The following is a 276,282-nucleotide window of genomic DNA, read 5'->3' on the forward strand; positions in this document are numbered from 1 at the left end:
TGGAGGAGGAAGAAGAGAGAGGGCGGTGGGCAGGAGCCTGGGAAATGTGTCCCAGAGCCGGTTCCTGACCGTCGTGGGTGCGTCAGAGCTGATCTTCCAGGAGAGGTGGCCTGGGAGGGTTGACCCTTAGGAAGTGAGGGCCGGGGGAGCTGATTTTTTGGCCCTCAGCGGGGCTGTTGTTGACCTGAGATACAGTCGATAGTTTTCCTGAAGAGATCGTCTGCACAGCCACCGTTTGCTGCCAGGTTGGAGACAGAAGTGCTCCTCCCCATGGATTCTTTCTAGTTTGTGGATTTTTCCCAGTTTACCTGAGCAGCCTGTCAGTGGAAATGTCGGGGATTACTAACATGTCTCCATCCTACAGAGCAGTCGACCAGCTTCCGATCCTGTAGTTGTTGGGGGCACCATTCCGGTCCTGTCAGTGCCGGCCCAGCGTGGAAGCCGCAGCCCGAGGCGCTGGGAAACCTGCGGGGCTCTCACTGCCAGGGTTCTGATGGGAATCGAGCGCTGGAAGAAAGATGTCCTTAGGGCAGAGCCTGGCGAGGAGGGGGTGCTGCTGTTGCAGCAGTACATGGAATTTCAAATGACAAATGAAACAAGCTTTTAATTATGACCAGAGCCCTATGCTCTGCGTTTCTTCAAATGGAAATGTTGTGCTGAAATGAAATTGCTGTTAATCGGTTGCCTCATGCAAGACGCAAGACGGAGGGCTGGGAGCAAAGTAGAACGTGGACTTATCTACAAAGCTTCCTCCTCTCAGACTATCATCAGTTGGATGGTGCTACACAGGAATATGTGAGATTTCGTGTGAGAAAGGTGATGGGTGCAGACCTGTGTGACCGGCAGGTGTGGGGGGAGGTTTGAGAGAAGCTTTTGGCTGAAGTGATGTCAGATGCAGGAGCTGAAGTGTGATGTCTGTCTGGATGGAAGAGCACACACGCCTCAGGGCTGCGGGAAACAGATAAAGGAGGAGGTGGGCAGACGTGAGTCGTGTCTTAGGAATGGTAGCAATTCAGGCAGACCCAGGATCAGGCTCCCACGGGGGAGGAGTGGATATCAGGACCCAGGGAGCGTGGGGCGGGGGTCATGCCCAGGCCTCTGCGGGTCTTGCTCTTGTGTCAGCAGGGCCCTGTGCTTGCCCTCCTTAAAACTTTCCTGATCCATAAAACGGGCACGACAAAATCCACCTTGTGACACTGAAGCTTAAATGAGATGATGTACATGGTGTCTTCCTTCCCTTCCTGACACATCCTAGACTCACAGCTATGGTAGCAGCGACAGACTGGATGGAATGCTGGAGCCGCTTTGCGCCTGGTGAAGCCACATGGATTTGTGCAGTGCTGGCGACTGTCTCTGAAAGCCTTTGGTCATGGCAGTGGCAGCCTGGAGTGGCTCTTGGCATACTTGAGTCTGTGGAGTGCAAGGTTGACTGGAGCTCCGAGGCCATTGATACTATCCAGGGGTGAGCTGATGAGGCCCTAAAACATGGGGGGAAGGCCGAGAGGACTTGGCTGCCAGAAGTATTGTAGATTTCTGGCTTTGAGAACTTGCTGACTTATGGACATAGGAAGGTAAACCCAGATGGCTCCAAAATTGTAAGTCCAGAAGAAAGGTGGGAGGGTACAATTGCTGACTAGGTCATGGTTGCCCTGTCCCTTTGTTTCTGGCCATCGTTTCTCCTCCCTGCCCCTGCCTTTGTGGGCTGGAGGGCCTGAGCCTGCACAGTGGTCTATTTCATGATGACAATGGCCGATTATTACCCTGCAGTAAGAAGTCTCTCCATTTTATTTGGCAGCAGTAGTTAAATAAATTTAAGGAGTGATGGTGTAGTAGTATTTGTTTTGTTTGTGCTTTTTTTTTTTTTTTTAGTGTCATTTAACTGAATGTTATTTCCAATTTCACTGATCACTTTGAGAGGCCAAAACATGCTTTGATTTGTTATTTTGTGTTTGAGCTAGTTTATTGCCTCACAGGAATGCCAAGTATTCTGTTGTCACACATCATTAAGTATCTCAAATTGTGTTACTATAATACTTAGCTGAATTACCTCCCTTATTTTGGCTTTTAAAAATCTAAAATCTGTGTGAAACACAGGATGGTGCATCTCCATTGAGGGTTGTTGAGAAGTGTGACTTTTGCTGGCATGCTTGAGAATCAGTGACATTATTTTATAGAAACACTTTGTAACTGACAGCAAAGCTAGAAGCTCCTGTAAAGGGCAGAGTAGGCAACGTGTTATGCTTTTAGGGCCACAGAAGTCTCTGCATATATGTCTTTTGTGAAAACTTCAACGTGTAAAAATCCATGTCCAAGGCTCGGTCGGGGATCATGGTTTGCAGACCCTTAACAGCAGCTTAGCTAAAAGCTGGTCTCCCATGCGGTGAGCAGGAGCCTACCTCATTGCTTCAGCCAGAAAGATGCTGCCCTCATGCTGAAATTTACTTCAAACAAACTTGAAAGCTCTGGCACCGCTGCTCATTTCCATACTGTTGCAGGCTATCTAAAATACGGAGGATGCCGTGGCGTTTTGATTTTGTTACTCCTCTTGAAGGGCTCTGAGATGGCTCATCGCGAGTTAGACATTTGCAGAAATGATCAAGCAGAGCTGCAGTCATCTTGCAGATAAAGTGAAGTTTTTTCTGAAAACTCATTACAGGCTTAAATTTCTGATCCCATTCCATCCACTGATCTTGTATGATTGGTTTCTTTTTGTACCCATTTGGGTCTATGAAGCGTCTCCCCACCGTGGTAGAAATTTAGCTCTGATTTTGTGCATGAGTCGGTATCCTCACTCCTCATCTGCGAGGAGAAAGTGCTGCAGGTCCTGTGTGGTTTCCATCCCCTCCCTGCACGCGGATGGATTGGGAGGTATTTGTGGTGTGTGAACTTGCTACACCCAGAGCCTTCTGCTTCATTCCCTGGACCGCTTTCCTCCCTCCTCCCTCCTGACTCACTCCCCTGCACCACACTTCTCCCTCCTGGTTCACTCCTTGGGCCGAACTCCACCCTCCTCCCTCCTGGTTCACTGCCCTGGGCCCCCACGCCTCCCTCCTTGTTCACTCCCCTGAGCCCCCACGCCTCCCTCATAGTTCACTCCCCAGGGCCCCCACTCCTCCCTACTCTCCTGGGCCACATTCCTCCCTCCTGGTTCACTCCCCTGGGTCCCCAATCCTCCCTCTTGGGGGCTTGGTAGTTTCTGATGTGCTTGTGCCAGCACGATAAGGCTGAGTGGCAGCTCCAGGGCTGCGGCTGCTCACGCAGCTGTGGCATGAGTGCAGAGAACTGCGGGGATGCAGCTGCCCTTGCTGTGATGCTTCGAGTGTCATAGTCGATATTGGAAACTGGGTGGGATGTGGATGTCCCAGGAAGGGACAGGAGCCTCCCCTCAGCCTCTGTCAAACAGTTCTCAGCCAGGCGTGGTGGCTCACGCCTGTAATCCCAGCACTTTGGGAGACCGGGGCGGGCAGATCACCTGAGGTCAGGAGTTGGAGACCAGCTTGGCCAATGTGGTAATTTTTGACGCATTAAGGATTAAGGAAAATGACTCACACTAGTTTGCCTTGCTTTTTAATTGATAATTGGTGTACCCCAGTAGTCTGAACTTGTTAAGCAACCATTCTTACCGAAAGACTAATCTTTAAAAGTCTCTTCCTCTGGACACGTCTTTGGCTGCTGTAATCAAATGCAATGTAATCAGCACTGGTTAATGGCTTTCCTTGCTTGGCTAACAAATGCTCCTCAAAAACTTTGATTTCTTGTTATTTTCATTTATAATTATGTTTTAAGCCTTCTAAATTTTCTAGCTTTCCTGCGAGTTGGGAATAACTGTGATGGGTGCTTAGTTTGGGATGTTGACATACACTCTATGCCCAGCTACTATGCCATTGTGTGAACACTGATTTCTCACTTTCTCATGAAGACTGATTTCACCTAGTTTGGTAAATTCTATTAATTTTAAGGAAGGGGGTGGAATGCAACTGCTGTTAGGAGGCTTTTCTAAGGATCGAGGAAATGTTGCCATGATTATTACCATTACAGAAGGAACATAAAAATGCGTGCTGCCTTCAGTCATGATGAATCTGTAAGTCCGCATCTGTGACTGCAGAAAACGGCAGCCCCAAATCCTAAAATCGTGTGGATGCACCAAGCCCATCTGCAGGGCACTGTGGAGCAGCCTGCATTAGCCGAAGTTAGCCCACAAGCCCTGAGGGATGGTGTCTGAGTTATGATAAGGCTCTGACTTGGGATTAAACAGGCCTCCAAATAGTGTGATATTCTAAACAAAAACATGATACTGCCCAGGGAGCCCAGTGGGCACCTGTAGGCAGTGTAGGTGAGAAAAGGTTCCAAAGAAGATTCCTGCAGCTCAGCTAGGAGGATTCTGTAAGGCAGTAGACACATCAATGTTCACATAGGAGTGTTGAGCTATATTCATTCCTTTTAAGCAGCCAGGCTTGTGTGTGTTTTTAGGGGCACTCACATGGCGCCCTTTCCACCCTCACTGCTGGTTGTGCCTGTTTGATGTTGCGTACTTCTGTGTTAAGTGTGTCCACTCTCCAAATGTATCTCTGTCTCTAGAATATTTTAGAGTAAACCATTTATTGTTTAAACGCTTGTTTTTAGTGAGGAAGAAATCTTTAAAATGGGCCATACAGACCCTGCTATAAATGTTGAACAATGGCACGTGTAATGTTTAACACGTAGTGTTTAAAGTAGAAGACAGTTTAATTTAGAAATCCTGTTGGAATGCCAACTTAAATTACGACCATCTGTACACATATGGAAAAGAATGAGAGTGAAGGTACAGAATTGGAATTTTGTCTATTTTGTAGAGATTCTGTAATGTATCAGGTACAAGTCTCACTTCATGATTTAAATGCATGAAACTGAAATTAGAAAACTTGACAAAAACATGCCTTTGAATAGTGAGCCTTTATCCTCCTTGAAATAGTGATTCATTCACTAAAACGTCCACCTGCAACTTTGTCAAATACATTTGTTGCATTAGTCCTCAAGTGAGCTCAGTTTTCCAGACAGACAGATTATTACTGTTTAAAGTTTGTCCTGATGATGTTGGTGAACAGGGAAAATCCTTTGACGTGGATCCTCTGTGTGTGTTACACATCAGACGCGGCCTGCCCAACCCTCTGCCTGTAACTGGGAACCTTGACTGTCAGGATCATTGTAGAGAACCTTGAGGAAAGCAAAACAAGCCTCTGGAGTAGCAAAAGATGTAGCTGATTTCATGCAATAAAACTTACACATTTTTCTTTAAAATGCTTCCTTCGGAACGTCAGCTTGCTGACTATCTTAGAATCGCTGTAGTCCGCTGACAGCAGTCGTGGGAACAGGTGCATGGCCTGGCTGATGCAGGAGGGTCTCAGAGTGGAGCCACACTCCTGACACTGAAGGAGGGGCTGGAGCCATCACGCTCGTGACTCGTGCAGATGGCCTTGGCTGACCTCCAGAAGAGAAAACGTCAGTATCCAAGGAGGAAAAAGTCTATTAATTTCATGAGTGTTTGCCTTCGCAATGGCTAATATCCTGAGTTTGTGGCACCTGCTGTCTCTGGAATGAGGAGTCTTCCCTTCCTGGCAGACAAGCTCTAGATGGGAACAGGAGCTGTGATTGCTGGATTGAAGAGATTTCCTTCTTGGGGAGGTGGCCTTCGAGCCTGACATGAAGGAAGCTGTGACTGGCGGGAAAGGGCCTTGGAGACAGTGTATTTACCAGGAGGGTCGGTGACTGAGAACCATCCTGTTCCGAGTGTTGCCATTCTGGTTCTAGAGTAAACTTGGGGAGAAACAACAGCCAAAAGCCCCGAGGAATATTCTGTGATGTTGATCACGTTTGGTAGATTTGTTGCTGAGACTGTGAAATGAGAAGCCCTGGAGGTGCAGGTCTATCAGGCCATGCGACGTGAGACAGCTGCTGCTTCAGGGGTTGGAGTCCCCGTGCCAGAGGCTCAGTCCTGCAGAGACTTCTGCACAGTGGGCAACTGATGCCTCCGGTTGATTGTGAGTCCCCCAGATGAATACCCATGAAAGGTACCGTGTCAGCGAAGAGTCAAACTCTGTGAAGCATTTGGAGATTTATTCTGAGCCAAATGAGTTACCATGGCCCTTGATACTGCCCTCAGGAGATCCTAAGAACATATTCCCAAGGTGGTCAGAGCCCAGCCTGGTTTTATAGCTTTTAGGGAGACATAAGACAATCAATCAAATAAATGCAAGATGTACATGGGTTTGGTCTGGAAAGGTGGGACAACTGGAAGCAGGGGTGTCCAGGTCATAGGTAGATTTGAAAATTTCCTGATTGACAGTTGGTTAAGAGAGTTGTCAGATAAGGGGTTGTGGAGACCAAGGCTTTGTCATGTGGAGGAAATCCTCCAGGTAGCTTTGGAGAGAATAGATTGCAAATGTTTCCCATCAGACTAAGCGTCTAAGTTCTGTCTAATTCCAGAAGGGAGGTGGGGTGATGAGGCAAGTCCGACCCCCCAGCAATCATGGCCTGGACTAGTTTTTCAGATTAGCTTTGGAATGCCCTTGACAAAAGCCGGGGCTGTTCAGATGGGCAAAGGGGCTTCGAATTCTAATGTTTTTAAAACCAGAAAGTGATTGTGTTTTTTTCTGTGGATAACAGCTAGTGTAGTAATTAATATTTTATTAGCAGATTAATTTGGAAGTCAATGTGTTTTCAAGTATGTTAATTATTAAGTCATCAACAAACAGAGAAGGGCTTACTTTGAAACCAGCCTGAGACTCAAGAGGCTCATCAAAGAAAACGATGGACTTGGGAGAACTGATTCACGAGTTTACTGCGCCAAGTTTCAGGCATTATGAGAAGTCTGTGCTGATACATTGTGACTTGAGAACTTAAATCTTGATGGACTCTTAAGAGTGAGGCTTTTTTTTTCTTTTCTTTTTAAATGGTCAGTGTTTCTGTCTCCTGTGTTTTGTCTTCCAGCCGCTGAGCACTTTAGCTTTGTGTTCACGTGGCCTTGTTCTCCGAACCACCTGCTTTGTGGCTCCTCTGTCCTGCCCACCTTGATCGCGTCTTCCCTGCCCCGTGGGTTTTATCCCGAGGACTGTTCTCCGCTGTGGGGAGGGGAGGATCAGTGGACACTGGCTTTACCGACTCATTTTCTGTGTAGCTCCCAGTTTCTCAAATTCTTAATTGTCTTGGATTCCCTGTGAAACTGGGAGTCAGGCCTTGGGCGCAGTGCTGGGTGGCCTTGGGCGCAGTACTGGGGCAGGAGGGAGAGATGAGAACAGGAAGGATGGGTTTGTCAGGGGAAGGAACCCCTTGCCAAATTCCTGTGTCTGTTTTAGGTTAAAGATGAATGGCCGGATGGTGGATGTCTCACCTGCTGTGGCTGGACCTCGCTGTGCTGAACCCTGAGCAGGGGCCCCAGCAGCTGCCTCCTGCCAGGCCGGGGCCACAGGGCTGGGCTTCTGCCTCTGGGAGGGCTCGTGCCAAGGTGCAAGGGTCTGCACCGCTCGTGTGTGACCTGAGGGGCATGTGGGAAGCTTTTCTGTGCTCCTCACCTGGGAGAAGTTGAGCTCATCTGGGCTAGAGCCTCTGGGGAGGTAGGAAGGCAGAGGCCTGGAATTCCTGCTTTCCCCAGACAGCAAGAAAGCTCAGCGTTGCACCTGCTCTGAGATGCCCTCAGCAGCCATATATAGTTGATTTTAACATGACGGAAGGTGCCAATTAACCCGGCTCTGTGGAGAGCTTTGAGGATTCCAGGCCCTGGGCCCCGGGCTTTTTAATATGTTCCTTCCTGAACAAAAAAGAACAAAAGATCCCTGTGGCTGATGTCGACTGCGTGGGGTAGGACATGCTGAGCTTGGGTGGGGCTTGCCCCTGAGTTTCCTTGGTGCTCCTCCCAGCCCCAACGGACACCAGCCTCTCCAGGCCGAGGCTTGTCCTGTTTAGACCCTCGTTGGTGGGGTCTGTGGTCCTGGATCGAGGGCCCAAGCACTTCTTTCATTATTATAAATGATTCACCAGAGATGCGCGGCTGTGCCCAAACCTCTCACGAGCATGAGATACAGCCAGTGTCGCTGCCGCAAGCTCATAATTCTAGTGGAAAGAGGAAATTTTACTTTTAATGTGCTCGTGTGACTCAGATGCAAATATTCAATTCCCATTAAACTTTCAAGACCTTGAGATCCTCTGAGATTCCTTGGGAAGCCGTTCCTTGGCCCCACGACTAACTCTCCTGTGGAAGGAGGCTGGGGTGGTCCGCGGGGTCTGGGATCCTGCTGCGTTCTCCAGGATTCCTTAGGTTTCATCATTAGTCCCAGCTCTTCAGCAGGTGGAGCTGATTGACTCTGACATTTCCATTATATTGTTCTTGTGTTGCCTCAGTTAACTTAGAATAATCAGTATTTACCAGAAATAATTGATGGCGAGATGGGAATTATTGGTGATTCCCTGACATAGGCAGCCTGTATAGATAAGCGTGTTACACGGTGTCTAATTTCTGAGATGTTGGTCCACACCTTCTCAGGAACACACTTTGAGGGGTAGATTCCTGTGCAGGAGAAGCTGCTTTTCCCCGAGACGCGGTGGCGGCTCCTGCACTGGCATGGCAGGGTGGCTGTGTGACTGGGCAGGGCTGGACATGCTCCTGCGCTGGGCGCCCACCTCCGCCCTACATCTGTGTCGAGGGTGCCTGCCTTTGTTCCCCCAGGTCGAACTCATAGAAGTGTATACCTTCCTGACACATTCCTGCATAGAGATGATTAGATCTGGGGGCTGAATCTCAATCTGACATGCATGTAGGTAAATTATTGACGTGAATGACTTGGGTCCTCCACCTTCAGGGTCAGGAGGCACGAGGTGGGTTTGGAGACAGCTGCCTGGCTTCAGGAAGTTTCTCTCAGAGCCTGTTTCTTTCTCTAGCAAAGTAAATGATGCCTACCTCACCGGGCTTAACACACGCTCAGTACTCAGATGCTGTCTGATCTTTGTTATAGTTAGTATTTGGGGAACAGCGTGGCTGGTAAGAAAATGTGTTATCTTTACAATTTATACAATGTCATACAAGGCAAGCGTGAAACCGGGACACTACCTTAATCTGAAGATGCTGGTGCTTAGTCTTCTCCTCAAGCATTTTGTTGTCATTCTGGCGTGTGTCAGCCAAGTCATATGACGGTACCGCGTGCGTGATGCCAGCTCAGTTACCTTGGAATGGGGAACCTGAGGCTGCCAGGGAGCATCCCTCCTGCCTCCAGTCCTCGGGGGTTTCTCTCTCTCTCTCCTTTCCTCTGTCCCTCCCTATCCCCCAATCTTCCTCACCACTCCTGCTCCCCTCCCTACCCTCCTCACTTACTCTACAACAGAGGTCCAGACTTTGACAAATCCCAGCTGGGCCTATTTATCGCTTGGCTGGGAAAGCAGAGGGAAAGGGGCCCAGTTACTACAAAAATAGAGAATTGAAATAGAATGTGAGCTATTTTTGCGTCTTGTTTTTTATTTTATTCTGAATATAAAAGGCAAGTGTCAAACAAAATCGGTGCTAACTGCGCCACTCAGCTCCGAGTCTGCTTTGTCGGGGCTCCGTGGGTTCCCACGCCCTGGCCTTCTCCATGAGCGTCTGGACACGCCGTGGCTGTGAAAGGAGCATTCAGTTATGGTCCTTTGAATGTTGCAGAGTCATGTTTAATAAAAATCTTCACGTTTACCCACAGCCAAGTCTTGATTTAATAACAGGTACTGCAGGTCTCTGGGTAGGGCTGAGCCTCTGTTATAGAAGCAGCTGCACCATCTGAGGGGCAGGTCCGTATGGGCTGGCAGGCGGCCTGGTCCTTGGAGCACAGGGTGTACCTGACTCAGTCCTGGCAGTGGGGGGCCTTGCAGTTCTAGGATGTAGTGATGCAACCTGTGGCATAAATAAAAAGCCTCATGTGCCCCCATGAGAAGCTGGGGCTTCCCCTCAGTACTGTGGTGTGCTGTGTTTGTGATCGTGCAGATGTAAAAGGGTGAGGGAGATGTCTAAAAACCAGGCTCCCAAAGACAGCCCTTAATGTCTGGTGCTTTCATGTGTATATGCACACGTGTTTGACGCGTGTGCACCTTCACACGTTCACCTCTTTCATGCATGTACACCTGTTCCTGTGTTCATACACCTGTTTCGCGCATGCACCTGTTTCGCCTGTGTATGTGCCTGCGCGTTCACCCTGTATTGCGTCATACGTTGTATTTTACATATTGGGTATTTTCAGTTTGTATCGTGAGCTTGTAACGACGTCGTGAAGAAAAGAGGGGGCCCTGGCAGCCTTTGGCTCTGAGAAACGTGATGTCACGGGAACAGATGAGACAGCCCGGGTGAGGCCGGCAGAGGCCATCGTGGCCTTGGGAGTCCGTGCACATCCACTGTCTGTCGCTGTGTGACAAGTGACCCCAAAACCTAGGGGCTTAAGGCAACATACACGTACGACTGTACAGCTTTTTCAGGTTGGAAATTCAGGGCAGCCCTGCTGAGCGGCTCTGGCCCAGTCCCCCGGGTCACTGTGAAGATGCTGTCCAGGGCTGCAGCCATCTGTAGGCTCAGCTGGGCTGGAAGTTCTGCTCCAGGATGCCGTGCTGACGTGTCTGCGGGCAGAGGCCTGGTCGTCCACACCTGGCCACTCCCCGGGGCTGCCAAGTGCATTCCTGCCCAGGGCCGCTCCTTTCCCCAGAGACGTAGCAGTGCTGGTCTTATGCCCAGCGTCAAGGTGGCCGGGTCAGGAGCAAAGACTTGTTTCCCCTACTCGGCGGCTACTCCTGCAGGGCTGGGAGACAGTGGAGGTCGCGCAGGAAGGTGTTCGCTGAAGACCGTGCTCTGTGACTTGACGGGTGTTCCTCCCAGGAGAGTGAAATGGAGACTGGACGCCGGAAGCAGCATCCTGCGTGACCCCATGTGTAGTGGGGTCACAGCAGAGCTAAGTCCTTCCTTTACAGATACTTTTCAGAGTCTACCCGCCTTTAGATTCTCTGATTAACGTGTCTGAGGAGGGTCCCAGGAGTCTGCCACCTGCCAGGCCAAGGAGGTTCCCTGCATGTGGCTCTCCCCTGACACCTTGAGAAACGTGACTCGAGAGAATCACCGAAGTTTCCTAAATGAGTCACCTGCTTTCTCTTCTCTTTGCTTTCATGCCTCCCCAGGGTAGGTCAGTCCTGTCCGCCACAGCGATACCTGCATGCTGGAGTTCCAAGGAGTTTGGGGGTGTGTCGGGTCCCCCAGGGAGATTCGGTGACTGAGGATGCTGTCATAGCAGCCAACATGTCCTTATTGTTTTCACTTTTAATGAAGTTCAGTTACTAGGTTTTCTGAGGCACAATGATGTCCTTGTGAAAAATTGGTGATCAGGGAAGCAAGCAAGTGTGGGAAAATGATCCTGCCCTTAAATCTAAAAAACGATGAAACAGCAAACAGCCCTGAAGAGCCCATGAACCTCCTCATGGGGCGGTGAGGAGACACCTCAGTAATGGCTTAAAAAAAAAAGTGATAATACTGAAGAAAAGGTAAACTAAATTTTGGGTCTCCTATGGGTAAAGAGATTGTGGCTTACATTTTGGATGTATGCGTTTATATACTTATTTATTTTTCTTTGTTGGATTTAGAATTAGTTGAAATAATTGTGTTTTTTAAATTTAAAAATTATGGGGTATACGAAGTCTAATCTCTGTGTGACATTTCTGTACTGTGAGACTCCACATACAAAAGTGAAGCCCAGACTGTCTGTCTCTAATGAGCCAGAGAGAGGTGGTCATCTCCTGCAGGCCGGTCTGGTCTCCAGGCATCTGGCCATCCTCCCAGTCTTGGGCACACCTGCATCACTGGTGCTTTCTGCCAGACTGTGACTCTGCCCAGGTTTCAGGAGCACCCGGAACTGTTTTCCTAGGGGCTCCTGCTTTGTCCTGGCTCCTGGAAGCACAGGCTTTTGACGAAGGACTCTCCCCACTGCCAGGTAAATTGGTGATTGCCCCACAGTCTGTATTTGTCACATGGGGCACAGAGAGTCTGGGCGTGCTGTCCTGGCCCTGGAGCCAGCTCTAGGACTGCCCGGCGGCATTGCCTCCACCCCTCATCTGGGAACAGGGCGGTGGGGAGGAGAAGGGAAGCAGGGTCTTGACCCTTCTGCGTCTCGAGAACACGGGAACACATCGTCCCATTGCCTCACACCATTCACAGCCCAAGCTTGTGTGAAGTATTATTTTATAACCTCCCCTGACAATGATGTATTTTATATAAGCAGCACATAAAGTGGTAATTTAATACCCTATCGAGCAGGATTAAACAATAAGGAGCAGATATCACTGTAGAAAAGTTACTTTATCCGGGAAACATTTATCTACTGCAGGTGGATGTGAATCATGGCTTCCTCCTCGGTGGCTCCTGATGAGCCTGTGAAATTCTGTCCTGTTCACCACTGTTAGTTATAAGCTACACCTTTCCTTCTATGACGCGTTAGTTACAAGCTCTACCTTTCCTTCTATGATGTTTATTTCTTGCCTGTTCAGCACTGTTAGTTACAAGCTATACCTTTTCTTCTGTGATGTATATTTCTTGAAGGCATGGACTAAATCCTAATTCCACAGTATTCGATGCACATACTCAAGAGATACTTGTTTGAATGAATGGATTAATAGAAAATAGAAGTGGTGACTTCACTTTATTTCATTATGTCAAACTTTGTCTACACGGAAAATTTTATGGTCCTTTGGAAAAACAGGGCCTCTGTGCAGGGTTGTTAGAGATTGTGAGAATGCCGCAAATGGCTCTGTGGCTCTAGGCTCACAAAGGGCTTGAGGGACTTGGTGGCGCACCTGTGTTGAAAACTGAGTTCTGCAAATCCATTGGAGTGACCTGCCAGCACCAGCACACACAGCCCTCCTTCCCAGTTGATTTCTGCACAGAGGCTTCTTCTGAATGCCCCAGGTGAACGTGGGTTCAGCCATCACTGCTGGGCTTCCACAGCAAGCCAGGGTGCTGCAGGGACGAGAGAGAAGAGGGGCAGGACCAGGATCTTCCTGGGCCCCAGTGCCCGTGTGGGGACGCTGCCTGGCCTGGCTTTTCTGGGGGAGGTCAGGGAAATGATGGCATGGAGGGACTGTTGGTATGAGTCGCTTGCTCAAACATAGATCCCAGGTCTGTGTGGGAGGCAAATAGAAATTTATGTGGGTATCATCAGTAACATAGCAAACATGGGCTTCTTCACTAGGGTGGCTGACCCTCTTGCTCATCTGCTGAGCAAAGGCCCGGCCCGGCCAGGCCCGGCCTGGCCTTCTACGCCTCCACAGTGAGCTTTTCTCAAGCTCTGTCCACTCCATGGAGATGGCCGGAGCCAGGGCAGATATGGGGTGTTTTCCACTTTTTATTTATTTTTTCTTTTTTGAGATGGAGTCTTGCTCTGTCGCCCAGGCTGGAGTGCAGTGGTGTGATCTCGGCTCAGTGCAAGCTCCACCTCCCAGGTTCACGCCATTCTCCTGCCTCAGTCTCTCGAGTAGCTGGGGCCACAGGTGTCCGCCAACACACCAGGCTAATTTTTTTGCGTTTTTAGTAGAGTCAGGGCTTCACCGTGTTAGCCAGGATGGTCTCAATCTCCTGACCTCGTGATCCACCAGCCTCGGCCTCCCAAAGTGCTGGGATTACAGGCGTGAGCCACTGCACCCGGCCAGGTATTTGTCAGTTTTTGAAAGCTACATTTAAAGAATGAAATAGACCGAACAGAATTACTTCCTTTTGAATATTTAATACTCAGTCTACCAGAACACTTAAATATAGTTAATGTATTCAAATAATAAGAAAGAACTTTCCCTCTGTTCCAAAGAAAAAGTATAAACAACCTTTTACTTGTCAGGGATTTCACTATGTTTCTAAAAAGCCAGCAAGCACTTTTCCTGAAATAGACCCATCTCTTCCTCTGCATAGACCCTATGAACATTTTAGCTACATTTCTGCTGTATCTTAATGTGATAGATTGTAGAAAATTCCTTGCTACTGGAACTTCACGATGCTTTCCTTTGAAACATCAAATAGAAAGTATGGATAGTAAATCTCAGACTAGTTGCAATTATCAGTCTTGGTAGAGCTGCCACCCACAGCCTCTGTCAATTACAACAGAGTGTGTCTCCCCAGCAACCCGGATTAGATTGCGGACCAAGCCAGGCTCACCCAGGATTCAGTGCAACGTCTTTCAAAGCTGTAGTCACTGCCCCTGGAGGAGACTTGAGAAGTCCTCCCTTTGATGCCTGTGCATGGCTGTTCTCAGATCACAGCAGCTGCAGCAGCATCTCAGAGGATGCCAGCAGGGGTGTCCTGGGTATTGACACCACGGTAGGGGCCTGCAGTGTCTGAATGAAATGGGCCGTGAAAGTGAGCACCCTAGAGGAGTCCACAGCCACGTTTCAAAGGTGCAGTGGCCCGAGGTGAACCCCAGAGCACTGAGGAGCCTGGAGTTGACCTGTCATGACTTCATTGAGAGAGCTGACTGAATTCCGTACCTGTGCGGGCAAAATATGGCTGTTTGCGCTTGGCCCCTTCTCAGTCCAGGGCTAGGGAGGTTGTCTGCACAGCTAGTGGGAGCTTAACTTTGTGCACACTCGGGGTTGGGTCCCACTCCTTTCTGTGAGCCCAGGGAAGATAGACATGCCGAGCTCTCCTGGAAGGAGGGCCCTGACGAGTGGAAGCTGAGCTTCAAGATGGTCGGCCTTGTGGTGTGCGTGGCGGGTTCGGAGTCTGTGTGTGCTGAGTGGGGGCCCGGCTGCTGCTGTCGCTATTGGGCTCAGCAGACGCTGCGGGGGACGTGGCTCCTGTTGTACTTGGTGGTTTTCTCCTCACAGGAGTGGGTTTCCCTGCTGTGAAGGTGTCGGGGCTGTGACAGGCAGCCTGGCAGGAGGAAGACGCTCGTGGGGTTGTGCCCTGAAGCCCCCTTCCTCTTGAGGAGCATGAAGGGGGTTTGGGACCCTGCTTCCGGCTGCGCTCCCTTGCTAGGTTCTTGGCCTCGGGGGCCAGGAGAAGCTGAGTACAGGCCTGAAACCTGGACCCCTTCCACAGCCTCCGTGGCGTTTGTGGTGTGATGCGGGACGAGGCCCTTGGAACTCCAAGCCCTACCCTGGCATGCCCGCCCACTGGGGCGTCTTGGGCACCTGCTGTGTGCTAGGCTCCGTGGTGGGGTGGGCGGTAGCAAGGGCTGTGGGGTAGAGTGGACACGGTACGCGGATGATGAGAAGCCTCAGGGAGGCAGTGGGAGCACAGCTGAGACCTGCAAGGAGGGGACTGGCTGTGGGTGTTGGGGCTCAGGGAGCTGCCTCTACCCAGAGCCACAGTGGCCAGTGAGGGCAGAGCAGGGGACCGAGGCCCAGGGAAGCCGTGTGTATGGTTCGCATCAGGTGTGCGGGTCTGCCGGGCTGTGCGGCCCTTCTCAGTCCTGGCTGGGCCTGGGGTCCCAGAGGGAACGGAGGGTCTTTGCATCTCCCTCCTCTTGCTTCCCTGCTGCTTCCTGGTCAAGGGATGCTTCTTTATTGCAACTCTGGCAGTTATTGTGCATATTAAGAGGAGTTTCACAAAATCGTAGGGGGGAAGGCGGACTAGGGATTCATTTTTTTTTCTCCCCCTGATTTTACACGGAGCCTTCTACTATCCCTTAGTGTGGAGGCAGAGTGCAGATGCTCTACAGTTATCTATCCAGGAAGAGAAGAGCTGATGGGAAGTCACAGATCTGATCATTGCAATAGCACTGACATTTTTAAGTGGGAGAATGCTGATGTCTATAATAATCAGAGTAAAACTTCAGTAGCTTCAACATAAAGATTCTGAGATGATCTTAGAGCCATTTCGTCCCTAGATCCTTCTGCAGTGTGGAGTGTGACATCTCTACCAGCCTCTGGTCAGTGGCCACCTGTGGGTAACTGAATGCTTGAAGTGTAAATGAGAACTTCTAATTTTATTTAATTTTAGTCAAATTTAAATAGCTATATGGGCCGGGCACCGTGGCTCATGCGTGTATTCCCAGCAGTTTGGGAGGTCGAGGCGGGTGGATCATGTGAGGTCAGGTGTTCAAGACCAGCCTGGCCAACAAGGTGAAATCCCATCTGTACTTAAAAATATAAATAAAATAGTCAGGCGCGGTGACAGGCGCCTGTAATCCCAGCTACTCGGGAGGCCGAGGCAGAAGAATCACTTGAACTCGAGAGGCAGAGGTTGCAGCAAGCCGAGATCGAGCCACTGCACTCCAGCCTGGGTGACAGAGGGAGACTCTGTCTCAAGAAAAAAAAAAAGATTTTAAAAAACCCTACATGCCCCTAGTTGCCTCTGTAGGAGACGGCATGGTTCCAGAAGGTAGACTTTGTGTTGAGGACTCTGCAGCGTCAGGCTGGAGACAGTCTCCCTTCCTAGCAGCGTGGGCCCCTGGGCTGTTCTTCTACCAGAAGGGATGGTGGCGTCTCTGGGAGGTATCTGTAGACTCAGATCTGTGTGGATTAGTGACTTGTGTTACTCACAGATACTTAATTTTATGGGTAAATGAATACCTGGACTGGCTGCAACTTCAGGGCGAGATTCGGGAGTAGGGAGTGAAAAGTGACGACGGAACCCTGGGCTTGTCCTGCTGCCCCCAGGACCCGGTCGGGGTGCCTTCTCGTCTGAAGTCCCAGCACGTGGTCAGGGTACCCCTTGCCTCTGAAGCCCCCAGGAAGTGATCGGGGCACCAATCCCCTCTGAAGCCCCAGCACCTGGTCGGGGCACCCCTCCCTTCTGAATCCCCCAGCCACCTGGTCGGGGAGCCCCTCCCTTCTGAATCCCCCAGTACCTGGTCGGGGCGCCCCTCCCTTCTTAAGCCCCCAGACCCTCCTGGCCTGCGGTGCTGCTTCTCCAAATGCTGTCCTTGGCTGTTTTCCAGGAGTCACCTGCACCAGAGCAGGCTGCGTGTGTCATTTCTTGTCGGATCTGGGGTGTCAGTGAAGCTCATTTATCTTGTCTTCCTCCTCATGTGCCGTATCTCACCTGTTGACTGTCTGAGTTTGTGTGAGTGCGTGTTGTGCGTTCTCAGGCTGTACTCGGTGCTTAGGTGACAAGAACGTCTTAGAGCAACGGACTGTCTGCTCCAAAGGACGCTGGGCATGAATCGAGACACAGTTTACTTGTGGGGTTTAAATTTCCTGGGTGTTGGAGGCAATTAAGGGGAAACAAGGTCTAAAAAACCCCTGCAGATGAGGAAGGCAATAATGAAAAAAATTACTCTATACACACTTAGCAGATGATTTACTTTGTAGGTGAATTTTGCATTTCGGGAACTACTAAAGCTACTGTTTGTAGGGATTCCTTGATGAGCTTCTTGTTTTCTGTCTAGAAAGTAAAGTGGATCGGTTTTGCCTTTAATGCTGACTGACTAGAATCTACTTCCTTTTCCCCCCATTCACGTTAGGGTGGGGATTGGACTGGAAGAGCTGTAGGATCTCTTTATTTCTGATCTTAAATGAATTTTTTCTTCAATGCCCGGTTCTTTGGTTTGGGAAATGTGCTCAATTTGTACCGTGCTTTAAATGTACACAATGGTCGAAATTGCTACTTTTCTTTAAAGTTAGATATAACATCTTAAGTAAAATGTCATCTATAAATCAGGCACAGTCTGGGGCCTGGAGACCCCTCTTGTCACTTCCTTCCAGCTGTGTCTTCTTCCCTGGCCACATTGCCCCTGGCCACATCTCCTCCCCAAACCACGCCGTGTCATCCGCCCACCACCTCACCTCTGGTCACAACACCTCCCTCCCGGCCACATCACCTGTGGCCTCACTGCCTGCCTCCCTCCTTCCTGGTGGCCTCCGTGGCTCCCACTGTCTGCCCTCCCGAGGGTCTGTTCAAGGCTCCTTCCCCGTTTTCCACTCCTGAGTGTGGGTCTCGGGGCCTAGATGTTTCACAGGATGCAAGTTTCTTCCCTTCCAGCCGTGGGTCTCTGAGCGACAACTCCAGAGAGGGCACTAAGCTCTCCTTACCTACCTGGGGGGCCCTGAGCCCTGACCACCGACCACCAGGGCTTTTCTGCAGTGTGTGGGGCAGACTCATGCATGAATTGGACTAAAAAGATGCTTCCAGGAATCCTTGTTTTAAGTGCACTGGAGCAGAGATGGGGAGAGGGGACCACCTGGTTTGCTCAGAATTTGGTCCTGATCACAGCCAATGAGGCAACATAAGCACCTCCTAAATGAAGCATTCCACAGACTGATTTTACACATGACAGAAAGGCTTCACACAATGAGTGAGTTTGAGCTGCATTTGAAGGAAGAACAGGTCCCTGTAGGTGGAAATGAAAGGTAAGCGTGACCCAAGCCATCAGCAGCAGCGGGGGTGGGGTGGTGCAGACTCCCCATGGATGGTGGGCATGGCTGAAATGCAGGAGAGGGCAGGGGTGCGAAGGAACAGCAGGGCGGCAGTAAAATTCCCCTGCAGAGAGGGGACGTGACTGAGATATTATCACATGTATACAACTGAGAGATGATTTGAGGAGGATTTCTGGGAGCCTGTGGGAAGAGCACGTGGTCATCATCAGTTCTCGGGATCTCTTTTTATGAAGTGAAAATAGTCTTGCCTCTGCCTATCTTGTGAGCTGTTGTGACGATCAAATCAGATAATCTTCAGCGAGCCTTGTAAATGCTAAAGCTTATGACAGACTGTTCCAGCCCCCTTGTCTCTACCCTCCTTTCCTCCTGAGTAACGTGAACCCTGCTGGGTACCTCACTATCTGCCTGGTTTCCTCCTCCATAACGTGAGCCTTGAGTACTTGCTGGGTACCTCGCTGTGCACCTTCCTTAGTAACGTGAGCCCTGAGTATTTGCTGGGTACCTCGCTACCTGCCGTACAGCTGGCTGTAGAATTGTCAAACGCACTTGGCTGGCACATAAGCAGAAGTGCTCGCTGGGCCTTGGGAGGGCTTTGTGACATGTGGGTGCCTTCTGTTCCCTGTTAGGCTGGAGCTGCAGGAGCCCCCCTAGACCAGATAGAGGACCAAGGCTGTGGCCTCGGGGTGGGGGCTGGGGGAGCTCCCTGGGTTTATTGTGTGGGTGAGAGCAAACTTCAGTCCCGCTGTGGCATTGGGATTCAGGGTTCCTTCTGGAATGTTCTGAGTGAGAAACAGGAAGTGTGCACAGGTGCGTCTTCTGTGGATTTTATGGTTATCTCTTGGGAGAGCACTGGTGCCTCTGAACTATGAACCTGCAGAACCACTTCTTCCACTAACGGCCGCCTTTATATAAAGAATGACTTACAAAAGATGCCACTTCAGATGGAGGTATTTGCAGGTGTGGCCTGAAAAATGAACAAAATGACTTTCATCTCAAGGAAAGTACCTTACATTTTTCCCAATGATAGACATTTGAGCTTTCCAGTGAATATTAAAACATAAAAATCTTGTGTCCACCACTTTCTCATGTGACCAATGGTGATACTGACGTGGGGTTTTTTTTTTTTGTTTTGTTTGTTTTGTTTTGTTTTTTTTTTGGGGGGACATATAATGTGGAAGCCGCTCATAACTCTGAACCAGTATTTTCTAACCAATGTGTGATTACAAAATCGTGTGCTGGTAAAAGCCATTCAAGTGCAAGACCGACCAGTCGACTTAGAAGGAATTGGGGCAGAAAGGCCCGTCGACCAGAGCACAGACTCTGTGTTGCAGACAGCCTGTACGGAAGTGCCACTTGTTACATTTGGCAGCAGAGAATACCTAAAATGATCTGAAAACACAATGAAAATACTGCTTCCTAATTGTATATCAGTAGGGGGTCGGACTTTCTTCATAAACTTCAGCCATGGCTCTGCAGCCCACTGAACGCAGATGCAGGCATGAGAATCCTGCTGTCTGAGGTGCAGAGATGTTAGGTGTTTTCACAGTAGCACAAACTGTTGCCACGCTGCTGCTTATTTTGGAAAATGGTTTCTTCTTTAAGACTGTGTTAAGATGTAATGACTTTATCCTTGTAAAAGAAACTAAATTATGTTCTTTTTTTTTTTTTTTTTTTTTTTTTTTTTTTTGAGACGGAGTCTTGCTCTGCCACGCAGGCCGGAGTGCGGTGGTGTGACCTCAGCTCACTTCAACCTCTGCCTCCTGAGTTCAAGCGATTCTCCTGCCTCAGCCTCCCTAGTAGCTGGTACTACAGGTGTTCAGCACCATGCCAGGCTAATTTTTGTATTTTAGTAGAGACGGTGTTTCACCATGTTGGCCAGGCCGGTCTCGAACTCCTGACCTCAAGTGATCCACCTGTCTCTGCCTCCCAAAGTGCTGGGATTACAGGCATGAGCAGCCACCACTCCCGGCCTGATGAGAAAGCTTTTTTGTGCTCTTTAATAAAGTGCAAAGGGTTCCTGAGACCCAAAAGTTTGAAAACCACTGGCTTAAACCGACAAAATTGTCCATGATTCTTCAGTGTATCTTCTAATCTGTTGATGGAGAGAGGACAGCAAGGGTTGCTTTACTTTTTTCCTTTCACAACTCAATGGTGCTGGGACAACTGGGGTATCCACATAGAAAAGGATGGACTGGACCCTTCCTCACCCTACACGCAAAGCTCAACATGGTTCCAATGTAAGGAGCTGACTGAGACCCATTCTGTCAGTCTGCTGGGTACCATAACGGACACCACAGACCGTGCGACTTAGACAATAGCATCTTATTTCCTTTTTTCTGGAGACTGGAAGCCTGGGATCAAGGTGCGGGCAGGGTTGGATTCTCTGGGGCCTCACCCCATGCTGTGTAGACAGCTTCTTCTCTGTGTCCTCACAGGTTTCTCTTACGTGTATGCAGCACTGAGGACTGTGTCTAAATTCTCTTAAAAGAACACCAGTCATACTGGATCAGGCCCTACTTTTAAGATCTTATGGGACCTAAATTGCCAAGTTAAAGGCCCTGTATGTAAATACAGTGACATTTTGGGTTTCCGGGGTTGTGACTTTAACATGGAATCTTGGGGGAGGGGGACAGTTCAGCTCATAACACCTTTAGGGGAGAATCCTGGAGAAACTGTTAGGTTGGATTAGGCAATGTTTCCTTGGCTGAGACGTCTAAAGCTATAACAAGCAACTGAAGGGAAAAAGACGGTATCAAAATTAAAAATGTTCAATTCAGAGGATACTATTAAAGTAAAATGACAACCCACAGAACAGGATACATTATCACGATAAGGACCTGATATCAAGAATATATTCAAAAACTCTTAATAAAAATCCAATTTAAAAATGGACAAAGGATTTGAATAGACACTCTCCAAAGAAAGACATATAAATGCCTTAAAAAGCACATGAGATGTTTAGCAGAATTCGTCATCTTAGAAATGGAAATCAAAACCACCGTGAAATAACACTTCACAACCACCGTGATGGGTGGGTAAAACCCCAGTATTGGACAGTGACACGTTGGTGAATTGGGGAAAACTGAAATCTTGATATATTGCTAGTGGGAGGGGAAGTAAAATGGTGCAGTTGATTTGGAAAAGTCCGACAGTTCCTCAGAAAAGCATGAAATCACCGTACGACCCAGCAATTTCACTCCTAGCCATATGCTCAAGAAAACTGAAAACATTTTTCCAAAAAGTATGTCATGCCTGAATCTTCACAGCAGCATTATTCATAGTAGTAGAAACAGTCCAGGTGTCTGTCAACCGGTCACTCACTGAGATTCCACTCACCTTAGACGTGAAAGATGTCAGCACCGAAGGTCACACCAAAGGTCATGCACTGTACGATTCTCCTCACAACAGGTGTCCAGAATGTGCAAATCCAGAGAAAAGGAAGTTGGCTGGTGATTGCCAGGGGCTGGTAGAAGGAAGGAGCCAGGTGCTGACTCTTAATGGGTTCAAGGTTTCTTTGGCCTGTGGTGAAAAAGTCCCGGAATTACATACTAGTGGTTGATGTGCAGCTTTTAGAATATGCTAAAAAGACTGAATTGTATTCTTTAATATTGGGGCTTTTGTGCTTTGTAAATTGCTTTTCAATTTAAAAAGGAATTCAAGAAGTTATTTGGTGTTGATATGATAGTATCCAAAACAAGTTACTATGTAACTCACGTCCCCAGCGTTAAACTTCATTTTCTGAGGATCTTGAAGTGTTTGAGGCTAGGAGACACAACGATCCTATACTGTATGTTACACCCCATCTTACTGATTTCTATCTCACATAACCATATTCAGGAAAAACCGACATGTAAATGTGAGCTGAATGCTATGCAGAGGCACATTCCTCTTACCCGGATGATCTTTAGTGGTACAGTAAGAGATGAGATCATAGCAACGTTAGTTTAGTTAGTTTAATTTCCATGGCAACAGGAATTTGGCACATGGGATGAGTTAGATCTCCCTGCACAGCTCCTAACGGGGTTGCCCATTTCTGTGTGGTGTCTGTGTATATTCTCGCTGTGGAAATAAGTGATAGCGCCTGCACAAACACTTGTCCAGAAGCGCACACGAAGCTGGTGAAGGCAGAGGACAGGCGAGAGGGAAGCATGGCTCAGCCCTGGCAAAGAAGACCGTTATTCCAAACGCAAAATATTCAGGAACACAATCCTTGGGAAGACTGGTGATGTCTTTAGACCTCACCACTATCGGGTTGTATCTGTGCAGCCAGTTACCAGAGCCGCAGAACGGCGTGTGTTGGTATTGGTGTCATCACTCAACGATTCTGACTTTTCCTGGTGCTGAGGATGACTGCATATGGCAGAAGCAAAGTGCTAATCTAGCACAGGTCATCATATCCAAGTTCTTTTCTATGAAGGCGGGCAGGGTTAGGAACCACCCCACCCCACCCCACTCCCCAATCCTATAAGAACTGGGATCTGATGATCTGTGCTGTCGAGAGAGGCAGGGTTAGAACACCTCATTCCTCAATCCCATTGTTGAAAATAATAGTTGGATTGGGAGGGTTTTTACTCCTAAGGTTGAAGCCGTGCATTTCTGGAGCCTGGGCTGTCAGTCATGGTGGCTGGGGAATGCTGGGGCTGCGGTTGTCTGGCTGCCGGTAGCCCTGCTGGTGGGTCCTCCCTCTTTGACACCGTTCATTTCTGAAGCTTGCTTTCCCCGGTGTTGGAAGTAGCAGCACTGGAAGAATGGCCGCCTTCCTACAGTGAAGCTCTGGCAGGAGAGGAGAAGATACGGAGCGTCTGTTCAAGGACGTGACGTTCTGGGCACCGCACCATGCGTTCTGCTTCTCAGCTGTGCCTCCTGGTTGATGTTACCATCACCTGGCATTTCCCAGGAGGTAACTCGCGAATGCCACACTGATGGAACAGTGCGGCTCGAGTCCAGGGCCGCTGGAGCACATCAGCAAGGTCAGGCTGGACGCATGTGCTTGCTGACAGGAAAATGACAGGAAATGTCATGTCAGTTCAGGAAAATGACAGGAAATGTCATGTCAGTTCAGGAAAATGACAGGAAATGTCATGTCAGTTCAGGAAAATGACAGGAAATGTGTTTGCTGACAGAAAAATGACAGGAAGACGACAGGAAAGAGGCCCATGAGGAGAGGAACCAGTAGATTCAAGGCAGTTAACCGAAGGAGCGAGCCATCACAGGCTGGGAGGACACCCCAGCCACAGTGGATGTCAGCGGTGGTGGCTGGACTCGGGGTCCGTGAATGTTGCATGATCGAACGTGTTTGGTACATTCTCAGCTCCTGCCCAGGTGCCTCCCAAGCATCGGGTGTTGTGGCTCCCCACACCCTTCCCATCTGTGTGTAGCATGACCACCACCTTCCTACCGTGTGTTTGTCCTATCACGGCTGCTGTGCCTAACGGACGCTTTGCTTTCCAGCTACTTTCCTATAACCAAAGCCCTTGAACGACTTTGCGTTTCAGAGACGACAGGGTATTAGTTTTTCATGATTGCTCTGAGGATTTCCGAAAGCAAATGTAACTTACAGGATGGAAGATATTGGAGACAGTAATTATAGATGACTTTTCTCAGTTTTTTGATTGTGGTAAAGTTACACAGCACTCTATTTTTAACTGTATGGTTTTGTGGCATTAAGTGTGTTCACACTGTCGTGCTGCGATCACCGCCATCCATCTCCAGAACTTTCTGGTCTCCCCACGCTTGAAACTCGGTCTACCAAACACTAGCTCTCCTCCCGCCCCAGCTCTGGTAAGCACTACAGGTTGCTTACAAAATAAGCTTTTTCAATAAGAGAAGGGGCAAGGAAAAGAGCTCTAAAGACTGTCTTGAGATTTGAGGAAGTGTTTTAGGTTTTGTTGTGTGGTTCCCGGTGTAAAGGAACTATTGAAGACGTGGGAAGGCGAAGGTCTGTGATCTCAGGAAGTGCTGGGCTGGGCAGCTTTCCCACTGTGACGGGGACACTTGCCCTCAAACCTGCCTGAGATAATCGCGTGAGGATGGTGCTGCATTGTGACAGCTCTGAACTTGGTCTCCTTGAACGTTGCCAGGTACATAAGCTTTGGCGGTTACCATCTAGTGTCTGTGGGAGACCTAGAATTTGAACATTGTTGACTTTAGGACACACTCATTTTATAACACTCTACCTGTTCTCATCAGTAGGAAATATGCTGTGTCCTTTTTTTTTTTTTTTTTTTTTTTGAGAGGGAGTCTCGCTCTGTCGCCCAGGCTGGGGTGCAGTGGCCGGATCTCAGCTCACTGCAAGCTCCGCCTCCTGGGTTTACGCCATTCTCCTGCCTCAGTCTCCCGAGTAGCTGGGACTACAGGCGCCCGCCACCTCGCCCGGTTAGGTTTTTTTTTTTTTTTTTAGTAGAGATGGGGTTTCACCGTGTTAGCCAGGATGGTCTCGATCTCCTGACCTCGTGATCCGCCCGTCTTGGCCCCCCAAAGTGCTGGGATTACAGGCTTGAGCCACCGCGCTCGGCCTTTTTTTTTTTTTTTTTCCCTTAATATTCTGTGTTGCTGTAACAGTAGTTGCAGCGGACGCTACTTCTGGTTCATGGTCATCACCAAACACAAGCTTCAGGAAACCGTGTGAAAAATGAAGGGGAAAGTGCTTTTCTGCAAAGGGCTTTTTTGAACATCCTGTTTTTTTCTGGAATATCTGTTTTGGTGTAAAACGTTTTCATATTTAGGGGTTTGTAACGTGTTTTATACTGGTTAGCTTTGAAACCCCATGTTTTTGCATGCCATGGGGCTGCTTTATCCTGTTATTCTATGATATAGCAGGTTGGCAAAACTATTGGTTATTTCACTTTAAAAACCAAAGCAGCTTACAGATTGAGTGTGATTCTTGTAAGAATTTAATTGTAAAATTGATTTGTGTTCAACAAGCTTACTGGAATGGCTAGATCCGTGGACAAAAAGATAAGAACATGTCAAGTCTCTGGGCCAGGAAGGACTTCCAAATAATACAAGTGATACACATTAATTTCTTAACAAAAGATTAGATTTAGTACATAACTGTTTAAAACCTCCATATTTTCTATTATAGCCATTCCACAGTGCCCATGGGGGTGGGCTGCAGGACTGCCTATGGAATCCAAGGTCTTTGGGCGTTGAGGTCCCTGCAATAAAATGGCATCGTGTTTGCATATGACATATGCACATCCTCCTGCAGACAGTCATGTCAGGGTTGCTCGTAACAGCTATACCATGGACATACCATGCGAGTAGTTGTTTAATGAATAATAAAGTCTGAATGCTTAGTACAAACACATTAAAAAATATGTTGATCTATGGTTGGTTGAATCCACAGGCCTGGAACCCGGGGAGAGAATACAAACTCTAGAAGCAAAACGAACAAAGCACTTGAGGTCAGCAGTGACGGGTGTGGGATCACACTGAATCTCATGTGTTTTGCTGTCTGTGTCACTGTGTCCCGTGTAAACGGGAATCATTTGTAGCTTAAGGTAAAATAGGTAACAGGAAACACTACAGAGTGGGCACGAAGGCGCGCCCCTCATTACCCCGTGTTACAGCCAAGCGTCTGCCTCCTAGGGAAGGATTTGTTCTGTGGGGAGACTAGATGTTGATGATTTCCGCATGTGTGAAGGGAAACTCCCTCCGAGAAGCGTGGCTTTGGCCGGAGCACATCAGACGAGAGTTAGCGTGGCATGGAGTTTCCACAGTGGCCCTCAGGCCTGCTGCTTCTCTCCTCTCCCCACCCCTGGCCCTGACGCTTACCAAGGGAGGCAAGTTCAGCTCCAGCTGAGCCCCGCACAGGGCTGTGGGTCTCTAGGGCAGGTGCCCACCTTCGCCTGAACAGGCTGTGTCAGAGGAGGGTCTGGCTGTACTTGAGCTGTGAGAGATGCTCTCAGAGATCCAGCATCCTGAAAACCCAGGTGCTGAAGGTTCCTCCTCTTCCACCATCCTGCGGGGAAGGGGGTCTTATCCTGCTTCCCCTCAACCCGAGCTGACTTCTTGTCTGTTCTGTACACCTAGGTTTTCAGAAGAGTTTTGTTAATCATCTAGCAGACAAACAACCATAAGGTGACAGCCTGGGAGGGTAGACGGCGCTGGAAGGTAGTTTCCTGAATAACAGCGTTCAGTTTCCTGTTTTGCCATCATTTGACCCAAGGCCCCAAGATAATTGAAATATTGTCAGCCAAACACCGATTTTTTATCTGAGTTTTTTTTTTTTTTCTTTTTAAGTTATGGGTGCAAACTTATAACCAGGGACCTGACAAAAGAGAAGGATTTATTTGCAAAGTGAATGTCGGGGATGGTTGGCATTTGCCAACTCTGACTAGCAGGGACCCAGGCTGCTTCCGTTCTGCCGCCCGACTCCTGACCCTCCAGCTCCTGCCCCTGTTCCCACCAGCAGGAAGAGGAGCGGGAAGGTGCCTTTTCCCCTTTAAGGGGGTGAGGTGAGAGTTGCACCTGCCACTTAGCTAGTCCCTGGGGTGATTCTCCAGCATGGGTGGGAGTTGGGTTTGGAGGCCTGAGCCCCGTGAAGCTGGGGTTGCTGTTCCCTGAGCAGCAGGAAACTGGACTCTGGGAAGTGGGGTCAGAGGGTAGCATCCTCAGGAGGGGCCTCTCGTCCCGTTTGACATCTTCACTGCAAAAGGGGGTGTGGGCTTCATGGTCCATTGACAAATAGAACGTTACTTTTTTTTTTTTTTTTTTGAAGCACATAGAACCCTAATTCCTTTGGCTTTTACTAAAGTGGCATTTTGTAATTCCACATGATTTCATTGATATACTCGCAGGAGAGAATGCTTCCTGTAAACCAGAAGGATCTCTGCGACAGTCCTCGATCCATAGAGAGTTCATTTTCCCAAGGTTATAGACACAGCCTTAGGGAGGGGTTGAGGACACACTGCGGCAGCCTCAGGAGGTCCTGGACATGTGTCCAAGGTGTTTGGGGCACAACTTGGTCTTACACATTTTAGGGAGACGTGAGGAATCAATACATGTGAGACGTACGTTGGTTCAGTCTAGGAAGGATGGATGGCTCGAAGCGGGGAGGGATTTCCAGGTCACAGGTAGATCAGACAAATGCATTTCTGGTGCATCTTTCCAGAGGAAGCAGTCAGATCCGCATTTATCTCCGTGTGCAGATGGTGACTTTGAGTTCTGTCCTCTGTCCATGAGGAATTTCCTTGTGGATCGGTTGTGAGGGAGGTACGTGGCTTTTCCCCCCACCCCCAGTAGCTGTCTCTGTTAGGAAGAGCATGGGAGGCAGGTTTGGTCTAAGCTCTTCCTCACCTTGACGTCCCTTTAGCGTAGTGATTTTGGGGTCCTGAGATGTAGTTTCAACTTCATGTTTCTGAATACACTGGCACTCTAAACAGTGTTGTAAGAGGCATCTAACTTACTTAGAAGAAGAAGAATATTTGGAAACACTTGAGCACCTTCGTCCTTGAGAGAACCAAGCCTTTGTTTAGTTTGCTTTGCCCTGAGGCTGTTACGCTGTCCCGGGCTGTGCGGCCTTAGAAAGCTGTGCCCCTGTGAGCTACTGCCTGTGGAATCTGGTGACTTTGAAGTTAATCCAGCAGCTACATATTTTGGAAAGCAGATTCCCTCTTAAAGTGTTGGTGATTATGATTCTAGCACTAGAATTTCAGTGTGTGTTTTCCACCCTTCTTACTTTGTCTCCTCATACACTGAGATGCTGCTGCATTTGCCCTTAGGCTTCACTGAGGGAGGGTCAGTTCTGACCCTTTCTTAGATATTGATCTTGAACGGACAGAATCGAGATTCAGGAAAACTCTCGAGCTGGGAGAGTGTGCTGATATCTATGTAAGTGGGGTTCATGTGTCAAACTCAGGTTTAAGAAAAACCAATTCTAGGCTGGGCATAGTGGCTCACACCTGTCATCCCAGCACCTTGGGAGGCTGAGTTGGGCAGTTCACTTTTGAGCCCAGGAATTCAAGACCAGCCTGGGCAACATAGCAAGACCCTGACTCTACAAAAAATTAAATAGGAGAGGTGATGTGCACCTGTGGTCCCAGCTACTCGGGAAGCTAAGGCTCCCCACACACAAAGTATCAATTCATGCAGTGGCCAGTTCTGCTGGGACCACCTGTTAAGACTACTCTGGGCCTCATGGTTTGAGAAGCGTCTGTCCAGGGTCGAGAGGGAGTAGCTTGAGGGCCTAGAAGCCAGTTCTTGTGGTTGAGCGTGATTGCGGGTGTGGAGTTGGGGGCAGGGCTCTCCACGGCATGAGTGGGTAAATGGATGGGCTTCCAGGACGAGCCCCTGTGACTTTGCCTGGTTTACATCCGTCCAATACAAATCCACAGGCTCTTACTCTAGAAGCTTCTGCTGGGGCTGATGGACTGGCCTGGGGACAGAGGGTGCCCTCAGAGCCTCATGGTGCCGTCTGGTTTAGGAAGAGCACTTAGTCACCTAGATCTAGGATTTATGGCACTACAGGGGACTCCTCACACTCAGAGCAACAGCCATCTGCATTCTAGACTTGGTTCTAGGCAAAGTATTTTGGAGCCTGTTGGTAGGTACCCTGTGTTCTGTTTATGTGTAAAACAAGTTAGAGTTATAACTAGTTAAAACCTATTTTTAAAATTTTGCCACAGAATATGGCAGTTGTGGTGGAGCCTGGCCAGAGACCCCCACACTGAGACGCTGTTGCTTGCTGGGGTTGCAGGCGTTGCCTGCATCGGCTGCCCCTCCCGGCGTGTCTGTGTTCTTGACACGGGCGCCCATCGAGGCTTGGCCTGTGGGAGTCGTGCAGCCATTTGTCTCCGTGTTCCTCTGAGGTTCCGCAGACTTCACGGTCCCGTGGCAGAGCGTACGGTATCTGCTTGCATCCTGATTTCCCCAAACCCCAGGACAGGCCAAGAGTTCCTTACACACAACTGCAGAGGGCCCCGTGGCGTGGATTTGCAGAGACACAGCCTTTCCCCAGCTCGGCCTTCGTCTCCAGAGTTGGCTTTAGGGTGATAGAAGCTTCCTTCAGACTGGGGGGCCTTGAAGCTTTGGTGCTAGGAATTCGGTGAGCAGCACGGATGATACCCCGTTTCTCTGCATTTGTAGCACTAGTTGTTAACACGACCACGAGATGTACAGAGGAAGGAAAAAGGAGGTTTTATTTTCAGAGTAACACTCTGTGCTTTGGGAAATGTGGTCTTGGGGGAGCTGTAAGCACATGCCCCCACAGGAGGAGAGGAGGCCGCGGCATTACACGTTCCGGGGTTTGTTGGCTGTGTGTGTTCATCGTGCTCAAGGAATGTCTGAACGTTTACAGGGAAAGTGGGGTTTGTTCATCCGGTTCGTGCAATGTCTGAACACTTACAGGGAAAGTCTAGCACACATGCAGTGAGTTAACCTGTAACATCCGTGTTCGCCTTGGGGCAAGTGTAACATTTGAAATGAGGTGGACTGGGCGTGTCATGTACAAAGGTGAGCTGTTGGGCGCAGACGTTTATGCGCAGCCTCAGTCACAGCCAGGACTGGCTCGGGGTCTGCAGCCTGTGGCGGGAAAGGACACTCATGAGGCCATTCTGTCCAGTCGGGGCTGCCGGCAGGGTCCCAGGGTGGGGCTGTCTGGTCGGCCGGCATCTGGAGTCCACCCAGGTCCAGTGGGCAGCGTTCCTCTAAACCAGGCTTCTGATTGTGGAGGAGACTTCATGCTGGTTAACACACTGTGCAGGAGTGATGTTGTGGGGCTTTGGGGTCCACCTTCCCTATGATGCCGGTTACATTTCTCTCCGGACCTCACAGCCACAGAGATTGCACCTCGTCTGGCAGCAGGGGGTGCCATGTTGACATAGTAATTTATTGTATTAACCTTTTTATTGCTATTTTAATAACCATTTTTTTTCTTTTTAAAGAGATAGGGTATTGCTGTGTTACTCAAGCCAGTCTTGAACTCCTGGCCTCAAGCAATCCTCCCACCTCGGCCTCCCAAAGTGCTGGGCTTATAGACGTGAGCCAGTGCGCCCAGCCTACAGCCACGTTTTTAAAACTCAGCAGTTTAAAAATCCTATTCCTTTTACCCCCTCAAGCAGGCTGGTTGGCCTTGTGCAAACTGGGGTGTCACGATCTTAGCCCCCCTTTTATTTTTACCTTTGGCCTCAAATTCTGATGAGAACAGCAGTTACAAAATGGGCTTTAGGTGATTCTTCCGTTACTAAAGCCAGAATTCTCACCAGGTAGAGATGTTTGTCCCCAGGATTCCAGAAAGCTGTTTTGAATCAAGCCCGTAGGAAATAAGTAAGGAACTAAACTCTTGGTCCTCTGCTTAGTACCAGGGGAATGGGTTAGTTGCTGATACCCTTTGATCTGTGCTCACGTGCTGCATCTCATCACGGGAAGCAGAGTCGCCCTGTGGAATAAAGCCCGGCTCAAGGTGGCGTGTCGAGACGCTTGGGGCTGTCAGTCCCTTATACAGCGGCAGACTTGGAGACTCAGTATCGCGTGCAGAGCCCAGGCAACCGGAGTGCATCCACTTTAGAGACCACATGGACGGTCGGCAAGGTGGATGTCCGGGCATATGGCCTTGACAGGCCCACTGCGAGGTGAATTAGGAATTCGTTAGCAAAGAAATCAAACTCGCCTTTGGGTCCCGACTACTTGGAAGGTTGAGGCGGGAGGATTGCTTGAGGCAGAAGGTCAAGGCCGCGATGAGCCATGATTGTAATACTGCACTCTGGACTGGGTGACACAGCGAGACTCCAAGTCAAAAAAAAAAAACAAAAACAAAAACAAAAAAAACAAACCTTACTCTTCATAGCAAGAGGGAGAATTTATCAAAGTAACTGCAACAAAATCTTAGATGATGTAATTTCAGTGGCTAAGTGAGCTGTCCAGCCCACGTGGCTGGCTCACAGCGCAACAGAGCCAGGTGCTGCTGCAACTGCCCCCCCACCCCGATCGCTTGTGGACATTTTCTGTTTTCCCATATCTCCCTTTTGGATACGTAGCTCGCTACTTTATAGCTAAGCATCAGTAAAACAGGTTGTCTATTTTGAAAAGTAACTATTTTGTCTTTTAAGGACAGAAAATGAAGCAGGTGACAATAGCATGGCGACCTGGTGAATAGATTTAGAGGAATATTTAATACTTGGCACCACTCTGATCCCTTCTTCTCTCATGCTTAGTTACAGCTACCGCCTCCTAGGACAGAACACTTTGAGCTCTGTGAGTAGGAATTAAACATGTTCTAAATCAGAAGTTTTAGTTAAGCAGTATTTTATGTGAATGCCCAGATCCTAAGTGTTCACTGTACTGGTGTGTGGTGTTGAAGAAGGAACGAGGGCTTGGGGCTGCGTTTATGGTGCAGCGTCCGGGTTCCCATATGTGAGATGAGGGCCAAGAGACACGGCCTGGAAGGTTCAGACTGTAGGATTGAATGGATCTACCCACTCCTGGAAAGCCTCAAGTCTAACTTGACTTGGGCTGGTTTTAGGGAGATGCTGGCAGCGCCGTCCTCACAGGTCACTGGGAGGGGCTCTGGCACCGTCCCCGTCAGGTGTCTCATGATCAGCCCAGCTTGCTCATCTCAGAAGCTGTTGGTCGTGTTCTCGTTCCTGTTGTTCGTTGCGTGTTATTTAGGTTCTGTTCATGTGGGGACCTAGGAAGTTCCACAGTGAGAGGAGAGCCGCTGAGCCGCCTTCCTGCCTGGATGCCAGCCCCACGGAGGACCGTAACTGCTTGAGGTTGGCTTCTGCCCCCGGCCTCACCTGTGGAGGCATTGATGCAGTGGTACTTTCTAAGCTCCTGGGGCACACAGTGCTGTTGTGTGGATCCACAGGCTACTGTGGCGTCCAAGCACGTGCTCCCGGAGGAGAGGACTCTGCGGGCACTGATAGTGGGAGCTGGCTGAGAGTCGAGCGAGTTGAGACTCCCTGTGACCTGCACAGCTGCCATTTGCACAGCCCCTCCTGACACCAAGATGGTCGTGCGATAAATGCACAAAGCACATCTCCAGCAAAAAGCCGCCGATTGTCCATATCCAGGATATCCACCACGGTGGCTTTTTGGTGTTAATACGATGAATGTGAGCAGCAGGTGGTCTGCGTCGAGTGTGACTGTGCCACTGCAGTTTTGTTCTCATGTCTTGATGAGCATGAACGGTTCCTGACGAGGGTAGGTAAGGATGCTGTGACCTGAGACTCTGCAGTATTGTAGCTTGAGGAACCAAGGAGTTTTTCTGTCTTGCAAAGCCGTCAGGGAGGATGTTCCAGGCTGGTGACTGCTCCATGAGGTATTTAGGGATCCAGGTTTCTTCCCGACCCCTGCTCTGCGTTCCCAGGGACACGGCTGTCCTTGCCGTGGTTGGGAATGGGTGATTGCCATGCTGGCGGGGGAGGCTTAAGGTGAGAGTGGCCGTGATTTACCTAATCTACATAATGACAGGGAGCCTGGGAGTAAAGTGTAGCCATGGCCTGGAGGATGGATGATGGTTGTTGGTGAACGACTGGCTGCACTCACCGCAGCTGGCCCAGGAATGGGGAAGGATGGCTGAGTATGCCGTTCAACGGTACCTGGTTCTTTCAGATTTGACTTCCTTACGGATTTTCTGCTGTAAAGAGGAGAGAGCCTGTGGTTCTAGGCCAAGCATCTCACTCATCTCATAACATCTTGTATCCCTCAGCCAACATTTATGTCAAGTTTTAGAAGTCCTATCAAACTGGCAAGCATTTCTCAATTTGGTTTAACCATTGGATTTTATATCTGTGTCTGCATCTCTATTTTACATCTATGTGGTTATTTGACACTCTGTAGTACCTTTGTAATAGGTTCTCTTTGGTGGAAGTTACTCTCAACAAACCCTTGCTGCTACTTGAATTTTCAAGGTTGCAAGTAGAAAGGAGAGAATAAAAACCACATCTTCTCTAATTTTAAAATTTGTTGTTTCTCAAATCACACCAGAAGTAAAGATATTACAAATTACAAAAGCAGCCAGAATCAAGGTTAAGAGATTTCTGGGCGATTCTGGCTAATCAGCAGTATTTGCTGAGGTGTGTGCAGCAGAGCAACATGCCAAGAAGCCCGCGACGGGGGAGAGTTGGGAGGCCAGGCTGTGACTTCGGAGGTGTGTTGCCTCAGGGAGAGGAGCTAGATGTAGAGAGGATAAATGGCCACAGGTGTGACCACCGCCATCCTTGCTGCGGTACGGAGGCCTTTGTACAGGGGCCTTTGTGAGCTGAGTTAAAAATCAAAATTGAGAGAGTGCAATGCATTCTTAGTTTTTAAAATAAAATGCTAATAGAGAACGTTTTGTAAGAATGTAAAATGTTACATCTTTGTTTAGAATTTAAGAATAATAATTTGCTTCTGAGACCTTTGCGACTGAGATTTGAAATCTTAAGTATGGTTTTTTCTTCCATGTTTTATACATATGCACGTGTACACATATATGTAAGGTATATAAAAGGAAAATAAGCGTGTCTGTATTCACATTTATATACACTTCCATAATGTGTATACTTCTAGTCACACATAGGTCTAAGAGACTATGACGTGACTTGATAACCATGAGAGGGTAATCGCGCCTCCCGCGTTCCAGGCCTCACACAGCCCGTGCCAGGTTTTGGAAGTAGGAGTTTGTCTGCAGCCACTTCGGGAAGCATGTGGTTGCCAGGATTGCCTAGAGCTCCAGGCTGTCTCCAGTCCCAGCCTCCCTGGGGTAGAAGCTGCCCTACCAGGGGCCTGGACATGGACGTTAGGGCCTGGAGCCAGGGACCGCTCCTGAAGTGGGGGGCTCCCCTCACGGCTGGGCATGACAACCGAGGATAGGAGGCGGAGTCAGCCTCGGGCCAGTGCACGGCCTCCCTGAAGTGCTTGCGGGAAGCCCCAGCTGCACTTTGATGACCCCATAGACAGCACCACAATCTGTGAGATCCCCCTGGCCCACCCCTCAGGTTCCTAAAATGATGAAGGTTTCCTGAGCTGCGAATTTTTAGATCTAGGCTAAAAAGTCCTGGGACAGACTCACAGGGTTCTTTATGTAGAAATGATGAGTGTGCTGGTGACTCAGAGCAGGCACTGTACCCTCACTCCAGGGTCCTTTGTGCCAGGTGGAAACGAGCGTGTGGGTCACCCAGAGTCCCTGCATCCTCACTCCAGTCACTGCTCTTTGGTTTCTTAATTAAAAGCCTAAAAGCCTTGATAATGAAAATGTATTCTCCCCAGAGAGTAGAGTTTCCGGTTATGGAGGCTCACCAGTAAATGCCGTGCCAGGTCAAATATGCTGAGATCTGGGCCAGGTCCTGCTTCCTGCCCACGGCCAAAGCAGGTACTTCATTTGGGAGGTGACCCGGGGGATATCTGAGAGGCCTGCCGGTCCCCGAGGGATGAATCCGCTGGCCTTCACATTCTGCTCCGGCCTCCATCGGCTCCTTCCTACCTGCAAACTGCCGGCTTTGACGTTGCCATCATTGGAGATATGTTAGGGACTTGGTATGGGTTGATGCCCATAGGACCAGCAGATCGTGAAAAGGTGGGAACCAGGGCTGGGAGGGTGGTGACCACGGCCAAACTGAGAACGTGGTGGGCTGGAAGGTCCATTTTCTGTCTGAGGTGTTTCTTAAAATAAAAAACAGTGTCTCAGGGACATGAGAGGGGAGGCCACAGACGGGGAGAACGCATCTGTAAAAGACTTATCTGATAAAGGCTGTTATCCAAACCGTGCAAGGAACTCTCAAAACTCAACAAGAAAATGAACAACCTGATTAAAAATGGACGAAAGACCTGGACAGATATCCCAACAAAGAAGATACACAGATGGCAAATCTACACGTGGAAACATGACCCGCGTCTTATGTCATAGGGCGAGGCGTCACTGTGCACCCATCGGCCTGGCCAAAACCTGAACTCCGACACCACCACGTGCTGGTGGGTGTGTGGGCATCAGGACCCTCACTCATCGCTGGGGGAAGTGGGGCAGCTCCTGTGGGAGGCAGCGTGGCGGTTTTCCGTGGAACTTAGCTCTCCGACCACAGGAGCAATCACAGTCCTGGACGTTTACTCGGAGGAGCTGAAAGTTTACTTCCATGCGGAAATGTGCACACAGACGTTGACAGCAGCTTTATAATTGCCAAAACTAGAAAGCAACCAAGATGCCCTTCAGTAGGTGAATGGATAAACTGTGGTATGTCAGATACTGGGATATTATTCAGCACTAAAAAGAACTGGACCCCTAAGCCATGAAAAGACACAGAAGGATCTTAAACGCATGTTGCTAAGTGAGACTCCAATCTGGAAAGGCTGCCTGCTGTCTGAGTCCAACTACAGCACAGTCTGGAAAAGGCAAAGCTGTGGAGACAGTCAAACAATCAGCGGCTGTCAGGGGTTGGGGAGGGGAGAGATGAATGGGAGGAGCATAGGGGGTGTGTAGGGTGGGGCAGCAACTCCAGGTGGGGCTTTCATGGGGGATCCATGCCGTTCCACGTCTGTGAAACCCACAGAGTGAGCAGCAGCAGGCCGAGTCCTCGTGTGAGCTGTGAACTGTGGGTGGTGGTGCCGTGTTGATGCGGGTCTGTCGGTCGTACAGACATGCTGGTCTGGTGAGGGCAGGAGAATGATGGAGGCTGTGCCTGTGCTGGGAAAGGATATGTGAGGACTCTCTGTACTTTCCTCTTGATTTTGCTATGAACGGAAAACTGCTTTTAAAAACGTCTATTGAAAAGGCAAACAAAAGAGTGCTGGCCAGACAACATCAGTGTGAGGGTGTGGCCTGTGTTCTACGTTCAGAATTTCCCTTTTAGAATACACATATCTAAATTTTTCAAAGTTAAACCTTTGCATTAAGTAACTCACTACAAAGTTACAGTATCAGCTTGAGCGCTGCCAGGATGGCCAGGATCCTGTATCCTGACAGGCTTCTCCCCTTACAGGTGCAGTTGACGTCCATGGCCACATCCCAGTAAGCGGCAGGACTGGAATCAGGAGTCAGGCTTTGCGGGACAGAGAGGAAGTGAGACCTTGTAAGCACGTGGCTGAGGGCGGGCAGGGAGGAGCCCGTGGCAGGGAGCCGGCAGGGATGACTTTTTGACCAGTTTTCCTTATCGCTGAGGCCTTCTTAGACTTGGGGAGTTGGGAGTCCCCACTCTCGGGTGCCTCAGAAACCAAAGGCTGCTTGTAATGCTCAAGTTCCAGATGCCTCAGGGGAGGTACCTGGGTTGTTGGGTGCAGTTCCGTTATTTGCTGCTCGGTGGGATTTGCCCGCAGCATTTCTGGTTGTTTTTAAGAGCTGATGTTTGAGCTGCTTAAAATCACATATGGATGTCGATTTATCTATAAAAGTTAAGAATGGAATTTGAGTGCAAAGAGTTGTGAAAATGCTCAAGGTTATGTACTAATGTATACATTACATTTGTGGAAGTATTTGAAAGTGCAGGATTTACATTAAACACTTCTCTTGATTTTTGTAATATCTACCTGTCATTTTCCCATTTGATTAATAGATGTCAGAGGGCTTAAATTTTGAGTGCCTGAATTCACTGAAATTAAAACTTCTTACATCAAATGTAATTGAACTGAATGTAGCAACAGTGCATACTTTTAGAAGTACTGATTTAAAAAAAATATATAAAAACACATATCCATGAACATGCAGATGGGGGCAACATATTAAACCATGGAAGTAGAATTAGTATTGTTTTCTGAGAAGACAAATTTTTAAAAAGTCAAGGGGTTTTATAACTTTCTAGTTTCCAACTTATTTGCCCTAAAGTGGAAGATTGACAGCAGCAGAAGAGGAGATCCTGGGCCAGTGCAGGCTCTGGGAGCAGCGGGGTGAGTGCTGGAAGGAGCTGGCTGGAGGCAGAACCAGGGAGGTGCTCAGACAGGCCAGGACGGCCTCAGGGCACGCGGCTCAGTGAGTGAGAAAAAGTTCACATTTCTTGGAGAGCCCTTGACTCTGCCCACAGAAAACCCAAACTCCTTCCAACGGGGATGTGCATCTCATGTAAAAGTTGTTACTCCCAGAAAGAAAACCAGTGGAAGTAGAAATTTTACGTATGCAGAAATTACTTCAAATTTGTTTCTAACCTTATCCTTTTCTTCCCCCATCTTAATGTGTGGTGACTTTCTGCAGGTGACGCACACATCTTAGGAGAGCGCTGTATTTCAGTTGCTGTTGGCTCTGATGTGACTTTGTGGTGTCCGATGTTCTGGTTCTGAGGTTCTGCCCAGAACGTGGCTCCTCCCTGCTGAGTGTTGCTTGTTGAAGGCCCGTGTGGAAACTTTTCCTGTAAGCTCGTTGACCGCAGCAGTCTTGGTTCAGAAACCTTTGGACCTCCTGAGACTTCACACAGCCTTCTAACCTTTCTAGTGTGACCTTTTCATTTTACTGTTCCCCATTAACCCAGATGTTTTCCAGAATGTAAGTAATCTGCTGAATGCAGGGTCGGGGGTGCCCTCCGTTGGCTCTGGGGAGAAGCATGGCTGTTTCTCCGGGTGGAGCTTCCCGCCCACCATGGTGTGCTCCAAGCCGCAGCAGGGTTCTTTGGCAGAAATAATCGTCGAAGGCCTGCGTGGTATGGCTGTGGGTATGCGACCTCGCGGCCATACCGGCCCCTCCCCATCAGTGGTACCACAGAGAGGAGCAGGGGGAGGCCTGATGTGCTTCTGAGACTGCGTCGTCCGTGTGTAACTAGACATGCAGAGAAAGTGTTGGAGATGAGCAGGAGACGGTGTCTGTCCCTGATGAGCTTAGCCGTGCCCTTGAGCGGGTCAGGTTTCTGTGCGGCTGATCTGGACTCAGCCTGGCTGTGGCAGTGCAGGTGACTGCTGGGCTTTGGCAAGGCTGCACCCACTGTCCGTCTGAAACGGCCCCCTTCCCAGGCTCGCTGTGCCAGCTGGGCGCCCAGGCCTGATTTCCCGCCAGGACGGAGGCCCTGTGTATGTGTTGGGGAAGGGGGAGGTGGGAGTCCTGCTTTATTGCCGTATCCAATGCCACGTGGGGTCAGCACTCAGGAAACATGTGCTGTGTGGGTCAGCGATTGAGTTCAGAAACCTGGAAAATTCAGCAGTGTAGGCTTTGGCCATGACCTGTCCAGCCCTGCGGCTCTTTGTTTCTGTCTCTGAATTTCCTGCCATAGCATCCTCCTCCTTCCAGGGGCCCCTGTTCCCATAGGGCTGTTGGCAGCTTCACAGGTTCCTCTGCCTCCCCTCCCGGGCCCTGGTGTGGCTGGGGCAGCTAGTAGCTATGCAGATCCCACAGCCAGTAGACGGTTGGTGCCAACGTCTTGGGCCTGGGTTACCTGAGTCAACGACTCCAGTACATGGCTGAGCTTACCCCGAATGTCTGGATCGGAAGGCCTTGGGTTGCAGAAAGGTGGGAGTTCGATATCAAAGGACAGCCTGCAATGCAGAAGGGGAAATGGCTGTGCTGGATGGCCAGCTAGAGGAGTCTGTGCAGAGCCTGGGACCCGGTGCAGACACAGAGCTGACATGGGCAATGCAGTGACACGGCCACCGTGGAAGTGGGCAAAGTTACAGGCTTCAGACCGATATGGAGGGGCTGGTCTAAAACAATCCTCATTTTCCTTTAATCCTAGCAACTGCTGGCTTTTGGGGTGGGGAAGTGAGATCTGTGGTGGCCGCGAGGAGAGACAGGGATTTTAATTAAACCCCTCTTTCTGGGAGAGGGGAGTAGCCTTTTCTTTAGGACGGTGAGCATCGTCATCTCAGGCAGCTCAGGCTGCTGTAACGAAACACCATTGACTGAGTGGCTTATGAACAACAGGAATTTGTTTCTCACAGTTCTAGAGGCTGGAAGGCAGGATCAGGGTGCTATTGGGTGGGTTCTGGTGTGGGCTCCTTCCTGGTTGGCACATACCTTCTCTCTGGCCCTGATACAATGGGAGGGTGAGGGATTTGCTGGACCCCTTTGTGAGGCACAAATCCCATTTAAGGGTCTCCAGCCTGAGGAACTCATCACCTCCCAAAGACCTCCTGACAGCATCACATTGAGGGTGAGGATTTCAACCTGTGTTTTGGGGGGCAGGCAGTTCGTAATCGTCACCCTCTTTGTGTATTTCTGACTCAACATTGAGTCTGCCTTTGGCTCTCCAGGGGACAGAGCCTGTGTGGACACTGAGCAAGGTCAGAGCTGCAAGCATGTGCACATCGGGGGCAAGGGAGCTGCCAGGGGTGTGAGAAGGGGGTTTCAGCGTCAATCGGAGCTGCTTTCCTGGCAAATGTACTCATAAGCTATCCTGGCAACATTTGCTTTTCACGAAGAGTCGATGAGGCAGTGGGGGCAGCAGGCGGTGTTGCCAGAAGCTTGGAACTGATGGGCAGCAGAGAAGGGGCAGAGGCCACGACCTTGGGGTGGTCAGCAGTGCCAGGTGTCTGCCCTCCAGGACTCACGCCTGTGATTGTGCGGAGACTGAGCCGACCGGGGCTTGCCGGCCAGTGTGGCTCTCATGCAGGTGATTATCGGGGTTGGTTTCTATGTAATGTTCCCTCAACCTCATGCCCCCCCCCCCAACAATTTCTGTGCCTAGCAGAAATCATGCTGCATTTCCTTGATGAAGCCTTGAGTTTCCTGTGGAGATGTAGGAATAGCACGATTTGGCTCACGTCAAAATACTTTGCAGTGAAGCTGCACGGAAGAGGTTTCTAGGCTTCCATTTGACGTTTTCAACAATGCCTGAGTGTTACAGGACTGTCTTGCTTGTTAAAAAGCACCAGATGAAAAAGGCTAGTAGTTAATTATGGAGACTTTTTACATTAGCACAGAGACGGTGGCTTGAGGCAAATTCAGTGTAACGTAGGTGTGTTTGTAAGCCGTCAAACGGACCATCTCTCTGCGGGCGACACATGTTTTCCGGTATTGGTTTTGTTCTGTAAAAGGATGACTGGCATGCGGTACAGTCGTTCCAAAATTCACCTGGAAGGTGTCCACATGGTGCTTTGTTTTCTCCTGACATTCTGGGCACCACGAGGAAGTATTCCTGTCTTCAGCACTAGCAGGAGACTTTTCCTGAACACCTGCTCCTCTTTGGCGTTGTGGGTGTGAAGGGGTCAGAGTGACCCTGTCTTCATGGAGCTTTCAGACACCATGGGGATAGTGTGGCACAAGTGTCGGGCTCAGGTGGGACTCAGGTGGGACAGAGGCTTTCCCCAGAAAACAGCTGCCGATTCCAGGACGGCCCTCCTGCATCATGTCTGAATTAAGGCTGTTCTATTACAGCAGGGGTGTCATGTTAACTGGAAGTGCGCTTTTGTTCTGGGCAGTAAGTAAATTAATTGTACATTTGCCAAGGACAGTGAGGTTTGATTTGATGAATCCAGTAGGGAAAAGGAGAAGGGGCGTGGCTGGGTGGGGACGTGTGTGATGGGAGCAGAATGGAGCAGCCATCCAGGCTGTTGGGATGGAGGGGCCGCGCCCGCATTTTCATGGGGTCTGTCGCTGTTTGTGCCACTAGACCTGAACCTCTGTCTCTACAGTAGTAACGCATCATTCACGTCCCAGCAGGCCAAGTCCTCAGGAAAATGGGGCCAAAAAGTAGAAAACCATGACCGTAGAAGGCAACGGCACGTGACTGAGCTTTCTGGGTTGTGCGTCCTTGTGATAAAAACAGTCCTAACTGAGCTGAACACCAGAATGAAAACGAACCTTCCTCCGTGCTGAAGTCGGAAGAGGTGTGCTTGGCTATCCGCAGTGCCTGCCTGTTTGGGCGGTGATTACTGCAGGTCACACGTGCTGTACAGGAGGAGGGCAGTGAACTCTGGAGCCAGGCTGGCCGGGTGCAAGTCCCAGCTCCATAGCCAGCTCTGTGATCTGGGACAATTCACCTATGTCCTCTGCCTCTCGGTTTCCTCCTCTGTAAAAGGGGGGTAATAGTCGCATCTATCTGAAAGGGCTATGTGAGAATTAAACGACCTTGTAAATGTAAGGGGCTGAGAACAGTATCTGCTCTTGGTGAGCAGAAGGATGACCAGGAGGTGACCAGCAAAATACCCCTTTCGAAGCCTCAATACTGTTCTGTAGTGAGCAAAGACATAGCTCCTCTCTGGACGAAGCCATTAATAGTCGATCCTGGCAGGCAGAGTGCAGATTCCTTCAAATCAGAAATTTGAACTCTGGCCAATGACTGCTGTACTGATTAAATCTTAGGATTTGTTGTTAATGGTAAAGTAGTCTACAAAAACAGAAACAGTCTGAAGGAGTTTGAGAGGGTGTGGGCTCAGCTGCAACCTCTCCTCCCAAGGCCGTTGGTCAACATCATCTCTAGCCCTGTGGAAAGACAGAAGCAGTGAAGAAAATGTCGGACAAACATTTGGTGTGTTTGTACACTTCTCCCAGAAATCCTAAATGCTTTGCATGTTTCAGCTAATAATTCATTAAAATGGATTATGCTGACCATTTTATAACCTACTTCACTGCTCTCCTGTCTAAATCCATCCCTTTGTGACACATTTTTTTTACACTTGGCTCATTTTTTCAATTGTGTTTGCTGTCTTACTCCCATGTAAAGGATAAATGTGCATGTTTGTTGATTTGACTGAGACAGCTAATGCTAAATGTCTCTGTTCCTTGAATGTTGACTTGTGATGGTGTCATTTAAGTCTCTTCTCTTACCCCTTGAGTCAGCAAAATATTCCGTGTTACTTTGAGCAAAACTTGCTCATTAGTGTTATGGAGAGTATAAAAGCAAATGGAATAAGTTTCCTGCCTTCAGGAGGATTGAAATCTCAGTCGGTATGACAGCATGGATGGGAGTCGGCTCAGTTTGCAGCTTTTAAAACATGTTGGAATCTTTCCTCTGCCACTTTTGATGGTGAGACCCTGAGCAAATCATTTCCACAAGCATCATGCTCTCCATCTATGACATGGAAGTAAAAATAGCAATCTTGACAGAATTGTGATGACTACAGACGTGTACCTAACCTCTTATTTACTGCCTCCCGATAGAAGATATTGTAACTCATCCCATTTGAGAGCAGGTGGTGATCACCCCATCCTGTGAGATTCAAGTATAAGTATCTGGAATCCCCCATCTGCAGGTGAGGAAGACCCAGCAGCCCTCACAATGTCTTCTGGAAACTGGATTTTGTTTGAAGGGTGAACTGACTCCAAGTTTCTTCTGTTTTCACGTATTGTCCTTCCTACGTGGCTCCTGGGGTTTTTCCCTTCCTCCCAATCTACATTAACCTGATAACAGCCAGCTATGTTTTCTAGAATTCCCCTAAATTGACTCATGCCAAATACTGAATACAGTAGATTGTGAGGGGTTCATTAAATCACGATAGAGCATCCTAAGAAGGAAAGTAGACACCTTTGTTCTTAAAGGGTCTTCAGCTATCCCACCCTGGAGAAGGTTGCTGATTTCCTTTTCTCCTCGGGCAGTCTTGTTACTATGCATCACTTCTTTTCTCTGAGATGGAGTCTCGCTCTGTCACTCAGGCTGGAGTGCAGTGTCATGATCTTGGCTCACTGCAACCTCCATCTCCTGGGTTCAAGTGATTCTCCTGCCTCAGCCTCCCGCGTAGCTGGACTACAGGTATGTGCCACCACACCGAGCTAATTTTTGTATTTTTGGTAGAGACAGGGTTTCACAATATTGGTCAGACTGGTCTTGAACTCTTGACCTCGTGATCCATCCACGTTGGCTTCCCAAAGTGTTGGGATTACAGGCATGAGTCACCGTACCCGGCCTGCATCACTTTTTATGCCTCGTCTTCATCCTTACAGCTTCTCCTTCCTAGTGGCCTCAACTCCCAACCCCGGAGTACGGGTCACAACTGTCCATCTTCATGCACCACAGCTTAATTCCCCTTCTTCTCCTCCCCACCATGCCCTATGGGCTGCTTTTCTACAACCAGAGTGGAGACCCAGGGAGATCTGCTAAACTAAGACAGTGCTCACCCCTGGGAGAAAAATCTACTTCCCAGTTCTCAGTCCTGCTAAACTATTGTTAAGATAAAGAAGGACCATGATAAATCCTATTGGCTAAGAGAAGAAGAGTCTCCATGTTGCCATAGGACAAGAGAGGAGGTGACAGAATCTGCAGCCATTTGGTCGAATATGTGATATGTGAGTCATTCTGAGGAATACGTTAAAATTCTGTAGTCAGATCTTGGAAAATGGTAGTTCCAGCAGAGGGAATAATATAACAAAAAACCCAGGCAGAAAACAAGTGTGTGTGTGTGTGTGTGTGTGGAGAAGAACAATAATGTGATGTGAATGAAGGGTTCGGTGTCATGAGTGAGAAATGGCTGACCGAAAGTAGGGAGATGCAGAGAGGAAGATACCACGGGAAGACTGAACATCACATTAAGTGATTTAGGTGATTCTGCCTGCAGTGCAAATATTTTGGGCTCTGAAGTGAAGTCATCAAAAGGTTTACGTCTGTAATGGAGGATTGGTCTAGATAGCCTCTCAGATCCCACTCGGCTTTGAGATCCTTGATTCCGGGTCACACCTGCGGGTCTGGAGGGCAGTTCTGCAGGGTCATGAAGGAAGGATTCCAGGAGGCTGGGACACGAAGGGCATTCAGGTGACCACATCAAGAGATCAAGTGGGGTAACAAAAGCCTGAACTAAAAGGAATGCAGTGTAAATATGAAGGAGAAAGAGGAAATGGGAAACTTACTAGAAACGATAAGTAGAGAAAAAGGGGAACGTGTGATTCCAAGGTTTAGAACAGTATTTGTAAGTTACAGTCCCACAACTTCTTGCATAAACAGTATCTAAGAGAGTCATTTTAAGAAGAAGAGCAAACTTCCAAGTTCCACTGAAAGACATCAGCATCTCTGTGGAGTGAATTGGGGAAAGAGAATGAAGAAGTCTGCTCAACTTTTAGACACACAAAATGTGAATTGAATTGCATGAGTGACAACAATGTGAAGATATTTAACAGGAGCTCTTTTTTCTCTTTTTGGCCTACGGTATTTAATCCTTCTATCATTATCGTCCTTTCTCTAATTTGATGTCTTTGAACCTTTATTCAAACATCTACTACGTATATGTAACATGTTTGTGAGATTATTACTAGACCCTCTAGGAGGTTTCATTAACCCAGTTTTCTCTTATTATACCAATACCACACTATCTTGGTAGTTCAGGTAAGTCCTCCACCGTTTTATTCCAAGTTGTCTTAGCTCTGTTGGGTTCTTTAAATTTCCAGACACATTTTGGAATCCGCTAGTTCATTTCTACTGAAAAATAAAAATAAAAATAAAAATCATGCTGTGATTTTGATTGGAATTGCATTAAACCTCTGATCCACAAGCGCAGAACTGACATCTTAACAATATTGAGCCTGCTGATCCATGGACACAATATATCACTTCATTTATTTAGTTCTTTAATTTATTTCAACATCACTGCCTGCTTTTCAGTGTATAGATCTTACACATCTTTTGTCAGATTTAGTCTGAGGTATTTCATGTTTTGATGTGCTCTAATATTGCTTTGTAAATTTCCATTTCCAATTATTTCTTTGCCAGTGTATAAAGAGATATTGCTTATGTGTTTAGCTTGTATCTTGCAAGCTTTCCAAACTCACTTATTAGTAAGTAATTTATTATTATTAGTTTTAGTGGCTTTTTGTGATTTCAGGAGATTTTCCACACAGGTGATCACGTCACCTGCAGATCCAGATAGTTTTAAATCTTTTCTAATAAGGGTGCATTTTATATATTTTAACTTGCCTTATTGCACTGACTAGACTCCAAAAAAATGCTGAAAAGCAGTGAGGAAAAAGTCATCAGGTGGGATGGTAAATACAGCCCCTGTTCTTCCATTTTGACCTGAAGCACCCAGTGTGATCATTTTCTCATTTGATTTTCGTGAGGACTTTTTGTTTCCTTTTTTTCCTTTATTTTTAAAAAATACACTATCTTTTAGGCAGTTTCACCTTCACAGAAAAATTGAGGGAAAGGTGCAGAGAGTCCTTCTATATGCCTTCCCTTCCCCCACGTGCACAGCCTCCCCCACTAAAAACTCTCCTGCCCAGAGGGAGCGTTTGTAACAATTGAAGAACCGACGTTGACATATTGTCACCCAGAGTCCACAGTTTACATGAGGGCTCCGTCTTGGTGCTGGTTCTATGGGTTTGAACAAAGGTGTCATGACATGTATCCACCATGATAGCATCGTACAGAGCAGTTGCACTAAAATCCTAAAAATTTCCATGTTCCACCTCATCATCTCTCCCTCTTCCCAACACCTGGGAACCACGGATAGTTTCACTCCATAGTCTGGCCTTTTTCTGAATGTCCTTTAGTCTTTTCTGATGGGTCTCTTTTGTGTAGCCGTGCATGTTTAAAGTTCCTAAGTGTCTTTTCATGGCTTGACAGCTCACTTCCTTTCAGTGCTGAAGAATATGCCATTGTTTGGATATATCACAGGTTATTTATCCACTCACCTAGTGAAGAACATTTTGGTTTCTTCGTTGCCTCCAAGTTTGAGCAATTATGAATAAAGCTGCAATAAAATTAGCAATTATGATTAAAGCTTCTATAAATGTCCGTGTGCAGGTTTTTCTGTGAACACAAGTTTTCAACTCCTTTGGATAAATACTGAACAGTGCAATAGCTGGATCACATGTTAAGAGGATATCTCGTGCCCATCAATGATACACTGGATACACAAAATGTGGCACGTATATACCACGGAATACTATGCAACCATAAAAAAGAATGGGTTCCTGTCCTTTGCAGGGACATGGATGAAGCTGGAAGCCATCATTCTCAGCAAACTAAACTAAAAGAGGAACAGAAAACCAAACACCACATGCTCTCACTCATAAGTGGGAGTTGAACAATGAGATCACATGGACACGGGGAGGGGAACGACACACACGGGGGCCTGTTGGGGGTTGGAGGCAAGAGGAGGGAGAGCATTAGGACAAATACCTCATGCATGCAGGGCTTAAAACCTAGATGATGGGTTGACAGGGGCAGCAAACCACCATGACACATGTATACCTATGTAATAGACCTGCACATGTATCCAAGAACTTAAAGTAAAATTTAAAAAATAGGGAGTATAGTTTGGTAAGACAATGTGATAATTTTACAAACACAAAACATGTCATACCCACTTCCCCACCTCCCTCAAGTGCTTTCAACAGCATCCTGTTGCTGTTATTAAGAGAATAAAGCATCTACCATCATCTCCCAGCCCCTGCCTGCCTTCCTTCATTCTTGTCTTGTGCCACTTTCTCCCGTGCTTACTTCCTTGCACGTGCCTGTTTCCTGCTGCAAGAGGCATTCTGCAGCACCCCCATCTCTGTTTAGACCGTGGTGTCCCTACACTCCACCGCCCTCAACAATCAACCTCTACTTCTCTCCAGACTGCAAGGGGATCATACCTTCCAGAATGCATCAGTTTTCTACCTCTCATCCCAAGATACGCCAGATTCTTTTACAGCATAAATTTAGAGAACCCCGCTTCCCTTTCTTTGGTGTGCTTTCCTGAATTCTTCATCAGAAACCCATTAGAGTGATTGTCTTATTAGTGCCCATTCTCCCCATCAGGCTGCAGGTTCGTGAGAGCAGGGGCCACGGTCATGTTGGTGAACCACGGTATTCTCAGTGACTATCCATGTGCTTAGAAAGTATTTGCTGAATGAGTAAATGGGTCTGCAGTTCCAACCAAAGCTAGAAGCTTGACTTTGGAAGAATGAAAGTAGATAACGTCTCCAAAGCAGACCCCATAGCATGAGAAAAGAAAGGAAGAACGGAGGCAGAGCTGAAGGATGAATATCGGCACAGGAGTAGGTGAGAGTTCCAGAAATGCTGGGTTTTCACGTGTTTTTACTTACCTCCTATCTGTGTTTCCATCTCTGTGTAGCGTGACTCTCACATCCCTCTCAATTTCTACATTTCTTTACTGACAAGGACAGAGGTAGTGCATTGGACACACTACTAACCAGCATACTCTCTCGGACTTGCAAGGAAATGTAGAGAAAACAATCTAGAAATGGTATCTCAGAAGAAAAAAATATCAAAAATATGAGAATAAATGTGGGAAAAAAATCAATGTTTAAAGACAACTTCTCAACATATTTAGGTATCTCTGGGACCTAAAATTTCATCAGAACTCCCCACACTTCTTTCTTTTTACATTGCTCTGTGTGTGTGTGTGTGTGTGTGTGTGTGTGTGTGTGTGTGTGTGTGTGTGTATTCAACAGAAATCTACCAAAAAAAAAATAATAATAATGCTATTGCTAGAATAATGCTACTACAGGGGAGAAAAATGTAATCTTTTCTTCCACCCATCTCAGCTTCATTGGTTGGGGTTCCTATAACAAAAGACAGATGAACCCCCAAAAAAGCAAGCGGAGGTTTATTAGCATGTATATTTCATATATACATGAGAGATACACAGGGAATGAGGGAATCTCAAAGAGACAGCTCAGACCTTTCTTTTATATAACATCTTCAACAAGGATAATAAATGTTTCTAGAAGTGCCAAGACAAAGTAAAAGGACTTTGGGTCATTGGGGGCAACAAATTGTGGGAAGGCCAATAAATGATAGATTTTTGTGTAAATTCCTCTGGTGCTGTTTCCTGAATAAGGGTCTGAAGTTGTCTACAGAGATTGAGCTGCGTCCTTTCTGGCAGAGAGGGGAGAAAGGGCACTTTTGTCTTTGTATAATATGATTATGTTGTGTGCTTTTCAGAAACTAGAGGGAAGGCCAGAGCACTTCTTAATTGCTTTCAGCTCAAAATATTTTAGCATGGCGTGTTGTATTCTCTGCACTGTTCCTGCTGCAGATATCTCTAAAGGCATCAGTCGCATCCACAGCACTACTTGTGGGGAAATATTGAGCAGAACTGGAATCAAATGTATAATTCAGCCCCATAGAATCTGAGCCACAGGACAGAGAGAACTGCCCGGGAGTCAAAGCAGACACTGAGCAGCTGACATTCTAAGAGTCTCCTTCCAGTAGATCGGCGCATAAACTCAAGTTCTTTTCACAGATTTGTCTGTGTTTCTTTTTTGGAAAAAAACATAACCCTGTAGCGAAAATGTCTACTTCACAGTGCACCAAAACATCTGGAGCCTTAGCCAGAAGCAGCACAGACCCAGCCAGAAGCAGCACAGACCCAGGCAGCCTGGTGATGTCCGGCGGGGGCAGCCCATAAAATCCATCAGCATGTGGCCCTGCGAGCCGCCACCAGTAACATATGTTTACATGCTAATGAATGTCAGGCTCATTTAGAACAAATTTGCATCCATCAAAGTCAAACAGCGAGCAGAGCAGCACATTTTCCTGTGTGTCAGTGGCCCCTGAGATACCAGGGAGAACTTGAATTGCCTGACCCCTTCAACTTCCAAGCATCCCAGAGGGAAAATGCAGACCCCAGGAAAGGACTGTGCTGGAAACCATTTGTTCTTACAGATGTCCGGAGTAGTCTTGTGACTGACCCAAAGACTCCCCTCTGAGGGTGGGGGAGACCTAGGTTAGGAGAGGGTGAACCGTGCTGCCTTCTAAGACCTTCCTTCTAAGGGAGGTTGGGAGAAACCCAGAGTAGGTGGAGGTGAGCCATGCTGGCAGGACCTTCCTTCTAAGGGAGGGTGGGGAGACCTAGGGTACGTGGAGGTGAGCCATACTGGCAGGACCTTCCTTCTAAGGGAGGGTGGGGGAGACCTAGAGTAGGTAGAGGTGAGCCATGCTGGCAGGAACTTCCCTCTAAGGGAGAGTGGGGGGACCTAGGGTAGCTGGAGGTAAGCCGTGCGGGTAGGATCTTCCTTCTAAGGGAGGACGAAGTGTGCTTTGCTAGACTCTGCGCTTGAGTCTCAGCGTGGCGGACCCAGATGGGAGCAAGTCACTTCTATCCTATGATTCTGGGTGTCCTCATCTGTCATGGAAGGTTTGGTTAGATGAGCTTAAAGTCACTCCAGTTGCAAAGCTGTGTGACTTGTAGATACATGCCAGTGTGAATGACTCACTTCACTTTTACAAGTTGCACAGATAGCCAGGCTTCCCCTTGTATCAGTCAGGAGGTCCCAGAAGACTTTGTCACAGGCAAAGAGGTGATTAAAAGGAGTCACTGACGGGATTCTTTGGAGATCGGTGGGCAGGGCCCAAGGGAAGTGAGAATAGCACTCCCCAGATTATGGGCAAGGGATGCCTGGGGAGGGGCTGCTAACGTGGACAGGCATGAGTAAGAGAGGACTGAGGACAGCTCCTCTCCCTCCTCCACCTTCTACCTGCTGCCAGCAATGAATCCAACCAGCAGCCCTAGGCCAGGCCAGGCTCCCAGAGTCAGAGCCAGGAAGAAGCCAGGCACATGGAGAAGCCACTGGTCCCCACCAACACCAAGGGTGCAGTAAGAATTTTGATGGAAACATTTAAAAACTCATTCAACAACTTCCTATCTCCCCAACCAGCCTCTACATATGATTCCACCTTTTCCGACTCCTGAGCCATCCTCAGGGGTGTCACAGGGGTGGGGCTGCCTGCTCTGCCCAGGGCCTGGGACCCTCCAACCTTCGGAGGTCTGGAGTCCCCTCTCCCCTCCCTGGCAGCAACTGTCTTCTCTGCTGTCAAATTATCACTTCCATCCTCCCACAACACATGAGAATTTAAGACGGGATTTTGGTGGGGACACAGCTAAACCATATCAAAGGGGGGACCTGGGGCTTCCTCATGGGGCTCTGGCATGAGCTTGGGTGACACAGGTTATAAGACCCCATCTGCTTCAGGTTTAATTGCATACCCCAATATTCCCAGGTTGTAGTCCTAACCAAGGACCTCAGAATGTGTCTGTATGTGGAGATAGGCCTTTTAAAGAGGTGATTAAGGTAACGAAGTCATTAGAACTGATGCCCTTGTAAGAAGAGATCAGGACACAGACATCTATTGAGGGACAACCGCACGAGGACACAAGAGAAGATGCCATCTGACAGTCAAGGAGAGATGCCTTAGGAGGAGCCAGTCCTGAACCCACCTTGACCTTGGACCTCCAGACTCCAGGACTATGAGAAATACATCTCTGTCTTTTCACAAAACTGCCTGTGGCAGCCCAACCAGAGCCATGCGCCATCTTTGGTTCTCAGAAATTCCACTGGTTTTTATACTCCTGGATTTTAGGAGGCCCCTGGATGACCAGCATGTGGCTAAAGTTAGAGAAGGAGTTACTTGTGTAAGAGAGCCCCACACATCTCTGAGTGGACACCGTACAGCCCATGAGATATTGGGTGTAGTACCATCCTCTCTTCCCTAGGATATTAAGAACAATATCACAGGAGGGGTGTACAGCCACAGCCCCTGCGTCACTGGGAGCAATAGCATCTTCTCCCCCTCTCAATATAAGGAACAATATCCCAGGGTGGGTGTACATCCCCTGTGATATTGGGTGTAACGTCATCGTCTCCCAATGCGGATATTAAGCATAGTGTCACAGGGGGGTGTATACCTTCTCCGCTATCGGGAATAATATCCTCTCCCCTCAGGACTGTATGCAAAATATCGAAGGGGTTTTACAACTCTTGCGATATGGGCAGTAATATCATCCTCTCCCCACCTAGATGTTAGGAACTCTATCACAGGCGGCCGTACATTTCTTGCGATATTGGGAGTCATATCCTCTCCCATCATGGATATTAAGAACAATATTACAATGGAGGTGTACCACCCACTGCCATATTGAGAGTAATATGCTCTCCCCTTCGGGATATTAGGAACAATATTGCAGGAGGTGTGTACAACCTCTGCGATATTGGGAGTAATATCATCCTCTCCCCCTGAATATAAGAAACAATATCACAGGAGGATGTACACCCCCTGTGATATTGGGAGTCATATCATTTTCTCTCCCTCTGGATATTTGGAACAATATCACAGTGGGTGTGTACACCCTCTGCGATTTTGCCACTAGTATCATCGTCTCCCTCCCAGGATATAGGGAACCATATCACAAGGAGGTGTACACCCCCTGCGATACTGGGAGTGATATCGTCCTCTCCCTCCCTGGATACTAGGAACAATATCACTAGGGAGTGTACACCTCCTGCAATATGGAGACTAATATCATCCTCTCGCCCCCTGGATATTAGGAACCATATCATAGGGGTGGTGTACACCCCCTGTAAAATCAGAAGAAATATCATCCTCTCCACCTTTGGATGTTAGGGACAATATCACGGGGGAGGTCTACGCCCCCTTCGATATTGGGAGTTGTATCATCCTCTCCCACCCAGGATATAAGGAACAAGACGACCGAAGGGAGGTACACCCACTGCCATAGTTTCAATAATGTCATCCTCTACCCCCTGGCTGTTAGGAATAACATCATAGTGGGGTGTACACTTTCTTCGATATTGGGAGTGATATCATCCCCTCCCCGCTGGATATCAGGAACAAGTCTATTAATTATTAATATTAATAAATATAAGAAAAATTAAGAGTAATCATCGACATTAATAATCACAATAAAGATAGTAAAATAGTTAAAAATGTTAACGATTAGCATTAATAATCAGTAGTAATATCACTACTAATAAAATAATGATATCAGCAATTGTTACTTAAATCAATATTAAGTGATGCTGGTAATAAAATAACAATATTAGCAATTATTTTAAGCATGCATAATCATATATTTAAAATAATTATCCATAACAGTATCCTATTAATAGTATCATTGATAATTGTTAATATCGATCATGGATGTTTAATAATTAATCATATTACTCCTAATACCGCAGGGGGTGTACACCTACCTGTGATGTTGTTCTTAATATCCAGGGACAGAGAGCATGGGATGTTGTTCCTAATTATCAAGGAGGGGAGAGTGCAATATTACTCCCAATATGACAGGGTGTGTACATCCCCCCCAAGGCACTGTTCTTGCCATTCAAAACAAGAGAGGATGACATGACTCCAGATATCGAAGAAAGTGCAAACCCACGTGTGATATTCTTTCTAATATCCAGAAAGGAAGAAGAGGATAGTAATCCTCATATGGCAGGAGGGGTACACTCACTCTGATATTTTTCCAAATATGCCGGGGGAAAAGAGAATAATTGCATTCCCAATATCGCACCAAGGGTTGTACACCCCGTGTGAGATGGTCCTTCATAATGTTTCAAGGCGGGAGGGATGATATTATGACATATATGGCAGAAAGTGTACACTCCCCAGGGATATTGTTCCCATGATCCTGGAGGGAAGGGGATGATATTACTTTAAATATTACAGAAGGTGTACATGCCCCCAGTGATATTGTTTCTAATTTCCACGTGGGAGAGGAAGATATGACACCCAATAATGCAGGGAGTACAAACAGTCCTGGGATATTCTTCTTAACATTCAGGGAGGAAGAGGATATTACTCCCAATACAGACGGGTGTACACCCTCTGACGGTGTACACACTGAGGGTATACACCCATCTGTGAAAGAGTTCATAATTTCCAGAGAGGGAGATGATATTACTCACAATATCATAAACAGGCTGTGAGTCCACCATGGCCCCTAATAGCCAGCGGGAGGAGAAGGGGTGGCTATTAGTCCCCACCTTGTGGGGGTGCCTCACCCCCCTGCGAGGTGACTCCTAATAGCCAGAGGGGGAGAGGGGGTGGCGATTAGTCCCCACCTCGCGAGGGGTGCCTCACCGCCCTGCGATGTGGCTCTTAATATTCGGGGGGGAGAGGGGGTGGCTATTAGTCCTCACATCGTGGGGGAGGTCCTAAAATAAAATATATGTTAACTATTTAAAGGTGTGAATTTTATTACATATAGAAAAATGTGCGTTTAGCGTACAAATGTGCACATTTATGTCAAATACATGAAAACACATAATCCAGGTGTTTCGGTTCATACCACTGTAGAGACTTTTCGGTTTCTTTTCATACAACTGCCCAACTGGGGCCCAGAGCCAACACCCACCAGCTGTGTCACTGCGTCTGTTGTTTTACTGTCACACACCGGCCCTACCCCACAAAAAAAAAAAAAAAAAAAAAAGCCATGGCATTTAATAAAAAATTAATTTTACAACGTTATTAGAGATGACTTGTAGTCCTCTTTGAAGAGACTGCAGCATGTGAAGGATTTCAAATACAACTGTGTTCTGGGTCTCCTGATCTAAGGACCTATCCGCACTGGTGGCTTTAGCAGTGCTTCATGCAAACTTCCAGAAGGCATGTGTGTCATGTCTAAGAGCAAACTAGAGTTCACGCCTCAGCACTGTGTGCCTCTTCTTTCTTCCGTCCCACGGGCACCGTCTTCTCCCAGGGAGCTGGTGCTGTGCTCTGAGGCTCTGTCCCACCAGTCCCTGCCAAGTCCCTGGGGCCACTGTGGAGAACCAGCCTCCGTCTGTCAAAGTGTGTTGTGCAGAAAACAACTCATCCAAATCTGTTTAAAAACCACACATTTGCGACGCCTATAGGCCTCAGAAGGTGGAGGCAGACAGGTAAAGGCAGCTGCCATGGGGGCTGAAGTTCAAGCCGGTCTGTCCGGCGACTGATGGGCACTGTCTGCAGTGAGCCACTGCACATTTAGCGAGGCTGTCTGGCCCCTCACCTCTGCCAAGCCTCCACCCGTCGAGTCTGGCCTGGATTCTCACACGCCTGCACAGCCTTCATCTGGTTCATAACTCAGCTCACAAAGGGCCCCATACAAAGGCCCCCGTACCGCGGCAAGGACGGCGGTGGTCACACCTGTGGTCATTTATCCTCTCTGCATCTAGCTCCTCTTCCTGAGGCAACAGCACCTCTGAAGTCACAGCCTGGCCTCCCAACTCTTCCCCGTCCCGGGCTTCTTGGCATGTTGCTCTGCTGCACACACCTCAGCAAATACTGCTGATTAGCCAGAATCACCCAGAAATCTCTTAACCTTGATTCTGACTGCTTTTATAATTTGTAATATTTGTACTTCTGGTGTGATTTGAGGAACAACAAATTTTAAAATTAGAGAAGATGTGGTTTTTATTCTCTCCTTTCTACTTGCAACCTTGAAAATTCAAGTAGCAGCAAGGGTTTGTTGAGAGTAACTTCCACCAAATAGAACCTATTACAAATGTACTACAGAGTGTCAAATAACCACATAGATGTAAAATAGAGATGCAGACACAGATATAAAATCCAATGGTTAAACCAAACTGAGAAATGCTTGCCAGTTTGATAGGACTTCTGAAACTTGACAAAAATGTTGGCTAAGGGATACAAGATGTTATGAGATGAGTGAGATGCTTGGCCTAGAACCACAGGCTCTCTCCTCTTTACAGCAGAAAATCCATAAAGAAGTCAAATCTGAAAGAACCAGGTACCGTTGAACGGCATCATCAGTCGTCCTTCCCATCCCTCGGCCAGCTGAGGTGAGTGCAGACAGTCGTTCACCAACATCCATCATCCATCCTCCAGGCCATGGCTACACTTTACTCCCAGGCTCCCTGTCATTATGTAGATTAGGTAAATCCTAGCCACTCTCACCTTAAGCCTACCCCTGCCAGCGTGGCAATCACCCAGTCCCAACCACAGCAAGGACAGCCGTGTCCGTGGGAACACAGAGCAGCGGTCTGAAAGGAACCTGGATCTCTGAATACCTCATGGAGCAGTCACCAGCCTGGAACATCCTCCCTGACGGCTTTGCAAGACAGAAAAACTCCTTGGTTCCTCAAGCTACAATACTGCAGAGTCTCAGGTCACAGCATCCTTATCTACCCTCGTCAGGAACCGTTCAATGCTCATCAAGACATGAGAACAAAACTGCAGTGGCACAGTCACACTCGACGCAGACCACCTGCTGCTCACATTCATCGTATTAACACCAAAAAGCCACCGTGGTGGATATCCTGGATGTGGACACTCGGCGGCTTTTTGCTGGAGATGCGCTTTGTGCATTTATCGCACGACCATCTTGGCATCAGGAGCTGCAGCGCAGATGGCAGCTGTGCATGTCACAGGGAGTCTTATTCGCTGGAATCTCAGCCAGCTCCCAGCATCAGCTCCCACAGGGTCCTCTCCTCTGGGAGCACGTGCTTGGACGCCACAGTGTCCTGTGGATCCACAAAACCGCGCTGTCCTCCCTGGCCACTGTGCCTGTCCACTGTGCCTGTCGCGGCTCCGATAGTCCTCCGTGTCTACCTGTTGGGGCTCGGATAGGCCGCCTTGTCCGCCTGCGAGTCCCGTGCACTACAAGATTACGCCATTCCAAGGCTGCTCGATGAGGCTTCACACGGGGGCATTGTATTTCATTCACTGCTAGGTTCTACACTGACTTTTATGACCCCGGGGAAGGACTAAGACTTAAATAGAACAGCGGCTAGGTGATACAAACCGCCGCTGTAATCAGAACATACCAAGACCAGGCCACAGGAAGGAAGAAGCAGCCCTGGGCCGCAGCCTGTTACCAAGTCGCTGACATCTCTGTCCAACATGGATAAAAAGACCCTCTTTCCTCCGAAGTCTAAAGCAACATATCGGCCCATCTAACAGTAATTCTGTTGTACATTTAACTTCATCTTGCCCTTCTAAGTGACTGTTCACGGTCTTAACACCTGAACAAGAATTTCTCAGTTGCTGAACCACTGTTCGTTATTCAGCAGATAAAATGGCAGCAGATTGCACCCCAGGAAGAAACACACCCAGTCACGGGCACAGAACGGGACATCAGCACAAACCGTTTCCCAGAAAAAAACGCATCTCTGCTTTGGGACATACCATCCCCGGTCTCCATGAGCTCGGCGTTGCAGTACTTGGGCGCTGTCCGGGACCCCGTGGAACCCTGTGGTCGCTCCATCTGTATGGAGTGCTCTGAGGTGTACGTGGTTACGTCAGGAGGTGCAGAATGATTATCTGTAAAGAAGCACATCATGAGTGTTTCTGGTGGTTGTGGCGTTTGCTCTGCAGGTTGAGCAAGCCATAGCTCAGGAAGAGACGGGAGCGCAGACGCTCACCCTGGGGGTGCCGTGAGAAGCCAAAGCCGATCTCAGCCACGTCTGCCACAAACATCTGGCACAAAGGGGGACCCCAGCATAACTCATGTTGCCGAAAATGGAGTAGAGTTCGGTGAAACCTCAATTTCCTAACAGGAGCCACGTCAGCGGCATTTTAACTAGAATAACGTTAGACCGGCAATGGCAGGGCGCCAGGAAGCGTGTGTGTGTTCATGGAAGGGTCCCGTTTCCTGTCGGCCACCGTCCACACAGCCCAGGGCTTTACTCGCGCTTTGGAGCCCAGGGCCTGGAAATGGAAACCCAGCTCTGAAAACTTCTGGGGATTTGGGGATGTCCCTAAAGCTCTCCGTGCCTCAGTTTCTTCATCAAATGGGAACAGTAATGGCTATGACCATGTAGGATCGGGGCGGGGGGGTTGGCCAGTGTGACTATGTTGTGCCTGGACTCCTTAGAACACTCACGCACACATGATCACAGATGCTAAGTTCTCATTCACAGGCTTCTGATTATCTCAGAAGGTCAAATGCACATCTGACTTTTTACTTCTCTTCTTTTGCCACACAAAATATTTCTGCTCTTCAAGTTTCATTATTTTGTCACAGCTTTTCCAAAAAACTCCCAAACTTATAGAAAATTTCCAGATAGTCTAGGAGGATTATCTTTGTGCCCAATTAGAAATTACCGGAACGCGATCAGCCGAGAGTTACATTTGGGTCACACTGAGCCCTGACGTACATGAGTTAGGAGCCCCTCATAGTTTGGATAAATTAATTCTTTGTACTAAAACTTCCTCCAGTATTGAAAGGGTAAACCCACAAAGGGAGGCCCAAGTGCAGTGATCCATTTATTCAAAAATATGTGTTTTCCTTGGTAAGATTCTGTGCATTTTCTTAAAATTGAATAAAATCCGAGGATACAAATGCTTCCACCAAGTGGCAGAGGCGGTGTCTGGCCTCCCCGTTCACGTCTGGCAGAGCCTTGGCCACTATCCTGCAATCCAATATACACATGGAATTTTATTATGGAAAAATACGTAGCAGTCACACATTTCTGTTCAATGTTTAGCCTGCTGTGATTTCAGGTAGGGTTATTAATTCACATAAACGAGTGTACATGTTCCTGAAACTGTGTCAAACTGAAGTTTAACACTGCTTTGCATTTGAGTACTACTTTGCAAACTTTTAAAGAGTATTTCTGTTTTCTCCTTTATACTCACAACAGTTGAGAGAGAAAAATTATTGTTTTCAATTTTTTTTCCCTCACTCAAGCCTAAAGCAGGAGAAGGGACTTCAAGATCCCAGCAGCAGTAATTGGGAAAAGTGAGACAGACCCAGCTCTCCTGACAGCAAACTCCTGTTCCAGACAGAAAACAGTTGACGCTTTCAGTGTCAGTGAGCACCGAAGGGGCTGGGACCCAAGTCAATCCCAAACACCTCTGGGTGTGAAGGAGTCAGTGATCTAGAAGTGAACATTCTGGGGTTCTGGGGTGTCTGTCGGCTATCTGATCACACATGACGTCCACCTGCTTCCCACTGAGGGTTTTGCAGAGATCAGGCTTTCCTGTGGTAGCTGGTGCCGGGAGGGTCTGAGCCTGCGGCTCGTGCTCCGTCATCGGCGAAGTGGTACACAGTCATCTCCGGTTACTGCTTTAATAGAGACACACACCAAAACCTATTCAACCCAAGTCCCATACTTGATGGAAAACATTTTCTCCTGAACCATTCAAAGGCAGAGCGACGCGAGGCTCATCGTGGCTCCCCCACGTGTCGACTCTAGCTCTAGTAATTCTCACTTCACTCCTTTTCCACGGCATCTTCAAACGTTGTAGGGCAGTGATCCTAACTTTGCTCTTTTTCTAATACAGAGGATCTCCCTTGTCATAGAACCTACACAAGACAGTGCGCCACGCCCAAGAAATCTGAACACCTGTGGCAGACAGCAGCGTAAAGCGGCCGTGCTTAAAGCCCTCGTTTCCTTAAATGACTCCCGTGGTCAGGAGGAGCACACTTTAAAACCCTGTCCTGTTGACTGGGACTGTTAAGGTTTCACGCAGGAGCATAAGTGAGAAGAAAAGATAGAAGCGGATATGGCTGCAGGATTCCCCAGGAACACGAAAGGACTTATAAAACAGAAGGCCCCTGGAATTCGGATATGGCTGCGGGATTCCCCAGTAACAAGGCCCCTGGAATTCCAGCTGTGGGAGGAACCTGGGCATGAGAAAAGCAGTACAGCAGCTTCCAGAAACAATCCAACCAAAGCACCCCAGGGGCCAGAGGGGCTCTGCGCTCTTTCCACTAAGGGATTCCACAGCCAAGATACAAACAGAGGAAAACGTGCACACACAAAGGGGTTTAGACAACAGGCACAGAAAGACACTGTGAAGCGTGCTCACCCATGGGGGTCTGGGCCATGACATCCGCTAGCCTGTGGGCAGCTCTGCTGCCCCCGCTCTGCGTGGAGGACGAGGAGGTGGTGGACGTGGTGGAGCCGTGGATGGCCTGACTGATCCAGTGCTCCACTTTGATGCTGCCCTGGCTGGAGGTCGGGGCGCCCTGGGAGTCCACCTGCACTGAGCCTTCATCTTCTGAGCCATAAGAGGTATCTGTGTAAGAAGAAAGGCAATTTGCTATATGCTGCAGCAAAAACAGGCACTACAATCTCAGTCCCTCCAACACAGATTTACTTCACGCAAGTCTGAACAGTTGTTTAATGACTTTTTGCCGTAGACACTCTTGAGAATTTAAACCACTTTTCAGATAATGAACCATTTATTTTAGCATAATGAATTTTGCTTCCAAAGCACCTTATACAAACATGCTATAAGATGTTTGATACTGTCATCTCAAAGATGCACTGACACATTTCCTCTACACAGCAGTTTGGGAAGAAACCAAGTGTTTTCTTGTGTCAGTCAGAAAGTGAGAGGGCAAGGGGAGGCGGAGGGCCTGTGCAGCTCTCAGGAGTCTCAGTGTGACTATGTTTAGCCCCGAGATGGGGCTGAGATGCTCTTCTGGGCTCTGATTTATTTCTACGTTGGTGTGTGTGTTAGATACCCTTGCAGGTGATTTTTGCATCTGTGTGTTAGTTACCCATAGAGCTGATTTGTTTCTACATCGGTGTGTTAGATACCCATGCAGGTGATTTCTGCGTCTGTGTGTTAGTTACCCATACAACTGATTTCTTTCTATGTCAGTGTGTTAGATACCCATGCAGCTGATTTATTTCTACATCGGTGTGTTCGATACCCATGCAGCTCTCTAAGGATCAAGACGCTGATGATGGTAACAGGAGGGAAAGCAGAATGTGCCTCACATAGAGCGGCCCCTCCACCTCCCCGCTTTCCTCTGGGGCACACAACAAACCCTCATGTTACATTTTGCACTCAAATCTATTCACCTTTACACTATTCGTTTCTTATACATTGTCATTATTGATTTTTCTATCTGTACAAATTGGATATCTTGGATTATGAGAAAATACATCCCTTTTTTCACTATAATTCGCGAGAACATTTTTCATTTAATAACTTTTCATGCAGCACCAAGGTTTTTGGGAATAAATTGCTGCTGTATTTGTTAAACTTCAACGTAAGAATGACACTCAGAATCCTACCTACAAGTGAGTGATGGGAGGCGCTGGCTCAGGTGAGCAGCTCCAGATCATTGGGTGAGAGAAGGAGTCACAGCAAATAATCTTAAGACACTGGTTTGCTTCTTAAAAGACAGTAAGGGCAAACAATATTCACACTTATTACCACTGTCACATGACTTACGCTGTTTGGGAATTTTTTAAAAAGTTTACTTGTTAGACAAGCAATAATATTAGGAGCCTGAAAATTCTCTATCATCTTGCTTTTTTTTCTTTTGAGACAGAGTCTTGCTCTGTTGCCCAGGGTGGGGTGCAGTGGTGTCATCTCTGCTCACAGTAACCTGTCACTCCCCGGCTCAAGTGATTCTCTTGCCTCAGCCTCCCAAGTAGCTGAGATTATAGGCAAGTGCCACCATGCCTGGCTCATTCTTGTATTTTTAGCAGAAACGGGGTTTCACCATATTGGCCAGGCTGGTCTCGATCTCCTGACCTCGTGACCTCATGATCTGCCTGCCTTGGCCTCCCAAAGTGCTGGGATTACAGGCATGAGCCACTGCGCCTGGCCGACCCTGCCTTTTAAGAAAACTTACACAATTTATATAAAAGTAAAAGTAAAACTGACACAGCCTTGAGACTTTTGAGAAAGGTACACAACCAGGTGTCCATTTGGAGCACAACCATCTCCCCAGAACGTCTTCTCAAAACCCTTTCCAATCTTTCATTCCTCACTCCCACCTACCTTTTCCAAGAAACCTGCAGAATAATGTGATATAGACACTCGACAGAATAGCAGCAAACCAAGCAAGCAGCATATGAAATGGATGATACAGCATGACCAGTGGTGACTAGAATTACACACCATGGGGACAGGAAGTCAGGTTGATTTAACATTCAAAACTGAATTAATGTCATACGCGGTAAAGAATTACGGAGTAGAACCGCGTGTTAACCTTAGGAGACATAGAAAAGTACTGACAAATTCAAGAGAACGAAACTCAACAAACCATGAATAGAAGGCAATTTCCTCAACCTGTTAAAGTACATTCCTGAAAAGCCACAGCTAACATTGTATTTAATGGTAAACAATAGAATGCGTTTTCCCTAAGATGGAGAACAAGACAAAGATGTCCCCTCTTGCCACTTTTATTCAACATTATCTGGCAGGTTCTAGCTGGTGAAATAAATTAACAAGTTTAGTAATAAAGACATCCAGATTAGAAAGGAATAAAAGTGTCTTTATTCATAGATGACCTGACTTTGGCATGTAGAAAATGGCAAGAAGTACACCAAAAATTACTAAAACAAAGTTTGATGGGATCATAGGACACAAGATAAAGATATACATATACTAGCAATAAAAAACCTGAAAATAAAATTAAGAAAATCGTTCCATTCACAATAGCATCAAAAGCAGAAGACATTCAGCTGAACTTCTAACAAAAAGGTGCAAAATGTGTACAATGACAACTATAAAACATTACGGAGAGACATTAAAGATCCAAATAAATGGAAACTAAATAAATGGAGGCATATTCATGATCGTGAATTCGAAAACGCAGCATTATCAAGACAATTCTTCCAAAACTGTTCCATTAATTCAAGGCACTGCCTAATAAAATCCCAGAAGGCTGTGTGTGAAATGGAAAGCTTATTCTCAATTTTATCTGGAAATACAAAGGACCTACAATAGCCAAAATAAATTTGAAAAAGGGAAACAATGTTGGAAGACTTCACTATCTGATTTCAAAACTTTACATAAAGTCATAGTTATTAAGGCAGTGGTATTCGCACAAAAATAGATGTATACATCAAAGGAACAGAATTAAACTCAGAAATAAAGCCTTATATTTATGATTAATTTATTTTTGACAAAGGTCTCAAGACAATTCAGTAAAAGAAAGGTAGTTTGTTTTTTCAACAAATGTTGCAGTGGCAACTGGGTACCCACACACCAAAAAGAAAAACCGTGGGGGAAAGAATCCCCCAAACCAAACGAAAACAAAAATCCGACTTAGATCTTTACTGCACACACAAAAATTAACTCCAAATGGATCACAGACCTAAATGAAAGAACAGTAAGACCATGACACTTCTAAAACTCCCAAAGACACAACCCATGAAAATTAGTGAAATGGACTTCATTAAAATAGAAAACTAGTAAGTTTTAAAAGATGATTATCTCCCTATAACTAATGTAACAAATTACCTTGATCTTAGTGGCTTACAACAAGACAAATCTATTATCCTATTGATGAAGAAGTCAGAAGTGTAAAATCTAAGTGTCAGCAGAACTACGTTCCTTCTGGAGGCTTCAAAGGAGAATCCATTTCTTTACCTTTCCCAACTTTTAGAGGCCACCTGTGTCCCTGACTCATGGCCCCTCTTCATCTTTAAAGTGCATCAATCCAGTCTCCAGTTCTTTTCTCTTTTAAGGACCTTCTTGATTACAGTGGGTCTACCTACTTAAACCAGGATAATGGTCCCATCTCAAGATCTTAAATTAATCAGCTGCAAAATGCCTTTTAACCACTTCAGACAACAGGTTCATAAGTTCTGGGGAATAGGACCTGGGTATCTTGGGGGAAAGGCTTTGTTCTGTCTGCTACATAGTAGTTTGTTCTTTCACTGAGAAACGTTACATCTGTAAAACTCTTATATTCAGATTGCATAAGGCACCTGTAACCCATAAGATGACAACCAACCCATTTACAACATGAGCAAAAAATCTGAACATTTTACCAATATATACAAATGGCTATGAATAGGAATTAGCACATTAAAAGCTAATAAGCACATTAAAAATGCTTAGCATCATTCATTGTTGCAAAGTAAATACACAATGATATACCATTCCACATCAATTAGAATGACAAAAATAAAAATAACAGTAACTATTGGTGGTGATGATGTGGAGAAACTGGGATGAGCATATGCTGCTGGTGGAAATGTGAAATGGTGCAGTTATTTTGTAAATAATTTGGCAGTTTTTAAAAAGCTAAACCTAAACTTACAATAAGACTCAATCATGCTACTTGGCATCCACTTAAGATAAAAGAAATTATATGCATACACAAAGATATGTACATTAATGTCAATGGCAGCTGAATATGGAAACAATGAATAACCAACTGGTAAATGAATAAACAGAATGTGTCATATCTATCAAATAGAATATAAATAAATAATAAGAAATAAACTACTGGTGCATGGTACAGCAAGGACTTCAAAACAGGTAAAGGAGGCATAGAGAAGTGTGTACATTGTATGATTTTATATCATAAAATTATAAGATCATAAAAAAACCAAAAACCATAAAATCAGAGTAAAATATTCTATGATTTTATATTCTAGAAAATTTAGAGTGCACTGTTATGATTTCTAGGGTTCTTTTCCGTAGAGCTAACCTTTCATCTGATATCCTTTGCAATCAGCCAAGTACATTCTTTAGCACGTTTATAGTGTAGTTCTGCTGATAACACATTCTCTCAGCTTTCATATTTGGGAATGTGTTGTTTCACCCCTGTTTATAAAGGAGATTTTCCCTGGATATGAGTTGACAGGCCTTTCTCCTGCTTTTAGTGCTTTAAAAAAATGTCTTTCCATGGTCTTCTGGTCTCCACTGTATCTTCACAGAAGTCACGCGTTTTTGAAATGCTTCTCTGGTATGTAACGTGTCTTTTCCTTCTGAGTCCTTTCAGGATCTCCTCTTAATCTTGGGATTTCAGTACTTTGGCTATCATGAACTCGGATGTGCTTCTTGTTATACTTGTTCTGCTTGGAGTTCACTGAACTTCTCGGGGCCGGACACAGGTGTTTGACATCAATCTGAGAAAATTTTGACTCCTGTTTTCAAAGGTCTTGCTCTTCTCTCTCTTTTCCTTCTTGTATTACAAGTATATTGACGTATCACAGGAGCTTGAGGTTCTGTTGGCTTTTCTTTCCATTTTGTTTCTCTGGGCTTCACTTTGGTTAATTCCTTTTCATCTCCCTTCGAGCCCACAGACTTCATCTTCCTTCTCCAACCTGTTAAGCCCATCAGCGCCATTTCATCTCAGTGTCATATTTTCCAGCTTCATAGTGATGTCTCATGTATACCCTATATATGCACAGCGTCTCCTATCATGGACATTGCCTACCAGACTGGTACATTTGTCACAACTGATACTTCTACAGTGAAACATCATTACCACTCCAACTCCATCATTCACATCAGGGTTCATTCTTGGTGTTGTACAATATATGGCTCTGGACAAATGCATAACATGTATCCACTATTACAGTATCATACAGAGATCACATGATACTAAAAACTCTCCTGCTCTGCCTATTCATCCCTGCCTCCCCCTGGCAACAACTGATCTTCTTACAGTCTCCATAGTCTTGCCTTTTCCAGGATGTTGTAAAGCTGGAATCATACAACAACCTTTTCAGATTGCTTCTTTCACTTAGCAATATGCCCTTTAAGTTTCCTCCGTGTCTTTTTATGGATAGCTCATTTATTTTCAGCCTCAAATAATATCCCATTGTCTGGATGTACCACAGCTCACTTATACATTCACCTACTGAGGGGCATTTTGGTTGCTTCCAAGTTTTGACATCTATGAATAAGGCTGCTCTAAATATCTACTTGCAGGCTTTTGTGTGTAGACATAAGTTTTCAACTGCTTTGAGCAAATGCCAAGGAGTGTAATTGCTTTATCATATGGTAAGAGTATAGTTAGTTTTGTAAGAAACCACCAATCTGTCTTCCTAAAGGCTGTTCTATTTTTATTAAGACCCGCCATGAATGAGAGAGAATTCCCACAGCTCCACATCTTCACAGGCTTTGGTGTTGATAGTGTTCTGGATTCTGGTGTAGTGATATCTTACTGTTGCTTTCATCTGCATTTCTCTATGACACGTGATGTGAAGCATCATCTCATACGTCGATTTGCCATCTCTATATCTTCTTAGATGAGGCATCTGTTAGTCTTTGACCCATTAATGTGATGAATTACGTTAATTGGCTTTTCAATGTTAAACCGGCTTTGGATACGTGAAATTCCATGTGGTTTTAGTGCACAATTTTTGCTAGATTTGCTAATATTTTATTGAAGATTACTGCATCTATGTTCATGAGAGATGTTCTGTAGTTTTCTTGTAATATTTTGTTATTAAAATGGTATTTGATATTAAAATGATGCTGGCTCTATAGAATGAGTTAAGAAGTATTCCTCAGCTTCTATGTTCTGAAAGAGATTGTAGATAATTGGTATAATTTCTTCTTAGATATTTGGTAGAATTCACCAGTGAACCCATCTGGGCCTGGCACTTCCTGTTTTGAAAGGTTATTAACCACTGATTCAATTTAACAGATACAGGCCCATACAGATCGTTTCTTCCTGTTCAAATTTTGGCAAATTCTGTCTTTAAAGAAATTGGTTCATTTCATCCACGTTATCAAATTTGTGGCCATAGAGTTATTCATAATTTTTATTATCCTTTTAATGTCCATGGGATCTGTAGTTATGTCCCTTATTTCATTTCTGATATTGGTAATTTATCTGCTGTATTTCTTTTTCTTGTTAGAGGCTTACAGATTTTCTCTCAAAGAACCAGCTTTTGGTTTCATTGATTTTTCTCTACTGATATTCTGTTTTCAATGTATTGATTTCTGCTCTTTCATTATTTGTCTCCTGCTTAGAATTTAATTGGATGTTCTTTTTCTAGTTTTCGAAGGTGGAAGCTGATTGATTTTAGATCTTATTTTTAACGTATGCATTTAAATCTATAAATTTCCCTATAAACATTACTGTCACTGCAGCTCACAAATTTTAACAAGTTTTCATTTTCATTTACTTCAAAAATTCAAAGAAATCTTCAGGTTTCTTCCTTGAACAATGTATTATGTATAAGTGTACTGTTTAATATCCTAATATATTTTCCAGTCGTCCATTATTGATTTCTACTTTACTGTGGTTGAGAACATACTTGTTTGATTCCTATTCTTTTAAATGTGTTAAGGTGTGTTTAATGGACCACAACATGGTATGTCTTGGTGAATGTTGTGTATTCTGCTGCTGTTGGAGGAAATAGTCTATAAACTTCAGTTACATACAGTTGACTGAGGATGCCGATTTCAATTTTGTCCTTACTGCTTTTCTGGCTACTGAATTGGTCCATTTCTGATAAAGGGGTGTTAACGTCTCCAACTATAATAGTGGGTTAATTATTTCTCCTTGAAGTTTATCAGTTTTTACTTTGGAATTCTGATACTTTGTTAGCAAAAGTACATTTAAGGATTGTTACATCTTCTTGGAGTATTGACCTCTTTATTACGTAATAGTCATCTCTGGTAACTTTCCTTGATGTAAAGTCGACTCTGTCTAAAATTAATATCACCACTTCCATTTTTCAAAATGAGTGTTGGCCGGGCACGGTGGCTCATGCCTGTAATCCCAGCACTTTAGAAGGGCAAGGCAGAATGATCACCTGAGGTCAGGAGTTCAAGACCAGCCTGGCCAACACGGTGAAATCCCATCTGTACAAAAATAGAAAAAATAAATAAATTACCCAGGCATGACGACAAATGCCTGTAATCCCAGCTACTCGGGAGGCTGAGGGAGAATCACTTGAACCTGGAAGGCAGAGGTTGCAGTGAGATATCAGGCCATTGCACACCAAAAAATTAGTGTTAACATTTATATCTTTTGCCATCCCTTTACTGTTGATCTATATGTATGTCTTTATATCTAAAGTGGATTTCTTATAGATAATATATAGTTCGGTGCATTTGGACTGACATTGAAAGTAATAATATACAGTTGAATTAACATCTACCATATTTGTTACTATTTTCTATTTGTTGCCCTTGTTCTTTGTTTTTGTCTTTCACTTTTTTTTCCTTGTGGTCTTTATTGAGCATATTCTATGATTTATTTTCTTTCCTTTCTTAGCATATCAGTTACTTTTTTTTTTTTTTTTTTAAGTGGCTGCCTTGGAATTTGCAATATAAATTTACAAGTAACCCAAGTCCACTTTCAAATGACACTACACTGGTTTCTTGATAATGCAAGCACACTATAATAACAAAATAACCCTAATTCCTAATTGCTCTCTCCCATCCCTTGGGTATCACTGCTCTCATTCATTTCACTTATATTTAAGTGTGTGTATATGACATATACATAAGCATATAATACAGTATATTTACCGTCGCTATTATGAATGAACTGTTAAGTTAGATCTGTTAAGAAAAATGAAAGATTTTCTTCTACCTTCACTATTTCTTCTTTAATGCTTTTTGTTTTTCTATTTATTTTTTTAAACAGACAAGGTCTTTCTCTGTTGCCCAGGCTGGAGTGGAGCAGCATCATTATAGCTCACCGCAGCCTTGAACGGGATCCTGGGCTCAAGAAGTGACCCGTCTCAGCCTCTCAAAGTAGCTGGCACTATAGGTGTTGGCCACCACGTTTGGCTTTTTTTTAATGAGACAGAGTCTCACAACGTTGCCCAGGCTGGTCTCAACTAAGCGGCCTCCAGCTCTACTCCCATCTTTGCCTCCCAGAGTGTTAGGATGACAGCTGTGAGCCCTGTAAACAGACTGTGCTCTTCCTTTCTTTGTGCACAGCTGAGTTACTGACCTCTACTATTTTCTCTAGAGAACTTTGAACATTTTTTGCAAGGCAGGTCTACCGGCAACAAATTTTTCAATTTTTGTAGGAGAAGGTCTTTTCTTTTTCTTCACTTTTGAAAGATAATTTCACAGAGTATAGACTTCTAGGTTAATGGAATTTTTTTCCTCTCAATAGTTTAAATACTTCACTCCACTTCTTGCTTTCATGGTTTTTGAGGGGAAGTTGAAAATAATTCTTATCTTTGATCCTCCATAGGGAAGGAGATTACTCTGGTTTCTTTGCTTTTTAATCTTTGATTCACCATAGTTTCAATATTTTATGCCCAAATAGAGTTTATTTTTGTTTTGTTTTTGTCGTCATCGTTTTTACATTTATCCTTCTTGGTGTTTCTTGAGCTTCCTGGATCTATGGTTTGGTGTCTGGCATTAATCTGAGGAAATTCAGCTATTACTGTTACAAATATTTCTTCTGTTCCTCTTTCTTCCCCCTTGTATTACCGTTATGCATATTTTATGCCTCTGTGGAAGTCCCATAGTGCTTGGATACTCCGTTCTTTTTTGCTTTTCAGCTCTGGAGGTTGGAGTTGGGTATTTCCCTTTCTCCCAGGTCAGAAGGCTCTGATAAAATCCCACCAGGTTAGTCTCCACTTAACTAGCTTCTCAGGAAGGTGGACCTAGTGAAGAGTGCACTTGCATATTGAAAAATGATTCCTATTCTCTTTCCCCTGTAGTAAGTATGAGGGGATTTTTCTCTGATGTTTACTTCGAGAACCTGATTGAGCTTCTGATGATACAACTCACAAAAGCATGAGACCCATATGCACAGGCCTCCTGGAGGTTTTAACTCTCAGACGTGGCCACACCTCACCACAGCAATTTGTCAATTCCAGTTCAGGGTTTCCAATCCCAGCGTGGGTTCCTTGGAGCATTGTGCTCCAGTGTATGGTGATTCATCTGCTTTACCTGTCCAGCCAATCTGGGGACAGTGGCTTGCCGGTGACCTCACGTCTCTTGCAGGTTTAAGAAGAGCTGCTGATTTTTCAGTTTGCTCAGCTTTTTACCTGTGAGGAGGGAGTGACAATTCTCAAGATTATCGTGTACAGAACCTGAAATTCCCCAACTGCATTATAGTGAAAAGTGTCTTCCCTTCCTCTGGCTCAAGAATTAAAATATTTTCATTCTCTGACACGTTGTACTCTGATTCCCTAAATATTTATAATTGCAGATTTAAAAACTCAGTTTTCTGCTGTATCAGACATGTAGACTGGCACTTTCCAACAGAATTATGAGAGTCCTGTTATAGAACTTGAAACCTTCCTTGTAGCCTCATATAAATATATAAACAGGTATAATTAATTTTACTGGTATATTTTTAACTCAAAATGCTCATGCTATACTTGCAATAAGAAATACAAATAGGCCGGATGCGGTGGCTCAAGTCTGTAATCCCAGCACTTTGGGAGGCCGAGGCGGGTGGATCACGAGATCGGGAGATCGAGACCATCCTGGCTAACACGGTGAAACCCCGTGCCTACTAAAAATACAAAAAATTAGCCAGGCGTGGCAGCGGGCAGCAACTTGGGAGGCTGAGGCAGGAGAATGGCATGAACCCGGGAGGCGGAGATTGCAGTGAGCCGAGATCACACCACTGCACTCTAGCCTGGGCAACAGAGCTAGACTCCGTCTCAAATTAAAAAAAAAAACAAATACAATATTTTCTATTTTTTATATTAACTGGCATGTCTTTCACGCAGCAAATCCAGTTCAGACCAGGCACACGTCATGTGCTCAGCCGCCGCATGTGGTGAGTGACAGAGACCATCCTGCATGTGTGTGCACTTTTTACTGCCTTTTTCTTGACCACAGATTCTACCCCCCGTTTCTCTGTGTATGCGGTGATTATTTGCTGAATATTACACATTGTGGGTAACTTGTTGAGCACACTCAGGATCCCTAACCTCCCTCTGAAGCTTTCCAGCTCTTGTTTTAGCAGTTAGCACAGGCACGGCTGGGTCATCGTGACATGGGCAGGCTTGGTTGGATTCGCTGTTGGTGTGAATCTGTGGAGAGCTCCCATCCTGCACCCACTTGGGTCTCCCCCTCCTGGACGTGGTAAGATGGCCATGCTCCGCCCACACCTGAGCTCTCTCTGATCTCCCCCTCCCGGACATGGTAGGACGGCCATGCTCCGCCACACCTGAGCTCTCTCTGATCTCCCCCTCCCGGACATGGTAGGATGGCCATGCTCCGCCACACCTGAGCTCTCTCTGATCTCCCCCCCTCCTGGACGTGGTAGGGTGGCCATGCTCCGCCACACCTGAGCTCTCTCCGAGCTCCGCCTTCTGGATGTGGTAGGATGGCCATACTCCGCCCACACCTGAACTCTCGGCACCACGGTCTGCAGGTGTTCTCCAGAGGGCAAGTGTACTGTGGGTGCATCTCATTCATTCTCCTGCCCTCGCCCTCAGGTTCTGGCTGGTACAGCTGTGGTCACAGACTAAAAACAGCCACCTCATTCGTTTTGTGCAGTTTTACAGTTGTTTAGGGCAGATGGGTGATTTGGGTCCCTGTTCTCTCATCATGGCTAGAAGTAGTTTTGGCAAATTATTCTTTTATCTTTACATTCGGAAACTAAAGGAAAGTTTCACCCATAGAATACTAGCGTTGCGACAATCCTAATGAGAGTTTCTCCAGAAACTAGGATCCAGGTCAGCAGCCAGTCATTTCATAGAAGATAAACTTCAAGAACATTCTCTGAAGGGCAATGAAACTGAGTAAGATCTAACCACTGTTACCAACAACCAAGAAAAATAGGTAAGAAAATGCAGCTAAGATTTGGATCAAGTAAGTACGGTAATAAACATGCAAACTATCGCTAAGCACAAATAGGCTGGGAGTAAAAAATTTTTATGACATTGACATTTACGATTTTACAAAACTGCCCCATATGATATATCAAGAGGACTCCTGATGAAAATTTACAAAGGATGCTTTATGGCTGATATAAAACTGTTGGTCAAATCCAAATATTTCACAAAAATAACATTTCAAATAATATTCTTTTATATTTTGCAGACATCTGTACAAGGAGGTTATTCATCACACATGACCCAGTAACATTTGTCAGCGGTTGGATTCAATACGAGAAATAAGCAAATAACCGTAACCGCACTGTTTCTTCCATTTCAAAGTCTTTTCTCTTATACAAAGTGGTCAAGAAAAATGCCCGTTGCCTTACATACTGGTTAGTGCCAAAAATTTGGTTTAAAATATTTCAACCCTTGAAATGTTTTACGTCCATGTTGTTAGTTACACAAAGAACACATACAAATACAATTATTTTGCCATAAGTTTTGGCAAATTATAACCATTAACTAAACAAACAGGAGTAAGCATGTTATTTTTGAGATAGGGTCTTGCTCTGTTGCCCAGGCTGGAGTGCAGTGGCACGATCATGGCTCACTGCACCCTGATCCTCCCACTCCAGCCTCCCGAGCAGCTGGGACCACAGGCACACACCACCATTCCTGGCTGATTTCTGTATGTTTTGCAGGGATGGGCTTTGGAATGTTGCCCAGGCTAGTCTCAAATGCTGGGAACTCAAGCAATCTGCCTGCCTTGGCTTCCCAAACTGCTGAGGTTAGAGGCATGAGCCACCATGCCTGGCCTAATCATTTTTAAAGAGTCTGCATTTATTATCGTTATTTTTTTCTAATTGAGATGGGGGTCTTGCTCTGTTGCCCCGGCTGGAGTGCAGTGGTGCCATCTCAGCTGACAGCAACCTCTGCCTCCCGGGCTCAAGTGATTCTCCCACCTCAGCCTCCCAAGTAGCTGGGACTACAGGTGCACACCACCAGGCTCAGCTAATTTTTTGTACTTTTGGTGAAGACAAGATGTACAAAAGGCATTTCTGTACATTTTGCCATGTTGTCCAGGCTGACCTTGAACCCTTGGGCTCAAGCCATACACCTGCCCTGGGTTCCCAAATTACTGCAGTTATAGGCATGAGCTATCGTGCCCAGTCCTTCATTATGTGCTGTGGCTTAATATTAAAATAAGGAAAGGGAGGAGCCCAAAGGAGCACGTTGGCAGAAAGGGCTCCCTTGTCAACAACTTGCTAGCATGGCATTCACTCCCTTGCCTGGCTGGCACTGCGTTCTTTCGATGAAGAACACGTTATGTGTCAATGAGAAACAGAAACGACATAGGAACACCCTGTCTCTACAAACACTTAAAAATTAGCTGGGTGTGGTGGCGAGCACCTGTGGTCCCAGCTGCTTGAGGTTGAAGTGGGAGGACCGCGTGAGCCCAGGTGGTCACAGCTGCAGTGAGCCAAGAGCTGCCATCATGATGCTGAATTCCAACCTTGGTGACAGAGCAAGACCTTGTCTCAAAACAAAAAGCAACGAAAACCCAAAATGATGCACTCTAAGTTCTGTCCTTTAAATTCCAGTACCTTCATTTGTAAAGGTATGTAAAGGTGAAACTCAGGAGCTGCCTGTAGTAATGTGGACGTACGCTTGACCTCAGCTCTGATCTGAAGCACGTCCTTCTGTCTCACTGCTTGCCAAGACTAAGCTAAATTTCAGAAGTAAAAATACTCCCGAAAATGTTGTACATTTTCAACTATTCGTATTGTACCTTAAGTTTCTTTGGTATTGGAGCAAAAATACTGGGTCATTTAAAGTGATATGTAGCTTCAACGTGGGATGTAAGGTGATTCAGGTCCTTTGAGAAGACAAGCTTGCAACAACGGCATGAATAATGTTGGAATCAAAATCACAGAAACTAAACACCAAATAGCATAGGTTCAATCCGTGTCTCTAACAAGTATCTGGATAACTAAACTTTCTGCTTTACTTGGGTGTGAAGATCATGAAATGTAGTTTATAATTATTTGGGCAGAGAAAAGAGAGAATTGGGGTAGTTATGTAAAATTCAAGATTAAAGAAAAGCAGTATTATATAGCAGAAATATAAATTGGCTATTACCTTCAGTAATTTAGATCAGGGGTTGGCAGGTCCCTGCACCAAATCTGGTCCGTTGTTCTTGTAAATAAAGTTTTATTGGTAGACAGTCATACGCACTTGCTGTCACCCATGGCTGAGGGCAGAGTTGAGTGGTTGTGAGAGACCTTATGGCCTGCAGGAACTAAAATACTAGCTGGCACCTTGCAGGCAAAGTTTATGACCTGATTCGGGTAGCTGCCTAAACTGTCCAATTCGCTTGTTCTAAAACAATCCAATAATGTAGCACACTTATCTGAAGATTTGAGAATATGCATGCAACAGCCTAATCAGAAGAAAAGTCCAATTCCACCCATAGGGTTACAAACTCTTCCCTTTTCCCTACAAGGAATTAAATGAATAAAACTGTGTGAGATTTTACTGGTATGTATCATATGTATCAATCTTGATGAAAAGTTAAAAATGTGTATTTATACAGATACATAGTGTTACTTTTCATGCACTGTTTTCGGACTTCTGGTTCACAAAATCTGCATTTCTGCACCATGATTTTGAAGGCAAAAACCCAACTTCTGGGCTAGCGGTCAATTCTGAGGCGCCCAGCATGTTCAGGAGGCAGCGTCGGGGAGCGTGTCCCTTACCTGGAGGGGTGTAGGCGTCCATGGAGGTCTACACGACCAGGGACCTGCGTTTGGAAGGCATAGGCACCGCCATCTTCTGCTCTTTGTGTCTGGCCAGAGCCGCCTGGACAGCTTCCGTGTGGACGTCTGAAATGGAGAGAGCTCAGTCACTCAGTTCTCAGCTTAGGTCCCAGAGGCCAAGCTGCACCCTCCTCTCTGTCCCCGCAGCACGGTTCATCCACCTTCTGAAACTCACCAACAGATGGGTGGGTGAGGAAAGAAAATCAGTGTTTACAGTTCCATAAAGACATTAAAATTTATTCACAGACTTTTAATTATTCATTTTATTACTGTAGAATCCATATCCGCAAGCAAACACTGGGTGTAAACTGCACTGAGATTTTTCTTTTTAGGGTGAATGCACCTTGATCTTTGGAGATTCTTTGTAGGTCACACGTTTGAGCCTCCAAATCCTTTCACTGTACCGTTGAGAGGCGTGTGCACGCCTCGCACCCCAACTCACACAGCCACGGTCGCAGCTCAGCTCAACACCGGCCATGGGCCAGGACTGTGTTGGCTATGGTTATGGTTTGGCTGTGTCCCCACCCAAATCTCAACTTGAATTCTACATCCCAGAATCCCCATGTGTCGTGGGAGGGACTTAGGGAGAGGTAACTGAATCACTGGGTCCCGTCTTTCCTGTGCTATTCTCGTGATAGTGAATAAGTCTCATGAGATCTGATGGCTTATCGGGGTTTCCGCTTTTGCTTCTACCTCGTTTTCTCTTGCTGCTGACATGTAAGAAGTGCCTTTCGCCTCCCACCATGATTCTGAGGCCTCCCCAGCCATGCGGAACCGCAACGCCAACTAAATCTTTTTCTTCCCAGTTTCGGGTATGTCTTTATCAGCAGCATGGAAATGGACTAAAACAACCATTAAGACATTTTGTGGCTATTAATCCATTACATTAATTCCACACATTCACTGAATGCCTTCTCTGTAAGTCCTTACGGGTTGGGGTCGCAGTGGTGATAAGGCAGACAGTCTCATGGCATCTCACGCAGGCCACTTCTTAAGGGATGAGACAAGTGATAGATGGGCTAGAGAATTAAAGCAGAGACAGATGCAGCAGCAACTCCAAACTGTGAAGCCAGGGAAGAACCCTCTTAACACAGAATCGGAACAACAGGAATGAAACATACCGGCTGTCAAGACGAGAATCTTCGAGACACAGGCAAAAATCCGCTCAAAGGCCCTAAACTGTCAGTGAGAACGGTGTTAGCAGAATAAAACCACCACCACCAAAAATGGCCAGCGTGAGTGAAGACGAGTTGGGGCAGTTTTCTCTGAAGCTGCGAGAATGATCCCACTGAAAGAGAATCAGACGTGGCTTTCTGGCTTAAAACCCCCAAGCTGCCACCTGAGACAGGACCCAGACCCTCAGCATCACGCCCACAAGCAGCTCATCGCACTGCTTGGTCTTGTCAGCCTTTGTGCACACTTCTCTCCCTAACTAGATAAAGAGCCTGGTCATCTGGCCACTATTTCTAATTCCCAGGTCAAAAACCATTATGTGACTGACTTGGCTCATGGCCGAAAACTGAAGGGATCAATGAGGTGACAGTCCACTTACTTCCACAAATCGCTTTTTGTTTTGCATATTCTCCGTTTTAAACTTTTTGGATGTAATTTCAAAGACACAGAAAATCTGCAAGACCAGCGTAGTGAATTTCCACATAACTTACCAGGCTCAACTTAGGCCCAACTGCTCCTATCTTACATCACTGCTTTCCCCCCTCCCCCATGAATTTTCTAAGTCAAATGAAAATAAATATCAGATACTATATCCTTCCATACCTAAATGTTTCAATGTATTTCCTAAACACAAGGATATGCTCTCACATTCACTTTCCTCAAGATCCGGAAATTTAACTGTCATATACAAAGTTCACTTTCAAATGCTGTCAACTGTCTCCATAATTTTCTTACTTTGTCTTCTTCTACGATCCAATCCAGGATGATGAATTGATTTGTCATGTGATTTTTACCCGTCCAGCATCCAAGTTTCTCAGGTTTTGTGTTTCCTGAAATTGGAAATGTTAAAGAATACAGGTCAGTTATTTCACAGCTTGTCCTTTATTTTGGTATCTTCCGGACTAGACTCAGGAGTATGCATTTTAGCAGGGACACCGCAGAAGTCTGTCTTACGTGACAATGTTAACATCGGCAACTCAGTGAAGGTGGTGCTTAAGTGCCTCCAAAGCAAAGATGCTACTTCTCGCGTTGAAATTAAGATTTGGGAGGAGACACCCTGACACTATGTGCATATTCTGTTTTCCATGAATTCTCCACTACTAGTTTTAGCATCCACTGATTTCCTGTCATTCCTTCTAAATCATTAGATCTTCCATATTCACTGAAAAATAATTTTATCTTTCAGCATTCATTTACATATGTCCATATATACTCACGGAGTCTGGCTTCGTGGGTTATGATTCATAGTTACAATGGTTTGTTCTGTTGCTCAACTGGTCCCAGATTTGACACCGGATTCCCCAGCCCTTAGACCAGGGCTCCTTCTAGTGAAGAACGGAGTTTGGAAGCTAAGAGTGGGCACCGGGTGCTGCTGGGCATTGCCGGCAAGTAGAACACACACACGCATGTACACGCATGTGCACCCACACCCATCCACAGGCACTTCTATCCCTGTCTACATCTGTCGGGAGCCACCAGCTGATACTTGTACCTCCTGCTGCAACCTAATCCCACGTGATCCATTCCAGGCTTTGGCCTTTTCTTATTTCTACCTCTTACCAAGAAAGAAACCTGGCACCTGCAGCACTCAATATATTCACTGATTTATTAAGCTTATTTGCTTAAGTCTGGAGATACAGAAATGCTTTCAGAATTGCTATCTAATACCACGGTGAAAAATCTATCGAGTTCAGTGCTCATTTGTAATTATTTTTTCATTGTTTTTTTGGAAGGTAGGGAGTACAAAGTATACACAGTGAAATGTTCAGATCTTGAGTACACTTGGCGCATTTCGATAAATGGAAATCTATTACCCTAATCAAATCTTTTGCATCAAAGTTCCCACAAGTCCCCTCCCAGTCAATCCCAGCCCTCAAGAGACAGCCACTGTTCATTCTCGAGGAGTGTTCTTGGCGCTCTTCCGTCACCCGAGACTCGCATAGATTCTCCGTTGTCACATGGACTCCACGGCGTGGTGTTCACTCTCTGCTCAGTTCAAGGCTCCTGGAACTCATCCCCGTTGTCTGTTTTGGTTTCAGCATTTTGTACGTTTTTCCTGCTGGGAACTAGGACAATGTATGAATATATCAGAATTTGCTCATGTTTCTCCAGATGAGAGAGATTTATGTTGTTTCCAGTTCTTGGCTATGACAATTTACTCTGGAGATAATGTGCATTCTTTTACAAGGACACACATTTTCTGCTCTCCTTGGTGAACGTCTACAGCATACCTGCTGGGCCATATGGTAAGTGTACACATTTTAAAGAAACTGCCACATTTGCTGAAGTGGCTGTGCCATTTTAAGTCTCCATCAGTCTGAGATCCAGTCTGTCATATCTTCACCAGCACCTGCTACTGTCCTCCCTTCTCCACTCTTGTGAAGGGGAACCTCGCGAGTTTAAGTTGTACTTACCCAATGACTCCCTGGTGAGCACCTCTCATGGGCCACTGGGCATCTGTATACATCTGTTGCGAAGAGTCCATCTTGCATGCTTGCAAAATTCACACCATTTCTGGTTGTTTGTACATTTCCTAAAATGTTCTAAATAAGGCCCTGTGTCTTCTGTACATCAAGCATCTCCCCCTGCTTCCAAGTCTTTATGCCTTTTAGTTCTCCTAACTAACTTCACGGACGAGGGCCCCAGTGTGCACCATGCGAACCTGAAGCACGGAGAATGGCCATGCTCCCGACACCCCTGACTGTGGGCAGAGCTCCCCGGCTGCCACCACCGAGGAGGGGGGTCAGCTCTTGTTTTTCAGGAGTGGCCTTTATCAAACGGAGAAAGTTCCCTTCTGTTCCTGATGTGATAGGAAATTCGTATAAGGACTATTAAATTTCAACAGATGTTTTCCAGTGTCTACCGGGAGGATAAAATGGGTTTTCTGCTTTATTTTTTGTTAATATGGTGAATTACATTGATTTTTGAATGATGAGCCAAATGTGCAATGCAAAACTACAGATCATGAGAACAAACTCTAAGTGTTCATGGTATTCTTATCCCTTTTACATATTTCTGGGTTTGATTTAGTAAGAATTTGTTCAAAGCTTTGGCATCTGTATGTCAACAAGAGTGAAAGGCGTGAGATTTTGCCTCACATGCAAACTAACAAAGGGGGCCAGCACCACCCCAATGCACTGAAAGAGCCAGGACATTTCCAGGCCAGAAACAAAGGGCTTGTCACACACAGTGGGGCAGCAGGACCCACTCACCCCTGTCGATATTCAGGATCACACAGTGGGGCAGCAGGACCCACTCGCCCCGGTCAATACTCAGCAACGTCCTGTATCCCTGTACAACGACAAGATGTTATTTAGGCAAAACAAAATTAACGATCATGTCAAGAACTGCTTACATTTTTCTCTTCTGAGAAAATTTGTTTTTAGCAACCATGGCTCTCAAGGCACTCACTTGCACATTATACATAATACTGCTTGTGGCCAAAGTCATGGTACCTTCCTATTCTTATTTACCAAGAGTTCTGAAAGGTGAGTATTTTAAAGAGAAAAGAGGTATGTGGCTTACCCCAGGCTAAGGAGTGAGTTAGCTGGACAATTCTTGTGAAATATGTGCTTTTTCTAATTAGAAAATCTGAGAACAAGGTATCAGTGTGAGTCTGTTATCTCCATGAAGGAGTGAAATGGATGCTGGGAAATTGAAGGAGCTTCAGAACGGGAATCTCACAACCTCAAATGGGGAGACCAGCAATTGGGAAAGCAGTCACTCTGATTCATGGAGTTTTCGGAGATTCACGTCCACTCCGTCCTGCATTTGAGCGACTTTTCTTCTTGTGATGTGGACCCGATAGAAGAGAGGTCCCACGTAGACATTCGGCATTTGTGAGGGTCTGGCACCGTGACTCACTTCTACAGATTTAACATGTTTGTGTATAAATTACAATGGCTCAACTCTATAAAAACTGATAGCAGTTATGGATCAATTCCCTCATTTCTCACTTGGGCCACACTTCCTGTTTCTGCAAGAACATATCGCTTGGCTAGAAGGCACGATGTTGACATTGAAAGGAAAAAGGACCTTGTATAAAAATGATGTAGAGAATTCTTCTCAAAGGCCACTGGGACACACACTGTGTTGGTGACCAGCTGTCTACCGGCGCGGCAGCGAGAGAGACAGAGCTGCACGCGTGAGCAGTCACAGCTCCCGTGACCCACACCAAGACCCCCAGGGTGATGAAAGGCCAACCAGCAGCCTTGGAACGTACACTTCCTTCCCAAAATAGCTTCCCGAGAAACAACAAACAGTGATAATTGCAGGCATTTCTATGACTGGGAAGCAAGAAACCCTCCCAGTCCTGTTCCTTCTACACCACATCCAGAACAGGCGTACACCCGGTGTAGAAAGCTCCCAAGGCCTGAACAGATCATTCGATTCTAATTCAGACTGACCTAATCTCTGCAGTGCAGTCCTACAAACAGACTTTCCAAAAGTTACCAAACCACTACCTCAAACCTCATGCTTTCTCTGCTTCGAAAGAGGACATGCGGCTCGGTTTATACAGCCACCAGCACACACACAGGGTATTATCTTATTGCCCTTCAGTGCCAAGAAGAATCCTGTGGTCTCTCACAGTAAAAACAAAACCACAGCCACCACAACCCAGCTTTTCAAGTTGCAGGGAGTTTTACAGCCTCTTTCTATGTCGTCTTCCTTTTTGCCCCAAACTGGATATTCTTTTTACTTTCTCCTTATTTCCTGAATATAATTTGATCAATATAATCAAAGTGCTTGTGTTAGAAGCAACTTTACTTAAAAAGAATTCAAAGAACTACATCAAAATATTAAGAGTAGCCATTTCAGGGTGACAAGAGAACAATATATTGTTTTTGTTCATTATTTCCAACATTTGCGAAGTTTTTTGCCTTGAGTGTAGTCACTTTTGCAATCAGAGGTTACAGTGCTTGATGGAATGAGGCCATGAAGCGCACACACCACCGAGTTTCTAACACAGAGCAATCTGTGAGGAAGGATGGAGACACAGGAAAGGTTCATTTTAAAGCAATGCAAGTGTTTTTTTCATAAAGGCAAAAGACGTTTTTTAAAGTGTTTGTATCATACACAAGTCTGCTAAATTTGGTCAAAAAACAGAGAAAACAGTAACAGAAGAACACTTTAGCCCACAAGGAGACCAGCACACCCAGCTCGAGACCACTCCAGATGAGGCGTGGAGAGTGGTTTCCTCACAGCTGACCCACAGGATCGGGTAACACAAGCAGAAGGGAAACATGGGGACCACAGAGACATCAGACTGTGGACTTCATAGCAAGAGACAGCAACACAAACTAGCGGAGTAATTAAAAACTATGGTAAAAAGAGGTCCACATTCTATTTTAACCTGAAATCAGTGGCACGGGGACCACCACACCACCCTGCAGTTGCCTCCTCCCTCCCCCACACACAGCAGCCTCCTGGGACAACATCCTACTTCCAACTTGCAGTTGCCTCCCGTCCCACCCCCCCACAGTGGCCCCCTACGACAACATCGTACTTCCACCCTGCAGCTGCCTCCCATCCCCAACACACAGCAGCCTCCTGGGACAACCTCCTACTTGCCGGCCACAGCCTGGAGCCCCCAAAGCATGGAGGGGCTTAGCGAGCCACACAACATTCCCCCTTCACACCTGGGAAGTCAGCCCCTCACTGAAGTGGGTCCTGCGCCCACCAGCTGTGCACGATCAGAGGTGTGAGGTTATGGACCTGGTCACCAACTGTGCAGAGAGGCGTGAGGTCATGGACCTAGTCGCCCGTTGTGCACGATCAGAGGTGTGCAAGGTTCCAGACCTGGTCACCTGCTATGCACAATCAGAGGTGTGAGGTGATGGACCCGGTCACCCGCTGGGTATGAATAGAGGTGTGGGTGGTTAGTGACCTGGTCACCAGCTCTGCACAATCAGAGCCATGTGAAGTTACAGACCTGGTCACCAGCTGCACCCAATCAGAAGCTTTTGAGGTTAGGGACCTGGTCACCTGCTGTGCACAGAAGTGTGAGGTTATGGACCTCATCACCCGCTGTGCATGATCAGAGGTGGGCCAGGTTAGGGACCATGTGCGTGGTGATGGACCTGATCAGCAGCCAAGACACCTGACGTTTCCAGTGTCATCCCGGCTTCTTTCAAAACTGGAAAAGTCTTCAGATATTTCCCAAAAGCTTGTCCATCTTTGAAAACGATATGCGTGTGCACAGGTGATACCGATGACTGAAGATTGAAGTTTAGAGCATTCCAGCCCCATGCCCATGTCCCATCCCATCTGCGAAAACTTGAGCACAAACATCTCCCTCTCTGAAGCTCCCTGAACCCTGTGGCAGGCCTGAGACTCAGGTCCAGTGTCCTGTCAGTTACACTGAACAAAATGTAATTCAACACTGGCCATGGGCCCTGTGCTTTAAAAACCACATATAAATCTCCCAAAGAACTACAATCTATGAAAGCTTTCATGGCTAGTATTTTAGGAAGACTGATCAGTCTTGACCTAAATCAAAGCCGACACTGCCCAAATTCACTCTAACCCCAGCTTCGTGCACAGGCAGCCATCGCCTGGCCGTCAGGGTGACCAGCAGCCTGGGCACAGACAGGACCAGCGCCGGTCCCTCCCTGCACCTTAAGGGGGCTTCTGAGCTGCTGTCCATGATCAGTGATGGTGACGCCCAGAGCAGCTTTCCGGGAAAGCAGTAAACCTTTCAGGTCCTCACCTCACGAGGATGGCCATGTATAAATCAACCGCCTTTGTTACTGCCCTGCCATTCTCAAAGAGGGGATGGGTTAAACTTCTTTATCCACATGCCCAACACAAGGCACACCTGCTCCAGCACGAGGCTCATCTACTTAATCCCGGGAAACTCACACAACCCACAATCAGAGGCCGCACACAATCAGAGGCCGCGCACAATCCGAGACTGAGCACAATCAGAGACCACACACAATCAGAGACCACACACAGAGACCCACACAATCAGAGGCCACAAAGAGGCCAGAGGCCACAATCAGAGACTATACACAATCACAGGATGTGCACAATCAGAGGCCATGCACAGTCTCTGCAACCTCATCAGAAACTGTTTCTGACCATTCACCTGAGGCCACCAAGTTTAAATGAGAGGCCCAGGTTTTAAAAGACAGCAGGAGTTCTCTGAAGGCAAACTCCGTGCATTCCACCATCAGCACCATTTGTGCCTGTCACGGTCAGGAAGAACCACAACCACGTCTCGGTGCCCTTGCAGTGCAGGGCGCTGCGTTTCTCCCCCTTTCCAAACCCGCGGCGGCTCCTGGCGACTCAGCGCCTCTGCTCAGCCACACGCCCCCAAGGCCTTCCTCCCTTACCCCACAGGGGAGCTCCCGCAGCCGGGCTATCTGGCTCATCACTCCGATTCAGTCACTTACACCCTCATTCCAGGCTGAAAATCTCTTCTGAAAATATCCAAATCTTACCCACGTCAGGCTCCATCTTTTCCCCAGAGCTCCTCATCCCCTCCAGAGCAGCAGCCCTGGTGCCCGTGCAGCCGGGGCCTGTGGGCAGATCCGTGGGCTCAGAATGCCCAGCCCCTCAGCCCCTCTGTGTGTCCCCTTACTCCCTGCTCCCTGGCGTTAATGCCCTCCGTCTTCGATTTCCTGATAGGCAAAAGGGGGTTAATTCTAAGAGTGCTAACCGAACTGGATCACTTAACACCATGTCGGGCCCAGAATACCCCTTGATCAATGACAGGTATTGCTGCGCTGTTACCATTGCGCTGGGTCCAGGTTTCCTGTGAGCCCTTTAGGCTCTTTGCCGTAAAGGCCACTCAATGGTCCTGTCCAAGCCTGTCTGTGGCAGATGGACAGGTGAGTGGCCGATGCACACGTGTGATGCTGAATGGGATCGTGCAAAGCTGGCCCCGCGTATTGTGGTCAACGTAAGAAAAAAGTCGCCCATGCTTGCTTGCTGCTGCCCTGCGGTGTCCAGAAGGAGCCGCTTAAAGGCAACTGCGCCGCACCTACCTTCTTGGAAGGAGACGGCAAGACCAGATTGGCTGGAGCTGGGAAGTTGTGCCCTACAGATCAGGGCTGCGTAACCCAGGGAAGGCATCACTCGAAACACGTGCTGGAGGGCAGCCAATCCGACCCGACCGTCCACCTCCAGGGTCAGCCATGGGGCTCCACTTGATGTGTCATCCTGATCACCCCTCACAGAGCAAATGAGCCTTTGACTTCAGCCTGTCCTAGGTACAACACCGACTCCCACCTCCCACGTCCTGAACCAGCCTGTTCCGGGGATTGCTGTGGAGGTAGAGGAGCAGGCCCAAGACATCTAGTGGCATTTCCTGGCAAGGACACTCACCATGCTCGACCATAAAACTCGGGTCAACTGGTTTTCGGAGGGACTGTAATTTACTTGTGGCACGCATGGATACTGATTGACCCAGGGAGGGGCACGGAGGAGGCTGAAGGAAAACCCATGGTGACTGCGCCAGGCATTCCCGCACACACCGACATCTTCAGACTAGGGCGGCGTCCTAGTCTTACAATCAAACCGAAAGCCCAGAGAAACTAGGGACCTTGTCCAAGACCAGCAACAGGTATGTGGGCAGCTGGGATTCAACTAAGTCCTTTCCTGGATCCATCCACGCTGCTCCCTGCCCCCACTCCCACCACCCCGCCATGGCCCCCGATAGACACAGCAGGTCTGAACATCAGGCACCCCGCACGCAGAGTACGGAGCAGAGCCGGCTTCCGCAGTGGGATCTCACACACATCCCACTCCCCTTCTTGCCGAATGCCTCGGGACTCTGTGCGGTCAAGTCTGCAGATGTGGCCTCACTCTGCGCTAGGAGATCTGGGTGGCCGGCAGCGTTTTGCAGAGTGCTCCTCCAGACGGGGCTCGTCGGCTGATCCATGAGACACAGGACACCTGAGAGAAGGGCCGACAAACCCCACAAAGTCGCTCCCAACATGGAGAGGAGAGGACCACAGCGGGGCTCTCGCAGTCCACGCTTTGGACAGGTCTTGCTGCAAACTGTGGTGCTCGTCAGGCGCGAGGAAGTTTCCCAGGGCAGGAGCTCTAAGTGACACAGCAAAAGCGACACAGGCGATGCAGCAGGATGTACTTCAGCTCAGGGCTCAGGAACCACGGGGTGCAGCGTGGCCTACAGCAAACCAGACACATCAGAAGCCAATGTCCCACCTTTTACATTCAGTGACATTGAACGGAGGGAGTTATCTGTAGCAATCATCTTCCTGGGGGACCCGTACAGCACGCATGACCACCGACACTGACCACGAGTCCTTCCTAGGTCCTGGGGGCTACCCCACTTTACACGCACGGTTCCATGCACAAATCTACGCGTGGCAGTTGTTAGCCCCAGCTTAGAGATGAGGAAAACGCTGCTGGAAAAGCTAAGTGAGAAAATCAGACTTCAGCACACCTGCCATCTCCAAGACCACTACTGCTCTATGTGCTAGGGTCTCAAGGGTTGGGTGTGTGGCATTTTAAGTGACTAATTGTAGGTGATTTTCTTCTCTCCTACACCTGTTTAGCCTGAACGTGCACGTACATGCTCTGCTGCAGGTGCACTGCCCTATGTAGACCAGCAATGCTCTTTCCTGCCTCGGGTTCTCGTTACTGCCTTCCGGAAAATCTCACCTGCTTTACAGCCAAGCCAGGTAGGCCTGGTCAGCCGCACAGTGAAACTCCTGCAGTGTCAGAGCTAAGTGCTGGCTGAGACTTTAACAGCGAAGACAGTGGAGTAATGGGGATAAACTGAGCAAAACTGTATTGTAACGCAGATGAACGTCTAGAAGCAAAAGAAACTGACACCCCTGAGAGCAGGCGACTCTCTTACTATGATGTTAATAGCAGCTTGCTGTTTCCAGTGTCTCCGTGTGCCAGGGTTTCCAGTCAGCGTTTGTGTTTATCTGCTCTTGGGCTACCTGATCAAACCTCTGCAGAGATCAAGGGTATCTAAATTGACCCAGTATCCGCAGGCTGGCTGCTCAGAGGCCGTGGTGTGGAACGGCCAGGACATCGCTTAGTCATACGGGGCACAAGCACGTCCCTTGCCACTCCTGTCTTTCTGTTTCATCAAACCCTCTTTTCTCCTGAATATTGACCATAGCAAAGTCATTAGCCTTCGAGATGCATTTGAAACATCAACTTGCTTTGTTCAAGAGGTTTAAGACACACGTAAGTCTTTCTTGCCATGCTCAACACACACAGCCGGCCATTTCTGAAGTCAGTGTTTCTGGAACAAAAGCCTTGGCCTGCCCCAGTGAACATTCACACTGAGCACACTGTCGCAAGGCTGCTTGGCCAACCAGCAGGGGGCAGGAGAGAGCTGCAGGGGCCACGTGGGGTCTCTGCAAACCAGCCTCACTCCCTCAGTCAAGCGCGGTGCCTCCTGCCAATCCAGCGGCTTCCTCCAAGGGGAAGAGGCCTCTTCAGCTGCTACTGCACTGATTTCAGACGGCTCAGCCAATGGGGCAACAGATTCAACAGAGTTCTATGTTGTTTAAGGAAAACTTCTGTTACCAGGCAACCTTAGTACCATATTCAACGTAAAATAACCAACAACATTGTTTTCAAAACAACATGCTACTAGTGCCTTATCCTTCAATGCTGCTTAAACACGGAAAAGTATGAGGAAAAAAGAGCATGGCACTTACTTCTTAAAAAATAACACCTCTTCCAGGTTATTTTTACCCCTATCATAAAGACTTAGAACTATGGATTCCCTACAGGAATGTGGAGTGGGGTTGGATCCCCACACTGACCCAGACTCACCCCAGGTCAGTCATCCCCCCACCACGGGGTTCACACCTCTCCAGGCCCTGTCACCTCATCAAGGAAAGGTGGCGTCTCTGAGCTCTCTTCGCAGGAAGCACCCGAACGGGAGCTAGAGACACAGACACACCCACAACTACTTTGAAATCCTAAACATATTTAAGGACTTCATTATTAGCTTTTTAAAACTGTAAGAACAAAGTGACCCTGGTTTTAACCTCTCTGCCACAATAACACCGTGTACATCTGTCTTTTGCTATTTGTTCCTTCTCCAGCAGCTGCTGCCTGGCTGGCCGACTGCAGAAGAACAGCCTCTGGTACTCCCGGGAAGCCCTCGGTAAAAGCGTGAACACCACGATCACGTCTCAGGACGCCGCACATGTTAGGGTCGCCCACAGACCGCCATTCCCAGTGCCTAGAAGGCACTGAACGGGCCTCCTGCTCTTTGTAAATGTCAACTTTCCTAAGCTAAGTTGTGTTGAAAATTTTTAACTGCAGTCCACACGTACTTCTTTGTGTCTTGTTTTTATCCTAGAGGAATACTTTTATGGAAAATTAAGCTTGCAAGGTTGAAGGATTTTCTGAAAGTCGACTCCTAATCCTGGAAGAAAAAAAAAAATGGGCCAAATGTGGTGCTCACGCCTGTAATCCCAGCAGTTTCGGAGGTTGAGGCCAGGAGATTGCTTGAGCCCAGGAGCTCGAGACCAGCCTGGAAAACATGGCAAAACCCTGTCTCTATTAAAAATACCAATAATAATAATAATAAAGCTGGGCATGGTGACGTGTGTCTAGTCACAGCAACTCAGGAAGCTGAGGTGGGACGATCACCTGAGCCCAGGAGGTGAAGGCTGCAGTCAGCCCAGATTTGCATCACTGCACTCCAGCTTGGGCGACAGAGTGAGACACCGTCTCGAAAAAACGAAAAGCAAAAACAACTGTATAAATCATTATAGAAGGGAGCTGGCCAGGCGCAGTGGCTCACGCCTGTAATCCCAGCAATTTGGGAGGTCGAGGTGGGCAGATCACCTGAGGTCAGGAGTTTGAGACCAGCCTGGACACTATGGCAAAACCCCATCTCTAATAAAAATACAAAAATTAGCGGGGCATGGTGGTGGGTACCTGTAATCCCAACTACTGGGGAGGCTGAGGCAGGAGAATCACTTCAACCCTGGAGGCGGAAGTTGCAGTGGGCCGAGACTGCCTCACTGCACTCCAGCCTGGGCAACAAGAGTGAGAGTCCACTTCAAAAAATAAAAATAAAAATCAAGGGAGCTAATGTTTTTCATTTAAAGGAAGGGAGAAGAACATTCAGTATTTATACCTCTCAAGCACACATCTCCAGTGGTGTCCTAAAGTATTCAAGATACACATTCCTACAAATATAGCTCAAAACTACTCACCAAGTTACATGCTAAAAGCACATGCATTGTAAGAATGCTACATTATATTTTTTGAGCATCTGTATCCAATATTTTAGCATACTGGCAGTTTTCCCTTCAGGTGCTGTATGCCTAAATTATTACATGTTTAGTCCTTCATTTTAGAATTTATGACTATTATGCTTTAGGCAATAAACATAAGCTACTAAATTAATGACTTAGGGGAAAAGTTACTAAGTTAACTTGGAAGTTAAACTTTGCAAACTGAATTTGTTGGACCTCATTCAAGCTAGATGATCAGTTTTTTAAATTGTTTCCTGTGTGTTTCCCTCCAGGATGGAAATAGCTTCACTCTCATCCACTGTGCACACTGCAGCCCACGCCTCTCGTCCACCGCGCCACACTGCAGCCTGCAATTCACCCTGTACCAGGCTTTCCACACCGTACCTGAAAGTCACTAAGTATAACCAAGAAGGAAATGAAAAGCAGATAAATGACCTCCACCCCTACATCCAGCATGCAAATGTTAAACATTCATCAAAGTAAAACCAAAATCCCATGTTAGCTCACGATTGTAACTGGTAGAGTTATGTGCATGGCAATTTAAAAAGTCTAGTTAAGTAAAAACCTAATTGAGACTCTCAAGAAAGACATCTGCAAAGATTGACAGTGAGGAGAGGACTTCACTCTGCATCCAGCCTGTTCTGGAAGCCACGGCCAAATATCAGGTTGTATAGATCCGAAAAGCAGGAAAAAACAAGTGTTGAAAGGTGTACAGTCTCAGCAATGTACAAATTCGATGTAGGATGCTCAGAAACCTTGAATTTCCAATCAGGAAACAGCAGCATGAGCAAGTTTCCCAGCAGTGCCCACTTTCTACCTACGGCACGTGTAACAGTTACGCTGGCCACCTCCGGGGGAACAGAGGCTTCCTGGTCACATTCGCTCTGGCAGCCACACAGCTGGCCCCGCCAAACACCTGTCTAATACTGAGGAACCACTCTCTCCCTGGGCTTTGCTCACTCTAGCCAGGAGAGCATATTTACAGAGTACTTTACTGAGTCCTCGTTCAATGCGTCAAGCTTGTTGAAGGCAGGGCAACCCCATTCCTGGCCCAATTAAGTGAACTGAGCAGAGCAAATGCCTCCAGTTGCACGGCACTCAGTCACGACAGCAGTGGCCACTGTTCACAGGGCGCTGGCTTCGTGCCGAGAACAGTTACAAGCGTCTTCTCTCTGTCCGAGGAATGTGCACTGCAACCCTGTGGGGCCGTTTGCAACGTCCACCAGAGTTCTGAGGCAGCCAAGTCCAGGCTGTCCGTGGGCCTCGCCACATGGCCGTCCACATCCCCTGCAGATCAGACCTCACTGCAGGGACCACGGGTTCCAGGGCTGCCTTGAGGCACATACTCCCTTCACCACCTCCTCCTGGCCCCTGACATCAACCCTCACCACTGCTGCCAACACTTGATTTTCTCATGGCTCCTGAGGGGCCTGTTCTGCCCTTCCCTGCTCCCTGCGTCCGGCTTGGAGGGTGCCCACATCAACGCCAACGCTCACGTAAATCACCAACCTTTCCACGGGGCTTGATGCCTAGGAGTCTCAATATCAGAAAGTCAGATTCCTGTGCTTGTTGGAGAATTTCTTCCCATTGTACAAGGAGATAAAATTCTAGGTGCCTGCAATAACCTCATTTCCACAACGAAGCAACTTCAGTAGTAGCACAAAACAAAACAAAAAAAAAAGCTTTTTTTTTTTAAAAACTTCTTTTATACAAGCTAAATACAATTTAATTTTTACATCCACGTTCTCATCAGCTCCCACCTGGTGAGCAGGCAAATAGTAATTTTCAAAGAAACAAATTGTTGCATAATTTTAACACTTAGCATTATCACTATTAAGCAAGATTTATCCCAAAAATACATGATGATCTTGTTCTCACGTTCAAAAATTGATTGTCACACAGTGAAATAACACTTAATGCAAAGGAAATTTTCTTTTCAGGTATCTGTTCTGGAAAAGAAAAAAAAAAGATTTCTGGCAAAGAGATAAACATTAATTATATAACAATCCAAAATGCCTCTGGGAAAAATGATGTCATCCAATTAGTTCTTTGAAGTGTTACAAATGCAGCTGAGTTTTAATAGTAATTTCTCCATAATTATCAAAAGAGTCTTTAAAAATCTTAGTGCTGAAATAACTATAAATGGATATAATACGCAAAGCAGAAGAGTTAACATTTGGGGTAGGATTTTGGCCCATATTTTTAACATATGCATAGTTATTCACCTAGTTGAAGCTTATCCCTCTCCTCCTAGGCTCTTCAAGACTGATTTTCAAACATAGACTGGCTTTTGGTACATGAAGGCAGCTTTAAAAGATGTCAGGATCAGGCCGGGCACAGTGGCTGAAGCCTGTAATCCCAGTATTTTAGGAGGGCAAGGTGGGCCGATCATTTGAGGCAAGGAGTTCGAGACCAGCCTGACCAATATGGCAAAACCCAGCCTATATTAAATATTTTTGTAATTAGCCAAGCGTGGTGGCACACACCTATAATCCCAGCTACTTGGGAGGCTGAGGCAGGGAGAACTGCTTGAAACCAGGAGGCAGAGGTTGCAGTGAGCCAAGATCGCACCACTGCACTCCAGCTTGGGCGACAAAGAGAGACGGTCTCAAACTAGAACTTAGCCCTCAGGAAAAGCATTGAGCACCCCCCCACCCAAACCAACCCAAGGAATCACATGGCAATGGTTATCATCTGATTTCGACAAATAAAGTTCTGTTCTCCCCTCTGAACACAATGGTAAACACCTGCCATCAGCCCACAGAAACTCCCAGGACCCAGTAACACTGGACTAGCAAGATCAATGGGCCACGTATGCAGGGTTCAGCAGCAGAAAGTCATGGCACCGAGAATGGTGTGTGCTCAAACCAGATTCCTTGCTTTCGGGGTGAAGGGGCTTCCCGGGAAAATCTAGTCCAGTGGGATGGTTTCCACTTCCACCATGAGGAGGAAATGGGGGGTTTCCTGAGGGCACTGACAGGACCTGGGTCTCTGCCCTTTGTCCTCTGTCCTGTTATGGGATGAGGGTGGGCTGAAGGCAGGTTTCCCCTACATCTTCCGGGCAGGAGAGATGGAGCTGACAAGTGGACGACGCTTTTTCCAAAACATTCCCATGTTTATAACCTGTTATCAACCTGTTTTCCCTGGAGATCAGTGAAGCAGCATCATTGATTCTCTTCCATTAGGGACAACCCGGTGTTACGGGAGGCAGGAGACGACATGCGAGCTGGTCTGAGTCAGTCACTTGTGTCTGATCCCCAGCGTGGTCGTCTATCAAATGGGCGGCCCCACAGACCAGTGACTTTGAACCAGAGTTCCATGGAGGTTGCCCAAGGACAGGGAGGGGGAAGAGGGGGAAGAGGGGGAAGAGGAGGAAGAGGAGGGAGGAGGTAGAGGAGGGAGGAGGAAAGGGAGGAAGGAAGGAAGAAGGGGAGGAAGGAAGGAAGAAGGGGAGGAAGGAAGGAAGAAGGGGAGAGGAAGGAAGGAAGAAGGGAAAGGGAAGGAAGAAGGGGAGGGGCGGAAGAGGAGTGTGGAGGGAGGAGTGTGGAGGGAGCACTGTGGAGGGAGCACTGTGGAGGGAGCAGTGTGGAAGGAGGAGCAGAAGGGGGGTTCTCTGAGGAGGAGGGCCAAGTTTTTGAGGTGTCTTGGAGTCAGAGGTGGCAGTGGCTTGGGCTCTAGGCCCTCTGTTGCATAGTTTTAGGCTTTAACTATTTATATTTGTGGACTCTTTAAAAGATTTAATTTGAAGGAAACCGGAGTTGGGGATACCTTGCTTCTAAAACACAATTTCTCAAGCCTGAGACTAAGTGCTAGGCATTGCTCATTCTGTTACAATCATTTCCTCCTATTTAAAATCAGCCACACACCCCCAATCTCTCTTCAGGGCAAACATCTTTTCCGAGGATCTCAAACAGCAGAGCGAGCGGCCCGTGACCCCAGCCGTGGGCACGAGGAGTGAAGAGGAGACGTGTGGAGAGGGCTGCTGATGACATGAGAGGTAGAGGCCCGGCACCTCCCTCTAGGGGCTGTGCTCCTCCAGGCCTAAAGGACATCCTCGCCTCTGGGGTGAACAAGCAGCACAAACTATCAACACTTATTCCAAAAGAACAGGAAGAAAATTCAAACGAAGTTAATACAGTTACCCCAACACAACACTGCAGCAGCCCAGAAACAGGAGGGCCAGTGAGCCTGAGGTGGGCGGTTCCAATAGCAGGACAGCGACGTTGGCATTAGGGCTTTTCGGCAAAGAAAAAAAAAGACACAAAAGGTAACATGGGCCACCCATTATTTCCTGCCAGTGGAAAGACACCCACAGGCCCCCAGATGCCAACGGCCCCTTGGGAACGAGCTCAAGCAGCACTTCAGGTCTTCGCACGAGCAGGCACGTGGTGTCCTCAGTACCCCCGCCTGTGACACACACACCACACTTGACTCCCATACCTGAGGGTCCAGGGGAATGGCGGGAAGTTCTCGGGGGACCGGGCATCCTGTGAGGGCACTGCATGACTATGTACCTCAGAGGGGTCCCTGGGCAGGTGCTCTCTCTCCAAAGGATGAACTGGATCCTGACCACACCCAGATTGCGCTGGCCTCCAAGCCGAGCGCCAACATCTCACATCCAAAGGGATGCACAGATGCCTGCTGCACGTGGAGCCAAAGCCCCTCGCAGAGCTCAGGACGAACCCAGTGTCCAGGCCTGGGGCCGTCACCAGCCAGGAGAGGTGTCCGGGGCACTTCCCAGCGATGGCCACAAGAAGAAACAACTCAGGACAAAGCCAGTGTCCAGCCCCAGGGCCGTCACCAGCCTGGAGAGGCGTCTGGGGCATTTCCCAGCAATGGCCATGGGAAGTAACAACTCAGGCCCATCAGGGGCTTCCTCACTATACGGGTGTTAGAAGTAGAGACAGAGGTTCAGGTCTAGTGGCACAAACAGCGACGGATCCCATGGAAATGTGGGCGTGGCCCCTCCATCCCAACAGCCTGCATGGCTACTCCATTCTGCTCCCATCACATACATCCCCACACAGCCAAGCCCCTTCTCCTTTCCCCCACTGGATTCATCAAATCAAACCTCGCTGTCCTTGGCAAATGTACCATTAATTTACTTACTGCCCAGTAAAAAAGCACACTTCCAGTTAACATGACACCCCCGCTACGATAGAACAGCCTTAATTCAGACATGACGCAGAGGAACAGAGGGAGGAGGGGTCGAGGGCCGTCCTGGAAACGGCAGCTGTTTTCTGGGGAAAGTCTCCCTCCCACCCGAGCCCGACACTCGTGCCACACTATCCCCATGGTGTCTGAAAACTCCATGAAGACAGGCTCACTCTGACCCCTTCACACCCACAACGCCAAAGAGGAGCAGGTGTTCAGGAAAAGTCTCCTGCTAGTGCTGAAGACAGGAATAATCCCTCGTGGTGCCCAGAATGTCAGGAGAAAACAAGGCACCATGTGGACGCCTTCCAGGTGAATTCTGGAATGACTCTGCCGAATGCCAGTCATCCTTTTACAGAACAAAACCAATACCGGAAAACATGTGTCACCAGCAGAGAGATGGTCCTTTTGATGGCTTACCAACACACCTACGTTACGCTGAATTTATCTCAAGCCACCCTCTCTGTGCTAATGTAAAAAGTCTCCTTTATTAACCAGTAGCCTTTTTCATCTGGTGCTTTATTAACAAGCAAGACGGTCCTGTAACACTCAGGCATTGTTGAAAACGTCAAATGGAAGCCTAGAAACCTCTTCCGTGCAGCTTCACTGCAAAGTATTTTGACGTGAGCCAAATCATGCTATTCCTACATCTCCACAGGAAACTCAAGGCTTCATCAAGGAAACGCAGCATGATTTCTGCTAGGCACAGAAATTGGTGGGGTGGGCGTGGGGTTGAGGGAACATTACATAGAAAGCACAACGCGATAATCACCTGTATGAGAGCCACACTGGCCGGCAAGCCCCGGTCGGCTCGGTCTCTACACAGTCACAGACGTGAGGCCTGGAGGGCAGACACCTGGCACTGCTGACTACCCCAAGGTCGTGGCCTCTGCCCCTTCTCTGCTGCTCATCAGTTCCAAGCTTCTGGCAACACCGCCTGCTGCCCCCACTGCCTCATCGACTCTTCGTGAAAAGCAAATGTTGCCAGGATAGCTTATGAGTACATTTGCCAGGAAAGCAGCTCCGATTGATGCTGAAACCCCGTTCTCACACCCCTGGCAGCTCCCTTGCCCCCGATGTGTACATGCTTGCAGCTCTGACCTTGCTCAGTGTCCACACAGGCTCTGTCCACTGGAGAGCCAAAGGCAGACTCAATGTTGAGTCAGAAATACACAAAGAGGGTGACGGTTACAAACTGCCTGCCTGCCCCTCAAAACACAGGTTGAAATCCTCAGCCTCAATGTGATGCTGTCAGGTGGTCTTTGGGAGGTAATGAGTTCCCGAGGCTGGAGACCCTTGAATGGGATTTGTGCCTCAGAAAGGGGCCCAGCAAATCCCTCACCCTCCCATTGTGTCAGGGCCAGAGAGAAGGTGTGTGCCAACCAGGAAAGAGCCCACACCAGAATTCACCCGTGCGGCACCCTGATCCTGCCTTCCAGCCGCTAGAACTGTGAGAAACAAATTCCTGTTGTTCATAAGCCGCTCAGTCAATGGTGTTTCGTTACAGCAGCCTGAGCTGCCTGAGATGACGATGCTCACCGCCCTACAGAAACGGCTACTCCCCTCTCCCAGAAAGAGGGGTTTAATTAAAATCCCTGTCTCTCCTCGCGGCCACCACAGATCTCACTCCCCCACCCTGTAAGCCAGCAATTGTTAGGATTAAAGGAAAATGAGGATCCTTTTAGACCAGCCCCTCCATATCGGTCTGAAGCCTGTAACTTTGCCCACTTCCACGGTGGCCGTGTCACTGCGTTGCCCATGTCAGCTCTGTGTCTGCACTGGGTCCCAGGCTCTGCACAGACTCCTCTAGCTGCCCATCAGCACAGCCATTTCCCCTTCTGCTTTGCAGGTTGTCCTTCAATATCCAACCCCCACCCCTCTGCAACCCAAGGCCTTCCGATCCAGGCATTCGGGGTGGGCTCAGCCATGTACTGCCGTCCTTGACTCAAGTAAACCAGGCCCAAGGCGTTGGCACCAATGATCTACTGGCTGTGGGGTCTGCACAGCTACTAGCTGCCCCAGCCACACCAGGGCCCGGGAGGGGAGGCAGAGGAACCTGTGAAGTTGCCAACAGCCATATGGGAACAGGGGCCCCTGGGATGAGGAGGATGCCATGGAAGGAAATTCAGAGAAAGAAAGAGCCCCAAGGCTGGACGGGTCATGCCCAAAGCCTACACTGCTGAATTTTCCAGGTTTCTGAACTCAATCGCTGACCCACACAGCACATGTTTCCTGAGTGCTGACCCCGCGTGGCATTGGATACGGCAATAAAGTAGGACCCCCACCTCCCCCATCCCCGACACATACACAGGGCCTCCGTCCTGGCGGGAAATCAGGCCTGGGGGCCCAGTTGACACCGCGAGCCAGGGAAGGGGGCCATTTCAGACGGATAGTGGGTGCAGCCTTGCCAAAGCCCAGCAGTCACCTGCACTGCCACAGCCAGGCTGAGTCCAGATCAGCCGCACAGAAACCTGACCCTCTCAAGGGCACGCCTGAGCTCATTAGGGACAGACACCGTCTCCTGCTGATCTCCAACACTTTCTCTGCATGTCTAGTTACAAACGGACGACGCAGTCTCGGAAGCACAGCTGTGACTCTGGAGACAGATCCCAGGCCTCCCCCTGCTCCTCTCCGTGGTGCCATTGATAGGGAGGGGCCGGTATGGCCGCGAGGTCCCATACCCACAGCCACCCTGCCACGGAGACGCAGGCCTTCGACGATTATTTCTGCCAAAGAACCCTGCTGCGTCTTGGAGCACACCATGGTGGGCGGGAAGCTCCACCCGGAGAAACAGCGATGCTTCTCCCCAGAGCCAACGGAGGGCACCCCCCACCGTGCATTCAGCAGATTACTTACATTCTAGAAAACATCTGGGTTAACGGGGAACAGTAAAATGAAAAGGACACACTAGAAAGGTTAGAAGGCTGTGTGAAGTCTCAGGAGGTCCAAAGGTTTCTTAACCAAGACTGCTGCGGTCAACGAGCTTACAGGGAAAGTTTCCACACGGGCCTTCAACAAGCAACGCTCAGCAGGGAGGAGCCACGTTCTGGGCAGAACCTCAGAACAAGAACATCGGACACCACAAAGTCACATCAGAGCCAACAGCAACTGAAATACAGCCCTCTCCTAAGATGTGTGCGTCACCTGCAGAAAGTCACCACACATTAAGATGGGGGAAGAAAAGGATAAGGTTAGAAACAAATTTGAAGTAATTTCTGCATACGTAATATTTCTACATCCACTGGTTTTCTTTCTGGGAGTAACAACTTTTACATGAGATGCACATCCCCGTTGGAAGGAGTTTGGGTTTTCCGTGGGCAGAGTCAAGGGCTCTCCAAGAAATGTGAACCTTTTCTCACTCACTGAGCCGCGTGCCCTGAGGCCGTCCTGGCCTGCCTGAGCACCTCCCTGGCTCTGCCTCCAGCCAGCTCCTTCCAGCACTCACCCCGCTGCTCCCAGAGCCTGCACTGGCCCAGGATCTCCTCTTCTGCTGCTGTCAATCTTCCACTTTAGGGTAAATAAGTTGGAAACTAGAAAGTTATAAGACCCCTTAGCTTTTTAAAAATTTGTCTTCTCAGAAAACAATACTAATTCTACTTCCATGGTTTAATATGTTGCCCCCATCTGCATGTTCATGGATATGTGTTTTTATATATTTTTTGATCAGTACTTATAAAAGCATGCACTGTTGCTACATTCAGTTTAATTACATTTGATGTAAGAAGTTTTAATTTCAGTGAATTCAGGCACTCAAAATTTAAGCCCTCTGACATCTATTAATCAAATGGGAAAATGACAGGTAGATATTACAAAAATCAAGAGAAGTGTTTAATGTAAATCCTGAACTTTCAAATATTTCCACAAATGTAATGTATACATTAGTACATCACCTTGAGCATTTTCACAACTCTTTGCACTCAAATTCCATTCTTAACTTTTATAGATAAATCGACATCCATATGTGATTTTAAGCAGCTCAAACATCAGCTCTTAAAAACAATCAGAAATGTTGCGGGCAAATCCCACCGAGCAGCAAATAACGGAACTGTACCCAACAACCCAGGTACCTCTCCCTGAGGCATCTGGAACTTGAGCATTACAAGCAGCCTTTGGTTTCTGAGGCACCCGAGAGTGGGGACTCCCAACTCCCCAAGTCTAAGAAGGCCTCAGCGATAAGGAAAACTGGTCAAAAAGTCATCCCTGCCGGCTCCCTGCGCCACGGGCTCCTCCCTGCCCGCCCTCAGCCACGTGCTTACAAGATCTCACACTTCCTCTCTGTCCCGCAAAGCCTGACTCCTGATTCCAGTCCTGCCGCTTACTGGGATGTGGCCATGGACGTCAACTGCACCTGTAAGGGGAGAAGCCTGTCAGGATACAGGATCCTGGCCATCCTGGCAGTGCTCAAGCTGATACTGTAACTTTGTAGTGAGTTACTTAATGCAAAGGTTTAACTTTGAAAAATTTAGATACGTGTATTCTAAAAGGGAAATTCTGAACGTAGAACACAGGCCACACCCTCACACTGATGTTGTCTGGCCAGCACTTTTTTGTTTGCCTTTTCAATAGACGTTTTTAAAAGCAGTTTTCGGTTCATAGCAAAATCAAGAGGAAAGTACAGAGAGTCCTCACATATCCTTTCCCAGCACAGGCACAGCCTCCATCATTCTCCTGCCCTCACCAGACCAGCATGTCTCTACGACCGACAGACCCGCATCAACACGGCACCACCACCCACAGTCCACAGCTCACACGAGGACTCGGCCTGCTGCTGCTCACTCTGTGGGTTTCACAGACGTGGAACGGCATGGATCCCCCATGAAAGCCCCACCTGGAGTTGCTGCCCCACCCTACACACCCCCTATGCTCCTCCCATTCATCTCTCCCCTCCCCAACCCCTGACAGCCGCTGATTGTTTTACTGTTTCCACAGCTTTGCCTTTTCCAGACTGTGCTGTGGTTGGACTCAGACAGCAGGCAGCCTTTCCAGATTGGAGTCTCACTTAGCAACATGCGTTTATGATCCTTCTGTGTATTTTCATGGCTTAGGGGTCCAGTTCTTTTTAGTGCTGAATAATATCCCAGTATCTGACATACCACAGTTTATCCATTCACCTACTGAAGGGCATCTTGGTTGCTTTCTAGTTTTGGCAATTATAAAGCTGCTGTCAATGTCTGTGTGCACATTTCCGCATGGAAGTAAGCTTTCAGCTCCTCCGAGTAAACGGCCAGGACTGTGATTGCTTCTGTGGTCGGAGAGCTTAGTTCCACGGAAAACCGCCATGCTGCCTCCCACAGGAGCTGCCCCACTTCCCCCAGCGATGAGTGAGGGTCCTGATGCCCACACACCCACCAGCACGTGGTGGTGTCGGAGTTCAGGTTTTGGCCAGGCCGATGGGTGCACAGTGACGCCTCGCCCTATGACATAAGACGCGGGCCATCTTTCCACGTGTAGATTTGCCATCTGTGTATCTTCTTTGTTGGGGTATCTGTCCAGGTCTTTGGTCCATTTTTAATCAGGTTGTTCATTTTCTTGTTGAGTTTTGAGAGTTCCTTGCACGGTTTGGATAACAGCCTTTATCAGATGAGTCTTTTACAGATGCGTTCTCCCCGTCTGTGGCCTCCCCTCTCATGCTCCTGAGACAATGTTTTTTATTTTAAAAAACACTTCAGACAGAAGATGGACCTCCCAGCCCACCACGGTTCTCAGTTTGGCCGTGGTCACCACCCTCCCAGCCCTGGTTCCCACCTTTTCACGATCTGCTGGTCCTATGGGTGTCAACCCATACCAAGTCCCTAACATATCTCCAATGATGGCAACGTCAAAGCTGGCAGTTTGCAGGTAAGAAGGAGCTGATGGAGGCCGGAGCAGAATGTGAAGGCCAGCGGATTCATCCCTCGGGGACCGGCAGGCCTCTCAGATATCCCCCTGGGTCACCTCCCAAATGAAGTACCTGCTTTGGCCGTGAGCAGGAAGCAGGACCTGGCCCAGATCTCAGCATATTTGACCTGGCACGGCATTTACAGGTGAGCCTCCATAACCGGAAACTCGACTCTCTGGGGAGAATGCATTTTCATTATCAAGGCTTTTAGGCTTTTAATTAAGAAACCAAAGAGCAGTGCCTGGAGTGAGGATGCAGGGACTCTGGGTGACCCACACGCTCGTTTCCACCTGGCACAAAGGACCCTGGAGTGAGGGTACAGTGCCTGCTCTGAGTCACCAGCACACTCATCATTTCTACATAAAGAACCCTGTGAGCCTGTCCCAGGACTTTTTAGCCTAGACCTAAAAATTCAGAGCTCAGGAAACCTTCATCATTTTAGGAACCTGAGGGGTGGGCCAGGGGGATCTCACAGAGTGTGGTGCTGTCTATGGGGTCAGCAAAGTACAGCTGGGGCTTCCCGCAAGCACTTCAGGGAGGCCGTGCACTGGCCCGAGGCTGGTTCCGCCTCCTATCCTCGGTTCTCATGCCCAACCGTGAGGGGAGCCCCCCGCTTCAGGAGCGCTCCCTGGCTCCAGGCCCTAACGTCCATGTCCAGGCCCCTGGTAGGGCAGCTTCTACCCCAGGGAGGCTGGGACTGGAGACAGCCTGGAGCTCTAGGCAATCCTGGCAACCACATGTTTCCCGAAGTGGCTGCAGACAAACTCCTGCTTCCAAAACCTGGCACGGGCTGTGTGAGGCCTGGAACGCGGGAGGCGCGTTTCGCAGGGTCCCTGCTCACATACAAAAGCAAGGCTAAGAGCAGATAAATTATTTAATTACCCTCTCATGGTTATCAAGTCAAGTCATAGTCTCTTAGACTTATGTGTGACTAGAAGTATACACATTATGGAAGTGTATATAAATGTGAATACAGATATGCTTATTTTCCTTTTATATACCTTACATGTATGTGTATACGTGCATATGTATAAAACATGGAAGAAAAAACCATACTTAAGATTTCAAATCTCAGTCACAAAGATCTCAGAAGCAAATTATTATTCTTTAACAAAGATGTAACATTTTACATTCTTACAAACAAAATGTTCTCTATTAGCATTTTATTTTAAAAACTAAGAATGCATTGCACTCTCTGTTTCAATTTTTAACTCAGCTCACAAAGGTCCCTGTACAAAGACCTCCGTGCCACGGCAATGATGGCGGTGGTCACACCTGTGTCCATTTATCCTCTCTACATCTAGGCTCCTCTCCCTGAGGCAACAGCACCTCCGAAGTCACAGCCTGGCCTCCCATCTCTCCCCCGTCCCAGGCTTTTTGGCATGTTGGTCTGCTGCACACACCTCAGCAAATACTGCTGATTAGCCAGAATCGCCCAGAAATCTCTTAACCTTGATTCTGGTTGCTTTTGTAATTTGTAATATCTGTACTTCTGGTGTGATTTGAGAAACAACAAATTTTAAAATTAGAGAAGATGTGGTTTTTATTCTCTCCTTTCTACTTGCAACCTTGAAAATTCAAGTAGCAGCAAGGGTTTGTTGAAAGTAACTTCCACCAAAGAGAACCTATTACAAAGGTACTACAGAGTGTCAAATAACCACATAGATGTAAAATAGAGATGCAGACACAGATATAAAATCCAATGGTTAAACCAAACTGAGAAATGCTTGCCAGTTTGATAGGACTTCTAAAACTTGACATAAATGTTGGCTGAGGGATACAAGATGTTATGAGATGAGTGAGATGCTTGGCCTAGAACCACAGGCTCTCTCCTCTTTACAGCAGAAAATCCGTAAGGAAGTCAAATCTGAAAGAACCAGGTACCATTGAATGGCATACTCAGCCATCCTTCCCCATTCCTGGGCCAGGTGCGGTGAGTGCAGCCAGTCGTTCACCAACACCCATCATCCATCCTCAAGGCTACGGCTACACTTTACTCCCAGGCTCCCTGCCATTATGTAACTTAGGTAAATCACGGCCACTCTCACCTTAAGCCTCCCCTGCCAGCATGGCAATCACCCAGTCCCAACCACAGCAAGGACAGCCATGTCCCTGGGAATGCAGAGCAGGGGTCGGGAAGAAACCTGGATCTCTGAATACCTCATGGAGCAGTCACCAGCCTGGAACATCCTCCCTGACGGCTTTGCAAGAGAGAAGAACTCCTTGGTTCCTCAAGCTACAGTACTGCAGAGTCTCAGGTCACAGCATCCTTACCTACCCTCGTCAGGAACCGTTCATGCTCATCAAGACATGAGAAGAAAACTGCAGTGGCACAGTCACACTCAATGCAGACCACCTGCCGCTCACATTCATCGGATTAACACCAAAAGGCCACCTTGGTGGATATCCTGGATGTGGACACTTGGCGGCTTTTTGCTGGAGACGCGCTTTGTACATTTATCGCACGACCATCTTGGCGTCAGGAGGGGCTGTGCAGATGGCAGCTGTGCACGTCACAGGGAGTCTCACTTGCTGGACTCTCAGCCAGCTCCCACTATCAGTGCCCGCAGAGTCCTCTCCTCCGGGAGCACGTGCTTGGACGCCACAGTAGCCTGTGGATCCACACAACAGCACTGTGTGCCCCAGGAGCTTAGAAAGTACCACTGCATCAATGCCTCCACAGGTGAGGCCGGGGACAGAAGCCAACCTCAAGCAGTTACGGTCCTCCGTGGGGCTGGCGTCCAGGCAGGAAGGCGGCTCAGCGGCTCTCCTCTCACTGTGAAAAATTCCTAGGTCCCCACATGAACAGAACCCTAAATAACACGCAACAAACAACAGGAACGAGAACACGACCAGCAGCTTCTGAGAAGAGCAAGCTGGACTGATCATGAGACACCTGACGGGGACGGTGCCAGAGCCCCTCCCGGTAACCTGTGAGGGCAGCGCTGCCAGCATCTCCCTAAAACCAGCCCAAGTCAAGTTAGACTTGAGGCTTTCCAGGAGTGGGTAGATCCATTCAATCCCACAGTCTGAACCTTCCAGGCCGTGTCTCATGGCCCTCATCTCACATATGGGAACCCGGACGCTGCACCATAAACACAGCCCCAAGCCCTCGTTCCTTCTTCAACACCACACCCCAGTACAGTAAACACTTAGGATCTGGGCATTCACGTAAAATACTGCTTAACTAAAACTTCTGATTTAGAACATGTTTAATTCCTACTCACAGAGCTGAAAGTGTTTTGTCCTAGAAGGCGGTAGCTGTAACTTAGCATGAGAGAAGAAGGGTTCAGAGTGGTGCCAAGTATTAAATATTCCTCTAAATCTATTCACCAGATCGCCATGCTATTGTCACCTGCTTCATTTTCTGTCCTTAAAAGACATAATAGTTACTTTTCAAAATAGACAACCTGTTTTACTGATGCTTAGCTATAAAGTAGCGAGCTATGTATCCAAAAGGGAGATATGGGGAAACAGAAAATGTCCACAAGCAATCGGGTGGGGAGGGGGGCAGTTGCAGCAGCACCTGGCTCTGTTGCGTTGTGAGCCAGCCACGTGGGATGGACAGCTCACTTAGCCACTGAAATTATATCATCTAAGATTTTGTTGCAGTTACTTTGACAAATTCTCCCTCCTGCTATGAAGAGTAAGGTTTGAGGGGTTTTTTTGTGTTTTTTTTTTTTTTGACTTGGAGTCTCGCTATGTCACCCAGGCCGGAGTACAGTATTACAATCATGGCTCATCGCGGCCTTGACTTTCTGGCTCAAGCAATCCTCCCGCCTCAGCCTTCCAAGCAGCTGGGACCCATAGGCGAGTTTGATTTCTTTGCTAACGAATTCCTAATTCATCTCGCAGTGGGCCTATCAAGGCCATATGCCCGGACGTCCACCTTACCGACCGTCCGTGTGGTCTCTAAAGTGGATGCACTCCGGTTGCCCGGGCTCTGCACGCGATGCTGAGTCTCCAAGTCTGCCGCTGTATAAGGGACTGACAGCCCCGAGCGTCTCGACCTGCCACCATGAGCCGGGCTTTATTCCACAGGGCAACTCTGCTTCCTGTGATGAGATGCAGCACGTGAGCACAGATCAAAGGGCATCAGCAACTAACCCATTCCCCTGGTACTAAGTAGAGGACCAAGAGTTTAGTTCCTTACTTATTTACTACGGGCTTGATTCAAAACAGCTTTCTGGGATCCTGGGGACAAACATCTCCAACTGGTGAGAATTCTGGCTTTAGTAACGGAAGAATCACCTAATGCCCATTTTGTAACTGCTGTTCTCATCAGAACTTGAGGCCAAAGAGAAAAATAAAAGGGGGAGGCTAAGATCGTGACACCCCAGTTTGCACAAGGCCAACCAGCCTGCTTGAGGGGGTGAAAGGAGTAGGATTTTTAAACAGCTGAGTTTTAAAAACATGGCTGTAGGCTGGGCGCACTGGCTCACGTCTATAAGCCCAGCACTTTGGGAGGCCGAGGTGGGAGGATTGCTTGAGGCCAGGAGTTCAAGACTGGCTTGAGTAACACAGCAATACCCTATCTCTTTAAAAAGAAAAAAAAAAGGTTATTAAAATAGTAATAAAAAGTTTAATACAATAAATTACTATATCAACATGGCACCCCCAGCTGTCAGAGGAGGTACAATCTCTGTGGCTATGATGAGATCTGGAGAGAAATGTAACTGGCATCATAGGGAAGGTCAACCCCAAAGCCCCACGGCAGTACTCCTGTAAAGTGTGTTAACCAGCATGAAGTCTCCTCCACAATCAGAAGCCTGGTTTAGAGGAACGCTGTCCACGGGACCTGGGTGGACTCCAGACGCTGGCTGACCAGACAACCCCCCCCCCGGACCCTGCCGGCAGCCCCAACTGGACAGAATGACCTCGTGAGTGTCCTTTCCCGCCACAAGCTGCAGACCTTGAGCCAGTCCTGGCTGTGACTGAGGCTGCGCATAAACATCTGCACCCAACAGCTCACCTTTGTATATGACACGCCCAGTCCACTTCATTTCAAATGTTACGCTCGCCCCAAGGCGAACATGGATGTTACAGGTTAACTCACTGCATGTGTGCTAGACTTTCCCTGTAAGTGTTCAGACATTGCACGAACCGGATGAACAAACCCCACTTTCCCTGTAAACGTTCAGACATTCCTTGAGCCCGATGAACACACACAGCCAACAAACCCCGGAACGTGTAACGCCGCGGCCTCCTCTCCTCCTGAGGGGCGTGTGCTTACAGCTCCCCCAAGACCACATTTCCCAAAGCACAGAGTGTTACTCTGAAAATAAAACCTCCTTTTTCCTTCCTCTGTACATCTCGTGGTCATGTTAACAACTATTGCTACAAATGCAGAGAAATGGGGTATCATCCGTGCTGCTCACCGAATTCCTAGCACCAAAGCTTCAGGGCCCCCCAGTCTGAAGGAAGCTTCTATCGCCCTAAAGCCAACTCTGGAGACGAAGGCCGAGCTGGGGAAAGGCTGTGTCACCGCAAATCCACACCACGGGGCCCTCTGCAGTTGTGTGTAACTAACTCTTGGCCTGTCCTGGGGTTTGGGGAAATCAGAGCGTACGCAAGCAGATACCGTACGCTCTGCCATGGGACCGTGAAGTCTGCGGAACCTCAGAGGAACATGGAGACAAACGGTGGCACGATTCTCACAGGCCGAGCCTCGATGGGCGCCCGTGTCAAGAACACAGACACGCCGGGAGGGACAGCAGATGCAGTCAACGCCTGCAGCCCCAGCACACGGCAGCGTCCAAGTGTGGGGGTCTCTGGCCAGGCTCCACCACAATTGCCATATTCTGTGGCAAAATTTTAAAAATAGGTTTTAACTAGTCATAACTCTAACTTGTTTTACACATAAACAGAACACAGGGTACCAACAGGCTCCAAAATACTTCACCTAGAACCAAGTCTAGAATGCAGATGGCTGCTGCTCCGAGTGTGACAAGTCCCCTTGTAGTGTCATAAATCCTAGATCTAGGTGACTAAGTGCTCTTCCTAAACCAGACAGCACCCTGAGGCTCTGAGGGCACCCTCTGTCCCCAGGCCAGTCCATCAGCCCCGGCAGAAGCTGCTAGAGTAAGAGCCTGTGGATTTGTATTGGACGGATGCAAACCAGGCAAAGTCACAGGGGCTCGTTCTGGAAGCCCATCCGTTTACCCACTCATGCCATGGAGAGCCGTTCCCCCAACTCCACACCCGCAGTCATGCTGAACCACAGCAACTGGCTTTTAGGCCTTCAAGCCACTCCTTCTCACCGCTGGACAGACCCTTCTCACACCGTGAGGCCCAGAGTAGCCTTAACAGGTGGTCCCAGCAGAACTGGCCACTGCATGAATTGATACTTTGTGTGTGGGGGGGTGGTTGTTCTTCTGTCACTCAGGCACAGTGCACCATAAGTACAGTGGTGCTATCATGGTTCACTGCAGCCTCAACCTGCCAGGCTTGGGTGAACCTCCAGCCTCAGCTTCCGAGTAGCTGGGCCCACAGGTATACATCACCACTCCTATTTAATTTTTTGTAGAGTCAGGGTCTTGCTATGTTCCCCAGGCTGGTCTCGAATTCCTGGGCTCAAAAGTGAACTGCCCACCTCAGTCTCCCAAGGTGCTGGGATGACAGGTGTGAGTCACTATGCCCAGCCTAGAATTGGTTTTTCTTAAACCTGAGTTTGACACATGAACCCCACTTACATAGATATCAGCACACTCTCACAGCTCGAGAGTTTTTCTGAATCTCGATTCTGTCCGTTCAAGATCAATATCTAAGAAAGGGTGAGAACTGACCCTCCCTCCGTGAAGCCTAAGGGCAAATGCAGCAGTATCTCAGTGTATGAGGAGACAAAGTAAGAAGGTGGAAAATACACACTGAAATTCTAGTGCTAGAATCATAATCACCAACACTTTAAGAGGCAATCTGCTTTCCAAAACATGTAGCTGCTGGATTAACTTCAAAGTCACCAGATTCCACAGGCAGTAGCTCACAGGGGCACAGCTTTCTAAGGCCGCACAGCCTGGGGCAGCGTAACAGCCTCAGGGCAAAGCAAACTAAACAAAGGCTTGGTTCTCTCAAGGAGGAATGTGCTCAAGTCCTTCCAAATAGATTCTTCTTCTAAGTAAGTTAGATGCCTCCTACAATACTGTTTCCAGTGCCAGTGTGTTCAGAAACATGAAGTTGAAACTACATCTCAGGACCCCAAAATCACTACGATAAAGGGACGTCATAGTGAGGAAGAGCTTAGAGCAAACCTGCCTCCCATGCTCTTCCGAACAGAGACAGCTACTGGGGGGAGGAGGAAAAAAAGCCACGTACCTCCCTCACAACCGATCCACAAGGAAATTCCTCATGGACAGAGGAGAGAATTCAAAGTCCCCATCTGCACACGGAGATAAATGCGGATCTGGCTGCTTCCTCTGGAAAGGTACACCAGAAACACATTTGTCTGATCTACCTGTGACCTGGAAACCCATCCCTGCTTGGAGCCGTGCCTCCCTTCCTGGACCGAACCAACGTACATCTCATATATATTGATGTCTCACGTCTCCCTAAAATGTGTAAGACCAAGTTGTGTCCCAAACACCTTGGACACATGTCCAGGACTTCCTGAGGCTGTTGCAGTGTGTCCTCAACCCCGCCTGAGGCTGTGTCTTTCACCTTGGGAAAATGAACTCTCTATGGGCCGAGAACCGTCTCAGAGATCCTTCTGGTTTACAGGAAGCATTCTTTCCTGCGAGTATATCAATGAAATCATGTGGAATTACAAAATGCCACTTTAGTAAAGGCCAAAGGAATTAGGATTCGATGTGCTTAAAAAACAACACAAAAATAACGTTCTATTTGTCAATGGACCATGAAGCCCACACCCCCTTTTGCAGTGAAGATGTCAAACGGGACGAGAGGCCCCTCCTGCGGATGCTACCCTCTGACCCCACTTCCCAGAGTCCAGTTTCCTGCTGCTCAGGGAACAGCAACCCCAGCTTCACGGGGCTCAGGCCTCCAAACCCAACTCCCACCCATGCTGGAGAATCACCCCAGGGACTAGCAAACTGGCAGGTGCAACTCTCACCTCATCCCCTTAAAGGGGAAAAGGCACCTTCCCGCTCCTCTTCCTGCTGGTGGGAACAGGGTCAGGAGCTGGAGGGTCAGGAGTCGGGCGGCAGAACGGAAGCAGCCTGGGTCCCTGCTAGTCAGAGTTGGCAAATGCCAACCATCCCCGACATTCACTTTGCAAATAAATCCTTCTCTTTTGTCAGGTCCCTGGTTATAAGTTTGCACCCATAACTTAAAAAGAAAAAAAAAAAAAAACCTCAGGTAAAAAATCGGTGTTTGGCTGACGGTATTTCAATTATCTTGGGGCCTTGGGTCAAATGACGGCAAAACAGGAAACTGAACGCTGTTATTCAGAAAACTACCTTCCAGCGCCGTCTACCCTCCCAGGCTATCACCTTATGGTTGTTTGTCTGCTAGATGATTAACAATAACTGCTCTGAAAACCTAGGTGTACAGAACAGACAAGAAGTCAGCTCGGGTTGAGGGGAAGCAGGATAAGACCCCCTTCCCCGCAGGATGGTGGAAGAGGAGGAACCTTCAGCACCTGGGTTTTCAGGATGCTGGATCTCTCAGAGCATCTCTCACAGCTCAAGTACAGCCAGACCCTCCTCTGACACAGCCTGTTCAGACGAAGGTGGCACCTGCCCTAGAGACCCACAGCCCTGTGCGGGGCTCAGCTGGAGCTGAACTTTCCTCCCTTGGTAAGCGTCAGGGCCAGGGGTGGGGAGAGGAGAGAAGCAGCAGGCCTGAGGGGCACTGTGGAAACTCCATGCCGCGCTAACTCTCATCTGATGTGCTCCGGCCAAAGCCACGCTTCTCGGAGGGAGTTTCCCTTCACACATCCGGAAATCATCAACATCTAGTCTCCCCACAGAACAGATCCTTCCCCAGGAGGCAGATGCTTGGCTGTAACACGGGGTAATGAGTGGCGCGCCTTCGTGCCCATTCTGTAGTGTTTCCTGTTACCTATTTTACCTTAAGCTACAAATGATTCCCGTTTACACGGGACACAGTGACACAGACAGCAAAACACATGAGATTCAGTGTGATTCCACACCCGTCACTGCTGACCTCAAGTGCTTTGTTCGTTTTGCTTCTAGAGTTTGTACTCTCTCCCGGGGTTCCAGGCCTGTGGATTCAACCAACCATAGATCAAGATTTTTTTTTAATGTGTTTGTACTAAGCATTCAGACTTTATTATTCATTAAACAACTACTCGCATGGCATGTGCATGGTATAGCTGTTACGAGCAACCCTGACATGACTGTCTGCAGGAGGATGTGCATATGTCATATGCAAACACGATGCCATTTTATTGCAGGGACCTGAGTGCCCACAGACCTTGGATTCCATAGGCAGTCCTGCAGCCCACCCCCATGGGCACTGTGGAATGGCTATAATAGAAAATATAGAGGTTTTAAACCAGTTATATACTAAATCTAATTGTTTGTTAAGAAATTACCGTGTATCACTTGTATTATTTGGAAGTCCTTCCTGGCCCAGAGACTTGACATGTTCTTATCTTTTTGTCCACGGATCTAGCCATTCCAGTAAGCTTATTGAACACAAATCAATTTTACAATTAAATTCTTACAGGAATCACACTCAATCTGTAAGCTGCTTTGGTTTTTAAAGTGAAATAACCAATAGTTTTGCAAACCAGCTATATCACAGAATAGGATAAAGCAGCCCCATGACATGCAAAAACATGGGGTTTCAAAGCTAACCAGTATAAAACACGTTACAAACCCCTAAATATGAAAACGTTTTACACCACAACAGATATTCCAGAAAAAAACAGGATGTTCAAAAAAGCCCTTTGCAGAAAAGCACTTTCCCCTTCATTTTTCACACGGTTTCCAGAAGCTTGTGTTTGGCGATGACCATGAACCAGAAGTAGCGTCCGCTGCAACTACTGCCACCGCAACACAGAATATTAAGGCGTTAAAAAAAAGGACACAGCATATTTCCTATTGTTGAGAACAGGTAGAGTGTTATAAAAATGAGAGTGTTCTAAAGTCAACAATGTTCAAATTCTAGGTCTCCCGCAGACATTAGACGGTAACCGCCAAAGCTTATGTACTTGGCAACGTTCAAGGAGACCAAGTTCAGAGCTGTCACAATGCAGCACCATCCTCACGCGATTATCTCAGGCGGGTTTGAGGGCAAGTGCCCCCGTCACAGCGGGAAAGCTGCCCAGCCCAGCACTTCCTGAGATCACAGACCTTCGCCTTCCCACGTCTTCAATAGTTCCTTTACACCGGGAACCAGACAACAAAACCTAAAACACTTCCTCAAATCTCAAGACAGTCTTTAGAGCTCTTTTCCTTCCCCTTCTCTTACTGAAAAAGCCTATTTTGTAAGCAACCTGTAGTGCTTCCCAGAGCTGGGGCGGGAGGAGAGCTGGTGTTGGGTAGACCGAGTTTCAAGCGTGGGGAGACCAGGAAGTTCTGGAGATGGATGGCGGTGATCGTGGCACCACAGTGTGAACACACTTAATGCCTCCAAACCATACACTTAAAAATAGAGTGCTATGTAATTTTACCGCAATCAACACACTGAGAAAACTCATCTATAATTACTGTCATTTCCAATATCTTGCACCCTGTAAGTTGCATTTGCTTTTGGAAATCCTCAGAGCAATCTTGAAAGACTAATACCCTAATCATCTCTGAAACGCAGGCAAAGTCGTTCAAGGGTTTGGTTATAGGAAAGTAGCTGGAAAGCAAAGCGCCCGTTAGACATGGCAGCCGTGGTAGCACAAACACATGGTAGGAAGATGGTGGTCATGCTACACACAGATGGGAAGGGTGTGGGGAGCCACAGCACCGGATACTCGGGAGGCACCTGGGCAGGAGCTGAGAATGTACCAAACGCGTTCGATCATGCAACATTCACGGACCGTGAGTCCAGCCACCGCCACTGACATCCACTGTGGCCGGGGTGTCCTCTGCCACAGAGATACACACCCTGCCAAGGATAGTGTACAGATTAAACGTCAAAGCACAGACATGCTCAGGTCCCGCTGTTCACATAGAAGCAAACACAACACATTTCCCAGACCCCAGCAGCATGACTCTCCACTTGACTGCAACCCGGTCCCATTTATTCTCGAACCCATCTCTCCCGGACCCCACAGCATGACTCTCCACCTGACTGCACCCCATCCTGTGCATCCTTGCATCTGTGTCTCGGCCCTCACTCACTCCCTCACTTCCTCGTTGGGTCAGGAACCAAAAGTCCACTGTGTCCCTGGTGCACTGAGCTTTGTCAGGGGCCTCTGGGCCGCATGCTGGGACACGCAACTAGGAACTCCCAGTGCACACGTTGGTCTCCTGCAAGACGCTTGGCTCTTATGTGCGGGAGCCGGGAGCCGGCACCCACCCCTACAATTGACTGCACTCTTAGAAAAGTCACAGAAGGCCCCTCACCAACCCAGCAGCACCCTGAGGCCACATCCCACTTGCCTGCTGGCTCCTGAGCCTCCCACCCTGTGATGACTCGCTCCTTCAGTTCCCCGCCTTGAATCCACTGGTTCCTCTCCTCATGGGCCTCTTTCCTGTCGTCTTCCTGTCATTTTCCTGTCAGCAAGCACATTTCCTGTCATTTCCCTGAAATGACATATTTCCTGTCATTTTCCTGTCAGCAAGCACATGTATCCAGCCTGACCTTGCTGATGTGCTCCAGCTGGCCCTGGACTCGAACCGCGCTGCTGCGGCTTTCCATCAGTGTGACATCTGCGAGTTACCTCCTGGGAAATGCCAGGTGATGGTAACATCAACCAAGAGGCACCGCTGAGAAGCAGAACGCATGGTGCGGTGCCCAGAACGTCACGTCCTTGAACAGACGCTCCGTGTCTTCTCCTCTTCTGCCAGAGCTTCACTGTAGGAAGGCGGCCATTCTTCCAGTGCTGCTACTTCCAACACCGGGGAAAGCAAGCTTCAGAAATGAACGGTGTCAAAGAGGCAGGACCCACCAGCGGCCGGACGACCGCAGCCCCAGCATTCCCCAGTCACCATGGCTGACAGCCCAGGCTCCAGAAATGCACAGCTTCAACCTTAGGAGAAAAAACCCTCCCAAGCCAACTATTATTTTCAACAATGGGATTGGGGAGTGGGGCGTTCTAACCCTGCCTCTCTCAACAGCACAGATCATCAGATCCCAGTTCTTATAGGATTGGGGAGTGTGGGGGGATGGTTCTAATCCTGCCCCCCTTCATAAAAAAGAACTGGGATCTGATGATCTGTGCTAGGTCAGTACTTTGCTTCCGCCACATGCAGTCATCCTCAGCACCAGGAAAAGTCAGAAGCATTGAGTGATGATACCAATACCAACACGTGCGGTTCTGACAGCTCCGGTAACTCGCTGCACAGATACAACACAACAGCAGTGAGATCCACGGACATCACCAGTCTTCCCAACGACTGTGTTCCTGAATCTTCTGCGTTCGGAATAACGGTCTTCTTTGCCAGGGCTGAGCCATGCTTCCCTGTTGCCTGTCCTCTGCCTTCACCAGCTTCGTGCACGTTTCCGGGCAAGTGTTTGTGCAGGTGCTATCACTTATTTCCACAGCAAGAATATACACAGACACCAGACAGAAATGGGCAACCCCATTAGGAGCTGTGCAGAGAGATCTAACTCATCAGATGTGCCAAATTTCTGTTGCCATAGAAATTTAACTAAACTAACGTTGCTATGACCTCATCTCTTACTGTGCCACTAAAGATCATCCGGGTAAGAGGAGTGTGCCTCTGCATAGCATGTAGCTCACGTTTACATGTCGGTTTTCCCTGAATATGGTTATGAGAGATAGAAATCAGTAAGATGGGGTGTAACATCTAGTGTAGGATCGTTGTGTCTCCTAGGCTCACACACTTCCTTTAAGATCCTCAGAATATGAAGTTTAACTCTGTCGACGTGAGTTACATAGTAACTTGTTTTGGATACTGTCTCTTTCACCATCTAAATATCAACACCAAAGAAGTTCTTGAGTTCCTTTTTAAATTGAAAGGAATTTACAAACCATAAAAGCCCCAATATTAAAGGATACAATTCAGTCTTTTTAGCACATTCTCAAAGCTGCACATCAACCACTAGTATGTAATTCTGGGACTTTTTCACCATGGGCCAAAGAAACCTTGAACCCATTAAGAGTCAGCACCTGCTCCTTCCTTCCGCCAGCACCTGGCAATCGCCAGCCGACTTCCGTTTCTCTGGATTTGCCCATTCTGGACATCTGTTGTGAGAAGAATCGTACAGTGCATGACCTTTGGCGTGACCTTCGGTGCTGACATCTTTCACGTCCAAGGTGAGTGGAATCTCACAGTGAGTGACCTGTTGACAGACACCTGGACTGTTTCTACTACTACAAATAATGCTGCTCTGAAGATTCTTGCATAAGATTTTTTTTTTTGTTTGTAAAAATGTTTTCAATTTTCTTGGGCATATGCCTAGGAGTGAAATTCCTGGGTCGTATGGTGATTTCATGCATAACTTTTCTGAGGAACTGCCAGACTTTTCCAAATCAACTGTACCATTTTACTTCCCTTCCCACTAGCAATATATCAAGATTTCAGTTTTCCCAAATTCACCACCAAGTCACTGTCCAATACTGGGATTTTACCCATCCAGTGGTTGTGAAGTGGTATCTCAGTGGTTTTGATTTCCATTTCTAAGATGACGAATTCTGCTAAACATCTCACGTGCTTTTTAAGGCATTTATATGTCTTTCTCTGGAGAATGTCTATTCAAATCCTTTTTCCATTTTTAAATTGGATTTTTATTAAGAGCTTTAAAATATATTCTTGATATCAGGTCCTTATCGTGATAATGTATCCTGTTCTGTGGGTTGTCTTTTTACTTTAATAGTATCCTCTGAAATGAACATTTTTAATTTTGATACCGTCTTTTTCCCTTCAGTTGCTTGTTATAGCTTTAGACGCCTCAGCCAAGGAAACATTGCCTAATCCAACCTAACAGTTTCTCGAGGATTCTCCCCTGAAGGTGTCATGGGCTGAACTGTCCCATTCCCCGCCCCCCAAGATTCCATGTTAAAGTCACAACCCCAGAAACTTAAAATGTCACTGTATTTAGATACAGGGCCTTAGCTTGGTAATTTAGGTCCCATAAGATCTTAAGAGTAGGGCCTGATCCAGTATGACTGGTGTTCTTTTAAGATAATTTAGACACAGTCCTTAGTGCTCCATGCACATAAGAGAAACCTGTGAAGACGCAGAGAAGACGCCATCTACACAGCATGGGGTGAGGCCCCAGAGAATCCAACCTTGCCCCCACCTTGATCCCAGGCTTCCAGTCTCCAGGAAAAAGGAAATAAGATGCTATTGTCTAAGTCGCACGGTCTGTGGTGTCCGTTATGGTACCCAGCAGACTGACAGAATGGGTCTCAGTCAGCTCCTTACGTTGGATTCATGTTGAGCTTTGCTTGTACGGTGAGGAAGGGTCCAGTCCATCCTTTTCCATGTGGATACCCAAGTTGTCCCGGCACCACTGAGTTGTGAAAGGCAAAAAGTAAAGCATCCCTTACCGTCCTTTCTCCATCAACAGATTAGAAGATACACTGAAGAATCGTGGACAATTTTGTCAGTTTAAGCCAGTGGTTTTCAAACTTTTGGGTCTCAGGAACCCTTTGCACTTTATTAAAGAGCACAAAAAAGCTTTCTCATCAAGCCGGGAGTGGTGGCTGCTCATGCCTGTAATCCCAGCACTTTGGGAGGCAGAGGCAGGTGGATCACTTGAGGTCAGGAGTTCGAGACCGGCCTGGCCAACATGGTGAAACCCCGTCTCTACTAAAAATACAAAAATTAGCCTGGCATGGTGCCGAACACCTGTAGTACCAGCTACTAGGGAGGCTGAGGCAGGAGAATCGTTTGAACTCAGGAGGCAGAGGTTGAAGTGAGCTGAGGTCACACCACCGCACTCCGGCCTGCGTGGCAGAGCAAGACTCCGTCTCAAAAAAAAAAAAAAAAAGTAACAATTTAGTTTATTTTACAAGGATAAAGTCATTACATCTTAACACAGTCTTAAAGAAGAAACCATTTTCCAAAATAAGCAGCAGCGTGGCAACAGTTTGTGGTGCTGTGAAAACACCTAACATCTCTGCACCTCAGACAGCAGGGTTCTCATGCCTGCATCTGCGTTCAGTGGGCTGTAGAACCGTGACTGAAGTTTATGAAGAAAGTCCAACCCCATACTGATATACAATTAGGAAGCGGTATTTTCACTGTGTTTTCAGATCACTTTAGTTATTCTCTGCTGCCAAATGTAACAAGTGGCACTTCCGTACAGGCTGTCTGCAACACAGTCTGTGCTCTGCTCGTTGGACCTTTCTGCCCCAATTCCTTCTAAGTCAACTGGTCCGTCTTGCACTTGAATGGCTTTTACCAGCACACGATTTTGTAATCACACATTGGTTAGATAACACTAATTCAGAGTTATGAGCAGCTTCCACATTTCGTTATATGTAAAAAACCAAACCAAACCAAACCAAACCAAACCAAACCAAACCGCATCAATATCATTAATCACATGAGAAAGTGGTAGACACAAGATTTTTATATTTTAATATTCGCTGGAAAGCTCAAATGTCTATCATTGGGAATAATGTAAGGTACTTTCCTTGAGATGAAAGTCATTTTGTTCATTTTTCAGGCCACACCTGCAAATACCTCCATCTGAAGTGGCATCTTTTGTAAGTCATTCTTTATATAAAGGCGGCCGTTAGTGGAAGAAGTGGTTCTGCAGGTTCATAGTTCAGAGGCACCAGTGCTCTCCCAAGAGATAACCATAAAATCCGCAGAAGACGCACCTGTGCACACTTCCTGTTTCTCACTCAGAACATTCCAGAAGGAACCCTGAATCCCAATGCCACAGCGGGACTGAAGTTTGCTCTCACCCACACAATACACCCAGGGAGATCCCCCAGCCCCCACCCCGAGGCCCCAGCCTTGGTCCTCTGTCTGGTCTAGGAGGGCTCCTGCAGCTCCAGCCTAACAGGGAACAGAAGGCACCCACATGTCAGAAAGCCCTTCCAAGGCCTGGCGAGCACTTCTGTTTATGTGCCAGTCAAGTGCGTTTGACAATTCTACAGCCAGCTGTATGGCAGGCAGCGAGGTATCCAGCAAATACTCAGGGCTCACGTTACTGAGGAAGGAAGGTGCACAGCGAGGTACCCAGCAAGTACTCAAGGCTCACGTTATGGAGGAGGAAGCCAGGCAGATAGTGAGGTACCCAGCAGGGTTCACGTTACCGAATAGGAAAGGAGGGTGGAGACAAGCGGGCTGGAACAGTCTGTCATAACCTTTAGCATTTACAAGGCTTGCTGAAGATTATCTGATTTGATCTTAACAGCTCACAAGATAGGCAGAGGCATGACTGTTTTCACTTCATAAAAAGAGATCCTGGGAACTGATGATGACCACGTGCTCTTCCCATAGGCTCCCAGAAATCATCCTCAGATCATCTCTCAGTTGTATACATGTGGTAATATCTCAGTCACGTCCCCTCTCTGCAGGGGAATTTTACTGCCGCCCTGCTGTTCCTTCGCACCCCTGCCCTCTCCTGCATTTCAGCCATGCCCACCATCCATGGGGAGTCTGTACCACCCCACCCCCGCTGCTGCTGATGGCTTGGGTCACCCTTATCTTTCATTTCCACCTACAGGGACCTGTTCTTCCTTCAAATGCAGCTCAAACTCACTCGTTGTGTGAAGCCTTTTCCAGCCATCACAACCGTCATGTGTAAAATCAGTGTGTGGAATGCTTCATTTAGGAGGTGCTTATGTTGCCTCATTGGCTGTGAGCAGGGCCCAATTCTGAGCAAACCCGGTGGTCCCCTCTCCCCATCTCTGCTCCAGTGCACTTAAAACAAGGATTCCTAGAAGCACCTTTTTTGTCCAATTCACGCATGAGTCTGCCCCACACCCTGCAGAAAAGCCCTGGTGGTCGGCGGTCAGGGCTCGGGACCTCGAGGTGGGTAAGGAGAGCTTAGTGCCCTCTCTGGACTTGTCGCTCAGAGACCCGCGGCTGGAAGGGAAGAAACTTGCATCCTGTGAAACATCCAGGCCCTGAGACCCACTCAGGAGTGGAAAACGGGGAAGGAGCCTTGAACAGACCCACGGGAGGGTAGACAGCAGGAGTCACAGAGGCTACCAGGGAGAGAGGGAGGCAGGCAGTGAGGCCAGAGGTGATGTGGCCGGGAGGGAGTTGATGTGACCAGAGGTGACGTGGTGGGGGGATGACACGGCGTGGTGGGGGGAGGAGATGTGGCCAGGGGCAACGTGGCCAGAGAAGGAGACACGGCTGGAAGGAAGTGACAAGAGGGGTCTCCAGGCCTCAGACTGTGCCTCAATTATGGATGACATTTCAATTAAGATGTTGTATCTAACTTTAACGAAAAGTAGCAATTTAGAACCATTGTGTACATTTAAAGCACGGTACAAATAGAGCCCGTTTTCCAAACCAAAGAACAGTGCATTGAAGGAAAAAGTAATAGCTCACCGAAAACAAAACAAAACAAAACAAACAAAAAAACTAATTAAAGAAAAAATTCATTTAAGATCAGAAATAAAGAGATCCTACAGCTCTTCTAGTCCAATCCCCACCCTAACGTGAATGGGGGGGAAAAAGGAAGTAGATTCTAGTCAGTCAGAATTAAAGGCAAAACCGATCCACTTTACTTTCTACTTGACAGAAAACAAGAAGCTCATCAAGGAATCCCTACAAACAATAGCTTTAGTAGTTCTCAAAATGCAAAATTCACCTACAAATTAAACCAACTGCTAAGTGTGTATAGAGTAATTTCTTTCATTATTGCCTTCCTCATCCCCAGGGGCTTTTTTAGACCTTGTTTCCCCCTAATTGCCTCCAACACCAAGGAAATTTAAACCCCACAAGTAAACCGTGTCTCCATTCATTCACAGCGTCCTTTGGAGCAGGCAGTCCCTTGCTCTAAGACGTTCTTGTCACCTAAGCACCAAGCACAGCCTGAGAACGCACAACACGCACTCACACAAACTCAGACAGACAACAGGTGAGATATGGCACGTGAGGAGGAAGACAAGATAAATGAGCTTCACCGTCGACCCAGATCCGACAAGAAGTGACACACGCAGCCTGTTCGGGTACAGGTGATTCCTAGAAAACAGCCAAGGGCAGAATTTGGAGAAGCAGCACCGCAGGCCAGGAAGGTCTGGGGGCTTTAGAAGGGAGGGGCGCCCCGACCAGGTACTGGGGGATTCAGAAGGGAGGGGCTCCCCGACCATGTGCTGGGGGATTCAGAAGGGAGGGGTGCCCCGACCAGGTGCTGGGGCTTCAGAGGGGATTGGTGCCCCGATCACTTCCGGGGGGGTTCAGAGGGGAGGGGTACCCTGACCACGTGCTGGGACTTCAGACGAGAAGGCACCCCGACCGGTTCCTGGGGATGGCAGGACAAGCCCAGGGTTCCGTCGTCACTTTTCACTCCCTACTCCCGAATCTCGCCCTGAAGTTGCAGCCAGTCCAGGTATTCATTTACCCATAAAATTAAGTATCTGTGAGTAACACAAGTCACTAATCCACACAGATCTGAGTCCACAAATACCTCCCAGAGACGCCACCATCCCTTCTGGTAGAGGACCCAGCGGCCCACGCTGCTAGGAAGGGAGACTGTCTCCAGCCTGACGCTGCAGAGTCCTCAACACAAAGTCTACCTTCTGGAACCATGCCGTCTCCTACAGAGGCAACTAGGGGCATGTAGGGTTTTTTAAAATCTTTTTTTTTTCTTAAGACAGAGTCTCCCTCTGTCACCCAGGCTGGAGTGCAGTGGCTCGATCTCGGCTTGCTGCAACCTCTGCCTCTCGAGTTCAAGTGATTCTTCTGCCTCGGCCTCCCGAGTAGCTGGGATTACAGGCGCCTGTCACCACGCCCAACTCATTTTTTATATTTTTAAGTACAGATGGGATTTCACCTTGTTGGTCAGGCTGGTCTTGAACACCTGAATTCACATGATCCACCCGCCTCGACCTCCCAAACTGCTGGGAACACACGCATGAGCCACGGTGCCCGGCCCATAGAGCTATTTAAATTTGACTAAAATTAAATAAAATTAGAAGTTCTCATTTACACTTCAAGCATTCAGTTACCCCCAGGCGGCCACTGACCAGCGGCTGGTAGAGATGTCACACTCCACACTGTAGAAGGATCTAGGGACGAAATGGCTCTAAGATCATCTCAGAATCTTTATGTTGAAGCTACTGAAGTTTTACTCTGATTATTATAGACATCAGCATTTTCCCACTTTAAAATGTCAGAGCTATTGCAATGATCAGCTCTGTGGCTTCCCAGCAGCTCTTCTCTTCCTGGACAGAGAACTGTAGAGCATCTGCACTCTGCCTCCACACTAAGGGATAGTAGAAGCCTCCGTATAAAATCAGGGGGAGAAAAAAAATGAATCCCTAGTCCGCCTCTCCCCCTATGATTTTGTGAAACTCCTCTTAGTATGCACAATAACTGCCAGAGTTGCAATAAAGAAGCATCCCTTGACCAGGAAGCAGCAGGGAAGCAAGAGGAGGGAGATGCAAAGACCCTCCATTCCCTCTGGGACCCCAGGCCCAGCCAGGACTGAGAAGGGCCGCACAGCCCGGCAGACCCGCACACCTGATGCGAACCATACACACGGCTTCCCTGGGCCTCGGTCCCCTGCTCTGCCCTCACTGGCCACTGTGGCTCTGGGTAGAGGCAGCTCCCTGAGCCCCAACACCCACAGCCAGTCCCCTCCTTGCAGGTCTCAGCTGTGCTCTCACTGCCTCCCTGACGCTTCTCATCATCCGCGTACCGTGTCCACTCTACCCCACAGCCCTTGCTACCGCCCACCCCACCACGGAGCCTAGCACACAGCAGGTGCCCGAGACGCCCCAGTGGGCGGGCATGCCAGGGTAGGGCTTGGAGTTCCAAGGGCCATGTCCCGCATACCACCACAAGTGCCGCGGAGGCTGTGGAAGGGGTCCAGGTTTCAGGCCTCTACTCAGCTTCTCCCGGTCCCCGAGGCCAAGAACCTAGCAAGGGAGCGCAGCGGGAAGCAGGGTCCCAAACCCACTTCCTACTCCTCAAGTGGAAGGGGACCTCGGGGCACAACCCCACGAGCACCTTTCCTCCTGCCAGGCTGCCTGTCACAGCACCAACACCTTCACCGCAGGGAAACCCACCTCTGTGAGGAGAAAACCAAGTACCACAGGAGCCACTTCCCCCGCAGCGTCTGCTGAGCCCAATAGCGACAGCAGCAGCCGGGTCCCCACTCAGCACACACCGACTCGGAACCCGCCACGCACACCACAACACCGAACATCTTGAAGCTCAGCTTCGACTCATCAGGGCCCTCTTCCAGGAAAGCTAGGCATGTCTATCTTCCCTGGGCTCACAGAAAGGAGCGTGACTCAGCCCCGAGTGTGAACAGAGTCAAGCTCCCACTAGCTGTACAGACAACCTCCCTTGCCCTGTCCTGGGAAGGAGCCAAGCGCAAATAGCCATCTTTTGCCCGCACAGGTTCGGAATTCAGTCAGTTCTCTCAATGGAGTTGTGACAGGTCAACTCCAGGCTCCTCAGTGCTCTGGGGTTCACCTCGGGCCACTGCACCTTTGAAACGTGGCTGTGGATTCCTCTAGGGTGCACAGTGTCACGGCCATTTCATTCAGATACTGCAGGCCCCTGCCGTGGAGTCAGTACCCAGGACACCCCTGCCGGCATCCTCCGAGATGCTGCTGCAGCTGCTGTGATCTGAGAACAGCCATGCACAGGCATCAAAGGGAGGGCTTCTCAAATCTTTTCCAGGAGCAGTGGCTACAGCTTTGGAAGACGTTGCATTGAATCCTGGGTGATCCTGGCTTGGTCTGCAATCTAAACCTAGTTGCTGGGGAGACATACTCTGTTGTAATTGACAGAGGCTGTTGGTGGCAGCTCTACCAAGACCAAGAATGGCAACTAATCTGAGATTTACTATCCATACTTTCTATTTGATGTTTAAAAGGAAAGCATCGTGAAGTTCCAGTAGCAAGGAATTTTCTATAATCTATCACACATCAAGATATAGCAGAAATGTAGCTAAAATGTTCATAGGATCTATGCAGAGGAAGAGACGGGTCTATTTCAGGAAAAGTGCTTGCCGGCTTTTAAGAAACATAGTGAAATCCCTGCCAAGTAAAAGATTGTTTATACTTTTGCTTTGGAAATGGAGGGAAAGTTCTTTCTTATTATTTGAATACATTAACTGTATTTAAGTGTTCTGGTAGATTAAGTATTAAACATTCAAAAGGAAGTAATTCTGTTCAGTCTATTTCATTCTTTAAATGTAGCTTTCAAAAACCGACAAATACCTGGCCGGGTGTGGTGGCTCATGCCTGTAATCCCAGCACTTTGGCAGGCCGAGGCGGGTGGATCACAAGGTCAGGAGATCGAGACCATCCTGGCTAAAACGGTGAAGCCTCGTCTCTACTAAAAACGCAAAAACCTAGCCTGGTGTGGTGGCAGACACCTGTGGTCCCAGCTACTCGAGAGGGTGAGGCAGGAGAATGGCGTGACCTGGGAGGCGGAGCTTGCACTGAGCCGAGATCACACCACTGTACTCCAGCCTGGGCAACAGAGCAAGACTCCGTCTCGAAAAAGAAAAACAAAAAGTGGCAAACACCCCATTGTCTGCCCTGGCTCTGGCCATCTCCACGGAGTGGACAGAGCTTGGGAAAAGCTCACTGTGGAGGCCCAGAAGGCCGGGCCTGGCCTTTGCTCAGCAGATGAGCAAGAGGGTCACAGCCACCCTAGGGAAGAAGCCCATATTTGCTATGTTACTGATGATATCCACATAAATTTCTATTTTGCCTCTCACACAGAACTGGGATCTATGTTTGAGCAAGCAGCTCGTGCCAACAGTCCCTCCATGCCATCATTTCCCTGACCTCCCACAGAAGAGCCAGGCCAGGCAGCGTCCCCACACGGGGACTGGGTCCCAAGAAGATCCTGGTCCTGCCCCTCTTCTCTCTCATCCCTGCAGCACCCTGGCTTGCTGTGGAAGCCCAGCAGTGCTGGCTAAACCCACGTTCACCTGGGGCATTCAGGAGAAGCCTCTGTGCAGAAATCAATTGGGAAGTAGGATTGTGTGTGCTGGCAGGTCACTCGAATGGATTTGCAGAACTCAGTTTTCAACACAGGTGCCGCCACCAAGTCCCTGAAAGACCTTTGTGGGCCTAGAGCCACAGAGCCATTTGAGGCACTCTCACAATCTCTAACAACCCTGCACAGAGGCCCTGTTTATCCAAAGGACCATAAAATTTTCCATGTAAACAAAGTTTGACATAATGAATTAAAAGTGAAGTCACCACTTCTATTTTCCATTAATCCATTCATTCAAACAAGTATCTCTTGAGCGTGTTCATCAAATACTGTGGAATTAGGATTTAGTCCATGCCTTCAAGAAATATACAGCACAGAAGAAAAGGTATAGCTTGTAACTAACAGTGGTGAATAGGGAAGAAATACACATCGCAGAAGGAAAAGTATAGCTTTTAACTGTAACAGTGGTGAACAGGCAAGAAATAAACATCATAGAAGGAAAGGTAGAGCTTATAACTAACATCATAGAAGGAAAGGTAGAGCTTGTAACTAACATCATAGAAGGAAAGGTGTAGCTTATAACTAACAGTGGCGAACAGGACAGAATCTCATAGGCTCGTCAGGAGCCACCGAGGAGGAAGCCATGGTTCACATCCACCTGCAGTAGATAAATGTTTCCCGGATAAAGTAACTTTTCTACAGCGATATCTGCTCCTTATTGTTTAATCCTCCTCGATAGGGTATTAAATTACCACTTTATGTGCTGCTTATATAAAATACATCATTGTCAGGGGAGGTTATAAAATAATACTTCACACAAGCCTGGGCTGTGAATGGTGCGAGGCAATGGGACGATGTGTTCCCGTGTTCTCGAGACGCAGAAGGGGCAAGACCCTGCTTTCCTTCTCCTCCCCACCGCCCTGTTCCCAGATGAGGGGCGGAGGCAAGGCCGCCGGGCAGTCCTAGAGCTGGCTCCAGGGCCACGACACCACGCCCAGACGCTCTGCGCCCCATGCAAGAAACACAGACTGTGGGGCAATCACCAATTTACCTAGCAGTGGGGAGAGTCCTTCATCAAAAGCCTGTGCTTCCAGGAGCCAGGACAAAGCAGGAGGCCCTAGGAAAACAGTTCCGGGTGCTCCTGAAACCTGGGCAGAGTCACAGTCTGGCAGGAAGCACCAGTGATGCAGGTGTGCCCAAGACTGGGAGGATGGCCAGATGCCTGGAGACCAGACCGGCCTGCAGGAGATGACCACCTCTCTCTGGCTCATTAGAGACAGACAGTCTGGGCTTCACTTTTGTATGTGGAGTCTCACAGTACAGAAATGTCACAAAGAGATTAGACTTCGTATACCCCATTTTTTTAAATTTAAAAAACACAATTATTTCAACTAATTCTAAATCCAGCAAAGAAAAATAAATAAGTATATAAATGCATGCCTCCAAAATGTAAACCACAATCTCTTTACCCATAGGAGACCCAAAATTTAGTGTACTTTTTCTTCAGTATGATCTCATTTTTTTTTAAGCCATTACTGAGGTGTCTCCTCACTGCCCCATGAGGAGGTTCATGGGCTCTTCAGGGCTCTTTGCTGTTTCATCATTTTTTAGATTTAAGGGCAGGATCATTTTCCCACACTTGCTTGCTTCCCTGATCACCAATTTTTCACAAGGACATCACTGTGCCTCAGAAAACCTAGTAACTGAACTTCATTAAAAGTGAAAACGATAGGGACATGTTGGCTGCTATGACAGCATCCTCAGTCACCGAATCTCCCTGGGGGACCCGACACACCCCCAATCTCCTTGGAACCCCAGCATGCAGGTATCGCTGCGGCTGACAGGACTGACCCACCCTGGGGGAGGCATAAAAGCAAAGGGAAGAGAAGGCAGGTGACTCATTTAGGAAACTCAGATGATCCTCTCGAGTCACATTTCTCAGGGTGTCAGGGTACCAGCTACATGTAGGGAACCTCCTTGGCCTGGCAGGTGGCAGACTCCTGGGACCCTCCTCAGACATGTTAATCAGAGAATCTAAAGACGGGCAAACTCTGAAAAGTATCTGTAAAGGAAGGACTTAGCTCTGCTGTGAGCCCACTACACGTGGGGTCACGCAGGATGCCGCTCCCAGCGTCCAGTCTCCATTTCACCCTCCTGGGAGGAACACCCGTCAAGTCACAGAGCACGGTCTTCAGCGAACACCTTCCTGCGCGACCTCCACTGTCTCCCAGCCCTGCAGGAGTAGCCGCCGAGTAGGGGAAACAAGTCTTTGCTCCTGACCCGGCCACCTTGACGCTGGGCATAAGACCAGCACTGCTACGTCTCTGGGGAAAGGAGCGGCCCTGGGCAGGAATGCACTTGGCAGCCCCAGGGAGGGACCAGGTGTGGAGGACCAGGCCTCTGCCCGCAGACACGTCAGCACAGCATCCTGGAGCAGAACCTCCAGCCCAGCTGAGCCTACAGATGGCTGCAGCCCTGGACAGCATCTTCACGGTGACCCGGGGGACTGGGCCAGAGCCGCTCAGCAAGGCTGCCCTGAATTTGCAACCTGAAGAAGCTGTACAGTCGTACGTGTACTTTGCCTTAAGCCCCTAGTTTTGTGGTCACTTGTCACACAGCGACAGACAGTGGATGTGCACGGACTCCCAGGCCACGATGGCCTCTGCCGGCCTCACCCGGGCTGTCTCATCTGTTCCCGTGACATCACGTTTCTCAGAGCCAAAGGCTGCCAGGATCCCCTCTTTTCTTCACGACGTCGTTACAAGCTCACGATACAAACTGAAAAAAAACAATCTGTAAAATACAACGTATGACGCAATACAAGGGGAATGCCCAGGCACACACACACGCGAAACAGGCACAAGTGTGAAACAGGCACATGCACAAACAGGTGTGCATGCGTGAAACAGGTGCACGCGTGAAGGTGTACACTCGTCAAACAGGTGTACATACACACATGAAAGCACCCGACATGAAGGGCTGTCTTTGGGAGCCTAGTTTTTAGACATCTCCCTCACCCTTTTACATCTGCACGATCACAAACACAGCACACCACAGTACTGAGGGGAAGCCCCAGCTTCTCATGGGGGCACATGAGGCTTTTTATTTATGCCACAGGTTGCATCACTACATTCTAGAACTGCAAGGCCCCCCACTGCCAGGACTGGGTCAGGTCCACCCTGTGCTCCAAGGACCAGGCCGCCTGCCAGCCCACACGGACCTGCCCCTCGGATGGTGCGGCTGCTTCTAAAACAGAGGCTCAGGCCCACCCAGAGACCTGCAGTACCTGTTATTAAATCAAGACTTGGCTGTGGGTAAACGTGAAGATTTTTTTATTAAACATGACTCTGCAACATTCAAAGGACCATAACTGAATGCTCCTTTCGCAGCCACGGCGTGTCCAGACACTCATAGAGAAGGCCAGGGCGTGGGAACCCACGGAGCCCCGACAAGGCAGACTTGGAGCTGTGTGGCGCAGTTAGCACCCTTTTTATGCTGATACTTGCCTTTCATATTCAGATTAAAATAAAAAATACGCAAAAGTAGTTCACATTCTATTTCAATTCTCTATTTTTGTAGTAACTGGGCCCCTTTCCCTCTGGTTTCCCAGCCCAGTGATAAATAGGCCCAGCTGGGATTTGTCAAAGTCTGGACCTCTGTTGTAGAGTAAGTGAGGGGGGTAGGGAGGGGAGCAGGAGTGGAAAGGAGGAGTGGGGGATAGGGAGGGACAGAGGGAAGGAGAGAGAGAAACCGCCGAAGGCTGGAGGTAGGAGGGTTGCTCCCTGGCAGCCTCAGGCTCCCCGTTCCAAGGTAACTGAGCTGGCATCACGCATGCGGTGCCATCATATGACTTGGCTGACACACGCCAGAATTACAACAAAATGCTTCAGAAGACTAAGCACCAGCACCTTCAGATTAGGGTAGAGTCCCGGTTTCACGCTTGCCTTGTGTGACATTCTATAAATTGTAAAGATAACGCATTTTCTTACCAGCCATGCTGTTCCCCAAATACTAACTATAATAAAGACCAGACAGCATCTGAGTACTGAGCGTGTGTCAAGCCCCGTGAGGAAGGCATCATTTACTTTGCTAGAGAAAGAAACAGGCTCTGAGAGAAACTTCCTGAGGCCAGGCAGTTGTCTCCAAACCCACCCCGCGCCTCCTGACCCTGAACGTGGAGGACCCAAGTCATTTACGTGAATAATTTACCTACATGCATGTGAGATTGAGATTCAGCCCCCAGATCTAATCATCTCTATGCAGGAATGTGTCAGGAAGGTATACAATTCTATGAGTTCGAGCTGGGGGAACAAAGGCAGGCACCCTCGACACACATGTGGTGCGGAGGTACGCGCCCCGCACAGGGGCGGACAGGAGCAGGTCCAGCCCTGCCCAGTCACACGCCCACCCTGCCATGCCAGTGCAGGGGCCGCCACCGCGTCTCGGGGAAAAGCAGCTTCTCCTGCACAGGAATCTACCCTTCAAAGTGTGTTGCTGAGAAGGTTTGGACCAACATCTCAGAAATCAGACACCGTGTAACACGCTTATCTATACAGGCTGCCTATGTCAGGGAATCACCAATAATTCCCATCTCGCCATCAATTATTTCTGGTAAATACTGATTATTCTAAGTTAACTGAGGCAACACAAGAACAATATAATGGAAATGTCAGAGTCAATCAGCTCCACCTGCTGAAGAGCTGGGACTAATGATGAAACCTAAGGAATCCTGGAGAACGCAGCAGGACCCCAGACGCCGCGGACCACCCCAGCCTCCTTCCACAGGAGAGTTAGTCGTGGGGCAAAGGAACAGCTTTCAAGGAATCTCAGAGGTTCTCAAGGTCTTGAAAGTTGAACGGGAATTAAATATTTGCATCTGAGTCACACGAGCACATTAAAAGTAAAATTTCCTCTTTCCACTAGAATTATGAGCTTGCGGCGGCGACACTGGCTGTATCTCATGCTCGTGAGATGTTTGGGGGCAGCCGTGCGTCTCTGGTGAATCATTTATAATCATGAAAGAAGTGCTTGGGCCCTCGATCCAGGACCACAGACCCCACCAACAAGGGTCTAAACAGGACAAGCCTCGGCCTGGAGAGGCTGGTGTCCGTGGGAGCTGGGAGGAGCACCAGGAAAACTCAGGGGCAAGCCCCACGCAAGCTCGGCATGTCCTACCCCATGCAGTCAGCATCAGCCACAGGGACCTTTTGTTCTTTTTTGTTCAGGAAGGAACATATTAAAAAGCCCGGGGCCCAGGGCCTGGACTCCTCAAAGCTCTCCACAGAGCCGGGTTAATTGGCACCTTCCCTCATGTTCAAGTCAACTATATATGGCTGCTGAGGGCATCTCAGAGCAGGTGCAACACTGAGCTTTCTTGCTGTCTGGGGAAAGCAGGAATTCCAGGCCTCTGCCTTAATACCTCCCCAGAGGCTCTGGCCCAGGTGAGCTCAACTTCTCCCAGGTAAGGAGCACAGAAAAGCTTCCCCCATGCCCCTCAGGTCACACAGGAGCGGTGCAGACCCTTGCAACTTGGCACGAGCCCTCGCAACCCACCCTAGAGGGAGCAGCCCAGCCCTGTGGCCCCGGCCTGGCAGGAGGCAGCTGCTGGGGCCCCTGCTCAGGGTTCAGCACAGCGAGGTCCAGCCACAGCAGGGGAGACATCCACCACCCGGCCATTCATCTTTAACCTAAAACAGACACAGGAATGCGGCAAAAGGGTCCTTCCCCTGACAAACCCATCCTTCCTATTCTCATCTCTCCCTCCTTCCCCAGTACTGCACCCAAGGCCACCCAGCACTGTGCCCAAGGCCTGACTCCCAGTTCACAGGGAATCCAAGACAATTATGATTTTGAGAAACTGGGAGCTACATAGAAAATGAGTCGGTAAAGCCATTGTCCACTGATCCTCCACTCCACACAGCGGAGAACCGTCCTCAGGATAAAACCCACGGGGCGGGGAAGACGCGATCAAGGCGGGCAGGACCGCGGAGCCACAAACCTGGTGGTTCAGGGAACAACGCCACGTGAACACAAACCTAAAGTGCTCCACAGCTGGAAGACAAAACACAGGAGACAGAAACGCTGACCGTTTAAAAGAAAAAGAAAAAGAAAAAAGCCTCACTCTTAAGAGTCCATCAAGATTTAAGTTCTCAAGTCACAATGTATCAGCACAGACTTCTCATAATGCCTGAAACTTGGCGCAGTAAACACGTGAATCAGTTCTCCCAAGTCCATCGTTTTCTTTGATGAGCCTCTTGAGTCTCAGGCTGGTTTCAAAGTAAGCCCTTCTCTGTTTGTTGATGATTTAATAATTAACATACATGAAAACACATTGACTTCCAACTTAATCTGCTAACAAAATATTAATTACCACACTGGCTGTCATCCACAGAAAAAAACACAATCACCTTCTGGTTGTAAAAACATTAGAATTCGAAGCCACTTTGGCCATCTGAACAGCCCCGGCTTTTGTCAAGGGCATTCCAAAGCTAATCTGAAAAACTAGTCCAGGCCATGATCGCTGGGGGGTCGGACTTGCCTCATCCCCCTACCTCCCTTCTGGAATTAGACAGAACTTAGACGTTTAGTCTGATGGGAAACATTTACAATCTATTCTCTCCGAAGCTACCTGGAGGATTTCCTCCACATGACACAGCCTTGGTCTCCACAACCCCTTATCTGACAACTCTCTTAACCAACTGTCAATCAGGAAATTTTCAAATCTACCTATGACCTGGACACCCCTGCTTCCAGTTGTCCCACCTTTCCAGACCAAACCCATGTACATCTTACATTTATTTGATCGATTGTCTCATGTCTCCCTAAAAGCTATAAAACCAGGCTGGGCTCTGACCACCTCGGGAATACGTTCGTAGGATCTCCTGAGGGTAATATCAAGGGCCATGGTAACTCATTTGGCTCAGAATAAACCTCCAAATGCTTCACAGAGTTTGACTCTTTACTGACATGGTACCTTTCATGGGTATTCATCTGGGGGACTCACAATCAACCAGAGGCAGCAGTTGCCCACTGTGCAAAAGTCTCTGCAGGACTGAGCCTCTGGCACGGGGACTCCAACCCCTGAAGCAGCAGCTCTCCCACGTCCCACGGCCTGATAGACCTGCACCTCCCGGGCTTCTCATTTCAGAGTCTCAGCAACAAATCTACCAAACGTGATCAACATCACAGAATATTCCTCGAGGCTTTTGGCTGTTGTTTCTCCCCAAGTTTACTCTAGAACCAGAATGGCAACACTCGGAACAGGATGGTTCTCAGTCACTGACCCTGCTGGTAAATACACTGTCTCCAAGGCCCTTTCCCGCCAGTCACAGCTTCCTTCATGTCAGGCTCGAAGGCCACCTCCCCAAGAAGGAAACCTCTTCAATCCAGCAACCACAGCTCCTGTGCCCATCTAGAGCTTGTCTGCCAGGAAGGGAAGACTCCTCATTCCAGAGACAGCAGGTGCCACAAACTCAGGGTTGTAGCCACTGCGAAGGCAAACACTCATGAAATTAATAGACTTTTTCCTCCTTGGATACTGACGTTTTCTCTTCTGGAGGTCAGCCAAGGCCATCTGCACGAGTCACGAGCGTGATGGCTCCAGCCCCTCCTTCGGTGTCAGCAGTGTGACTCCGCTCTGAGACCCCCTGCACCAGCCGGGCCATGCACCTGTTCCCACGACTGCTGTCAGCAGACTACAGTAATTCTAAAATAATCAGCAAACTGAGGTTCCGAAGGATGCATTTTAAAGAAAAATGTGTAAGTTTTACTGCATGAAATCAGCTACATCTTTTGCTACTCCAGAGGCTTTTTGTTTTGCTTTCCTCAAGGTTCTCTACAATGATCCTGACAGTCAAGGTTCCCAGTTACAGGCAGAGGGTTGGGCAGGCCGCGTCTGCTGTGTAACACACACAGAGGATCCACATCATAGGATTTTCCCTGTTCACCAACATCATCAGGACAAACACTAAGCAATAATAATCTCCCTGTCTGGAAAACTGAGCTCACTTGAGAACTAATGCAACAAATGTGTTTGACAAAGTTGCAGGTGGACATTTTAGTGAATAAATCACTATTTCAAGGAGGATAAAGGCTCACTATTCAAAGGCATGTTTTTGTCAAGTTTTGTAATTTCAGCTTCATGCATTTAAATCATGAAGTGAGGCTTGTACCTGATACATTACAGAATCTCGACAAAATAGACAAAATTCCAATTCTGTACACATTCTCTCTCATTCTTTTCCATATGCATACGGATGGTGGTAATTTAAGTTGGCATTCCAACAGGATTTCTAAATTAAACTGTCTTCTACTTTAAACACGACGTGTTAAACATTACACATTCCATTGTTCAACATTTATAGCAGGGTCTGTATGGCTCGTTTTAAAGATTTCTTCCTCACTAAAAGCAAGCGTTTAAACAATAAATGATCTACTCTAAAATATTCTAGAGACAGAGATACATTTGGAGAGTGGACACACTTAACACAGAAATCCGCAACATCAAACAGGCACAACCGGCAGTGAGGGTGGAAGGGGCGCTATGTGAGTGCCCCTAAAAACACACACAAGCCTGGCTGCTTAAAAGGAATGAATATAGCTCAACACTCCTATGTGAACATTGATGTGTCTACTGCCTTACAGAATCCTCCTAGCTGAGCTGCAGGAATCTTCTTTGGAACCTTTTCTCACCTACACTGCCTACAGGTGCCCACTGGGCTCCCTGGGCAGTATCGTGTCTTTGTTTAGAATATCACAGTATTAGGAGATCTGTTAAATCCCAAGTCAGAGCCTTATCATAACTCAGACACCATCCCTCAGGGCTTGTGGGCCAACTTCGGCTAATGCAGGCTGCTCCACAGTGCCCTGCAGATGGGCTTGGTACATCCACACGATTTTAAGATTTGGGGCTGCCGTTTTCTGCAGTCCCAGACGCGGACTTACATATTCATCATGACTGAAGGCAGCACGTATTTTTATGTTCCTTCTGTAACGGTAATAATCATGGCAACATTTCCCCGATCCTTAAAAAAGCCTCCTAACAGCAGTGGCATTCCACTCCCTTCCTTAAAATTAATAGAATTTACCAAACTAGGTGAAATCAGTCTTCATGAGAAAGTGAGAAATCAGTGTTCACACAATGGCATAGTAGCTGGGCATAGAGTATACGTCAACATCCCAAACTAAGCACCCATCACAGTTATTCCCAACTCGCAGGAAAGCTAGAAAAATTAGAAGGCTTAAAACATAATTATAAATAAAAATAACAAGAAACCAAAGTTTCTGAGGAGCATTTGTTAGCCAAACAAGGAAAGCCATTAACCAGTGCTGATTACATTGCATTTGATTACATTGCATTTGATTACAGCAGCCAAAGACGTGTCCAGAGGAAGAGACTTTTAAACATTAGTCTTTCAGTAAGAATGGTTGCTTAACAAGTTCAGACTACTGGGCTACACCAATCATCAATTAAAAAGCAAGGCAAACGAGTGAGAGTCATTTTCCTTAATCCTTAACGTGTCAAAAATTACCACATTGGTCAAGCTGGTCTCCAACTCCTGACCTCAGGTGATCCACCCACCCCGGCCTCCCAAAGGGCTGGGATTACAGGCATGAGCCACCATGCCTGGCTGAGAACTGTTTGACAGAGGCTGAGGGGAGGCTCCTGTCCCTTCCTGGGACATCCACATCCCACCCAGTTTCCCATACCGACTGTGACACTCGAAGCATCACAGCAAGGGCAGCTGCATCCCCACAGTTCTCTGCACTAACACCACAGCTGCGCGCGCAGCCATAGCCCTGGAGCTGCCACTCAGCCTTATCGTGCTGGCACAAGCACAGCAGAAACTAACACGACCCCAAGAGGGAGGAGTGGGGACCCAGGGGAGTGAACCAGGAGGGAGGAAAGTGGCCCAGGGGAGTAGGGAGGAGTGGGGGCTCAGGGGAGTGAAGAAGAAGGGAGGCATGGGGGCCCAGGACAGTGAACCAACAGGGAGGCGTGGGGGCCCAGGGCAGTGAACCAGGAGAGAGGCGTGGGGACACAGGAGAGTGAACCAGGAGGGAGGAGGGTGGAGTTCGGCCCAGCGAGTGAAACAGGAGGCAGGAGTTCGACCCAGGGAGTGAACCAGGAGGGAGGAGTGTGATCCAGGGAGTGAACCAGGAGGGAGGAGTGTGGTCCAAGGAGTGAACCAGGAGGGACGTGTGTGGTCCAGGGGAGTGAGCCAGGGAGGAGGAGGGAGGAATGTGGTCCGGGGAATGAACCAGGAGGGAGGAGTGCAGTCCATGGGAGTAGGGAAGAGTCTGGTCCAGGGGAGTCAACAAGGAGCCTTTGGGGGTAGCAAGTTCACACACCACAAATACCTCCCAATCCATCCGCGTGCAGGGAGGGGCCGGAAACCACGCAGGAGCTACAGCGCTTTCTCCTCACAGAAGAGGAGTAAGGATATCGAATCATGCATGAAATCAGAGCTAAAGTTCTACCACGGTGGGGAGACGCTTCACAGACCCAAATGGGTGCAAAACAAAACCAATCATACAAGATCAGTGGATGGAACGGGATCAGAAATTTAAGCCTGTAACAAGCTTTCAGAAAAAGCGTCACTTGATCTGCAAGATGACTGCAGCTCTGCTTGATCATTTCTGCAAATGTCTAACTCGCGATGAGCCATCTCAGAGCCCTTCAAGAGGAGTAACAAAATCAAAACGCCACGGCATCCTCCGTATTTTAGATAGCCTGCAACAGTATGGAAATGAGCAGCGGTGCCAGAGCTTTCAAGTTTGTTTGAAGTAAATTTCAGCATGAGGGCAGCATCTTTCTGGCTGAAGCAATGAGGTAGGCTCCTGCTCACCGCATGGGAGACCAGCTTTCAGCTAAGCTGCTGTCAAGGGTCTGCAAACCACGATCCCCGACCGAGCCTTGGCCAGGGAACCAGAAGTGATTTTTACACTTTGACGTTTTCACAAAAGAAATATATGCAGAGACTTCTATGGCCCTCAAAGCATCACACGTTGCCTACTCTGCCCTTTACAGGAGCTTCTAGCTTTGCTGTCAGTTACAAAGTGTTTCTATAAAATAATGTCACTGATTCTCAAGCATGCCAGCAAAAGTCACACTTCTCAACAACCCTCAATGGAGATGCACCATCCTGTGTTTCACACAGATTTTAGATTTTTAAAAGCCAAAATAAGGGAGGTAATTCAGCTAAGTATTATAGTAACACAATTTGAGATACTTAATGATGTGTGACAACAGAATACTTGGCATTCCTGTGAGGCAATAAACTAGCTCAAACACAAAATAACAAATCAAAGCATGTTTTGGCCTCTCAAAGTGATCAGTGAAATTGGAAATAACATTCAGTTAAATGACACTAAAAAAAAAAAAAAAAAAAAAAAAAAAGCACAAACAAAACAAATACTACTACACCATCACTCCTTAAATTTATTTAACTACTGCTGCCAAATAAAATGGAGAGACTTCTTACTGCAGGGTAATAATCGGCCATTGTCATCATGAAATAGACCGCTGTGCAGGCTCAGGCCCTCCAGCCCACAAAGGCAGGGGGAGGGAGGAGAAACGATGGCCAGAAACAAAGGGACAGGGCAACCATGACCTAGTCAGCAATTGTACCCTCCCACCTTTCTTCTGGACTTACAATTTTGGAGCCATCTGGGTTTACCTTCCTATGTCCATAAGTCAGCAAGTTCTCGAAGCCAGAAATCTACAATGCTTCTGGCAGCCAAGTCCTCTCGGCCTTCCCCCCATGTTTTAGGGCCTCATCAGCTCACCCCTGGACAGTATCAATGGCCCCGGAGCTCCAGTCAACCTTGCACTCCACAGACTCAAGTATGCCAGGAGCCACTCCAGGCTGCCACTGCCATGACCAAAGGCTTTCAGAGACAGTCGCCAGCACTGCACAAATCCATGTGGCTTCACCAGGCGCAAGGGGGCTCCAGCATTCCATCCAGTCTGTCGCTGCTACCATAGCTGTGAGTCTAGGATGTGTCAGGAAGGGAAGGAAGACACCATGTACATCATCTCATTTAAGCTTCAGTGTCACAAGGTGGATTTTGTCGTGCCCGTTTTATGGATCAGGAAAGTTTTAAGGAGGGCAAGCACAGGGCCCTGCTGACACAAGAGCAAGACCCGCAGAGGCCTGGGCATGACCCCCGCCCCACGCTCCCTGGGTCCTGATATCCACTCCTCCCCCGTGGGAGCCTGATCCTGGGTCTGCCTGAATTGCTACCATTCCTAAGACACGACTCACGTCTGTCCACCTCCTCCTTTATCTGTTTCCCGCAGCCCTGAGGCGTGTGTGCTCTTCCATCCAGACAGACATCACACTTCAGCTCCTGCATCTGACATCACTTCAGCCAAAAGCTTCTCTCAAACCTCCCCCACACCTGCCGGTCACACAGGTCTGCACCCATCACCTTTCTCACACGAATTCTCGCATATTCCTGTGTAGCACCATCCAGCTGATGATAGTCTGAGAGGAGGAAGCTTTGTAGATAAGTCCACGTTCTACTTTGCTCCCAGCCCTCCGTCTTGCGTCTTGCATGAGGCAACCGATTAACAGCAATTTCATTTCAGCACAACATTTCCATTTGAAGAAACGCAGAGCATAGGGCTCTGGTCATAATTAAAAGCTTGTTTCATTTGTCATTTGAAATTCCATGTACTGCTGCAACAGCAGCACCCCCTCCTCGCCAGGCTCTGCCCTAAGGACATCTTTCTTCCAGCGGTCGATTCCCATCAGAACCCTGGCAGTGAGAGCCCCGCAGGTTTCCCAGCGCCTCGAGCTGCGGCTTCCACGCTGGGCCGGCACTGACAGGACCGGAATGGTGCCCCCAACAACTACAGGATCGGAAGCTGGTCGACTGCTCTGTAGAATGGAGACATGTTAGTAATCCCCGACATTTCCACTGACAGGCTGCTCAGGTAAACTGGGAAAAATCCACAAACTAGAAAGAATCCATGGGGAGGAGCACTTCTGTCTCCAACCTGGCAGCAAACGGTGGCTGTGCAGACGATCTCTTCAGGAAAACTATCGACTGTATCTCAGGTCAACAACAGCCCCGCTGAGGGCCAAAAAATCAGCTCCCCCTGGCCCTCACTTCCTAAGGGTCAGCCCTCCCAGGCCACCTCTCCTGGAAGATCAGCTCTGACGCACCCACGACGGTCAGGAACCGGCTCTGGGACACATTTCCCAGGCTCCTGCCCACCGCCCTCTCTCTTCTTCCTCCTCCATCTCCCTCTTCACTCCCATCCGCCCTCCCCCTTTCGCTTCCCTTCTCTCCTTTCCTCTCCCTCCCTCATTTCCTTTCAGCCCTCACCTTCCTCACTGCACTTCCCTATGCAACTCAGCGGACGCATTCTCAGGTCAGTAGAGTTTTCTTTCACTCTGTTTTTATTGCAATGATCATTCTTAATGAACAGAAACCTGTTTCGGACCATGTGGATGCCACCTCCTGACCAACTGCTGCCCCGCGGCTCCGTGTCCACTCAGTGACCTCACGTCGCAGGTGCCCAGCAGTATGGCTGTGACCAGGGGTAGCAACATTGGACATGAGAGAGGTATCCCAGCCAAGAGGCCCTGCAAAGCCTCCCCAGAAAACCGGAGCAAGGCCCAGGGCGGTAGGGAGAGCGCCGTGCTCACGATGTAGGCAGTTCAGCTTCCGCAAACTGTCCATCGACTGCAACTTACTTTGTTTCCATGGTTACAAAAGAACCATAAGCATTCTGAAATATGTTCTTGGTTTCATGTTTGCGAAATCTAAGCAACATTATAAGAAAAATCACTGAATTCTGCCTGAGGCTCTAGGGGTGTTTTCCTCTCTGAAAGGAGCCCCCTTCCAGGACTTGGGATTGAGTGACAGCCTTCAAAAATCACGGTTATCCTGGTGGTAACAGGGAACTCCTCAGCCCGCCGGGAGCTGGGGCCCTCGACAGCCCCCATGGCTCCAGACGCCAGTGTTCTAAGGATCACACATGTGCAGATAGCAAAGCTTGCTGCACACACGCCAGGTGCTAACAAGCCCCAAACGTCTCACTCATACTTGCTAACCACATCGCTTCTCTCAGCCTCCACGGCGTTTCACACTCTGCCTTTATATAGAGATGAACCATGCGTCCTGAGCGCTACAAAGATTCAACTCCTTCCGGGAACAGGGGTGCATCTTTCCATCACGGGATCCTCACTCCAGCTGGCACAGGATTTGCAGAGTGGGCGAGTCTAATGTTGATGACACTTTCTCAATATTCCCTTCACACCCCTCCAAAAACAAGAGTGCTGCCAGCTTCTTACCGACGTTGTAATGAGCAAAATATTTTTCTCTTATTTGTCACTTTTTAACGTAATACTAGTGAAGAATGTGACTCTGCATGTACACTGTAAGCACCCACACCGTGAACATTCTGCTCTCCTGTGACTGTATTCACAGGTCACAAGAACAAAACTTCTCCATAGTAGCCAATATATATATATATATATATATTTATATATATATATATTTATATATATATATATATTTTTTAACATGACTTCCACTCATCTGAAAGTCACAGATGTAGCTTTTCCTTCATAAAAAGATCCAAATGATACACAAACCAGGTTTAATAAACACATTGGTCCAGGTGGGAAAATGACCCCTCAGTCTCCCTCCCCTCAAAGACCAGGGCAGCCAGGAAACTGCGCTCTCCAGTAAATGACAGCCGGCAGGATTCCCTAAATAAGCAGCCGGAAGATTCCCATCTCGCAGAGCACACCTTTCAAGACTCAAGATGCCCCCGCTCCCTGAATATCCGACGAAGAACAGGGCTACCCAACGTAGGACTGAGGCAGTAAACAAACATGTATTTGGCCGGGGGCGGCGGTTTATGCTTGTAATCCCAGAACTTTGGAAGAAGGAGGCAGGCAGATCACAAGGTCAGGCGATCGAGACCATCCTGGCTAACACGATGAAACCCCCGTCTCTACCAAAAATACAAAAAATTAGCCAGGCGTGCTGGCGGGCACCTGTAGTCCCACGTACTCGGGAGGCTGAGGCAGGAGAATGGCGTGAAGCCAGGAGGCGGAGTTTGCAGAGAGCTAAGATCACACCACTGCACTCCAGCCTCGGCGACAGAGCAAGACTCCGTCTGAAAAAAATAAAATAAAATAAATAAAATTTTAAAAGTTTTCAGCAAATAGCATCATCGACCCACAAATGAGAGGTACCGTTTTCATTCTAGGAGGGAAACACTACAAAGCACGTATATTTTAGCCCTGTAAGTGAATTCTTCGGGCATTCCTGTGTCCGCTATCAAATGCAGCACATCACCTCAAAAGGCAAAGTTCTATAAGTCACATCCAAGGAAGGGAAAAATCATTCTAAGTTTTAGCCATCCAGTAAGAACCTGATCCAGAGAAGCCTACTTGTTCCAGACTCTAAGCGGCAATATATTGCTACAATGTAATGAAAACAAAGGGATAATTAAGAAAATTTCAATGCTAATAAAAGGCAAAAACATAATTAGATTTATTCTACTCTAGACAGAGCAGCCGGGCAGTTCACCCATACGTTATGAACGTTGCTGTTTTTCAGACAGGGTCCCAACTCTGTCAAGGCTTGACAGCAGGGGCGTGATCTCCACTGACTGCAAGGTCCGCCTCCCAGGCTCAAGCGATTCTCTTCAGCCTCTGGAGTAGCCGGGACTACAGGTGTGCAGCCATCATGCCCAGCTAATTTGTGTGTTTTCCGTAGAGATGGGATTTCACCAGGTTGCCCAGGCTGGTTCCCTGGGTCTCGAGTTCCGAGGCTCAAGCAATCCACCCGCCTCGGCCTCCCAAAGCCCTGGGATTACAGGCGTGAGCCATCACGCCTGGCCCTTTTTTTTTTCTTTCCTTTTTAAGCGATTAATGTGCTTCAGAGTCTTGTAGGCATTTAAAAAAAAAAAAAAAAAAAGAACAAGCAAATTCTGTAAGGGAAAGAAACCATTAACATGTTTTACACACCTCAAAACTCAAAACAGAAATACTAAGAATAAAATGTATTTTATTCACAGAGGCATTCTTAAAGTTCTGTAAAAGTGACACCATGGACACCACCACATCACAGACGAGTGTGGCAGGACTGCTCAGATTCAGAACACATTCTAAACAGTCCTCCTGCCACTTTCCTCAGTGGGAACACTTTATTCTGTCTTTTATTCAAATTAAGTATCTTGCAAGGGAGTTGAAGAAAACTGCAGAGCAGATTTTAAAACTTCAATGCTTTTCTCAATTTTCGTCACATTCTGATGCATTTTTACCTACTACACGGCCAATAAGTTTAAAGCTTTGTGCATCGATAAAGACAATGCTCCTTGTAGCAATAGGCTTTTTCTTTTCTATACAAAGATCTATAACTTAAGCTAGTAAACTGGGCATTTCACAAAGATTTTGCACAATTCCTAGCACAGATTTTAGCAAAATAAAACCATTATCTTTCTGCAATTAAATAACCAAACATAGGAAACTGCACAGTTAAAATAACCATTCCATTATTTTATATAAACACAAATGATAAAGGAGAGTATGCTTTGGAAAACAGTGTTTCCATAAGCTAATGATGAAGCAGAAGACAGTTCCTCAGCCTCATATGACATTTGACAACCGAAGTACTCTGGCCCAAGCCCAGCCCGGTTAAATGGAGGGGAAGTAAACATGTGACCGACCGTGGTGGGGCACTGTGATAGCCACAGTCTAGGAAAGAACAGCTGACATGTTTCTTCTTCATGGGAAAACTGAAACATACTCGAGACACCTTAATTCTTTAAAACACAGTCTGCCCCAGTACTAACCTTAAGCTCCCATTGATAAAGATTGCGATAACCAGAGGTGTTTATCCAGGCCCTCGAAAATCACGGACATGGTACATACACAACATTTTCAAACACTCAATGCTGCCAGTATGTTAAATGCGCTGTGATACCGGAGGTCTTGTGCAGGACCAGAAGCATCGCAGCCTGGTTACCTTCCTGGTGTTCAATGCTTTGTATGTGCAAAGTCTGCTGTTACAATTTACTGGGCTTAATGTCATTCAGTTTGTCACAGAAGAGAGCTATGACATTTACTTAATTCCACACACAGATTCTCAAGTTCATCTTCCACCAATGACTGCCCTGTCCACAAGACAGCGGAGGGAAGACCCAGGAAAGGCCTGGGAGATGCCAGGTGCTCACAAACTGGTATCAGTCTGCTGGTTCTGGCTTAAAGGAAAACAGACATAGAAGAAACTAAAAGGACTCACTACATCTAATATCACAATGTTCTCAACTTTACCTTAGCCAAAAATAAAAGCGGAATAGCAAAACTACTCCAGGGCATGATTCCAGGGCTAATCTGAAACATGAAATATTTAGAAGACAAAGCTTATTGTGAGTGCAATTAATATACACATAAAACACTGGTTTCGCAAAACCCAGTCTTTGCGATTGCTTTTATAAAAAGTAAAATTCTCATGAGGATCACATACACTAACTGATTTTCAAATGAAGGGACTGGTAAACTTCAGGGCATATGATTTCTGCCACACACGAGGGGAGCAGTGAGAGAGAAGAGCTAGGATCAAGTGTGCTGAAGCTGTCCTAGGACTGAAATTCAGTTTCTGCCAAAACAAAAACACAGGAGGCTGTCAACTTCGATAGCAAGCTCTGCTTGAGAGCGTCAAGATGTTAAAATTGCAAAGGGGCTTCTCCCTGCTATAGGCACGCGTGATCCTTGCAAAAACATAGCTCAGCATCATCAAAAATCAGGAAAGAACACAAGCTTTCCAGACAGGAAATCCAAGAGCAGAAGGGAGCAGAGTCCAAGCTTGCTCGGCAGAACTGTTCCCGGACAACAGCACAGAGGACGTCACAGGGAGGGCAGGGCAAGCAACAGCAGCTTCCGTGATGCCGCAAGCAGGGCCTGAGCCAGGAGAGCAGTCTCCTCCAACCTGACAAGGAGGCGCGAGGAGCCACAGAGAAGTCAATTCAGGGTCTTTTTCAGAAAGGGGCAACAATGAGAAAATCTGGTCTTACCCAACCACCCCCCATCCACGGTAACAGCTAAACTCGCGCCTGTGTCTGTCACCTTCCCCACCCCCTCTTGCAGATGCTCTTCCTGCACCCGGGTGCCTGTCTCCGTGCTGCTCCTGAGGCCACACCTGTTGCCATCCAGTAGTGACCACGAATTCACCTTTGTCCGGGCGAAGCAAACGCAGAGTTCACACACTCTTGTACAGGTTTGCTGGCCGAGAATCTAACCGAGCTGTCCAATTCCAGATGTGCTGGTACCAAGGAGAACGCTCGATGTCCGGCATTTATAAACGGTATCAGTGGGTTCTCCTGGGACTCCCAGGCAGCCGAACGAGGGAGGGAGCTGTTGCCCTGTTGCCCCGAGCCAAAGCAGCGCTGCGAGGCAAACACCACAGGCCACATCACACTCGAGCACCGACTCTTGACAGTTGCTCGTTTGTGTGTTCAGAGTTCAGGGTACAGGCGACAGACAGGCCTGATCTCAGCCATGGGACAGCAGTGATTGCCCACAAGTCCCGTATCTAAGCCCCGACTTGCCCATCGGCCTTCCTTCAGGAACAATGCCCACCTCACAGTGCTGCCATGAACGCTAAGTCAGCACGTATATACACAACCAGATTCATTGCAATTGTGCTTTCTACCCCAAGTTAATACAACCAGGTGCTATCATCGAGACTGAATAACCAATATTAGAACAGAAGGTCAGGCCAGCGATGGTGGCTCAGACCTGTAATCCCAGCACTTTGGGAAGCTGAGGTGGGTGGATCACTTGAGGTCAGGAGTTGCAGACCAGCTTGGCCAACATGGCAAAACCCCATCTCTACTAAAAATAATTTATCCAGACATGGTGGCACACACCCTGTAACCCCAGCTACTAGGGAGGCTGAGGCATAAGAATCGCTTGAACCTGTGACGTAGAGGTTGCAGTGAATGGAGATTGTACTCCTGGGCTCTACCCTTCCAGTCTGGGTGACAGAGCAAGATTCTAATAAAACAATAAAAGGTCAAGATGAGAACTGATTGCCAAGGTCCACAGTCCATATACTTAAAACATAAAATTCATTAGCTAGTACTTGATCAAGTTGCTGCTTTCTTCATTACAATCTTGTATATCCTTCTAACACGGCTCAAAATGTTTACATTTGAACACACCTCGAGTATAACAAAAAATAAAGTGCCTGTATTTCACAAACGAGCAATTTCCAGTAAGGCTGCATCCTGCTCTAGTTAATCCTTTGACAATGTAAAACTGAGCCATCCTGACATAGCACTGACACATGGTGCAAGAAGAATGACCTCCAATTAAATCGCTAGATTTAGAGAACACGTAAATATAGTTTATCACTAATTCACTAACCATTAGCAAGATTTTAAAGGAAGAAAAATTATCAGGACTGTAACTAGGAATAAAGGCAAAAATAAACATGAAGAAATTAGTCACGTTTAAATCAATACCCTTTCTGTGAGGCCGTAACAAAGTATACACAGCAGGGGCACAAACTGTCATGCTGAACTGTCACCAAGCTCTCTATGAAGGTAGTAAGAGCGTCCCAAGTCGCAGAGCCTCGTCTTCCTATTTAAACCCTAAACAGCCAACACCACTCAGCATGCAGTGAGAGCTCTGAAAGCTCAGAGGAATGCATGATGGGATGAAGGGCCCTAGCCCTGCCATCACCCTGCTGCTTATTAAAAATATAAAACAGAGCCCTGCCTTCAAGGTGCCCAGATCTAACTAGTACAAGGTTTTGCTTTTAACAAGTTAACTACGAATGATGAAGACTCTCAACAGCTGTGCGAAATGTAAGGCAACCTCATAAGAGGAACTTGGCTGAGACTAAACCCAGAGATGGTTTTTTAACCACAGAAGAGGAAAGAACTGAAGAACCTTACAGAAAGTTGACAGCAATTTCTATTTCTCTATGGTACAACCTGGAATTTACCTTTGAGACAGACTGCCCTTCTGTTCTGAAAAATCAGATTATTCTTGCAATCCTCCATCAGGACTGAAATTCCCAAAGGCATGGAAAACCAAGTACTAATTTTAACCCCCCCCCAAAAAAAAAAAACTACCTATGATCTTAGATGTGAGATTTAGTATTCTCAAATTCCAAATTTGGAAATATTTTGCACAAAGTCCTTCTTTTCCCTGTTTACTTGAAAGCTCTCTATTCTTTTGTCCTAAACACCTTCCTTCTCATCCTTCCAAACAATATCTGAAGATGAACTTACATATCGTTTTCAATGTTACAAAGAAGATACTACATTTGTCATGAACTGTTTATATTCACAACTCTAGGAGGGATTTTGCTACATCGTGAGGAATAACACGAGGCAGTTAATACGCCACCAATAAAGAACAGTAGAAAGTGGACACATTTCCTGATGAGTGCCGATTTCTCATTGAGCTGCTGACAAAGTTATAATACAGAAAGCTAGACAGCTGCTGTGTTAGTTCTACCTCACTTAAGTGACCGAGTCATTGTTGTTTCGGTTCCCTCTCTCGTCTGGGGATGAGACACACCTCACAGAGCTGTTTATGATTTCAGGAACACACACATCAATGAAGTGACTGTTCCTAGATCGTTGCAAAGGGTAGAGTAACCTGCCAAATTTCAACTAGGTTGTAACAAACAACTGTTTTCATCCTACACTCTCCGGTGCCAGCGAGATGGTGCGTTCTTGGATCCCTGCGGGAGCCCTATTCCTGGTGCCATAGAGCGCACACACACATTTACATCCACATAACGTACGTATATGGCACACTGTAACACGTGTACCTGCATAGAGCTTACACACATCCGAATACGTGGAGTGTACATAAGTGCACTACGTGCGTACAGAGTGCACACACATCCAGATCCATGTAGGGTACATGCATAGAGTGTACACACATCCAAATATATATAGTGTACAAACAAGTTCACTACGTGTGTACAAGCATAGAGCATACACACATCCATATAGCAAATGTACATAGGTATGCTAACATGTATGTACATGCAGAGCATGTACACACGTCTATATGCATACAGTGTACACAGGTATACTATAACCTGTATGTACATGTATATGGCATACACATGCACATCCGTATGTACACAGGTATGCTATTTGCTATATGTATACACATGCATATAACATACATTCTTATCCAATGTACGTAGGTGCACTACAGCATGCATACACATGTGCAGTGTACACATATGCACATGTATACAATGTACATCAGTACACTAACGTATAAAACGTATACACATATGCAATAGTGTACGTACATATGCAGCATGTATACGTATTATTGTGTACATATCCAGAAGTTTATTCAGTGTGCATAGTGTACATGCATGCTTGTGTGCACATATGTATATATACATCTGCAGAAATAATGTGCACATACCCACATGGTGCACGTACACAGGTATGTATATGGCATTAAATACATGCATGTATGTACACATGTAGAACAGATAGGTGTCCAACTAGTGTGCATATAATCATCCCCGTAGATACACACATATACACATGTACATGCATGCCTACAGCATGCACGTGTGTACGACACAAATGTAGTGTACATACCTATACACTGTAAATACATGCAGTGGAAATACACGTAGTATGTGTACACCACATACACACATGTACATTTATACAGTACACATACACCGAGACCCAGAACGGGTCATGAGTATTAACACGGCGCAAACGCTTCCAGTTCTACCTAAGTGAATTTTTTTCAAACTATAATAGAACTCATATAAAAAGGGTTTTTAAGGAAATCAATACAGCTAGTGACAAAAACAGTGGGAAGGGCACAACCACTTTCTCTCAGAGTTCTGGGCCTGACCGTGGAAGTTCAGAGGTTTCCTAATGCAGTACACATCAGAACTGACTCACAATGAAGCACTCCTTAAAAATTAAAAATGTGTCCTCATGTTTTGGCCTTTGAGACAAAGCCTCTTAGTTAATCGAGTTCTGACTGAATTTGACTCACAGTACTCTGGCAGATTCTTCATTTTCTGGTGAGACAGACGAATGTCCCAGGGTGAGGGCAATGCCAGCCGTTTCAGGGTCAGCTTTTCGAGGAGCGATGTCTGGCAGAACACAATCCAACACCATAGTAGGATCCCCCACCCAGCCACTTAGACGCTTTCTGGTACTTACTCTGTCTGCTTGTTTCCCTTTCTTGAATTCAGCTGGGGGGAGAAAAAAAACCAAAAAAATCAAAACCAAAAACAGCCCATGTGTTTGTGTGTCTGAAAAGTGAATACATCCACATCCAACTTTCTAAATGATACACGGCAGGTGTTGATGGTCACCAACCAGTGGCCACTGTTGACAAAATACAAAGTCATCTGCAAACATGAACGAGTTTCTAGGAATACAAAAGTCAAGGGAATTTACTTCACATATTAAAGGTGTCAAGGGTGCTCATCAAAAATATATTTAGAGGTTTTCCTTTCAAGTTATTTTTGAAGATTTTTAAGTTGCAATACTTAAAAGCCTCTGGGAAAAGAAAGGATACAGGTATCTGGAAGATTTATACTAAATGATTTTCATGTCTTTTTGATAAAGTTAAATAAGGTCAGCCTTGAAGTAATGGCTTCCACTACTCTGAGGCTGTGGATGGAATCCACACCACCACCAGACAATTGAATAAACAGCAAGGCTGCACACACAGGACACAGGCAGTGAGCCAGCCTGACTAGTTGTCAGCTTCTGGGTCAGTTCTACCCAGTTCTGGCCAGGCCCCACTGGAGATGAAAACCTGCCCTTTAGAAGCCTTCAAACCCCACCTTTCAAAATCTAATCCTCTTCAACTGAGGCCCAAGTCCAAAAATCTACTGACATCTTAGCCCGCGGTAGGCCAGCTGTCCCCCAGCCTTTTTGGCACCAGGGATGGGTTTCATGGAAGACAATTTTTCTGGGGGGTGGTTTTGAATTGCAACTGTTGCACCTCAGGTCAGGCAGCGGATCCTCATAAGCAGCACCTCCGAGATCTCTCACAAGCAGTTTACGATAGGGTCCCAGCGCCTAGCAGAACACACAGCTAATGATAGGGTCACAACACCTAGGAGAACATGCGGCTTATGATAGGGCTCCAGCACCTAGGAGAACAGGCGACTTAGGAGAGGGTCCCAGCACCTAGGAGAACAGGCATTAAATGAGTTGGCAAAGCCAAAAATCCACCGGATCTACCACTCCAAAGCAAACATACACCACTGCCCAATATTGATGTGAGCCAAAAACAGGGAAGTCCTGAGGGCCCACACTGACCACAGCCAGACACCACTTCTGCAAGAAGCAAGCACGCACCTAGAGATCACCAGTGATGACCCAGGAGAGCAGCTTTGAGCAGAGACAAAGGTGAAGGAGAGGCACATGGGCCAGGGTGCTGGGTGTGCCCGTCTTTGTGACCTCACTGAGATTGCTGACCTCTGGCCCTTGGTGTCCCTTCCTGTGGAGGTAGCAGCCCCCAAATCCCTGCCTCCCTTCAGCACTGACTGAGGCGGCCCTGAAGTCTCCCCAGGGCTGAGACTGCTTCTAAATCCTGTTAACTGCACACCCACATGAAAAACAAAAAACAAAATATCAAGTATGCAGACAGGAAAATAAAAATACGTGAATCCTCCCTTATTCAACAGGCATTTAAAAAGTAACAGGAAAATTGTGATAGTCTTTAAACAACCACCAGCTATCACGTCCTCTTGAAATGTTTTAGCTAATCAGGAACATCTTTACCAAGCACTTGTGTGTTCAGGAAATCAGTTGACAGGTCCCAAATAACCTCGGAGCCTGCGACCTGACCCCCACTCACGCACATCACCTCTCCAGAGGAACGTGTCCTGGACACCTTTCAAATGGTGAGGAACAGGAACAAGGGTAGCTTTCCCTCAACACCACAAAACAAGCTCGACCCCGAGGAGCCCGGAGAACAGCGACGTTTGTTTAGATGCTTTCCCACTGTCCTTGTCAGAGCAAACATTCCCATCCCACACCGCCCAGTGTTTAACTCTCCCTGGGATACCAGCAGCCGTCAACCCTCAACAAGCTGGAAACAGAGGCCAAGCTGATAGGAGGCCTCTCTCCATTCCTTACTGAATTCGCTCAGGACACGGATGTTCCCAAACACATATGGCCCTGAGTATTCCACACCTGGGGAACATTCAAACAGCAGACTCTGCAAAGACGTTCCCCTAAAGAGAAACTCAGTTTCTAACTTCCCTTAGGGAAAAACAGGAGACCCAGAACTTTCCAGAAAATCAAGTGTGAGAGGAAGCCACTCACCTCTGGCACTTCCTAAACCTGCCTTCCCGCGGGTGCTCAGGGATGTCCCCGCGACAGCCCCGTCCACCCAGGACGGCAGCAGGTCTCAGGCAGCCAGCACCTGGGCAGCTGGCCAAGCAACCCCAGGGTGAAAACGCCATCCCAGGCACCACTTCCCGGAGCCCCTCAGCAAGAAAAACAGAGGTGGGACAGAACCGAGGGCTGACTCGAGGCTGGGGAGCCACAGACCCGCACAGCTCAATCATCGGACATGCTCTTCTGTGGACAGAGCCCAGGGAGAGGCCAGCAGAGAGACCCTCGTGCCGGCTCCACGGGCCAGCGTCCTCCAGGGCTGCAAGTTTGTGATCACAGCTTCAGAATTTGGTTCCAGAATCTTCCGGAATCAAAGACGCACCAAACTGTGAAGCTGCCAGGACAGCAGGGCCCAGGAGCAGGCTCAGGGGAGGACCACTTAGAAACCCCACACACAGCATACACGTGTGCATGCTTACTCCACACATGCCACCGCTTCACCCAATAGTATACACGCAAACGCATGTATGTACTCCATACACACCCTCAAATACACTCACCAAATATGATGCGTGTACACACTCCACACACACCCTCAAATACATACGACACACATGAACATGCTCACTCCACCCACACCTGCTAAATACACTCAACCACACATGCACAAACGTGACACACGTGCACACTCATTCCGGACGTCACACCCCTCACCAAGTACACAGGTGCACACACCTCCAAGTTCAGAACCTGTAGACTCCACAAGCTTTGGTTTCCCCCACTGTTTCTCTCATCACATGAGATCCACACACAGGTGTCATTTACTGACATCTAACACCCGGGGAGGCCCTTAGACAGAACTGCAGTCACAAGTCGGCTTCATTCAGGCATTCATCACCAGCCTCCTGAAGCCACCTCCTGTCCCCAGGGGGAGCGGGGGCCGAGACCGGAGACGTCTCTGGGCTTACAGATCCCCAGGCTGGCAACCCAGCGAAATGAGGAGGGCTGGGCCACGGCCCTGGAGGGAGACGGGTACTGGCTCAAGTATGCGGAACATGAGTCCTCATTTCCAGACAGTGTCACCTACGACAGCGTCAGGTGAAAGCCAGTGGTTTGGCATTCCTGGGATAGACAGTTCTGGAAATACAAGGGAAGCTTTTTACTCCTCCCCTCTGAACACATGAGGTCCATGGTCCCCTCACATCTAACACTGGGAATCCGAATCGGTGACTCCTTGTCCACCTGAGGACCACCCAAGAGGATCCACACACCTGCTACAACAGCAGCACCGCACCTGGTCTGCAGGGGAGCAAAGCAAATCCCACCTTTATGACTAAAACTGGATTACCCTGACACTGGCAGCCTGCAGTGTGTGTATCGTCAAGCCCCCACGTCTGTGCCACCTGCAAGAGGAACACAAGCCCTTAGTCCCAGGTTCTCAGGACGGCCTGTGAGGTAGATGCTGGCACCTTCCCATCTCCCAGGGGAGAGGAGAGAAGGCCACGGTCAGGGCTTGCATATCAGGAGGGTCGGGATTCAAACCCCATCTGCCTCACAAAGCAGCCCTTACCATTCAAGTGACTTCTATCATCAGCCTTAAAATGTACCACAGTTACCAGCAATTCTGAGTGCTGTTCCTTGGGACATCATAAGCAAACATTTTGTTAGAAAGGTTTTGCCAAATCTGCTTTCAAAATCCTATGGTATGAAATGACTAATGAAAATTTGAGCTATGAAATAAAGCACATAGTTAAATGAATCCCAAAATGACTATCGCGAAGGAAGTTTTAACTTGAAGTGAAAAATATCCTCCAAATGACATCAGCCAGAATTATCTTCAATCATTACTGATCCCATATGCTTCAGGAATTATACAGCATCATCTCAGATATGAACTTAAAACCATTAGCTGAATGCACATTTCAGCACAACCAAAGTTCTGCTATAATAAGCAGCACAGGCGTCTCTGGAGAGGATTTTAATTGGGACTACAAACGATGTGCACGATCGTGGTAAGAGGTTTCATGCTGGCTGTTCTCCAAGGTGCGACACAGAGAAACACCACTAACCTCAAAGACACCTGCTGCTTTGTAATGAGATGAGAGACGATGTGGACGGACTACTGTAAATATTCGAAAAGGAGAAACAATGCAAGGAAAGAATCGTATCAGTTACCCTTTACATTCTTAGAAAAAAACGATTTTTCTTTTGGGATGATTTTAAAAGAAAATGACATTTCTGGATTTTTTTTAACTTTTCTTTCTGAGACAGGGTCTTGGCTCTGTCGCCAAGATTGGAGTACAGTGGAGCAATAGCAGCTCACTGTAGCCTTAAGTGATCTTCCCACCTCAGCCTCCAGAGTACCAGGGACCACAGGCACGCACCACCACACTCAGCTAACTTCTGTTATACAGATGGGGTCTTGCTATGATGTCCAGGCTGGTCTTCAACCCCTTGGCCTCAAGTGATCCTCCTGTCTTGACCTCACAAAGATTTAGCCTAAGCGACCATGTCTTATTGGAAAACAGACATTAGAGCAAATGTATTTCTGTAAGATTTTCTACCTCTTTTCACTGGAGAAAAAGGTAACTTGCCTCCAAGGGTCGGAGACAAAGACGTTACTGCAGACAAGAGCGCTGTGCATCCCGGGAACCGCTACACCACGAGGCACGGCCGTGCACACTGGACGCAGCAGTAACAAACGAGGCTAGCACAGGCCGATGCTGGCCCTCTCCAGAAGCAGGCCTATCCTTCCTCCTCTCCTCAGCCCCCTCTCCCTTCAGGCCTCAGTGGCTGCTGACAGCGGAGAGGCCACAACTAGAGGAGGCTCTCAACTCCACCAGGGACAGGAGTCCCGGACGCTGGGGACTCAACTGCTGTCCTCCGCATCCACCTCCTTCTGGTCCAGCCTTCTCAGGAGCCAGGCGTGGCCACTTTGACCCTCTTTTCCCTTCTGTGGCTCCTACAAAAAACCAGTCAGAGAGCCCAGGCTGCCTTGCACTCCAGGGATACCTGGCACAGGCCCCCTCCATGTCCTTATCCAAGCTCCTGGGGCCAGAAGGGTCTTGCAATATTTCACTTTCCAGTTGACCATCCCCAGCCTGAAATCCAAAGTGCTCTAAAGAGCATTTCCTTCGAGTGTCACGAGGAAGCTCAGAATGTTTCAGGTTTTGGAGCATTTTGGAGTAGGGACTCTCAGCCTTAATTTGAACCTCTTCAAGGAAGCCACACACTGAAGCCCCCGATGTCCACCCTACAGAATCCCAGCACACCATCTGAAGTCCTCAGCAACAGATTTTCTTTCTTCAAAAATAACCACAAGTCACAAACTCACACGCAATCACAGAAGGGGGTTGTGGACACCCACACAGATGATGAAATTTAACTGTCACATTTTTACCTAGGTAATTTAAAGTCATTCCTCAAAACACACCTGTTTTACTGAGTTGCATTTTAAGGTGAACACACACAAATCATTTCAGGGAAACAAACGTCACTTTGGGCTGCGTGTGGTTTCTTGACTCCCGTGAATAACTCAGCGTTCACCCTCACTTCTGGATAAGGGAGACGATGCAAAGAAAACTGTTAAAACAAAGACATGAAAACAAGTTTAAGAAGGGTTTGAAAGGTTCCTCCTGTCCTTCTGGAGGGGAGACGAGGATGCCTGGAAAGCTCACGGGGGACGGGAGCACAGCCTCCTCGGTGTGTCATGGACGCTGCCTCACCAAGGGGAGAGGATGATGCCTGGAAGGCTCACAGGGGTGGGAGCACAGCCTCCTCAGTGCTTTCTACACTCAGCAGCTTCAGAAATTCCTGCAGAAGCAGAACACATCATGAGAACTGAGACTGGAACACCCCAAAGAAAGGGATGAGGGGTCAAAAAAAGCATTCGATCATTACCAAGGAGCGCGGGCATGAAGCCGCTTCAAAGACCGTGTGAGAAGTCACTCATAGGCGTTTCAGAAAATAAGGGTAGTGCGAGATTGCTCGATCAGCTCAAACAGGCTGCCGTCCCTCAGGCCATGAAGTCCCTGAGATGAGCCTGTCACTGAGCAGAAGTCACTCGCATCTCTGCCAGAGAAAGTACTACAAGCTGACACATAACCTCATGAAACCTAGGCTTCAGCCGGTCAACAGTGAGTCTGACATGGTACATCCCTCCAGATAGTTAAAGACCCCAGGGGTTCATCGGACAACCTCGAAGGGCTGTGTCTGTCCAGCTCCTTTTCCAAGTTCTGGATGATTTTTCCTAATGCACTATAAGCAGCATGTTCCAATAGAGATGTAATTAACTGGATGGGTGTCCTCTTAATTTTGAAATTAGAAACACACTTGGCCAGGCACGGTGGCTCATGCCTGTGATCTCAGTACTTTGGGTGGCTGAGACAGCTGGACTGCTTAAGTCCAGGAGTTCAAGTCCAGCCTGGGCAACATTGCAAAACTCCATCTCTACAAAAAATACAAAACTAAGTCAGGCATGGGGACACATGGAACATGTGCCTGTGGGTCCTGGCTACTCAGGAGACTGAGGCAGGAAGATCACTTGAGCCTGGGAGGTTGAGGCTGTAGTAAGCTGTGCTCACACCACTGCCTGGGCAACAAAAAGGTTTTTTTGCCTGTCTCAAAAAAACCAAAGAGAAAAAGAATTATATACCTGACTAGGCCAAAATAAAAGAGGCCTTCGCTGCCTACATAAAGGGCTTTCAGAATTCACTTCCATCCTTAGGAAAGGGGGCCAACACCAGGCTGTGTCCCTTAAGATGCCCTGTCTCATATGGGAAAAAAAATCAAGAGAAATCAAATAAAGGCCATAAAATACATCAGTTTCAACACTAAAATTTGATAGTATGCTTTAAATTGAAGATGAGTTAAGTCACATTTCCAAACCTCTGAAAGCACGGTTACTGGGAGGGAATGGTTTGCAACACACAAACGCAGCTCTGTAAAAGTGCCCAGGCTGGATGAAGGCTCAAACGTCAGTGCAAGGAGAAAGTCTGAACAAACTCTCTCCTGCCCTGCTGCTGTCCTCTTCCAAAACACACTGTTTATCTGTCAGTTTAGAACAAGGCCTAGGGAGGTGGGAGGCAGGCCTGGGAGGGTCACCTAGCATCCAAGCTCCTCATCCACACAACTGCACGAGGCTGAGCTGAGCAGTACACACAAACACAACTAATTCTCCCCAAAAAGAAGACGGAAGGCAGCACACTGCCATGCCAGGCACCCTGCAGATGAGAAGATTGAGGGGAGCCAGAGGTACCTTTAATCTTGCTTGCATGGTGGAGGGAGAGGAATAATGCCACTCACTTGAGTGTTGCACAATTCTTTCTAGCACTGAGTGGCAGAAAACAAAAATTATAGATGCTTCCTCAGATAAATGTTTCTGAAGAACTGAACATAAATTACGTTCAGGAAATAACATTATGAATGCCTCAAGTGCTTCTGTTTTCAATAATCCCAGAGTAATTCTATAAACCCGGGAATCAGTCTCACCCAACTCCAGGATCACAGCCCAGGTGACGTGGGCACACATATCCTGAAGCTCCAATACTCAACTAAAGTGGGGCGAGTGAAAATGATCCTGGGTATAATTTACACGGACACAGGAAGGTGGCTGAGCCCCAAACCCCTAAACCAGGAAGACCAGTGTCCTTCAGGGGCCTCACCTCTGTCCTTTCGCAGCCTCTGGGAACCACCACTCTGCTCTCTACTGACACAAACGCCCCTCCCAAGGTACAACACCAGGAAGATCATCATTCAAAACTGAGGAACGTGGCAGAACAAAGCTGTCAGGAGATTTTAATCACCAACACCACTTGTTACATGACCCAAAGATGATTAAAATCCCAGGCCCTTCAAGACTGAATGCTATCTATACTTAAATGCATTTCATCACCATATTGGGGGGTTATTCCTTTGTTTTGCTGCAAATATATCCAACTGCTGTAAAAGGAAAAGGCAATTTGTTAACGAAGCTTCTTGGAGTGTCTCAACAGGCCTCGAGGTAGGATAAAAGGCAGGACTTCCTGGCAGAAACGCTCAGCTCTGAGGTCAGGTGGAGTTCTTGAGCACCAACCAAGGCAAAATAAGGTCGAAGACCACACCACACTTTCCTCAATCACATCTTCATTCCACCTTTCCTTCTATTTCTCACGACTTCACTGGGAGAAATTGTGCTAAAAGAAAATGGAAACACAGACATACATAGGAGACCCTACAGATGCTGAGAATGGGTGCAGCCATCACAGTCCGAATGTCCTTTCAGGGCCATCTGACCTGGCTGGGATCCAAGTATCCGAGGGCAGGATTGTATGTCAGACCCGTGAAGCCAAGATTACAGCCACTGAACGGCAGTTTTCCATCCCACGGAAACCGGCCTTGCTAGGGGCTTCCTCGGGGACCACCGACCTCAAGCCACCACCCGTCAACTACTTCAACTAACCTACATCATGGCAGAGGCCTCCCTAGGCAGACCAGCCCTGCCCAAGTCCTGCTTCATGGCAAACCCTCCAGACAAACGTCCTTGGCCTCTTCCGGGAGGCTGTGCTCGGAAGGTGCCCTCATTTACTTCTGTGGCTCTGAGACATTTAACTAGAGCCCAACACATTTCTTCCTGTTCACATAGTATTGAGTTAAAAGATTTTTATGAGTAAACTTTCACTGGGAAAAATACCATTTCAGGAGCCCCAGTGACCACAATGAAAATGTTTTTACCTTTCCTTACGTGACATCGGCAACGCCAGGTCCAGGAAACGTTCTGGATCTCAGATAATGGCAAATCCACTCATAGTAAGTCTTGGTCTTGTTTCACAAGCTATCAAATGCTGCCCAGAAGCAGGAAAAACCCCACAACGTGGCAGGGAGGGGCGACCAGCGTGAGTTCTAAGGCCAGACCACCCGGGTCTGCTGACAGCGTGGTGAGGGGCAAACAGTGCAGGGTCTAAGGCCAGACCGCCCGAGTCCCGCTGACAGTGTGGCTTCAGGAGTTTCCTAAACCCTCTGCTCTCCAAGTTTCATGTCAGAAAAATGCAGTGATAACTGTGTCCACCTCGTTTAAATATGTGTATATATACACACACATATATATATACTCCAAACCTACAGCCCTATAAAGGTCATTAATCCTAGTTATCCTCAAGGCATTGAGCGATCAATAATGAGCCATCCCCCTGGCTGCTGACCTGCCTCAGCCCAACCCTCCGGAAACCCCGCATCCGCACCAGCCACACAGGATGAGGCCAGGGAAGGAGCAGGACTGTGTCTTGGGAACTTAAACTCTGGAAGCTGAGTTAAATCAGTGCCGCTCAAATCTTGTCACCAACTATCTTGTTAAATTGGGAGATTCCATCTCTGGGGATCTTGAAGGAACCTGAGGTTCTACATTGAGTGAGATGAGCACTCGTGCTGCAATGAGACGGCAGGGAAAGCAACCGAATCTGGGGTCGCAGCTGCCTGAGGCTTGGGTCCCACCGGGAAAGTGGCACCAGGGCCCTCAGGACTGTGGCGGAGTTCCCAGGAGGCAAGTCCCGGTGCAGAGACTCATGGACCCAAAGATTGCTCCAGGGCCAGGAGGGGCTGCTGCGCTGACAGCCACGAGGCAGGCAGCCTTCGAGCTCCTCCAGCTGCCATCCTGCAGGCAGGGAGGACAGAGCCCAGACCACCCTGGGGCTCCCCCCAGCCTGCCAGGCTGGTACTCTTACTCCAGCCACTGACAAGAGTCCCCATGTTGCAAGCTAGGTTGAAACAGTGCCTCAGGCCTCGGGGCACATGCACCCCCCTGCAGGGCTGGGATGGCTATTCCCACACATCCCCAACTCACAGCAAAACTTAAAAATGAAAGTTGGAAGATACAGCCAGGAAACCAATGCTCAAGAAGCAACTCCAGGGTGACTCTTCCTAGAGCTATTGCTATTGAACATCTTTAAAAACATTTCCAGGGTGACTTCCTAGAGCAATTGCTGTTGAAAATCTTTAAAATTCTTCATTTCAAAATTAGCTTTTATTACACTGTCTTCCCTATTCTACCAAGACTCTAGAAAACAAAACCATTACAATTTCCAATTCTATCTTATAGCAAGTTAGAAATACACGTTTCCTCAAAGGATTCTACATGTTTCCTTGGCAATATCCTTTCCACGCCCCGTACTACTGCCCACAACAGAGAAGACTTTTCCAACTCAACCCAACCCAACCCAACCCAAGGGCCCTGAGACAGGCCCCTAACGAATTGTCTACAAACTCTTGAAACAGGCTTGCCCTGACAAATCATCTGCAAACTCCATCTTCCATTAAAAACAGTACTGAAAATGAACATATTACCACTTTTTAAAAATTACTGTAAAGTGGACAGTGTTCAGTTCTGTGAATTTCGGCACAATATTCCCATAATCATCATCACACAAGCAGAACAGTCCAACAGCCCCAAACCCACTCACGGGGCCTCATAAGCATACCCTCCCATTCTCAGCAACCACCCTTTCCGTGTCCTCCCATGACTCGGGTCTATCTTTTGCGAGCGTTGTGGCAAAACACTCGCAAAATCACAATTTCCTGGGCATCGTGCTTGGAGGTGCACCCAGGGTGTCCTGTGATCAACAGCCAGGCCTCGGGGCTGCTGGGTATTTATTATTCCACATATGGCTGTGGCACATTGTAACCTGTTTTGGACAACCATAGACAGCGCTATTAACATCTGGGCACAGTTTTTCTTAAGCATCAGATTCTGTTTCTCTAGGGTAAATACCCAGGATTGGGGTCACTGGGACCCACGTTTGTGTGAGTTCAGTTTTGTAAGAAACCGCCAAGCTGTCTGCACCATGCTGAACCCCAGCATCGCACAGGAGTCCCGACTGCCGGTCCTCACCAGCACCTGGGGCTGTTGGAAGACCTTAGTCAGGCGGCTCCAGCAGGGGTGTGAACAAATTCACTGCGGCTTCGGTGCACATCTCGGTGCAACCAGTCATGCTGAAGATCATTTCAGATGCTTTCGGGCCATGCTGAACCCCAGCATCGCACAGGAGTCCCGACTGCCGGTCCTCACCAGCACCTGGGGCTGTCGGAAGACCTTAGTCAGGCGGCTCCAGCAGGGGTGTGAACAAATTCACTGCGGCTTCGGTGCACATCTCGGTGCAACCAGTCATGCTGAAGGTCATTTCAGATGCTTTCGGGCCATCCTCCCGTCCTTCTCAGCGAAGCATCTGTTCAGGTCTCTTCCGCTTTTAAGTCAGGTGGTTTGTTCTCTGTCATGAGCCGTGGGAGTCCTGTGCATTCTGGATACGAGTCCTTTGCCGGCTGCATGGTTCGTAGACATCTTCTCCCCATCTATCGAAAATGTGTCTCTTCAATTCCCTAGGGGTGTCTTTTATATTAGAAGTTTAATTTTGATGAGTCTTACCTACTTGTTTTCTTCCTTGATTATGGATCATGGTATGGCTAAGAGCTCTCACCCTAGGTCTCCACAATTTCCCTTTCTTTTGTAGTTTGGTATTTTACATTCAGGCCTATGGTCCACCTTAATTTTCATACAGGAATTTCTCCCTGTTTTCACTCTTTTGCATACAGCTGTCCCATAATTCCAGCACCATTTGTTGAAAAGACTCAAATTCCACTGAACTGCTTTTGTGTCTTTGGATCTGTTCTGGACTCCACTCTGTCAGCTGACCCGTGTGTCCATCCTGAGCATAATTTATGACTTTAGTGGCTGTCTCTGTGAAAAAAAGTAACTCTGTCTGGAAGCAAAAACTACATTAGAAGTGCTCTAAATAAGATTCTTCCTGTTGTCAGGAGAGCAAAGCCACTGCCCTAAGCAGAGGTGAGGCCTCAACAGCTCCCAGGCACAACCTTAACACACAATGGGGAAGGGAATTCATTTCAAGGGCCACAACGTGAGACCAGCATAGCCATGAAAACTGCAATAATTTCACAACAGAATGAAATTCATAAAGAATTGCTGAGAAGCGTGTGATAAGTTACATAAATCACTGTTCCTTAAATTCTGACGGTTGACTAGAACAGAAATAGCTTCACGGTACAGTTCAAACAGGAGAAAGGTAGGTAGGGGTGGTTTCCACACCACACAGGGCCTGCAGGAAAGGGACACTCTTCCTCTAAATGGGAGATCCCGGGAGTGATGTGATAAACCATGGTGAGAGGCAAGGAATTGTGCAAGCCGGACTCGCGGCCTTGGCCCCACCACGGAGCCTGTGTCCATGAACGACGAGGCTCAAATGTCAGGCTGGGGCAACCGAGGCAGTTATCAGGGGACAAGAAAACGAGCGCACGGTGGAGGCAAAGGTCTGATATCACGCGGCAACTTCGAGTCCAGTGGGACAAACTGACTCAAAATACAGGTTTCAAACATCACCACAGAGAGCTATTCCTCGGCTCTGGAAAGGCTAAGTGACTAATGCCCACACTGAGCATCTGCTCCCAGAGACGACCCTGGTGACCTAAGGGCCAGCTGCTCCGAACCCGCCCCGAACCTCAGTGAGGAACTTTGTTGGTATCTTACAGCACACTGACATGTTCCCTTAAAATCTGGTATTTCATCAACAATGCAGGCGCCAGCTTTGACTCATACACATTTCGATTAAACAAGATAATTTACACCCTGACCGTGCCAGGTAAGAGGTTTACTACAATCTTTAAACAGAGCCAGAGGCTACAGTCTGCTCCTACACAACACCATGTCTCTACAAGTTCGATGAGTTTTTACTTTCCATGTCTTCACTTGCCTAGTGCTAGAAAGCAGATTAAAAACAGAAGGAACCCAGAAACACTATTGAATGAGACTCAAATATCTTGCAGTCATCATCGAGATGAGATGTTTATTAAACAGAAATGTTCTCCCCTGTAGAAAGCAGCACATATCAACACGCACCGATAACTGTCGCCAGCATTCCAGATCATCTTCCCTTCCATGGCCACAGTGCAGGGCAATGGACCACGCACACCTGCAGACCCACGGAAAGCGGGGTGACACGGCCGATTCTTGTAGCGAGCAGGCCAGGGTGCACTCAAAGAGCATCTCTTTCCAGAGGTCTGCCATGGAAAGTTACACATTTATTCCACGAGTTAATGGCACTGCACCGAACATTTCTGTAAGAGTCTCTAAGCAAGTATTTCCTTCTGCCTACAATGGCCCGACACAAACTGAAAAAGCTCTTGGAACTGCCAAAGACTTCAGTATCCCCTTAACTATTGTCATGCACATCCATGTGAAGAGACCACCAAACAGGCTTTGTGAGCGCAACATGGCTGTTCATTTCACCAGGGTGCAGGCGGGCTGAGTCCAAAGAGTCAGCGAAAGGAGCTAAGTGTGGGGCCGTTTTATAGGATTTGGTTAGGTAAAGGAATATTAGTCAAAGGGGGCTTGTTCTCTGGCGGGCAGGAGTGGGGGTCACAAGGTGATCAGTGGGGGAGCTTTTTGAGCCAGGATGATCCTGGAAAAGGAATTTCACACACACAAAAAATCATCGCTTAAGGCAAGGACTGGCCATTTTGACTTATTTCTGGTAGAATGTTATCAGTTAAGTCCAGGCAGGGCATTTGCACTTTTGTGATTCTTCAGTTACTTCAGGCCATCTGGGCGTATATACGTGCAAGTCACAGGGGACGCGATGGCTTGGCTTGGGCTCAGACGCCTGACAACTATAGTCTTTACTTTTAAGGTGTGGGGTAAGATCATATAATCCCCAACTAGGCTCCTGATGCTGTGTGTGGCATCCAGCAACAGCACGTTCCATTCCTGGATTACATTTGACTCAAGAGTCCACAGTGAGAACGATTTCTGGTGAATGAAACACCAGGCAGGAGGGTGATTCCGCTGGGCAGCTCTTCACACACAGCCCAGGAGCTGAGGGGAGAGGAACAGGCCCACGCGCGTCCACCGTGCTCACGCCCCCTTCGACTACCCCCCACTCCTAGAGGCCCGGACCCAAGGGAAATCTGACCTGAAAATGGGCAAACCCTCACTTTGGCAGAGAGACAGGGACTCGGGGCCACAACTTGACCTCAGAGCAACACAAGTGCAGACACAGCACCCCAGGACACCCTCCCCACCCAAATTCAAGGAGGAAAACCAACGCCCCGCCCCCTTGCGGAAACCCCCGGCTGCTGGAGCAGACGCCTGCCGGCGTGTGCAGCCTCTCCCGTCCCACGTTCCTGGCTCAACACCTGTGCCTCAGCCCTGGCACTGCTCGCCACACCCACAGGTGTGCCAGGAGGGGCAGGTCCTAAGGTCTCCACTGCACCAAAGTCTGCAAGGCAAAGGGGCCGCTCCCTCCAGCAGGAGTCCAGAAGCACACACTGCACCAGCGTCAAGGCGTGAGAATTCTCCCCTCGGTCTCCGAGTCTCCAGTCTGTTGCCCGCCACGGTTTTCTGCCAACGGCGAGGCCCAAGCTGGGCGGCACATTTGGTTCTCACCATTTCCCTTGTCAAATCAATACTGCAAACATATCCAATTCATCCTGTCACTAAAAATGAAATAATCCGCCATCTCCATCACAGATGATGCAATCAGGTTTTCATTACCGGGTTTTTGTTTTGTTTAGTTTTTTGGTTTTTTTCTATTTTGAGATGGAGTTTCTGCTCTGTCGCCCAGGGTGGAGTGCAGTGGTGCGATCTTGGCTCCCTGCAACCTCTGCCTCCCGGGTACAAGTGATTCTCCTGCCTCAGCCTCCCAAGTAGCTGGGATTACAGGTGCCTGCCACCATGCCCGGCTAATTTTCATCTTTTCAGTACAGACGGGGTTTCACCATGTTCACCAGTCTGGTCTCGAACTCCTAACCTCAGGGGATCCACCTGCCTCCTTCTCTCAAAGTGCTGGAATTACAGGCATAAGCCACCACTCCCGACCATTACTGGTGTAATTTCTAAGCCACTCTCTCACACCCACTCCCTTTTTTTTTTTTTTTTTTTTTAAGAACCAGCTTTATGCCTATATTTTTTCCAAGAGAACCAGTTACCCCATTTCAAGTACAAATAAGACACGGTGTTTAAAAACCAAAAATGCCCATTTGCACAGAAGTCTCCAAATACCCAGTCGATTTAAGCCTTGAGAATAAGATCAAGCTGTTGGCTGAATACAACTTCCCTTTCCATCTGTCTGCCTGTGAGTTAGACACAAGGATGAAGCCACGAGCTAGGGACATAAAGGCAGGAACCAAGGTAGCGGAGACTCCAAATAAAAGCTGGAAGACCAACACAAATGCACCACACCCTGTACACCCTCCTCTCCTTCCTTTTCAGAATTTCCAGAGGATGAAACAGGGACCTTCTCAGACGTCCCACGATGCAGGCGGCCAGAGGGGAAGGCGGCGGCAGCCTGAATGAGGCGACCGGGAAATCACTTTCCACAAACAGAAATTCTCCATGTGCTTTACATCCTCTGTCTCTGAAGAACTATGCCAGGCTAACAGTCGCTAGAAAACCGCATTCAAGTGTCATTTCCCATTTCAAGCAAAGAAAACAGTGGTGGGGCATGAGGGAAAAACATAGCCATGTGTTCTGGGCTATTAAATAAGGTTTTTTCTGTTATAAACGTATAATTTTACATTCTCAGATTTCTGTATAATTGATATGCTTCCTAATTAGCAGACATAGTAATAAAAAGTGAATTCCAAGTGTAAGATCGGAGGAACCGTTCACATGGCTTCAGGTTCTGCTACTGTGTTTCAACTTAAGAAAATGGTTCTGTGTGTTGGTAACAAGGCCTGAGAGTCTGTGTGAGAGTCTGTGTGGCTGTAATCAGGGTTCGTGTTGGCTCCCTAGCAGAGGATGTTACACTGTTACATTATCTTCTACAAAAAATCCTGAAAAAATGAAGGCTGAATAGACATACACACCCACCCAAAATAATCCAAATGTCCACCGATATGAAAAACAGATGAATTACGGCTTCCATCGTGGAATATTCTTCAGCAGTGAAAACAAACTATAGCCACAGGTGCCAACTAGGATAAAGACAACCTTTTAAACACGCTTAAAGTGAACTGACTAGGCAGAATTCCTTGATTACAGGCATCTGCTCCAAAAGGGTACTGTTATTAATCCTGTGATGTAGAATGATAGTTAGCAACCCTGTTTCGGGGCACATCTAGAAAAAAGCAAAATAATGACTACACAATTTTAAATTCTTTGTAAATTATAACTATTACTATGAAAATTCTAAAAATGTGAAAATCTTCCCAACTGTTATTGGACACGCTTCAAAATAAATACCCTGGCATTGCTTGCCACACCCACAGTTGTGCCAAAATAAATGAAAATATAGCCCAAGGTAGTAGAACTGAAACCTGAAGATGTACGAGCCGTCCCTGTCTCGCTATCTATACATCGGGTAGAAATTTAAGAGCAGGTAGTGACACTGCAATGCAAGGCTCAAACCAACTGGGTATTTGGAAACTTCTATGCAAAGTGGCATTTTCGGTTTTTAAACACGGTGTTATTTGTACTTCAAACAGGTAACTGTTTGGTTCCCTTGGAAAAAATATAGCCATAAACCTGGTTTTTTTAAAAAAATACGGGAGTGGGTATGAGAGAGAGTAGCTTAGAAATTTTAAAAGTATCAGCAGGGAGCAGTGGCTCATGCCTGTCATCCCAGCACTTTGAGAGGTAGGCCCAAGGGGCCTTTGAGGACACCGGTCTCCTCTGCTGCCTGCCTGCTGGACTGACCCCCCAGGACATTCACTGGGTTTCCACCCCTGTCTCATTCAACATCCCAAGGGTGGTCTTCATCCTCGTCTGGGGCTCAGCTCTGCCCCAATTTCCTAAATCTCTGCCTTCAGAGCCTGAAAACACCCACGCCCAGGGTCACCCTAAGTCCACGTTTACCCCAGAGAGTCCCAATTTTATGTTTTCCAGGCATCGCCTTAGTGATAATTTATCCTGTAAATTCCAACTTGCCTTCACACCTCACCCCTGCTGTCTCCCAGCAGAACCCACTCAGATGCACATGCCCCAGACCCACACCCAGGTCTGTACATGCTGCCCTGCTCTACCCATGTGGGGACCACCTCTCTTTCTTGAGGAATCAGCTGGCGATCATCTCCTTGTGGAGGGCTGCCCTGACTTCCAACTCTCTCCAGCAAAGGCAGAAGCCATCCTCGGTACTTCCCCAAAACTCAGGCCAAGTATGAAGATGGCGCAGATGCTAGCTGTGCCTGGGATGCCATGGGCAGGGTCCCCAGATGCTCTGCACATGGCCCGGGGCACCCCCTGAACACAGCAAGTGCTGAAGAAATAAAACTGACGTGCACTGACCTCTGATAGGGCCTCCTTCACCATCCACATCTGTCTCCCCTCTGGACAGTAAAATCCACAGGACACAGAGGGCTTGTCTCACTCATCTTCAAACTCCCAGGGTCACCCTGGTAGGTAAAGGGGACTCAAATGTCTTCTGAAGGAAGCGACTGGTTAGCTGCCAAGTTAAAGGGCCTCTGAAATTCAGAGCTCTGCATAGCAGTCCAGCACACTTTATTATGAATGACTCCAACCACAGCAGAAGTGGCCGTGGAACCAGTGCTAACCAATTCAGGGTTTGTTCACTGTTTCTCAGTTCATTATCACAACGCATTCTCACAGAGCAGCTGCGCACAGATCCTCAGACATCTACACAGAGTGGGACGATGGCGCCAAGTCACGTCAACGTCCTGTTGCAGACTGGGAGACAGCAGTCAGACACGGACCCAGGTAGAGCACAGACCTCGCGTTAAATCGGCTCCGTGTAAACAGCACTCCCTGCCAGGCCCTTTCCTATCTGCACAGCTTCTACAAATTCAACTCTCGCACCTGACACCTAAGAATACTGCACACCCCCATGTGAATCCCCTACTCACCTCCCAAAATGACCCGGCATGGCCGAGTACAAAAACTTTCAACATAAGGGAACTGGAGGGCATGTGGGGCTTTCTCGAGTCCCTGCTGCCTCCTGATGGGAGGGCCCAATGCTTCACACTCCTAGTGAAGGGCGGGTCTCTTCGGCCCCCAGGCTTTGACCTGGAGCTTAAATCAGCATTAACTAATTTCACCTTCCAGGACCAACTTCAAAGGCCTGCAAAGCCAGAGAAGGGAGAGGAGATGGAACACGCCCTCACCTCAGATCTGCTGCAAGCACACACTTCTCAGATGCGTCCCAAGGTGCACAGCGTGTCCGATGCCTGTTTCACATCCACCGACCTGCAGGTCTTCTATGTGGCATCAGCCTCCTGGGCACTGGGAACAAGAGGTATAATGGCAAGTCCCTTCTGCAGCAAAGCTGAGGCAAAGGGACCCAACACATTGGAACTGACCTTTTTCTGACAGTATCAAAACAGAAGGAAAATACTGTACAGTCAACTCCCCCTCACGCAGGTTTATTTACCTGTGACTCAGAGGCCATGACAGAGAACTTCAGGTTCTTACCGATTCCTATTTTCCCCATCCAGGAAGCCTTTGTTTTTAATATCGTACGAACTTGCCATTTTGTAGGCCAAAAACAGCAAATATTGGCAGTTTCCTACAGTTCAACTGAATAAAATATGATCATGGCCTTTTGTGAAACCATGAAGAAAAGGTGGATATCTCAATATGTGTTTCCAGACTGGCTTTGTTCCTGAAGCGGTAACTCTGTTCACTCAGGATATTAGACACTGAAGAATAAACATCAATATCCCACCAAGAAAACCAAAGGAATGAAATAATTTTGCATCCACCTTGGAACCTTTTTAGGACAAGGCAGGACACAAACTTCTAAAAAGCTGCAATTGTCCCTCTGTATACACAGGGACATGGATTCCAGAACACGCCCCGAGTTTACCCAAATCTACATATCCACAGGACCCCACGGCCACCCTATGGAACCACATGTAGGAAACGTCGGCCCTCCACAAAGCCAGGTTTTTTCAGTAAGGGTTTGGTTGGAAAAAAAATTAACATAAGTGATCCTTCGAAGCTCAAAACCCATGTTGTTCAGGGTCAGCTGCATTTATTACTTGTGTCATATCTGAGGCCTGAAAGCCATCATTCTCGATACCTTAATGTGACGGTTAACAAACTAACTGTTCCGATTAGAAAGAGGAAAAAGCTTATTTTTAAGCTGACAATGAGAGTGGATGCGGCTACGGTGAACGGAGAACAGACCTAAGCAAGCACCAAGGCTGGGGTGACTGCCTGTGCTCAGACCCACCAGGGCCTGTTCTTCCATCTCCCTCTGCTGAAAGGGATAACCTCCTTCTCCCCCACGACTAAAGGGCCTTTTTAAAATATTCACACGAGAAGTGCTATGAAAAGCTGAAAGGTCACAGATAACATTTTTAAAAATAAACATTAACGTAAGCATTTAATTTTCGTATAAGGAGTAAGGAAAGGATCCAGTTTCAGCTTTCTACTTATGGCTAGCCAATTTTCCCAGCACCATTTATTAAATAGGGAATCCTTTCCCCATTTCTTGTTTCTCTCAGGTTTGTCAAAGATCAGATGGCTGTAGATGTGTGGTATTATTTCTCAGGACTCTGTTCTGTTCCATTGGTCTATATCTCTGTTTTGGTACCAGTACCATGCTGTTTTGGTTACTGTAGCCTTGTAGTAGAGTTTGAAGTCAGGTAGCGTGATGCCTCCAGCTTTGTTCTTTTGACTTAGGATTGTCTTGGAGATGCGGGCTCTTTTTTGGTTCCATATGAACTTTAAAGCAGTTTTTTCATACGAAAATTAATTCAAGATGGATTAGAGACTTAAATGTTAGACCTAGTACCATAAAAATCCTAGAGGAAAACCTAGGTAGTACCATTCAGGACATAGGCATGGGCAAAGATTTCATGTCTAAAACACCAAAAGCAACGGCAGCAAAAGCCAAAATTGACAAATGGGATCTCATTAAACTAAAGAGCTTCTGCACAGCAAAAGAAACTACCATCAGAGTGAACAGGCAACCTACAGAATGGGAGAAAATTTTTGCAATCTACTCATCTGACAAAGGGCTAATATCCAGAACCTACAAAGAACTCAAACAAATTTACAAGAAAAAAACAAACAACCCCATCAAAAAGTGGGCAAAGGATATGAACAGACATTTCTCAAAAGAAGACATTCATACAGCCAACAGACACATGAAAAAATGCTCATCATCACTGGCCATCAGAGAAATGCAAATCAAAACCACAATGAGATACCATCTCACACCAGTTAGAATGGCGATCATTAAAAAGTCAGGAAACAACAGGTGCTGGAGAGGATGTGGAGAAATAGGAACACTTTTATACTGTTGGTGGGATTGTAAACCAGTTCAACCATTATGGAAAACAGTATGGCGATTCCTCAAGGATCTAGAACTAGATGTACCATATGACCCAGCCATCCCATTACTGGGTATATACCCAAAGGATTATAAATTATGCTGCTATAAAGACACATGCACACGTATGTTTATTGCGGCACTATTCACAATAGCAAAGACTTGGAATCAACCCAAATGTCCATCAGTGACAGACTGGATTAAGAAAATGTGGCACATATACACCATGGAATACTATGCAGCCATCAAAAAGGATGAGTTTGTGTCCTTTGTAGGGACATGGATGCAGCTGGAAACCATCCTTCTTAGCAAACTATCACAAGAAGAGAAAACCAAACACCGCATGTTCTCACTCATAGGTGGGAACTGAACAATGAGATCACTTGGACTCGGGAAGGGGAACATCACACACCGGGGCCTATCATGGGGAGGGGGGAGGGGGGAGGGATTGCATTGGGAGTTATACCCGATGTAAATGACGAGTTGATGGGTGCTGACGAGTTGATGGGTGCAGCACACCAACAAGGCACAAGTATACATATGTAACAAACCTGCACGTTATGCACATGTACCTTAGAACTTAAAGTATAATAATAATAAATTAAAAAAAAAAAAAACGTAAGCATTTAACAAGCCCATTACGATTTAAAGGAAAAAAAAAAACGGTATTAAGTTCCTGGGTGCAGGGGCTCATGGCCGTAATCCCAGCACTTTGGGTGGCCGAGGTGGGCGCATCACCTGAGGTCAAGAGTTTAAGACCAGCCTGGCCAACATGGTGAAACCCCTTCTCTAACGAAAATACGAAAATTAGCCAGGCATGGTGGCGGAAGCCTGTAGCCCCAGTTACTTGGGAGGCTGAGGGAGGAGAATCACTTGAACCCGGGAGGGAGAGTTTGCAATGAGCCAAGATCGTGCCATTGCACGTCAGCCTGGGCGTTGAGTGTGAAACTCCATCCCAAAAAGAAAAAAAAATATAAAGTTTTCCTTCCAATGAACCTATCATTCAGCCACCGAGGTATCCTATAGCTACTTATTCAGCCATGAGATACACCACAGGCGATATAGGCGAACAGGACACAGTTCTTCCCTGAAAGAAGGCTGCACCCTCAACAGAAGGGAGGCACATACTCCGAATGGAATCGGCATAGGAAACAGATGCTGCTGCAGGTTGAACTGGCTGCACAGAGCACCCACTCAGGTGTCTGAGAAACAAGGAGCCGCTGGTGCCATCACCTTCCATACCTGAGCTGGGACAGTGGGGAGCCTCTCATCACCAGGGACAAAGAGCCCCAGAACCACACAACGAGCTTACAAACTCACCAAGGCGATGACTGAGCAATGTGTGTGGAGTGATGCGAACACGCAGATGTCAGGGCCACGCGCGGCATTGGTTTTGTGCATCAACCTGAGCATGCCCGGGGTGCCCAGATGGCTGGTTCTGCATTATTTCTGTGTGAGATGCATGTTTGTCTCTGGACTGAGTGGAGACCCATCCTCGCCGGTGTGGGGGGCACCACCCTATCCCCCCAGGGCCCGAGTAAAACAGCAAGGCGGGGAAAACTGGGTTCACTCCACCTCTCTGGCTGATGGGCCAGTGACATCTGTCTTCTGCAGCCCGTGCTCCTGGGTCTCAGCTCCTCAGACCCTGGTCGGATCTGCAACCTCCGCTTCTCAAGTCTTCAAGCCACACCCTCTCAGGACTATAGCTTGCAGGCTGTGGGTCCTGGGGCTTCTTGGACTCTGTAGCCCCTGCAGCAGGCCTCGCCCTGGAGACACACGCACACCTGGCTGGCTGTCTCTCTGGAAGCCCTGACTAAAAGTCGCCCCTAAAAGTGGTCTTCAGGGTTTCTTTCTAGCCCTAAGATCCCAGCGCCCCTCCTACAATTCTAGGCGGAAAGGTGAACGGAGACCAATGGACAGAGGTGTGTGCGAGGACACGCCAGGCAGCAGCACTGGGCAGGAGGGCACTAACGCTCACTAAGCAAAGAATCAAGGCTGCTTGCCACAAAAATGAGAGCAGTAAAGATTTCTTCAAACAGAAATGAGTTTGTTTCATGATTTGCTCTTAATACATAAGAAAGCATAAAAGTAGGCCTATTAACAATTACGTAAGTCTTTACAGGCCCTTGAACTACTTCTGTCCCTTTGTGTTTTTATAGAAAATAAGCCTGAGGTTAAAGAGAATAACGTCACTGGCCACAGCTGGGGACACGCGAGGACACAGCTTATACCCCTGAGGTCCCTGGGTGCCCCCATATCCTTCCCTTGCTATTTATGGAAATATGGGAGAAACCAGGAGGTCTGAGCGTGGACATGGCCGTGCTCCCAGGGGCCGAGGAAAGCACCCATCTGTCCAGTCTTCCCTCCACCCCGCGGTTTCCTCTTACTCAGACTCTTGGGCTGACGTGGCTCATGCACTCAGCAGCGCCATCATTAAACGTTTAGCTTTGCATCACGAGGGCCTCCTCTGGCCTCCTCTGACCACTCCTCAACCTGCAGTCAGCACTAGTCTGCAGGACACGCGTGGACAAAGTTGATGGATCACGGCCCCCAACGAGGAAGGTGCCAGGCAAGGAGTCGGAGAGCCGGGGATGGAGCAGCCCTCACCCAGGGAGGCGAAGGCCAACAGCGGCCACCACCGAGGGCCTCCCTTCCCACCCTGAGGGCAGCTCACCCAGGGAAGCGAAGGCCGACACCGGCCACCACTGATGGCCTCGAGGGCTCTCCCCACCCAGAAGGCAGCTGCGATCACATTTCCCATAGCACCAAGAGACCCCTGTATTGAGCACAAACCTTTCCAACCTTCGAATCAATAAGGAATCACAACACAGACATTCCCTCAATCCAAATGGCCAGCCCACAAAACAGACACGCAATTATACACATTTCTTGTGGGAAAATCAGTCAGTCCCTGGGGCCTCGCGCCAGGGGTGGGGGAGCATCATGGGGAGACGCCCCAGCCCCAGCCTGGTTCCTCCCTCTACAGCTCCTTTTCCCTCCTCTTCCCCCCACCCCTTCCCACCCCCTCCTAGCCTCAGAGGCTCCTTCCTCAAATTCTTTCCCCTTGATGAAGTCATTCATGCCCAAAATACAAGGCAAAGTCATGGGGGCTCAAGAGAAAATCCATACCGTGGCTCGCGTTTTAGATTCTCTTAAGTTTGAGAATAACCAAGCAAGAATCTTTGGCATGTGAATGTGGTCTGAAGGCATCTGAGCACAATGCCCGGCACTGGCCCGGAGTGGATCATGGGTGTCTCGGACATCTTCGCAACTCTACACCAATTATTTTGAAACACACCAGCAGAATAGAACCATGTGAATAGCTGCTTCTTAGTTAAAAGTAGGAAGAGACTCCAAAAGCTGCCCTCAAGGAACATCCTTCCCACCAGGAGTTTTCTGCATCGGGCCCTTCAGGCACAGGCAAGGCCCCCGGGCCCAACTCCCTCATCCCTGCGTCACAAAGCAGCAAAGACGGTGGGGAATAAAGCAAATGAAGGAGTCAGTCCCGCCCAAAACGGGCTCCAGAAGCCACAGCCACTCTCCCAGTGTGGGAGCCAAGTTCAGAGACCTGGAAACACCAGCGTTCCCAGGGAGGAGGGCAGAACAATGCCATTTCCCTCTAGTTTAGGGAGACACCACCCCACGTCCTCTAGCCTTGATAGAAGAGAGACTTCACACAAATGATTTCAATGACTCCACCACACACAGAAAGTGGGCTAGGGGCTAACACACCCATATAAATGCCTGGCAAAAACACATTAAATGAACACACAGATAAGCAAGGTTCTCCTGTTATCCACCAAATATTCAGAAACAAATCCAGTAAGCAATCTCTTTGCAACCAAAAGACCAATTCAGAGGTGCAGATTAAAAATAAACATACAACTGAACCCTTAATACACCAAGAACCAATTTCCACGGAAGTGTTATCACATCACCACCTCCCAGCTGAAGGAAGCAGCACTGGCCACTGACCAGCTGTTCACTCATGGGTCAGTGAACGAAAGGCAGTGCTGTCCAGGACAACGATGAGATGTTAACCTGAAAAGGGCAAAATTGCAGAGGCTGGAGGGACCTCCCAGGTAACCTGGCCCCCTCAGTGGACAGAGGACCCCCGTGGGGCCACAGAGCCCAGAGCTCCAGTGTGTTCGGGGAAAGCACTCAACTGCAAACCTGATGACGTCCGAATGCCTTCTGCCCTTCTGCGTCTCTGCCCCACTAACAGGGAATCCGTGAATGCTAAGGAAATGTAACTCATTTTACAATATATGTAGATTTTTAGCAAATTAAAGATAAACAGTGACAAACTTTGAGAATTAACCAAAATATAGTTCAGTGAATGCCCAAACTCATAGCTAGTCTCCAAGAGGTGATAAGCTGTGTGTGGTGGTTAACGCCTGTAAATCCCAGCAGTTGGGGAGGCTGAGGCAGGAGAATCACTTGAGCCTAGAAGGTTGGGGTTGCAGAGAGCTGTCATTGTACTACTGCACCCAGCCTGAGAAACCGAGTGAGACTGTCAAAAACAAACAAACAAAAACAAATTAAAGGAGTTCAAATGAACTCGCCCATACCCTTTAAATTTTCATTTGGGTACATGGGATGATCTAGTTCCCTTTTCCCTTGCAATACATGAATAATCTAATAATTAAATATAATCTAACAATTATATGGGAAAATTTAATTATTTTCCCATTTCATTATTCCCTATCTCAGGGAAAAAGTTAAAAGTATTCCCTATTTCAGGGAAAAAGCTAAAAATCATTTTAAACCTTCCTTCCACAAAACAGTATACTCAGTCATCTCTATCTGCTTTATCATGTGGAATTCAGCTTCACATGCTTACAATGCAGTTTTTGTTAAACAGCGTTTCTGTAGACAGGCAAGAGAAAGAAACACTTGGTCTATGTAGAAGCAGCAGAAGACACGTTTTAACAGAAAAGGGAGAAGATACCACCGTGTGAATCTGGAAATTCTGTCCTCATCTTGTCCACACACACAGAAAACACCCAAGCACGTGCCTAGTGTCCAACAAGAGCACAGAAAGGATAGGGATCCCTCCAGTTGTTTAATGACCAGCCCCACTTGTCACCGCCACATAACAAAATCCGCACGGCAACTTCAGCACGTTTCTTTCACGATTCCACGGAAATCAGGCTGAAGAACATACAGATGTTTTGCCCACATTTAAAAATCCAAGTGTGGGACTCAGAAATAAAACAAATTATGGGTTCACTTCACTTTTCCAAATTTTTACTTGGAGAAATCTATAAAGATCTTGTCAGTTACATCCTTAAGGTTTTCAATAATTTTTCAATGCAAAGATCGGGCAAGACTTGTAAAGAGGTACACACATACGGCCCAGCGCGGTGGCTCACACCTATGATCCCAGCACTTTGGGAGGCCGAAGTGGACAGATCAAGAGATCAGGAAACCGAGACCATCCTGGCTAACACGGTGAAACCCCGTCTCTACTAAAAATACAAACAATTAGCCAGGCGTGGTGGCGGGTGCCTGTAGTCCCAGCTACTTGGGAGGCTGAGGCTGGAGAATTGCATGAACCCGGGAGGCAGAGCTTGCAGTGAGCTGAGATTGCACCACCGCACTCCAGCCTGGGTGACAGAGGGAAACTGTCTCAAAAAAAACAAAGGAGGTACACACATTCATGCCACATTCTTCTCTCAAAGAGACAGGCCCTTTCTTAAGATTCCAGAAGTAAATGTGGTTGTCACCCTGCTTTTGAGAGGATGGGCTGTGTTTTTTTTTTCTTTTTTTTTCTTGAGACAGAGTCTCACTCTGTCGCCCAGGCTGGAGTGCAGTGGCCGGATCTCAGCTCACTGCAAGCTCCGCCTCCCGGGCTTACGCCATTCTCCTGCCTCAGCCTCCCGAGTAGCTGGGACTACAGGCGCCCGCCACCTCGCCCGGCTAAACAGACTTTCCTCCATGCACCAAGGATGCACCATGGGGGCAGTGCTGCCCCCGCCTCCCCAGTCTCTGCTCAGGGTGGGGCAAGGGGAGCTCCGTTGTCTCCCGTATACACCGTCAACAGGCCAGGTGCTCAGAAGGAGGCTTCCAGGACTCGCTGTAGGCATTCGTCAGCAGGGCAGGCAGTGCCTCGTGCTGGTGGGCATCCAGCAGTAAGGGAGTCTTGCACTTCACTCCCTGGGCCCAGCCCCTGAAAGAGGGGAAAGAGACACCTGTATCGTAACTCATGTGTATTTATAGACACACAGAGACTCTGCAGTGCAAGGTGCAGAACTAGAAGGAATCATGGAAATAAGAGGGAAGACATTTGGTGACGACTGGCAGAGCCACCTCAAGCCTCAGCACTTCCTGCCGGAGCCCTCACTGACCAGACTCCTCCAGGGTCACTGCCACTGCCTTGCCCAGCTCATGACAGGGCAGACAGTGACAGAGCCTCAGAACAACCTCCCACTCTTTCCTCACCAGCCCAGGGTACGAGCTGTTCATGAGTGTCCCAAAGCCTGAATGCGGGGACACAGAGGTGACTGAGCAGAAAGGGGGACAGCCACAATGGCCGCGGGTGTGCAGACATTGCGGGGCACCCCAGCAGCCCTTTCCGTCTTAAAGAGGACGGCCACGGGTGTGCGGATGCTCCCGCGTGACCCAGCCGTCCTTTCCATCTTATAGGGGAATGGCCACGGGTGTGCAGATATTCCCAGGTGCTCCAGAGACCTTTTCACCTTAAGGAGATTTTCACAGTCTCATATCAGTCTCCAAACTATTCAGTGAGGTTGGAGGAGTATCACTGTGGACCAACACTGATTGGCACCAAGTAAGGGCAATTTTATAACCATGTCTCAACCATGAAACAATCAGGTCTTTGGCCATCTGGTCTAAGCTTTTTCTGTAACAAAGTTGGATAATTAAGTTGAACTTTGGTTTTCCAAAGCTTGTTACAGAAACCACATCTTCCTAGGTGTGGCTCTGTGGTGTCACGAGGGCTCTGGCGTGCTCTGAAATGAATTTGCCACTTCAGCCTACACTCTACTCCCTTGTTTGGTTAAAGAAACCCAAAAAGCAGAATTTGTTTTGGCCAATCGCGTGCTGACCCAACTGCAGAGGTTTTAATTAGAGTACTTTCATTGCATCATAGAAAGCAAAGTCATATAGATCAACTCATTATTACCACTCCAAAGGTTTAGTAAATCTCCAGATAATCAGGCAAACATTTTAAGAAGCTACATTAAGGTTTACAATACTCAAAATTTAAAACTACATCCATGCTTCAAAAAACCACCATTCCCATTTTAGATGGCCAAATGCATATGAGAAAGAAAGAAACGTGCTGAGCGCATTTTTTGGGTAATCTTATGGAGAAACTGCCACTTTAAAAATGGCTCTAGTCCCTGGCTCCAGATGGGTGTGGTGGGTTGCCTCACTCAATTTCAACTCCACCTGAAGCTGGGACACTAGAAATCCATTCCCACACTCCAGGGCACCAGAATTCCCACTTCTGGAAACAGCCAGGAATGCAGACCTGTAGCAGAGAATTCTTTCCTGCCCACCCTAACTGTCCTCTGTGGAAGGCGACAGTCAAAGACAAGTCCATCCCCCTAGGCGCAAATGCACCACGAAGAACCATTTCAAGGTGGGAAGTGATTGATCAGTGGGAACAGGCAGTTTAGCTAATCACTTATAAGGCAGAGAAGGGGGGTTTGAAGGCCTGTACCTGGTCTTGTCCTCGGTAAATGGTCATCCCACCAGTCAGCCTAAGCCACATGGGAACGGGCTTCTTGAAGTAAAAGTGGGGGCGCAGTTGTGGGGAAGGGGAATGTCTTAACCATCACTGTTTTGAAGGATCACAGGGCTCAGGCAATGTTCAGTATTATCACACACCAAGGTTTTTACAGTCTGAAGAAAACTACAGTCCTAAGGTGTCAGTTCTCAAAGTCCTTAAGTTCCTCCTGCTAAGATTCCCAGAGGGTCTCCACTTCTTGCACCGAACCCCAACTTGCACAGGCACCTGCGTCCTTCTCCTGCAGCAAATGCAGATAAGAAGCTGTGGCTCTGCTGCAGTAATGATGCCATGCAGCCCTAACACCCCAGCAGAGCAATGGCTCTGGCCTGAATGTCCCCAAAACCTCATGCTGAAACCATCTCCGAAGGGATACATTAAGAGGTGTGGCCTTTGGGAGGTCCTGCTCTCAGGACCAGGGTTGGTGTCCTTCTTGGGAGGCCTGGAGGAGCCCTCCTGCTCCTCCACCACGTGAGTTCTGACGAGATGACCGCTGCCACGCAAGACCCGGCGAGATGCTGCCGTCTGTGAGCCACAGGCCCTGGGGCACCAGATGTGCAGGTGCCTTGACCTTGGACTGCCTTGACCTTGGACTTTCCAGCTTCCAGAGCTGTGAGCAATAAATGTCTCTTTACAAATCACCCAATCGACAGCAGCCGGACAGAGACAGTAATGTCACAACATGAGTCACTTTCTCAGTGGGCCAGAGGACTCCCCATGAGCCACCACTGTAAAGCAAGAACTCCCTGGAGGATGGAAAGGGGTTCACAAGGAATTCTACCCAGCACCAGGGTGTCTGTCCTTTCTTGCAGGAAGACAGCTGAGCCATGGCAGGAAACTACAGGGTGGGTGGGGCTGGACAGTAATGTGTCACCTGCTCATCTAAGCCTCAGTCTCCTGCCTCTCATCACGACAGTGGGGGTAACACCCCCCTCACCTGAGCTGTTGGGGGAGGTAAGAGTGCTGGGTGATTAACAATTGTTAGTTCCACGGAAATAAGGCAAAGAATCTGCCCCATGTCTTATAAAACCAAATCAGCCCAGGAATTCCACATCACTACTAATTTGCATGGGAAAATACCAGATTCTCCTAAGTTCTGGCATGTCATTTGTATTAATAAAGTTTGCAGAGTTTTCACATACTAAGTATATAAAACAGGAAAATAAATCATGCAATTTGGAGGCTGAAGCAGGAGACTCACTTGAGCACAGGCGGCGGAGTTTGCAGTGAGCCGAGGCCTCGCCACTGTACTCCAGTCTGGGTGATAGAACGAGACGCCATCTCAAAAAATAAAAAAAAAAAAAAGATTTTGCTTCTTCATACTAGTAAAGTGGGCAGACTCTACATGCCAACTCTTATTCAAAGGTCGCCTAACACTGACTCAGGAACTCTGGCCCTGATGTGCTTGGAGTTTTAATCCTAACAGTGTTAAAGACCACTCCCCCAGGAGCTCTGAACAAGTACTCCAGGTATACGCTGAACAAGACCACACACTCTGACCGAAATCTAACTTCCCAGACCCAAACTACAGAACCACAGAAGACACTGCTTCTGTCCAACTTTTTGTTCTGCCATCGTTTGTGTCCATTATTTCCTACAAACCATCTCATTAGAATTTAGGGCACACAAAAGGCCAATACAACAGGGTTACTTTTCAAAGGTTTGGAGGTGAAGAACAGATACAATGCAGTAGCTTCCTATTGCTGCTGCAACAAATTACCACAAATGCAAACCTCCTCTCAGCCCTGGGAGTCAGGAGTCCCAGGGCTGAAGTCAAGGGCTCAGTAGCTTGTATTCCTGCCTGGAGTCTCCCAATTCATAGAAGCCACCATGCAGCTTGGCTCACAGCCCCACACCCCTCCTACCACTGCCCCGGCCTCAGTCCTGCACCCCTCCGGACCCTGCCCCTGCCCCACACTTGCCCTCACCCCCACAGCCCTCTGGCCTCTATCTCGTCCTCAGGTCTCCTCCTCTGAGGCAGACCCTCGTACTGCCTTCTCAAAAGGCACATGTGAAGACACTGGACCCGCCTGGACAACCCAGGGTCCTCCGCCATCTCACTGTCCGTTACACTCACATCTGCAAAGCCTCTTTTGCCATGGAAACTTCATTATACTAACAATCATTTAACAAGTCCATTATAATGATGTGAAAATTGGCATTGTTTTCCTCCTAATGAACAGATCAGTCACCCATGTAACCTATAAATATTTGACTATTAAATATACAATACTGTAGGAGACAGAGATGAGGAAGACGGTTCCTCCCTGAAAGACGACTGGACCCTAGACGGAGGGATAAACATTCTGAACAGAATCAACATAACTCAACATTTGAGTCGGAGAGGTCAAGCAATTAAGACGTTCAAAAAAGCAACCAGAAAGTATGTACTGTGCCTGTAGTTCACATCTGCGCCTGGCGTCATGAGCACGAGCATGCGGACACGCACACAGGGCCCAAGTGTAAGACCAAATATAAGGAGCTTTCCACTGTAGTATTTAACTAGATCTTATTACAAAATAGCCTCCTGATTTTTATCCAAAAAGTTCTCTGTAATTAAGGAAATTAATTTTCCCCTAAAAGGCATTTCTCTAGCTATCATTCCATATAAACTAAATGGGCATATTAAAGAAAAAAGACAAATGTTTGACTTCGGGGGTTTGCCTACGACTTGAATAAGCATGATTTTCTTCTGGCCAAGCAGGGAGCAGCTGGACCAGACTGGAGGGAAGGAAGAACAAATTTCCACTCTGACCTCAGTTGGGCACCAGAGTCTTCCCTGTCAGAATGTGGGTGTGGTGCTTCCCACACACCAGCCTCTGACGAAACTCAGCCCAAGGGTGTGGGAAAAGGCTGTCTACTTCTGAAAAATCTACAAAGTGCAGACACATCAAAAGCTTCAGAAGACTGTAAACGGCCAAGGAGAACACTGCACCCTTGGAGTTTACAGAAAATGGTCAGCCTCACACGTGCCTGAGGTCCAGGGTCAGCTCCCGGCTGCCGCGACGCCGTGAACGCAGCCCTGGCTTCCCCTCTGATGCAGAGAGCTGGTCACTCTGCCGGCAGCACTCAGAGCTCAGAACATTCTAGAGGAAAGCAACGTGTCCCTTTTAAAATGGGGAACCGGGGCAGCACAACTGAAGCTCTACGACTGTCTCAACTACTGGGTTTCGGGGTAGCATTAGGAAATCGTGAGAATCCAAATCTCAATTTCATACAGATTCCAGATTCACTGGAGGTTCCAGAATTTCCTGAGACATTCTTCCAATTTATCACTCAGGATTCCCTTGCCAAAGCTAATAAAGTCTACATTCCTTACGGAAAACCCACCATAAGCACCACCACAAATAAGATCAACTGACTGACGCCCGCCCTTCGCACCAAACATAGAAACTGTTACTCACACAAGACTGTGCTGGAGGCAGCTCTCAGCTGAAGCCGAATCCGTGAGACTTCATTATCCCCCATTTTGGATCGAGTGTGAAGACTGTCAGCAAACCAGGGCCCCAGTGTGAAGCAGAGAACAGATCCTCTGATGCCTGCCTGAACATTTCCTTCCCACCTCTGTCTTGGATATTGAACACCCTCAGAGCTCCTGAGTCACCCACATTTGCAGGTCATTTATCCAGCCACCAGGATAACACAATTATGCGATAAAAATGCCTTCTCAGGGCTTTGTCGTACTCAACAAAGAAGCTCAGAAGGCTAGGTAAGCGCAAGAAAGGGGGAAGCGTCCTCCAAACAGACAAAAACCAAGGAAAACCGTGCAGAGACTCGAGAGAGAGAGAGCAGAAACACAGCCCGCTGTAGCCTTTCAGGTCCTGCTGGCCGCAGCCCTGCGTTAGGTGGCACCATTTCCACAGATGCATCCTGCTGGGCCCACTTGAAAGGTCCCGCTTGCGAGACACTCACCCCCACTTCCAGCTCCTGCAAGACCCGCTGCAGCCCCACTCCATCCCGGGGGCCGACTGTGCAAGTCTTCCCGGCGAGACCCCTCAGAGCCTACTCAGTGTCTGAGACTGGGAAGCACCAAGGATCCAGAAAGGCACAATCCCGTTCTCCTCGTGCTGCTTTCTGGGTTCCAAGTTGTCTAACGAGTCCTGCATAAACCCCGGGCTGGGGAGCCAGCCAGGGCCCAGCAGCACCCAGCTCATGCGCTCCACTCACCCCACAGAGGACCACGGAGGCCCCAGCACGCTCTGTCCGCGGGGCAAGACACCAGAAACAGCCACAGTTCAGGGTTCTGACACCCGCCCCGCTGCCGTCATTACCTCCTGGGATCTGAATTCTCATTGGTTGCAAAGGTGATCCCACAGCTCCGCTGCCTTAATTACCTGCTGGGATCTGAAATTGTATTGGTTGGAAAGGGGATCTCATTGCTCAAGCACTCCCTGCTGCCTCCTTGCAAACAACATAAAAAATCCAAAACCCCTCGTAAAGAACGTTTACTATAACCTCAAAACAAGACACATCCCGAGACCAAGGAAGATACACACGCACATCTGACACCCGGTGGACGTCAGTGACCGACGCCACGGCTTCCGTGTGGCGTGTGAAGCAGGAGGCCTGTCACGGTGACTCAGGCTGGGGTCTGAATGGGGGTCTTCCAAGCAACTAGGCAACCAGGACGCACACCCCAAAACCCAAGTCCCCGCACTCATGTACCTGGCAGAAATGCTGCGTGGCCATCGACACCAGTTGTGAACCAAGACCGATCTGTGTCCTGTGGCCCTCACAACGTCCGTACATGCCTGGGCCCAGCAGAGGCCCGCACGGCACCCTGCTCGCCTCCAGTGGGGCTCTCTCCTGCCAAAGGGGATGGCCCTGAAGTCCGTTGAGATTTCCAAAGCTCTACAAAGTCGTGCTTCCTCCTGCTTGTTCAGAAGGCCTAAAGCCCTGAAGACACCAGTGAGAATTGACCTAGCCTCTTAAGGCAGCTCAAATACCTAAACACAGGAACGCTGGACCTCTCTGCCCTCGAGAGCAGCCGATAACACACTGGGCTAAGCAGAAGGTACAGATGTCACATTCAGAAGCCAGTGGCGCTCAAGATTGCATTCCAGGAGCCGCCCATGTGAGTCCCTCCAAGGCTTCCAAGTCCCACTTGATTGTTTTCATCGTATCTCTATAACATCAGAGACACTATATCTCACGGTATCTATGAGATCGTCTCCACTTTTATGAGCACATATGCTCCCTGACTTACCATGGGATGAAACTGTTCCAATAAACCCAGCGTAAGCTGAAAATATCCTAAATAGAAAGTGCATTTGACATCATAGTTTCAACTTACAACGGGTTCATCCAGAGGCAGCCCATCTTGGGCCAAACAATGCACTGAGTGTGACTAGTTCACACCATCACAAGGTTGAAAAAAAAAATCAGATATGTAACAATTGGGAGCCAGGGACCCTCTGTATTGGGGCTCCTGTCTTCAGAGACAACAGAAACCTCTTCTTAGACAAGAATCACAATTTATAATCCTCAAAATGTTAAACTTAGTTTAACAATCTAGACGTTCAAACAAAGCCAAAGTAGGCCCACAAGGCCGTTTGTGCCCTTCACTAAGACGCACGACTCTGTAATAACCCTCACCACAGCCCCTCAGGGTGGGTCCCAGAGGCAGTTGAGGCTTGTGGCTACGGACACTAACGAAACCAAAATCAGAGTACGCAGGTGCAGTCAAGTCATATGACTTCTCCACTAGCATATGCACAAATGTTCATCAGCAAATCTCATCTTCGCTTTACCTCCCTCCCATGACCTAAAAAGGAGTTCACCACACACACCCATACACACACACACCACTTCAAAAACAAAATTAGTACTTGCATTCAATTCTGGGCATTCGGAATAGACCTAATGGGTGATTAAATCTCTCCTCCAACCCATTGCTTAGTCTTCTTAGAGGATGAAGGATTTTGCATAACACAAGTCAACATATAAAACATCTGCTATAGAAACAGACTTTCAAGTGGTCCTCATTAGAGTGATTCAACTAATATACAAAGGACCCAACACACAGCACAGTGTATATTAGAAGAATGATTAATTTGTTCCCCTAAAAATCCTAATATCTACACAGAAAAAATACCCAATACACATTTTATCATTCTTTACCAGTATAGTCATACAAAGGAGTATCACAAAAGCAAAAGAACAGATTTGGTTTGACTCACAGTTCTAAGTTTAATATAAAATTGCTAAAACCACCAAGACAAACATGACTATGAAATATTTAACGATCTTCACCTAAATTCAAGTCACCATTCAACCACCAATACCTCTGCTCTCCTTACGGGAACTTTCCAAAAGTAAATTCTGGAATTAACAGGACAAAATTTTCTGGTGATAGAAATTAGGAAGAAATTGGTTGAAGGCCGTTCCTTGGCTGTCAAACTTTTTCTCAATAATATTTTGTAAAATAAAAGCCTCAAACAGATCTTTACATTAACTTACAATCTATCAAGCAATACTGGAGCAAGCTTTAAATATTAGCCACATTCTGTCAGGGCTGACTAACATTAAATCAGTATCAGTCTCATGTCTTGTAGGATCCACAGCTCATCTTCTTAAAACCACTTAAGATTTCATAATTAACTCAATTAAACAATGTAAGTCATCTCCTTGATCTTTGACATGAAGGGGTAATTTTCCCCCAAAATAGTACCTCTTTCCTTGACATGATTTAATCTGTGGTTAGAGTATTTAACAGGATTTCTTTCCTTCTTAGAAAATAAAATATACACCTTTCCAATATGAAAAACTCTAACTGATGATGCCATAGCTTACCCAGGTCAAAAGCATTTTTTTTTTAAGTTAAAAAAAGAACCTAACTGCATCTTTGGACCTTATGTGAGGTAGTGTCCAGGGTCACTGGGACCTCTACTTGGCCAGTGTAGCTGGGTACCAATTAAAGACAGAAACCCAAGCATTCACTCAAAGCCCCTTCCCAGCTGTTCATCCTAGTGGAAGAAGCCATGAGTACAAACGAATGCGGCATTCTACGGAGGGCTTTGGGGATAGGCTGCTTGAGAACATCAAAGTGGTTCACGTCCCCCGAGTATAAAGCCAGTGACTGCTCTCAGCTTCCATCCACAGTAGCCAAGGTCTAGAATCACCTGAGTGCCCGTCAACAGGGGATGAAGGGAACGTGGCCCGAACACACACAGGAGCAATACTCCACCACACAGCGGAGAGCCCTGTCATCCGCGGCAGCATGGATGGAGTTGGAGGACATTACGTTAAGCAAACGAGTCAAGCAAGGAAACGGCGCATGTTCTCACTCATAAGCAGGAGCTGAGAGCAGATCTCATGGAGGCCAAAAGTAGGTGGTCAACAGGGCCCAGCAGAGCCCACTCATAAGTAGGATGGGCAGAGGCTGGTAATGTGCACAAACACACAGCCTAATGGGAACACGAGACCTACTATTGATAAATCAGCAGGGGGATGGCAGTGGGTCATCTACTGTGTATTTCAAAACAGCTAGGAGAGAATAACTTAACATAACCAGCACAAGGAAAAGAAACTAAAGTGAAAGACATCCCAAGTACACAGATTTCGTCAATATAGGGGTGAATCAAGGTATCACATGCACTCTGAAAATATGTACGTATATTATGTATCAACAGAAACAAAAACCAATGACAGAACCATTTGCGAAGCACGTGCAGGAGAAGAATGGGAAGCCTGACATGGTGTGGCTGTGTGTCCCCACCCAAATCTCATGCTGAACTCTAACCCTATGTTGGAGGTGAGCCCTGGTGGGAGGTGATTGACTCATGGGGGTGGTTTCTAATGGTTTAGCATAATCCCCCAAGTGCTGTCCTCATGATCGTTCTCCTGAGATCTGGTTGTTTGGAGGTGCATGGCACCTTCCCCTTCACTCTCTCTCCCCTTCCAGCCATGTGAAGACATGCCGGCCTCCCCTTCACCTTCCACTCTGACTGTAAGTTTCCCCAGATGTAGAAGCCTGTACAACCCACAGAACTGTATGCCGATTAAACATTTTTTTCCTTATTACCCAGCCTCAGATAGTTCTTTATAGCAGTGGAACAACAGTACAGCCCTCAGGACCAGCAATGTTTTCCTTCTACCCAGCGACCAACAAGGTCCTACACCGTAGCTGGTTTTCCAAAGCTTTGCCAGAATGCTGAAGCTGTTTTGGGGATACTAACTTTCCCCATCTCTGGCAAACCAGATGGGGCATCCTATTTGGCTCTTACCACCTTTCTCAGAGAAACCCCACCTCTGAAACAGCCTCCACCAGGGGCCTCCTTCAGCAGCAACAAAGCTGAGTGTTCCTTGCACTTCCCTTCTTCTGAACAAGTAAACATCTTAAGCTTGTTTTTCCATCTTCCCAGCTCATTGAAAAAAAATCTTATGCTTTCTATTTTCCTGACACACACACATGGAAGAGAAGTGCCGTGAGGGCAGGGGCTCTTGTTTTCCCGGATCTGAGCCTGGCCCTCAAACACTAGCCGAATACTAACACGATATCCAGAGGCAGAAATGCAAATATCCATATGACTTCAAATACCCTAAGGACCTAACAGGCCGAGTGGCCCATGTAACTATGGTGTGCTGGGCCATTCAACTGGTGTCCAAATCCCTGTCCAATTGAGCTCTTTAATTTCGAGACTTTTCAGACAGCTGTTTTGTTGTTGTTGTTGTTCTGTTTTGTTTTTATTAAAGGGATATGTTACAATTATAATCAAGAATATCCCAGGCCGAGTGTGGTGGCTCTTGCCTGTAATCCCAGCACTTTGGGAGGCCAAGGTGAGCGAATCACCTGAGGTCAGGAGTTCAAGACCAGCCTGGCCAACATGTTGAAACCCCGTCTCTACTAATACAAAAATGAACCAGCCATGGTGGCAGGCACTTATAATCCCAGCTACTCAGGAGGCTGAGGCAGGAGAATGGCGTGAACCAAGAGGTGAGGCTGCAGTGAGCCAAGATCGTGCCACTGCATTCCAGCCTGGGCAACGCAGCAAGACTGTCTCAAAAAAATAAAAATAAACCAATACTCCCAGTTAGTTCTTCACCAATGTCAGATACCTCAGTTTAAAGAAAAATATGAAAGCATGTTTTTATATTTCAGTGTTGAATTTAACCATATCTTTTAACCATACCTTTTAAGAAGATATGAAGATAGAACTTCCTCAAGGATTGGGGGAGAGAAAAGCAGTTAAGAAAATCTTAAAACCTCAGGAGAAAAACAAGTATGGGTTAAGACCTCAAGGCAAAACTTTTTCTTTGCACTTTGATTTCAAAAGAACAGAGATGCCCAAATTATGAACTCTCCCATCTGCATTTTATATTCGTCTGTGTCCTTTGAAAGGCTGGAGATGGGATCCCAGGTTCCAAAGTGCCTGGCCGTGGCTCACATCAGGCGGCATCTTTCACAGCCGTTTACTCCCCTGACTCTGCCTAGAGAGGTCTGTGGCCCAATTTACAAAAAAAAGGTCCTAATTTACTCACGTTCATCACTTTGAGCAGAGTCTCAAGAAATGAGGCAAATATTGACACTCCACAGAAGCAAGTACTCTCTTCCTAAAAGTCAAGTGTCAGGTTCCCATGAGCCAGGCAGCTTGCGTACAGAAAGCACTGGCTGACTTGCTGGTTTAATGTTAAATGCATTTAAAATGTTAAGTGATCAAACCCCCCTCCCAGTGGGTGTGCGCGTTGAGCTGGCTGCAGTAGTGATGCAGACCACGTTCTTTCCTTTGGTTTTGCTTCAAGCAGAGCACCCCACACCCAGGAAGAGGCCGAAGGATGGCATCGAGGTCTAGGACAGATTTAAGGAGAGCTGCAGGCTGACTGCCTCATCTGCAAATAGTCTCTCATTTCAGAGAAAATCACTGAACAGAGTTCATAACACGTGAATTTTTAAAATTCATATTTCTAATTTCATCCCATTAGAACTTTTGAACCTCCACCTCCCACCTAGAGAACGTCAGCTCAAGCCGATCACAGCGCAGTGCGATTTTCTATAAATAATGTGCACGCCTGCATCTGAGCTGAGATGTGAATGTCTGGAATGTGCCTGCCAGGCCCAGGAGGAACTGCAGCAAGTGTGGGGACACAAGCCGCTAAGGAATCTGATTTGGAGGGAACTGGAGGCAACTAAAACTAGGTCCACTGGTTTTTCTTGGTAAGGTTTGACCAGGCAAACTGTTATCACTGTTGCTAATTTATGGTAATTGGCATGGGGACTTAACAGTAAGTAATTAGAGCAATTACAGAATTTGCTACTCAATTACAATGGCACAGATTCCTGAGAATGGAAGATCTGTTGCCCAGGAATAGAGTTCAAGAGGTCCTCCCCATGCTCCGAGGAACATGGCATTTCCACGCACCTCTGCTTTGGTCCCTGGCCACCACCATCCTGATCTCGGCCATCTGATGGCATCAGTCCCCAAAGCTGGAAACACCTGACACCTCTTGTCACCCTCCCATCTGCCCTGCCTTCCTCCAGTCCGGGATATTCAGGGATGCCCACATACAGGACCAGGAAACCAGGGTTATCCCAAACCAGTGCCTGCATTCAAAGTCCTCCACGGCAGCACAATCACCAATGGCCAATACTCCCAGAACCTTCCACCTCAAAACGGGAGCACATCTGGATTCAAGCTGACAATGCTGCATTCTCTTTGCCATGTACACATGGAGGCATGTCAGGTTCCACCTAAAGGTATCAGGTTCCACGCTGCTCAGGAGCCCAAACCTAGTCACTCTGCATGATCTCAATTCACCATCCACAGAGAAGCCTGCAGTTTTCCTCTGGTGCACGGTGTGGATGGTGGATGGTGGATACATTTCCCCTGAAGACTCGGAAACAGAAGCCTGGCCAAGGAGGCCAGTCACCCCAGCCCCTGCAAGGCCCGGACGTGACCCTCTGCTGTCTGCACACAGTACCCAAGTCTAGCAGTGCTGGCTCTGTGGTGGGATCCATCTGGGCCTGCAGAGGACCCGGGGCACAGGAACCGTGCAGCCTGGCTGCAGCCGGAGGCCTAAGGGATCCCCACGAGGCTCTCCAGCCTAGGTGCCCTCACCACAGGCAGAGCCATGCAAGAGAGTTGCCTGCTGAACTGGAAACGCCCCAATCTGCTCAGCCAACACAGAAAGACAACAGCCACCTACAGCTGCTGAGCCCCGAAACGTGGCCACTGGGCCTGAAGGGTTGAATCTGGAATTTAATCTGTGAAGTTCTTTTCAAATGTGTTTAGCTATGTAATCAAATCTTTATTCTAATTAAATTTAAAGGAGCCTCTGGCTATGGGCTCCCTTCTCGGGCTTCACAGCTCCAGGGAGTAAGAATGGGAGAGAGAGAGGCCCAGAGCCTCTCTGCATTCTCCACGTTAATTCAACAAGTCATCATAAGGAAAGGCACTCCAGCAGGAGAGGTGTACACGGGAAGAACTGGGTTGGCCCTGACAAGCATGACCCCCATGGCATCACAGCTGCCTCAGGCAACAGGCAAAAGACAATGATGCCCACCTGGACAGGCCACCGGATGTGATGATGCACCCCCAAGCCCTAGTCCCACAGCAGCCAGAGACCACCCGCTGCTCATCCCGGGTGAAACAGGCAGAGCTACCCGAGCTATCAAAAGCAGGAAGAATTAAGGAAGCGATTCCCACGACACACGTGACACTCCTTGGAGACAGACACAGGCTTCGCTGTGAAAGTGCAGAGGACGGTGGAGTCCCTAGGCAGGCTGCTTCTTCCAACGATCAGGAAGAAACCAGATCCATTTCCTTGTAGGAGAATCATTTGTACCGTGATTAGACAGAAGACAGAAGGTGGCTGATGTTATCAAATCATCAAGCACCTCACGGCTGCTTCTCCAAGGAAGGCCTGGAAACTTGCAGCCACCCGCGTAGGGGCCGCAGTGTTTACAATGGAGATACGGGTGACCGAGGTCTGGCTTCCTCAGGGAAGCTACATTTGAACTTTCACCACTGAGGAATCGGTCATTTACAGTCACTCACCCTCAATGCAGAAGAGGGCTCAAGACACTGCACCAGACTTCAACACTCAGGGTTGGGGTTAGGGTCAGGGTCAAATTCACAAGTTTTACAAGATGTATTTCCTTGGGATGCCAGAAGAGATGCAGCTTCACACCCCCGACCTCCATGGTTTGCTTAGCCCCTTCACCAGTGGATCTCACCAACAGATGACACATCCACGCCTCATCCATGGCAGCACAGAAAACCGCTTGGAAGACAGCCACTCCCACCAAGCTTCCTGACTTTGGTGTTTAAAATCTGCATCTCATACGTGAGATTACACTCCTCCGAACAACGACATTGCCACTGTCATTTCACCCAAAAGGGCTTTAGGAAGTGACACGCGGTCCAGACGCCAGAGGTCGCCGGCCGCCTTACTCTAGCCTAATTCCTTTGTGCCTGTATGGAGGCTTCACAGATACAGCCCATTAATGACTGTATGAGAAGCTCAGGGCATAGACGAACTCAGTGCTGAATTTTTTCCATTTATCACCCTTTGTTTTGTCCAGAAGACAGCTGAGAAAGGCGGGGGCAGATCATCTCCTCGAGTGTAATGACTCTAGCCACTTCTCTTCACCCCAGGTCACCACTCAGTCAACACCCTTTTGAGAAACCAAAGCAATTCTGTTCCCTTCACTCTGGGTTCCAAGCACTAAATTCCTCCGTTTTATCAATTAGATTATCAAGCAGCCGTTTGTCATCTGGACTGCAATCTGATACGAAATTTAAAGCTAATTTAAGTTGCGGTAATAGCTCCTATTCACATTATAGATAAGGCATGAATGAAAACTTTAATCTGTTCATAGGACCAACTTTGTAAACAAACCAATTATTCAAGCAATGATTGTCTTCAGTTAGATGCAAATTACTTTGCTCATAAAAGATTTTCCAGTAGGAATTTTTAAATCCATGGTCTGTCTTTTCTGAGCCTGTCTCTGCACCTTCCCCTGAGTGCACAGCAGGACTTCTCAGGGCATCCCATCAGCAGACGCACTGAAGAGAATAAGCCCGCAGCCCGCAGCCCCCAGCCCAGGAATCAAGTCCGAGCCCCAGCAGCCCCTCGTCCAGCCGGGGCTTCCTCACCAGCACAGCACCCAGAGGTCTTCCAGGTTTAATGCCACGTGTGCGTGGAAAGTAGAGTGCTGGAAGGAACACAATAGACATTCAACAATGCAAATTCCCCCCTGGAACAGCCCAGCAATCCTCTACCTTCCCCAAAGTACCCATGCTAGGCAGGCGTAGAGTCCAATGGGGGTGCCTAGGAATCGGCATTTAACACTATTCTGATGAATAAAAGTTTGAGAGGTCGGTCAGCGAGAGGCTGTCGTGGCCTCCACTCATTTGCAGGCTCTGAAGAGACACAGATTCAGGTAACAGGCCAGACAGGACAGGACAAGGATGGGGAGGTGGAGGGCAAATTCCATGGACCACCATCCGCCCCGCCATCCCCACTGAGACTCCGTGATTTAAAGAGAGGCAAAGCCAGGGAGAAAAGATGCCCGCACCACACGAGCGACTGAGATTTCACCTAAAGCACGCAGCATGTGGCTGAGGGCCAAGGTTGGGCAAGCCAGGAGCACAGAACGGGGTTCACTGGCCCAGAGGTGTCTCCCACACCCACACCCCGTGCAGACCTCCCAAGCACTGCCTGTGTCTCCTGCCTGGTTTAGTTCCTCCCCGCCTTCTACTGTGTTGGTTTCTCAGCCGCCACCCACCACCACACAACCCTCTCTACAAGCTTGGTGGACTGAAAAGAGCGGGGGCGGGTAAGATCTGGGCTCTGGGGCCAACGTCCTGCCGGAGACATTAGTTCCAACCCACCTAGCTGTGATGTGAGCCCCCGAGATTTCTCAAATGTGAGATGGGAAGGTAACTGAACCCACTCACCAGGACGGCTGTGCAGACTGAGATTACATATAGCCACACCTCGGCATCCACCACACGTGGGACCCCAGTCGTGTTGCCCCTGATGGGAATCCCTCTATCTATGCCCCTTCTGCTACCAGAGCCAACTCCCAGCAGTAGCTGTGGAGGGTGCATCCTCTATTCCCACTCCACTCCCCTCCCATCGCTCCACGCCGTGCCCTGCCACGCAGCGGCCACCAGCAAATCCGGCCCCACTGGATAACCGACCACCAGCCCCCCCCTCACTTTGGGGCGTCTTCCACTTGCAGTTCTGAAGCAGGCCGAGAAACCGCCCTCAAGGGCAGTCACCTGTTCCTTATTGCATGTAATGACCTGCCACGCAGGACCACCAGCAAACCCAGCTCCACCATCCAGGCTCCTGTGGATTAACCGAACCCCCACCCCCCACCTTGGAGCGTCTTCCACTTGTGGTTCTGAAGGGGGCCGAGAAACCGCTCTCAAGGGCACTCACCTGTTTCTTATTGCATGTAATGACCTGCCAAGCAGGGCCACCGGCAAACCCAGCTTCACCGTCCAGGTTCTGGTGGGTAACTGCCCCCGTCCCCCGCTTCCTCCTGGGGTGTCTGGGAGGCTCAGAAACTGCCCTCCACGGACACTCACCTGTTCCTTATTGCACTAATACCTCATTTACAGAAATCCACTTTGACTTTCCAGCACTGCAGTTGTGACAATTTAGCAATCCTGCTTGCAAGCTACAAGAGCTTGAGGTCACGTCCACCTCACCAGTATCCCAGAGACCCAGCACTATCCCACTGTGTTTAAAATTCCAAAATACTCCTGCAAAATGCTACTGGCATTTGCTTTGCACATAAAATGCTAACAACCTTCAAGTGAAACAAATATCTTCAACAGTTTGGTACAATGACATGTGAGTTACACATCTGCCAAGTTGTAAAGCCTCATGCATTTATAACATTTTATGTACGGTCAAATGGTTCATTAATATAAATTATGAAAATCTCTAAGAAACAGGTTTCTTCTGGCATTAGATGACCAAAGGAAAACTGGGTTCTGGCTGGCTTGCGGGCCTGTAGAGGCAGACATATCTGCTGACACAACCAAGCTCCTTCCCACTGATGTGGCCTCATCCCAGGCCCCTCACCCGGATGCCTGCAGGCCCCTGGAGGAGCAAGCCTGACCTGTCCACATTTCTCAAATGCACAGCTGTTGCTCACACTGCAGATAGAGTTCAAGGCAAGAGCAGGCCACCATGCTAAAAATACCACGCAGCGTCCACGCCAGGTGACGGTGGTTTTCACTCCATCCCAAAGCCCCATGTATGAGTTTACAGCCATGATTACCACATGGATTTTTAGACCCTCAAGACATACTTTGTTTCCTTTTATGCAACAAAGTTAAAAGACTATCACTCAGATATAGGCTCTGAAACTGTGGAATAATTATTTGGGAACAGAGCCTCTGCCAGGTCAGGATTAGCACTTGGGACAACACCCCGTGACCTCGGTCCACACAAACCCATCCAGACCAGAAGCCTCCCGCACTGTCATTTCTGTGGATTTCTGTAAACGAGGTATTACTGCAATAAGGAATAGATGAGTGCCCTTGGAGGGCAGTTTCTGAGCCTCCCAACCACACGGCCATTTTCAGGCTGAAGCCGCACCACCTCCAGAAACACTGTCCCTCGCCGAGGTGTGCCTGGCTTCTCCCTTTTTCCAAAACTTAACAAAACCTGAAAAGGACAGGTCTGTGTAGAAAAACACAAACTACTTGCGATTCCTCTTCCCAGTTCACGCTGTAGGAAGCTCGTCTCGGCCCTCACCGTGTTCTGACTGTGGCTTGGTTCCCATAAGAAATAAAGTCAGAATTCTAGTCCCTGTCTCCTGGGCAGTGTGGCAGGCATACATACCTTCAGTTATATGAGGAAAGGCGTGGCGAGCCCCCTTCCTTCAGTAAAACTGCACAGTTCCCAGAACCCTGATGCCATCTCCCTCACACCACTGTGAACACCTGGACAGAGCACATTTCAATGCGTGCACATTTGTGGGCTAGTTTTCTATTTCTCCACTAAATCACCCCAAATTTAGCGCCCTAAACTCTGACTTATTTTCTCACATTTCTGGAAGCTGGAGTTCAAAACAGGTCCCACCATCTAACGTCGAAGTGGCGGCAGGGCTGGCTCTGGGGAAGCGACCGTCTCCTTGCCTCCCGCAGCCTCTAGAGGCTTCTGCATCCCCTGGTCCATATGGCACCCACTGTCTTCAGGACCCACAGCGGCTCTGACGGCCCCTCAACTGGAAGACGCAGAAACGTCAGGAGCCCGGGAACCTAGTGCTAAGGCCAAGCCTCCCCACCCTCCCAGCTCCTCACACACTCCCGTGTGAGCTAATATAGATTCCACTTTAACTAGTGTCACCTGTGTAAGGGGTAAGTGCCCAGCTGTGAACTGGTTAACCTCGCCCACACAAACCCCGAGAATAAACTCACAGGCCATGGACCACTCCACAAGCAATAAGCGACCACCTGCTCAGGGACCTCCATGCCCCAGCAGAGCCCTCCGGTACCTCCTTGTGAGCTCAGACTGGCAGCAGGGTTCTGCAGCGCCAGAGGGCCCTGGATAAAAAAGACAGCTCCCATATCGGGAGGCACCGCCCGCGGTTGGGTTCCCAGTACTTTAATAGCCCAGGTGGACAAGCCGGGGCGCATGCAACCCCATCACCAGAATAACGGCTGCACGTGGCGAGTGCACGGGTGGCCACCACTCAGCCCAGCTGGCCGCGCTAAGCACATCACCACCGTGACGCCCAATCAGATTGAACTGCTGGAACAGTCCCAGCATCGGCCCCCAAGAACATTCTGGATCACAATTCAGAGTAGTGATTGCGATCAGGGCCACATGTGGCTGAATGTTTTTACAGGAGGACACCACAGCTGGACTGACGCCACAGCTGGATCTGGCTGGACTGAGAGCATTTCCCACTGGACATTCTTACAACACCATTTTATTTGCGCTTTATTAAACTTCTATGGCTTTTTTCTGCTTATCTACTTTATGGGAGTGTTTCTTGTTCTTATGACTGCGGTGATACTTCAAGCTACAACTATCAATGTGTAAATTAGTTTGGAAGTCGCCTTATCATTAAACATTTCACAAGCAAGCAGTCAGAGGCACCTAACCCGGAGGCCTCTTTTCTTCTCTGAGCCAAAGCTACCTTGGACTCAAAGAAAATGGCACATGGAGGGGGGCTGGATCTCCAGCGCCCATTCCTAGGGAGCCTCCTGGGGAGCAGATATGGAGGGAGAAGCCCTGGGTTATGGCACTGTCGTACTAAAGAAAAGTCTATTTGGGTAATGTAAGCACCAGACTTAAGAGATTAAGCAAACCATGAAAAGAAACTACTAACCACAGCTTCTCCAAAACAGAGCTAAACTCCCTTTAGTTTGAATTGGAAAAGCAGAAGTGATGATCAGGATACAAAAAAAAAAAAAAAAAAAAAGAAAGAAAAAAACAAAAAGAAATGACACAGTATCTGAACACAGGAGAATAATCAAGGGCCACTGTCTCTTCCTGTGTCAGTGGGAGCCTCGCATCTAAGCTGGATTTAGAAGGTTGCTACTTTGGACTGAAAGGTATCCCCAACTCTAGTTTGTAAGCAAGTGGAGCAGAATGCTTCAATTATTTCAAGGTTTAGCGGTAAAGCTCTGCAACTCTTACAACCATTTTAATTGGTGTGAATTTTAAAGTGACTCAATCTGTTGGCTGGAGTATCTAACGGCTTAACCACGGGGTCACGTTGGAAAATTTTTCCAATTGCTTTTGTTTTTCCTACTGAAGATGCATTTGAACGTTCTTGTAGTTTGCAGTTGGCTGGTTCTGATGTTTGGTCCTGAGGAAGCCCAAGTATCCGTAGAGGAAGAATCTGAAACCTCAAGCCACTCGAGTGCTGTCTGGACAGATGGAGACCCCAACCCGAGGGCCACTGACGGGCTCAGCATGGGCGCAGGGCCGCCCGATGCAACAGGCCACGTATTTGCCGGTTACAAAACATCATAAGCACACACCCCCAGGTGTGCACACACGCTCTGTACACATCTGTCCCTATCAACACCAGCACACACCCCCAGGTGTGCACACACGCTCTGTACACGCTCACGTCTGTCCATGCCAACGACAGCATACACCCCGAGGTGTGCACACACGCTCTGTACACATCTGTCCCTGCCAATGCCAGCACACATCCCCAAGGTGTGCACACACATTCCATACGCGCTCACATCTGTCCCTGCCAACGCCGGCATACACCGCCAAGGTGTGCACACACGCTCTGTACACACTCACATCCCTCCCTGCCAATATGAGCACACATTCCCAGGGGTGCACACAGGCTCTGCACATACTCATGTCTGTCCCTGCAGCCTGAGTCAAACAGTCACAGAGAGGCAGAGGAGGAGGAAGAAGGATGCGATGGGCACTAAGGTCCTGGGCCAGTTCCCCTCCCTACCTCGGGAGAGACCCCTCATGTGATCCTGCCATCACTCACCCTTCCGCCTCCATCCTCCATCCTCCCACAGGGATCAGGAGGATGCCCACTGCACAGAGCTGTGATGAGCATGAACAGAAGATGGCAGGAGCTCACGCCAAGGTGCTGAGCACGGGGCCTACGGAGTGCTTCTTTCTGCTGTGGCTGACATCATCAAACAGAGACTGACACAGCTTCTGCAGAGAATGCCACTTGCTAAGAAACTGAAACGTGTGACCTAGGAGCCTGTGAAGGTCTAAGAACAAACCAACAAACCAAACGGTTTTGTTTGTTTTTCAAACACCATAGCCTGTTTTTTCTTTTTTTTCATGCTCTACCTTGGGTATCATTTAGTTAAATTTCAAAGTAAGTCCAATAATTACACAAAATCACAGGACTGAGCATGGAGCATTGTTTCACTTCATGTCCTCCAGCCTTTAGGACACATTAAGGAAAGACATGATTCCAGGATTCCCATTAGAAAGGCTGCCCTGAGGCACCTGCTGGGGCAGCCAAATTGCAGCTGTTGATGCTGCCCCCAAGCTGCTTGGATGAAGCAGAAGATTCCGGAGATCTCCTCTCTTCTGCCCCTTGTCCAGGAGAGAAGGTGGGGGGAGAAAGGTGAGAGAAGATAGGAAGAAGGAGAGGGGAAGGAGGGAGAGAGGAGGGGAGAGGGAGGGAGAGAGGAGGGGGGAGGGAGGGATAGGGAGAGGGAGGGAGGAGGGGCATGTTCCATCCACCAAGGCAGCTACACTGCAGAGAGAATGGAGGGTGTGTTGCCTCTCAGGACAGCAAGTTCAAGCTGTTTATAATTGTTAGCATAAACAGTGACCAGCTGAGGACAGGGCTGTCATTGGAGTTGACGTTTTATTTTCATAGTTGATATTGGGGACCTGGACCTAAAGCAGCGTGCCTTGCCCTTTTGCCAGATGGGCCTATGCTTCTCTATACTTGAGTCTATTTGACTAAATACCCGATATTGACTAGGAATTATGACGTGTAGGATACCCCTTACCACAGTAACATCAAACTCATATTCTAAATGCAATTTATTCAGGGACTGGCTTCTAACTCTGGGTGGGAATGTTAAGCTCAGTCCAGTTCAATTCAGTAAGCATTTATCAAGAAACTCCTAGACCAAGAGCTCTGTTAGACACTGGGTATGGGGGGTGATGGGGATACGAAGATGTGGAATTAGAACTCGAGAAGCTCAAATGCTTCCATTTAATTCCCTAATGCAATTACTAAGCTTCAACCTGATGGCTGTAATGTCTAAATTCACTTTTTCTTTATTCCAGTTCTACATAACAAAGCATAAATAATCACAGAGGAATGATTCTGTGTTGGACTATTCAGTGGACAGAGAAGAGCATTCTGACCAGTGTGAGACACTGTCTTCCTTCTCAGGGAGCCCGTGAGGTGGCTGCACAGAGCACACGCGTGAAGATTCAGGAACACGAGCATCAGGTGATGGGAGGGGCACGGAGGCAGCACCAGAAAGATGCCTGCCGAGAGGCCGCTGCAGCCAGGCCGGCCGGGAAGGTCACGGGAGTGGGCGCAGGCATCTCCCTCCAGCCGCACTTGGTTTTCATGAGGACGCATGCACGGAAGGGGATGACACCGAAATGCTGTGGCGCTGAGGGGAGGAAGGGAGGGACACAGGGCCGACGGCTGGCCCCCACCCCTTCCGTCCCTGCCCCTATGAACGCTGCCAAAATCAGCCCCAACGGGGAGAAATGAGGTGGGTGAAAGAGGTGGACAGACTTGGCTTCCATGGAATTCACAGATTCCAGTCATTAAAAATCCCTTCTGAGTTTTCACCTGGAAAACTTTGCCAATGTACTTAGGGACAAGAGGCGGAAGATGAAGCCAACACAATTGGGCTCAAACTGCCACCCTTCTCCTTCTCTCTTCATCCACCACCCTCCCTGGGCCCCTGAGTGTGAGAACCAGGAGCTGCACAGCCCAAGGGTGCAGCCCCCGACCAGAGGAGGGAGCCGCACGGCGGGGCCCCCAGCACGTGGATGGCAGGATCTGTGCTATGTCAGTCCCAGGGCCCCAAGCAGAGAAGGCCTGGGGCTCCCAGCTGAAGTTTTGCTGTCTACTCTCTCACCAAAGTCGAGAAGGACTGAGTGGGACCAACGCTGCACCTGGCGGCTCCTCAGTGGCTGCCGATGTGGTCCTCACGCTGCAGGTGAGACCCTCTAGGGAAGCCCAGACAGTGGCGAGAATCACAGCCAGGAGTGCTCCAGTTGCCCCAAAACTCCAGCATAGCCTGAGGAAGGCAGCGCCCGCTCAGATCCCCGTGCAGGCTTGTATGGCACACTGGTGAGGCACACAGCACCAGAACATGGCACTTTAAGTGGCTTTGTGGGGTGTAGGAACACAAAGTGTGGTCTGGAGTGGCTCAGAAGTCACTCCCACCAGCCTGTGGGACCCGGACGGCCCCTTTGGACGTGGCTGGAGTCTCTCCAGGGCGGGCTCCAAAGTCCCAAGGATGAGGTGAGCGTCGGTCTTGCTCTGAGGAAGGCCCCTGACAAGTATCCTGAACATGCAGGTACACAGCTGGCTGACTCATCTGAAGGGACCTGCTGAGCTACGAGCTAGGGACAGCTAGAGAAAACTGCGTGAACCTTTGTGACTACTCACAGGTAGGTAGCTACTGCCTGAGACACAAAGGTAAAGAATTAACCTGAAACTGCATATTATAAAACTTATTTTTAAATGATGGCGCTTAATTGAAAAGACTCCCAAAGAATACTGCATTAGAAAGTGACAGAGTGAAACCGTGAGGCTGACCACAGGAGTCCCTGGAAATTTCACCAAATGTTGTGTCAAAACTGGGAAACAGAAGAACTGCACCTGATGAAACATTCCATTAATCACTCGAGTCCTCCCCACATACGAAGCTATGTAAAAAGTGTTCCCAGAAGGTAAAGTGAGCAGGAGGGCTGTGAACACACAAAGAGAGAGCCACTTCGTCCACGGACCACAACAAAAGAAACGCTAATGAGTGCCGACGACACGCTGGAGTCCAGGGCTCTGGGCGCAGCTGGGACGGGGACACTCAGGGTCCCACTGTCCAGATGGGAAACCAGGGTGGAAACACCAGGGAGCCTGTCCCAGGGTGCAGAGCTAGTGAACAGTGGTTCATACTGCGACAATCCCAGCTGCCAGGCTCTGGGGCTCCTCGGGACAGAATCCTGTTGACTTCACTCTGGGGTGCGAGAGGCGGCAGCATCCCCCAAAGGCACCTGGAGAAGTGGTGTTACCCTCCATCCCCTGTCCCCGGCGTTACCCTCCGTCCCCCTGTCCCTGGTGTTACCCTACTTCCTCTGTCCCCAGTGTTGCTCACCATCCTCCTCACCTCCAGGCCCCTCTCCCTGTCCTCCCTCGTTTTCCTGTTCAGCCAGAGCACATCACATGTCTCTTCCCTTTTCAAGAGACTCAGCTGCACCCAGAGGCATTCCAGCCTATTCAGGATGGGGCACACACCCTGGGGAAATGCCAGCACAGGGCCGGAAGGGCCTGAGACCCTCTCACTGTCGCCCAGGAAGGATGGAACAGCCCACGGTCATGCTCATTGTCAGGCAGGATGAAAACTTCTGGGTCCGAAATGTTCTTTTCACTGGAACTGTTCGGACCATTCGTGAACGAATCAGTTAAATACCAGCAAGTGCCACTCCCACTTATTCTCTGGCTAGTTTTCCACCCACCAGCAACCACACTCCTAGGAATTATCCCTAACGCAGAATCAGCGCCTTGTGCCTTTAGGAAAACCTCTTTCTCTCCAGCTTTGTCCTCCTTCCACAAAAGGTGCCTCTGACTGCCTCACTCGCTGTACCAGGATTTCACTCGGCTATGGAGGAAAATCTGCGTGGGGCTCAGAGGTGGGTGGTCCCTGCATGGGCAGCAGGTCTGTGACATCCTCCGAGGAGCCTGGCCCAGGCCTGCCTCACACGCCAGGACTCTGCCTTCTGGCCCTCGGGCCCCCGAAGCTGCTTTCCCTCCAGGTGTCATGCCCCGGGCAAGAAGGCCGGACAAGGGCCCAGGGCTGCTGTGGGTCAGGAAAGCCTCCTGACACCTCCCACTCCAGGACCCCCCATCAGCATCCCAGCATCTGGACCTGTGTCACCAGCCGCTCCGCCGTACAAGAGAATTGGATTTTCAGCTGGGTGTGCTGCTTCCCTAAACAAAGTAGGGTGTTGTTACTCAGGAAAAAGGAGAAAATTGGCATCTTCTTGGCAACCCCGCGACATCCAGCCACCGGTTCTCACCATCCCAGAGATGTCCATCCAGGGCAGATAGTGTCTTCAACCGAGCGCCACTGACCCAGAAGTACAGTAATTAGTACACTTTCACCAGAATCACCCACTCCTTCACCTTTACACTCAAGAAAAACATGTTTGCCAGGCAAATTAGATGTCCAGGAGGTGTAAGGAAACCCCAAGCCTGCTTTAAGCCTCAGACTTTTGAGACCGTTGAGGGCTGTGCGCACAAGAGCAAGGCTGCACCCGAAAGCTCTGCTTCTGCCGGACGTCATGGACAGACCACACGGCTCAGCCACATGGACCCTTCCAGGACTTCACGAGAGGGACTTCCGTGGTATATGCAATGATGTGCACTTCGTTCAGCCTCGAGCAGACCACGCCCTCGTTACAGGGTCGGTGGTCCACCTCCTGCCATCAGCCCCCCACCTCACCGAGGGTCTGTGTCTGCATCTGAAAGAACTTTGCTGTTTTACCTGGGTACCAAAATGCAGCATCGCGATGTTTAAAGGTCTTTAAATATCAACACTCCGGGTGCAGTCCTTGTCACTTTAATGCGGTCACTCGATGCAGGCCTCACTCACAACTCTGAGGTAGCTCATCCCTTCCCTACCTAACCAAGGAAGAAACGAAGGCATGGAAGGTGCAGCTCCTAAGGAGCAGATTAGGATTCAAACCAGTGAACTTCGTCACATGCTGACCTACCTCTCAGGCTGAGATAACGTTGAAAATTAACCAGGTAGAACAGCGTTCCATAAATCGGCTGGAAATGGTCCTTGTGCATGGGCCTGTGGTTACTCCCTGAAGAACAAGACCATTAGCCCAAAAATCCACCTGTGTCACACTCAAATGTTTACATATACAACTATTTTTAAAATAACCCAATCAAGCATGTTCACAGCCATTTAGAGCCATATAGATTGTCTGCTTCGCTGACAATCAACCCAAGACCTCTGTCGGCAAAGGCCACGGTGCCGGGTCCAGAGAAGGCGGGACAGAGACACAAGCAGACACAAGCAGGAACCTTTCCATCCCTGGGAGCCTCGCTCTGATCGGTCCGTGAGGACACGGTACAGACCGTGGGGCACAGGCAGACGGCAGGCCAGGAGAAGGGGCTGCATTGCCGGGAGGCAGTGCTTTGAGCTCTAATGGATGGAACACTGCTAACCAGTGAAGGTGGAGAGAGGGCACACGTCTGAGAGCATGTAGAGGCAGCAAAGCACAGCCAGCCTCGGGGAACCAGAAGCCACAGGGACATCAGGTTGGGTGCTGCTGTCTGCCGGCCACTGGCTGGGGGACTGTACTGGGCCTGGAGGGACATCCCTGACACTCCCCACCAGATGCCAGGGGCACCCCCAGCCCCAGGTGAGAACCACGGATCCCATGGTGAATGAGGCCAGCCTGTGGGAAGTGGGGCTGGGACAGCTCTGTACAGCTTAATAGGAAAGTTGGGTTCTATTTTGTGGGGTTTTGGTCACGCCGATGGCTAGTCATGGCTGTCCGTCAGGAAGTGATTTGAGGATAGACTAGAGAAGGGGCTGCCAAGACCAGCGGAGCATTCGCTGTCTGGGTCCAAGGTAAAGGAAATAAAGGCTGGCGATGTGACAGTGGGGGGGAGCACAGAGCAAAGGAACTGGTGGAGACACAGGGCTGGCCCCGCACAGGGCTTTGAGCAGCTACCCGGGGGTCGTCCTATTAAGTCTCCTCATGGCCCCAAGAGGCGGCTGTGAGGATCCATCTCCTGAGGACAGAACTGCTCCAGAGCCACACAGCGAGGATCCACAGAACCAAGATCCGGGCCAGCTCCAAAGCGGGTGAACTTGACCCCTCAGCCATGGTCCTAAGACAGGGATCGGAGGCCCCTGGACACACAGACACAGGAACTGCAGGAAGGGGAAACGGATGCCCCGGACCAGTGGCGGGACCCAGGGTTTCAGCCCTCCAGGGCCACTGGGACCAGCCACTGCACAGGTGGACACATGATGCTTTAACTCGCGCTGGGGGAAGGAGCCCTCACTCTCAGGGTGGAGACCGCAGCTCGATCGGGCCGGCCTCCCTGCTGGGCACAGCCTGAGCCACACAGGATGCTGAGGTGCCCCAACGTTGGGGTGCTCAGAGCCACTCAGCTGAGATCGTGGTGCTTTCTGTAACCACCCTCGTTTCTTCACGGTATAGATCTGGACTCCATCCTTTGCAATGTGTGAGGTTCTAGGAAGAGGCTGGCCAGCTGGGGAAGTGTCCTGGGCTCTGTCCCAGTGATGACGAACTTGGCTCCCCACAAGGGCGGCCTGTTCACCACAGTGACCCCCGGGGACCACGCCTGCACCCACCTTGCTGAAGATAATTCACTTCTCATCCGTGAAAGAATAAAGCTAGACTAACTCAATTTCACACTCACTTCCAACTTTAACAACTTGTGTTAGGAAATCAAAGACAAGGACTCTGACCACGTCACAAACCCAGGAAGCAAAACCCGAGACTAACGGAATGATGCCACCTTCGCAGTTCCGAGCTTTACTAGTTGTTTTTCTTTTCTGGTCTGTTTTTCTCTTTTGGTTTAAATAATTAAAGACCCTTGTTGACAAGAAAAAAAATTCTCTATGAAACTTAAAAAAGTGGTTCTAATTAAACATTTAAACATTCTTCCATATGCTTTATAAACAGTTGAAATTACAGCTCTACTTAGTGTTAAGTACTTTAACCAAATGAAAGGTTAATTATACAGACTGGCAATTATAAAAAATAAGGCTACATATTCGTGGCATCATGAATAATTAATAAGAACCGTTTGATTTCATTCAGACCAGGGATTCTGTGCTAATAGGCTCTTAGCTGTCTTGAAATAATGGTGAAATTTTAAAATTACTTTTGTACTTAAACACGTCCCCAAAGTGAAGCACAGCGGTTAATATCCATCATGGTGCCCAGCAGAGCGACCCGCCCTACTATGGCCGACACCCTGATTCCCGAGGGCTGCATCCCGGGGCTGTACTCGTGCAGAGAACGTTCATGAAACAGACCAGGTGGCAGGAGGGGGTCTTGTCCTCAAGGAACCTCATGAGTCTTGCTAGGGGGACAAACAGCGAGAGAATGAAACCGGCAGCCACGGAATCTGGACAGCGATGCCCAGGCCCCGCCATGCATAACCCCTGGCTGGCACCTCCCTGAGACCCGTCTGGCACAGGCAGCGGCAGGGTCCGGCCCTTGGAGCGCAGGGATGGCAGAGCAGGGCCATCAAAGCGGGTGGCATGCCGACAGCGGCTTCTCCGCAAGAGCTCCTGGCTCTCAGGGAGCTGAGGGCTCCTCAATGGGAAATTCTGGCTGAGCTCCAGGGGAAAGCGGGTGGGAGGCCTGTCTCCTCTGCCCCCATCTCCTCTGCCCCAACCCTGGAAGAGGGTCAGATATCAATGCTAACTCTTGTGCTGACTCAATTAAATCAAACAATTCAGAAAACAAACTTGCTTTAAGTATTAATTTCCTAAAAAGAACTAACATGAATTCAAATAATTCACATAATTAAAATGATTTTAATTGTTAATTTAATTAAAACATCTCCGTTTTCACAGCATCATGTACCTTGGTACTTTCTCCTTATTGCATTTCCCATCTTCCAGGGCAGGTTTCCTTCCACCCAGGGCAGCAGCGACTCTGGTGTCTCGGGTATTCCCAGGCTTCCGTCAGCCCCTGGGGGGCTTACAGTTCTGCAGCGGTCTCCATCCTCATTAATCTGCATAAGAACATCCGTCCACAGGGATGTCCTGTGGCCCCGTGGCCACATCTGACGTGCAGCTAAACGCTGGGCGTGTCGCCTGGTGACAGCAGATGACACAACTGTGGGCAAGGTAGCACCTCTGGGCGCCGACACTCTCGATGAGTTTTTTACAAGACCATTCTTTAATGGGTGAACCCTGACAGGAAACACTAAAGATTGTTTTTAACTATTTTTATATCGAGACAAATCTTTGTCAAACGTTCACTCAATGCTAAATGTCACTTCTCCAGCCAACCCCTTTAAGAATACCTAAAACTTAAGACTGGAATGACGCTTTCAAACACATACTCTACTCATGCATTCCCGGGAGCAGAGAGCAGCTTAATGTTTTCACGCTACACAGGCATGAAGTTTGGCGAAGGCATTTTAATATTTTTACCTGAATATTTTAATAAAATCAAAAGATCATTTTCACTCTAATACTCTACTTAGAATCTAATTTTCCATTAAATAAACAGGCAATGTTCAGTAACCCACATGCTGATAAACTTTTGAAAACTTTAGAAAGTATTAAGTATAATCAAAGATTACTTTTAATTTTCGAGCTGGTAAGAGCCTGTGTCAGGGAACAGAGTTGACATTGAAGAGATAAAAGCACGATGATTTTCTTAAAGAAAAGCGAAATTCGTAAAAGAGACCAGGTGATTATATAAAGAAACACAGAATCCGTTTTCAGAAATGGCAAACATTGACCACAGAACACCAGTGTTGCCCGTGATGAGAGAAACAGTTAAAAGGAAGAATTCACGGTGGCCCAGCATAGATCAGGTGTGGGAGGACAGAGACGTGATGAAATGATCCTCCTTCTAACTTCCCAGAAAGGCACAAATGGCCAGCACTGTAACTGAAGACCACGCAGGCACCAGTGTGAACTCAGACTCCATGGCCAGCACCGTAACTGGAGACCACATGGGCAATGGTGTGAACTCAGACCCCACGGCCCGCACCATAACTGGAGACCACACGGACACCAGTGTGAACTTAGACCCGACGGCACGTGTCTGGGCTGCTCCAGCCACCACCAGAACCTGTTCTGCAGCTGAACTGGAAGCTGATTCTGGAAGGAACTGAGGAGCATGAGGACGAGATCCTTCTACCTCAACAGGGATCAATTTTTTAATGATTTCTTTCTTTTAGAAAACTGTTAATAAAATACTTTGTTCTAAAATGACCAGGATTTCAGCAGCCTCTACATTCCTTCATGTCAATCAAAGCTTAGGCACGTGGGTTACTTCACTGTTCGTGACACCCTTTTGAAATAAAACCCGGGGCCGCCTGTGTACCCAAGAGCCTGGGCACTGAACATTTAGACAAAACGTCCAGGGCGAGAATGTTCACGTCCCAGCGGTGCGGTAGAGTGGATGGGGGGAGTTCGAGCCACAGGTGGCCACGCCTCCCCTGCCTCCGGCCAGTGCCCACTGCTCACGCACTCCTTCCTCGGCCCATCCTGAGCCACGGGGCCCTCGCGTAACCAAGGCCGCTGCGGTACCTCCAAGAACAAACTGGTTACAGGTGGACTGCTCTCTACTCAACGTACAAAGATTGTTTTTAAAACTGCTCGTCTCTGGAACTTATCCCAGTAACAGGCTAGATTAAGAAAACTGACTAAAAACAGTAGGAAGAAAAACTCACTCTACCCGTTGAGGCAAGAGAAATGCACACAGCCTCTGAAATAACTACAGAGGAGTTTTCCTGGGTTAGGTACGAGGTGGGGTGACCCTACCCCATAGCGGGGCGATGGCACATGGTGGGAACCAAGGAACATCTCCGAGTAAATGTAGGAAAATGCACTCAACTCCCAAACAGAGAGAGAAACTGCTTTTTTCCTTAAAAGCTTCTCTCTTTTATTCTCAGAAAGACTCTCTTTGGTGTCTTGACTGCTGAAGGGACAAGCCTGTCATCCCCAGAAAGCAGCCCTGGACAGTCTCCAGATCCTATGGCCCTCAGGCCCACCTTGCCTACTGATGATCCCACATTACGAAACCTAATCATCAGAAAAAGCCTCCCAGTCCGCAGCTCACCAGTGACATTTTATTCAGGGAAATGCTAATAAAAACCTGGGGCTCTGTGTAAACGCTGTCCCCTAGGTACTGAGGCTCCACACAGATGGCACACAGGGAGACAGGCCTCACCCCTTCCTGGTGCCCCATGTCTCTCCTCACATTTTATTAGCTGAGTTTTGTGGCGGTTTGTTACTTTTAACCTGACTGTCCAAGGCAGCTGCACTAAACTAATTGTCCAGGGCAGATCCACTCATAATGACCATCAGCTCAGAGTTGGAAGTAGCACTGGAGAATGAGGTGGTATCAGGGCACTATGCTTCCCTGCCCTCTTTTCCAGGGATGCCAAGTAAGTTTCTGCCATGGCTGATGATGTCAGCACTTCACTAACATTAGTTCAACGGCAGGCCACCAATTAATACTTAACGAACAATGCCCTTAAGAGCAAAACCCCATCTCTGCCAAAAATACAAAAAATTAGCTGGACGTGGTGGTGAGCGCCTATAATCTCAGCTACTGGGGGACTGAGGCAGGAGAATTGTTTGAACCCAGGAGGCAGAGTTTGCAGTGAGCCGAGATTGCACCATTGCACTCCAGCCTGGGCAACAAGAGTGAGACTCCATCTCAAAAAAAAAAAAAAAAGAAAAGAAAAGAAAAGAAAAGAAAGAAAGAAAGAAAGAAAGAAAGAAAGAAAGAAAGAAAGAAAGAAAGAAAGAAAGAAAGAAAGAAAGAAAGAAAGAAAGAAAGAAACGATTCTCATGACCCTGTCAACATCTTCAGTTTTTCCCAAGGATAGTGTAAAATTATCACACACAACGTAAACCCAATTAGATCAACGTTCTCTCCTCACCAATCCATACCTAAATCCATATTTCAAAATGGTCCCCAATTTTTCACAATTTAAGAAGACTGAGAGGAATAACCATGAACAAGCAAGGTTTACACAGACGTTAGTCTTCCCAACTCTCGCTCAGGAGCTCACCCCAAACTCCTCCTGTGGAATCAGCCCGGATAACAGTTCCTGGTGGCCGCACAAGAACAGAGGGTCCCACGAACCCACGACAGACCCCACCATTCAGCCCCAGGCAGAGGAGGGAGGTGGACGGTCACGAAAGACAGAAAAGCAGGGAACTGTGACTCTTCTGAGTTAATGCAGGTGATTGGGCCAAAAAACAAGGCACATCCACCTGTGAATGGGGTGAGCTCCCAGCTGGCTGTGCAGAGGCTGTAGATATGAAGGAACTCACTTCCCTGCACACTGAAGTGCATGAGCATCTCCACATCGACCGCACCTGGGCTCTGCTCGCCCCTCACAAACTAAGATGACAGTGGCTGCTTCTGGACAGAATGTCAAGGACAGATGGACAGACATCCTGGACAGACACTGTACAGAGACCAGGGGCTGGGAAGGGGGAAGCGGCACAGCCTTGGGGCCAGCAGGGGCGAGGCCAGGAAGCCTCGGTGAAGGCCTGCATCTCCTCATCCAACAGAAGCAGGAGGGGCCACCCAGTGAGGGCTGCAGCTGCGGTGAAGTGGCCAGTGGGACATAGCAGGAGGCCGTGGCCAGCCTTACCCCCAGCCCAGGAGGAGGGGCCCAGCTGCGGGCACTGCCCCGGGAGCCAGAATCCTGAGCCCCCAGGGAAGGTGGGAAATTGCCCCTGGGCACTGGGTGCTCAGGCTGGAGGTGGTGAGACCTCGAGGCCCTGCAGTCGGGGAGGTGAGGGCAGAGATGGCCAAACTGCAGCTCAGTGAAGGGCTTTGTCAGGAAAGGCCCTCAGAGGCTGCCTCACCAGCCAGGGGGAGGTTACTTCCAGCCGAGAGGCTCAACAGGGCCCTCGGTGGTGATGCTTAACCTTGTCCTCTGACAGAGGACCATCGAGACAGAGTCACTCAAACCTCTGCCAAGCTCTGCACCCAAATGAAGCTGTTACCACAGACGCTGAGGCAGGTAGTGCTCATCTCAACTCTGTACAAGTGGTTTATTTAGCCAGTTCTCCAAATTCTTAATGACAAACCACACTAAACGTGTGTTTTCAGTATCACCTATGCTCATAGCTATGTATAAAATAACTATCACAAGGAAAACTAGGTGGTGAACCCAGGAGGAGGAAATCCCCACGACGAGTCGAGAGAACACCAACGGACCGTTGGCTCTTCCCGGCTGAACCCAAGAGCACTTGGCTGGGCTCACTTCCGTTCTAATTTCCAGATTTATTTTTACTTTCCCACATTTTCATTATGAAAATGTTCAAACATATTTAAAAAGTGGAAGAACAGTACAACGAGTGGTCAAGTTTTCTCCACGTGGAGCTCCAACAACTGCTAACATTTCGTTAGATTTGCTTTCTCACTCTCTCTGTAGATCAGACAGAGAGACAGATTTGTTTCTTCTCTGGAGCCACTTGAAGGTGAGAGGCTCCTGCTGCCTCACCGAGTCCTCAGGCACACGTTCCCTAGGAATAAAGGCCCCTCTGCAGCCGCAGTACCATCATCGGCAGACAAGAATGATTTCAGAGCATCGTTGTCCAGGTTATGTTCAGGTAGCACAATCGTTCCGAAAACGTCTTTTCTATCCGGGGCACACACTGTGCTGAGTGACTCTCCTTCCCCGTCTTAGTCAGGGACAGCCTCGCACCCCTTTTATCTGTGATCTTCACTTTTCGAGAAGATCATTGCATTGTCCTGCAGAATATCCCCTACCCCAGAGGCATCTGTTTCTAGGGCCATCATTAAATTCCCTACTATGCACCTCCATTCCCTGTAAACAGGAAGTTTCAGTCTCGAGGCGCGATCACCTTCTGTCAAATGCTTCTCGGCAGCTTCCGGGTGAGGCTGCTGCTTCACGAGGGGCGCGAGCTCCTACTCCTGGTCACTGACGGCACGGCCGCGACCAGCACCACACCCCGAATCAGAAACGTCTGGAGGGGCCGCGGGCAGCCGAGACACCTGGAGGTGTGAACGGCACAGGCGTGGGGCAAGAACAAGGTCAAATCATAACGGAACGTCTGATTCCAGACACTTCCACCTGGGTAAGATGGTGACATCTCCCTAGCAAGTATCTGAAGCCAGAAAGCATGACAGAAAATTCACGACCTGCCTTCGTTCACCCAGGCTGCTCTAACAACACACCACAGGCTGGGCAGGGGCTGGCAAATGACACAAGTTCATTTCTCACAGCTCTCAGTCTCAGTCTCAGGCTGGGAAGTCCATAGTCAAGGCCTGACAGGTTTGCCTGGTGAGGGCTTCCTGGTTCATAGACGGCGCTTCTCACTGGGTCCGCACACCATGGAAGGAGCGAGGGAGCTCTCTGTAGTCCCTTTTTTGAGGGCACAAATCTCATTTATGAGACCCTCATGACCTCCTCACCGCCCAAAGCTCCCCCTCCTAGCACTATCTCCTCGCGGGTGAGGATTCCAACTTGTGAATCTTGGGGAGACACAAACATTACAAAAGCCCATCATTTAATTTTTTTTAAAGGCATTTTTGCTTCTGCAAAGTCTCAAGATAAAATCAAAAGAAAGAGGTCTGAGTCAATCCACACAGTTCTCCCAAAAAGGGAAGTGATCAATTGCCACCACTTTTTATCCGAGACCTGCTGGGTGCCCCGGTCTGCATGACTGATTCTAAAACGCCATCCTCTCCTCTGCCATTCAGAGGTCAGAGTCAGTCCAGAGCTTAACACCAAGGCAGAGCTGACTGAATGACACCAGCTAATCCAGTAAGACAAGCCAAGACTCCTGCCCAAGGCCTAATCCTTCCCCCAGGGAAACATGGAAGGGCCAGACACTTGGCAGCCCTTCCTTCCTGCTCTAAAGCCCCAGAGACACAGCGCCGGCCAGGTGTGTGCCTGGGGCAATGCACAGTAACGTCAGCTGGGCACCGAGTCTGAGAACATGTTATCAAGTAAAAATGAAAACAAGACTGCTGAGAAAAGTTCATGCTTAATCACCTCTGGGCTAAATTCTAAATACAATGTTATTTCAGAGCTAGGTGGAAGTAATTCCTTAAAAATATATATGAACAGTGACTAGCAACCAGGGTGATAAGTACTCAATATGTGTTTGATGAATAGATGAATTTTTAAAATTTATGAAAAGAGCACGCTCTATTTAGGAGAATTCTATTTAATTGGATGTCCTAACTAGACAGTGGTTCCTTCGTGCTGACAGCAGAGTTTGTTTCAGTTAACTCAAAAAATGGTAAGTCACTCTAACAGAAAACCAAAAGGCTTTACAGAGAGTCAAATTATGGTGCCAATTCAACCGTGCATGGCAATTTCACCTTAATATTTAAATTCTCGAAGCACCATACTCAGAAAACGAGACATAACATACATAAATGCATCGACTAAAGCACCATCATCTAGAATTTGACAAAGTTTGACTGTGAGTTTCAAGAAAAGGGCTGATGAGGCCAAGAAGTTCCTTCCCCTCTCCCCTTACCTCCCATTTTGGTGACCAACTTAATGCAGAGAAATTCCTGTTTCAGGTTTGCACACATTGGAACAATCCTGGTATCTATTCCCCCAAGACACCAACAGGCTGAAGTCTGCAGGGTGCACATATTGAAAAATCACAGGAGCACTAGAGTGGCGGAAAGAGGTGCCCGTGAAGACGTCATCCTTTCTAAGACAGGGTCTGATTCCGCTTCCGGGCCCTTTTGCAAAAAGCCATTGGTACAAATTCATAGCCACCAGGAGGAAACACGCAAAAGACCCCACTGCCCTCCTGGCTTCCCAGAAGGCCTCAGAAGGATGAGACATGCAGCCTGCGTGCAATCCTGGACCCTCTTCCCTGCATTCAGTTTGACATGTGTCACTTGTTTGACTGACGGAGGTCCCACAATGGGCACAAGGAGACCCGTCAGGTCAAGAGGGTGCTGCCCGGCTCATGGTCCACACATGCGGACCTGTCAGGTCAGGATGCCCGGCTCATGGCCCACACGTGGGGATGCGTCAGGTCGGGAGGGTGCTGCCCGGCTCACGGTCCACACATGGGCATGCGTCAGGTCAGGAGGGTGCTGCGCAGCTCTCAGTATCAGCCACATATGCACATTCTCCACTGAAGCCACTGCATGAAACCACTGCATGAAGCCACGCTGGAAGCACTTTCTGGCAGGTTTAGGAGGCTCGTGTCCAGGGTCATTAAACACATGGCAAGCTCGCCTTGGGGGCATTTTACTTTGCTTATGACAATGAAGCATTCTCATTGCACTGAATAGAGCACGCTTTCTTGTTCAGTGCCTCGTTGAAATAGGCATTTTGTACCTGTCTTACAGATTACATCAAGGCCCTAATACATTTAGACCCTTGTCTCAGGTACACACAAAGCAGCGGCATCTCTAGAACATGTTTTGGACCACGGGAGGAAACCAAATCGCAGCATTATCCATTGATGTTGCTTAAAGTGTATTTCCAAATGTGTCTCCCGAGCCCGGCCTGTGTTCACGGCTTCCGCTGACCACACGCCATCTGCTGGGCACTCTGTGCACTTTCTCTCACACCCGCCACGCCTGTGGTCCTGTGCCTATCCCGCCACACGTCCCCACGTGGCTAAATCTCCCACACTCACCACGCCTGTGGGCCTGTGCCTATCCCTCCAGGCGTCCGCACCTACCACGTGGCTAACGCACACTTCCTACAGGCGGCAAGTGCCTGAACATCCCCACGGCTGGAGGGGCTTTGGGTAGGTTCTACAGAACCCACAGACAGGCATGGCCACCCCGCCCACGGCCACCAGAGGCTTTGCTTTGTCTCTAGAGGTGCCCTTCGATGAGGCGACATGGCAGATGACCCAGTGTTAGGTAATTAAGACTCAGGAAATCACGGCCGTCTTACCTTTAGAACTCACCTCTCTCCCCAGCACTATATCGCGAAGGGTGGGTCGCCAGAGTTGGGGAAGAGATGCCCAAGGCTCCCTCCTGCCCTGACAAGCTGGGACACTGCTCCCCTCTGTTGGTTTCTCACCGCACCTCAATAAACTGAGCTCACAGCAAGAGGCAGGCATGGGCTGAGTAGAAACACACAGCAGACCCCGGGTGGGCAGGACGGAGGACGAGGGTGCTCGCGGAGACGAGGGTGTGCCCCAGGAAGAAGGTGCACGCGGGGTAGAGGGTGCGCGCGGGGAAGAGGGTGCACAGGCCCCGAGAACCTGGTGGCAGCAAGGCCGGTCAAGGCTGAACTCCAACAGAGGCAGCAGCAACGGTGTTGGGCAAGTCACAGAGAAAGCACCACCCAGAGGGGCTGCATGAACCAGCAGCGACCCCAACCCAACCTGCTCATCGGACTGGGCACACGCACACGCTGTGGACACGTGTGAATATGTTCCACTTAACGTGATGTTACATAATAATCAACAATGTTAACCCCACGACTTCATTACATGGCATCTGGCACATTGAGACTTTTTATTCTGTCTCTCTTCCTATACAAAGAAGTGGAAAATAGGTCCAAGATCATTCACAACAAATTATTGCTAATTGAAAAAAAAAAAAAATTCCTACCCTCACCTTGGAGGATCTCAAGGCAACACCTGGTTCTTTGAGGTCATGGTTGGGACCCTCTCCGGACCCCTAGATGGGTCTGAAACTGCAAGGAATCCCCAAATGGGCAGTTTTGGGGCCAGCACAGATGCCAGCCACACATCCAGGCAGGTCTTGGCAGGTTGCTCCGTGACTTCGGCTGGGTCACTAACCTTTTCTTGCACTCAGAACCTGCCAGGAACGAGGGCACTGGCCCGCACGTCTCTGCTCCCAAGGCTACATCCCCTATGTTCCGCTGCACTCTGGGTTCCATGCCTTAGATCCCAGGCACCTTAAAGTTGACGTTTCCCCACCAGCCCTCATGAAGTTGATACTCAGATAACGTCCTTCCTCTCCCACCTGGTCAGTACCCGGGGAGAAAGGGACCCGGGTCTCAGTTTGATTTTCTGCCAGTCCATCGAAAAAACAACTGGCCAGCAGCACTGGTGCACAGCACTGCCAGGTTACCCGTGACGAAAACAAAGCAAAACGAGATATACTCAAGTCAGCTGCGGCAAGTGCTTCTACATCCCTGCTCCAACAAGGAAAGACAGGAGGCCAGGAGTGTGGCTCACGCCTCTTGTCCTTCCTTGTTGGGTCAGGGGTACAGAAGCATTTTGGGAGACTGAGGCAGGACAAATGCTTGAATTTGAGACCACCCTGGGCAACATAGCAAGACTCGTCTCTACAAAAAAAAAAAAAAAAAAAAAAATAGCCAGGTATGGTATCGTGCCTGTAGTCCCAGATACTCAGGGGGCTGAGGTGATACGATCACCTGAGTCCAGGAGGCAGAGGTTGCAGGGAGCCAAGATTGCACCACTGCACTCCAGCCTGGGCATCAGGGTGAGACCCTGTATCAAAATAAAGAAAAAACAAAAAACAAAAAAAAGATAAGAAATAGAGGAGACCACTAATAATTCCAAATAGTGCCTGCTAATTTGAAATCTTTTCCAGATATGGTGAAGGAAATCATTTTTCTTCCTACGCCCATTCTAAGGAAACGTTTCTATTTTTCTGCTATACAATTTGGTAACCTGCCATTTCAGATCCTGGCCTCTTTAAGCAGGACTTGCTGGAGTGCCAACAAAGCAGCGCTCTGAAACCTCAGCATCCTCAGCATCACCCTGGAGGGCAGGTGAAGGATGCTGGGCCTCCACCTCCAAAAGTCACACTGGGGTGGGGCAGATCTGGGGTGAGGCAGGGTTTGCATTTCTAGTCTAGGGCCACACCACCCTAAACACGCCCATCTCATCTAACGCATACCAGAGGGAGAAGCCACGTAGGGCAAGTCACAGAGCAAGCGTCCAGGCACCAGGTCACCAGTTGTCTATTTAAATGCAAACCCGTCAAACAGCTTAAGTCAAACAGGTTCACCCTCCTAACACATTGGCCAACACAGCTAGTGATAAATATCACTGCTGTTAGACCTTCTGCTCACTGATGACCAGAGCAATGGCCTGAAACATCAAAGCTGAAGGGTGTGTGCCACGGTCAGGGCTCTGAACACCCCCATCCCAGGCCATCTCACACGGGTGCCTTCACTGGCACCGGGGTCTCACAGACCAGCTCCACGCTCACACTTACTGGGACGCAACCACCCTTTCAGCCCTTCATGCATCTGTACCCTATAGCAGTGTTCAAGGGAGGCTAATTTAAGTAAGAAATGTAATACGGACATCTGTGAACTCTTCCTCCATATCCACTGAGTGGCCGTCCAGAAACAGAAATATTAAAAAGAAAAAGAAGATTTAAGAGTCAAACACAGGGCCGGGTGCAGTGGCCCATGCCTGTAATCTCAGCACTTTGGGAGGCCAAGGCGGGTGGATCACATGGGGCCAACAGTTTAAGACCAGCCGACCAACATGGCAAAATCCTGTCTCTACTAAAAATACAAAAATCAGCCAGGCATGGTGGCACATGCCTGTAATCCCAGCTACTAGGGGGGCTGAGGCAAGAGAATTGCTCGAACTGAAAGGCGGAGGTTGCAGTGAGTGGAGGTTGCAGTGAGCCTAGATCATGACACTGCACTTCAATCTGGATGACAGAGCAAGACTCCGTCTCAAAAAAACAAAAACAGGCCAGGCACGGTGGCTCACGCCTGCAATCCCAGCACTTCAGGAGGCCAAGGCGGGTGGATCACAATGTCAGGAGATCGAGACCATCCTGGTTAACACTGTGAAACCTCGTCTCTACTAAAAATACAAAAAATTTAGCAGGGCGTGGTGTGGGCACCTGTAGTCCCAGCTACTCGGGAGGCTGAGGCAGGAGAATGGTGTGAACACGGGAGGTGGAGCTTTCAGTGAGCCTGGATCGCGCCACTGCACTCCAGCCTGAGTGACAGAGAGAGACTCCATCTCAAAAAAAATAACAACAACAACAACAACAACAAAAACACAGAAACTCGTGGAACAAGCCCTTGCCCCACTCCATGTCAGCTGTGCTGTGCCACCCAGGAGCATGCCAAGCTCAAAGAGTCATCCACCTGCCTTGCGTAAACGATGTCACTACTCGAATCACAGAGACTCAGATTCCCTAGCCCTCGCCATGTGCATGTCACTCACAAGCAGGCATGAGGACCCCCGCAATTCACAGGGAATCCCTCTGGCCATCTGATGACCATCCATTCATAAATAAAAAGCATTAATTCCAGCGGGGTTGCAGAGGTGTATACATCAATACTTGTTACTGTTCACAAATGTTCCACTTGCGGATGGAGTGACGTTACAGAATTGGGAAGAACTTCACAGACATACGAGGGGTGCATTTAAGGAAAAAGTGTAAGGAAAAGGTGAGAAAATGGAATATGCTAACCTCTGTCTTTTCATCACCCTCTAAATCTTATGATTCCAGTTCTGTTCATTCTGCAGTGAAAAATAACAAGTGATTCACACTCAGACACAAGGTGGCTTAGGAAACTATGGCTGTTTTACAAAGATGAAACAATTTCGAAGATCAGGATTCCATGAACGTACTTACTTAAAGAGAGAAGAGACTGGGAGTTACACATCAACTTACCAAGGCTGTCCCGAAGTCCAGGAGCCCCTTAGGAGAACAGAGAATGTGCAGTCTCCACAGACCAATGCAGGTGGCTGGGCCCAAGAGTGGGGACGGGTAGGCTGCAGGAGGCTTGCAGAGGGAGCTGTACCACCAGCCTCTCGCAGAAATTCCTAATTAAACCCTGACAGCAACTCTGTTTAGTGAATTGTCTCCTGGTAACTAAGAAGAGTGAAGCTGTTGAAAGCCTACAGCCAACCCTCTGGATAACTGTTGAGATGTATTTTAGAGAAGGAAATGATCCTGTCACAATCCCAGTCCTGCCCACAGCTGCAAGCACGTCCTGGGAGTGCGGCTTCTTGCTCTGTCAGCACCAGAGCCCACTGTAGTGCCACACGGGTTCTGCCCGACGTTCCCACTTCAAGGAGTCTGGGCAGGTGCAGCTGAAACACCCAGGGGGCAACCCCCACACTCACTTCTCAAAAGTACATGCAGAGGCAGACAGAATGAAACACGGCCCCCAAACCTCAGACGTACGGTTCAGCGGCACGGCCCACCATAGAGCCACATGGGATTTGCCCGACGCCCCCAATTCACAGAGTCTGGGCAGGCCCAGCTGAAACAGCACCTGGGGGGCAACCTCCAACCCCACTTCTCAAAAGTACATGCAGAGGCAGACAGAATAAAACACGGCCCTCGAGCCCCAGACATAAAGTTTGGCACGGGCATCTGTGAAACAAGAACAAAAGTCGCATGGGAAAGTGAGCACAAAAATGAAAAAAATAACAGAATTACAGTGAAGATGGATGAGATGGGGAGGATTGCGAGGAAGTTGAGAAAGGGACTGAGGACCTGAAGGGGGACATAAGGGCTGGACATTCCCGACAAGGTAACAAACACACCTCTGGATGAGGTGGGACATCATCTTCATTATGGAAATAAAGGGGAAAAGCCTGAAAACATCAGTTTCCTACCAAGAAGCAAAAATCAAACTGGCTTCAGATTTCTCCTCTACAACACTGGGTTCCAAAAGATGAGGATGTGGCATCCGTGGGGTCTTGAGGGAGAGCTGGCACAAACGTCCCAGAGCTGCCGTCTCCAGAAGCAGCTGAAACAGCCTCAGATCCAGCAAACTCTTGTCTTGAAAAATCTATCAGACTACACCCCCTTATCAAAGGGACGCGTGGCTGCAGGGGTTGTGGTGTAAGGCAATTTAGAAATCTTACTCCGTGCAGACCCTAAACTTGGGAGGCTGCTGGTCACACCCTGGGAGGACCTCAGCCAGCGGGAAGCCCTGTGCCTCCTCTCTGCTCCATCTCTAATGCCAAGAAACATTTTATGCATAATATTACGTTATTTCCAATTTGTTAAATTGTATCTATTAAGTCCATAAAGAGACCAAGAAAATGTATAAAAACATTGATGACTTCACGGTGGTATTATAATTAATTTTTAAACAAAACATGTTGTCTAAATTTTCCAGACTGAAAAAATACTCTTTTTAGCAAGAAAGGTGCTTTTAAAGTCACCATAAACAATTATATATCCATCCTACGAACGTGGTCTTAAAACAAAAAGTGAAGAGCAAAAACAGCAGAAGGAAGTGCATGAATATGTTGATAACGTTTATCTCTGAATGGGGGCGCTCTTTTGCCTTCCATTTCCCTATGCTTGAAGTGTCACCTCTGTAATGTAATAATAGAGCAAACACCATAGTTGAGGAAACACTGCTGCCCACTAGGACATAAACCAAGTCTCCTCCAAAATGCTGCGACCCCAACCTCTGATTTTATCTTTTAAATCAGCTAGGTTTTCTCCCCAAAAAAGAAGCATATTGTATCATTACTCTTTAAAGTTAGGTGACTTAACAGGCATACAGACTTAAACACCTTCTGGAAAGGTGATGTGTCAAGTTTAACTAAGATTTGTTTTGTTCTGAAAAGAGCAGGGGCACGTTCCCAGGTGAGGGGACTCCAGGAAACACTGGCTGTGTCCGATGGGCCCTCACCTGGAGAAACAAGCGCTCGACGCCTCCACCCTCCACCCGGACTCAGCAGGAAAGGGATGCAGAGCTGAAGACAGACTCATCTATAAAAACCCCAACGGCTGTTTCCAGGAGCTACTCACTGTCCCGTGCCGCTGCACCCTGCCCCCCTGTGCAGGTACCGGAGCTGCTGTCCAGGCTTCCCCAGGCTCTCCACGCCTCCTTCCACCCCACGCCAACCTGCACCACCCAACTCCCCACCGTCTCTTACTGACCACCGGCCTCAATTCCCGCATAGCCTGGAAACTGCAAAGCTGCCTGGCAGCAAGAGGGGACGGGCAGCGAACGCACCAGCCAGGTGGCACCTGCTTCCACCAGACTGCAGGGTCACAGCCCCTGCCTCATGGAGCCGTTGTTATGCACAACTACACTGGGAAATCAATGCAGCTTTAGCTTTACTTTGGTGCTAAATTAACTTTATAACACTTGGTTATAACATACATTAATTTTTACAGCAATTACTAAAATAACAACTCATAATGCATTCATTTACCATATTCAGAAAAGCAACTGAAAAACCAAACACACAGCAGAATTTTATAGGACTGTAGTAGTTTTTGTTAGGTTGTCAAAGTATTTTAAGCTCAAAATTAAAGTAATTAAATCTGTGACTCTCAACTGGGGGAGGTGGGCACACACAGAGAGGGGAACTTAAAATCCTTTTTTTCTTCCAAACCTCACACAGACCCACTCGGCTGGTCATTCCCATTGCTGGAATTATGTCCTGTTCCTTAGGTTAAAAACAACTGCCTTCATGCCTATTAAAAATAATGTTTCTTCCTTTCCTGAGTGATTGTGAAATGAGCCATGGTGGCAAGGTAGGCACGAACCGAGGGAAACTGAGTCCATGCCCATATTTGATGGTGGGCAAGAACAGAAGGAAATTGGGTCCATACCCACATTTGATGGTGGGTGAGAACAGAAGGTAACTAGGTCCACATCTATATTTGATGGTGGGCAAGAACAGAGGGAAACTGAATCCGTGTCCACATTTGATGGTGGGCAAGAACAGAGGGAAAGTGTGTCCAAGTCCACATTTGATGGTTAGCAAGAACAGGGGGAAGCTGGGTCCACGTCCACATTTGATGGTGGGAAAGAACGGGGGAAACTGGGTCCACGTCCACGTTTGATGATGGGCGAGAACACGGGGAAACTGGGTCAAAGTCCACATTTGATGATGGGCGAGACCAGGGGGAAACTGAGTCCACATCCACATTTGATGGTGGGAGAGAACAGGGGAAAACTCGGTCCACGTCCACATTTGATGGTGGCTTTTAATGCACTGCAGCCTGTGTCCCCTTGACCTTCACGAATTTTCAGGTAGTAAGAAAGCAATTTTTCTTACTGGAAAGGAGAAAACTAAGTGGCTGCAAAGTAATATAATTTCCTTAAAGCAAAACAACAGAGAACCAACTTTGACTTTTTCCACATTACCCAGTAATTCTAAGACTAAGGGTTTTGTCATGTTACAGCAAATGCCGTTCATTAGGGGGAAATTGGAAGTCAGAACAGTGTGTGCCATTCAAATTCTCAATGAATAATTAACTCAAATGGGTTCAGAGTGCTACAAAATGAAATTAATTTGTTTTTAGTTTAACCCCAAATCCCCAATCCCTTGCCAAATGATCCTCTATGTATCCTACATAAAGGACAGGGTCTTTCTGGCAGAAAACCATTAAAAGTTTTTATTTGCAGTAAGAGAAGCATGCCTTCTTATCAAACAGGTGCATGGCCCCCTTGCGGGGGGGTCACCCATCACCTGCATCCCCGTGTGTCACGGTGTTGCCGCACACCATTAACGCATCAAAATGGAAAAGGAAATGTAAGCAGTGTTTGCTGTCCAAAGTTCACGTCAACAACTCCTTATTATGAAGGCACTTCTGAGCCTTTCCTCCTGCATCTGGGAGCTGCCAGCAACCCAGTTCCAGGAGAGAAAATAGCTCGACACCTCCTGCAGCCCATGGAGTCCTCTTGTTGGGACAAGGTCCCCCCAGGAGAGAGGAGCCCCCAGCAGGGTCAACACTGGAGGTCCTGGGGGTGGGTGGTGCTGGGGAGGCCATGCGGGGAGGGCTGTTCCCTGTTCCCTTCCCCTCAGGAGACAGCTGGCCCAAGGTGACACAGGACCGGATGGGATTTCGGGGTCAGGGACCACGGAGCCCGGGGCTGTGGACCACACCAGCCCAAAGCCACTGCATGCCCCAGACCGGGGCTGTGGACCACACCAGCCCACGGCCACTGTATGCCCCAGACCAACACGAGAAGAGTGCAGACCAACAACATCTTCGTCTACGGTAGGTGTCACGGTTATCGTTCCTAAGAGAGTCCACGGCCACTTCTACCAGGTGCCCTCCACTCTTCCCCTGCCCCAGCTGGTCCCCCTGTGACAGCCGTGTCTTTGAGAACGGGGTGTGGAGCCAGGGGGAAAACACAAAATAAACCACCTGCTACTAGAAACAGCCTCGCTGTCCTCAGGGAGCCGGTCCCGGGGCCAGCCTCGCTGTCCTCAAGGAGTCGATCCCGGGGCCAGCCTCGCTGGACTCAGGGAGTCGGTTCCAGGACCCCATGGACACCAAATCCAGGCACATTCAAGCCCCACAGGTGGACCTGCCGAACCTGCGTGTACAAAGAGTCGGCCCTCCGACACGCGTTTCACATGGCAGGAACACTGTATTTTCTGCGTGTACAAAGAATCAGCCCTCCGACATGCGTTTCACGTGGCAGAACACTGTATTTTCTCCCTGAGTTTGGTTGAAAAAATCCACCTATAAGTTGACCCGCAAAGCTCAAGCTTGTGTTGGACAAGAGTCAACTGTACGCAATTGACACTGATTCCTACCAACAATATCCAAATCTTACCATGACCAGCACGATAAAGAGAATGAGCAAAATTTAAAAACTAAAGCAGAGTTTTTTCCTGCTAGTTGGGGCACTGCGTATCCCCTGTGGGAAAGACAACACTGGCTGCTGACCAAACTCCATCGGCCTCTTCCTCCTTCCTGAGGGCATCTTCCTCCATCCTGACAGCAGCCTGGGCTTACCTCAGTCCCAGGGCGGGGGAGGAGGACACACTGTGCACCCTCCCAGCTCTCCTCCGCCCCTTCCCTCAGGCTGGCCCAAGAGCAGCCTGGACAGTCAGGTGCTGGGGACACCGAGCTGCCCCTCCTCGGCCCACAACCTCAGGCCACTTGTCTCATTTGTGACTGAGAAACAGAGCTGCAGCTGCAGGCGGGAGGCGGGACACGCTGGGATCTACCCATGGCCAGGCCGAGCTGCTCTGATCACTCAAGCTTCACTTTCATCACTTGCTCTACCAAATAAACTAGAATAAAATATGCCACTTCCTCCTTTGCACACACTCCCAAGCCTCCCATCCCACTTCCCGGCGCTGACCCCATAAGAACACTTTCTGTGCCTTTCCAGGTATTTTCTATCCTCCTCAAGCACAGAACCACATTCAGAGTGAATTTTTTTTTTTTTTTTTTTTTTACAGAAATGGCACCAGGGCAGATGATGTTTTTTTGTACCATTTCTTTGGTTTCTTGGGCATTTTCCGCACCAGGACAGATGGGCTCTGCTCTCCTTCCTCCCCACCGAAGGCTGCCTCACAGCAGCCACACACAGAGCCGTAAGCCCTCGCAAGACTGTGGGTGTCTCGGGGTGCCCCATGTCCCCAAAGACCAAGGGGTCACAGATCCACACTGTCCAACAACACTTCAGACATGGCCTCGAGCCTGGGAACCCTGCTGGCCAGCCCAGGCCAGCAACAGAATAGAGGTGTGAGAGGTAACATTTGCACTTCTTAAAAAAAAAAAAAAAAAAGGCAGATATTCAGTGCCACATTTAAAATGATCATGGTGGCCAGGCACAGTGGCTCATGTGTGTAATGTAAGCACTTTGGGAGGCCAAGGTTGGCAGATCCCTTGAGGTCAGGAGTTCAAGACCAGCCTGGCCAACACGGTGAGACCCCTGTCTCTACTAAAAATACAAAAATTAGCTGGGCATGGTGGCAGGCACATGTAATCCCAGCTACTTGGGAGGCTGAGACACAAGATTCTCTTGAACCCTGGAAGCAGAGGTTACAGTGAGCTGAGATTATGCCACTGCAATCCAGCCTGGGTGACAGAGCAAGACTCTGTCTCAAAAATAAAAACAATAAATAATAACAAAAGAAAAAATATATATGCATTCCTAGTCCCTTGGAGCTGCAGCAACAAAGCTGGTGATATATTTTGGGTGTTTCTAATCAATGTTTTCCATGAGCTACACTGCAAGTCTCAACCTTGACCCTGCTACAGTAATCATCTATTACAAATTAAAACAAGAGCCATAACTCTGTCTCCTACTAAAATATTCTAACTGAGACATGTTAACAGAATACATTTCTTTGGGTGAGAAAGTATCCACCAGGGTGGGGAACAGACGGCCCACCGATTGTGCTGTGGCCCTAACCACCAAAGACTCATGAATCATCCACAGCAAGGCTGGTGACTCAAAAAGAACACTAAATTGCTCTTTGACATCAATTCTTAAACCTTGAGAAACCAAAGTTCTCTTTGTAACAGACTTGAAAAAGGATGAAGTCAGAAGTAGCTCAGCAGAGATGCACCAACTCTTACCTGGGAGAGACACTCCTTGCTAATCACGTCTGGATTAACGGATGTGCTAAAAGCATCTCTTCCAACAGAGACACAGACTGCAACCAGGAATGCCATGAACACCTTCCCCAGATAACCCAGTCCTCACCCATCCACCCCTCAGGAGGTCCCCAGACAAGTCCAATAAGGAAATCACCCCACAGCAGATTCAGGTGCAGGCAGTGAGGGTAGTGGCGTCAGGGAATTCCGCCGTAAACCTTGGCAGCACGCAGGGAGGTGTACCCAGCTGGACAGGTGAAGTCAGAAGTGCAGGATGATCTGGCCATTCCAAATGAGCAGGGCATAACAATTTTGTTAAAATGAAACCCAGCCTTTGAAAAGGCCTGGACTTCCCACAATGTGTGGTATTTATAGTGTGGACGGCACTGTAGAGAAGTTATCAGAGGGTTCACGACGGCAAGATCCACGGAGGCTCTGCTATGTGCCAGGCATGAGACAACAATTCACACAAAACACCTCATTTCACCCTACACAGAGTCCACAGACTGCTCCACAGTCTCCCAGGTAAGAGTTGGTGCATCTCTGCTGAGCTACTTCTGACTTCATCCTTTCTCAACTGCTTCATGTTTCACCCTACACAGAGTCCACAGACTGCCCCACATTTCACCCTACACAGAGTCCACAGACTGCCCCACATTTCACCCTACACAGAGTACAGAGACTGCTTCACAGAATACTACCAAAGGGGACCATCAAATGATCCCCAAGAAGTAATGAGCGCCTTAAAAGTAAGAAAGCCAACCTCCTCCCCCTCTATTAACTTCCTCTCCTCATTTCCGCAGAACCAAAGAAATATGAAGGGCCAGTGACGCCCCACTGAAGAACGCTCTCCTGGTGGTTACACTCTGTACATAGGGAGCACAACCCTGCTCCGTGCTGCCTGAGGCTACTATTCTATACTACACTAGTACGATCTGTTTGTTCTATTCTATACTATTCCATTCTCTATGATAGAATACTACAGCTTCACTCCATACTATAAAATGCTGTACTATCTGTTCTATTCTATTCTATTTTCTTCTATACAGAAAGGAGTTAGCCAGCTTGCTTTAGGCAGACAGTAAGGGAAGGGTCCCAGAGAGCCTCCAGCCCGTGTTTTGTGCAGATAGGGGGACTTGCACGGGGGGGCCCTCCTAAACATGCTCACAGCAGACTAAAGGTCCCCATGCACACGAGGGAATGGGGTGGAACCACCAGATATTTGCTCCTTAGACAGCGAGACCAGCCCCATCAGCTTCTATATAAAAGCCCTTGTAGTCAACTGGGAAGGGGGCGACCAGCAATCTGCTCTCAGGACCCCTCTTTTCGCTGAGAGCTTAACTTTTAGCTTAACGAGTTCCACTGCACTCACTCTTCGATGTCCCCGTGCCTGTTTCTTCCTGGTCATGAGACAAGAACCTGGACCCAGCTGAGCTAAAGAGCAAAACTCCTGCATCAGTGCTACAGAACACTATCCTCTCTGTTCTGTGCCATGCGACTCTACTATTCCACACCACACTACGTAATATTAATACTATGCTGTGTGTTCTAATCTAGATTGTATTATGCTATGCAATACTACGTCATTAGTTCAACTGAATACTCTACAATACTATCCCACTTGTTCTATTCTAGACCATGTAATACGATTTTTCCTATTGTATACTACACTACATAATGTTACACTGTTTCTTCTATTCTATGCTACCCTATATAACATTATGCTATTTGTTCTATTCTGCGCTACTCTATATAATTATATTCTGTTTGTTCCATTCTATACAATACCTTGCATCATTTTACCATGTTCTACGATACAAGAGTAGAGTCAGTTATACTTTCATAATCTTTTCCAAGCTCTTACCCAGTAAGAAATGTGATGTTTTACTATGCCTCACATAAATGCACATTTCATGATAATCAATGCCATTTCCTATGGTTGTAGAATTCTGTCTCTATGATTCTACTGATACGGCTTCTTTGGGCTTTTCTTTAAGTCCTTTGCAGTGTCTGGTTTCCTAGTGAAAAGATGACTAAGGTCCCGATAAGATCCTACAAAACCAGCATTCACACAGGCTCACCTGTGTGCACACTGCTGGACTCCATGTTGAAGGAGTGACAGGAAGACAGACGGCTGTCGGTGGATGGAAGGCAACAAGCACAGAGTAGATTCCAGAACTGAGACATGTACCAAGGCTCTGGCACAGCTGAGGGTCGATCCCAATTCTAGCCTCTCACAGAAAGGCAGAGGGGACTTAGCACAAAGAGCACGGAACTTTGCTTTAATAAAGCAAATGCTTACCATCCACTGTGAGGAGCTCAAGGAGAAATGGCAGTAGGCTCTACTAATGATACTGCTTTAAAAAATGGAAGGGAGAGGGTACATTTTCACATGGGCCATGTGGAAAGTTGGCTGGACCTGCCGCTGGACCTGACACTGGACCTGCTGCTGGACCTGCCCCTGGACCTGTCGCTGGACCTGCTGCTGGACCTGTTCCTGGACCTGATGCTGGACCTGCCGCTGGACCTGATGCTGGACCTGACGCTGGACCTGCCCCTGGACCTGCCACTCGGTCTGCTACTGGACTGCTAACAAATGCTGCAGATTTTTATGTAGAAAAAAGTACAATGCGTCTGAGAGCAGCTGTCCCAGCTCTGGATGAAGCCGGCAGAAAAAGGAAGCAGCAGAGACGCTGGTATCATTCAGTGGGCAGAGTCAATGACCCTCCTCTAAGTCCAGCAAAGCTCAACCTGCATGTCTGCAACTAGAAATACCAATCATAAGCCAGACCTCCTGGCAAATACCATTGACCTGCTGTAATTCTGTGTGGTGTATTATGTCCCATGTACAGGAAATCATTCACAAAGCCTTTAACCAGGAAGTACTAACATGACTTTTAATGCAATATAACAGCTTTGCACCCATTTAACATATATTTAACCCCAGTGGTATATTTAAATATATGTTTTATAGAACATCAGGCATGTTTACCTAATGGCTCGAACTTTCACAATGTCTCTCTCCCTGAGAGGACAGCGGAGGATCCCATGCACTGTCTCCAGGAACATGCCCCTCCCAGAGAGGATTCACAAATCAAATGTGCACATGCATGCATGCACAGACACATATCACACACACACACACACACATGGACACGCACACCTATATGCAATACATACATTCACACATGCACACACGTTCACATAATCACATAATACCACCACATAACAGATGCGTACACATACACACAACACTCAAACACACGCACACAAACATACAACACTCAAACACACACGCACAAGCATACACACAACACTCAAACACACATGCATATACATACACATTCTGACACACATACATACGTAAGTGCATAGACATAACATGCACAAATATACATGTATAACTATATACACATGAGCATCCATGCATGCCTACTTGCACATATGTGCAGTCGTGCCTAAACATGTAACACATGCACACACATACATGCAACACAAATACACATGCACACATATACACATGCATGCACATGTACATTACACACAAAGGCACACATACATGCACAACACATATACATGCAATACACACTTTCATACACATAAATGCAAACACACATACATATATACATCCCTCAAAGACCCCATTATTCAATTCTAAACAAAGTGGTTTATCCCCCAAATGTACCTTCCCGTAATTAATAAGCTCTACTGCACATTTCTTGTTTCAAATAATGAGGTCTCACACACAGCACACACACATTTATACTCCAATACGTGTGAACATATAAATAGAAATAGGCACACGTGCACGAAGACCCTCTTCTGTAAAGGTATTCTCAAACTTGAACTGAACGAATTCTGCTAATTATAGTCAGAGTCAGCAAAGATATATATTTGACCTCGGAATGAATATACTCGTTCTTTTCGTTACCCCTGGCAACAGCAAGAATGTAAAACAGTTGTGCGATATCATGTCACTTATTCAATCCCACTTCCTGGGATCTGACCCATTTGGAATAGCGTTTCTGTCTGAGTGATTTCCTTCTGACTAAAATCATGAGACAATTCCTTCTCTTCCTGCTTTCTCTTTCCCAGGCCTTTTCACTGCCCTTTCATCATCTCAGAAATAAATCATAATTGTCAAAATGGAACGCAAAGAAACAGCCTTAGGAGAGAATCCCACAATGGAATGGACCCAAGAGAGGAAAAAGTATTCTTTTTGAAAATGTACAAAAGGAAAAGTCAAGAGGCCTGGGTTCCCTCTCATGACAGAAACAGACGTCAGCATAGCAGGTCGCTCAGCACAGTTCAGCTCTGTGTATGAAACAGAGATTCTAGTCCTTGTCCCTGTTTCAAGCTCTGTGTATGAAATAGATTATAGCCCTTGTCCCTGTTTCATGATGTTGCAGTGAAGGTAACAAAACAGACAAAGGGCACAGGCTGCAGAAAAGGATTTTAAAAGGATGACTTTTAAAATGTGAGCCTGCTTTTCAAGGGCACAATGAGGACATTTTCAAGTATATTAAAGCTGATTTATAAGAGATAGGTATAAAGACTCTACAAGGTCGTTAGACTTTAGACTTACAAAGAAAACAAATCACATTCTCCTAGCATCACCAGTCAGGTGTTCCACAAATACTAAGAACGGGGTCCACTATGAGGGGTCAAAACATAACCCATGAAGCATGGCCGAGAGCTCCTATAACCTGATTTCTAGGAATCTAATTTTAAACATCCTCACAGCTAGCACATCACAAAAATACAGAGCTCCAAATGCTGTAACCCAAGTGCTAACAACACCTAGCCAAAAATATACGAGGCATTTCAGGCAAAAATCCCAGAATCAGAAGAACACAAGTTTTCTAAGTTCTTCAAAAGCCGGCGCTGGTTGAGGCTCTTCTGCAGACTTCAACAAAAGACACGCTAGAATTAGCCATTGACGGTAACCCTGAGTCAACACGCACAGTGTTCGGAAAAGCACAAGGCCTGCTCCGGCTTGAGACCCTGGGAACTTTCTCTGGACCGCACCGAGTGGACGACTTTGAGAACTCAAAATAACCAACAACCAGTCCATGAACAGGGAAAGAAGACTGCAGCCTCCCTGGGGACCTGGCTCCATGCCTGCCCCCTTTCTTCCAGATACCTTTGCCCTTCCTGGCTCCCTCCTCCACCTGGAGATGCTCCGGGTTCAGGCCCCTCTCCAGTTGTGTCTTGGTCCACAGCTGGCTACCTGTGTGAAGCACCAGGCCTTGAAGGACCATCTCCACCTGCTTCCTGCACTTCCCACCCACTTCCACCATGACACCCAGGCTCTGGCTGCTCTCAGGGATCAGGGCCGCCAGGCTCCCCTCACAGGCTCCAACTGGAGTCCTGCCCCCTGGTTTTCAGCAACACTTGGGACTTTCTCCTGGAAACTCTCGGCTCTGGGCTTTAGTGAACTGCGCCATCCAGCTCTTCTCTGCACTCTAAGCAGGGCCTTCTCTGGGTCTTCCAACCCTTCCTCCATTTCCAAATGTGGGCTTTCCTTTGGCCTCCTCTCTCCAGACATGCACGCCTCACACTCTGGCTACTTGACCTGCACTTCTACCTAAGAGGCTCCCAAATGCTCCCTGCTCCAGATTTTCCCCAAGCCTCCTCCTGTATTTCCAAACTTGCAGCTTGCAGTGGTGTCTCTAAGTATCTCTGAGTCAGGTCCACACTTGCTTCTCCTGATTCCCGGCAAAGCGCAACGGCGACCTCGGGGTGCAGACTCGCAGCTTCATCCGCCTTCCTGTACTCCCTCTTCCCCTCCTGACCCAGGCACCGAATTGCTCAGCTCACTGGCTGCCTTCTCTCCTCCTCCGGCCACGGCGAGTGCCCTTCATGAGCCCGCCCTGTCACCCCCCGGCTCCACGGCATGCCGCACATCAGAGACACGATTCTCTCCGAAACCCTCAGTGGTTCCCTAGTATCCCACAGGTAAGGACTTCCACATTCTGGCCCCAATCTAACTTTCTGGCCTCAGATATGCACATGCATATTTTATCTATGAAAAGAGAGTACAGGCCTCACACCCGCTCTCATTCCTGGGCTCCTAGTTCCTCTTAAAGGTGCTGTATGAGGTACCTATGCACTTTCCAAACACTAACTGAATATGCGCTTGGAGAACACTTACTTGATAATTTTGTGGCATTGCCGGATAACGTGGACAAAGTGAGAACTACGCAGGTGTGTGGATGCTGCCTTGCCCAGACCTCACTTACCCAGACACTCCCAGATGCTCAAGGTGACCAGCCCTATTGGCGCACAGGCAGGCGCAGGCTGCACCCCCACAGCCGGGCCCCGCGAGCTGAACTATAATTACGAAGCAGTTGTTTGCTCCTAAATCTGTTTATGCTGGTGCATTTGTTACACATTACTGAAACCAATAAAGTATGACTCCAAAGAGAGAATAATTGTATGAAAACTAAGTTGGATGCCTTTCAAAGACTTAATATAGGGGAATTTTTTTTTCATTTTAATCTTTTTAAAATTGCTATCAAATTAGGTATGGGCAAAAAATATATACAATGTTTGAGGAAATAATTTTTAACGGTTTCATATCTAACATACCTTGCTTCTCTTGTGTTGCCTATTCTCTTCTAGAAGAATAAAAACTGTGGCAGGCCTGCGATGGCTGTGGTTGAGGAAAGAGGCCACAGCCACAGCCAGCAGAACCATGCTCAGCAGCAGCCTAGCCCCGCGTGGAAGAGGCGTGAACACTCTCGGGAGAGGTGGATGTGCACTAACCGTTCCCAGCTCTGACCTCTTTATCTGAATGTGGTGATTGGTTTTATCTGAATGTCAGACAAAAGGGTGTCTACGTCCAGGAAAGACTCTAAACACTCTGGACGCTGCTGCGGCAGATGGTGACCGTGACCCAGTGATACCACTCTCCAGTGGACAGCCAACCCAGTCTCCTAATCGTAAAGGACATTCATAGCAACACTACGAAAAAGAAACACTACTGTTCTGACCCAGAAAAGTGAAATGTAAAACATAAAATACACAGGTTCTAACTAAGAGGCAGACAGACCGGGCACGGTGGCTCACGCCTGTAATCCCAACCCCTTGGAAGGCCAAGGCGGGTGGATCACTTGAGGTCACGAGTTTGAGACCAGCCTGGTCAACATGGTGAAACCCCATCTCTACTAAAAATGCAAAAATTACCCGGATGTGGTGGCGGGCACCTGTAATCCCAGCTACTTAGGAGGCTGAAGCAGGAGAATTGCTTGAACCTGGGAGGTGGAGGTTGCAGTGAGCCGAGATCACGCCACTGCACTCTAGCCTGGGCAACTCCTTCTCAAATAAAATAAAATAAAATAAAATAAAATAAAATAAAATAAAATAAAATAAAATAAAAGGCAGACAAACAAAGGAGATTTCCTCTGATCTTAAAAACAGAAGTATTTGTTTCACAGCGTGGATAATTGAAGATCTGCATAGAAATCACCTAGGGTCCCGCCCTCCCTCACAACAGACTGGGATAGAGGGAAGGAGGGCAGGAGGTGGGCCCCTTGTCCACGAGAGCCTCCTCCCACCCCATCCCCTTCCTCAGGAGGGCGGCCTGCCCAGTGCAGGCTCCCTTCTCCCCAGGTAAGAACCTGGCGTCTCTACAGGAACACCCACCTCCCTTCCCTGCAATCCACTCCAGCTGCTCACGGCCAGTCAAGGGGGGCGCTCTTCAGAGAGGAGCAAACGGTTTGGAGGACAGCCTGAACTCCAACGTCCCAGGTGTGGCTTTCCAGGAAGCACAGAGGAAGGATGCAGGTCCCGAGAAGGAGGAGGCGCAGGAGGACGATGAGAGAGAAGAGAGAGAGACAAGAGAGGCAGACTGCCCAGCCGGGGGCTGAGCACAGGATCTGGCTGAGGCCCCCTGGGGAGGGGCAGAGGCAAACAGGCTGCTGCTTCTAGGCTGCTCGGGAAGATACAAGCTTGAAGGGGCTGCAAGGCAGGACTCACTGAGGAGCAGTCATGTGGATGCCACGCCTCTCACATGGCACACACTGACATGCAACTCACATGCAACACAACACAACACGCATGTACAATGGGCTTATACAACACTGACAACACACACTGCACACAATCACACACAACCTATACAACACATACCCAATACATGTGACTCACAACACAATGTGCATTTATAACACACTCATACGACACATAACCAATACATGCAACTCACAACACAACATGTGCGTACAACACACTTATATACACATACAGCACACGTAACTTACATACAACACAACACGCACGTACAATGCACTCATACAGCACACACAACACACAACTCACATACAACATGCACATGCAACACACTCATACAACACACAACACACGTAACTCACAACACAACATGCACACACAACACTCATACAACATACATGCAATACATGCAACTCACAACATACACACACAACACACTCATACAGCTCACGTACAACACATGCAACTCACGTTCAACACAACATGCACGTACAACACACACAACACACGCAACTCAACACAACATTCACGTACAACACACTCATACAACACAACACTCATACAACGTACACACAATACATGCAACTCACAACACAACATACACATACAATACACTCATACAACACATACAACACATGCAACTCACGCATAACACAGCATGCACGTACAACACACTCATACAACATATAACACATACAACATGCACACAACACACGCAACTCAACACAAATACATGTACAATTCACTCACAACACACAACACTCATACAACACACAACACATGCAACCCATAAACACATGTACAACACACTCATACAACACACAACACTCATACATCACACACAATACATGCAACTCATATACGACATACACATACACACATACAACACACAACACTCGTACAACATACAAAGCATGCAACTCACAAATACACGCACAACACACTCATACAACACACAACACTCAAACGTACAATAAGTGCAACTCAACACAATATGCACATACAACACACATACAACCCATGCAACTCACATACAACACAACACACTCATACAACACATTCATACAACACACACTATACAGATTCTAAGTATGAAATAGAAAACAGCACACGCACAGTTTCTAAATTTGATGAAAACTTTTTTCAAGAAAGTCGTCCAACATCCAAACTGGTACCATGTCCTCATTTTCAGTTGCTGTTCAGATTCAAGCATTTTTATCATCTACTCTATGAATTATAATAATACAGCATAAACCCATTTTTCATTTTACACCCACTTTAGTGTGGGGTACTCCAAAACAGGGGCCAGGAGCCTCAGAGTCGTCCCTCGGAACAAAACACAACCGACACTCAGAGGCCAGGAAGAGAACTCGGGTGGTGACACACACTCTCTCATCTGCAGAGCTCTGCTTCAAATACTTTACACGTAACCAGGCTGGAACGGGTTGGTGAGGGTACAGACATGGCAAACTGAGAAGAAACTGGCAGGTGGAGAAAGATCAATCAAAATCCAAGGAAAAATGCTGAACATTTTCCACAAATAGTTCACACAACAGATGATACTCAGGCTACTGAAAGTTTATTGAGAGGGGTCTTGCTCCAAAGAAAAAGTTCTCTCCCAAAGTTATCAAAGATTCACAGCAGGCACCTGCCCCCAACACACCATCTTCCGAGGGCCTAGGAGTCAAAAAGAAGGTAAGACAGTAGTAAGGGTACAGGGAGAGGAGAGCGGGAGGGGACCGAGAACTCGGAACCAAGAGATGGGCGGACACTGAATGCCTGACTCCAAGGTTATCACCTCAGAAAACAAGTCTGTTTAAGTCCGTAGTAACAGTGTTAGTACTTTCACTGAACCTGCACTCAACACTGGAGAACCTCCCTGTGTTATAAAGACGATCTGAAAAATAACATTAATTCACAATGTAGAGTGATGATTCAGCCACAGAAAATAAAACTGACATAATCCACTACAAGTCACACTATGTCTTTCTTTAAGACTGGTTTATGATGCAGAAAAGAGGCAGTTTGAGATCTAAAATACTTAAACTGGCAAACACCTTGTTTCCCTGAATTCTCACAACCGTGGCACCAGCTAGAGTAAGACAGAGTGGTTTTCAGAGCTTCCAGAACAGCAGAACAGATCAATCATAAATATGCAAAAGTGATCTGAAAACAGAATTAATATTCCACGTTTTGGCTTAAACTAGTCATGTGATTTCCAATAAGTGGGAAACATTCACACCAATTTTTATAAGAAAGTTCAATGTGAACACATAGTACAGAACATTGCCTTTGTTTTGGAATTTATTTATTTAATATGACAATTTCATTTGTATTTAGTTATTCTTGATGTTGAATGCTCATCTTTATTAATGATGAGCTACCCATTTTCTGACTGAGGAAACAGAAAGTTGTCACTGCCTAACAGCAATACTCAAAACAGCCTGTATGAAAGGAAAAGGTATATCTGTGTGCACACAGATGCATACACATGCATACTCGTACCTATACATGTACACAAGCGTGTACATATGTGCATACACATACACACATACACGTGTGTGCATGAGCACACATGCATGCACACATATACACATACATGCATACACACGCATATGCACATACACATACACTCATATACACACGTACACATGCACACACATACATGCATATACACGTGCACATGGACACGTGGACACGCACATACACACGCATACACACATGCACACACATGCATGCGTACATGCATACGTAAGTATCATCTCAGGTACGTGGATTCAAAATTCTGATGCAAACAAGAATAATTACAAAACAAGGTAGGGTGTCAACAAGTGAGAATTGAGATGAAAGTTCTGATATGTTCCAGAGACAATACGGGAGGTCGTCACATCACATAAATATCTTACCCATTTTAAACGTGACAATTCCTGCCAACATCGGCCTGGATTAAGATGATTTCATTGACATAAGGAACAGAAAATATAGTATTTATTCTAATGAGATTCTGTAATCATTACATTATTTTCACAATTATAAGTAATCACTAAATAACTTCCTCCCAAGGGTCTAAAAATAAAAATAAGATAACAAAAGAAAGTCACAGTCCTGACAGCTTTATCATGCAAATCACAACTGTGAAAATCAAGCATGTTTTTGAGACTATGCCCTCCTCAAATATCCTTCATGGAATTTTGTACCAGTAATGGCTGGTAATTAATTGTTATACCAGCTGGAAAGTATATCATTGGGGGTACGTGAAGTAAACATGTAAAGAGTAATGAACACACACACTTGAACCCAGGCCTCATTTCACAACTGTTTCCTACTTTCGATTTGCTTAGTTTACCTCATGAGGTACCTCGAGGAGAGAAAGCAGAGCTGGGATCTGCCCCGAGGCTGCTTCGGGAAGAGCTGGGTGGGTACCAAGACCCTCAGACCGAGGGCTGAGCTGCGTGGCTATGACCCCATCACTGCAGCTCCCCAAGCGTGTGTCCCTGTGTGTCACGCAAACCCCTGCCACACAGGTGACACACGCCACACGCCTGACACAGGCTCAGCACACAGGGAGCGATCAGTAAGTGGTGACTAGAGAGAAGTGACGGCCTTCAGCGTGGATGGAGAAAACAGGCCACAGACTCACAGAGGAAACGCCACAGATCCACAGACGGAGAAAACACCACAGACGCACGGACGGAGGAAACACCACAGACGCATGGAGGGAAGAAAAGTGCCACAGACGCACGGAGGGAGGAAAAGTGCCACAGACGCAGGGACGAAAGAAACGCCACTGACGCACGGATGGAAGAAACGCCACAGACGCATGGACGGAGAAAACGTGCCACAGAGGCACACACGGAGAAAACAGTCCACAGATGCACGAACAGAGGAAACGCCACAGACGCACGGACGGAGGAAACAGGGCAGAGACGCCCATACACCAGTGTGGAACGTCGGACAGGAACGTCCCGGCCATGCACTGTCCACTCCCCCTAGAGACTTCCCACCCCAGAGCACTCAGGATGGCTGTGGAGCTCCTGCCACACACCCCAGAGGCGAAGCTGGGGAGCCAGAGATGAGCAGGTTCACGTCCATCAAATGCAGCTACAATCCCTGTAATAACTGGAGGTCACTATTAAACAGAAGGGCACTTCACTTGGAATAAAAGCACTCTGCATAAAAGAACTAAAGATTGGCTGGAGACAGCTTAGAAACCGTCACCATTATTCTTGTTAGTGACAGCGAAGCTTCAAGAGTGGTCACTTTTCCTGTAGAAATCCCACAGAGGTGATTCCTGGAACTCATTTAGAATATTTCTTTCCCAGAAACCACACAACCAAGAACTTAATAGTGCCGTCTCTTGACCAGAAAGATTCAGATTTCTGATGAAACTAAACCCTGTCCAGCCTCCTGATTCTAGAAGATGCTGTACAGAAAAGCTAACTCAAAGGGGTCTCATTACTTTTGTCATCCACGACACATAAAAAAATTTTTTAAATATACAAAAAAATGTAGGAATTGTACAGTGAATACCCATGTGTCTACCCCTGGATCACAGACTAGATTTAAATGTAAAGTTCTAAAGGTTCCCAGCTAAGGAAATGTGCAGTGTAAGCCTCTACCTGGTTAGAACCAAGGGGAATGGAATGAGCTTTCCCCAGCCTTGCTGCTCAGCTGGGAGGGGCTGCCACAGCTCAGCCACCCCACCCCAGAGCACCCAGGATGGCTGTGGAGTTCCTGCCACCCACCCCAGACGTGAGGCTGGATCCCCATTCGCGGTGTTAAGAATGAGCCAGCCTTTAGAGGCCATGTGGTCTATACTTGAATAGAAAATGTTCCAGGAAACTAAAGATTCCAATGCGTGCACTGAATCCTAACCATTTGAAACCCAGGCTCCTCATCTATACACGAAGAACAACGCTCTCTCCTGGGAAAGCATTTCAGAAGGACGAAAAAGGATCCACATGAGAGCAGCTGAAAACTACAAGGCATCATGCAATTATAAGCCTTTTTCTATATCTTTGTTTCAAGGAATGTCAGCATTCTAAATATTGCAGTTCATCCCACATCACCTTTCAGGAGCAAATCATAACGATCAAAACTATCAGCAGAATCACTACCAGCTCAGTCGCCATGTGCTTCTTCTTCCTGCATGACAATTCCTGCAGAACGATGGGACCATCCAAGAATGGCTCCCTGCCATCATGTGCCCATTCTCCTTCCCCAGGGGGGCTATTCCTGTACTCACGGGGCATGGGAAACCTGTATAACGCCACCAGAAAGTCCTTGTTTGACTTACACACTTCCCAGAAGGGCTGATTTTATCCAGAATCCTAACTGTGTCAAACACTAAACCTAAGAAATCATCAAGAAACCAAGGAAATGTAAGGCCATGTCCTGCCCCGGGTGCATGGCTACTAGGGGAGAAATAGAAAATGAGACATGAAAGGAAACTTTTAAGATATTCAGACCATCACTGGATGATTCCAGGAACCCATTACGGATCATTGCTGTTCCTAATAACAGGAAAGAAATTCTAAAATCCCAACAGGCATGGTGAGTCCCTCACTTGCATGAAGTCAAAATAATAATCCATCACTCTCTTCAAAAGGACAAAAGAAAAACTCTACTTCCTCTTCATATTAATTTGTGTACAAGCGACTTAAGTGAGAAAATCTTAATGTCTGGACTGTGATATCAATAGCAAAATAATCCCAAGATTCCCAATTAAAAGATAGAGATGGCCTGAATGAATTTAAAACAAGAAAAACCGACTATATGCTGCCTACAAAAAACTCAGTTCAGCTGCAAAGACACACATAGACTAAATGTGAAGGGATGGAAAAACACATTCCACATTAATGGAAATCAAAAGTAAGCAAGAGTAGCCATATTTATTTCAGATCAATCACAATTTAAGTCAAAAACTGTAAAAAGGAGACAAAAAGGTAATTATATAATAAAGAGATCAAAATAGCAAAAGGATATAACAATTACGAGTATATGTGCACCCAACAACAAAGCACTCAGATATATAAAGCAAATATTAGTAGATCTAAATAGAGAGGTCGGGCGCGGTGCCTCACGCCCATAATCCCAGCATTTGGGAGGGATGTGGAGGCAGGTGGATCACCTGAGGTCAGGAGTTTAAGACCAGCCTGGCCAATATGGTGAAACCCTGTCTCTACTAATACAAAAAATTAGCCCAGCATGGTGGCACATGCCTGTAATCCCAGCTACTTGGGAGGCTGAGGCAGGAGAATCACTTGAACTCAGGAGGTGGAGGTTGCAATGAGTTGAGATTGCACCTCTGCCCTCCAGCCTAGGCAACAAGAGCAAAACTCTGTCTCAAATAAATTTATATATACATATATATGTATAGAGAGAGACAGGGAGACACCAACACAACAATAGTAGGAGCTTCAAAATCCCACTGTCAGTACTGGAGGTCATCTAGACAAAAAATAACAACAAAACATCAAATTTAAAGTCCAGTGTAGACCAAATGGACCTAACAGACATTTACAGAACATTTCATCCAACAGATACAAAACGCACATTCTTCTCAGCACATGGAACATTCTCTAGAATCCACCACATGCTAGGCTACAAAAGAATTCTCAATACATTTTTTCTAAAATTGAAATAACATCTAGGATATTCTCAGACTCTAACAGAATAAAGCTATAAATCAACAACAAGGAACAGACACTGCTCAAAAGAAGACATTTATGCAGCCAATAGAGACATGAAAAAATGCTCATAATATAGAATGAGACCACCACTTCTCCTGTTGTCTTTCCCAGCTTTTCCCCGTCTCCCCTTTTCCCTAGTTTATAAGACAGGAGAAGGGGGAGAAAACAAAAAGTTAGAAAGAAACAGAAGTAAGATAAATAGCTAGACGACCTTGGCACCACCACCTGGCCCTGGTGGTTAAAATAATAATAATAATATTAACCCCTGACCAAAACTACTAGTGTTATCTGTAAATTCCAGACATTGTTTGAGAAAGCAGTGTAAAACGTTTTGTTCTGTTAGCTGATACATGTAGCCTCCCATCATGTTTTGTCTGAGGCTAGTCCTGCTACAATAATCACTCGCCATCAGAGAAATGCAAATCAAAACCACAATGAGATACCATCTCACACCAGTTAGAATGGTGATCATTAAAAAGTCAGGAAACAACAGGTGCTGGAGAGGATGTGGAGAAATAGGAACACTTTTACACTGTTGGTGGGACGGTAAACTAGTTCAACCATTGTGGAAGACAGTGTGGTCATTCCTCAAGGATCTAGTACTAGAAATACCATTTGACCCAGCCATCCCAATACTGGGTATATACCCAAAGGATTATAAATCATGCTGCTATAAAGACACATGCACACGTATGTTTATTGTGGCACTATTCACAACAGCAAAGACTTGGAACTAACCCAAATGTCCATCAATGACAGACTGGATTAAGAAAATGTGGCACATATACACCATGGTATACTATGCAGCCATAAAAAAGGATGAGTTCATGTCCTTTGTAGGGACATGGATGGAGCTGGAAACCATCATTCTCAGCAAACTATCGCAAGGACAGAAAACTAAACACCGCATGTTCTCACTCATAGGTGGGAAATGAACAGTGAGATCACTTGGACACAGGAAAGGAAACATCACACACTGGGGCCTGTTGTGGGGAGGGGGGAGGAGGGAGGGGGGAGGGATAGCATTAGGAGATATACCTAATGTAAATGATGAGTTAATGGGTGCAGCATACCAACTTGGCACGTGAATACATATGTAATAAACCCGCACATTGTGAACATGTACCCTAGAACACAAAGTTTAATTTAAAAAAAAATCAACAACAAGGAGAACTTTCAAAACTGTATAAATACATAGAAATTAAACAATATGCCCTTGAATAGCCGATGGGTCAATGAAGAAATTAAGAAGGAAATTTAAAAATTTCTTGAAATAAATGAAAACAGAAACACAACATATCAAAGTTTATGGTATACAGCAAAAGCAGTATTAAGAGGAAAGTTTATAACAATAAACTCCTACATTTAAAAAACAGATTTAAAATAAACAACCTAACAACGAACTGCAATGAGCTAGAAGAGCAAGAACAAATCAAATCCAAAAGTGGTAGAAGAAAAGAAATAACAAAGATCAAAGAGGAACTAAATAAACTTGAAACTAACAAATATAAAAATGAAGAAAAAAATGTTGGTTTTTTGAAAAGATAAATAAAATAGACAAACCATTAGCTACACTAAGCAAACAAAAAGAAATCCGAGAGAAATAAAATTAGAAACAGAAAAGGAGAATGACAGTTGATACCACAGAAATACAAGGGATCATTACAGACTATTTTGAACAGCTATATGTCAACAGATTGGAAAACCTAGAAGAAATGGATAAATTCCCGGACACGTACAACCTACCAAGATGGAACCAAGAAGAAACGGAAATCCTAAAACAGACCAATAATGAGTAACATGTATGACTAAGTAATAATAAAAAGTCTCCCAACAAAGAAAAGCCCAGAACTAGGTGACTTCGCAGCTGAATTCTACACATTTTTGTTTCAATTCTTCTCAAACTATTCCAAAAGTATTGAAGAGGAGGGAATCCTGCCAAGTTCATTCTTCAAGACCAGCATTACCCTGATACCAAAATAAGACAAGGACACAATAAAAAGAGAAAACTATAGGTCAATATCCCTGATGAACACAGATGCAAAAATCCTCAACAAAATACTAACAAACTGAATCCAACAGCAAATCAAAAAGATTATACACCATGATCAAGTGGGATTTATCCCACGATGCAAGGATTGCTCATCAAACACAAATCAATAATCATGCTACATCACATCAACAGAATTAAGGACAAAAACCATAATATCATTTCGATAGATACAGAAAAAGCATTTGATAAAATTCAACGCTGCTTCATGATAGAAAGTCTCAACAAAAGAGGCACTGAAGGAAAAATACCTCAACACAATAAAGGCCATATGTGACAAACCCACAGCTAACATAATGGGGAATGGGGAAACACTAAGAGCTTTTTCTCTGAGATCTGTAACAAGACAAGGACGCCCACTTGTGCCACTCCTATTCAACACAGCACTGAACGTCCTAGTCAAGAGCAGTCAGGCAAGAGAAAGAAATCAAGGGCACCCAAAGTGGAAAGGAGGCACTCTAATTGTCTGTTTTCAGACAATGTGCTCTTATATATTTAAAAAAAAAAAAAGACTCCAGCAAAAATCTCTTTGAACTGATAAACAAATTCAGTAAAGTTACAGAATACAAAATCAACATATAAAAATCAGTAGCATTTCTATAGACCAACAATGAGCCAGTGAAAAAAGAAATCAAGAAAGCAATCCCATTTAACTACAAAAATATAAAATAAAAATAAAAATACCTCAGAAGAAATCTAACCAAGAAGGTTAAAGATCTCTATGAGGAAAACGATATTCTACCCTCTGAAGGTAGAACAGTGGCTTCTAGAGACAGGAAAGGGCGGCGGGAAGGCAGAAAGGGAGAGGTTGTCTAATGGATACAAAATTACATCTAGATAGTAAAAATAAGGGTTAGTGTGCTATAGCCTTGTAGGGTGACTATAGTTTACAATTTATTGTATATTTTCAAGCAGCTAGAAGAGAGGATTTTAAATATTCCCAGCATTAAGAAATGACAAATGTTTGAGATGATGGACATGCTAATTACCCTGAGTTGCTAATTACACAAGAAAAACATGTATTGAAATATCATACTGTATCCCATGGATATGTACTATAATGTGTCCATTAAAAATAATAATTGTTAAAAACCCAAGGGTCATTTCTCATGTGTCCTATGTCAGTGTTGTGGTCCATTGGTGGAGACCTAGCCATTTGCAAGTAAGACTATAGTCACTTGAGCTGAAAGCAAATGAATCGTCACAAAAATTACCACTGGCACCAAGTCTTCTTTCCAGAATTTCCTGCCCACAGCACTGCCACAGTCACTGTGGGCAGGAAAGACACACTAGCACCCAAGTTTCAACCCCAGTACAGTTGATGCTTTTATTTCTCTGGTTTGGAATAGGTGTGTGTTCATAATTTACGTTTACTCCAACCGTCCCCTTGCTTAAATAGCTTCTTAAGGATAACTTCCTCTTACTAAATCCCAACAGCTTCTGAGCATCCATTATATTCTCCAAAGTAAATAAAAAGAGAAAACGTGTTGAAAGCCTGATAATGTTCACTTAAGAATCCAGCATGATGTACAGCTTGAAATGGCTACTCCACCTTGTTCCTTTACATGACTTTTAAAGTAGCCCCAGTTATTATACATAATTGAAGTCATAATTTCTGCAATACCATTAGGTCCACGAACGGTGGGGCCAGGGGACTTCAAAGTCTGTCTCCGATTTTTTTTTTTTAAAAAAGGAAAGCTCATGAGAGTAGGTAATGAAAATAAATATTCACACAACTCGGAACAGGGGATGGTGAAACATAAAACTCCAGCCTGGCACAGGTGTCCAGCCAGTGAGGGTGGGGACACAGACTCATACGGTCCCCACAATCCCTCAAAAATGCCACAGACAGGTGGGTGGCCTGAGACAGAGCCAGGCTCCGAATTCCGGGAGCTGTCTGGCTCATGTGCACCTCATGTGGTCCACAGTGCACGAGGATGCCCAACGTCACCAGTCCCGGTGCAGAACACAAGAATGCCCCATGGCATGAGCCCCCGCTGCACAGCATAGCCCGAAGGTGCCAGCTCAGACTCCTACACACGCTGGTCACCAAGGCACTGCCCTCCAGGAAGGAGGACCCCAGAGGTCGTGGCAGGGTGAGGTTCTGCTCTTCATCATCCGCGAGCAGAGGGGAAAGTCACAGCAGACATTTGGGGAGCCTCTACACGTGGTTCTGGGACTCTGAGTGGAGGTTCAAAGATGTCCCCAGGTACGCCAGACTCAAACCTAAAAAAGACCCATTCTTCCAGATATGCCCAGACTGGAACCTAGATAGGCCATCCTTCCTAGCTTTTCTCTGGAAAAGCAGGCTTAAAAGAGTATCGACTAAAAGGGGCCACCAGGAAGACAGAAGTCCTATCTTTAAAAAAAGATTTTTTTTTTTTTTTTAAAAAGAGGCCCTGAGGCTCTGACCCATCTGAGCACAGAGTACATGCTCGGCAGCCTCTGTCAGAGCAGAGCAAGTACACACATGCTCTCCATGCCCTGTGCTCCCAGCACCCGTGCTCCCCGCACCCATGCTTCACACGCCCGTGCTCCCCACACCCGTTCTCCCCGCACTGTGCTCCCTGCGCCCATGCTCCCTACACCTATCTGTGCTCCCCATGCCTATGCTCCCTGCAGCCGTGCTCCCCGCACTGTGCTCCCTGCGCCCATGTCTGCTCCTCGAGCTCTCTTCCACTGGTTTCCTCTGTACATCCCTCTTGATAGTCACTGTCACCTCGAATCACCTGGCTAAATGGAGGTAAAGAAAAAGTCTAGAGTAGCACATTGGAGGACAGAGTGGAAGTGGCTATTTACCAAGCAGGGCTATGAGATGAGCGCATCTGATCCCCATTAATCCTGACGGTCAGTTGATTAGCCCTGTTCAACAGCTGGGGACACTGAGGTGTGGAAGGACGGGCTTGCTTACCCCAGACGATGCTGACAGTGTGGGCCCAGCCCAGTCCCACAGCCACCTGGGCAGGCGCGGAGGTGCAGCCCAGAGAACGCTTGGGACCCCGGCACAGACTCCTCAGGAAGGAAACAGAAAGGCCCACAGAGACTCAAGCAGCACAGAAGAAGGTCACCCACAAGTTAAAAATAGATGTTTGTGCTTTACCGTCCCAGAGTGCTAAAAATCCAACCCACTCACACGCACAGCCTGACGTGAGCCTGGCCTCCTGCAGCACTGGGCTAAGCGAGAGACGTACCTGCCTCTCTCCCGACAATAGCAGACTTGGCAGCTATTCTTCAATGTACTTGACACGCTTCCGTGAGGGATTAAGCGACACTCTGTCGACACTGGCTAAGTTTAATCCTGACACAGCCAACCATCTAGATCTGCAGTGAACAAACAACTTACTTTGGATGATTCTGCCACTAACAAAGACCCTGAATCTCCCACCAAAGCTTAGTGACACGACTTACCTTTCTGTTTTCATTTCAGGTACACTGGCCCACATGATCTAATTTACCTGCTGATAATGCCTTGGAAAGACCACCAGGGGGCCCCACACCATTTTCAGCTTTAGAGGGATGTGAATTTCCCTTTGATGAGAAAGGTGATGGGGAAATAAAACAAGGATCCAAAACAGATGCCTGTGTGTTTCCTGGGAGTGATAAAGTCAGGAACTGCCTCTGTGTGTCAGGCGAGGGAGTAACAGAGACAATGGCACCAACTCCTGAGACAGAGGACCTGATGCATGGTGCAGCCACCGCCTGTGGCCAAGGAAATTCCAGGGAATGTAGACCCCAGTTGTATGGTACAGCCACCATGTGCGACCACAGAAATTCCAGGAATGCAGACCCTCAGTCACATGGTACAGCCACTATCTGCAGCCACAGAAATTCCAGAGAACGCAGACCCTCAGACACATGGTACAGCCACTATCTATGGCCATGGAAATTCCAAGGAATGCAGACCCTCAGTCACATGGTACAGCCACCATATATGGCCACGGAAATTCCGAGGAATGCATACCCCAGTCGCATGGTGCAGCCACAGCCTGCAGCCACAGAAATTCTGGAGAACGCAGACCCCAGTCGCATGGTACAGCCACTACCTATGGCCATGGAAATTCCAGAGAACAGAGACCCTCATTCCCATGGTACAGCCACCACCTATGGCCACGGAAATTCAGGGGAACGCAGACCCTCAGTCACATGGTACAGCTACCACCTGTGGTCACAGAAATCCTGGGGAACACAGACTCCAGTCGCATGGTGCAGCTACCACCTGTGGTCACAGAAATCCTGGGGAACACAGACTCCAGTCGCATGGTGCAGCCACCACCTGCAGTCACGGAAATTCCAGGGAATGCAGACCCCAGTCACATGGTGCGGCCACCACCTGTGGCCATGGAAATTCTGGGGAATGCAGGCCCCAGTCTCTAAAGTATGAACTTCACTGCAGTGAATGTGGAAGAGTTTCTCTCTGTGCAGAGCTCAGTATCCAGAAGGGGAGATGGCCCCAGGAATGCCTTCCTCCTCTTCAGAGCTCAGGGCCTAGGGCTGACACCCTTGGGAGGGGTCCTTGTTCAGCAATTGTGCCTGTGGAGGGTCCCCCAACACTCACCGTGCACCTCCTAGGAGCAGAGGCTACAACAGGGAGCCAGAGACCAAGCTCTGCTCAGACAACAGTGAGCTGATGGCCTTCCACTCTAAGTTCAACAGGGACCCAGGGACCAAGCTCTGCTCAGACAACAGTGAGTTGATGGCCTTCCACTCTAAGTTCAACAGGGACCCAGGGACCAAGCTCTGCTCAGACAATAGTGAGCAGATGGCCTTCCACTCTAAGTTCAACAGGGACCCAGGGACAAAGTTCTGCTGAGACAACAGTGAACTGATGGCCTTCCACTCTAAGTTCCAACTGCATGGAATGTGTATTCCATGAATGCTTGTTAAATGAATGATTCATATAAGGTCATCTGTGCTGACCTTTGCTGGTCTGCTGACTGTGAGCTTCAGAGCATAGGCCTCATTCCTGGAGCAGCCAGCTCTTCCCAGAGCGACGGCCGCTGCAGGGCAAAGCCCAGAGCTTGTCCTGCAGCAACACACTCAGGACCCTGCGCTGGGCACGCTGGGGGCCTCTCCAGCAGAAGATCCCCAGCCCTGACCTTGCAATACCAGTGAACCCCAGGGGAGTCCCAAGTGCTCAAAATCATGTAAATGTCCATTGTGATTTAACATATCAATTTTAGAAGAAAGGGCATATTGCCACCTCCCTCCTCAAACTAGGGACTATAAATCGATCCATCACCCTAACTGAGACTCTGCCTTAAATTCTGCTAAAACTACCATCCAAACACTCAAATTTACATTAGCGTTAAGGGAAAAAAAAAAACTAAAACAAACACCTGTAAGAAACGGTCAAGTAACCTGTGATACATCAACCCAAAGATTAAACATGAAAACAATGAAGTAGCAAGATATTAAAAGAATATAAACTCTATGTACATCATGGCCCAAGGTTCAAAGAATATAAACTCTATGTACATCATGGCCCAAGGTTCTAAAATTACACAGAGACAAAGACTGGAATGGAAGGGGGATATGTTTACAGATACATTTTTTATTTTTTAATTTTTAATATTACTTCTCTAATGTATGATTTGACTAACCAGATAATTCAGCAAAAAATAAAAAAATTAATTATGCCTATAGATAAATATGTAAAGAATCCTTTTCTTTGATGCCAATGGAATTAGTTTGGGTCTGACCCACAGTCTTCAATCTTTTAATTAAGACACAAAAATCATCTTTCAAGCTGTTAGGAAAAAAAGAAGAAAAAGATTGAAAACCAGGAGCCCAGAAGAAAAGGACTCGCTATGTATCACAGCGTCTCTCCACGCCTCTCCACCCCGGACAGTGCTCCCTCTTTCCCCATTTTCATACCTACTGCACAAAACACTTAGTAAAGAACTATCTCAATTCATGAGTCACACAGCACAAAGGGCCAGTGTCGCTGCCAAACATACCCTGCAGCCCCAAAACGAAGAGGCAACTGGTTCCTTCCTTCCTCAGTGAAGGAAGAATGAGAGGCTGCTGGTTGTCATTTTAAATCTCACACCTCAATGTCTTAGCACTTTCCTGCTTTGTTGGTTTCCAGGGCTTATTAAAATTCACCCCCCCCCCCCCCGCGGATATTGAAGAAAGAAAGCAGGACGGTTGTGCAGGCTTCCAAGAGGCAGAGCCCTGCTTCCGCGGCCACCTCTGTCTTTCTACCCACAGCAGCCGGGTTTACCAATTAGTCTCCCTTAAAGAGCAGTTTATGCTCATCGTGAACAAATGGATGCAATTGCTTCTTTTGAGATGCAGCAAGTTTTGGGCCCTCAGCAAAAAGAAGAAAGAAAGAAAGAAAGAAAGAAAGAAAGAAAGAAAGAAAGAAAGAAAGAAAGAAAGAAAGAAAGAAAGAAAGAAAGAAAGAAAGAAAGAAAGAAAGAAAGAAAGAAAGAAAGAAAGAAAGAAAGAAAGAAAGAAAGAAAGAAAGAAAGAAAGAAAGAAAGAAAGAAAGAAAGAAAGAAAGAAAGAAAGAAAGAAAGAAAGAAAGAAAGAAAGAAAGAAAGAAAGAGAAAGAGAGAGAGAAAGAAAGAGAGAGAGAAAGAAAGAAAGAAAGAAAGAAAGAAAGAAAGAAAGAAAGAAAGAAAGAAAAAAGAAAAGAAAGGAAAAGAAAAGAAAAGAAAAGAAAGAAAGAAAGAAAGAAAGAAAGAAAGAAAGAAAGAAAGAAAGAAAGAAAGAAAGAAAGAAAGAAAGAAAGAAAGAAAGAGAGAGAGAGAAAGAAAGAAAGAAAGAAAGAAAAAACAGGGCACTGGCACAACAGTCATAACTCTGCTTTGCACACACAGAAGGAAAGTTAAAGCCCTGGAGGCGGAGGCGTTCGGAAAGGGAAGGTGGAAGTAGGAAGGACGCCCACGGGATAGAGTGGTCAGAAACAGACCACCTCACCAAAGGGCGCCTTAGACGTTCCAGAGGACAAAATGCCCCTCTTTCCAGGGTAAACACCCATTTGCCAAACTCAGCCAGTGACGGCAAGCAGGAGTTTGCTTTTTTTTTTTTAAGGCGTCTGAGTAACGATGACAAGAGCAAGAAATGAGCTTAATAATGGGACTGACAGGGCCCTGGGCTGGTGACTCTGCTGATGTGCACAGCATCAAAACCCAGGTTCCTCAGTGCGCTCCCTCTGCAGTTCAGGACAGCACTACAACTCACCCCATCAATCACTGCTTAAAAAATCAGTTCTAAAAAAAGACGACCCATTTGAAAGCAGCCGGAGGAGGAAGACAGAGAGTGTCTCACAGAATCCAACCGCTTGTAGCCTCGGAACCATAACAAGAATATGAAACTAGCGGGTCCAGTGTGAGGCAGAACAGAGACGCCGTCACGGCTCTCAGGAGGCTGAGCAGGAAGCGCATGGCTCAGGCCCTGCAACGCCCTAAGGGCGCCTGGAGCAGCCCACAGGCCTGTGTCCTTCGTGTGGGTTCACCTTCCTAGTTTCCTGGGTAAATTCAATGTACAGCATTTATTCGCCAAGAAAAGAACATTCAAATCAAACTACTGTCATAACTCTGAAGGGCTCTTAACACTCCAGTCCACACGTTCAAAAGCCCACAGATATCAGTGCTGCCACTGTGCAGGTAACAATGTTTTGGATGCATCATGCACGTAACCAGTAACGATGTTTTCATGTTTTCCGTAGCCATCTCATTCAGGATACTAAAATGATCTGTGACGACTTGATACTTAGTTATCTGTGATTTTCAGATAGATTTAACAAGGCTACCTGGCCAAGAAGGCCTCACCCTCCTGAACCTGGGCACCGGTGCCCCTACGTGCACCCGGGGCCTGGGGAGCGCAGTCTCCACCACCTCTCGCTCTTCAATGTTAAATGTCCTCCCGGAGCGCCTGCGTCGTGGGCCCAGGCTCGGCCCCTCCTGGAGAGCCCTTTCCACATTACAGGACAGGGGAAGCCCAGAGCCCGCGCTGCGGCGCCGCTGACGTCCGGGAGTCCCCGCTTCCTGGTCCTTCCCGTCCGCGGAGGCTGGCGGGGAGGGCCTGGGACCCATTTTAGTTTTCGGTTTTGTCACGAGCCGGAAGGCGACAGCACATGCGAGCGCAGGAAACCCTTTTTTAAAATCTTCCAACGGAAACGCGAGGGGCTGCCGGACTGCCTCGGAGACGCTAGGCGGGAACCCAGAGCACCCCTGCCGTTTCCCGCATTGCAGCAGCCGGGACCCCGCCCACGCCGCGGGGGGCCCGAGGCGACAGGAGGCCCGCCGGGATCCGGCCGTTTCTTCCTCGACAAGCTGGGGGGTGGCGTGGGGCGGAGTTGGGGGGCGGGGGCAACTTAAGAAGTGATCGCGCTGTACCCAGGATTCGGAGGGGAAGCCCGGCCCCATCCTACAGCTCAGAGGCAGAACGACCCCGGAAGGTGCTCCAGGCGACCCCCTCTACCAGGCTCAATTTAAAACATAAACCGGAGAGGGTGGAAAGCTCACTATTTTCCGAATGGAGGTTCCTATCGCCATGTTCCTTCCTCCTCCGCCCCACCCGGCAAGGACCCCGGGGCTGCCTTGCCGGCTCCCGCCGCCCCGCAGGTACCCCTGCCGCTCCCGGGCACGGGCTTCTCCCCAGTTCTTCCCATCGCTTCCCCGCTCTTCTCCCCAGTTCTTCCCATCGCTTCCCCACCTTTCCCCGGGTCCTCCCATCGCTTCCCCCTCTTCTGCCCGGTTCCCCCATCCCCTTTGCCCTGTTCTCCCCTTCTCCCTCTTCTCCCCTTCTCCGTCCGTCCCTCCCTCGCCGCCCGGAGGGGGGCGCGCACCTTGAGCATGTCCCCCGCTGGTCAGCACGCCGATGGCCTTGCCGGCCCCGGAGAGGTGCTCCAGGAACTTCCGCAAGGAGCCCTTGGGGGCCCGGGAGTCGTCCGCGTCCAAGGCGAGGAGGCCGAGGGCAGCCGCTAGTCCGGGTGCGCAGCAGGCAATGGATACCCTGCCGGCGCGCGCCCGACTCGGAAAAGCTGCCCCGCCCGCGCCCCCGCCCGGCCCTAGCGTCAAAGGGTCTTGACGGGCGGGGCCCAAGCGCACAGGAGGGGCTGCGGGGGTGGGGCGCGGCTAGGGGCAGGGGCAGGGGCAGGGAAAGGGGCAGAGAAAGGGGCAGGGGCTGGCCGGGGCCGGGTGTGGGCAGGAGGACCTACGCAGGGGTCGTCGTAGGTGGCTGCCGCGCTAGCGGTGGGTGAGGTCGCGGAGGCGGGGGTAGCACCACAAGTGGGCGGAGTCCCTGGGGGTGGGGCCGCGTTTCCGGTGCGCTAGCCTCGCGGGTGGGTTGGAGGACTCTGGTTGGGGCCTTTAGAGATGCCCGGAGCGCCACAGGTGGGGGCAGGGGCAGCGACCGGGGGAGGGGAGACCGCAAGGGGGCGGGGTCACATCGTTCGCTGGGCGGGCCAAGGCAGGGCGGAATAGAACGCCGGGAGCATCTCCCGGGGCGGGGGAGGGGGGGGTGGCAAGGGAGACCGTGAGTGGGCGCGAACGCCGGGGCCGGTGGAAACCCCGCACTTGCGGGGAGCGCCGATGGCGGGGCGGGGTGGAATTGGGGCGCGGAGACCCCACCTGGACGCGGAGGCTCGCGGCAGGCCCGGTAGATCCGGCTGTTGTCAGCGCCGAGCCCGGCCGCGCGCACAGCTTTTTGTTGGCGGCAGGATTCCTCCTGGGGCTGCGCTAGGAGCCTCTGCGCGCGGCTTCCTCGATCCCCGCCCCCACGTTTTCTCTGCAGCCTGAGGTCGGGAAGGACGCACGGAGAGTGGATCCTCCAGGTGGTGGGAAAAGCTGAGCGCGGCGAGCTTAGCTATGACGAAGCTGCGATTTCCCGGGTCCACGGGGTCTGTGGCGCTCCCGGGCCCCCAGCTCGTCCCGTGGGGAGAAGAATCCTTGGGGTGGGGGAGAGTATCGGGGCGCTACACTCAGAGACGCATGGGCGCGCGAAAGTCAGAGTGGGATAGGAGGAGGCGCAACGGGACTGACCTGGCGGGGAGGCGGGACGACCCTTCCTCCCTACGGACAGGCGCGCTGCTGTACGCTGTGCCGACCTCGGCTGACTTCACCGGCCAACTCCACGTGCTGAAATACGCACATCCAAAGCGCTGTGCCAGTTGCCCATCCACAGCTTAACAGCCTGGTGCCAGTTACCTGCGATGGGACAGGGAGCAGCCCCTACAAAAGCACGGGCTTATGGGATCCCGGTTCCTTCAGTGCTCACCCCACGAAGAAGGGCTCCCAAACGGCCCCACTCGAGGGCTTTCCGGAGGATGGTCCTGCGCAGTGGGTGTTTGTTGAACAGATAGGAAACAACAAAAGAGACTAAGAAGAGGTTTGTTCTATGAACCCGGGAAAGTGAAGCAATAGCAAAGGAGAGTCTCACCAAAGGGCAATCCTGGGGAAAAGATGGAGAGGCATGGATTTTTCTTGGATGTGTGCCTCATCCTGGGGCTCATCACGCTGAGCATCAAATATTCATTGCAAAAGAGGAAAAAAATATATATGCTGCAGACAATGCTGGATGGTCTAATCTCTCCCTTGGCCAGAATTAACGGCGAAATTCCTAACCCCTCGTGGTCCTCAGAATCACCTGTCCTATGCACACCCCCATTAAACCACTGAAGTCCAGTTTCTGGGAGCTCAGCCAGGAAATGTGTATTTTTAAACAAACCACCTAGGTTATCCTGATGAATGCAAAGTCAGAGAGCGCTGCTCTCATGCAGTGAACCTGAGCATTATTCTATTAATTAAAAGGGAGAGGCGAATCCTGGCTGTCTTAAGGTGACAGTTGAGTGGCCTTTGCCTTCTGGCGGGCAGAAGAGCAGACCGAGGCTCTAAGCACCTGCACCCACAGTTGGGCTCAGGATCTGTGCTGGAGAATAGAAGGGCTAATTTAATTATTCATGCCTTTTTAGAGCATGTTACATGTGGAGAAGGTGGGCCACACTGAATTTTATTTTAGCCAAATACCCGTTATCTCCTTATACAATTGATATTTTTCTATTGAACATTAGGGGATTGGTCATTTGTCATCAAATTGTCTGTAATACAGAAAATGATAGATACAACCTAACAGTTCAAACATGATGAGTTAAATAAATGATGGTAAAAATATGCGCTGCAATAATATTTAGTTGCTGTTACCGCTACAAAGATATGTGTCTACTGACATGGAAATATGTTCAGGACATACAAATAAGTGAAAAGGCAGGCCTAGACGCAGTGCGAGCCTGTGTGTGAGTGCGTGCGTGTGTGTGTATGTGTGTGTGTGTGTGTGTGTGTGAGTCTGCATACATATGTAAATATTTCTGAGCATTTTATTTCCTTTCTTTTGCTTAGTATAGGCAATGCCATTTTTCTCTGCGATGAACAGGTATTGTTTAGGGAATAGAAATAGCTAATGAAAAACAATAAAATTTAGAGTGTCAAGACCCCCAAGGTTACGGATTATGTTCAAAAGTTTGTCTGTGTATAAGGGCTGGGGTCAGGGTGGTCACTGACGGTCCTCACACATCTGTTCTTATGAGTTTGGCCCATTGCTCAGTCAGTCAGGGAATTAACATATATTAATATATACCTGTAGCAAAGATGGAAAAGAATAGCTATGGCTTTTTTTTTTTTTTTTTTGAAAGTCATGTATTTCAATGTTGCTACAACTAGAGTTTTTTGTTTGTTTTTTTTTTTTAACTTTGGCCTTAGCAATGAATCTTCTAATTTAAGAGGAAGATATTACATGCCGTGCTGACCGTACAGCTTCCACCCAGTAGGACCTGAGGTGTGTGCTTGTTCTTTATTGTCCCTTGACAGATTACTCCAAAGGCCCACACCAGCACACACTTATACCCCAGGAATGATTACTCCTTGGGCCAGGAGTTCAGGCAGGCTTCACTGGGCCCTCTGCCCCAGGGGCTCTCCAGGGCTGCAGCAGGTGTCTGCCTAGGGCTGCTGTGTCTTCTGAAGGCTCAGGCTCATCAGGGGAGGAGCTGCTTCCATGCTCACTTCTGTGTTGCTGGCAGGATTCTGTTGCTTGCAGGCTGTTGGACTGAAGGCCCCAGTCTCTCTGTGGCATCAGCTTCAGGTTGCCCTCTGCCCTGGGCGGGTGACTGGCTTTGCCAGAACTAGCACCTACCAAGAGCCAGGGGGAGAGTTCCAGTGGACAGAACCTCAGCTCCTCCCAATCCAATCTCAGGAGAGACCGCCATCTCTTTTGCCTGGTTCTATTCATCAGAAGTGAGCCGCTGAGTCCAGCCCTCTTCTAGGGTCTGGCTGTGAACACTAGAGACAGCGGCCAAGGGGAGCCACTTGGGAGGGTGGTGCTGCCTGGGACCTGCCTAGGACAAGGTGAAGGAGAACATGCATAGGGACAGCTGCCCTTCCCACTTCCCCTCAGTGGTGAGCGCAGGAGTTGCCGATGTGCCCTAAAGGAGTTCTGGCATCCCAGGAGGGAAGCAGCTACCAGCCATGAGGACACCATGACCCAGTGCCCCAGCATGTGGGGCTGCACATCCCAGGGCTACCTGAGCTGCAGCCTCTTCCCCTTCTCTGCTGTCTCGGCCTGTGCATGGAGTGGGCATCTCAAATCTGCAGGGGCCAAACTGAGCTCAGGCCTCTGCACCCCCCACACAACCCCCCATCGCTCAATCTTCCTTACCTCAGCTCCTGGTGACTCCATCCTCCCAGGGGCTCAGGCTGAAGCCTTGCGGTGCTCTTCCACCCTGGCATCTAAGTCCCTCAGGAAAGTCCCCATTGGCTCTTCATTGCATCTGGAGCCACTAGGGCCAGGCCACGACCTTTGACCTGGACCGGAACAGGCTCCCTCCTCATCCCCTGCTCTGCCCCAACCTCCACCCCACCTCCATGTCTCGGGTGTCCTCAGCTTCAAAGTCAGGGTGCACCTATCAGGATGTAATTCAGGCATCTTCTCTGCTGACTCGGAGTCACAGACCCCACACAAGCCACACTGGCCTGTCCTCTGGTCCCTTCAGATCCTGGTGCTGCCCAGAGGCCCATGCAGGCACCCGACAACCTCAGGCCTAGCCTGCTCTTTCCTCAACCCAGGCCCTCCTCTCCCTACCGACTCTGCCCACTTTCCACAGGTCTGTCCTGCAAGGTCTCCTGCACGGTGAGGCCTCCCCAGATCACCCTCTTAGAAATTTTGGGCTCCATGCACACTCCTGTTCCCTCCCTGCTGCTCTTAAAACATCCTCGTCAGTGTCACATATGGGGCATTTCACCTATCTGCTGGGCTTCTCGAAAGGTCCCCTGGCTGAACTGTGAATGCCGTGGATTCAGAGATCTTTCACTATTCCCTGCTGCAGTCCCAGGGCAACAGCAGAGCCCAGGACAGAGTGAACCTGTCATGGGTGCTGCTGAATGAATGAATGAAGGAGGGAGTGAGTGAGTGAGTGAAGGAGTAAATGAGTGAGTAAATGAGTGAATGGGTGAGTGAGTGAGTCAGTCAGTGAATGAGTGAGTGAGTGGATGAGGGAAGGAGAAATGAGTGAGTGAGTGGGTAAATGACTGAATGAGTGACCGTGAGTGAGTGAATGAATTGCCAAGGGAGTCAATGAGTGAATGAGTGAGTGAGTGAATGGGTGAGTGAATAAGTGAGTAAGTGAATGAATGAGCGTCTTAGTGAATGAGTGAGTGAATAAGCAAGTGAATAAGTGAGTGAATGAGTGAGTGACCGAGGGAATAAATGAGTGATGAGTGAGTGAGTGAGTGAATGAATGAGTGAGTGAGTGAATGAATGAGTGACTTAGTGAATGGGTGAGTGGGTGAATGAGTGAGTGAACAGATGAGTGGGTGAGTGAGTGAATGGGTGAGGGAAAGAGTGAGTGAATGAGTCAGTGAGCGAACAAGTGAATGAGGGAGTGAAGAATTGAGTGAGTGAATGAACAAGTGAGTGAGTGAATGAGTCAATAAATGAGTGAGTGTGTGAGTAAAGGATGAGTGAATGAGTGAGTGAAGAGGTGAATGAGTGAGTGAATGAGTGAATGATTTGAGTGAGTGAATGATTGAGTGAATGAATGAGGAAATGAGTGAGTGAGTGAATAAGTGAGTGAATGAGTGAGTGAATGAGTGAGTGAATGAGTGAATGGGTGAGTGAGTGAAAGGGTGAGTTAGGGAATGACTGAGTGAGTGAATGAGGGAATGAATGAGTGAATGAATGGGTGAGTGAATGAGTGAGTGAGTGAGTGAATGGGTCAGTGAATGAGTGAGTGAATGAGTAAATGAATGAGCAAGTGAGTAAAAGGGTGAGTGAATGAGTGAGTGAGCGAGTGAAGGAGTGAATGAGTGAATGAGTGAGTGAGTGAATGAGTTAACGAGTGAATGAATGAGTGAGTGAATGAGTGAGTGGGTCGCTCAGAGGAGATGAGGACCGGAGTTGCCCTCTGACTGCTACAGTAGACAGGAGCTGAAGGAGTCTGAAGGGTGGGATGTGCTCACGCGGTACATACACCCTGCTCCACACATCCCCAGAGAAACCTAGTCTCACCAGAGGGGTCGCTTGAGAATTATTAGTAACAACCTTTTTCCCAATATTTCATATATGCAGGATGATTTCTTACTTTCCTTGAAAATGCCAATCGTTTTTTGGACTTGGAATTCTCCACTGCTGGTCCACGCCACTGTATTCTCCCATAGGGGTATCCCCCGAGTTGGAGAAAGAGTCATTCCCAGGAATGGATAAAAGCCAGAAGGGCATCATCAGGTGGGGCACCTTCTCCTATCATCCTCCCCTTCCTGTCTGGGTTACCCTGAGTGACTTGGTTTGGAGGTCTACAAAATGCGGACATATCAAATTTAGATAAAAGCCTAAGCAGTTTAAGAGGTTGCAGTACTAGCAGGAAGGTCTTTGGCTCCTGGCACCCTCCTCCTGTCCAGTCTCTGCTGGACCCAGGACTCTGACTCCACCTTCGGCCTTGGGGGTTTCCTCCCTTCCTTCCCAGCCACTGAGCCGGCTTGGGCTAATCTGCAACCGCAGAGGTGCAGCCCTCCTCCTTTCCTCCTGCCTCTTCCTCTCTTCTCACTTTCCTTCTGCTTCTTTCAGGACTTTGGAAAGTCCAAGAATAAGCAAAACTGTAGACCAGAAAACGCTGCCTTGAGCCCATTCCCCTCCCAGCAGCTTCCCTTCAGACTCCTTGATCTTGAAAACTTATTTTGCTTCGTATCTAGATGCTAAACTTTATATAGAAAGCAGGTGGGGTTGGTTTCTTGGCCGGGTACAGGGACTCACACCTATAACCCCAGCGCTTTAGAGGCCAAGGGGGAACGATTGCTTGAGGTCACATGTTTGAGACTAGCCTGGGCAACACAGGGAGACCTCGTCTCTACAAAAATTCAAAAAAAAAAAATTGCCTGGAGCGATGGCACATCTGTAGTCCCAGGTACTTGGGAGGTCGAGGCAGGAGGACCACTTGAACTCAGGAGTTTGAGATAACAGTGAGCTATGATTATATCACTGCACTCCAGCTTGAGTAAGAGAGTGAGACACTATCTCCTAAAAATATAAAAATAAAAAGTGCTGGAGTCCAAGCCCACAGCCAATTGCGACATGTAGATCTTTTATTTTTATAATCCGCCTCTCTTGTCTAAGTGCCAAATGACACTTTCATTGTGTGCAACTACTTCCACTTTTGACTGGCTTCTCTTTCCTTATGTATTAAGAATCAGGTTGCATAGAGTTCTGAGAAAATAAAATAATAAATCAGCTGCGTGCCATGGCTCATGTCTATAATCTCAGCACTTTAGGAGGCTGACACAAGGATTGCTTGAGACCAGGAGTTTGAGACCCGCTTTGGCCACATAACGAGATCCTGTCTCTACAAAAAATAAAAATAAAACGTTAGCAGGACATGGTGGCACACCTGTAGTCCCAGCTACTCAGGTGGCGGAGGCCTGAGGATTGGCTCGAGCCTGGGAGGTTGAGACTGCAGTGAGCCGTGATCATACTACTACACTTTGGCCTGAGTGACACAGTGAGACTCTATTTCTAAATAAATAAATAGTATAATATAATATAATATAATATAATATAATATAGTATAGTTTAAAAACAGATGGAAGCTTCCCAAGACTTTGATGCAGAAGCAGGTTGCCCTGAACCAATTAAAATTAATGTCCAAAAACCGGAAAGAAATGAAAAAAGAAGTTGGATTATTTCTGTAAAGTATGAGGCCACTACAAGTTTTACTTTCTCTAGGACATTTTCTCAGTGGTGTCAACTGAAGTCCACTTCACAGAATGACTTCATCTCCTGAGCACATTGGAGAACGATGATTAAAGAGACTTCCTGGCACTCCCGATATTTTTAGTGTCACATGGAAGCAGCAAGAGTCATATGTGTGAAATAGGTGGTATTAAAAGCGGAAGACATTGGTTTGTTCTTTCATGAACATCATCGGAACATTTCTCTAACGACTAGCGTTATGTCAGAAAATGGGGAGAGAGAGATGGTTGTTTATTGGCAAATAAGTTAGATAAATTTCCCAGTTAGAAAAACAATCATGATTTTAGCCTTGTCAGATGAAGTCAGATATGCCCTATGCTTCAGTTATGGAATGCTACCTCTGAATATTGATTGACAAGTATCTTCCACAGACCTGTGATCTGTCGCTGTGTATAAGCTTGAATTCATAACTACCAGTCCTTGAAGCTCCCTTGCTTCCTGCACTGAACTGAAGTGGCTCCCAACTGAGGCATTCAAGGGAAAACTCACTGAAATATTTGAAACCACCGCCATGAACAAGAATGCTCTTCCTGTATGCTAGGATGTACATCCAGAGGGTTATCTCGTTAGTTGTATATGCCAGCATCCCGCAGGATCTTTTACCTTTTTTGGGTGTGAACTTCGAGATTCTGATGTAAGCTGCAGACCTCTTCCTCTTCCAGGCGGGTTGGAGGAGAAGGCTGTACTGGAGGGGAAGGCTGGGCTGGAGGAAAAGAGTGGGCAGGAGGGAAGGGTGGGCTGGAGGGAAAGGGTGGGCTGGAGGAAAATGGTGGGCAGGAGGGGAGAGAGGGAACCTGTGGTCTTCCTCAGGTTGCAAGAGAAAGAGAGCAGATGGGGAAGGATCAGTTACGTCTTCATCTCACATGCGGTAAATCAGTCCTCTACATAAGCCTTTATATAAGATAAGGTGAACATAGACCAGCTTCCTGTGGAGATGTAGCTATCTGCAGCTATCTGCAGCTATCTGCTTAGGAACAAAAGGAAATGCAGTTTCTTGCATGATTCAGCTTCCAACTTAATGATTTTTTTCCGTTTTGGCTGTGAGTTGGGGTCCCGAGGCTTTATTTTTCCCTGTGCACTATATTGTATGTGAAAATTGTTGTTTGGGACCTAAAGTTGTTTACTTACTCCACCTGCATCCGTTAGCTCCATTTCCATTTGGAGTGGCTTCTGGAAGGCTGGAATTGAAATCCACCAGTGCCCATTTCAAGGTGTTCCCAACATTGCCTGGGAACAAGGAGCCCGGATACGCTTCCCTGTGGATGCAGGTCAGTCATCATAACGCACAGAGATAGCGTTGACCTCAGCCTGGAGCCATTGTCCTGAAAGGGGATTCTTCTCAGCTCGGGCCCGAGACTGATCCCTGAGAAGCGGCTGCTCCATCCCTGAACCCTTCCTGCTTATGTCTCCTTACTTCCTAGTGATCACGGCATTCAGGCTCAGAATGCCGCAGGCCTATCCCACTGGAAGCTGCCAAGGTGCCTCCTGCCACTCAGGACGCCCGGCACAGCAGCAGGATCAAGGGACCAGCAGGGAAGAGGCTGCAGTGATTTGGGGGAACAGCCCAAAAATCACCTGGAGCCTGGTGGCAGGTGGTCCCACCTCCTCCCCAATATTAGGTCCCAGAGAAAATGACAATATGAGCAGCTCATGTCACCATTATTAGCAGAGTCTTTTTATTCTTTCCTTAATTTTTTGCCATTAAATGGAGCTCTATAGGCCCATTTTCTTTTTTCTTTTTTTTTTTTTTTTTAGACAGAGTCTTGTTCTGTTGCGCAGGCTGGAGTGCAGTGAAGCGATATTGGCTCACTACAAGCTCGGCCTCCCGGGTTCACGCCATTCTCCTGCCTCAGCCTCCCGAGTAGCTGGGACTACAGGGCCCCATCACCATGCATGGCTAATTTTTTGTATTTTTAGTAGAGATGGTGTTTCACTGTGTTAGCCAGGATGGTCTCGATCTCCTGACCTTGTGATCCACCTGCCTCAGCCTCCCAAAGTGCTGGGATTACAGGCATGAGCCACCCCGCCAGGCCTATAGGCCCATTTTCTGCTTTTAATGCCACCAGTACATGAAATTCCAGAGCTGCTTCTGTGAAACATACTTTCATTTTCATTATTTTATTATTCATTACATTAATTCTAGTATTTTATTCTCTTTGTTTTTTTAAGAAGAACTTCAGCGAGAGAGGGGCTATCCCTGCTGCCTTGTGGCTGCAGAAGGAGAGAGAAGGAGCCTCTCCTAAAAAGGGTTTCATGAAAGCCCTGAGGCGAGATACTCACTTCAGAGGGTTCAGGACAAGGACACTCACTTTGTTCTGTGCGGTGTGGAGACACGGGTGAGCGTTCCTCAGTGACACCAACTGGTTCCCTCTTGTCCTCAGCTGCCAGTGCCCTGGGACATGTCATTTGGACAAAACCATTTTCCATGTCCTGCCATCCATTCCACGGAGGCAGGAGAAAAGGGTCTGGAGGCAGGAACATAAGGCCGATTCACCTTGACTTCCGAGAACGAAATCAAATGGAAACTCTTGCAGTATGACAAGAAATATCCTCTCCATTTACACAGGGCTTACACCGAGTACATGACTTTGTAATTTTACTTCATCCTCTTCATTTACGTAGGGTACACACCAAGTAACCAATGGAAACCTCGAGAGGGGATTTAAGCCCTAGAAACTTCAGTAACGGGCCCCCTGTGCTCAGGCGCTCTCACCCTGTGGAGCGTGCTTTCATTTTCCGTAAATGTCTGCTTTGCTGCTTCATTCTTTCCTTGCTCCATTTTTGCATTGCGTCCAATTCTTGGTTCAAGGCACCAACAACCTGGACACTTTCAACCAGTAACATTATCTTAATATCTTGTTTTAAAACTGAATTCTGTTTTTCATCTGTTCACCTAGTTTTTAGAAAATAACAGTGAAATACCAATTGGAGCTTACCACAGCTTAATAGGAGGGTCACTGTGAGCTATACAACAGGTTTGATGTTTAAAAGTTTGCAACATTTTTTATTGCTCTTTCATTTACAAACTACAGTAAACATTTAGTTTTTTATGTTTAATTATGAAATATATGACACCTAAGAGTCTATAAAATTTGGCTGGGCATGGTGGCTCATGTCTGTAAGCCCAGCACTTTCGGAGGCTGAGGCAGGTGGATCATTTGAAGTCAGGTGTTCAAGACCAGCCTGGCCAATGTGGTGAAACCCGTCTCTACTAAAAAAATACAAAAAGTTAGCTGAGCATCATGGCAGGCACCTGTGATCCCAGCTACTCGGGAGGCTGAGGTGGGAGAGTTGTTTGAACCCAGGAGATAGAAGTTGCAGCAAGCCGAGATCGTGCCATTAAACTCTAGCCTGGGCTACATGAGCAAAACTCCGCCTCAAAAGCAAACAAACAAACAAAACTGAATGCATAATCTGATAGATTAATAATTGCGCTGATGTCATCATGCATCAGCATCGAGTGTCTTGAAAGGCTACAATACGCCCTTCTTTGATCACCTGGGTCTCCCTTCTTCACCCAGACATAGGACTAATGTGTTAATGTTTGTCTTGCTTTTCATAAGTTATATCATTTCTCTGTATATTATTCAGCCATGTCATATGTTATAGTTTGTGAACTGTATATGGAATAGCAGTGTATTTTTCAGTAATTTCCTTTGTTCACTGTAATTTTTCATTGCTGATGCTTCTAACGGCAGTTCATTTTCACAGCTGTATCATATTCCACAATGTGACTATGCCAGCTTTTTTCCTTGATAGAGATGTATTTGGGTGGCTTTCAAGTGTTTTCTATGTCTACAATCACTGCCTAAATATTCTTGCCCCGTATGTGTCTCTTGGAGAAGGCAGTGCAAAGGCATTTCTGGGGCAGACATGCCTGAGAAGGCAAGTGTGAGGCCACAGAGGGGCGTGTCTAGCTTTTTATGAAATACAGTCTCTTAACGGGAGCAACAGCAGTGGATACTTTGCCAGCAGTTGATCTTTTCCACATTTTGGATTTTTGTGGCTCTGCTCAATTTGTTTCTTGAATTATTGGATGTATCCACAGTACTTTGTTTACTTATGTTTTGTAACTTTTTGCACGGGGACTTATCTTTCTTGGAATTTTAAGTGGGGAGATATTTTGAGGACAGGGTTGCATTGTTTCAGCAAAGATGTTCACTCACATGGGGTAGAGGTGAAGTGAGCAGCCGCCTGGTGCCACGTCGATTTGACCCATGCTCTCGAGGTCTTCCAGCATGAACTCCTGGAGGACTGTTTCTCATCGGTTCTCAGGGTCAGTGGTTTTCCCTCCACCCAGCACCAATGCAGGGACAGCTGCTCTCCTTGCTGCTCCTGCTCTGAGGTGGGCTTTTATTTTAAGTCTAAGATGTCAGATTTCTGACCTCATTTTGGAGAGACATCCGGTTTTGTTTCTGATGCCCCATCCTCTGTGCAACTGTCTAAACAGAAAAATAAATTCCACTTTGGTTCCCGCCAATTCCTTATCGACTGCTGTGGATTCCATCCTTCAATGCCAGCCCAGTAATGCACTTACAAAGATGCATTTTTGTAGGTTTTACCCAACATCTCAGTTGTTTTCGTTGGGAAAGCTATTTAGTGTCCCTTATGTTGAAAGTTGGAAGCGCCTGGCAGCACTATAGGTGAGAGAGCTGCTCTTCCCCCTTTTCATCATCTTCACGCTGGGTCCAGGCCTTCTTCACTCTGTGATTAAGATGCCACAATGGGCCGGGCATGGTGGCTCATGCCTGTAATCTTAGCACTTTAGGAGGCCAAGGTGGGTGAATCACCCGAGGCCAGGGGTTCAAGACCAACCTTGCCAACATGGTGAAACTCCGTCTCTACTAAGAGTACCAAAAATTAGCCCGGCATGGTGGTGGGTGCCTGTAATCCCAGCTACTCTGGAAGCTGAGGCAGGAGAATCGCTGGAACCCAGGAAGTGGAGGTTGCAGTGAGCTGAGATCACGCCATTGCACTTCAGCCTGGGCAACAGAGTGAGACTCCATCTCAAAATAAATAAATAAACAAAAAAATAAATAGCTGCTATGGCCTCTGAGCTGCTTGCTCTGCCTCTGGCATCCATTCTCATGCCCCACATTAGCAGAGATGCACTCACACCCAGTGGGAAGGCAGGGCGACTGAAGGACTGTTATTATTAACAAGAAAGATAAAATAATTCTGAGGATAATGTATAATTCTGTTTCCTAGAAATATAAAAATGCTCCGATAAATTATTAGAATTAACAAAATTCAGTTTAGCACTCATGTTCCAAATGATCACCAACTTTAATATGCCAACAGTAGCAAGACTAAATAATAAGAGGGAGTGAGGGGGTTCACTCACAAGGGCCAGGCCTCTGCAGAGAGGGCAAGAAGGTCGACTCACTCTGCAGCTTCCTGGCCCATCATCGTTTTCCATGGTGAGAGGCTTATGGGGCCTGGCCCTCCCTCTCCTGCCTGGGGCCTCCAGCTTATTCTCAGGGCTGGGCAAGGAATAAGCCCCATTTAGCTCATTTCCTCACTTGACCTTCTTCTGGACTGAAATGCATTTGCTTTCCGAGTGCTCATCAGGGAGCCGCACATAGAAGCCCTTGTTTTCTCCCCACTGCTGACTGATTCTGGGTTCGAAAATGCCCCCATTCCCCTGACTCCTTGGACACTGCATCTTTGGCTTTCACTCCAAGATTTTGATCTCAGTTAAGGATTCAGAAACTCTCTTTTTAAACTTTATTCTCAGATTGGTTTTCTAAAAGTCAGGCCAAAAAAAAAAAAAAAAAAAAAGACACGTAAAGTGGGTGAGTCAAGTGTGAGTGTAAAGTTCCGAGGATGAAGCCGAGCATACACGAACCTCTGTGAGGGCGGCGTCTGTGCTCAGGAGTCATGTTCATCCCAGAGCTTCCCAGGACACAGACCTAAACAAAAGAAAAAAAAGGAGGATAACAGAAGTAAATGCTAAGATTCTCCATAAAATCCCATTTTTTTGGTGAATGGGGTTTTCCCTTAATTTCTAGGCATTTGGCATCATGGAAATAGAACAGCAGCATCTTATACCTGCATGGCCGAGCTTTTTCAGGTGGGCAGAATAAACCAGGACAGTATACAGATCAGAGGGCAGGTTGGCAGGTGTGGATGACCACAGAGGATGTGGGATGATCCTAAGGGGCCTTTCTACCATGATGTGTATGGGATGCAGGGAGGGGACAGAGAAGCAGTCAGGGAGACAGGGGGCGGGGGAGAGTGGGGGAGAGAGAGAGAGAGAGAAAGGGGGAGATAGAGAGGGAGAAAGGGAGGGAGGGAGAGACAGAGAGAGGGAGAGAGAGAGAAAGGCATGGATAGAGGGATGGAGGGAAGGACATAGAGAGGGAGAAAGAGAGAGGGAGAGAGAGAGGGAGAGAGGACCAATTCACCACTTTTGTCCAAAAAACCAGGCCAAAGGTCTGGAGCCCGAGCGTACCTTCTCTAAAGGGTTTTGGAGCATATTGTTTTTAATTCCCTTATTCCTGCAGCTCTTCTAGAATATGACCATCTTCTGACTGTTCTATTCTTTTCTTTCTTTTTTTCTTTTATTAAATACACTCCTACAATTTGAGCTTGTTTTCCTATCTCATAAGCTATATCCTGGCAACATTCCAGGAATGAGTCTAATTTTATTGTTTTATTTATTTATTTAAACATTTTGCTTTTTCTTTAAGAAAGATTCTAGAAGTGGAATTTCTGGCCCATGGATGCAATTGTGAGGACATTTGTGAAGCTCTTGTCCAATGCCAGTCCAGAAGGCTGGTCCCGAGAAGGCTCCTTGAGAAAGAGGGGGTCTGCTGCACAGCTCCCGGTAGGCACCTGTGCCATTGATCTGGGTTGGCAGGATCCATGCTCCACAGGTGGCCTCACAGCCTGGGACCTGGGTGTCCTAGAACAGCCCTGTGGTCCTACTTTGCCCCTCCTGCCACTGTTCCTTCTTCCCTGATGTCATTCTGCTTCTAGGAGGACTTCCTTTTGGTTCCTGTGGCCTGGCCTTCTGTTTGATTCGTTACTGAGCAGTCTTAGTTCATTCAGGCTGCTAAGACAAAGTGACATAGACTGGGAGGTTTATTTAATTTATTATTCATTTATTTATTTATTTATTTATTTATTTATTTATTTATTTATTTATTTTGAAACGGAGCCTTGCTCTGTTGCCCAGGCAGGAGAGCAGTGCTGTGATCTCAGTTCACTGCAAGTTCCAACTCCCGAGTTCAGTGATTTTCCTGCCTCAGCCTCCCGAGTAGCTGGGACTACAGGTGCCCACAATAATACCTGGCATTTTCTATCTTTTTTTGCATTTTTAGTAGACATTTGGTTTCGTCATGTTGGCCAGGGTGGTCTCGATCTCTTGACCACTTGATTCACTTGGCTTAGCCTTCCAAAGTGCTGTGATTACAGGCGTCAACCACCGCACCTGGCCTAGACTGAGTGATTTATGAAAAACGGATACTGATTTCTCACAGTCTGGAGGCTGCAAGTCCAAGGTCAATGGAATGGCAGACTTAGTATCTAGCGAGGGCTGCTTTCTGCTTCATCGAAGGAACCATCTCACAACACCGTCCCAAGGTTAAGGAGCAGGCCAGCTTACCGGGGTCTCTTTTACAAATCTCATTCTGGCTCCCAGAAGCCAGGGGGGCAGGCCGAGGGTGGCGGCTGGGAGCCCGATCGCGGGGGGTGCCTGCACCCCCGGCGATGGGGCTCCCAGAAGCCAGGGGGGCGGGCCGGGGGTGGCGGCTGGGATCCCGATCGCGGGGGGTGCCTGCACCCCCGGCGATGGGGCTCCCAGAAGCCAGGGGGGCGGGCCGGGGGTGGCGGCTGGGATCCCGATCGCGGGGGGTGCCTGCACCCCCAGCGATGGGGCTCCCAGGAGCCGGGTGGGCGGGCCGGGGGTGGCGGCTGGGAGCCCGATCGGGGTGCGTGCCTGACCCCACGGCAAGGGGGCTCCCAGAAGCCAAGGGGGCGGGGCCGGGGTGGCGGCTGGGAGCCCGATCGGGGGGCGTGCCTGACCCCCCCGCGATGGGGCTCCCAGAAGCCAGGGGGGCGGGCCGGGGGTGGCGGCTGGGAGCCCGATCGCGGGGGGTGCCGGCACCCCCGGCGATGGGGCTCCCAGAAGCCAGGGGGGCGGGCCGGGGGTGGCGGCTGGGAGCCCGATCGCGGGGGGGTGCCGGCACCCCCGGCGATGGGGCTCCCAGAAGCCAGGGGGGCGGGCCGGGGGTGGCGGCTGGGAGCCCGATCGCGGGGGGTGCCGGCACCGCCGGCGATGGGGCTCCCAGAAGCCAGGGGGGCGGGCCGGGGGGTGGCGGCTGGGAGCCCGATCGCGGGGGGTGCCGGCACCGCCGGCGATGGGGCTCCCAGAAGCCAGGGGGGCGGGCCGGGGGTGGCGGCTGGGAGCCCGATCGCGGGGGGTGCCGGCACCCCCGGCGATGGGGCTCCCAGAAGCCAGGGGGGCGGGCCGGGGGTGGCGGCTGGGAGCCCGATCGCGGGGGGTGCCGGCACCCCCGGCGATGGGGCTCCCAGAAGCCAGGGGGGCGGGCCGGGGGTGGCGGCTGGGAGCCCGATCGCGGGGGGTGCCGGCACCCCCGGCGATGGGGCTCCCAGAAGCCAGGGGGGCGGGCCGGGGGTGGCGGCTGGGAGCCCGATCGCGGGGGGGTGCCGGCACCCCCGGCGATGGGGCTCCCAGAAGCCAGGGGGGCGGGCCGGGTGTGGCGGCTGGGAGCCCGATCGCGGGGGGTGCCGGCACCCCCGGCGATGGGGCTCCCAGAAGCCAGGGGGGCGGGCCGGGGGTGGCGGCTGGGAGCCCGATCGCGGGGGTTGCCGGCACCCCCGGCGATGGGGCTCCCAGAAGCCAGGGGGGCGGGCCGGGGGTGGCGGCTGGGAGCCCGATCGCGGGGGGTGCCGGCACCCCCGGCGATGGGGCTCCCAGAAGCCAGGGGGGCGGGCCGGGGGTGGCGGCTGGGAGCCCGATCGCGGGGGGTGCCGGCACCCCCGGCGATGGGGCTCCCAGAAGCCAGGGGGGCGGGCCGGGGGTGGCGGCTGGGAGCCCGATCGCGGGGGGTGCCGGCACCCCCGGCGATGGGGCTCCCAGAAGCCAGGGGGGCGGGCCGGGGTTGGCGGCTGGGAGCCCGATCGCGGGGGGTGCCGGCACCCCCGGCGATGGGGCTCCCAGAAGCCAGGGGGGCGGGCCGGGGGTGGCGGCTGGGAGCCCGATCGCGGGGGGGTGCCGGCACCCCCGGCGATGGGGCTCCCAGAAGCCAGGGGGGCGGGCCGGGGGTGGCGGCTGGGAGCCCGATCGCGGGGGGTGCCGGCACCCCCGGCGATGGGGCTCCCAGAAGCCAGGGGGGCGGGCCGGGGGTGGCGGCTGGGAGCCCGATCGGGGGGCGTGCCTGCACCCCCGGCGATGGGGCTCCCAGAAGCCAGGGGGGCGGGTCCGGGGTGGCGGCTGGGAGCCCGATCGCGGGGGGTGCCTGCACCCCCGGCGATGGGGCTCCCAGAAGCCAGGGGGGCGGGCCGGGGGGTGGCGGCTGGGAGCCCGATCGGGGGGCGTGCCTGCACCCCCGGCGATGGGGCTCCCAGAAGCCAGGGGGGCGGGTCCGGGGTCGCGGCTGGGAGCCCGATCTGGGGGCGTGCCTGCACCCCCGGCGATGGGGCTCCCAGAAGCCAGGGGGGCGGGTCCGGGGTGGCGGCTGGGAGCCCGATCGGGGGGCGTGCCTGACCCCCCGGCGATGGGGCTCCCAGAAGCCAGGGGGGCGGGTCCGGGGTGGCGGCTGGGAGCCCGATCGCGGGGAGTGCCTGACCCCCCGGCGATGGGGCTCCCAGATGCCAGGGGGGCCGTCCGGGGGTGGCTCCTCAAAACCTGATCTGGATATTTGGAAGAGTATCACAAGGGGTTGTCCAGTGTCTGTGATACTGAGATTAATATCTGTCTCTCGGCCTTGGAATATTGAAAGGGATGAAATAAGGTGAATGTGCACCCTGTGCCACATGGCGAGTAATATCGGCCTGTCCCCTCCATGGATATTAGGAACAATATCCCAGACTGGGTGTACGCCTCCTGCTGTACAGAGTGCAATATCATCCTCTCCCTCCCAGGATAGTAATTACAATATCACTGGGCGGGAGCACACAGCCTGCGAATTATTATCATCCTCTCCAACTCCGTATACTAGGAACTATATCTCAGAATACTGTACCCTCAGTGCCATATTCGGACTGATAGCAAAGGCTTCTTCCGGGAATATTAGGAGCAATATTACCGCGTAGCTATCCATCCATTGCTGTAATTGGAGTCATGTGATACTCTACCCCCGTTCATATTAGGATCAGTGTCACGTGGTGAGTGTACACCTACTGCGATATTAAAACTAAAGTCCTGCTTTCCGACCCTGGATATTAAGAACAGCATCACAAGTAGGTTTACACTTCCTGTGGAATGAGGAATAATAATATGATTATTAATCATCAATGATCGATTTTAATAATTAGCAATGATACTAAAAATTCATAAGATACCATTATTAATTATGGATAATGATTTTCAATACATGATTATGCCTGCTTTCAATTAATTATTAATATTAATGTCATCAAATAATATTATTAGTTCCTAATACTAATCATTATTGTATTCCCAGCATCACTGGGTATTGATTTAAATCATATTAATTGCTAATATCATAATATTATTATTAATAGTGATATTACTAATCATTATGATTACAAATCGTTAACCTTTGAAACCAGTATTCATTTTTACTCTCTTTATTGTGATCATTAATATCAATAATTATTATTAATATTAATACAATAATGAATATTAATGATTAATAGACTTGCTCCTGATGTAAACCCGGGAGAGGACGATGTTAATTTCTATATCACAGATGGTGTACACCCCCCGTGACAGAGTTTCCAACTTCTGCTTGGGAGAGGAGGATATGACAATCAGTGTCACTGGAAGTAGAAACAACGGTGGGATACTGTTCTGAATATTGAGGGAGGAAGAGGCTGATGTGACTCCTAATAGAGAGGGGGTTACTCCCTCTGAGGGTGTGCACACTGGGGGTGTACAATCGTCTGAGAAGGAGTTGAAAATTTTCCGATGGGGAGATGATATTACTCAGAATATGAGAAAGAGGCTTTGGGTCCACAGGGCTCCCAGAAGCCAGGGGGGCGGGCCGGGGGTGGCGGCTGGGAGCCCGATCGCGGGGGGTGCCTGCACCCCCGGCGATGGGGCTCCCAGAAGCCAGGGGGGCGGGCCGGGGGTGGCGGCTGGGAGCCCGATCGCGGGGGGTGCCTGCACCCCCGGCGATGGGGCTCCCAGAAGCCAGGGGGGCGGGCCGGGGGTGGCGGCTGGGAGCCCGATCGCGGGGGGTGCCTGCACCCCAGGCGATGGGGCTCCCAGAAGCCAGGGGGGCGGGCCGGGGCTGGCGGCTGGGAGCCCGATCGCGGGGGGTGCCTGCACCCCCGGCGATGGGGCTCCCAGAAGCCAGGGGGGCGGGCCGGGGCTGGCGGCTGGGAGCCCGATCGCGGGGGGTGCCTGCACCCCCGGCGATGGGGCTCCCAGAAGCCAGGGGGGCGGGCCGGGGCTGGCGGCTGGGAGCCCGATCGCGGGGGGTGCCTGCACCCCCGGCGATGGGGCTCCCAGAAGCCAGGGGGGCGGGCCGGGGCTGGCGGCTGGGAGCCCGATCGCGGGGGGTGCCTGCACCCCCGGCGATGGGGCTCCCAGAAGCCAGCGGGGCGGGCCGGGGCTGGCGGCTGGGAGCCGGATCGCGGGGGGTGCCTTCACCCCCGGCGATGGGGCTCCCAGAAGCCAGGGGGGCGGGCCGGGGCTGGCGGCTGGGAGCCCGATCGCGGGGGGTGCCTGCACCCCCGGCGATGGGGCTCCCAGAAGCCAGCGGGGCGGGCCAGGGCTGGCGGCTGGGAGCCCGATCGCGGGGTGTGCCTGCACCCCCGGCGATGGGGCTCCCAGAAGCCAGGGGGGCGGGCCGGGGCTGGGGGCTGGGAGCCCGATCGCCGGGGGTGCCTGCACCCCCGGCGATGGGGCTCCCAGAAGCCAGGGGGGCGGGCCGGGGCTGGCGGCTGGGAGCCCGATCGCGGGGGGTGCCTGCACCCCCGGCGATGGGGCTCCCAGAAGCCAGGGGGGCGGGCCGGGGCTGGCGGCTGGGAGCCCGATCGCGGGGGGTGCCTGCACCCCCGGCGATGGGGCTCCCAGAAGCCAGGGGGGCGGGCCGGGGCTGGCGGCTGGGAGCCCGATCGCGGGGGGTGCCTGCACCCCCGGCGATGGGGCTCCCAGAAGCCAGGGGGGCGCGCCGGGGCTGGCGGCTGGGAGCCCGATCGCGGGGGGTGCCTGCACCCCCGGCGATGGGGCTCCCAGAAGCCAGGGGGGCGCGCCGGGGCTGGCGGCTGGGAGCCCGATCGCGGGGGGTGCCTGCACCCCCGGCGATGGGGCTCCCAGAAGCCAGGGGGGCGGGCCGGGGCTGGCGGCTGGGAGCCCGATCGCGGGGGGTGCCTGCACCCCCGGCGATGGGGCTCCCAGAAGCCAGGGGGGCGGGTCCGGTGTGGCGGCTGGGAGCCCGATCGCGGGGCGTGCCTGACCCCCCGGCGATGGGGCTCCCAGAAGCCAGGGGGGCGGGTCCGGGGTGGCGGCTGGGAGCCCGATCGCGGGGAGTGCCTGACCCCCCGGCGATGGGGCTCCCAGATGCCAGGGGGGCCGTCCGGGGGTGGCTCCTCGCAACCTGATCTGGATATTTGGAAGAGTATCACAAGCGTTGTCCAGTGTCTGTGATACTGAGATTAATATCTGTCTCTCGGCCTTGGAATATTGAAAGGGATGAAATAAGGTGAATGTGCACCCTGTGCCACATGGCGAGTAATATCGGCCTGTCCCCTCCATGGATATTAGGAACAATATCCCAGACTGGGTGTACGCCTCCTGCTGTACAGAGTGCAATATCATCCTCTCCCTCCCAGGATAGTAATTACAATATCACTGGGCGGGAGCACACATCCTGCGAATTATTATCATCCTCTCCAACTCCGTATACTAGGAACTATATCTCAGAATACTGTACCCTCAGTGCCATATTCGGACTGATAGCAAAGGCTTCTTCCGGGAATATTAGGAGCAATATTACCGCGTAGCTATCCATCCATTGCTGTAATTGGAGTCATGTGATACTCTACCCCCGTTCATATTAGGATCAGTGTCACGTGGTGAGTGTACACCTACTGCGATATTAAAACTAAAGTCCTGCTTTCCGACCCTGGATATTAAGAACAGCATCACAAGTAGGTTTACACTTCCTGTGGAATGAGGAATAATAATATGATTATTAATCATCAATGATCGATTTTAATAATTAGCAATGATACTAAAATTCATAAGATACCATTATTAATTATGGATAATGATTTTCAATACATGATTATGCCTGCTTTCAATTAATTATTAATATTAATGTCATCAAATAATATTATTAGTTCCTAATACTAATCATTATTGTATTCCCAGCATCACTGGGTATTGATTTAAATCATATTAATTGCTAATATCATAATATTATTATTAATAGTGATATTACTAATCATTATGATTACAAATCGTTAACCTTTGAAACCAGTATTCATTTTTACTCTCTTTATTGTGATCATTAATATCAATAATTATTATTAATATTAATACAATAATGAATATTAATGATTAATAGACTTGCTCCTGATGTAAACCCGGGAGAGGACGATGTTAATTTCTATATCACAGATGGTGTACACCCCCCGTGACAGAGTTTCCAACTTCTGCTTGGGAGAGGAGGATATGACAATCAGTGTCACTGGAAGTAGAAACAACGGTGGGATACTGTTCTGAATATTGAGGGAGGAAGAGGCTGATGTGACTCCTAATAGAGAGGGGGTTACTCCCTCTGAGGGTGTGCACACTGGGGGTGTACAATCGTCTGAGAAGGAGTTGAAAATTTTCCGATGGGGAGATGATATTACTCAGAATATGAGAAAGAGGCTTTGGGTCCACAGGGCTCCAGAAGCCAGGGGGGCGGGCCGGGGGGTGGCGGCTGGGAGCCCGATCGCGGGGGGGGGTGCCTGCACCCCCGCGATGGGGCTCCCAGAAGCCAGGGGGGGCGGGGCCGGGGGTGGCGGCTGGGAGCCCGATCGCGGGGGGTGCCTGCACCCCCGGCGATGGGGCTCCCAGAAGCCAGGGGGGCGGGCCGGGGGTGGCGGCTGGGAGCCCGATCGCGGGGGCTGCCTGCACCCCCAGCGATGGGGCTCCCAGAAGCCAGGGGGGCGGGCCGGGGGGTGGCGGCTGGGAGGCCCGATCGCGGGGGCTGCCTGCACCCCCGGCGATGGGGCTCCCAGAAGCCAGGGGGGCGGGCCGGGGGTGGCGGCTGGGAGCCCGATCGCGGGGGGTGCCTGCACCCCCGGCGATGGGGCTCCCAGAAGCCAGGGGGGCGGGTCCGGGGTGGCGGCTGGGAGCCCGATCGCGGGGGAGTGCCTGACCCCCCGGCGATGGGGCTCCCAGATGCCAGGGGGGCCGTCCGGGGGTGGCTCCTCGCAACCTGATCTGGATATTTGGAAGAGTATCACAAGGGGTTGTCCAGTGTCTGTGATACTGAGATTAATATCTGTCTCTCGGCCTTGGAATATTGAAAGGGATGAAATAAGGTGAATGTGCACCCTGTGCCACATGGCGAGTAATATCGGCCTGTCCCCTCCATGGATATTAGGAACAATATCCCAGACTGGGTGTACGCCTCCTGCTGTACAGAGTGCAATATCATCCTCTCCCTCCCAGGATAGTAATTACAATATCACTGGGCGGGAGCACACAGCCTGCGAATTATTATCATCCTCTCCAACTCCGTATACTAGGAACTATATCTCAGAATACTGTACCCTCAGTGCCATATTCGGACTGATAGCAAAGGCTTCTTCCGGGAATATTAGGAGCAATATTACCGCGTAGCTATCCATCCATTGCTGTAATTGGAGTCATGTGATACTCTACCCCCGTTCATATTAGGATCAGTGTCACGTGGTGAGTGTACACCTACTGCGATATTAAAACTAAAGTCCTGCTTTCCGACCCTGGATATTAAGAACAGCATCACAAGTAGGTTTACACTTCCTGTGGAATGAGGAATAATAATATGATTATTAATCATCAATGATCGATTTTAATAATTAGCAATGATACTAAAAATTCATAAGATACCATTATTAATTATGGATAATGATTTTCAATACATGATTATGCCTGCTTTCAATTAATTATTAATATTAATGTCATCAAATAATATTATTAGTTCCTAATACTAATCATTATTGTATTCCCAGCATCACTGGGTATTGATTTAAATCATATTAATTGCTAATATCATAATATTATTATTAATAGTGATATTACTAATCATTATGATTACAAATCGTTAACCTTTGAAACCAGTATTCATTTTTACTCTCTTTATTGTGATCATTAATATCAATAATTATTATTAATATTAATACAATAATGAATATTAATGATTAATAGACTTGCTCCTGATGTAAACCCGGGAGAGGACGATGTTAATTTCTATATCACAGATGGTGTACACCCCCCGTGACAGAGTTTCCAACTTCTGCTTGGGAGAGGAGGATATGACAATCAGTGTCACTGGAAGTAGAAACAACGGTGGGATACTGTTCTGAATATTGAGGGAGGAAGAGGCTGATGTGACTCCTAATAGGGAGGGGGGCTACTCCCTCTGAGGGTGTGCACACTGGGGGTGTACAATCGTCTGAGAAGGAGTTGAAAATTTTCCGATGGGGGAGATGATATTACTCAGAATATGAGAAAGAGGCTATGGATCCACAAGGCTCCCAGAAGCCAGGGGGGCGGGCCGGGGGTGGCGGCTGGGAGCCCGATCGCCGGGGGTGCCGGCACCCCCGGCGATGGGGCTCCCAGAAGCCAGGGGGGCGGGCCGGGGGGTGGCGGCTGGGAGCCCGATCGCCGGGGGTGCCGGCACCCCCGGCGATGGGGCTCCCAGAAGCCAGGGGGGCGGGCCGGGGGGTGGCGGCTGGGAGCCAGGGGGGCGGGCCGGGGGGTGGCGGCTGGGAGCCCGATCGCCGGGGGTTCCGGCACCCCCGGCGATGGGGCTCCCAGAAGCCAGGGGGGGCGGGCCGGGGGGTGGCGGCTGGGAGCCCGATCGCGGGGGGGTGCCGGCACCCACGGCGATGGGGCTCCCAGAAGCCAGGGGGGCGGGCCGGGGGTGGCGGCTGGGAGCCCGATCGCCGGGGGGTGCCGGCACCCCCGGCGATGGGGCTCCCAGAAGCCAGGGGGGCGGGCCGGGGGTGGCGGCTGGGAGCCCCGATCGCCGGGGGTGCCGGCACCCCCGGCGATGGGGCTCCCAGAAGCCAGGGGGGCGGGCCGGGGGTGGCGGCTGGGAGGCCCGATCGCCGGGGGGTGCCGGCACCCCCGGCGATGGGGCTCCCAGAAGCCAGGGGGGGCGGGCCGGGGGGTGGCGGCTGGGAGCCCGATCGCCGGGGGTGCTGGCACCCCCGGCGATGGGGCTCCCAGAAGCCAGGGGGGGCGGGCCGGGGGTGGCGGCTGGGAGCCCAGATCGCGGGGGGGTGCCTGCACCCCCGGCGATGGGGCTCCCAGAAGCCAGGGGGGGCGGGGTCCGGGGTGGCGGCTGGGAGCCCGATCGGGGGGCGTGCCTGCACCCCCGGCGATGGGGCTCCCAGAAGCCAGGGGGGCGGGTCCGGGGTGGCGGCTGGGAGCCCGATCGGGGGGGCGTGCCTGACCCCCCCGGCGATGGGGCTCCCAGAAGCCAGGGGGGCGGGTCCGGGGTGGCGGCTGGGAGCCCGATCGCGGGGGAAGTGCCTGACCCCCCGGCGATGGGGCTCCCAGATGCCAGGGGGGCCGTCCGGGTGTGGCTCCTCGCAACCTGATCTGGATATTTGGAAGAGTATCACAAGGGGTTGTCCAGTGTCTGTGATACTGAGATTAATATCTGTCTCTCGGCCTTGGAATATTGAAAGGGATGAAATAAGGTGAATGTGCACCCTGTGCCACATGGCGAGTAATATCGGCCTGTCCCCTCCATGGATATTAGGAACAATATCCCAGACTGGGTGTACGCCTCCTGCTGTACAGAGTGCAATATCATCCTCTCCCTCCCAGGATAGTAATTACAATATCACTGGGCGGGAGCACACAGCCTGCGAATTATTATCATCCTCTCCAACTCCGTATACTAGGAACTATATCTCAGAATACTGTACCCTCAGTGCCATATTCGGACTGATAGCAAAGGCTTCTTCCGGGAATATTAGGAGCAATATTACCGCGTAGCTATCCATCCATTGCTGTAATTGGAGTCATGTGATACTCCTACCCCCGTTCATATTAGGATCAGTGTCACGTGGTGAGTGTACACCTACTGCGATATTAAAACTAAAGTCCTGCTTTCGACCCTGGATATTAAGAACAGCATCACAAGTAGGTTTACACTTCCTGTGGAATGAGGAATAATAATATGATTATTAATCATCAATGATCGATTTTAATAATTAGCAATGATACTAAAAATTCATAAGATACCATTATTAATTATGGATAATGATTTTCAATACATGATTATGCCTGCTTTCAATTAATTATTAATATTAATGTCATCAAATAATATTATTAGTTCCTAATACTAATCATTATTGTATTCCCAGCATCACTGGGTATTGATTTAAATCATATTAATTGCTAATATCATAATATTATTATTAATAGTGATATTACTAATCATTATGATTACAAATCGTTAACCTTTGAAACCAGTATTCATTTTTACTCTCTTTATTGTGATCATTAATATCAATAATTATTATTAATATTAATACAATAATGAATATTAATGATTAATAGACTTGCTCCTGATGTAAACCCGGGAGAGGACGATGTTAATTTCTATATCACAGATGGTGTACACCCCCCGTGACAGAGTTTCCAACTTCTGCTTGGGAGAGGAGGATATGACAATCAGTGTCACTGGAAGTAGAAACAACGGTGGGATACTGTTCTGAATATTGAGGGAGGAAGAGGCTGATGTGACTCCTAATAGAGAGGGGGTTACTCCCTCTGAGGGTGTGCACACTGGGGGTGTACAATCGTCTGAGAAGGAGTTGAAAATTTTCCGATGGGAGATGATATTACTCAGAATATGAGAAAGAGGCTTTGGGTCCACAGGGCTCCCAGAAGCCAGGGGGGCGGCCGGGGGTGGCGGCTGGGAGCCAGGGGGGCGGGCCGGGGGTGGCGGCTGGGAGCCCGATCGCCGGGGGTGCCGGCACCCCTGGCGATGGGGCTCCCAGAAGCCAGGGGGGCGGCCGGGGGTGGCGGCTGGGAGCCCGATCGCGGGGGGGTGCCGGCACCCCCGGCGATGGGGCTCCCAGAAGCCAGGGGGGGCGGGCCGGGGGGTGGCGGCTGGGAGCCCGATCGCCGGGGGTGCCGGCACCCCCGGCGATGGGGCTCCCAGAAGCCAGGGGGGGCGGGCCGGGGGTGGCGGCTGGGAGCCCGATCGCCGGGGGTGCCGGCACCCCCGGCGATGGGCTCCCAGAAGCCAGGGGGGCGGGCCGGGGGTGGCGGCTGGGAGCCCGATCGCCGGGGGGTGCCGGCACCCCCGGCGATGGGGCTCCCAGAAGCCAGGGGGGCGGGCCGGGGGTGGCGGCTGGGAGCCCGATCGCCGGGGGTGCCGGCACCCCCGGCGATGGGGCTCCCAGAAGCCAGGGGGGCGGGCCGGGGGTGGCGGCTGGGAGCCCGATCGCGGGGGGTGCCTGCACCCCCGGCGATGGGGCTCCCAGAAGCCAGGGGGGCGGGTCCGGGGTGGCGGCTGGGAGCCCGATCGGGGGGCGTGCCTGCACCCCCGGCGATGGGGCTCCCAGAAGCCAGGGGGGGGCGGGTCCGGGGTGGCGGCTGGGAGCCCGATCGGGGGGGCATGCCTGACCCCCCGGCGATGGGGGCTCCCAGAAGCCAGGGGGGCGGGTCCGGGGGTGGCGGCTGGGAGCCCGATCGCGGGGAGTGCCTGACCCCCCGGCGATGGGGCTCCCAGAAGCCAGGGGGGCGGACCGGGGGTGGCGGCTGGGAGCCCGATCGCCGGGGGTGCCGGCACCCCCGGCGATGGGGCTCCCAGAAGCCAGGGGGGCGGGGCCGGGGGTGGCGGCTGGGAGCCCGATCGCGGGGGGTGCCTGCACCCCCGGCGATGGGGCTCCCAGAAGCCAGGGGGGCGGGTCCGGGGTGGCGGCTGGGAGCCCGATCGGGGGGCGTGCCTGCACCCCCGGCGATGGGGCTCCCAGAAGCCAGGGGGGCGGGTCCGGGGTGGCGGCTGGGAGCCCGATCGGGGGGCGTGCCTGACCCCCCGGCGATGGGGCTCCCAGAAGCCAGGGGGGCGGGTCCGGGGGTGGCGGCTGGGAGCCCGATCGCGGGGAGTGCCTGACCCCCCGGCGATGGGGGCTCCCAGATGCCAGGGGGCCGTCCGGGTGTGGCTCCTCGCAACCTGATCTGGATATTTGGAAGAGTATCACAAGGGGGTTGTCCAGTGTCTGTGATACTGAGATTAATATCTGTCTCTCGGCCTTGGAATATTGAAAGGGATGAAATAAGGTGAATGTGCACCCTGTGCCACATGGCGAGTAATATCGGCCTGTCCCCTCCATGGATATTAGGAACAATATCCCAGACTGGGTGTACGCCTCCTGCTGTACAGAGTGTAATATCATCCTCTCCCTCCCAGGATAGTAATTACAATATCACTGGGCGGGAGCACACAGCCTGCGAATTATTATCATCCTCTCCAACTCCGTATACTAGGAACTATATCTCAGAATACTGTACCCTCAGTGCCATATTCGGACTGATAGCAAAGGCTTCTTCCGGGAATATTAGGAGCAATATTACCGCGTAGCTATCCATCCATTGCTGTAATTGGAGTCATGTGATACTCTACCCCCGTTCATATTAGGATCAGTGTCACGTGGTGAGTGTACACCTACTGCGATATTAAAACTAAAGTCCTGCTTTCCGACCCTGGATATTAAGAACAGCATCACAGTAGGTTTACACTTCCTGTGGAATGAGGAATAATAATATGATTATTAATCATCAATGATCGATTTTAATAATTAGCAATGATACTAAAATTCATAAGATACCATTATTAATTATGGATAATGATTTTCAATACATGATTATGCCTGCTTTCAATTAATTATTAATATTAATGTCATCAAATAATATTATTAGTTCCTAATACTAATCATTATTGTATTCCCAGCATCACTGGGTATTGATTTAAATCATATTAATTGCTAATATCATAATATTATTATTAATAGTGATATTACTAATCATTATGATTACAAATCGTTAACCTTTGAAACCAGTATTCATTTTTACTCTCTTTATTGTGATCATTAATATCAATAATTATTATTAATATTAATACAATAATGAATATTAATGATTAATAGACTTGCTCCTGATGTAAACCCGGGAGAGGACGATGTTAATTTCTATATCACAGATGGTGTACACCCCCCGTGACAGAGTTTCCAACTTCTGCTTGGGAGAGGAGGATATGACAATCAGTGTCACTGGAAGTAGAAACAACGGTGGATACTGTTCTGAATATTGAGGGAGGAAGAGCTGATGTGACTCCTAATAGAGAGGGGGCTACTCCCTCTGAGGGTGTGCACACTGGGGGTGTACAATCGTCTGAGAAGGAGTTGAAAATTTTCCGATGGGGAGATGATATTACTCAGAATATGAGAAAGAGGCTATGGATCCACAAGGCTCCCAGAAGCCAGGGGGGCGGGCCGGGGGTGGCGGCTGGGAGCCCGATCGCGGGGGGTGCCTGCACCCCCGGCGATGGGGCTCCCAGAAGCCAGGGGGGCGGGCCGGGGTGGCGGCTGGGAGCCCGATCGCGGGGGGTGCCTGCACCCCCGGCGATGGGGCTCCCAGAAGCCAGGGGGGCGGGCCGGGGGGTGGCGGCTGGGAGCCCGATCGCGGGGGGTGCCTGCACCCCCGGCGATGGGGCTCCCAGAAGCCAGGGGGGGCGGGCCGGGGGTGGCGGCTGGGAGCCGATCGCGGGGGGTTGCCTGCACCCCCGGCGATGGGGCTCCCAGAAGCCAGGGGGGCGGGCCGGGGATGGCGGCTGGGAGCCCGATGGCGGAGGGGGTGCCTGCACCCCCGGCGATGGGGCTCCCAGAAGCCAGGGGGGCGGGCCGGGGGTGGCGGCTGGGAGCCCGATCGGGGGGCCGTGCCTGCACCCCCGGCGATGGGGCTCCCAGAAGCCAGGGGGGGCGGGTCCGGGGTGGCGGCTGGAGCCCGATCGGGGGGCGTGCCTGACCCCCCGGCGATGGGGGCTCCAGAAGCCAGGGGGCGGGTCCGGGGTGGCGGCTGGGAGCCCGATCGCGGGGAGTGCCTGACCCCCCGGCGATGGGGCTCCCAGATGCCAGGGGGGCCGTCCGGGTGTGGCTCCTCACAACCTGATCTGGATATTTGGAAGAGTATCACAAGGGGTTGTCCAGTGTCTGTGATACTGAGATTAATATCTGTCTCTCGGCCTTGGAATATTGAAAGGGATGAAATAAGGTGAATGTGCACCCTGTGCCACATGGCGAGTAATATCGGCCTGTCCCCTCCATGGATATTAGGAACAATATCCCAGACTGGGTGTACGCCTCCTGCTGTACAGAGGTGTAATATCATCCTCTCCCTCCCAGGATAGTAATTACAATATCACTGGGCGGGAGCACACAGCCTGCGAATTATTATCATCCTCTCCAACTCCGTATACTAGGAACTATATCTCAGAATACTGTACCCTCAGTGCCATATTCGGACTGATAGCAAAGGCTTCTTCCGGGAATATTAGGAGCAATATTACCGCGTAGCTATCCATCCATTGCTGTAATTGGAGTCATGTGATACTCTACCCCCGTTCATATTAGGATCAGTGTCACGTGGTGAGTGTACACCTACTGCGATATTAAAACTAAAGTCCTGCTTTCCGACCCTGGATATTAAGAACAGCATCACAAGTAGGTTTACACTTCCTGTGGAATGAGGAATAATAATATGATTATTAATCATCAATGATCGATTTTAATAATTAGCAATGATACTAAAAATTCATAAGATACCATTATTAATTATGGATAATGATTTTCAATACATGATTATGCCTGCTTTCAATTAATTATTAATATTAATGTCATCAAATAATATTATTAGAGTTGTTCCTAATACTAATCATTATTGTATTCCCAGCATCACTGGGTATTGATTTAAAATCATATTAATTGCTAATATCATAATATTATTATTAATAGTGATATTACTAATCATTATGATTACAAATCGTTAACCTTTGAAACCAGTATTCATTTTACTCTCTTTATTGTGATCATTAATATCAATAATTATTATTAATATTAATACAATAATGAATATTAATGATTAATAGACTTGCTCCTGATGTAAACCCGGGAGAGGACGATGTTAATTTCTATATCACAGATGGTGTACACCCCCCGTGACAGAGTTTCCAACTTCTGCTTGGGAGAGGAGGATATGACAATCAGTGTCACTGGAAGTAGAAACAACGGTGGGATACTGTTCTGAATATTGAGGGAGGAAGAGGCTGATGTGACTCCTAATAGAGAGGGGGCTACTCCCTCTGAGGGGTGTGCACACTGGGGGTGTACAATCGTCTGAGAAGGAGTTGAAAATTTTCCGATGGGGAGATGATATTACTCAGAATATGAGAAAGAGGCTATGGATCCACAAGGCTCCCAAGAAGCCAGGGGGGCGGGCCGGGGGTGGCGGCTGGGAGCCCGATCGCGGGGGGGTGCCTGCACCCCCGGCGATGGGGCTCCCAGCGGCCAGGGGGGGCGGGCCGGGGGTGGCGGCTGGGAGCCCGATCGCGGGGGGTGCCTGCACCCCCCGGCGATGGGGCTTCCCAGAGGCCAGGGGGGCGGGCCGGGGGTGGCGGCTGGGAGCCCGATCGCGGGGGGGTGCCTGCACCCCCGGCGATGGGGCTCCCAGAGGCCAGGGGGGCGGGCCGGGGGTGGCGGCTGGGAGCCCCGATCGCGGGGGTGCCTGCACCCCCGGCGATGGGGCTCCCAGAGGCCAGGGGGGCGGGCCGGGGGTGGCGGCTGGGAGCCCGATCGCGGGGGGTGCCTGCACCCCCGGCGATGGGGCTCCCAGAGGCCAGGGGGGCGGGCCGGGGGTGGCGGCTGGGAGCCCGATCGCGGGGGGTGCCTGCACCCCCGGCGATGGGGCTCCCAGAGGCCAGGGGGGCGGGCCGGGGGTGGCGGCTGGGAGCCCGATCGCGGGGGGTGCCTGCACCCCCGGCGATGGGGCTCCCAGAGGCCAGGGGGGCGGGCCGGGGGTGGCGGCTGGGAGCCCGATCGCGGGGGGTGCCTGCACCCCCGGCGATGGGGCTCCCAGAGGCCAGGGGGGCGGGGGCCGGGGTGGCGGCTGGGAGCCCGATCGCGGGGGGTGCCTGCACCCCCGGCGATGGGGCTCCCAGAGGCCAAGGGGGGGCGGGCCGGGGGTGGCGGCTGGGAGCCCGATCGCGGGGGGGTGCCTGCACCCCCGGCGATGGGGCTCCCAGAGGCCAGGGGGGCGGGCCGGGGGTGGCGGCTGGGAGCCCGATCGCCGGGGGGTGCCTGCACCCCCGGCGATGGGGCTCCCAGAGGCCAGGGGGGCGGGCCGGGGGGTGGCGGCTGGGAGCCCGATCGCGGGGGGGTGCCTGCACCCCCGGCGATGGGGGCTCCCAGAGGCCAGGGGGGCGGGCCGGGGGGTGGCGGCTGGGAGCCCCGATCGCGGGGGGTGCCTGCACCCCCGGCGATGGGGCTCCCAGAGGGCCAGGGGGGCGGGCCGGGGGTGGCGGCTGGGAGCCCCGATCGCGGGGGGTGCCTGCACCCCCGGCGATGGGGCTCCCAGAGGCCAGGGGGGCGGGGCCGGGGGTGGCGGCTGGGAGCCCGATCGCGGGGGGGGTGCCTGCACCCCCGGCGATGGGGCTCCCAGAGGCCAGGGGGGGGCGGGCCGGGGGTGGCGGCTGGGAGCCCGATCGCGGGGGGGTGCCTGCACCCCCGGCGATGGGGCTCCCAGAGGCCAGGGGGGGCGGGCCGGGGTAGGTGGCGGGCTGGGAGCCCGATCGCGGGGGGGTGCCTGCACCCCCCGGCGATGGGGCTCCCAGAGGCCAGGGGGGGCGGGCCCGGGGGTGGCGGCTGGGAGCCCGATCGCGGGGGGTGCCTGCACCCCCGGCGATGGGGCTCCCAGAGGCCAGGGGGGGCGGGCCGGGGGTGGCGGCTGGGAGCCCGATCGCGGGGGGGTGCCTGCACCCCGCCGGCGATGGGGGCTCCCAGAGGCCAGGGGGGCGGGCCGGGGGGTGGCGGCTGGCGAGCCCCGATCGCGGGGGGTGCCCTGCACCCCCCGGCGATGGGGCTCCCAGAGGCCAGGGGGGCGGGCGGGGGGTGGGCGGCTGGGAGCCCGATCGCGGGGGGTGCCTGCACCCCCGGCGATGGGGCTCCCAGAGGCCAGGGGGGGGGCGGGGCCGGTGGGCGGCTGGGGAGCCCCGATCGCCGGGGGGTGCCTGCACCCCCCGGCGATGGGGCTCCCAGAGGCCAGGGGGGCGGGCCGGGGGGTGGCGGCTGGGAGCCCGATCGCGGGGGGGTGCCTGCACCCCCCGGCGATGGGGCTCCCAGAGGCCAGGGGGGGGCGGGCCGGGGGGTGGCGGCTGGGAGCCCGATCGCGGGGGGGTGCCTGCACCTCCCGGCGATGGGGCTCCCAGAGGCCAGGGGGGCGGGCCGGGGGTGGCGGCTGGGAGCCCGATCTGCGGGGGGTGCCCTGCACCCCCGGCGATGGGGCTCCCAGAGGCCAGGGGGGCGGGTCCGGGGTGGCGGCTGGGAGCCCGATCGCGGGGGGGTGCCTGCACCCCCGGCGATGGGGCTCCCAGAGGCCAGGGGGGGCGGGTCCGGGGTGGCGGCTGGGAGCCCGATCGCGGGGGGTGCCTGCACCCCCGGCGATGGGGCTCCCAGAGGCCAGGGGGGCGGGTCCGGGGTGGCGGCTGGGAGCCCGATCGGGGGGCGTGCCTGCACCCCCGGCGATGGGGCTCCCAGAGGCCAGGGGGGCGGGTCCGGGGTGGCGGCTGGGAGCCCGATCGGGGGGCGTGCCTGCACCCCCGGCGATGGGGCTCCCAGAGGCCAGGGGGGCGGGTCCGGGGGTGGCGGCTGGGAGCCCGATCGGGGGGCGTGCCTGACCCCCCGGCGATGGGGCTCCCAGAGGCCAGGGGGGCGGGTCCGGGGGTGGCGGCTGGGAGCCCGATCGCGGGGAGTGCCTGACCCCCCGGCGATGGGGCTCCCAGATGCCAGGGGGGCCGTCCGGGGGTGGCTCTTCGCAACCTGATCTGGATATTTGGAAGAGTATCACAAGGGGTTGTCCAGTGTCTGTGATACTGAGATTAATATCTGTCTCTCGGCCTTGGAATATTGAAAGGGATGAAATAAGGTGAATGTGCACCCTGTGCCACATGGCGAGTAATATCGGCCTGTCCCCTCCATGGATATTAGGAACAATATCCCAGACTGGGTGTACGCCTCCTGCTGTACAGAGTGCAATATCATCCTCTCCCTCCCAGGATAGTAATTACAATATCACTGGGCGGGAGCACACAGCCTGCGAATTATTATCATCCTCTCCAACTCCGTATACTAGGAACTATATCTCAGAATACTGTACCCTCAGTGCCATATTCGGACTGATAGCAAAGGCTTCTTCCGGGAATATTAGGAGCAATATTACCGCGTAGCTATCCATCCATTGCTGTAATTGGAGTCATGTGATACTCTACCCCCGTTCATATTAGGATCAGTGTCACGTGGTGAGTGTACACCTACTGCGATATTAAAACTAAAGTCCTGCTTTCCGACCCTGGATATTAAGAACAGCATCACAAGTAGGTTTACACTTCCTGTGGAATGAGGAATAATAATATGATTATTAATCATCAATGATCGATTTTAATAATTAGCAATGATACTAAAAATTCATAAGATACCATTATTAATTATGGATAATGATTTTCAATACATGATTATGCCTGCTTTCAATTAATTATTAATATTAATGTCATCAAATAATATTATTAGTTCCTAATACTAATCATTATTGTATTCCCAGCATCACTGGGTATTGATTTAAATCATATTAATTGCTAATATCATAATATTATTATTAATAGTGATATTACTAATCATTATGATTACAAATCGTTAACCTTTGAAACCAGTATTCATTTTTACTCTCTTTATTGTGATCATTAATATCAATAATTATTATTAATATTAATACAATAATGAATATTAATGATTAATAGACTTGCTCCTGATGTAAACCCGGGAGAGGACGATGTTAATTTCTATATCACAGATGGTGTACACCCCCCGTGACAGAGTTTCCAACTTCTGCTTGGGAGAGGAGGATATGACAATCAGTGTCACTGGAAGTAGAAACAACGGTGGGATACTGTTCTGAATATTGAGGGAGGAAGAGGCTGATGTGACTCCTAATAGAGAGGGGGCTACTCCCTCTGAGGGTGTGCACACTGGGGGTGTACAATCGTCTGAGAAGGAGTTGAAAATTTTCCGATGGGGAGATGATATTACTCAGAATATGAGAAAGAGGCTATGGATCCACAAGGCTCCCAGAAGCCAGGGGGGCGGGGCCGGGGGTGGCGGCTGGGAGCCCGATCGCGGGGGGTGCCTGCACCCCCGGCCATGGGGCTCCCAGAAGCCAGGGGGGCGGGCCGGGGGTGGCGGCTGGGAGCCCGATCGCGGGGGGTGCCTGCACCCCCGGCGATGGGGCTCCCAGAAGCCAGGGGGGCGGGCCGGGGGTGGCGGCTGGGAGCCCGATCGCGGGGGGTGCCTGCACCCCCGGCGATGGGGCTCCCAGAAGCCAGGGGGGCGGGCCGGGGGTGGCGGCTGGGAGCCCGATCGGGGGGCGTGCCTGCCCCCCGGCGATGGGGCTCCCAGAAGCCAGGGGGGGCGGGTCCGGGGTGGCGGCTGGGAGCCCGATCGGGGGGCGTGCCTGACCCCCCGGCGATGGGGCTCCCAGAAGCCAGGGGGGCGGGTCCGGGGTGGCGGCTGGGAGCCCGATCGCGGGGAGTGCCTGACCCCCCGGCGATGGGGCTCCCAGATGCCAGGGGGGCCGTCCGGGGGTGGCTCCTCGCAACCTGATCTGGATATTTGGAAGAGTATCACAAGGGGTTGTCCAGTGTCTGTGATACTGAGATTAATATCTGTCTCTCGGCCTTGGAATATTGAAAGGGATGAAATAAGGTGAATGTGCACCCTGTGCCACATGGCGAGTAATATCGGCCTGTCCCCTCCATGGATATTAGGAACAATATCCCAGACTGGGTGTACGCCTCCTGCTGTACAGAGTGCAATATCATCCTCTCCCTCCCAGGATAGTAATTACAATATCACTGGGCGGGAGCACACAGCCTGCGAATTATTATCATCCTCTCCAACTCCGTATACTAGGAACTATATCTCAGAATACTGTACCCTCAGTGCCATATTCGGACTGATAGCAAAGGCTTCTTCCGGGAATATTAGGAGCAATATTACCGCGTAGCTATCCATCCATTGCTGTAATTGGAGTCATGTGATACTCTACCCCCGTTCATATTAGGATCAGTGTCACGTGGTGAGTGTACACCTACTGCGATATTAAAACTAAAGTCCTGCTTTCCGACCCTGGATATTAAGAACAGCATCACAAGTAGGTTTACACTTCCTGTGGAATGAGGAATAATAATATGATTATTAATCATCAATGATCGATTTTAATAATTAGCAATGATACTAAAAATTCATAAGATACCATTATTAATTATGGATAATGATTTTCAATACATGATTATGCCTGCTTTCAATTAATTATTAATATTAATGTCATCAAATAATATTATTAGTTCCTAATACTAATCATTATTGTATTCCCAGCATCACTGGGTATTGATTTAAATCATATTAATTGCTAATATCATAATATTATTATTAATAGTGATATTACTAATCATTATGATTACAAATCGTTAACCTTTGAAACCAGTATTCATTTTTACTCTCTTTATTGTGATCATTAATATCAATAATTATTATTAATATTAATACAATAATGAATATTAATGATTAATAGACTTGCTCCTGATGTAAACCCGGGAGAGGACGATGTTAATTTCTATATCACAGATGGTGTACACCCCCCGTGACAGAGTTTCCAACTTCTGCTTGGGAGAGGAGGATATGACAATCAGTGTCACTGGAAGTAGAAACAACGGTGGGATACTGTTCTGAATATTGAGGGAGGAAGAGGCTGATGTGACTCCTAATAGAGAGGGGGCTACTCCCTCTGAGGGTGTGCACACTGGGGGTGTACAATCGTCTGAGAAGGAGTTGAAAATTTTCCGATGGGGAGATGATATTACTCAGAATATGAGAAAGAGGCTATGGATCCACAAGGCTCCCAGAAGCCAGGGGGGCGGGCCGGGGGTGGCGGCTGGGAGCCCGATCGCGGGG

At 48.8% G+C, this 276,282-nt stretch overlaps 1 protein-coding gene and 1 long non-coding RNA gene across 44 annotated transcripts; one reads left to right on the top strand and one right to left on the bottom strand.

Annotated features, from left to right (window-relative positions):
- Window positions 1–10,052: 10,052 nt before the first annotated feature.
- LOC139361655 (disco-interacting protein 2 homolog C-like) lies at window positions 10,053–240,659 on the bottom strand. Of its 43 annotated transcripts, XM_071090399.1 has the most exons (9): window positions 186,000–187,320; window positions 160,060–160,177; window positions 159,227–159,333; window positions 77,454–77,532; window positions 73,999–76,307; window positions 73,009–73,134; window positions 58,590–58,799; window positions 55,962–56,096; window positions 31,063–32,066 (listed from the first exon to the last, which is right to left on the bottom strand). In XM_071090399.1, the coding sequence occupies exons 6-9, from the start codon at window positions 73,028–73,030 to the stop codon at window positions 31,867–31,869; spliced, it is 567 nt and encodes a 188-aa protein (XP_070946500.1). In that variant the 5' UTR covers window positions 73,031–73,134; window positions 73,999–76,307; window positions 77,454–77,532; window positions 159,227–159,333; window positions 160,060–160,177; window positions 186,000–187,320; the 3' UTR covers window positions 31,063–31,866. The 43 variants fall into 43 exon arrangements, 41 of the variants coding, with proteins under 41 accessions (XP_070946518.1, XP_070946517.1, XP_070946520.1 ...); XM_071090396.1 differs by lacking the exons at window positions 159,227–159,333; window positions 160,060–160,177; window positions 186,000–187,320 and adding exons at window positions 95,864–95,955; window positions 240,188–240,659; XM_071090403.1 differs by lacking the exons at window positions 159,227–159,333; window positions 160,060–160,177; window positions 186,000–187,320 and adding exons at window positions 234,582–234,711; window positions 234,799–234,817.
- LOC139361656 (uncharacterized) lies at window positions 63,655–73,322 on the top strand. The gene is made up of 2 exons (XR_011619236.1): window positions 63,655–70,644; window positions 72,925–73,322. It is a non-coding gene; the product is annotated as an uncharacterized lncRNA (long non-coding RNA).
- Window positions 240,660–276,282: the final 35,623 nt, after the last annotated feature.

This window comes from Macaca nemestrina, unplaced genomic scaffold (genome assembly GCF_043159975.1).
Source record: "Macaca nemestrina isolate mMacNem1 unplaced genomic scaffold, mMacNem.hap1 Scaffold_87, whole genome shotgun sequence".
Lineage (NCBI taxonomy): Eukaryota > Metazoa > Chordata > Mammalia > Primates > Cercopithecidae > Macaca > Macaca nemestrina.

What these genes read in the sequence shown, in the direction of transcription:
- LOC139361655 (XM_071090412.1), bottom strand. Translation starts at nt 73,030, where the DNA reads ATGGACGCCTACACCCCTCCAG. An exon ending in GGACGCCTACACCCCTCCAG is followed by an intron (nt 58,800 to 73,008) that starts GTAAGGGACACG and finishes CTTCTTACACAG; the next exon opens with ATACCTCTTATGGCTCAGAA. An exon ending in CATGGCCCAGACCCCCATGG is followed by an intron (nt 56,097 to 58,589) that starts GTGAGCACGCTT and finishes GCTTCTTTACAG; the next exon opens with ATAATCATTCTGCACCTCCT.